We start from the raw sequence: 285,231 nt of genomic DNA, 5'->3' as shown, positions 1-285,231 counted from the left end.
TCTGCCCCTCCCCCACGTGTGCTCTGTCTCTCTCTGTCTCTCAAAAATAAATCAAAATGTAAATTAAATAAATTAATTAATCAATCAATCAATAAAACTTAAGGAAAAAAAAAGAAAAGATAGCCCTCAAGGTAGACTAGAAAAACCTAAGGAGGCTTCCTGGAAGAGGGGTGATTTTAAAAGAGTAGAATTCAGGCAGAGCAAATCTAGGGCATTCCTGAGAAAAGGCAGAGAAACAAGAATGAGCATGTTTGGCAAGATCGGTGAGGAGAGAAGACCTGTGTTTTGTTTTTTCGAGATAAGTTAAAATATCTGCCTATGTGAATCTCCAGACAAGGGAAGACTTGTTGAAAAATCTAACATGGCCCGACGACGCCTTTTAGGGGCAGGATCTTTAAATCCCAAAATGAAGACCATTTTCAGTTCTGTTGTTTCAGAGCAGAGTTTTACCGTCTCCTGCTTTGCAACTTTCTTGAAACAAGATTCCATTCTCTTTATCCTCCGCCCGCCCAAAGATGCCCTGATAAACCATACCTGGAAGGAGCTGCAGCTTTCAGTGAGTCCTCTCTTTACTGGGCCCCAGACGCCCCCAGGCCAATCTCACCCTGAAAGTGCAGACTAAAAAAATTCAAGAGGAAAGGAGCCCTGAGAGATGGTGCCATTCAAACGCCCCCGAATCCGAGCACCCCGCCTCCACCGCACCCTCCAAGGCACAAATCCTGGCGATTCCCGGCATGACTATTGCTATGGCCTCCTGCGTGTGTCTCTCTCTTCCGCTCTTGTCCTGCGGAGTAGGCAGGATAATGGCCCCCAAAGTGTCCACGCCTGAATCTTCAGAACCTGTGGACATGTTACTTGGCAAAATGGATCTGGCAGATGGGATTCAGTTAAGGACTTTGAAGTGGAGAGGGTATCCTGGAACAGCCGGGTGGGCCCAATGTCCTTATAAGAGGGAGGTGGGTGGGCGTCCAAGGCAGAGAAAGAGGTGTGGGGACAGAAACATAGGACAGGTGACGCAGTTGTTGAAGGGGGTGGTGCACAAACCCAGGAATGCAGATGGCCTCTCCAAGGTGGAAAAGGCAAGGAGATGGAGTGTTTCCTAGAGCCTCCAGAAAGAACACAAAAGGAAGGCTAGACATTGACTTCAGCCCAATGAGCTCATCTTGGACTTCTGACCTCCAGAATAATGGCCCCCAAATGAAGGTAATAAAACTGTGCTGTCCTAAGCCCCCAGAGTTGTGGTAATTTATTCCAGCAGCTAGAGTTAGCTTTTAAAAAGGTAAACTAGAGCACACTGATGCCCTGTTGAAAATCTCCAGTGCCTTCCCATCAAATCCAGGATAAAATCCAAACTCTGTTTATAATCTGGTTCCCACCTACGTCTTCCTCCGTGGTCCCTACGTCTCCCCATAGCCTTGATTACTCTGCCTCCCTTCCTTGACTAAACTCAACTTATTTCTACCACAGGGCCTTTGCACTTGTCATTTCCTCTGATCAGAACGCTCTTCCCAAAGACTTTTGCGTGACTGGTTCCTTTTTCTCTTTATGTCTGAAATGACATTGCTCCAAAACAACATTCCCTAAACACCCTATCCGAAACAATACTGCTCCATTTTCTAGCTTCTTATCCTTCTTTAGTTTTCTTTGTAACATGACTTTCTGAAATTATATCATATACATATCGTGTCTCTTGCTTGCCTCCACAGTAGAATGGAACCTCCAAGGGAGCATGGACTTTGCCTGTTCACACTTTAGTATTTCTAGCACGTTCACCAGGCACATGGGCCATCCTAGTACATACATGTTGAGTGAATGAGTAAACAGACTCTCCCTTCCTGGTCCTACAGCGTTGTCTTACCAGTGACCCTCTCACTGATACATCAGTTTGCGTGCAACACGAGGCAAGAGTTGGTCAAGCATTTTGGATGGCTGATTACTTTATTTCCTGTGCTTCCTAGCAGAGCTGGGAAAAAAATCAGCGAAAAGTCCCGCCAGTCATGAACTAAGTGAAAAAGGACCTCAATTGAAAAGTATCTCCCCCGCAGTACACAGCTGGAGATCTTTTTCTTTTTTCACGATCTTTGGAGAGTCAAATGCCTCCCCTCACTCTCAACCATGTCAAGCCCTTTCCCTCCTTTAGATCAATCTAAACGGAGGCTGTGGTTTTTTGTGCAAGAGGCTTTTTCTGGGGGGTGGGGGGGAATTCAGGCAAGGGTGGAAGAGAGAGGGTGAGCACAGGACTGTGAGAGATCAGAACGGACTCTTGTCAGGTGGTCCTGCTCCCCTTGAATGCTCCCCAACTCGTCATCTACAACATGTTTACGGACACTTGAAGACATCTTTCTAGACCTTTCATCCCAAAGGAACTGTGGCAGAGCTGAGGGTTGATTGTCCAAATGCAAAGGCAGGTGGCCCATTGCGGTTTAATTACAAACCATTTTAAAGGACACCGATCCTCTCACCTGCCAAGGCATGGGTCATCAAGAGTTGCCTGTGAGATCTTTTCCAGAAACTTCCTCAACGTATCAGTAATGAGTGCTACATCACCAGCAACGCAGCCTTCCGTTCTGAGCCGGGTGTCCCGGTCTCCTCAACCTCACTCCTCTGATTCTTGGCATTGTAGGGTGGGGTAGGGCTGGGGGGTGAAAATACCCCAGAGAAGGCCCAAAGCTCCAGTTTAGGTCAGGACCTCCAGATTCCATGAGCAATGTGTCCAATTTGCCCTCAAACGGAAACCCCAGTCTCTTGACCATTAAAAAAAAAATGTGGGGCACCTGGGTGGCGCAGTCGGTTGAGCGTCCGACTTCAGCCAGGTCACGATCTCGCGGTCCGGGAGTTCGAGCCCCGCATCAGGCTCTGGGCTGACGGCTCAGAGCCTGGAGCCTGTTTCCGATTCTGTGTCTCCCTCTCTCTCTGCCCCTCCCCCGTTCATGCTCTGTCTCTCTCTGTCCCAAAAATAAATAAACGTTGAAAAAAAAATAAAAAAAAAAATGTTTATTTATCTATTTAGAGAGAGAGAGAGAGAGAGAGAGAGACAGAGGGAGAGTAGGGGAAGGGATGAACAGAGAAAGAAGAGTCTCAAGCAGGCTCTGTACTTACAACATAGAGCCCATCTCGGGGCTCAAAGTCACAAACTATGAGATCATGACCTGAACTGAGATCAAGAGTCGGACGCTTGGGGCGCCTGGGTGGCGCAGTCGGTTGAGCGTCCGACTTCAGCCAGGTCACGATCTCGCGGTCCGTGAGTTCGAGCCCCGCGTCGGGCTCTGGGCTGATGGCTCAGAGCCTGGAGCCTGTTTCCGATTCTGTGTCTCCCTCTCTCTCTGCCCCTCCCCCGTTCATGCTCTGTCTCTCTCTGTCCCAAAAATAAATAAACGTTGAAAAAAAAAAAAATTTAAAAAAAAAAATAAAAAATAAAAGAGTCGGACGCTTAACTGACCGAGCCACTCAGGTGGCCCATCTTGACCTTTTTTTTTGAGAATCTTTAGCTCAGCTCTAAACTGAAAAATCCTGGCCTGGATTTCTTTTTCTCTCTTTGGTTTCAACTTTATTTTACAAGGTTATTATATACTTATTTAACACATTCAGATCAAAAGACAGGAAAAACTTAAATTCCCTCGCTCACCGTTGCTTCTCTCGTCGCTGGATCTCACTCCCTTGGGAGGGCCACGGCTAACACTTTCCAAGTGCCCATATCGCATGCTCACCAAATACATCAGGGCAATGCAACTATGTTTTGTGTGGCGTTCTGCAACTGGCATTTATTCCTCACCCTCGTATTCTGGACCGTCTTCCATGTCAACCCATACAAGTCTATTGTCTTTTTTTTTTTTTTTTTTTCAACATTTATTTATTTTTGGGACAGAGAGACACAGAGCATGAACGGGGGAGGGGCAGAGAGAGAGAGGGAGACACAGAATCGGAAACAGGCTCCAGGCTCCGAGCCATCAGCCCGACGCGGGGCTCGAACTCACGGACCGCGAGATCGTGGCCTGGCTGAAGTCGGACGCTTAACCGACTGCGCCACCCAGGCGCCCCCTATTGTCTTTTTAGCTAAGTGCTATTTGCTGTTCTGTGATAAGGATCAAAGATGATGTACTATAATCTACCATAGGACATGTAGATGCCGTCACGAATTATAATACAGGGAATGTCCTTGTACATAGATGCTTCTGCAATTGTAATTTTCTTATGAGTAGATTCTTACAAAATAAATTATTAGGTCAAAGGTATTTAAAAAAAATTTGTTTAATGTTTATTTATTTTTGAGAGAGAGACAGAGACAGTGTGAGCAGGGGAGGGGCAGAGAGGGAGGGAGACACAGAATCCGAAACAGGCTCCAGGCTCTGGGCTGTCAGCACAGAACCCGACGTGGGGCTCGAACTCATGAGCAGTGAGATCATGACCTGAGCCGAAGTTGGAGGCTCAACTGACAAGCCACCCAGGTGCCACCCCCCCCCCCAAATTTTTCTAATGTTAAGGTCAAAGGAAGTATTGATCAGGGTTCTCCAGGGAAAAAAAGAATAGGATGTGTGTTTTATATATATTTTTGTTTGTTTGTTTGTTTGTTTTAAGAAATTGACTCACATGATTTATGGAGGCTGATAAGTCCAAAACCTGCAGTTCAGGTCTGAAAGCCATCTGCTGCAGAATTCCCTCTTGCTCAGGAAAGGTCAGTCTTTTTGTTGTATCCAGGTCTTCAACTGATTGGATGAGGCCCACCCACATTATGGAGGACAAGCTGTTTTACTCCAAGACTACAAATTTAAATGTTCATCTTATCCCAAACATATTCACAGAAACATCTAGAATAAAGTTTGACGATATATCTGATCATCAAGGACCAGCAACATTAGTATACAAAATTAAGCATCACAAAGGATATGTTTGTTTAAGTTTTTGATAAGTACTACCAAATTGCCCTCTAAAAAGGTCATTTCCTTTTTTTTTTTTAAGACTTTATTTTTAAGTAATCTCTACACCCAATGTGGAGCCTGAACTGATAACCCTGAGATCAAGAGTTGCATGCTTGACTGACTGAACCAGCCAGGCGCCCCTAAAAAGGTCATTTCCAATTTACATATCCACCCAGTAAATGTATGGGCATGCTCTTTAACTCACATCCTTACCAACAGGAAATATTATCATTCCTTTAAATTTTTACCAATCCAATAGGCAGAAATGATATCTCTGTTGTTTTTATTTGCACTTCTAATGCATTTAGACCTTTTTTTTTTTTTTTTAACATTGTTTTTTGAGAGACAGAGTGCGAACAGGGAAGGAGCAGAGAGAGAGAGGGAGACACAGAATCCAAAGCAGGCTCCAGGCTCTGAGCTGTCAGCACAGAGTCTGACGCGGGGCTTGAACTCACTCAGGAAAGGCGAGACCGTGACCTGAGCCGAAGTCGGACGCTTAACCAACTGAGCCACCCAGGTGCCCCTGGAACTATTTGTAAGAAAATAACAAATGTTGGTAAAAGTATGGCGAAATTGGAACCCCAGTGCATTGCTGCTGGTGATGTAAAATGGTGCTGCCGTGACCATTCCTCAAAAAAGTAAGCATAAAATGATCCTTATGACCCACCAATTCCACTGTTGGGTATATGCCTAAAAGAATTGAAAGCAGGGACATAAACAGATGTTTTCATACTCGTGTTCAAAGCCGCGCTATTCACAAAACAGACCAAAGACAGGAGCAACCCAAGTGTCCACCTATACGTGCGATGGAATATTACTCAGCCTTAAAAAAGGAAGGCAACTCTGACACGCCCTACGACATGGATGAAGTCTGGAGACATGCTAAGCACAATCAACCAATCACAAAAGGACAGATACCGTCTGAGTCCACTTAGATGACGTCTCTGGAGGAGTCTGGTCCGTAAAGATGACGGGTAGGACCGTGGGCGTCAGGGGCCGAGCAGAGAGCAGAATGCGGGGGGTGTCAGTGTATAATGGGGATGGAGTTCCAGTTTAGGAAGATGAACACATTCTGGAGATGGATGGTGAGGGTGGTTGCACAACAATGAGAATGTCCTGAACTCCACTGACCTGGACACTTAAAATGGTTGAAGTGATCAATTTTATGTGTATTTTACCACACACACAAAAAACTGTTTTCAAAATTTTGTATTTATTCTGAATTGTCTCTTCATACTATTTCCTCCTATTTCTTTTTTTTTTTTTAATGTTTATTTATTTTGAGAGAGAGAGAGAGAGAATCCCAGGTTCGATTTGGGGCTCAAATCCACGAACTGTGAGACCATGACCTGAGCCAAAAATCAAGAGTCAGACACTTAACTGAGCCACTCAGGTGTCCCCAAAGATCTTATTTTTAATAATCTCTACACCCCACATGGGGCTCAAACTCCCAACCCCAGGATCAAGAGTTGCATGCTCTGCCAACTGAGCCAGCTGCGGGCCCCTCTGGTGGTCTTTAAAATCAGCTTTCCAATTCCTGATGAAAATCCCGCTGGCATCCTGATCGGAATTGCATAACTTTTTTTAGGTAAAAAGGACCGACCCCTTTACATACTGACTCTTGTCAGGAAGATGGTTTTTTCATTTATTCAGACCTTTTATGTCCTCCAGTCCAGTCTTACATTTTCCTTCTCGGAGAAAAATGCTAATTTTTTAAATGTTTGTTTATTTTTGAGAGAGAGACACAGAGACAGGGACAGAGTGTGAATGGGGGAGGGGCAGAGAGAGAGGGAGACTCAGAATCCGAAGCAGGCTCCAGGCTCCAATCTCTCAGCACAGAGCCCGAGGCGGGGCTTGAACTCACAAACCGTGAGATCATGAACTGAGCCGAAATCGGATGCTTAACCAACTGAGCCACCCAAATGCCCCAGAAAAATGCTAATTTTTGAGGCTGACCAAGACCCATTTTGAGTCCCAGAAATTCGGAAGGCCGTGCTGTCTTGCCAAATACCCAGGATCCATTTATCCTGATTTCTGGGAAACCACTTTATTCATGTGAACTCAATTAAATTAGTTTAACGTTTAGTTTCCTTTGGTTTCAAAGATCAATGAGATAAGTAGAGTGAAGCAAAAAGTGAGACATTATGCGACAACAGTTCAGACTCCTTCCAATATATATAAATATATATTTATATATATTTATATGTATATTTATATATTTTTATATATATTATATATTTTTTATGTTTTATATATTATATGTATTTTATATATAGTATATATATTTACATATACTATATATTTTATATATAATATATATATATATATATATATATATTTTTTTTTTTTTTTGCAAAACCCCAAATCAGCACTGGTGGAAGCGATCATCCTGCACATTTGAATATGCAGCCACATCCTTACACAGACACATCCAAGCATGCAAGCCTCTCAACGTTTCCTCTGAGTCACGCGTAACAAATTAGCGTATTTAAATCTTTTCATAAATAACTTGAATTTACCATCAGCCTTTATGCATTGTTCAACTTGTATTTTCCGTGGGCAACATCAACGGCTTTCAGAGGCAAAATTTAATATTAACACAATTGGGTTATGAATTAAGCCTGTACTGCAGAGGTAGTAGTCTTGGTGGTTCGGGGGGTGAGGAAAGTCTGGTGGAGGTAATGCTGTGTCCTACTAAGGTAACACAGCCGGACAGTATGAGAAGGAGTTGGCAAGTTCATGCTCAACTTGAAGTCAGTTGGGGCACCTGGGTGTCCGACTTCGGCTCAGGTCATGATCTAGCGTGAGTTTGAGCCCTGCATCGGGCTCTGTGCTGACAGCTTGGAGCCTGGATCCTACTTCAGATTCTGTGTCTCCCTCTCTCTCTGACCCTCCCCTGTTCATGCTCTGTCTCTCTCTGTCTCAAAATTAAACATTAAAAAATTAAAAAAAAAAAGTCAGTTAAATCCGAGGTTTTTTTGTTTTTTTTTTAAATCCCATCTGGTAATTTCTTTTATGTTTTTATTATTTATTTTTGAGAGAGAGAGAATACAAGTGGGGAAGGGACAGAGACAGAGGGGGACAGAGGATCCAAAGCAGGCTCCGTGCTGAGAACACAGAGCCTGATGCGGGGCTCAAACCCCTGAACCGTGAGATCATGACCTGGGCCGAAGTCGGACGCCTAACCGAATGAGCCACCCAGGCGCCCCAAACCCGAGGTATTTTCTAAGGTTTTACTCAGCAATCTATATTGTTGGAAAAGGGGGAAAGTGCGCCAGGAATTTAGTTACCCTAAGCTGGGACAATCACTGAAAGGAAGAGCATCGGACATTTATTGGACACTGTGCACTAGCCGTTGCTTTAGCCCCTCAGGACCCTCTGAGAAAGGCATGATTGGCTCTTCAGTGAAGTCCTATTCCCTGTCTTTCACTCCTTCCGTTGTGGGGCCACATTCCTCCACAGGAAGAACACAGTAAGATGGGAACAGCGGCCCTGCGACCGTCCCTAACGCAGGTCTGTATTCGCACCGCATAGGGAGTATGTTTCCTCCCTATGCTGTGTTTCCCTTCTCCCCAGTGCCCATCATTAATCACATCATTTTACATTTCCGTGCCCTCAGGAAACTTCAAAACACCCACTTGCTTTTTAAAATCAATTTGGAATCAGCATTTGGAAGGGAATACTTTGATTCGAAAGACAGAACTAGCCACACTGGGTTAAAAAATAGTAGCTTCTTGTTCAAGTGAATCTGCATCCAACCTTGACAAAACGTGTAAAACTTCAAAAATAAATGAACTATTTCTTTTGAACAATTTTTTAAAATATTTATTTTTGAGAGAGAGAGAGAGAGCAAGCAGGGGAGGGGGAGAGAGAGGGAGACAGAGCATCAAAGCAGGCTCCAGGCTCCGAGCTGGCAGCACAGAGCCTGACTCAGGGTATAAACTCACCAGCTCAGCCGTGAGGTCATGACCTGAGCAGAGGTGGGACCCTTAACTGAGCCACCAGGCACCCCATTACCTGTATTTTCTTTTTTTAATGTGGCTGCTAGAAAATGAGAAGGGACAGCTTTCCCCCACATTTCCACTGGATTTCCCCTTAAGTCTTTTTTTTTTTTAAAGAGAGAGAGAGACACAGTGTGAGCGGAGGGGCTGAGAGGGAGACATAGCATTGGAAGCAGGCTCCAGGCTCTGAGCTGTCAGCACAGAGCCCGCTGCGGGGCTCGAACTCAGGAACCGAATGAGATCATGCCCTGAGCCGAAGTCGGGATGCTCAACTGACTCAGCCACCCAGGGCCCCTGAACAACTTTTATTAGAAATGTCGTTACATGCTTTCTGTGCATCTTGTTTTCCTGTTTATAGATAGTATTTATGGACAAGATTGGCAATGGTTTGATGGCTACTGGACACGGTTAACTGGTGTGTGGGGTTCACCAGTATACTGTACTGATTTCAAGCACAGGCAAAGTTATCACTAAGGGAAAAAAACTCCACTTGTAACGACCAAAGTATGGCATAGTGATACGAACTATTAAGCAAGTGCTAAAACATTTTACAAATAAATTCTAACCTATCTAAAATAATTACTTTTGGCTTCTGGGATTAAATGATTTTACTTTACTTTCAAGGTAACTTTTTTTTTTTAATATCCCAACTTTTCATGATGTAAAACCCAGCTACTTTCCATCATCTATTTGATTCATCATCTACCTAAGCCTAATGTTTTAAAACTTCCAACTGTCTTAAAATTAAATATTTTTGCTGCAAACTCATGTAACACCATTGCCAGGCAGATGTACTTTTAGGATCTGTAAGGATCAAGAGAAATTATCCATATTTTGGTTTCACAATGCTTATTTAATGGGAAAAAAACATCTAAATGTCTGACAAATTATATTCTAGAAATAAAATCCTATGCAGTGCTTACAAATGCTATGCAAGTATATTAATTAACATAGGGACAAGTTCACAGAATAAGATTACAGAATAGGATGTATAATGACATCATTTAAATCTGAGAAAAATGCATTTTAAAATACTGGTTTAGGGGCGCCTGGGTGGCGCAGTCGGTTAAGCGTCCGACTTCAGCCAGGTCACGATCTCGCGGTCTGTGAGCTCGAGCCCCGCATCGGGCTCTGGGCTGATGGCTCAGAGCCTGGAGCCTGTTTCCGATTCTGTGTCTCCCTCTCTCTCTGCCCCTCCCCCGTTCATGCTCTGTCTCTCTCTGTCCCAAAAATAAATAAACGTCGAAAAAAAAAAATTTAAAATACTGGTTTAGAGGGGAGCCTGGGCGGCTCAGTCAGTTAAGCGTCTGACTGGCTCAGGTCACCATCTCCAGGTCTGTGGGATCAAGCCCTGCGTCAAGGTCTGTGCTGACAGCTCAGAGCCTGGATCCAGCATCTCCCTCACTTTCTGCCCATCCCCCACTCATGTCCCCTCTCTCTCTCTCTCTCTCTCAAAAATAAACATAAAAAAAACCATTAGGGGTGCCTGGGTGGCTCAGTCGGTTAAGTGGCCGACTTCAGCTCTGGTCATGATCTCACGGTTCTTGAGTTCGAGCCCCATTTGTTACTATTAGCACAGAGCCTGCTTGGGATTCTCTCTCTCCTCTCTCTGCCCCTCCCCTGCTCGAGCGCTCTCTCAAAACTAAGTAACACATAAGAAATAAAACAGATGCCTAGTAAATGAATTATGGATGCTTTTGGCTTTTGTCTGCATTCGAGTTTTCCCCCAGTATGACTCACCTGTGTACTTCAATCACACACATATATACATACCTTCCTCCGTGTACCAGCCTACTCTCCCTAATTTTTGTCCCCATGCCCACATTTTTGCACACTCTCCCCTGACGGTGCTACAACAGACCATCTTTTCTCTGGGGCCTCCATGATTGGCAGGTCGTCATACGAGGCACCAAGTTCTAGGAGTCAGTCTTCTGATTAACCCACATTTGAAAGGTCAAACTGAACCCCTGACAAGCCAAGGGAATGAAGTGTTCTTACTGGTTTTGCTAGTTAACAAATTGAAACCGGATTTGTTTGCATTATTAAAAAGCTATCTTCCCTGTCCTTTCAGGATGTCTGAATTGACATCCATTCAAGCATTCTTATCTTTCAGTCCTTTTTGCTCACAACTACTTGTTTAGAGGAAGAGAGAACTTTTTGTAGGTACCGATTCTAGAAAATATGCCTTGGGTGCCTGCCTCAGTTGGCAGAGGATGTAACTCTTGGTCGTGAGTTCAAGCATCATGTCGGGCTACAGAGAGAACTTAAAAATTTAAGAAGATACCTCAAAGTAGCTTGCTTTTTCATAAAATAAGGTGGCGGTTCATTTGCTCAGAAAAGGATGCTCAAGGCAAGTAGGATCTAGCACTCCCAATCTAACTTTCCACAAGAAGATAATCTTAGATAAATCTTCCTGAAAGAAGTAAAAACAAAACCCTCTTATACTAGTAAATCTCTTTATTAGCAGGGAGTACCGAACCGAGGAAACCTGTGACTGTAAATAACGATCAGTTCCTAGGGGTGGTGAGCGTTAGGTCGTACAAGATGGGTCGTAGGGTTAAAATTCTGTTTTCTTCCCATTGGTTTTTAGAGATGTTTATTTTTGAGAGGAAGACTGAGCAGGGGAGGGGCAGAGAGAGAGGGAGACAGAATCTGAAGCAGGCTCCAGGTTCTGAGCTGTGAGCACAGAGCCTGATGTGAGGCTCGAACTCACAAGTGGGGAGATTGTGACCTGAAGGCAGATGTTTAACCCACAGAGCCACCCAGGCAGGTGCCTGGAGACCACTTTTAACTGCTATGAATAGACAGGTGCTAGTGAAATTCTGGTACAATAAAATTCTATCAAGTATCCCTGCACAGGGAGAATGCTTTCAGTTCAGTGCTTAAATTTACATACCCAAACCCTGTGCTATCTATACTTAGAAACTACAGGCAACTCTGTTTATCCTGCCTCCAGGCCCTCCGTGGAGAAGGACCACGGAGAACTGGGGAACGTGGCTCCCAGGCCCTGCCCCCTCCCCAGGGGTTACTACAGCCCTCCTGTGGGCGCCCCTTCATCCCAGGTCAACATCCTCTTTCCACTGACGTTCCGTAGTTCCAACGAAGGGGCCGCACTTCCCCACTCCCTATGAAGTTGCTCAAAATAGCCACTCCCGTGGGACAGTCTTAGCAGAGGTGTGAGCCCTTGGGGACTCCTGTTTCCAGCGCATTCTTGCCCCCCAGTATTCACTCCAGGGCAAAATAACATGTCAAGTGTTGAGAGGTTTAAGCTGTTTCCAGGTCTCCCCTTGTTCAGTGGTAACCCTGGCCTGGTGCTTTCTCTGGCCGTGTTTTCATTTGCCGATTCGGCACAGGTCTCCAATACTACCTCTTGAAGACCACTTACACGGCAGAGCAGAAATACGATAAATATGAGAGCAAATCTCAGAATAATATGCAAACACAAACCACAGTAGATGCAGTTCTAGCTTACTCAGTACTTACAAGCTCACTTCATATGAAGAACAAAGAGTTACGTTTAGTTTGCTTCAGAGGACGCTGGACCATTTGCTCACTATTAAATCAATTTAGGTCAAAGTATCTTCAAAGAACACTGTACATGTTCAAGTATTACAAAAAACATTAAATACTTTCAAATTTTAAGAAAACTCTGCAAGAACAAATGTGGAAATTCTTGTAATAAAATATAAGCCAGAACTTAATTTATGTGCTTCAAGAAATTCTTTCATAATTGAGTTTTTATTTGTTGTTCTGAGGATCAGTACAGACAATTCAATTTGTACATAATTCTTAATGTACGTACCGAAAACCTAAAAAAACCATGTAGCTGTGGTTCTTTTCTCAAAGTTATTCCAGTGACCTTCCAGCTTAAAATTTGGAGGCAAACTTCCCTTAACAGTGTATCAAGTACCGGTATCTTCAAATGTTGATATGCTGTTACACTGTTAAGTCCCATTAATTCACAATTTAATGTCATATACGCTACATACTCAAATTTTCAATCTCGCACAGCACATTAACAAAGTTACTAGGAAACTGGACTACCACGACCAAGATGTTACAGAATGCACAAAATTCTGACAGGGAGAGCCAAGATCAAGGAGTGGTTTTCTTCAGGAAACAATTCTACCAAAAACAACATGGGAATAGAAGTAATTTAAAATGTTCAAGACATACTAAATGCACGACTGACTCCAAATTGCCATTTAGTATGCTTGGTATTATAGGATATAAAAACTACCCCATCTATGGAATGTTAAGCTGACACCCAAGACGATCAAAGCCTCCCATATTCAATATCCCACTATTTTCTGGTTGTACCAAAAAATAAACAACCAGCAAATGATTTCACCTCTTAAAAAAAAGCATTTACACTTAAAAAATGGGATGAGGTGGGATTCCCTCCTTCTTAAAAATGTTTCTAGAGCTACTAAAAAACTTGCATTTACAAAATAGTTGATAAAAATATTCCTCTGGATTGTACAAGAAGGGAGACAGGGACCACTGGTAAGACATGGGATATGATACTAATCAGACTTGGCTTCTTTCTCTCCTGCTTCATCAGAGGCTGGACTCTGCAAATCAAAGAAAAAATAATGATCAAATATTTGATTTCTGGGTCACTGTTACGATCTCCAAGATCTTTAAAATTTAATGCGATGTAAGTTTTACTTCTATGTACTTACAGGTGACCCTCGTTATATGTAGATTCTGTATTTGTAAATTTGCCTCTTCACTAAAATTTGCAACCACAAAATCAATACTCATGGCACTTCAATAGACTTAAAACTTTCTTTGCAATGCCAAACATGCACATTCCCAGCTGGGATGGTTGTTCCAGTTCTAAACAGGTGCCTTTTTTGCAGTTTATTTAAAGTGCCATACATTTATTTCTTTTTCTGTGCTTCTTGATGTTGACTGGACTAATATGATACCATCTACTATGGCTAAATGCAAGAAGGTTGGGATGTGCCTTATGGAGAAAATATGTATGCTGGATAGCATCATTTAGGCCTGAGTTCCAGTACTGTTTCTGTTGGCCCAGTTCAAAGCTGATGCATCAACAACACGTATTCAACAGAAACACATAGATTATGCATCAACTGTTTGATGGAAACGTGATCAGAGTGCAGCTACGAATCTAACGTCGTATTTCCTCCATGTGCAATTTTTCAGTATTCACACAACCTTCTAGAACACAACCACCATGAATATTAAGAATCAAGTGTAGTGTGATAACATGTACCGGATGGTCAAATTCTTCCCAGCTAGATTAGTAATCTCATCATAACATCACCGGATATTTGATGTGTGGTCAGAACTACAAATTAAAAGTAAACTGTGGCAACAGATTTCACAAGTTAGAAACAAGTGGTTTGTTGTTTTAAGATTTGATCTATAAATGTTTTTAAAATACCATACACTATTTATCTTTCCAGGTTTAACCATTAACATTAAAAAAATGCTTGGCTTAAGAAAAACTATTTATTGAAACCTGTAGCCTATTTGTTTAAGAAAAGGCCTCTTCTCGTGGCTTAAAAACGTAACGATTAGGGACACCAAGTCTTTTTATTTGCTTGATCTAAGTTATTATTTAATCCTAAAACAAGTAGCCACTTTTAAGAAAAATGGACTTATCTGAAATGAAAGTGGGAAAAATGTCCCAAATGAGGAATGGATTCAAAACATTTTTGAAGCAATATCCAAAATAAAAACATGATTTTTAACAGTTCTATAGATGGCAATTTCAAAAATAAGGGCCTAGGTTGTTTGTTTAAACAATATCCCAAAACATGAAAGAAAAATGAGTGTTACACCATTTGGTATATTAAACCTTTTAAAAATTAACTCACGTCAGTAGTTATTATAACAAATCCTGCGTACAACATACGGTGTACTTGTATGAACTTGTTACTGGTGAAATTCTGAGCATATTACAAGTTCTTATTCACTCTTTTAAAAAAAAAGCCATCTACCTACTGATTTTAAATATCTAATTAATAAAAGCCATCTGTCTATTCATTTGATGTTACTGTACAAACCTTTGTTAACATTGTAAGAAAAAGACAATAAACACGGTCTTATCTGCTACATAAAAATATACAACAGATTATCTATGGTTCAGAGTCAAATCAACAACACACAGCACTTCCGACCTCCTCGTTTTTAGTTTCTCCGTTTTCTGCAGGTAAGTCTTCTTTTGTTTCTTGGTTAGCCACTTCAGCCTGTTTTCCCTTTGCTCCCCTTTTCCCCTTTGTTTGCACTTTTTTGTCTGAAGATTTCTCCTAGGATACAGTAAGAGTATATTTTAAGTAAAAACTTGGCACGAACATTTTCTCAGTTGCTATAGGGCTAGTATCCCCACAAAAGTTGCAATGTCAACACGATGTCACACATCAGCCTGAGATCCAGGACACATCTTTTACGGAAGACACTTTAAGGTCCATCCCCACTAGTCAGAACAACATCGTTCGCTAAGAACTCTAACCGTACTGGCATTATCGAGCCTCATTAGACTTCTGTTCTCTAAACCTAAAGCCTGAGCTACAATCCTCCTCTGCCTTCTCAATCACCCACTATTCTCTGAAGTTCCACATGAGCAAACAAAGGAGGAAATCTCTTTCCACTGTAACCCTACCCATCCCCAAACTTCTTTTAAGACTGAATAATGATCAAATTGTCATATATCCACTGTCCTGACAAGATGTTCACCCTCACAGTAAGACCATTCACCTGAACACAGCACCATGTTGTGTGGTCAGGTTGACTATCCTGCTACAGCTAATCCCTTGATATTATATAATGAGTAGCTAAAAGGATCAATTTTGAGTTTATCGTTTTCATTCAGATGTTTGAAAAATCTAAAAAGCACAGGTATTAGTATGACAATAAAAGAGGTTCAAAAATGTAAACCACTTTTAAGCAATATTAAAGCGTTTCTGGATACCCTCCATCAACGGGGAAGGAGTTTAAATCTGGACATTTATTCCCTGTAAATGAAGAATGCAGCAACAGCTAAATTAAGTTAGGTCACCAGGGAGTTGTATAAAAGAGCCCTAACAGTACTGACCAATATTTGAATTAAACAGCCACAAAGACATGCAAACAAGTCAAGATTTCAATGCTAAGGGGGCGGCAGGGGGGAGGGTGGGGGGACCAGTATAATGTATTCTAAACCAATGATGGCACTCCATATATAAAGATGGCATGACAGCCACTAATAATACACGAATAAACTATAATTTCTGAGGACTGCCCGGGTGGCTCAGTCAGTTAAGCAACCGACTTCAGCCCATGATCTCGCAGTTCGTGAGTTTGAGCCCCACACTGGGCTCTGTGCTGACAGTGCAGAGCCTGCTTGAGATTCTGCCTCTCTCTCTCTGTAAATAAACTTTAAAGACTAAGCTTCCTTGTTAGGTGTCAACACTCACGAGGGAAAATAATAAAATTAAAAAAAAAAAACCTATAAATTATAAATATAAATATTCAGGACAGCACCACTCATACTGGTACCATGAAGTATCACAATCACTTCTGTACTTACAAAACCATTCTTCTGTAATCTGATCTCTTTAGGTTTCTCATTAATTTTGTAACCCCTAGGGCACTAATGTAGAAATGTAAAAACCTTAAAAAAGGAAACAAAATATACAACAATAACCTGGACTAAAACAATACCACTTTTAATTACCTATGGCAAGACAGATGAAACAAATCAGTGTTTTCCTAACATACGTATGTTTCAACCCTTAAAATAATTCTGAGAATTTTATACAAGTTATAAGTACATACACAGTGGCAAACATATACTTTGAAAACTGTGTCAGGGCACCTGGGTGCCTCAATTAGTTAAGCATCCGACTTCCGCTCCCTCGGGTCATGATCTAACAGTTCACAGGGTTTTGGGCCCTGCATCGGGCTCTGTGGGGACAGCTCGGAGCCTGGAGTGTGCTTCCGATTCTGTGTCTCCCTCTCTCTGCTCCTTCCCTGCTCACTCTCTCCTCTCTCTCTCAAAAATAAATAATAACATTAAAAAAAAAAAGTGTCTACACTGTAATTGACACATCAAACTATTTACCTTCCACTCAGGCTTTGAATTGGATTGCCTCTGAAAAATGTATTCTAGAAAGTAAAGTAAAACCAAGCCCTCCAACCCCACATTTTTCCTTTGACAAAGGAACTCAGTTGACAAATTCCTCAAGGAAGACTTCTGGTTGGCCTCTCATGGACAGAAAGAAAAAAAGTAATTACACCTGATGTCCCAAACCCAACTGAGGATAAAATGTGAGGATAACATGAGGATAACTTTTTCACCAAAAAAAATTTGTAAAGTAAATCAAAATATAGGACAAGGAACAGCAAAAAAACCTAAGAGGGAAACAGTCATACTACTTCAGCAAATTGGTTTATTGAAAGAACTCAAAAGCATCAAAGACGGGTAATAATAGTACATAGCTCATTCTATCATCAAGCAACAAGATCCACTATTTTTCTTGGCCATTCACGGAAAGTTCCCAGGCTACTTTAACTTCTTATACAAAGATGTACTGCTTTATCCTCTAGTGTGAAAAATACTAAATTAACGTACCACGCTTACACCTTCTGCAAATACTTTAAAAAAAAAAAAAAATAGAACTTTCTACTGGAAAAGTTAAGATTTTTCTCAGTTCTGTACAATGTTTAAATAAAGAAACGGAAAAAAAACCTTTGGCCTATGCAGTGCTAAGCTTCCATCTCTGCTTTTAGAAAAGGGGCCTAACACCACAAACTCTCACTTAAGCTGTGAGTGAACAGTAATCACACCATGAATTTCCCCTGAAGACCACAGGGCTTGGCAAAGGGCGGTTTCGATGCTCCGCCTCAAATCAAAGTTAAAATGATTTACATAGAATTTTGTTTTCCCAACTTTTCAAACATATACTCAAGAACAATTTCATTCCAAAGACTTTCAAAGTAAACAACCCAATCTCGAATCTACTCCAGGGAGACAACTATCATGTTGTTTAGGATTAACTCAAAAGTTTCTTCGGGGAAAAAGATGTAGGGTACCCCTCTGAACACAGCTGTTCCCCCTCCAAAACACCCAAACAAACCCCTTACCCCTGCACACGGGATTCCCTGCACCTGGCTTGAGAACTTTATGCACCAAAACCTACGTATCCCCTTTCTCCCGGTCGCGATCCTGGCTTTGAGGTTTACCGTCACAAAAGTAGGCACAAGTATGCATCGAACGGGCAAACGCTAACCGTGACGTACAACGCAAAGGCCAGATATCAAAATTGTTAGTATTTTCCACTCGTCTTGAGTCTTGAATTCTGCAGCACAATGAAGGTAATGCGTTACGCTCCCGTGAACCAGTAGGACCAGATCCATTATTGTTTACCCAGGCCAAGGGGTAAAAAAAAAAAAAAAAAAAAAAAAAAAAAAAAAAAGTCGCTGCGATTATAAAACTTAAATAAGAAAACAGGAGACAATTTCCACTTTTCGGGCAAGTGTAACATCTGATTACTCTGAGACTTTCAAAGTCAAGATCTTAGTCACCAACAATGTCACAAGACCTTAGAGTCGCCGCTGATGACTTTTTATTAAGAGAAAGTCACGCGTCGAGGGGCGCTGCAGCATTTCGAACACACCGCGGTCCCGTTAAGTTTGAAACCTACCTTTCCCGCCGCCTTTTTTGGCTTCGCTTCCACTTTTGCAGGAGCAGGTTTCTGAAAGGCAAAGGTAGCACTGAGTGTCTTCACTGGGCACGACCCCACGGAAAAGACACGCTTACGGGCTCGCTTTACTTACAGCTGACAACCTCGCCGACCTCCTCTTGGGCTTTAGGAACAAAAAGGAAAAGGAGCAAGGAGTGAGCGGGGCAGTGCGAATGGGCCCCACCCCCGGGCACAGGCGCGGGCTCTTACCTCCTCCTTCGCCGCCCCCTCGGCGGAGCTGACCTGCGGAAGGAAGCACACGGACCAGTGGGCGCAGCCCGCAAACAAAAGTGCCCGCGCGCCCTGCGCCCGCCCGCGAGAACAATGCCCGGCCGCGTGACGTCAGCGGCTTCCCGCCGCCGCGTTCGAATCTCCCACCCGGCTCTTCGGCCGCCGAACGTTCCAGAACATCGCGACCGGGCGGCCGCCACCGCCGCCGCTGCCGCGCGAGCGCGCGGCCCGCTCGCCCGCCCGCCCGCCGCGGGCGCCGGGCCGCCTGCCGGGCCCTGCGCCGCCGTGGGCGAGGCGGGACCTGAGCCTCGCGGGGCGCCGCGGCGGGCCAGGCGGCGGAGGGCGCGCGTGCGAGCCGCCGCTCACCTTCCTCTTGGGCATCGTGGCGGCGGGGCGGGCGCGTGCCGGGTGCCTGCGGGCCGCCGCGCGCCGAGAGCCTTCGCGAAGCTGGGCTGCCTGGCCGCTACCGCTCCTCCCGCCGCCGGAGCTGCTGCGACCCGCAGCGGGGGCGGTGGGAGAACCGGATGGAACCGGATTGGGAGCCCGCCCCCTCCTCCCCCCGCGTCCCCCCGGCCGCTGGCTCCCCCTCCCCGCCGGCCGGGCCGCCCCCCGCCCCCGCCCCCGCCCATTGGCTGTGAGGCCCACCGCGCCGCGGCCCGCGCCCGGAATAGGTGAGGCGGGCCGTCACTCGACCACTGCGCCCCGCCCCCGCTCCCGGCGCCCCCACCCCCGCCCGGCGTCTCGCGGGGCCCCAGACCCAGGCGAGGGGGGCGGGGCCCCAGAGGCCGCTCTCACCTCACGGTAGTTTGTTTGAAGCCGAGCCGCAAAGTGCGGTCTGCGCGCCGATTGGCGGAGCTCCGCCACGTGATCGCCGAGTGGCCCCACCCACAGCCTCCTTAGTTACCTGGGCTCCCCCGGCGCCCAGAGAGCCTCAGGGATTGAGTCCGTCCCTTTTAGGAGTATTGGGAATGGGGCATTTATAGTTAGTCTAATAAACTGGGAAGAGAGAGACGATGGATTCAAGTACGAGCCAATTCTCCCTTCTCGGTCGGCAAGAAGGGCTATCTGTGGGCCCCAGTTTCACAGGCCTTCGGGAAGCCGGCCTCAGTGCGCAGGCGCCGGAGGGGAGGTCGTGGGAAGGAACGCTGGCGCGCGGGCTCAGCTCCCCGTGCCACTGCGCAGGCGCGAGTCTTTGCGACGTCTCTGGGCTCGCGGCCCCCGGAGGCCCGTCTCTGCTGCGCGGTTTTTCTAGATCAGCTCTTTCTGTGTCGCTTTCTTTAGATCATCTGTTCCTTGAGGGGCCGGGGTCTCCACGGTCCCCAGGACGTGCCCTCCCTCTCGCAGACTCCTGGGCCGGCCGATCTCTCCTTCCCTGAAGTGAAGCGGGAAGCACGCCCACCCTCTCCAGCCCGTTTTTAACTGGTTGCTCACCTAAGCACCTTTTTAAAGTGGAAAAAGGGCATCACGCTGGGAGGCTGAGCCGGGAACCCCGGAACCAGTGAGCTCACCTGTTACCCCATTTCTTTAATGAAGAAGAAAATTAGGTTTTTTTAGAAAATTCTTTTAATGTTTATTTTTGAAAGAGAGAGAGAGGGGGAGACACAATCCGAAGCAGGCTCCAGGTTCTAAACTGTCAGCACGGAGACCAACGTGGGGCTGGAACTCGCCAACCGGGAGATAATGACCTGAGTCAGGGTATAATGAGCTGAAGTCAGAGGCTTAGCCGACTTACGACCCAGGCGCCATAAAAATTACATTTAGAAGAAGGAATTGCGTGAGGTTACAAGTTTTTAATCAGAATTGTCAGCCGGAACTCTTGGAAAGAAGGAAATGTTGGAGGACTCTGCATCCAAAAGATAGGAAACAGATCAAATGTCCCTCATTTGAAGGGCCTGGCTAAACTATGGCCCCTCGCATGGTGTAATAGTGAACTACAACAAAGAATGAGCCAGCTCTTTATAGAGGAAGTGAATTTTGAAAACCACCAGTCAGACCATGTACCTCCTGATCTCAATAACTAGCGTCTTCCTTTCTCATTCAAGAAAGTCTGAGTCCTAGAGTGGCTTATAAAGTCCCCTGCAGTTTGGCCCAGTTCACTGATTTTCACAGATGCTCCTTCTGTTTCGTCTTCCTCTTCTCAAACAGGCTGGGCACCCTCTGTTTCAGGGCCTTGTCACCTGCTGTTCCCTCTGCCTGGAATGCCCTGCCTCAGACTACTATGGCTCTCTTCTTTTGGGGCTTTGCGTCTTTGCGCAGATTTCACCCTCTCAATTAGGGCCTGTCCTGACCTTTCAGGTTAAAATTGCAACTCCCCATCTCTGTTCTCTGCCTTTTTTTCCCCTCGTGGTGTCTATTGAATATGTAACTATATTGAATATAAAGCTATACATTCATTAGGCAACTCAGAAAGAATTCATGAGAAAATGGTGCCAGCAGTTGCCTCTGTGGAGAACAACTAGCAGCAGGGTGAGATTAAAATTTATCCTTTTCTTTTTTTCCTCACTCCTATCTGCATTACAAAAAAAAAAAAAAAAAAAAAATTAACATCAGCCCCTGAGTTTATGGCACAGACATGTACTGAGCACCTGTGCTGTGCCAGGCATTATGTTAGGCCTTGGGGTAGAGAGACCGCAGACAGGACATGTAGGGTAAAGACTCTGGGTAGTAGTTTAGAGGAGAGAAGGCACCCAAATCATCCTGGCAAGGGAAAGGGGAAGTTGCAGGCAGGGGACAGCACAGTCCAGGGCAGGTGGACTTACTAGAATGTGACGGTCCCCCAGGGCCTGCTAAGTGGCAGTGATGGACACATGGAGAATGGCCAATGCCAATTAGAGAAAAGAGACAAAATACAAAAAAAAAAGGGCAAACTGCAGGGGATCATTTGATGTCAAGCTGAGTTTGGCCATTATCCAAGGAGATGCTGAAAGGTCTTTCGAAGGGAATGACGGGATGAGATCTGAACATAACTCGTGAACTTTCTCCCATGAGAATTAAAGCTGCACGAAGCCAGAGGTGACGAACTGGTGGCCTACAGATGTTTGCTTTGGACCAGGTTTGTTTGTTTGTTTGTTTTGTTTTGTTTTTTAATTGGCCCACATAAGAACATGGAGGAACAAGAATTCGATAGGAAAACCATTTGGCAGTATCTCTTAAAGGTAAGCAAGCACTCCATGCCTCAGTAATTCCACTCCTAGAAATATGCCCAACAAAATTGCTTACATCCGTTCACCAGAAGACATGATGTAGAATATTCATAGCTGGCTTATTTTCACAGGCCCAGCTGTTAGCAACCGAAATGCCCATGAATTGGCACTGGAATGCCCATGAATTGCACGAACGGATGGAAGTCTTATCAGCAATGACAAAGAGCTACCTACAGTCACACACAACAACACAATAGGGGAATCTCACAAACACAGGTTGACAGATAGATGCAGCTCCAAAAGAATGTGTACAGTGTGATTCCATTTACATAATGTCCAAAGGCAGGGAAATGAATCTAGTCCATTAGGAGTCAGGAAACTAGTTCCTGTGTGAGGGTGGGGTGGCGAGCCCGTGGCTGGATGAGAAAGACTTTAGGGGGCTGGTCATGTTCTATTTCTTGGTCTGGATGTTGTGTTCACTTTGTGTTAATTGAGCTGTGCTCTTCGTATATACATTTCTGGATACATAACAATAAAGTTTTAAAGATTTTTTTTTTTTTTAAGCAACATGTCAAAATCAGACGATTTCACATACAGATTCAGCTCTTTACCTTCCCCTGGCCTCCTTTGTGTGCAGTCCATGGGATGCGCTTGACCTTGTAACTTATAAAGAGGCACTCTGTCCAGTTTGCCAGTGTCCCAGCCCTGCTGATTTTTCTCACCCATATTTTTTTTTATTATTATTTTTTTTAATTTTTAAATTTTTTTTTTCAACATTTATTTATTTTTGGGACAGAGAGAGACAGAGCATGAACGGGGGAGGGGCAGAGAGAGAGGGAGACACAGAATCGGAAACAGGCTCCAGGCTCTGAGCCATCAGCCTAGAGCCTGATGCGGGGCTCGAACTCACGGACCGCGAGATCATGACCTGGCTGAAGTCGGACGCTTAACCGACTGCGCCACCCAGGCGCCCCTCTCACCCATATTTTCTTGAGGAGGTCCCAATAATTCATTTTTGCTTTTGTTTCCCTTGCCTCCAGAGACGTGTTAAGTAAGAAGTTGCTGCGGCCAAGATCAAAGAGGCTTTTGCCTGCTTTCTCCTCAAGGATTCTGATGGCTTCCTGTCTTACATTTAGGTCTTTCATCCATTTTGAGTTTATTTTTTGTGTATGGTGTAAGAAAATGGTCCAGGTTCATTCTTCTGCATGTCACTGTCCAGTTTTCCCAGCACCACTTGCTGAAGAGACTGTCTTTATTCCATTGGATAGTCTTTCTTGCTTTGTCAAAGATTAGTTAGTTGACTATATATTTGTGGGTCCATTTCTGGGTTCCCTATTCTGTTCCACTGATCTGAGTGTCTGTTTTTTTTTCAAATTTTTTTTTTAACGTTTATTTACTTTTGAGACAGAGAGAGACACAGCATGAATGGGGGAGGGGCAGAGAGAGAGGGAGACACAGAATTGGAAGCAGGCTCCAGGCTCTGAGCCATCAGCCCAGAGCCTGACGCGGGGCCCGAACCCGCGGACCGCGAGATCGTGACCTGAGCTGAAGTCGGACGCTTAACCGACTGAGCCACCCAGGCGCCCCCTGAGTGTCTGTTTTTGTGCCAGTACCATACTGTCTTGATCATTACAGCTTTGTAATACAGCTTGAAGTCCGTCTCACCCGTATTTTCTGCCTGGCCTCTGAAGGTGTTTGTGATGCCTGTGAGTAAACGAGGGTAATTGCAGACACCACTTTTTGTATTTCCATTTATTTTTGAAAGAAATATTTATGTGGTTCAACATTCTAAGGGCTCAGATTTATTTCCAGAGAAGGCTCTGTTCTACTTCTGTGCTCCTAGATATCTAGTTCTCCCAGGGAGAAACCAATGTTGCTGCTTGTGTGTCCTTCCAGAAATGTTTTGTGCATATACAAGCAAACGAATCTATACCTTTTGTCCCCCCACCCCTTGCTTTTCCATTCTGCTTGGCACCTTGCATTTTTCACTTAATGCAGTCTGTTTCCTATTAGCACATTTTTATTGCTGAATCATATCCTACTGTATGGATGTACCAAACATTTTTAAACCAATTCTCTGTTGACTTTCAAATAGTGCCAGTCTTTTGATCCTTCAAAGGATGCTGCGTGTATAACCGTGTATGTCTGTGTGCTTTTCCTATAAAATTGGAAAGCTGGTCCCACTTGTTGCTAAACCTACACACACACCCAACACAGGCACTAGAACGAGGCAGTGCTTGATCAAAGTGGGAATGGGGCATCTGGGTGGCTCAGTCATCAAGCATCTGACTTCAGGTCATGATCTCACCATTGGTGAGTTCAAGTCCCACGTCGGGTGAGCTCGAGCCCCTCTTCGGGTGAACACGAGCCCCGCTTTGAGTAAAACACGAGTCCCCGGTGAGTCCCGCTTGTCTCTCTCTCTCCCTCTCCCTGTCTCTACCCCTTGCTCACTTGTGCACCCCCCCCTCCCGCAAAAAAGTGGGAATCTATACTGGGTGATCCAGAATGTTGGGTAATCACATGAAAACACGAAATTTTAAAAATTCCTCAAGAACCCTCAGGATCTTTGTATACAAGTATCCTCTCCACTACTCCACCCGGGGGTCCACGTGCCCCACTTTGGAAAATCCTGCATTGATGCTGACTGGTGGATGGTGCGGTGGTGATTGAGGAATTCTATTGAGGAGAGGTGGATCCCAAGGCTAATGTAAGAACTGCTGGGGACAGGCAGGGTTCTGAGGGAATCGAGGGGGTGGGGAGAATCAATAACAGTAAGTAGGTTGCCTACCTTGTCCCGTGTTCTAGGTGCTGGGGAGACAGCAGTGAACACAGGAGCCAAGCCGTCTGTCCTCACGGGGTTTTCGTTCTACAGGAAGTACAATAAAGAAGTAAGCAAGAGACTTTCACATAGTGATGGTGCCTTGAAGGAAGAAAAGTTGTCACAATATAGAGCATGCTGGAGGTCTGCCCAGCGGGGCTGCTGTAGACAGGACAGTCAGGCAGGGGCCTCTCAGGGCGCAAGGGAAGGGTAAGGTGTCCTGGGCCTTTGATGGCTCGGAAGGAGAAGGCTTCTGGACAGAGGAAACAGCTAGTAGGATGGACCTTGGTGTATCTGAAGAGGGGAAACGGGGTTAGAGAAGAAAGCAGCGGCCAGGAAGCGCAAGACCGAAGCAATGACGGGCTGTAGTGGGGAACTGACGTCATTGGTCTGGACTCCAAGTAGCGGTGCGGTCAGGCTGAGAGGTCCCATGTCAAGTCAGGTTGTCGCAAGAAGGCACAGCCGGTGAGACATTGTAAAGCAGTCGAGCCAATGAATGTTGGCTGTGGGGAAGACCAGTGGAAGGAAGGATCTGGGATATATTTTGGTGGGGGGAACTGACAGGGCTCTTCCCTAAACTGGGCGCGAAGGAGACGAGAGAGACTTTTGGCTATGAGTAATAGAAACCCGTCTCAGCATAAGCAATAAGGAAATGGAAGCTCCTCCACTGTAGAATGTTCTGGACTGGGGGATTCAGCAGCTTAATGTGTTATCACAGTCCCAGTTTTTCTCTCCCAGTTGTTGTGTCTCTTTCTGAATTGGCTTCATTCTCAGTTGAAAGGGGAATTCTGCACATCACATCCAGTTTATAACATCCAGAGAAAGAAGCCCCTTTCCCCCAGAATCCCTTACTCGATTGCCTTTACTTGCTGGCCAGAATTGGGTGACATGCGAGGGGAAATGGGCCACCCTTAGATTAAATCAGCTCCCCCCCCCCGGAGTTGGGGGTAGGGCCAGGGGTGCAGGGAGTGGATACCTGAACAAAAGAAGGGTTCTTTCAGGAAGGACAAAGAGGGCAATGGGCTGAGAATCAGGTGCGTTTCTTAGGCTGTATGGATGGGGGGCAACCAGCCAGGTAGGGATGAAAGAAGAGGGGTGCAGGGGTGTGGAGAGGGTGTGGAGGGGGGGGATTGTAAAGTGCCCACTACATTGACCACTAGGATGTCACCGATTGTCCTGATGGAGCGGTGTCAGTGAGAGGTAGGGCAGAAACCAGACTGAAGTTAGAAAGTAGGGGAGGGGAGGAAATGAAACATCTCCAGCCCCCACTGCGTTGTGCCCTACCGTGCTGTGTCTCCAGAAGCCCAGTCACTGGGCCAGTGTGTCCAGGGAGTGAAGACATGATAAACTGGGGTAGGTGTGAGACAAGCCTGTGAGCAAGAGAAGGTTCCCAAGATGGTGGGAACACTGAATGCCTACTGTTCACCACTCTGTTGGATATCCACGCTGCTGCGGAAGGGGGAGGTGCAAGGGTGGCAGAAAAGAGCAAAAACCTGGGCTCCCGTACAGAGCTTTTGATGATCACTGCGCTGAATGTGCCAGAAACGCCAGAACAGAGAGAGCCCTAAGATGACAGATAGTTGTAGAAGTCACCGTGTAGTTATGTTTCTAGCCTGTTTGCAAACTTTATGGGTGCGTGACTACATAATTGTTCTTAGATAATTGGAATTATTGTTATTACAAGGTTGCCTGTTTGGCAGTTCATCATACTGATTGTTATTTTATTTCATTTCATTTCTTTTTATTTTATATTTCATGTCATTTCATTTCACTTTTATGGTATCTGGGCATGTGCCCTTTCTTATTCTTTTGTTGTTGTTATTATTTATATATTTATTATTTTTAAATTTTATTTAAATCCAAGTTAGTTAACATATAGTGTAAAAATGGTTTCAGGAGCAGAAGTTAGTGATTCATCATTTACGTAAAACACCCAGTGCTCACCCCCACAAGTGCCCTCCTTAATGCCCATCATCCATTTAGCCCTCCTCCCACCCAACTTCCCCCCACTCCAGCAACCTTCAGTTTGTTCTCTGTATTTAAGAATCTCTTATGGTTTGCCTCTCCCTGTTTTTATCTTTTTACTTCCCTCCCCCTATGGTCATCTGTCGTGTTTCTCAAGTTCCATATATGAGTGAAATCATATTTATCTTTTTCTGATGTATTTTGCTTAGCATAATGCATTCTACTTCCAACCACTTTGTTGGAAATGGCAAAAATTTATTCTTTTTATTGCTGAGTAATATTCCATTGCATGTATGTATATACATATATATATACATATATATACATATATGTGTGTATATATATAGGTATATATATGTATACACACACACACACACACACATATATATATATATATATATATATATATATATATATATATATATATACCACCTCTTCTTTATTCATGTGGGCTCTTATGATTGTTATTTTAGACAGAACAATAAGCCAGCTAGAAATTGGTCACGTTATTCTTTTCTGCTCACAAGTGAACCTTGCCTTTCTAAATATGGAAAGGAAGCATCTTAGTTTGTTCTGGCTGCTTTAACAAAGTACCGTAGACTAGATGACTTATAAACAACAGACATTTACTTCTCATAGTTGTGGAGGCTGGGAAGTCCAAGACCAAAGTGCTGGCTGTTTCGATGTGTGATGAAAACCTGCTTCCCTGCTTCCTGGTTCCTAGATGGCTGTCTTCCTGCTGTGTCCTCAACTTGGAAGGAAGGGGAAGGCAGCTCTCTGGGGTCTTTATAACGCCACCGATCCCATTCACAAGGGCTCCGCCCCCATGACCTAGTCACCTCCCAAAGGCACCACCTCCAAATACCATCCTAATGGGGATTAGGTTTCAACAATTGAATTCTGGGGGAGCACAGTTCAAAAACATTCCCTGCATCTCTCCCAGATCATTCAGCTTCTGTGGCTTCCAAAGAGAATCACCCCTCAAATGGGCAGCCACTTCATACTCTTTGAGACTTGAGCAGAAATATTCTACTCCATTGTTAAGAGGCACTTGCTCAACCTGACTCTTGAGATCACACGAAAGGGTTCAAGGTTTCCCTGGCTTGTGTGAACTCTAAAAGCAGAGGCAGCGGTATAGATGTGTTCAGCTGACATGGTTTGAGGGATGCCCATTCATAGCCTACAAGAGGAAGCTGTTTCCTTTGGTTAGATGCTGCCCCACGTCTGTGGTTTGGAGTGTTGGCCAGAATAACAACTAAAAGAAGGAAACTAACTAAAAGAAGGAAAAAAAAAAGTTCTCTTAATGCTACTTTTACATTTTTCAAATACATTTGACTCTTGAGCAACATGGGTTTGAACTGTACAGGTCCACTTATACACAATTCTTTTTTCGATATATACAGTAAAGTACAGTAAATGTATTTTTCTCTTCTTTATGATTTTTAAAAAAATTTTTAATGCTTATTATTTATTTTTGAGAGAGAGACACAGACAGAGCACAAGGGGGAGAGAGGCAGAGAGAGGGGGAGACCCAGAATCTGAAGCAAGCTCAAGGTTTTGAGCTGTCAACAAGAGCCCAATGCGAGGCTCAAACCCCGAGAACTGCAAGATCATGACCTGAGCTGAAGTCGGATGCTTAACCAACTGAGCCACTCAGGTGCCCCCCCTTATGATTTTCTTAATAACATTTTCTTTTCTCTAGCTTCAGTATAAGATATATGTATATATATACACAACATATATATACACAATATTATACATATAATATATATTAGTATATATTATATATGTATTATATATAATACAAATTATACATATATAATACATAAAATATTATACATACAATACGTATTATATATACATACAATATACGTTTTATATATATAATACATATAACGTACAAAATATGTGTTAATTGGCTGTTTATGTTACTGGTAAGGCTTCTGCAGCGATAGGCTATTAGTAGTTAAATTTTGGGGGAGTCAAAGTTATGCATGGATTTTCAGCTGCATCGGAGAAGTTGGCTTCTCTAACTCCTTTTTTGTTCAAAGGTCAACGTAATTTTTAAAAAGTTTTTTCTGAGTCCTTTCTCAGAAGCAATGTAACTGATGAAGATTTCACTTTGGTGTAATTTTTACTAAGGAAAAAACAGGAGCGGGAACCTAATATGACATTTCAGGTAGTCAAATAATATAAAATGTTATTCCCATCTGAATGTCTTCTCATTTTCCTTTGCATTCAGAGAAACCAGATACAGCATTATTAGCAGAAATAGACGAGCCTGGCTTTTGACTCCACTTTTAATTTTCTGCAACGTTTCTATAAGTTTGAGATTATTTTAAAATAATTTTTTGAAAGCTAACGAAAAATTTATTTAGAGATACATTTCTTCTGGACATAGTCCAAAGCCTGTGAAAATTTGAGAATTAAATGAAATTTCTTACACTAATAAGATTACATTTTAAACTACTGAATTTTGCATATTCAGAAAGGTATACCATAACAAAGAGACCTAAAAACATTTAAAAGGTTATTTGGTTTTAGCGGTATTTTTCTTAAATTGAGGTAAAATTCACATAACATGTAACTATTTTATTTTACTTTAATTTTTTTAGATATTTGTGTATTTTGAGAGAGAGAGTACACACGAGCTCCCAACGGGGGTGAGAGGGAGCACAGAGCCTGACGTGGGGTTCAGTCCCAGCAACTGTGAGATCATGACCTGAGCCAAAACCAAGAGTCGGGCACTTAAACGGCTGAGCCACCCAGGTGCCCCGAAACTATTTTAAAATGTACAATCCAGTGGCATTAGTACATTCACAATATTGTTCAACTACTATCTAGCAATATTAAATGTGCTGCTTTTAAAGATAACTTCACATTTGCATTAAAACATTTTATGGTTTGTTTTTTTTTTAACAAGTTAAAAAACACAGCAGATGTTATAATAGAAAAAAATAGGATTGGGGCGCCTGGGTGGCTCAGTCGGTTGAACGTCCCACTTTGGCTTGTTTCATGCTCTCCCAGTCCGTGAGTTCGAGCCCCACCTTGGGCTCTGTGCTGACAGCTCAGAGCCTAGAGCCTGCTTCGGATTCTGTCTGTCTGTCTGTCTGTCTCTCTCTCTCTCCCTCTCTCTCCCCCTCCCCCACTCACACTCTGTCTCTGTCTCAAAAAAAAAATAAACATTAAAAACATAAAAAAAGAAAAGAAAAGAAAAAAATAGGATAAAATAGGTCGAGAGGGAAAGGATTAGGACCTGAGGTCCCTGGGTGGGGAAAGACATATTTTGGACAAATGCTGGGAGTATCTGACCTCAGCAACCCCCCCCCCAGGCATAAAAGTTCCTCTTACAAATGGAACACACCCAGGGTGCCTGGGTGGCTCAGTCCGTTAAGCGTCCAGCTTCCACTCAGGTCATGATCTCACGGTTTGTGATTTTGAGCCCCCTGTCGGGCTCTGTGCTGACAGCTCAGAGCCTGGAACCTGCTTTGGGCTCTGCGTCTCCCTCTCTCTGTGCCCCACTGCCACTGGTGCTCTGCCTCTCTCTGTCTCAAAAATAAATAAACATTAAAAAAAAATAAATAAAGAAGAATGGAACAGACCCCGCCTACTCCCCCTCAGGTTTCCCTCAGGGATGTGACAAAAGACCTAAGCATGGCCATAGCCCACCTGTCATACAGTGGAATTGAACCAATCAGGAATGGACCTCCCAGCGCCCAGAGCTGTTAGGCCAATAAGGGTGGGACCTGAGAGGGAACAGGGGGCAGGGGAGGGCCAACCAGAACCTTATAAAACAAGGAGAGAGCTTTCCTACTATTCTCCCTTCCTGATCTTACCTGCTAATAAACTTTTGCCCGCTGCTTGTTTTGTGTCCGCCTCTTCATTCTTCAAAGCAGGTGAGACCAGGGATCCCAGGCATTGTGGTAAACGATCCTGCAACTATGTTACCTCCTTAGGTCCTCACGCACTGGGACACACGCACACTTGTGTGCACACACTCAGGACTGCTTGAAGATTCAGCTTTACTCAAGTGCAGTTTTCCAAGAGATTCTCCTACTTCATTCCTCGTTAGCTCTCTTGGACCCTAAAGCAGGCTGCCAACATACCAGACCCGTGCAGGCCTCTGGCAGCTGACGCTCACCGCGGGGCTGGGAAGTTTGTGCCTTCCAGGTCACTGCCTGTGCTTGGTTTGTGCCAGTCACGGACACAACCGATGCCGGCTTTACTTAATTTACCCAAATGTTGATGACCCAGGTGCCCCTAGTATGGTCTTTACAAGTAGGCAGAATAACACCCCACCCCCCAAATATCCGCCTCTTAATATCCAGAACCTGTGACGATGCTACCTTATGTGGCAAAGGGGCTTTGTAGATGTGACTAAGTTAAAGATTTTCATTAAAAAAAAATTTTTTTTAAACGTCTGTTCATTTTTGAGAGACAGAGTGTGAGCAGAGGAGGGGCAGAGAGAGAAGGGGACACGGAATCCGAAGCAGGCTTCAGGCTCCGAGCTGTCAGCACAGAACCGTGAGATTGTGAGCTGAGCCAAAGTCGGATGCTTAACGGACTGAGTCCACCCAGGTGCCCCATTAAGTTAAAGGTTTTTAAATGGGGAGGGAGATTATCCCAGTTTACCCGTCTGGATCGACTTCAATCAAGAGGGCCAGAGGAGTGTCAGGGTGTGACAACGGAAGCAGAGGTTGGAGTGGTGTGATCGTGGGCTTAACCTGAACCAGATAGAAACGGATTGATCCTGAGATGTCCTGGCGTTCATGCTTTCTTTCCACTTGCTAGTAGAATGATTCAGCTTTCAGCGTTCGCGCTCTTTTTGCGAGCTGTCAAGATGAAGCCGTAGGAGAGATGTTAGTTGTTCAAACTGGGTTGTCTCTGAAGGCCAGGTACTGCTGGTGCTCTTCCACCATGGCTGCACAGTCAAGGGCATTCTTCAGTTTTTTTGTTTTTGTTTTTGGTCAAATTCTTGCCTTACCAGGAATTGGCAATCCTCCTGGTTGGGGGATGTGGTCGTGTAGTGGGGTATTCTGGTAGGGGTGGGGAATAGCGATGCCTCCTGTTCTGCCTGAAAGGCAGTCACTGGGGAGGGAGGCAGGGGGGCAGGAGCTGCTATCACTTCAGGGGGGTTCTCCCTCCCAGTTCATCTAAGTCTCCAGTGAGTAGAGGAGCCAATAGGACTATCTGGTAGCTTTGGATGGTCCAGCTGAAGGCAAAAGAGGTGAGGCAAGCTCCACCCTGTCTTTTGGTGTGGTCAGTTCAGCCTCACCTACGAGCCGAGATGCCATTCCATGGAAAGAGTTTACTTGACCGCTCTCGAGTCGCTTCACTTCACGTTTTTTTTTTTTAATCATTATTATTATTTAAATGTTTATTTTTAATTTTGAGAGAGAGAGTGTGAGCAGGGAGGAGCAGAGAGAGAGGAGGACAGAGGATCTGAAGTGGGCTCTGTGCTGACAGCAGCAAGCCTGGTGTGGGGCTCCAACTCGTGAACTGTGAGATCGTGACCCGAGCCAGAGATGGACGCTCCACTGACTGAGCCACCCAGGTGCCCCAACTTCACGTTTTCTTGAAGCAGAAATGTGTAGTGACGAGAGAAAAACCCTCTGGAGGCCTGATACACGAAGGATGCCATTTTAGATTTCTTTCTAAGTCAATGTGACTATACATAAATCAAACCCAGAGCCTGACTTGTGGCTCCACCACCCATGTTCTGTGCACCTGCTCTGTGAATGGGTAGCCTAAAGGAAAACCATCTTGTCCCTGAGATATCAATCATACTACTCCCTGCATTCCTTGGTCACAAAACTTGTGATTCCTGCCTATATGCTAATCTATAATTTTTGGAGTTTTTACAAGATGTAAAAAAAGAGTATACAACCCTATAAAAACTGTTCATTCTCCCGAGTACTTCCTTCCCTGTGAAGAGCGTGTTTCCCCAGGAAGCTGCCCTAACTTGGGCTTGAATGAAACTCTTCTTTTCTCTTTAAAAATTTTAAAAAGTTTTCTTCATTCTTCCTCGGCATTTCTTGGTATAGCAGGCAGGATAGCAGAGCAGCTAGGCCGAGAAACACGTGGGGTCCACCGGGCCTGGTGCTTGGTATCAGCAGGGGCCCTGTGTGGCCCTCTGACGTCTCGGCACCTCACAGGTGTATCTGGTGACCTCCCCGCAGGAATATCCAGACCTCCTCGATTTAGGTTGGCAGCACTGACTTTTATTCGAGTTGTTGAGAGTTACTGGTAATATTCCCCATGTGGGAATAATCTAGAGGGGTTGGAATTATGGGTAGGTTGTTTTAATTTGACATTATACTAATTGATGTTATTCATATAAGGCTGGAGTAGATTTGCTGGCTAGAAATATGAGAGACTGAATCACTCATCTCTGAAGAGAAGGGACTCTTGCTCCTTCTGGCCTAAAGCCACTTTCAGGTGACTGAAAGTCTCGCGGAAGTGGCTGAGGGTATTCCTCAAGTCCCATAGGAATTTCCATCTCATAAAGTAATTAGCGATTGGCTCATCTGGGGATGCACACATAGGGATTGAGTCCCCCCAATGGTCTTAGACCTCGCCGGGAGAAACCGAGACCCAGAAGAATGTATTATGGCTGTTTGGAAATGACACTCACAAGAAGCACCCTTTGATCCATCACACTCAACATCCTTAGATTTTGCTCAAGCCTTATACCAAAATGGAAACAAAAATGACTAGGGCATTGTGTTTTAAAAGTTGAACAGCTAGGGCTCCTGGGTGGCTCAGTCAGTTGAGCTTCCAACTCTTGATTTCGGCTCAGGTCATGATCTCATGGTTCATAGGATCGAGTCCCACGTCAGGCTCTGCACTGGGACTCTCCCTCTCTCTCTGCCCCTCCCCCTGCTCTCTCTTTCTCTCTCTCTCTCTCTCTCTCAAAATAAATAAGCACTAAAAAAAAAAAAAAAAAAAAAAAAAGCCGAACAGCTCCCAGAAAACCATCAGGCACCCACAGGAACTCTGGCAGACTATTTGTGCAACACACACAGCACTCTACTTGCAAGTACTTACTTAGGTGGGAAAATTTAACAGAATAACCTGAGTCTCAGATAGTGTTCTTTGATATGTCTAAATTAGTTTTCTTTTCTTCTCTTTTTTTTTTTTTTTAAGATTTTATTTAAGGGGCGCCTGGGGGGCTCAGTGGGTTGAACATCCAACTCTCGATTTTGGCTCAGGTCCTGATCCCAGGGTTGTGGGATCGAGCCCCGAGTCAGACTCCATGGTCTCATGGAGCCTGCTAAAGATTCTTTCTCTCCCTCTGCTCCTCTCCCCTGCTTGCTCATTCTCTCTAAAAATAAAAAATAAAATAAAATAAAATAAAATAAAAGATTTTATTTAATTTGAAATAATCTCTACACCTAAAGTGGGGCTTGAACTTACAACCCTGAGATCAAGAGTTACATGCTCCATCCACTGAGCCAGCCAGTCACCCCTTAAATTTAGTTTTTTTGTGTGTGCATAACCAGCATAGAGAGAGCTGGTTGTAAGACTAAGCAGCCAGAAACTAGGAAGCTATTTGGTTTAGTCGGTGAAGCCCTTGGCTTTGGGGAGCAACCGACACTCAGAGGTATTCTGGGCCCCATGCGGTTTATTTGTTGCTGTAGCTTTTGGCATCTCTGGACAACACCAGCTGTGTTATATTGGAAAATGGGAAATGACCAATTCACGGATCCATAAATTATAATGCTATTTTGCAATTAGATTTATTTTTTTAAAAAAGAAAAGAGTTGGAAATCAGGCTTTCAATGTGCTCTGCACAAATATTAATGAAATGAAGGTTAGATTTTGTTTGCATCTTGTTTGTGTACGTGTGTGTTATAAAAAATGTGAGATATGTTTTCTACCTCCCGGATGGTCTTGCTAAAATTAATTCATGAAAGAGCTCTATTTAATTGGCTTAAAGGCCAAGTGCTTATAAGAATGAATTGGGCGTTCTAAAACTCAGAAAGATGGAGACTAACCCAAATGTTTTTCAAATTTATGCTATCTGGGAAAATATTCAATATTAAAACTAGTTCAAGTTTGTTGGTTTAATTAAAATAGACATGTCTTTAGAGTTATCTGCATTGGGGTGTCTGCATGAATCAGTGGGTTGAGCTTCTGAGTTGGTTCAGGTCATGATCTCATGGTTTGTGAGTTTGAGCCCTGCATTGGGCTCTGTGCTGACAGCTCAGAGACTGGAGCCTGCTTCGGATTCTGTGTCTCCCTGTCTCTCTGCCTTTCCCTGGCTCTCACTCTATCTCCCTCTCTCTCTCAAAAATAAATAAAAACATTTTAAAAAATTCAAAAAAACCACCATTGTTCTGTGAAGGTTTACTAAATGTCAAATAAGCTTGTGTTACCTTTGTTGCAATTTGGCAGCAGAAAAATGACTTTAAAATGATGGTTGATTTTGTCTGTCTCATGAAGTTTTCCCGGGTAACTGTCACAAGCAATTAGGTTAAATAAATGAAAAGGTTTATAGCTTTCAAAATCTTTGGTTACCTGAAACTTTGAAGTTTTGCTAAGTTAAACGACAAATTGAGTTGAATTTATTGGATATCTAAGTCTTTGCCAAATAAGATAGAATACTAAAGCATTGATTACTGAATGTAGGTCCCCTTCTGCCTTCTTATTGTGGAGAAACTGGGGATACTTGGGTCTGTTGGTAAACATACTTTGTGTTTTATTGAAAGTTGTACAAGGGGCGCCTGGGTGGCGCAGTCGGTTAGGTGTCTGACTTCAGCCAGGTCACGATCTCGCGGTCCGTGAGTTCGAGCCCCGCATCGGGCTCTGGGCGGATGGCTCAGAGCCTGGAGCCTGTTTCCGATTCTGTGTCTCCCTCTCTCTCTGCCCCTCCCCCGTTCATGCTCTGTCTCTCTCTGTCCCAAAAATAAATAAACGTTGAAAAAAAAATTAAAAAAAAAAAAAAAAGAAAGTTGTACAATTAAAAAAAAAAGTTTCCTAGAAATTCTGAAATGTATTCCTACATTTCTGATCTTAAGTATTCTAGTGTGACCGTTCACAATTGGTTACTACTTAATTTTTACCAGAAATTAAGGTTTCTAAGCATTAAGAATTCTGACAAATGTAATTGAGACTGCTAGAAAGTGATAAAGAAGGCAACTCTGTATGTAAGGAAAGTAAGCTGTGTTTTTTTTTTTTAATTTTTTTTTTTCAACGTTTATTTATTTTTGGGACAGAGAGAGACAGAGCATGAACGGGGGAGGGGCAGAGAGAGAGGGAGACACAGAATCGGAAACAGGCTCCAGGCTCTGAGCCATCAGCCCAGAGCCCGACGTGGGGCTCGAACTCACGGACCGCGAGATCGTGACCTGGCTGAAGTCGGACGCTCAACCGACTGCGCCACCCAGGCGCCCCAGTAAGCTGTGTTTTTAACAAGAAAGATGTGAGGAACGGGAATACATTTTGGTTGAGGGAAAGAAAAGTAATTTTGTCCTAATATGAGACTGGTTACTTAGAGAGAGAAGGCTTAGGAAAATCTGAATGAAAAAGAAAGTTGCAGGTTTGTGAAATCTTTGGAAAAAGAATTTTATGCATGGTCAGGACTGGTGAAGGTTGGAATGAATGAGTTTTAAAAGTAAATTGATATAAAATAGAAATTTGGCCTTTTTCTCGGTTAAAAAGACAAAGCTTTCTTGGATTATTGATCTGCTCTTGATAAGAAATTGTGAACAAAGTTTTTCTTATCTGCCCTCCCTCCCCTCCCCCTTCCCCTGTGCCCAACGATAGTTGCTTTGTTTTGTCTTTATCAGGTCTTTGATTACTTAACAAATTTGAGATCTCTCAATATTAAAAGGAGCTAAGTTTTGCTAACAACTAGGTAACCTTTTGTATTTGCCTTTGGAATCTCTTATTGCCATCTTGGTTAAATAGATAATTAAATATTAAGTAGTATAATGATCTATGATCTTATTTAGGCAGGCACTTTATTTATTTATTTATTTATTTTTAATATATGAAATTTATTGTCAAATTGGTTTCCATACAACACCCAGTGCTCATCCCAAAAGGTTTCCTCCTCAATACCCATCACCCACCCTCCCCTCCCTCCCACCCACCCCCCATCAACCCTCAGTTTGTTCTCAGTTTTTTTTTTTTTTTAATTTTTTTTTTTAAGGTTCATTTATTTTTGAGACAGAGAGAGACAGAGCATGAACAGGGGAGGGTCAGAGAGAGAGGGAGACACAGAATGTGAAACAGGCTCCAGGCTCCGAGCAGTCAGCACAGAGCCCAACGCGGGGCTCGAACTCACGGACCGCGAGATCATGACCTGAGCCGAAGTCGGACGCTTAACCGACTGAGCCACTCAGGCGCCCCTGTTCTCAGTTTTTTAAGAGTCTCTTATGCTTTGGCTCTCCCCCACTCTAACCTCTTTTTTTTTTTTTTTTTTTTCCCTTCCCCTCCCCCATGGGTTTCTGTTAAGTTTCTCAGGATCCACATAAGAGTGAAAACATATGGTATCTGTCTTTCTCTGTATGGCTTATTTCACTTAGCATCACACTCTCCAGTTCCATCCACGTTGCTACAAAGGGCCATATTTCATTCTTTCTCATTGCCCTGTAGTACTCCATTGTGTATATAAACCACAATTTCTTTATCCATTCATCAGTTGATGGACATTTAGGCTCTTTCCATAATTTGGCTATTGTTGAGAGTGCTGCTATAAACATTGGGGTACAAGTGCCCCTATGCATCAGCACTCCTGGATCCCTTGGGTAAATTCCTAGCTGTGCTATTGCTGGGTCATAGGGTAGGTCTATTTTTAATTTTTTGAGGAACCTCCACACTGTTTTCCAGAGTGGCTGCACCAATTTGCATTCCCACCAACAGTGCAAGAGGGTTCCCGTGTCTCCACATCCTCGCCAGCATCTATAGTCTCCTGATTTGTTCATTTTGGCCACTCTGACTGGCGTGAGGTGATATCTGAGTGTGGTTTTGATTTGTATTTCCCTGATAAGGAGCGACGTTGAGCATCTTTTCATGTAGGCAGGCACTTTAAAACCTACTGAGGTTTTTAACAAAACTTGCCAAGATTCAAATTGTAAATGAAGTCCTTTTGACTAATTAGGCTTGCTTATTTGATATGTTAAGTTACATGGGAAGCATTGTCAAACAAATGACAAACTTTCTTAGATTATATTGTAGGGGTAAATGCTGTAACTGTTTCAGAAATTTTATGAAATTTCTAAAATTTTAATATGTTCTGGTATATGGTCATCACTTGACATTCTAATTATTGATATGTTGTGAGTCACCAAAACAACTGGATATCCTTGTCAACTGCATTATAATGACCTCTCATCAGATCTTTAACCATGTCCATTTTGAGTCTTTTTTTGCCGTTTACAGTTATTGTTCTGATGCTCTTGAAAATGTGTTTCATCTTCAAGGAGATTCATGAAAAGGACTTTTTGACAAACACCAGGTTTCTGATGTCCTTGAGTTTATAAAACTAAGCTGAGGAAGAATTTCTAGAACTAGTGGGGAAGCTCCATTCAAACAGAACAAGAATTAATAATATGGGACTGAATGAATTAAGGAAGAGGATTATGGTTTTTATGGCTCTTCTCTGAAACATTACTGGTTCTCTAATATTTGCTCTTCCAGATTTAAGGAAGCCTTTTCTCTTAAGGTATGTATGACTTACAGAAATATGATAAAATACACCTTTGTGAACAAATTGAAAGCATTTATCGTTTCTCTCTCCCTGCACTCTCCAAAGTCCAGAAACTCTCAGTGAGTTTTCTTTCTTTCCTGGCAGTTATAATTGTTAGCATAAGTTCAATAAAAATCTGTTCTTCTTGGAACAGCACACCATTAGAAACGTTGGTTATTTTATGAAGGCTTTGACTAGAATGTCATATTTCAAAGAGACATGTATAGACTCAGATATGACCGGGCAGCTTTAAGGAACTGAGGTTGACTTTATGAAGCATGGAGCCATAAAGCCCCTTGGAAATTGGCCTGAGACCTTGCTTACAGAGTTCCCAGCAGCCTTACCAGATGAGTAAAGAAAGTGACTTCCTGGCAGGTGCAGGAACTTCAGAATATTTTGGGGACCTCAAGAGGATGAATTCACCCAAATCTACAGGTATTGCAGGCGAATCTGAGAGCAAGAATTTAGTTTGGCTTCTGGCCTTGAAACGCTATTAAAAGTTCAACCTAAAATTCCTTATAAAAAAGTTCCAACAAAGCAGATTTTAAAAACCTTGTATGGTCAATCACTATTCTTGCTCTGCTTATGTAAGTAATTAGGCCAAGTTTATTAAAACTGGACTTGTTTTGCAAACAAATTAGTATTAATTTGGCTATCTTTGGGAAAAACGAGAGTAATTATAGAAAGAAAATATTTCAATAACATATCTTTGTAGATATTGGATTTTAATACTATTCATTATAAACTGGACTCAATTCTGATTTCTTCTAGTGTCTGCCAATTCCCAGCCAAAACTCTTCAAACTAACATTTTGATTTTTCTCCCATCTTTCTGACGTGGAATCATTTGAGAACTAAAACTGTCCTTTTCCCTGAAGTCCTGCAAACTGAAATAAATAAATAAATAAATAAATAAATAAATAAATAAATAAACGATGCAAAGAAATCCCTGCAACAGCTCATGAATAGACAAAATCTTTGTGCCTAATTGCTCAATGGGTCACTCAAAGAGCATCAGAGACATTTGAGCTACAACGAGGATAAAAAGTAGATAAAACATCAGGGTAGATTGCTTTCCCAAGATTTGGGACCAGGCTTGTATTTCTAGGCTTCATTTTTTAAATAATTAAAAAAAAATTTTTTTAGAGAGGGAGTGCAGGCACATGAGGAGTGGATGGGCAGAGAGAGAGAGAGAGAGAGAGAGAGAGAGAGAGAGAGAATCCCAAGCAGGCTCCATGCTCGGCACAGAGTCTGACATGAGGTTCAATCTCACGACTCTGGGATCATAACCTGAGCTGAAATCAAGAGTTGGACACACAATTGACTAAGCCACCCAGGTTCCCCAGCTCTTTTTTTTTTTTTTAATTAATTGTGATATTAGAAGATAGTAAACCTCTTTGTTTGCTTTCACCTCCCCCTTCATTACGTCTTGATAAAACATGATGGTTACCCACTGATTTAACTAACATAACTTCAAATACTACCCTAGTACTTTATTATGATGAGAACTTAGATAAAATGTTCACGACCTCTTGTACATACTCTAGCTTTAGCTTCTGGTGCTTATAAAGTACCTCTTTAGGAAAAGCTTTGCAAGAAGTGCTACCCAACTCAGATTTAACCTACATTATATACAACACTCGACAGATTGACCATTGAATCTCTGTAAAGTTAGATGATAACTTATTAAGAAAGATCCCCAAGTACAATGGGAAAAACTTAGCTGCAGCTTGCCCAACATGCCAAAATATCCAATGTACTAAGAAATCATATTTTTGTGGATGGAGAGGCCTAAGACAAAATAATAAAAAACAATGGGCATCTATCAAAAATGCTACTTTGGGAGTGACTTGGTGGGTTCAGTAACCTCCTAAATCTAATTTTGCCATATAACCCAGAAGACTCTGAGGTAACTTTGGGTCAATGGCTTTCTTTCTTTTATCTTCCTTCCTTCCTTCCTTCCTTCCTTCCTTCCTTCCTTCCTTTTAGTGTTTTATGCGCAAGCAGGGGAGGGGCAGAGAGAGAGGGAGACACAGAATCCAAAGCAGGCTCCAGTCTGAGCTGTCAGCACAGAGCCGGATGAGGGACTCGAACCCATAAACACAAGATCATCACCTGAGCTGAAGTCAGACACTTAACCAACTGAGCTACCCAGGCGCCCCAATGGCCTTCTTTATTAACTGCAGAAGCCCACTCAGGGCGCCTGTGCGGCTCAGTTGGTTAAGCATCCAACTTTGGCTCAGGTCATGATCTTATGGTTTGTGGGTTCGAGCCCCGCGGGCTCTGTGCTAACAGCTTGGAGCCTAGAGCCTACTTTGGATTCTGTGTTTCCCTCTCTCTCTGCCCCTCCCTGGCTCACACTCTGTCTGTCTCTCTCTCAAAAATAAATAAATGTTAAAAAAATTTTTAAAAATACTGTTGAAAGAAACCCAAAATGCACAGCTCTCCTAATCTGTGGAAAATCATTAAAGACTCCAGTAATTTATATAAGTGTTCAATTATTGCATTGGTACCCAAACTTATGGCCAACTAAACTAATTTCAATGCCATCATAGGGATAGAAACTGTTGTAAATACCACCAGAGTTCCTCCCATTGGAGGAAGATGTGACTACTTAGGCAATGATTCTTTTTGGATTCCAGTATCTACTGACATCTGTGCATTCAGGAAAAATATATGGTTAGGTCCTAAACAACAACAGAGCCCTGAATTCACTCCAACTTGGCCTACAATGGTTATGCCTCTACAAATTAACATATGGCATCTGGGAAAAGGAAGATTTTGTTGGGAAGGTTTACAAAACACCTCTGTAATACTCCTTGATCTGCTTTGTAACCAGAGTACTTTTCATCACAACTCTACTGCTAAATAGGGTAATACTGACCTTGTATCTCAAATAGAATTGACTGCTTCTAACAAAAATTAAACTAATATTGATATTGATGATGAAATGTTTTGGGAGATAGCATTACAATCACCACAAGATGTAATATCTATGGAAACTAACTGGCCAGAGAAATTGTTACATATAATAACAGACAATTTACTTACCATTTTAAACCAATCAGCCCAAACATATCACAAAGCACAAATAAGTATAGACAAAGGAAATAGATACTCAAATTAATTCAGAATTACAAAGTACCTGTAATGGATTTTTTTTTTTTTTTTGGATTCTTTTCTTTCTAATTCTGTACCTAGTCCCCTTTGGTTGCTTCAAATATTATTAAAAAATTTTTTTAAGTTTATTTATTTTGAGAGAGAGAGCACAAGTGGGGGAGGAGCAGAGAGAGAGGGAGAGAGAGAATCTCAAGCAGGTTCCATGCTGCCAGCACAGAACCTGACGTGGGGCTTGAGCTCAAAAACCTGCAAGACCATGACCTGAGCTGAAATCGAGAGTCCGAGGCTTAACCATCTAAGCCATCCAGACACCCCTGCTTCAAGTGTTATTAATTGGATTTTTATTGCTATTTCTGTTTATGCTATAAATGTTACAAAAGTGCAAAAGCAGCACACATACAATGTTTGCACTACAACTGGATCTTACTAAAAAAACGTGTACATATCTATATATCTAGGTATCTAGATATATAGATATTGTAATATTCCCTATTAAAGGACATACCGTTGGCCCCTGCAACATAGATTCCTAGGTGACTTAAATCGAGCCTAGCATTGAGGGACATGATGGACCCAGGGCAGATAAACAATCACCCTGGCATCAAGGGAGAAAATAATGATCAATGCTTTCTGTTGAAAGATTATTGATCAATAGGGGGAAATGATGAGAGAAAAACTCTCGAAAGGTCTGATATACAAGGGATGCTATTAGATTTCTTTCTCAGTCAGCATGACTGTGTATAAACTTTGTTCAAACCAAAAGCCTGATTTACGGCCCTCCACCCATGTACTGTACATCTGGGGATGAGTAGCCTGAAGGAAAACCGTCTTAAGATATCAATCAAGACTCCTGCTCCCTGCATTCCTTTGTGATGAAACTCATGATTCCTTCTTATATGCTAATCTGTAACCTCTTGAGCTTGTGCAAGATGTAAAAAAGTATAACCTTGTAAAAACTGATTATTCTCCGAACAGTTTCTTCCCTGTGAAGAGCACGTTTCCCAAACAACTGTCCTAACATGGGCTCGAAGAAAACTTTACTTTTAGAGATTCTAAAAGGTTTGTTTATTTTGCAAGGCCAGTAGAACCACAGCTCCTTGATTCATTTGATTAGAGTTAATTCTCAAAACCCAACCTTGGCAGAGGGGTGAGCCAAACATCTTTTGCTTTACCTATCATATATAAATGTGAATTGGGATTATTTTGCAGTAAAACCTCATCTTCACCTAAACTTAACGTTATTACGGGCTGACTGTAAGCAGTACCTTCCGATTAAAACTTATTCTTTAGGTATGCAGCTTTGTAAATTGTTTAGATTTTTTGAAATGTAAACTCAAGGCATTTTACATATAACTACGAAACCTTTCTTTTTAGTTACTTGCCACTACAATTACGATAGTTTTCCATTTACGGAAAGGCTTATTTTAAAATAAATTTATCTAGGAATAAAAGCGAGTCAATGTAAAGAAAGTACTCGTTACGTAAGTGGTTCGCAGCGACAACAAAATTAGAGACGGGAGCAGCCGAATCACCAGAACCGGTAAAACTGCAGCCAGGACATGGTGGGGAGGGTACAGGAAAACTACGGAAGCCCGAAAGGCCAAGAAGCATGCTGCAAAGCGTTCGCCGGGAGCAAGAAGAAAAGATGACTCCGCCTCCCCGCCAAGTGCGGCGCAGTGCGCAGGCGCGGCGGCGCGCCTCAGCGGTCGCTGCGCTTCTTTGCGCAGGCGCCCGAGAGGGCGTGGGCGCCGGCGTGGTCCCCATGGAGTTACCTTAGCCGAGCCGGCAGCTCTAGGAGATTCCGGGATGAGCGCGGCGGAGGCCGACCGCTGGGCGTGGCTGCTGGTGCTCAGCTTCGTGTTTGGGTGCAATGTCCTCAGGATTCTCCTCCCGTCCTTCTCCTCCTTCGTAAGTGACTGTCTGGCCTTCCAGGGGGCCGGTGGGTCTCCGCCGCTGTCCCCGGCGAGCCCGGTGTAGACACCTGGGACTCAGACCAACCGCGTGAGGGCCGGAGAAGCGTCTTGGTTGGGCTGTTCGCCTTAAGGTTTTTCTTTTTTCCTTCCTTCCTTCCTTCCTTCCTTCCTTCCTTCCTTCCTTCCTTCCTTCCTTCCTTCCTCCCTCCCTCCCTCCCTTCCTTCCTTCCTTCGTTAGCGTCTAAAAGTTGCAAGGCTTTACTCCCAAATCCGGGTATCTGGATTCTCGGGGAGAAAAAAAAGAATGACCTGGTAACACCTGGCCACGTTTTCACGTGGCAGCAGCCCTCAGACTGGGAGTTCTCAGTGCCCCTCTGCCAGCCACACTTAGTTCCGTTAACCCCCGGTCCCTGGAGGCATCCAGCAGCCTCGCTGCTGGGGGTCCAGTGCCTGGAGGCCCTGGCCCTTTCGTGCATGTAGTGCCAGAGCGCCAGCTCTGCCAGGTCCCATATGGAAGGATCTCAGGGTGCAGCAGCCCCCGTTCTTGGGGTGAGAGGCAGTGTAGACAGAATCTCGGCACTGTGTGATGCTTCCTGTATTCAAGGGAGCAAAGGTCACTGGAATGCAGCTCTCCGCCGTGCGTTTTGCGTAGGCATGAGTGCATAACCTCGGGTCCAGTCGTCACGGCTGCTGTAAGATATGAATGTCATCCCGTCTCCTTTTACTAGCAGAGGAGGAGTCTGACACAGAGGGTCAAGGGGTTGCACTGTGTCATCCGGTTCGGGACTGCGGGGGTGGAGACTGATCTTGGTTTGTGATTCTCCTAGTTTTGTCCCTCTGCCTGTTGGAGCCCGAAGAGAGATTTGGTGGCAAATTTGATGTCAGGTGTGTGTGGGAAACAAGGAGCTGTTTCCTGGGGAAGGGCGCCCTCTTTATGTCCACAGCGGGAGTGAGGGACTGTCTGACAGAGCTCAGAGACTGGGTGCAAGCATTGGAGCATTATTGCCGGAAACGCAGTTCTGTGCTGATTTAAATTGGTGGTGTATGTGTGTGTGTGTGTGCGCGTGTGTGTATCGGGGGGTGGGGGTGGAATTGAAGACTAGGCAGGATTCCTACTTTCTTTCTTTCTTCTACCAGCCTTCACTGAGTGCCTGTTTTATGTAAAACTCTGTGCCAGGACTTTACTACCTACATTGTCCTAAGGCATACAGAATTCTCTCTAACCCCCCAACCTCCCTTCAGAATCTATCCTGATGCTACCTAGTCTTTAAGATGATGTCCCAAGTACTTAGCATTGCATAAAAGACCCTTGAAGAGCTGGCCTCTGCCCATCTCTTTTTTTTTTTTTAATGTTTATATTAGAGAGAGAGAGAGACACTTGGGGAGCAGGGGAGTGGCAGAGAGAGAGACAGACACGGAGACAGAATCTGAAGCAGGCTCCAGGCTCTGAGCTGTCAGCACAGAGCCCGATGTGGGGCTCAAATTCACGAACTGTGAGATCACGACCTCAGCCGAAGTTGGACCTCAACCGACTGAGCCACCCAGGCGCCCCTTTTTCCTTTTAAATAAAAAATTGTGGTAACATACACATAACATAAAATTTACCATTTTATCATTTTTAGGTGTGTAGTTCGGTGGCATGAAGTAATCCACATTGTTGTGCAACCATCACCACTATCCATCTAGAATTTTTCCATCCTCCTAAACTGAAACTCTGTCCATTCAACAGTAAGTCCCTGTCCTCTGTCACCTTGGCCCCGGCAACCACAGTTCTACTTTCTGTCTCTCTGAATTTGGCCACTGTGGTTATCTCATGTAGGTGAAATCATGCAATATTTTCCCTTTTATGCCTGGCTTATTTCATTCAGCGTAATGTCTCTAAGGCTCTCTCTGTTCAGCATGTGCTAGGATTACCTTCTTTCCTTTTTAAGGCTGAATAATATTTCATTGTATGTATAGACCACATTTTGCTTATCCATTCATCTTTTGATGGACATTTGGGTTGTCTGCACCTTTGGCCCTTGTGAATTATGCTGCTGGAACATTGGTGTACAAATACCTGTTAGAGTCTCTGCTTTCAGTACTTTTGGGTAAATACCCAGAAGTGGAATTTCTGGATCATGTGCTAATTCTATTTTCAATTTTCTGAGAAACCGCCAAACTGTTTTCCACAGCCGCTGCACCATTTTGCATCGTCACCATCAATGTACAAGGTTCTAATTTCTCCACAATTTCCAACACTTGCTATTTTCTGTTTTGTTTTGTTTTTATAATAGCCATCCTCAATGGATGTGAGGTGGCATCTGACTCTGGTTTTGATTTGCATTTTCCTAATGATTAGTGATGTTGAACATCATTTTATATGCTTATTGGCCATCTGTATACCTTCTTTGGAGAAATGTCGATTCAAGTCCTTTGTCCCCTTTAAATATATATGTATGTATTTTAATGTTTATTTATTTTTGAGAAAGAGCGTGAGGCAGGGAGGGGCAGAGAGAGAGGGAGACACAGAATCTGAAGCAGGCTCCGGGCTCCGAGCTGTCAGCACAGAGCCCGACATGGGGCTCAAACTCACGAGCTGTGAGATCATGACCTGAGCCCAAGTCGGACGCTTAACTGACTGAGCCACCCAGGCGCCCCTGTTCCCCTTTTTAATGCAGCTGTCCCTAAGGGAAGGGCATCCTCTGTAGGCCCACAGCAGGGAGTGAATGGTTTTTTGTTTGTTTTTTTTTGTTGTTGTTCATTTGGGTTTTTGTTGAGTGAGGAGCTGTTTGTATATTGTGGATTAAACTACTTATTAGGTATATGATTTGTACATATTTTCTTCCATTCTGGGGGTTGCTTGCCCATCTTTCTTGGACTATCACCTGGATTCTTATGTACCCCATCCCATTTCATCTCTCGTGGGAGCCATATGAAACTAACCTAAATTGCTCAAAGAGGCTGTGTTGGTTTTGTGTTCCTCTATGAATCGTTCATAATTTCCCATTAGTAGAGGGGGAAAGAGGAGTGTTTGTTTCAGGTGTGGCAGCAGCTATAAGGAAGATCTGTCATCATCTCAGGCTCCTTAACTAAGCTTCCACCAAACTCGTGCTCTGCAGCTAGCGCACACTCACTAAAGGTTATCGCTGCAGTCTAGTTGTGCCTGGGGCTTGCACCCGTGGATGTTCATCGTTTAGATGAAAGAGCCCTGGGTTTGCCTTTGGACTTGTGTTCACATTCTGTGCCGCTTCCCACAGGAAGTACAGCCTCTCTGACCTCAATCCAGTTAGCTTTCTTAAACCCGTTTCCCCTTGGTTGTAGCGCTATTTGCCAGGGTTGTGAGCCAGGCTCAAAGGATGATGTATAGTTATCCCATCAGAGTACAGCCCTTATTTTTGGTGTTCAGAACAGGGAAGAGTAATGAAGAGATTGTACAGCCTGGTGGCTGGGTTTGTGGCGAGGGTCAGTGTAAAGCTGTAAGGCATGCTTTGGTCCTGGGTCGGGTAAAATGCTGTTCTTTCACGACACTTAGAGGCTGCCCGTTACAGGCCCTCCCGAGGAGAATCAGAAAGCTTAATTGGGAATGGGCCATATCCTCGTACTTCCAATTATAGCCTTCCCTACAGTGTTTTGGAAGCATTTCCCACCCAGCCAGAAGCAGAGGAGGGGCACGCCGTCCCATTAATCGGGTAGGCTGGTTGAGGCCCTATAATCGCTTAAGTATCACAAGTCCTCTGCCTAGCAAAGCCTGGCCAGGTCCTGGCAGGGGATCTCAGCTCAATACTGGGGCGGCGGAGGGGCCTGGATGAGGATACCCAGTCCCTGGTGTTGACTTGGCTGGCATTTCCTCAGAGTTCTTTCTCGTCTTCAAGCTGGTCACAGGACGTATGGATGACAGAGCCTAGTTCCTATAGTAGGCGATCCAGGACTTTGTTCAGCCAAAGGCAGAGGAAGAGGTGGACAAAGATGCCCCCTCGAGCGCCCACTCTGCGCGGGTGTAGGGAGGCACGCTGCGCAGGCGCCTCAAGCCTGACGAGGGCATTGGGCCGAGTGAACGTCCCAGCGAGCTGCGTGCACTGCGCAAGCGCCCAGGGAACGACGGTGAGGGGCGGGGTGTAGGGAGGTGCAGTGCGCAGGCGCCCCAGGACTGACGCGGCAGAGGGCGGGGTGTAGGGAGGCGCACTGGGCAGACTCCCCAGGATTGATGCGGCCGAGGGTGGGCTCAGCGCTGGCGTGAGCAGCCCCTCCTTCACGGGTCCTCGCTTTGCTGACCCTAGACGCGGGCACAGCGCAGGCTGTCCCCCTGGGACTTGGTTTGTGGGGCCGACTGCCATTTTTATAATTAATGATTTTGGAATTGCCTTCATTTTCTGCTTTACAAAGTGGCCGCCTCCGTTTCCCTATAGGGGCCCAGGCCCCTGAGACGAGGGGCAGACACTGCAGGACCTGCCACTGTAGGTGCCTTCCTGGGACCCTCCTCTCCCTTTCCAAGGAGCATGGTCACCTAGTGAGTTCCTGTTGCAGACCAGGTGTGAGGATGACCCCCAAGTAGTAGTTGTGGGGGCACTGGGGGTTGGGTGCGCAGGTGCGGCCTTGTGAATGGGGTCGTCCACGTGCGGGGGACCTGTGCTGTGAGGAGGGCTCCCGACTGGAGAGCGCTGACCCGCCGGGCGTGGCACGTTGGGCTGTTTTGGGTCCGCAGAAGGGGCCTTGGTCCCTTCTCAGGATGAGGAGTGTGTCGCCTGTATTAGGGACACATCTGAGCGGGCAGCCCCAGCATGTCATTCCCCCTGTGCCTCCTGTGTTCCAGGAGGGATGAGCCTTTGGGACTTAAATGGCATTATGCATTGATTAATTTTCAGATGGGTCTGGTCCAGGGAGGTAGGTGCCAGCCATTGAGTGGTAGAGTGGGGTTTCAGTCTAACCTGGTGTGACCCCAAGTTCAAGCCCTAGCATTTTGTCTGTTGGGAAGGGAGTGTGGAACTTGGACAGGACCTGAGGGTGAGTCTGGTAGGACACTGAGCTCATGCAGGCTGGCGGCCAGCGTCTGGGGCACCAGGGTGATGAGAAGGATCGGTTCTATCCTCGTCTTCTCCCAAGATTCTCCTACTGCCTGTCATCTTAATAACTCATTTTGTGCTTGAGAATTCTTTGTAGACCCATTTCCAGGTCTTTGAAAAGCTGTACCCCACACAGCCTGTCTGTTTCTGTCAAGTGGGAGGTTTAATGTCCTGGAAGGTGCTTTTGAAGACATAAGGAGGACAGGGGTTTATTTTTGTTTTAAACATTAATATTCAAAACCTTTACATTCAAATCTCATTAAGTGTTACAATTCAATTCGTAATTCTAGTATGTTTTAGTTGTCACTTATAGGGAGGTCTTGGATTAATGTGGGTACATATTTGCAAATTTAAACATTTTCGAATAGTTCTGTATACTTGTAGATGTCATTTATCTGTTTCCCCCCCCAAGCACTGCAGTTGTCTAATTTAACCACAAAACTCTTCACTTCTCCCCAAGCTCATTTTCCCACCCTTGCTCACCGAGTGCTGAGTAAACACCTTTGGCCTTCTCGGTTTGTAATTTTCTTGTGTGTTTTGTATACTGCTAAGTAATGTGTTTGTGCTTCTGTTTCTTCTCTTGAAAATCTAGTTAAAAAAAAAATTTTTTTTAACGTTTATTCATTTTTTGAGAGACAGAAAGAGGCAGCATGAGCAGGGGAGGGGCAGAGAGAGAGGGAGACACAGAATCCGAAGCAGGCTCTGGGCTCTGAACCGACAGCATAGAGCCCGACGCGGGGCTTGAACCCACAAACCACGAGATCATGACCTTAGCCAAAGTGGGACGCCCAACCAACTGAGCCACCCAGGCGCCCCTTGAAAATCTAGTTTTAAAAGCAAGGTTTATTGATGTGTACTTTGCATTTAGTGAAATTGACGTTTTCTAGGTAGGTGGGCAATTTGATGAGTTTGTGCCCTTATTCAGTGGGATAACCACCATCACAATCAAGATAGGATCTCTTTCCCTCAAAAAATCTACTTCTTGCCATTTCTTGATGTGTTAAGTTTAAACATCCATAGACTCTTTGCTCTTAAAGATGATTCTGTGACTTTCTTAAGAAAATTTGTCCTGTTCCTATTTTCGTCTCCAGAGTGGATCAGGTTGGAGTATATCTGTCCTTTAGTTAGGGGGTTGGGTAGGGGCCAGGCAAGGGCAGAGGGGGTGAAGACAGAGCTACTCTTGGCATGAGGCCTGCAGGAACATGTGCGGTAGCAAACACACTGCTTTGTTCAGGTGCCCTTGAGAGACCTCTCGTGTCCCCACGAGAAGGACTTCATTGCGCATGCACCGGAGGTTGCCATCTCAGAGGGGGTCCCAGGACCTGGCACTTGCGCGGGCGCCGGGGGAGACCCGTGACGGGGACATGGCTTCCCGGTCTCTTTCTGAAGAGTTGCCCTGTTGTGCAGAGGGGAGCCTAAGCCGGAAGGACCGACTCATTGTGCGCGTGCTATGTGCCAGTACACGTCATACGTTATCTTCTTTCTTTTTTTTTTTTTAAGTTTATTTATTTATTTTGAGACAGACAATGCCAGCAGGGGAGGGGCAGAGACCAGGAGACAGAGAGAATCCCAACAAGGCTCTGCGTTGTCAGAGCAGAGCCTGACGAGGGGCTCCAACTTACCAACCATGAGATCGTGACCTGAGCCAAAATCAAGAGTTGGATGCTTAACAGACTGAGCCATCCGGGTACTCCTCTTTAGTCTTTAAGAAAAAAAAAAATTTTTTTTAACGTTTTATTTATTCTTGAGAGAGAGAGCGAGTGAGCGAGCACGAGCAGGGGAGGAGCAGAGCGAGAGAGGCACACAGAATCCAAAGCAGGATCCAGGCTCCTGAGCTGTCAGCACAGAGCCTGACGCGGGGCTCACAAGCTGTGAGATCATGACCTGAGCCGAAGCCGGAGCTCAGCCGACTGAGCCACCCAGGTGCCCCTCATCTTTTTTTTTAATCAAACTTTTAAAAATTTTGAAACAAACATGCAGGAAAGTTACGCATACAGTGCAAGGAACCAATATTGTTTCCTGAAACATTTGAAATTAAGCTGTCAACCTGCGCCCCTGCATTCCTGGATGCACCAGTGTATAAACAGGTGGCTTGTCCACAACACAACCATCAGGGACCTTCCTGATCTCTTGTTCCTGTTTTCACTCCTCCCAAGTGAGGTCCTTTGCAGCAAAAGGACCCTGGTCAGTACCATGCGTTGCACATACTTGTCACGCCTCTTCAGTCTGGAAGGATTCTCGGTCTTTCCTGGACTTGCAGGGCTGACATTTCTGAATAGGGCAAGGGCAGTGAGTTCGCACAATGGCCTTCTTGGAACATCCTTGTCTGATGTCGCAGAAGGGATGCTGTGTTCTCATTGCAGGTCTTCTGGCACTGTGGACTTTGATTTAGGGGTGTTCACTCTCCGCTTGGGGTGGGTGCTCCAGGGTTTCTCAGTCCTTCCCCGCCCCAGACCTGCGCTGTGGGTGGGTCTCACTCCACCCTTGCTGTCAGGGGATCCGTACTTGTGCTGGCCGCTGCCCAGCGCCACCTGGTGGCCACTGCACCCTGGTCCTGGGGTGGGAGCGAGTGTCCCTGCAGTCGGGTGTGTGCGTGCGCAGGTATCTGGGGACGGTGCATGTGAGCGATGGGGGCCTGGCTGTCGGAGGTGCCCCTTCACAAACCTTTACATCTATATATCTCCATCTGCGGAAAATCGCAAGTTCACACCCATATGCCTCCAATTCTCATTCAACACTGCAGGATTCATTGTATTCTTTTCCAGATCCATATTTCCAATCCCCTTTTCTGACAGTCAGAAAACTGGCTCCCATTATTTTCATTATGTCTGCTGTATTTGATTATGGCTTTGTAACTCCCATCCTCACTGCTGCCTGCTCCCCCCCGCCCCCCATGCCTGTTCCCCCATGCCTACTCCCCCTCAGCCCCTGTGCCTGCCCCCCCATCCCCCAGGCCTGCTCCCCCTCCCCTCCCCCGTGCCTGTGCTCCCCCTCACCCCTGTGCCTGCTCCCCCATGCCTGCTCCTCCCCCATCCCCCATCCCTGCCCCCCATGCCTGCCCCCCCACCCCGTGCCTGCCCCCCGCAATGCCTGCTCCCCCCATCCCCCATGCCGGCCAGCCCCTCTTGGGCTCTGTCTCTGTGTTTGGCTGGGTGCTCCCAGCCTGTATCTTGTATGACTCCTGCGCTCACTCTAATGCCAGGCCGCCCTTTCTTGGAGACCCCTGTAGCACTGTGCTTGGCTCTGACCCCCTTGCCACGGTGCCCCTCTGTGGGAGTGCCCTCCTCCTGCTGGGCCACGCCCTCCTCACTGGCCCCCTACGCCCACCTTCCTCTGCCTACCTAAGAGGATGTGTGCTCCTTGTCACCCGAGTGGCAACTGGAATTGGTTTTCATTTTGTAATCACAGTTTTGTGGTTAGAGTGAAAGATACATCCATTTGTACCGGAGCGATCCATGAGCATATCTGCAAAAGGAAACGTAGAATGTGAATAATGGTCCACATCAGAGGGAGTTTTTGTCTTTGTGGTGGTTGTGGGGGCAGGAGGACCAGGCAGCCGAGGCTGGCTATGTAGGTAAGGGGCAGCCCGCCCCGCTGGAAGAGACCTCAGTGGAGTGGTGGAGGAGGTGGGGGAGAAGGTGTACCCCCGTGGAGAGGCACTGATCCCCGCTGTCCGCCCCACCAGATGTCCAGGGTGCTGCAGAAGGACGCCGAGCAGGAGTCGCAGATGAGAGCGGAGATCCAGGGTATGAAGCAAGAACTCTCCACCGTCAACATGATGGACGAATTCGCCAGATATGCCAGGCTGGAGAGAAAGATCAACAAGATGACGGATAAGCTTAAAACTCACGGTACTGGTTTCAGTTGTAGTGTGGAAAGCTTTACGAGAGCTGATTAATAGAGAAGTTTTTATATAAAGATTCGTAGAATATATGTTTTGATTCTTCGATGTTCTGAATGTTGAAAGGAACTTTTAGGTTGTCTGGAAGAAACCCAGTGATCATTATTACTTTCTCCTTACTTGCCTGTGAACCTTTGCTTCCTCGACACAGAAACAACTAACATCTTCTGAGTTTTTCTTCGTTTTCTGTAGGTAGACATTTTCAAATGCAATACATTTTGAGATAAGCCTGAAAAAATGTCATCTGGATTCCCAAGGGCTTTTGTGAATACTCTCAAAAATGCCCAGCAGTGTCCTTACCCCAGTGTAGACTTCAGGGTCGGGGTTTGGTCTTGTTCACCGCTACTTTTGCCACCACCCCTAGCAGTCTCCTGTGATGAAGACGTTTTTCACCCATGTGCTGGGTGAGAGAGCTGTCTCCATGGCTCGTAAGACATATGGAAGGGCCCACCCAGGCCCAGGACTAGCCAGGTTTCCACTTCTGGGTTAGTGTGCTGTGTAGACAGGAAGGCCCGGGGAGCAAATATAGTCCTCTTGGTGAGTGATAAGTGCACTATAAAAGGAATCTCTGATGTAGATGGATAGTTTGAAGCATCTTCACAATTAAAGCTTCAAATCTTATAATCTGTGTGTGATTCTATTTCTTTTTAAAAAAAAATTTTTTTTTTTTTAACGTTTCTTTATTTTTGAGACAGAGAGAGACAGAGCATGAATGGGGGAGGGTCAGAGAGAGGGAGACACAGAATCTGAAACAGGCTCCAGGCTCTGAGCTGTCAGCACAGAGCTCGATGCAGGGCTTGAACTCACTGACCGTGTGAGATCATGACCTGAGCCGAAGTTGGCCGCTTAACCGACTGAGCCACCCAGGCGCCCCTGTGTGTGATTCTGTTTTAATGACTGGCATAATGTGTGGCTTTTAAGAAATTCTGTTTTATATTTTCTTTTTTTTTTTTCAATGTTTTTTTTTTGAGAGAGAGAGAGCGCGCACACACACACAAGTCGGGGAGGGGCAGAGAGAGAGAGGGAGACACAGGATCTGAAGTAGGCTCCAGGCTCTGAACTGTCAGCACTGAGCCTGACTTGGGGCTCGAACTCATGAGCCACCAGATCACGACCCGAGCCGAAGTCCAGAATCGGATGTCTAACTGACTGAGCCACCCAGGCACCCGTCTGCTTTATAATTTCTAAATACACTGAATTAGAAAACATTTTATAAAATGAAAATGACATTTCTGTGTACTTTGAGTATTTTCTTCATTTTTCAGGACTGATAATAATGATTTCATCCTTGTTTTCCTTTCAGTGAAAGCTCGGACAGCCCAATTGGCCAAGATAAAATGGGTTATAAGTGTTGCCTTCTATATATTGCAAGTAAGTGCCCTATTGTGTCACCTGGGGTCCTTAAAATTGGTACCAGACTGTCCTCCAGAACTCTGCAGCCCCCAGAGTCCAGGTGTGAGAATTCAGGCTTTTCCACTCTTGGCCGCTGTGCTGCGTCATCCTGCCAGCATGGAACCGAGCACTGTGGATTTATAAGTGGATTTATAAGTTAGACCTAGAAGAAAGCCTTTCTCTCTTTGAGTTGAAGTACGACATACAGTGTTAGTTTCAGGTGTACAGCATAATGAATCAACAGTTTTCTGTGTTACTTGGTGCTCGCCATCTGCTTTTTTTTTAAATTTATTTAGGTCCTAGTTTTTGTGTTTATTCATCTTGTTTTTTTAGATTCCACATGTGAGCGAAATGATACGGTATTTGTCTTTCTCTATCTGACTTATTTCACACAGCACTGTATTCTCTAGGTTCGTCCATGTTGTTGCAAATGGCAAGATCTCATCTTTTTCTTTTTCTTTTTTTTAAGTTTATTTATTTTGAGAGAGACAGAGACAGCACGAGCGGGGGAGGGGCAGAGAGAGAGGGAGACACAGAATCCCTAGCGGGCTCTGTGCTGCCAGCGCAGAGTCTGACACGGGGCTTGAACTCACAATACCATGAAATCATGACCTGAGACGAAACGAAGAGTCGGACGCTTAACCGACTGAGACACCCAGGCGCCCCAAGATCTCATTCTTTTTAATGGCTGAGTAGTATTCCAGTGTGCGTGTGTGTGTGTGTGTGTCCACCTCCTCTTTATCCACTCATCTGTCACTGGACATTTTGCTTCCGTATCTTGGCTAATGTAAGTAATGCTGCAGTAAACATAAGGATCGCTGTATAGTTTTTCAAATTAGTGTTTTCGTTTCCTTTGGGCAAATACCCAGTAGTGGAATTCTATGTTTAATGGAATTCTACGGTAATCGTGTGTTTAATGTTTTGAGGAACCTCCGTACTGTTTTGCAGTGGCTGCACCGGCTGTGTTCCCACCAGCGGTGCGCAAGGGCTCCGAGAAAGCCTTTCTCGGTTGGAATTGTGAGACGTTGAGGTTTTCAGCACATGAATGCTGAAGTAGCTTCCCTGGAGCTCTTTCCTACTGCCTTTATTCCAATGCAGTTTGGGGAGCGTGTGGGGAAGGGAGAGAAGCTTATTTAGACAGCGTTTTGTTTTTTGTTTTTTTTTTAATTTTTTTAAAAAATGTTTTATTTATTTTTGAGACAGAGAGAGACAGAGCATGAGCAGGGGAGGGGCAGAGAGAGAGGGAGACACAGAATCCGAAGCAGGATCCAGCCTCTGAGCTGTCAGCACAGAGCCCGATGCGGGGCTCGAACCCACAACCTGTGAGATCATGACCTGAGCCGAAGTCCCACGCTTAACTGACTGAGCCACCCAGGCGCCCCTAGAGAGCGTATCTTGTGAGAGTGCCAGTTTGGGCCGCTGGCTGTTTTGTGGTGTGTGGACGTGGAAGTGACTGCCCGCTCTCCGGGGGAGGTGGGGGGCTGCTGTTCTCGTTAAAGTCCAGCACATTGATTCCCAGCTTTCCTGTCTGGGGTCGGAAGGTTCCTGCGGAACCCCTGCTTCTGCTGCGATACTCTGAGGTCATGGATGTGCTGTGCACACACGAGCGGCTGCCTTCAGTGACCTCTGGGTTTCGGCGCTACACGTGGTCCTCACTGGGGAAGGGATTTGGGCCCGCCCCACACAGCCCAGGTTGTCTGGGTACATTTAAGTACTCGCCCCAAGGCGTTGTCACTGTGACACTGGCTGGTTTCCCGAGGGCAGGAATCGAGCCAGAGTCCCTCTTTTATGGTCGCTCGTTTGAGTGGCTGATTCAAAGCCACGAAATGGGTGAGGACAACCGAAGGGATGCTGCTTCACTGCCTACTGTGTAGACTCCCTGGGCTCCCTCCACACGTAGAGGCCAGCACCGTGTGTGGGTGAGAGATCGACTGGCTTTCCAAGGATCACAGAAGCGTGAGATCACTTTTGTCACTAATAAGGTGTGTTTATCATAGTCTGGCTACTTAAAGGAGATGCTTCATGAGGAAAGAACCCCTTCGTTATGCGGGACCCGGGTTGATTTATCAGCTAATTTAATAGTGTGTATTTGTTATTCATATTAAAACAGTAAAATGCCAGCTCACAGAAGGCTGCCCCACTTGGCAGCAGTGCGTGTCAATGTCCTGTGGACGAGTCTAATTAGACACTATTTCAGGGTGCCGCCAGCGGAAATTGGTGGCTGTGCGTCTGGGTCTGTTTCCCGCGAGGACTGATTGATAGGGCTTGACCTCATCGTTTTGGAGGGTTTCCTTAGTATGTTTGCGTGTTTCTCGTCTTTCTTGGTTATGGGTTGTGTCACTGGCGGGTTGTCCGCTCACCGGCAGTATCTTTGCAGGCTGCCCTGATGGTGTCGCTCATTTGGAAATACTACTCTGTCCCTGTGGCCGTGGTACCGAGTAAATGGATAACTCCACTAGACCGCCTGGTAGCATTTCCTACCAGAGTAGCAGGTAAGAGTTTTCTGGAAATCCCAGGGGAAGAATATGGACATGTGGGGTACGAGGTGAAGTAACCCCCACCTCGTCCATTCACTAGTGAGCAGTTCTTGGTGTCTGGGCCTCACAGCAGGCTCGCGGTGAAGAAACAGGCCTAGAGAAGTTACCTGCCGTGGCCAGCATCACTGGCATGTTCGGTAGGAGTGCTAGAGTTCTCTGTCCAGTCTGCTTACAGAATCGAGGTCCACTCCTTGAGTTTGATACCCTGTTCATTGAAACGCCAGTCTCTAGTCCCTAGATTCTGTGACCTCTCTTCGTTCCTCATGCTTGGCATTTCTCCAGCATTTACTGCTATTGGCTGTTCTTTTATTTTTGAAAGGTAACATCCTTGGGATGTTAAAAGCAGTACATATCATTAATGATTAGAAATACAAGAACAATTTTAAAACCATCTCATGGGCTATAGATAACGTCTCTTAACTTTGTGGTATGTTTTTCTAGTCTTATTTTCTATTTGTTTTATACAATTAAAGTTGTCTGGTACATGTAACTTTATATCCCCTTTTACTTTATATTGTAAACCCTTTCCCGTATCAGTAGACTTTTTAAGGAATTTCAAAAAACTGCTCTTCATTAATTTCTCTGTTAAAGATATTTGTTTAGGTCCTAATTTTTTACTGTCATAGTCTGGTTATGCAGTCTGTATTCTGCAACGTGCATCCTTGCCCGCCAGCCTTTGGTTGTGTTTTGTGATCACGCTGGAAGTAATTTACTGAGTGAAAAAGAATGACTGTTCCCAAAGATTCCAATTTCACCGCATCCTTCTCCCTCTGCCCCTCTTCTCCCCCCAGCCTTGTGGGCACTGCTGGTGGGCTCTCAGGGCTGCTGAGCAGGAGAGCACGAGGCCCCGGCATCTCGGGGGCCACGGGCACTCTCGCAGCCTGCTTTCCTATTGCTTCGTCATCACCTGGGCACGAACGGCAAGGGTAGACGTGGCCTAGTTTATAACAGTATTTTGAGAAGGAAAAACAAATAGTCTTACAGGGTGTTTTTCTAATTTATTAAGGTCGTAAATAACAACACACCTCTCTGGCAGGAAAGAAATTCGCATCATTGCCAGTTCGTGTGATTCTTACTGAATGAAGGAGGCAGCCTGTGAATCAGGTCTGATGAGTTTGAATCCAGGAGACACTGAGTTTTTCGTAGCCTAGCACTGCTGAGAAAGAGTTGGATTCCTGTAAATTAAAGGTAGCAGAGGCCGGAAATACGGGCAGAACCGTTGGCGTGCTCTCTGATGTTGAATTTCTTGGTTTCTAGGTGGTGTTGGAATTACCTGTTGGATTTTAGTCTGTAACAAAGTCGTGGCTATTGTGCTGCACCCTTTCAGCTGAGAGACCAGACGAGTCCAGCTGAGACACTTGTCAACAGTGGATTTTCCCTTATAGGTTAAAAACCTGATACTTTTTTTTTTTTTTAAAGGAAACAGAAGCACACAGGTTAGGTTTTTTTGTTGAATGTGTTTGTTCTTGGATCTTACGTGAGATACCAGAGGCCTGATCTTGTGCACTTGTCGTTGAGCCAGACGGCCGGTCTCTGGTCTCTCAGGCGAGTGCCCCGGCCGGCAGAGCCGCATGTTTGTCGGGAGAAGGGTGTGGCGTGGGTGTCCACACGCTGTGACTCGGGGTGTGCCCTGTTGGCGTATTTTAAAGGTCATGTTGCCAATGGGAAGTTGGTTTTCTAACTTAAGTACTCTAAAGACTTTGTGCTCTTCTTGACCCAGATTAGAAAGCAATTTAACTTTAATACCACCGGTGGAATTTGGAATCTCGTGTAGTACTGCTAAGAGTAACACTAACTGACATTGCTTGTGTTTTTTCCCTTCCTCTGTTGAAATGTCACGTGTTGGGCAAGCCTTTGTATATAGTATTATCTACTTATCTGAAGCTGTTGATTTTTCATCACTGTGTTTTGTAATGTATTCATGAGATCATAATGCATTGTTTTATGCTTGAATTGTATGTTTTATATTTAAAGCATTTCAAATGAAGTCTGTTTTCTAAGCATTTAATATTTATGCTCTGTAGAATGGGACAAACTTAAACTGGGAATTCTGATTAAATTAATTTGAGTGGATACATTTTTAAAAACACTTCTTTTTTACTGTTGCTCTTTTTTTTGAATTATAATTGACACATAATGTATTAGTTCCATGAGTACAACATAGTGATTGGTATTTGTATACACTGTGAAACAATCACGATGAGTCTAGTTTCTCCATGTAAGACACTTTTTTATAATTAAAAGTTTTGCAAGGGCTTGTGTGACTTTTCCTTCCTTATGATTACTTAACTTGCTATGACCAGTTTGTAAATGTGACAGGTGACAGAGGGCTTTGACTGTTAACTCAGTTGGCCACTGCACCTTAAAACTAAATCCTGTCACTGGTTTTTAAAAGGTAGTGTTTGTATTCCCGACTCCCCTAATGACCTGAGAAGCTACCAATTGTGCCGGGAAAAGACAAAGTGCCAGAACGCTCTAGTGTGTCTCCAGAGTCGGGGTCAGGTTCCCCTTCTCGTTCCTTCAGACTTCCCAGCCCCGGGCTGACTTAGCTTTTCTCAGAAAGGAGAAGGCATCACGGGAGCAGGCATCACGGGAGTATTTCTAGCGAAAGCATCCGAGGGGGTGTTTTGGCCACAAAGGATGAGAGGCCCACCTGCCGAGGCGAAGAGGGGGCACCAGGGAGCCTCCGGGGCCCGGCCCTCGAGGCCGCGTGCCTACCGCCCGCGCTGAGCGAGCTGCAGGCCTGGAGGCAGGTTGTATGGAGCCGTCGGTGGCCGGGCACGGCGTGCGCAGGGACACCCGTGGATCACTAGTCCGTGTTCAGTCTCCCTGACAAGACCCTCCTAATGATCTGATCTTCCGCTTAATACTCAAGAATTTTGACGGCTGTCACCGAGGCCGGAGGAGGAGACGCGCAGTCCGGGCCCGTGTCCGTTCCGCACGCAGTACTTGTTTGTGAAGGTTACGTCAGGGACGTTTACACGGCCGTCGTGTTTTACAGCATCGCGGCTTTTTAAAAGTCTGTTTTTAAATAGATAATAAACATCGTACTGGATTCACGAGATACAGAAAGGGATACAATGAAAAGTAGATCTATCTTCTGACCGGTGAGTGTCCTGTCAGCCCACTTTCTGTTTCCCGTCAGTACCAGTTTCTTACGACTCTCCCAACGATACCCCGTGTGTATATGAATATTGATGGATGCGTTTTTAAAATAAATTGTTTTTAATTATAAAAGTAATACCTAGGGGCGCCTGGGTGGCTCTATCGGTTGAGCGACCGACTTCAGCTCAGGTCACGATCTCACGGTTTGTGAGTTCGAGCCCCACATCGGGCTCTGTGCTGACAGCTCGGAGCCTGGAGCCTGTTTCAGATTCTGTCTCCCTCTCTCTCTGCCCCTCCCCCACTCATGATTTGTCTCTGTCTCAGAGATAAATAAACATTAAAAAAAAAAGTAATACTTGGGGCGCCTGGGTGGCGCAGTCGGTTGAGCGTCCGACTTCAGCCAGGTCACGATCTCGCGGTCCGGGAGTTCGAGCCCCGCGTCGGGCTCTGGGCTGATGGCTCAGAGCCTGGGGCCTGTTTCCGATTCTGTGTCTCCCTCTCTCTCTGCCCCTCCCCCGTTCATGCTGTGTCTCTCTCTGTCCCAAAAATAAATAAACGTTGAAAAAAAAAAAAAAAATTAAAAAAAAAAAAAGTAATACCTAAAAAAATAGTAACTGCTCATTTAAAAAGAAAAAAAAACGACTCTTCCAACGATACCCGGTGTGTATATTAATATTGATGGATGTGTTTTTAAAAAATTTTTTTTAATTATAAAAGTAATACCTAGGGGCGCCTGGGTGGCTCAGTCGGTTGAGCGACCGACTTCAGCTCAGCTCGTGATCTCACAGCTTGTGAGTTTGAGATCCATGTGAGGCTCTATGCTGACAGCTCAGAACCGGAGCCTGCTTTGGAGTCTGTGTCTCCCTCTCTCTCTGCCCCTCCCCTGCTCGCATTCTGTCTCTGTCTCTCTTTCTCAAAAATAAATAGTAAACATTAAGGGGCGCCTGGGTGGCGCAGTCGGTTAAGCGTCCGACTTCAGCCAGGTCACGATCTCTCGGTCCGTGAGTTCGAGCCCCGCGTCGGGCTCTGGGCTGATGGCTCAGAGCCTGGAGCCTGTTTCCGATTCTGTGTCTCCCTCTCTCTCTGCCCCTCCCCCGTTCATGCTCTGTCTCTCTCTGTCCTAAAAATAAATAAACGTTGAAAAAAAAAATAAAATAAATAGTAAACATTAAAAAAAAAATTAAACAACTCCTACTTGGAAGCAAGGAAACAAAGTCCATGATTGCACAGAGCGGGGATTACTGGTATTAACATTTGTGCTTTTCTTTTTTTCTATTTATTTATGGATAGCTATAGGTTTTGCATTTCTATTAAAAAATACTGGATATAGGAGCACCTAGGTGGCTTAGTCGGTTAAGTGTCTGACTCTTGATTTCCGCTCAGGTCATGATCTTGAACACCTAAAGCTCTCTTTATGGTCTGCTTTACATTTATGATAAGTCAAGTGAAGATCTTTACACATAAACCCACCAACATTTCCTTTTGGGGTTGATACCCTTCTGTTGCCTGGATGAGGGGTAGAATCCTAGTCAACTAGTTCACTCTTCCTTGACCTGGCCGGAGTTTTGAAATAATCTGTGAGGATGGGGCACCTGGATGACTTGAGTTGGTTGGGCATCCGACTTCAGCTCAGGTGATGATCCCGCGGTTCACAGGTTCAGGCCCCGAGTCGGGCTCTGTGCAGACAGCTCGGAGCCTGCAGCCTGCCTCGGATTCTGTGTCTCCCTCTCTCTCTGCCCCTCCTCTACTCACCTCTGTCTCTCCCTTTCCCTCTCAAAAATAAACATTAAAACAAAAGAAAACAAAATTATCTGTGGGGATTTCTTGAGACCTGGGTTAAGGACAGGCTTTTCCAGACAGTTTGCATTTCTACTGCCCTCTGTAGGTGATCCAGTTTTCAGGCTTCCCGGGAGGTTGAGGGCAGACTGGCTACAGACTCTCAGAATCTGAGACAATTTCTCCAGGTCCTGGAGGCTGGAGGCCCTGGATGTCCCAGCCTTCCGTCCCATGGGTGGGGCTCCTGGCAGGCCCCTGCTTGGGTGGACAGACTTTGTCCCACTGGGTTTTGTCCTGGAGACTCAGTTCTCCAGTTGTGGCAAATGCCTTAGGCAAGAGCTGACTTCAGAGCTCTGTTTACCTGCCTCTCTGGGTACCTGCTTTCACTTCGTGTTTACCGGCTGTGCGACCTAGTTGAAAACTGAACACATGTTCGTTAGAGCTGGTACAACATTTTTAACTTTATTAATGAGCAGGAATGCTGGAGTTCCTTGTCTTCCAGACTACAGGAAGTGGCTCTCTCGTTTTTATTATAAAATCTTTTTTTCCTGTTGGTTATAGAGTATGTTCATTGTCGAAAATCATAGGAATAAATTTAAAAGTTGACCACAGTTGGGGCACTGGGGTGATTCTGTTAAGTGTCCAACTTCGGCTCAGGTCGTGATCTCATGGTTCGTGGGTTTGAGTTCCATGTTGGGCTCTGTGCTGACAGCTCAGAGCCTGGAGCCTGCTTCGGATTCTTTGTCTCTCTTTCTTTCTCTCTCTCTCTCTCTCTCTCTCTCTCTCTCTCTCTGCCCCTCCCCCGCTTGTGCTCTGTTTCTCTCAAAAGAAAAAAAAAAGTCAGCCACAATTTTATTTTTCAGAAATAAAAAGTTAGCATTTTATTACCCTATAACCATTCCTATGCATAATTTAAAAAAATGTTTGTTTGTTTTGAGAGCGAGAGAGAGAGGAGGGGCAGGGCAGAGAAAGGGAGAGACAGAATCCCAAGCAGGCTCCAGACTCTGAGCTGTCAGCACAGAGCCCAATGTGGAGCTTGAAGTCATGAACTGTGAGATCATGACCTATGCTGAAGTCAAGAGTTGGACCCTTAACTGACTGGGCCACCCAGGTGCTCCTATGCATAATTTTTTAAAAAGTTGAGATGACCAGAAAGCAATAGTCCTGGATTATATTTTTATTAAGTAGTTCCCTACAGAAGCACTTTCGGATGGCTGTGATTTAATGTTTTGATTTATGCTTTTGTTGTGGGTAGGCATAAGAAAAGACCCCTTGAAAACTTCTACATCTGCTACAAGGCAAGTAGATGTTATAACATGGAATATTACTCCGTACACCATTTTTAAGAATCCTTTTAGTAAATTTCCCAGAATTCAGGGCCAGGCATTTATGTCAATTGACCTGCATTTGCGAATCTCCCCTTACAAGCCTGGGGGGGGGGGGGGCTCATTCTCCCTCTGCCTCCGTTCTCCCCTTCCTACTATGTTCCCCAGGGTAGTTTTCCTAACGGTCAAACGCATGGCAGTTAACAATATTTATCTCATCTTTGATTTTAAAAACAATGGTTTTCCACCATGGCTTTCACTCTCTTTTAAAAGTTTTGTTTTACTATTCTCAATTTTTTTTAAGTGTTATCACACTCTAACCCAATACACCTCTTTGGAAATAGCACGGTCTCCGTTATCAAGAAGCGGCCCTTAAAAATCAATGCAGGTAAGTAAGCTACTTAGCACTGGGAGTCCAGCCCCCATCTTGTCCCCACAGGAGATGCTGTCAGTATCCTGAATCTGTTAGGACAGAGCGGCTGGCTGGAGTGGACAATGATTAGGCCCATATGCTCTTTCAGAACAAGATTAAAAGAATACAGGTCAAGGTGCGTGTATGCAACCAGTAGAAATAAAAAGAGTGAATCTCAGGTGTACGTGAGGAAAGTCACCACAAAGGCCTGGTTAACCGAAGAGGAGAGCACTCAGAAATAATTTTCATGAAACCAAGCTTGGGAATCACTGTGCCTTTTTTTTTTTTTTTTTTTTAAATAGAGTCTTCTGATCATATTGTTCCCTTTCACAGCTGCTTCCATGTTTTTTAGTTAAAACCCAGTGTGATTGCTGAGAACATTGTTATATATATGAGACGTGTGTGTTCTTGGTGACTAACTTGGTCTTATAAGCCATCGAGGTCCGTAGAATATGAAAGCCATGTAATCAGTTTTCCAAAAGATAATGGACATGTTTCATTTGTAGGGAAAAAAAGATAATTTTATATTTGAAATTTTTTCATTGGCTAATCACAATGGATATTTATTTATTTATTATTTATTTTTAAGTGTTTATTTGAGAGAAAGGGCAGGAACAGGGAAGCGGCAGAGAAAGGGAGAGAGAGAATCCCAAGCAGGCTCTGCACTGTTAGCGAGATGCCTGACACGGGGCACGAACCCACAAACCATGAGATCATGACCTGAGCCGAAATCAGGAGTCAGACGCTTAACCAACTGAGCCACCCAGGTGCCCCTGGATTTTTAGAATTAGATTATAATAAAACAAAACCTTACTTATCCAGTCAGTCTAAGTACTACAACACACACACACACACACACGCTAACGTTGTAAGATGGAAGGCAAATAAGAATGAGAATATCAAATCAAATCAGAATGTTAGGATAAGGCTTCTATTTAAATAATTATTTTCTTTTTCCCTTCGGTGGGCGAAGACGACTTGGAGTTTACCACAGTTACTTTAGAATCTCCAAAACCATTGCTGGCCGAGGCCTGACCGGGAGGTGGATGGTGCTCCTTGCCTTCTGCAGTCTCCTCGGCCCCCCTGGGGCCAGCCGTGCTGGTCGGGTCATGTTTAAAGGCACAGCCTGACCCGAACAGTTCCTCCATGAGACTGCTTTTCTTCTCACTGAAGGTGTCTTTTGCTTTGGGTCGGGAAGACTTGCCGAAAGAGGGTTCGTACCCGCTCACAGAACGTTCTGGTTTTGGTCCCTCCGCGAGCCCGTGGGCCTTGCCTGCGCCGGCCGGCCCCCCTGACGCGGGCAGGCCCAGATGCAGGTTCTCGGTGGCTTCCGTGAACAAGTAATGCTTTCTCTGCCGGAAGGGTATTTTGACGTTTGCAGCTGCGTTTTTCTTGGGCCCCTCACCCGCGTCACTGACTTGCAGACTTCTGAACTCTTCCTTCACTGCGTCGTCTTCCCGCGTGTCCTCCCTGTCAGGGTGAGTCTCTTGAATTCTCTTTGGTGGCACTTCTTGTTCTTCAGGCACTAAAGTGGTTTTCTTCTCTTGATCTTCTTTTTTCTCCCTTTGTCTCTCAGGGTCCTCTGGAGGTGCTCGTACTTCCAAATGCTCCTCTTCCTTTGATAAATCTGTATGCGAAAAATAGTCTGTTTAGTGATCGTTATTATTTTAAATGTGTAGTTATTATTTTTGAGAGAGAGAGAGAGTATGGGGGGGCGGTGCAGAGAGAGAGGGAGACACAGAATCCGAAGCAGGCTCCAGGCTCTGAGCTGTCAGCACAGAGCCCGACACGGGGCTCGAACTCACGGACCGTGAGATTGTGACCTGAGCTGAAGTTGGACGTTCAACTGACTGAACTGCCCAGGTGCCCCGATACCTCACCCTTTCTCAGGGAGAGGTCCCCATTCTAAAATTCTTATATTTAGATGACTCTCACATAGAGTTCTGCAACTGAGATCTTTCTTTTAGTTTCTACACCACCGGGTTGACTTGCTCGTGAGACATACCCACCTGGAGACCCTGTGGGATCCTCAAAGTGGACAATTTCAAGATGGAACTCATCATCCCCGTGCTGTGTGGGCTGACTGTTCCCCACCTGCCCCCACGGAGCTTCCCTACATCCCCATAGAATGGCTCTTATGGATGCACCTGCATCCACCTCTCACGTGCTCTGGCTTCCTGCTGGGTTGGGCTCATGGGAGGCACTGGCAGGAGACTGAAGGGCAGGTGGAAAATGGAATCTTCCTGTAGGCCCCGGGCAGAGCTGAAACGGACCGAGCTCTTCCTGCCACCATACTCTCGTTTAGTGGTTCTGTCAAATTTTCTCCCTTTGCACCTTGAGGCTCAGGGTGATGGCTCCAGCTGTTCCCGGCCCCGGGGTGCCTCCCCATCCGCAGCTGGTCTCCCCTGGCCTATCCTGCACCTCCAGAATCTTCTAACCCTCCTCTGTTCGTCCCACCACGTCTGTCTCCCGAAGACCCCAACACATACCTCTCCCGTGTGTCCCTTCCCTTTACTGACTCCACGGACGGCATCAGCTCGCGGTCAGAACCCCAAGCCAGAAGCCGGAGACATGCTTGTCTCTTTCCCTCACCCCACTGCCAGTAGACCCCCCAGTGCCATAACCTTTTCCTCATAGGTTGTCCTCATGGTCCCCTTTGGCTTAACAGAACCGTTCAAGTTGTGGGACTAAATGAATTTGCCACCACGAGGTAGTCAGCCGCGTCACCTGCACTTTGGCAGAGACCCGAAGGCAGGCAGGGGAGTAGGAAACCTTCAGCCGGAGAAAAGGAAGGGCTGCAGGCAGGCCCTGATGGGGGCGATAGGCCTGGAAGAGCCGTGGGCAGCTGGCAGTGGGGCCTCCTCAGTGATCGATTAATCAGGGGGTACGGATTCGCCTTTGTCTGGTTGCTGCCAAGGCAACAGAAGAACCAAAAACCAGGGAGGCGGCAGGTTATCCATCGAATCCTGGCCATTCTGGGCCAGCTGTTAGGGAAGTCCTCACTTGGCCGCCTGGGTCGTTCCCAGAGGTGCCGTGTGACGTCCAGTCGGCTGGCGTCCTGGGCTGCGGATTGTACCTGCCCGGCGGGAAAGGGTTTCCGGGGCCGGCCTGCTGCGGCCTGTGGGTCGGCTTCTATTTTTGTCTGCGGTCTGGCCATTTGCATCTTCAGTCTCTCGGGGTCATTGCCAGTTTTTGCTAAACAGCGGCCCCAAAGCTGTTATGTTCCTGGTTATAAAGATAATATATCCTCCTGGAGAACAGTTTAAGCCACCCAGGAAAGTATAAGGTATAAAGAAGAGGGCAAAAACCTCACCCCGGGTTCTTCCAGCAAGCGGTAGGCACCGTTAACCTTTTCTTTTCTTTTTGTAAAAAATTTTTTAATGTTTATTTTTGAGAGAGAGCAAGAGAGAGAGACAGAGCATGAGCAGGGGAGGAGCAGAGAGAGAGAGAGAGCGAGGGAGACACAGAATCCGAAGCAGGCTCCAGGCTCTGAGCCATCAGCACAGAGCCCGATGTGGGGCTCAAACCCACAAACTGTGAGATCAGACCAACTGAGCCACCCGGGCGCCCCTGTTTGGTGATGTTTAAACCCAGTCAGTTTCTATTTCAAGGTGGCACGTGTAGCACACTCACTGACATCTCCCGACAGGCACATGACAGGGACAACGAGAGGTGAGAAACCAAACGCATCCAACATTAGAACACAGGGAAGGTGCCGATAACGAGCCTGAAATGCTCGGCTTTCCTAGAACATACCGGGTAAATAGATTTATGAACCCAAATTATGAAAGAAGAAGTAACATTTGCTAAGAAATTACGAGCGGATGTTCATCATTACCACCTGGGTGTGGTACCAGTTAAAACAACGAGAGCGTTTTTCACCCATCCAAATGGGCAAGTGATTTCCAGGTTCGGTGAGAATACAGGGAAATTGGAACTTCCGGGTCCCCATTGGTGGGTGTGTCAATGGTACAGCGTTTTCTGGATGGCGACATGGTCAACGAGTTCGCTTCTAGGACTGAACGCGATAAACACACACCCGGGATGTGTACTGTGGCACGGTTTGGAAATGGCGAAGCGTCCCAGGTGTCTGTCGAGGGGTCACGGTTACAGAAACCATAGCATGTGCCGTCGAGGGGGTTCCGGGCGGTGGTTACAGAGAATGGGCTGCGTACACGTGAGCTGACGGGGAAGGACGTTCACAGTGTGTTGTTAATGAAAAAGCCACTTGAAGGTGAACTTCCCCAGTCCTTCCCCGGGCACTCAGGAGGCCCTGCCCTCTGCCTCCCGAGGACGGGCCGCCCCACCACCTGATTACTGACCGGCCGCCCATTTGGGAGGGACAATGGGGACATGGCACGTGTGCACAGAGTTGGAGGATTTTCTCACATGAACACACAGAAATAAAATTACTCATTTTAATCCAGGGAACTAGGAATTCTAGCAAGAGAAGTTGTTTTAAGAATTCGTGGTGAGGGAAGAAGCCAGCAGACTCTAGTTAATTCTAAATGACTGTTACCTGTGCACTGTATACTTGATGCAGATGTGAACGAGTTGGGGGAGACTGCTCATTTTGTGCCTCTGCTGTTCCCAACCCTGGTCTGTCACCTTCCCTCCTGGCCGGGGTGGGAGGCTCCTCCCAGCTGCACGGCAGCCCACGGAGGCAGGTCGGGTCCCTCCTTGACTCGAATCCTGGCATGGCTTCCCGTCTCCCCCCCGGAGAGAAGGCCCGTGTGCCGAGCACGCTACAAAGCTGTACCACATCTGGCCTCCCCTCCCCTCTCTTCGGCTCCTCCCACCCCCACCCCATGACATCTGTCCTCCGGGCCATGGGGTCTTGGCCTGGAATGCTCTTCTCGGGGGTCCGCGTGGCTGGCCCCTACCCCCCGCCCCACCGCAGCTGCCCTTCCCTACCCTCCTCTGTTCCACTTGTCTTCCCACCCTCACTTCACGCCCTCAACCTACTGCACACCTTACTCGTTTTACACAATGTCTGTCTGTCTGTGCTGGAGCGGACACATGTGCGGGCAGGGCGGTTTGTCTTCATCGCTGTACCCCCAGTGCCCAGGGCAGTACCCAGGGCACAGTATATGCTCAATGAACATCCATCAAATGAACGGATGAAGTTTCTAGGAGAATACGAATTACAAACGGACTAAAGGACAAGCGGAAAACTTAGACCAGTGGCCCCAGGAGGAAGTGAAAATGGAGTTGTTGGCTTCTGCCCACTGCACCAGACACGGTGGCTTTACAGGTGAGTCGTGCCAAGCCTTTGAGTTATTGAAACGTGTTCTAGGGGCGCCTGGGTGGCTCAGTCAGTCAAGTGTCCGACTTCAGCTCAGGTCATGATCTCACAGTTCATGAACTCAAGCCTCGCGTCAGGCTCTGTGCTGACACCTCGGCCTGGAACCTGTTTTGGATTCTGTGTCTCCCTCTCTCTCTGCCCCTCTCCCAATCATGCTGTTTCTGTTTCTCTCTCTCTCTCAAAAATAAATAAACATTAAAAAAAAAAGAAACATTCTAAAGCCAGTCTGGCCCCACACCAAAGGTGTGGCCCCTCCAGAGCCTCTCCTGAAGCCCCCCACTCTGCCGAGGGGGAGCAGGTGACCCAGGGCCCTGGGGGACAGTTCTCTCACGGCGATTGTGCTCACACGGGCCGTGAGGGACTCCTCATTCCCCTGCAGCAATAATGTGGCATGCACGCAGTGGGGCAGTGCCTTTAAAATTCTGGAGGGAAATCATCTCCAGCCTCGAAGTTTCTTTCTAGCCGGTTATTAATCAGGTACGAGGGCAAAATCACATCTCCAGGTGAAGGTAAACACTTCCCCCACATGCACCCATTCCCAAGATGTGGCTCTCAGAGATGATGGCACTGGCCAAGGAGGAGGAGGACGCGGTTTAAGAACAAGACCTAGCAGAGGAGGGGGTGACAGGAGCCTGCAGGGGAAGGGAGGTCCCAGCACGATAGCTGCGCGCCAGAGGCAGAGGGCGACCGCCCGGACGCAAAGAGGCTGAAGCATCAAGGGCTGGTGTCACCGGGATCCCTGCTCTGCACAGCTCCCGGGCCCCCGATGTCCTTGGCCTGTCCTGCCCGTGGCCCGATGAAGGTGCTGCCCTCTCCATCGTGAGTGGCAGCCTGGGTCGGCTGGGGACTCTCATTCCACCCCCCAGGAGCGTTCTGCTGGGACCTCCCCCCAGGAGCTGGAGGTGAGTGTGCTGATCTTAGCTCAGGGAATTCGGACTGGCCCTGTCCCGGAGTGTAGACGCCTTGGCTCCGGTGCTCCCCAGCCTCCCAGGGAGCTGCATGGCCTCCTCGGTGCTCCCGGAGGAGCATCCTGGGAGGCTGAAGCCAGTCTGTGTATCTCCTCCTGGAGTCTTCACGTCAAGTCTTCGTTAACGGGAGCGTCACCCTCTACGCAGCTGGGTTTGGGTTTGCTACTCAGTTTGTCAGAACGGAACATACTGTTTAAAGATGTGTACGAGGACAGGACATGGGGAGGAACAGCAAGGGAGTGACCGGCAGCAAACTGAAGATGTTGGTTGTTTTCTGGTGGGCGGGGGGCGGGGAAGTGCTTAGGAAGGGCCCACGCGTGTTCTGGGCAACACTAACGTCCTAGCTCTTTTTAAATTTAAAAAAAAAAAAATTTTTTTTTTATTTTGGAGAGAGCGAGTAGGGGAGGGCGGCAGAAGGGGAGAGAGAGAAAGAATCTCACCAGGCTCCACGCTCAGCACGATCCCCGACGTGGGGCTCCATCCCACGACCCCAGGATCATGACCGTAGCTGAAATCAGGAGTTGGATGCTCGACCAACGGAGACGCCCAGGTGCCCCCAAATGACCTAGTTCTTAAGCAGGAGAATGGCCACACAGGTGTTCACTTCATAATAATTCTTTATGTTGTATGATTTTTCCCCCCTAATTTTTGGGAAGGTGCACGCAGGGGAGGGGCAGAGAGAGGGGGACAGAGGATTCTAAGCAGGCTTTGCACTGACAGGCTGACAGCAGCGAGCCCGATGTGGGCCTCGAACTCACAAACTGCAAGATCATGACCTGAGCTGAATGAAGTCAGATGCTCAACTGACTGAGACACCCAGGCACCCCTGTATGTATGTGCTTTATGTGTACTTTCACACACACACACGCGCACACACACGCACACACACACAGTAATTCACACCTTAAAAAGATCAGGTAAGAGTAAAGGACACTTTTAAAAGCAGTTAAAATTACCTTCGTATTTTTTCTTGGACTCCTCTTGGTTTGGTAGTTTGCTGATACAGGGAGGAACCGCACAGGTCATTCCGGTGGATTTTTCTTTATGACCAATGTTTCCAGTTGTCTTTTTACCCTATAATTTAGGAAAGCAGCAAAAAAAAAAAAAAAAAAAAAAAAAACACCATTTTTTTGGGTACAGATAGTTTTAAATTGTATTTTATTCGCTGAATACGAATACTTTCTGTGTAGAGTAAGAGACTGTTCATAGTCTATTTTTGTAAATAGACGCTGCAAGAATTCAAATTTGTTGTACCTTAGTTGTCAAAGATGGAACATCTTCTGATTTTTGGGTTTCCTGGTGTTTCATGCTTGTAAACAAAAAACTTCTGTCTGCTTGTACGGATTTTGTTGAAGAAACTGCAGAACAGGTACATTATATGTAAGGAACGTATTTTACATGTGGGTGCAATATTGACTTTACAGAGAAAATAACACATTTGTTGTGTAAAACAAAGTATACCAGATATTAAAATTTTTTCTTCCAATATATGTTTAACATTTGCCAGTTTCCTTTCTTCCCTATCATTTTGCCTGTTTTGTCTTGTTTTGGGGCCACCAAGGTTGCGCGAATCACAGTGTTAGGCTCCAGAGCGAGGAGGCTTTAGGCTGGGTCCACGTTGCTCTGGGAGGACACGCTGTCCCCGCCACAGACACACAGTCGTGAGGGAGTGAGTCACAGGGACGTCCTGCGTCAGTGCTCTTGGTAACCAGCAGTTAGATCGTCCACCGCTAAATCTATACCTCACTTTCCTCAAAGTGTTATCCCATCTAAATGGCCCCACGGCTGGTACGATCATCTGTGCTGGCTGTTGTTCTGGATTACACAGCAGAAGCAAACAAAGGAAGGCGAGAAAATGTCAAGGTTGTTGCCTTTATTTATGTATTTATTTAAAGCAGGCTCCACACCCAGGATGGAGCCCAGTGCAGGGCTTGAACTCATGACCTTGAGATGGCGACCTGAGCTGAGATCAAGAGTCAGGTGCTTAACCAGCGGGGCCACCCCGGTGCCCCTGAAATTACTGCCTTTAAAAGTGAGCACGTAGTGACTTTTTCTACCAAAACAGGGTGTTTCTATTGTACCTCTTCTGAGCCAAGCCTGATGCTGGCAGATCTGGGGGGTGGCGGTGGGGGGGGGGGGGATAAGTACACCCCATCTTGAAGGAAAAGTACTACTCAGCAATGAAGAGGGACACGCGGATGATGGCAGCAGCAGAAGCATTAGGCTGGACACGAGAAGCAGACAGAATAGCACGTGCTGTGTGATCCCACCTGCGGGAAACTTGAGAACAGGTAAACGAAGCTGCTGTGACAAGGGAAATAAATCAGTGGTTGTCCCAGGGACAAGGACAGGGACTCGTGATGGCAGGGGGCACGTGGGTGGCCTCCTGAGCAGGGAGAGGTTCTGCATTGACTATGGTCAAAACCTGTTGAATTGCACACTTAAAATGGGTGCATTTTGGGGCATCTGGGAGGCTCAGTCAGTTGAATGTCCGACTCGGTTTCAGCTCAGGTCATGATCTCATGGTTCGTGGGATCGAGCCCCACGTGGGGCCCTGTGCTGGCAGTGCGGAGCCTGCTTGGGATTCTCTCTTTCTCTCTCTCTCCCCCCCCCCCCCCTCCCTCGCTCTCTCTCTGCCCCTCCCCTGCTTGGTCTTGTCTCTCTAAAATATATATATATATATATATTTAATACATATAAATATATACAAATGTATAAATATAAAATATATAAAATAAATATATTAATAAAATAAATTATAAATTAATTTATATGAATACATATAAACATATATTAAAAATATATATTATATATATAACATAATTATACATACTACAATTATATAAAATATATATTATCTACATATATTAAAAAAAACCAAGCCACACACTAAGAGATGCGCTTGGAAAGTTCGCTGTCTGCCAGACACTCTCCTCCAGGCCGGAAGGTGGCCCTCTCACTCCGCCTGCAGAAAGGGCACGCAGGACTGAGCAGAGGCTGGGAGGACCAGGGAGCACGTGCAGTCCCTCCTACCTGTTCCCCCATATCGCAGCTCATTGTTCTTCTGGAATCACAAAATGTTTCAATGCCTAATAAACTGATGTTTTTAAAATACCCATTATTTCCGTGATATAAAGTGGGAACATAGGACTACATACTTACAAGTAGATTTTGAGATTTTGAGCAAAAATAAAGCGTACCTGTCGGATAATCTTTGTCATGTAAATTTTTAAGTATCCGATTCGCATAGATGTTCCTGATTTCAAGCTCTCGGTCCTTCTCCTAAAGAGAACCACAATACCAATCTCTCTATAAATACTTGCTTTTAGCAGCCTGGATTTCTTCTATATGGCAGGAACAGAAATAGGCCATATCCTTCTAGGTCATCCCTGACACCAAAAAGTACCTTGTAACAGAGCAACAAACCATTGTGACGGGGACAGTACTGCTGAGGGGTTTGCAAGCCAGCTGCCCTCACTGCAGGTTCTGTCCCCCCGGGTCTGCGCCGTGAAGTTTGCTGGCTTTTCTCGTGGTCCAGGACAGCCACTAGCCACGCCGTGGTCTAAACTAATTAAAATGAAATGCACCGTTCAGTCCCCCGTGGCACTGCCCATATTTCCAGTGCTCAGTGCTGCACATCTCTGGTGGCCACATGACTGCACGGTGTGGTAGAACATTCCCACGTGGCACGAGGTTCGACGAGACAGGCCTGTGTTTCGACAGTACGAGTGCAGGGTGGGTAAAGCCTAGAACAAAGGCATCACTGTTCAGCCCTGTCAGGATTGACTTTTTAAAGTCTTGGCAAAACAGGGGCGCTGTGTGGCTCCGTCAGTTAAGCGCCCAACTTCGGCTCAGGTCATGATCTCACGGCTTGTGAGTTCGAGCCCCGCGTTGGGCTCTGTGCTGACAGCTCGGAGCCTGGAGCCTGTTTCAGATTCTGTGTCTCCCCTCTCTTTCTGCCCCTCCCCTGCTCATGCTCTGTTTCTCTCAAAAATTAATAAACATTAAAAACTTTTTTTTACAGTCTTGACAAAAGTTTTGAAATCCTGGCTTGTTGAGGGGAAAATAAAAGATTTCATTAAGCACCAAACACTCCTCTTACACATGCATCAAGAGGCCAGCCTGTTAGACTCAAGACCACTGAGTTCTAGTCAAAACCACAGTCAAAAGGAGTGGGCACTGGTGCCTGGGTGCTTCAGTCAATTAAGCATCTGACTCTTGATTTCAGCTCAGGTCATGATCCCAGGGTCGTGAGATTGAGCCCCATGTTGGGCTCTGGCCTGAGTTTGGGGCCTGCTTAGGACTCTCTCCCTCTGCCCCTCTCCCCCATCCCTTTAAAAACACAAAAACGGAGTGGGTATAGATGAGTTAAGGCTGTCTTCTGTATGGTTAGACAGAAAGGGTCAGAGGAAGGGGCCCAGAGAAGGAGGGTAGAGATAGGAAGGGAGAGAGAGAGAGAAATCAGATGGGGTTCTGGGCTCCCTGTGCCCCTCAGGGATATTAGGAAGGTGAGGAAACAACTCTGAGGTTTGGAAAAGTCTCAGCGCAGGAGGCCTTGGTGTGGCCTGGGACATTCAAAGCCCGCGGTCAAGCCCCCCTTCGGCGTGGAGCCAGAGTAGTGATGCATTGCCAGTGGTAAGTTGAAAGGGCAGACACGCCATCCAGGCAAAGGGCCAAAGAGAGCACTTCACTCACTTGCACAAGGAGTGAGACCCAGAGAGGGGACGGGAGCAGAGGGAAGAGCGAGAGCCAGGGAGCCTGCTTCCGAGTCTTCAACGTTACTGACCCAGGTGATCCCACAGCACAGGCTCTGGGACCGACCGTCGAGCCAAGGATCCGATGGCACCTCAAGGCATTGGCATCGACAGACAACAAGCGAAGATGGCCGAGATTTGACCTACGGAGCAGAGGCCATGAGCGTCACCGGCCACGTTCAGTACATGCCACCCAGGTCCCGGGCACCCCACTAGTTAAGACCAGTCACTCCTCAGACTAGGGCAAGAGGTTCCAGAGGGTCAGGGGACTCTTTCTCCTTTTACCAACAGGGTAACGGGTGTGCACCCCCTCTTAACACTAGATGCTGTCTCCACCGAGAGACGCTGCAAGTCTCAGAGACAACCTAAAATGGGGCCAGTTTTGATTAGAACGGACTGAGACAAGCTTCTGCCTAGTCTCCGTGTCCATCCCTATCCCCACCTCCAACTTGTGGGAACGGGGCTCATAAGGAAGTATGGGTCAGTTATGGAAACGAAAAATGTTACGTATTTGTGCACATCTGAGTTGGAGTGGGCAGGTTTTGTACTGATTTCATTTTTAATGTTTATTTATTTTGATGGAGCACGAGTGCATAAGTGAGGGAGGGGCAGAGAGAGAGACAGAGAGAGAGAGAGGGAGAGAGAGAATCCCAAGAGAATCTCTGCACTGATGTGCGGAGCCTGACTTGGGGCTCAATCTCACGGACCCATGAGATTATGACCTGAGCCGAAGTCCAACCCTTAAGCGACTGAGCCACCCAGGCGCCCCTGTACTTATTTTAATCATAAAATTAATTTACTATCGGGGCACCTGGGTGGCTCAGTGGGTTAAGTGTCTGACTTCGGCTCAGGTCATGATCTCGCGGTTCGTGGGTTCGAGCCCCGCGTCGGGCTCTGTGCTGACAGCTCAGAGCCTGGAGCCTTCTTCCGATTCTGTGTCTCCCTCTCTCTCTGCTCCTCCCCTGCTCGCACTCTGTCTCTCTCTCCCTCTCAAAAATAAATAAACATTAAAAAAATTTAAAAATTAATTTATTATCAGAGGTACATAAATGGATACAATATGAGAATATTAGCCTTTTCTAGAATTTAAGTTTCTAGGAGCAAAAATATCAGTATATTTCTCTTTTTCTTTCTTTTCTTGTAATAACACCTCACTTAGCAAGAAAGAACGGTAATGGTGACAGTTTATTACCTGACGGTGGCCAAGTTTATTCTGGATATTATGTTTTTTTTAATTTTTTAAAATGTTTATTTATTTTTGACAGAGAGAGAGAGAGACAGAGCATGAATGGGGAGGGTCAGAGAGAGAGGGAGACACAGAATCTGAAACAGGCTCCAGGCTCTGAGCTGTCAGCACAGAGCCCGACACGGGCTTGAACTCACGAACTGTGAGATCATGACCTGAGCCGAAGTCGGACACTCAACCGACTGAGCCACCCAGGCACTCCTGGATATTATGTTTAAGAAGAATATAGTGTAGAACATCTTAGAAAGTTTTTTTTTTTTTACCCCCCACTGGTTAAGACAAGAAAGATTTTGATGTTTAGAGGGGCAAGCGTTGATCGTCTGGAAAATCCAGTTACTTATTTTGATTCAGGCTGGTTCCTTGGAGGGGCTAGCATGTGCATCAGCAGCAGAGAGCAGGAAGAAGGCAGATAAGAAATGCTGGCTGACGGGTGACAGGTGCAGGGCTGGCTGGGGGCAAAAGGGAAGGACAATCCTCCCTCAGGCCTGGAACAAAGGTTCAAGTCTGGATGCTGTCCACAGACCTGGGTCCAAGATCAAAGACAACAGGTTCAGAACACAATCCAGAATACTTGTGTAGTTGAGGTCAGTCAGTTAATCAAGAGAAAAAATACTGGGGCGCCTGGGTGGCTCAGTCGGTTAAGCGTCCGACTCTTGATTTTGGTTCAGGTCATGATCTCGCGGTTCATGAGTTCGAGCCCCAACAGGGCTCTGCGCTGACAGTGTGGAACCTGCTTGGAATTCTCTCTGTCTGCCCTTCTGCTGGTGTGCAATAAATAAACATTAAAAAAAAACACACAATAAGAAAAATCCACATGTAGGAATGCTCATGGCATGTTTGTGGAATATTCATAGGAAAGAGGACTCACCAGCTCCAAGGTTATCAGGTCAGAGTTCTGTGGAGGTTGGGTCATGGTGGGGAACCATGTTAAAAGAGCAGGGCAGATGGCTTCCAAAAGACAGAAAACAATGTCTACGTAGACAGTGCCACTTTGGCAGGGGTGAGCTTGTAGCCTGGATGCTGGGTAGAGTTGCAGCACCTCATTTGGGAGCCGTGGAGGACTGATATTTATCCCTTTACTTTGGCCCATTTTCTGGAAAGAGAGCAGTGTCTAGAATTGGTGTTGGATGGCTTCGAAAATGAGTTTCAGAGTACCAAAACAGAAACTCTGATCTTTGGGACCATGTCTTCCCGAGCTCAGGTGCTAGTGATTTATGTTAATGTGGCAGATTGCATTTTCTCAGAATTGCTTCAGCAGTCTTTCCGGTCCCATATGCTCTTCCAGAAACTTGTGACTCCCCATGAAGAGGCAGAATCTATTGCTGCTCCCATGGTACCGCCTTGACAAAGGGAATGGGGTGGAAGAGATGCTGTGTGACTGGTTCTCTTTCTGTCTGTATCTCCCCACTCTGCTCCTTGGAACCTGGCTGCCATGTTGTGAGGAAGCCCACACCACATGGGGAGGCCACATGTGGGCGGTTCTGGCCAACACCCCAGTTGCCGTCTCAGCTGTTGGTTGACTCCAACTGCAGACATACGTGCGAGACTTTAGGGCACTCCAGCCCCAGCCTTTGAACCACCTTAGTTGATGTCGAGAGTGGCGGAGATGGGTTAACCCTGGCAAGCCCTGCCAGATTGTGGATTTGTGAGCAAAATTAATATTGTCATTTCTTTTTTTTCTTCTTCCTTTTTTGAAGTAGGCTTCATGCCTAGCACAGAACCCAGTGTGGGGCTTGAAGCCAGCACCCCAAGATCAACACCTGAGCTGAGATTAAGAGTTAGATGCTTAACTGACTGAGCCACCCAGGTGCCCCCCAGTATTGTCATTTCTTTTTTTTTTTTTTTTTTTTTTTTAATTTTTTAACGTTTAACAGAGCATGAACAGGGAAGGGGCAGAGAGAGAGGGAGACACAGAATCGGAAGCAGGCTCCAGACTCTGAGCTGTCAGCACAGAGCCCAACACAGGGCTTGAACTCATAAACCGCAAGATCATGACCTGAGCCAAAGTCGGACGCTTCACCAACTAAGCCACCCAGGCGCCCTAGTATTGTCATTTCTTAAGCCACTAAGTTGTGGAGTAATATCTTATGCAGCCATAGTGATTGGAACAGTCAGGTTACTAACACATCCTTAAAGGTTCCATCCCTTTATTCCTTGGGTCAGTACCCAGGATGACCATGAAGTATAAAAGTCTATCTTATTTTTCCTGCTGAAACAGGACTGTAAGGGGGTAGGAGTATATCCTGAATGAGGAAGAAATTATAGGTGATAGGCCATGGGTTGAATGATTTGCATTATGGGAAATGATCCAGTGGATTGTTTTAAATTCTTTTGTATAGCACACTCCCTCAGCATCTTCTTTTCCTTCATGTGTTTTTCGTCTGTCTTCTGGCTCTGTTTTGGGGAGATTTCCTCAATATCCCTAGATTTTCCTTATCTGCCAGCTCTTTTACTGAATTTTGTATGATGGAATTATCTTTTTAAATTTTCACTTACTGTTTTCTGATTTTTTTCCCATTTTCGTAACATTCTTATTTTATGGGCACACAGTATCGTCTCTTCTGCATATTAAACTAAGCCTACAGGGTGGGCTGGTCTGCTTGTCATTCTTGTTCTTTCTTCACGATGCTGGAGGCTGGATTATTTTATTAACCTACTGTTTTGTGTGGATATTCATTTCCGTAGTTAGGCTTCTTTCCTGAACGGAAAGGCTGGCTCTGGGTAAATCAGTGGGACTTGCCGACTGCCAGGTTTCACTCTGAGGGGAGTCATTTGACTAAGTGCCTCCCATATTCCAGAATTTCCCCTTGGAAGGGCATTACCTGGGATACTGGCATTTACCCCAGCTGTCCCAGCCCCATTTCTTCTCAAGTCTTTCATTCACAGCCTTTTTGCCTGATGGAAAATGCTGGACTCTGATGCTGTGAGTCCTGTTGAGAGGGCAGTCAGGTGAGATTGATGACCCAGTCCCCTGTGCTCAAGTGTCTCTTGCTCCTGTGTTCCCCGGGGCAAATGCTTCTCCAAGCACCTCATGCTGTGGCTTCTTCTGCTCTGTGACACCCATAGAGATGCTTCCACCTGTTTTCTGTCTTCAACAAATGTCCCCAAATCTCTACTGTTGGCTGGTGACTTTCCCCAGCTCTTGCTTCTGTGGGTCCACTTTCTGTCCTTCACTGATCACTTCTGTGGGGTTCTGACGGGAGGGAAGTTACAGAGAGTCTGTCATCACCAACGATTGAGGCCAGAGCGAACAAGGTCCTTCTCTCAGGCCAAACCAGAGTCCCTGTCTATCTGCTGGTGAATGTGGTGTAAGGCACCCACACCGGGAGATTCTGATTTCACGGATACGGGTGTGGCTGGGGCAGTGGAGTGTTCAAAGCTCCCCAGATGATCAACGTGTGGCCACGTTTGAGGACCATGGTTTCAGCCAAATGTGAAGACAGCTGCCCCAAGGCTCCGCTCCTGCTGTCCACTTGTATTGATTCTGAGCTTGGGGTTTCTCTCCCTGTTCCTGTTAAGTCACCAGCAATTGTTTTGCACTGTTATTTAGGTTGTGATTATTGGTGTCTGGTTTCTCGATCAATCCGAAACATTGTTTTTGATCTTTTTATCTTCCAGAAATTCTTTGGAAGTTCTGGTACGATCATGGTATCCTTTCTGGAGTTATGGGTTATTGCTTTAAAATATGTTGTGTGTCATTTCCATGGGGTTGTGGCAGGAAGAGATGAAAAGTGTGTATTTAGCTTGTCTTCTTGACCTGGTTCAACTCTTTAGGGCATAAAATATGTAACTTTTCTTATTTTTCCCTTTGAAAGGATTTTATTATAAAAAATGTCAAACATACACAAACGTAGAGAAAATAGTACAGTGAATCTCCATGAACCAGTGAACCAGCTTCACTAATGAACAACTCCTACCCTGTTTGTCTCTCTCTACACACCGCCCTCTGATCCTGTTCCCCAGCTATGAATTATTTTGAGGCAAATCCTAGACAGCATAAATTTAATCTGTAAGTATTTCACTATGTATTTATAGGAGACAATGGCATCCCTTTTAAAACCTAACCACAGTATGAACATTTCACCTACCAAAAAAAAAAAATAATAATCCCTTAATATAAACATCGTTTGTTTCACATTTTTCCAACTGTCTAATAATTTTTAAATATTTATCTATTTATTTATTATTTTTTTAATGTTTATTTATTTTTGAGAGAGAGAGACAGAGCACCAGCAGGGGAGGGTAAGAGAGAGATGGAATCCAAAGCAGGCTCCAGGCTCTGAGCCATAGGCACAGAGCCCGACGACGGGCTCAAACTCACGCACTCTGAGATCATGACCTGAGCCGAAGTCAGATGCCCAACCGACTGAGCCACTCAGGCGCCCCATAAAGTGTTTATTTATTTTTGAGAGAGAGAGAGAGAGAGAGAGAGAGAGAGTGTGAGTGGGGGAGGGGCAAAGAGAGAGGGGAACAGAGCAGAGAGGGCTCCGTGCTGACAGCAGGAAGCTCCATGCAGGTCTCAACTTCACAAACCAGGAGATCATGACCTGAGCTGAAATTGGACGCTCAACCAACTGAGCCACCCAGGAGCCCCTGTCCTATAATCTTTTTTTTTTTAAGTTTGCTTGAATCAGAATCCAAACAAGGTCCAAAACATTGAGATTAATAGGTCTCTTAGTCTTTAAAAAACCTTGTTTGTATACAGCTTTCTTGATATTATTCAGGTACCATATAATTTTCCCTTTCAAATTGTACAGTCCAGTGGGTTTTCTATTTTTTTTTTTTATTGTGGTAAAATGCACAGAACATAAAATTCACCATTTTAATCGTTTTAAGTGCCCAGGTCATTGGCATTAAGTACACTGTCATGCAACCATACCCACTGATCACCTCCAGAACTTTTTTTTTTTTTTTTTTTTTTTATCTCCCCGGAACTTTTATTTAAACTGAAACTCTATCCCCATGAAACACTGACTCCCATTTTCCTTCTCCCAGCTCCTGGCAACCACCACTACACTCTGTCATTATGATTTTGACTATAAACTAGAATAATACAGGATTCATCTTTTTGTGACTGGCTTATTTCATTTAGCATAATGTTCTGGAGGTTCATCCATGTTGTAGCAGGTGTCAGAATTTCCTTCCTTTTTAAAGCTGAATAATACTTCGTGTGTGTGTGTATATATACACACACATTATATTTAGCCACTCCTCTGTTGACGGTCACTCGGGTAGCTTCCACATTTTAGCGATTGTAAATAATGCTGCTGTGAACGTGGGGGGATGAATATCTCTTCAAGACCCTGCTTTCCATTCTCTTGGGTATAGACCTAGTGGAATTGTGGGATCATACACATTTTTCATTTTTTGAGGAACCTCCATACTGTTTTCTATAGTGGCTGTACCATTTTACATTCCCACCAATGGTGCCCAAGGGTTCCAATTTTTCCACATTCTTCTCAATACTTTTCTTCCTTCCTTCTTTTCTTTTTCTTCTTTTCTTTCTCTTTCTTTCTTTCTTTCTTTCTTTCTTTCTTTCTTTCTTTCTTTCTTTCTTTCTTTCTTGTTATTTTATAGTAGCCATCCTAATGACTGTGAGGTGGTATTTCCTCACAGTTTTGATTTGCATTTTCCCAGCATTCAGTTGAGCATCTTTTCACATGCTTATTGGCCATTTGTAGTTCTTCTTTGGAGAAATGCTTAAGTCCTTTGCCCATTTTTGAACTGGGTTGTTTTTTTTAGTTGTTGAGGGTTTCTCATAATCTCTTTTACTCTATAAATTCCTCCCTCTCTTTTGCTTTGATTCGCTATTTGTTTGCTGTAGAAACTGGGTTGTTTGTGCTGTAGAGTTTCAGATGGCCTGATGTTGCTGACTGCATCCCTGAGGTATTACCGTGTTCCGCTGCCCCTATATTTCTTTTCGATCTAAATGTTTGACCACCGGGTGCCTGGCTGGCTCAGTTGGTAGAGTGTGCAACTCTTGACCTCGGGGTTGTGAGTTCCAGCCCCGTGCTGGGCGTAGAGATGACTTAAGAAAAATAATCTTAGAAACAAATATTGGATCACACCTGGGTATGATTTTTTGGGCAAGAACCCACTGTAGGTGGTGGTGTGTACGTCAGTTAGCAAGTACATAGTGTCTGATGGCTTCTCTTGTCATGCTACGAGCCACCGACAACTTGGATCCGCTAACTCACTGGCACTTCCAGAACAGTGGTACTCTAATCCTCTCCTTCCTTTTTCAGTAATTGGAATGCTCTTATAAGGAGGCTCTTCCCTCCTCACAAACTATTTGGTCACTCTGAGAATAGGAAAGGTAGAAAGAATTGTTTTCTCTGCCTTTATTTACCAGTCTTCGAAATAGTGTGCTGGTATCTTAGTATTCTCTAAAGGTGACTAATCACTGAGGTGTTTTGTTTTGTTTTTTAAAGTATCATTATGGACATTTGTATGTCTATATATTTGATGAAATTCAACCCACGGAGTTACTTCACTGATCCTCAGATTACCCCACCTTTGGCCAATAAGAACCAATCTTAGATGGCTCCTGATATTATACGATTAGTTCTCTGTAGTTTCCTTGCTTTTGTAGGACAGTATGTCCCAGGCTCATGCAGTATATTTCATGTTCCAGACCTGAGATTTTTTTTTTAAGGTGCCTTGGTTCTTTTTAGTGTGGTATGGAATTTGAAGACCATAATCTGGGCACTAGGGCTATTCAATGTTAATGGGCTGGTCACATTAGAATATATATATTTATTTTTAGTTCTGGAGGCTGGGAAGGCCAAGATCAAGGTGCTGGCAGGCTGGCAGATTTAGTTCTGGGGAGGGCCTTCTTTCTTTTTTAGATTTAATTTTTTTTTTTTTTAATTTTTTTTTTTCAACGTTTATTTATTTTTGGGACAGAGAGAGACAGAGCATGAATGGGGGAGGGGCAGAGAGAGAGGGAGACACAGAATCGGAAACAGGCTCCAGGCTCCGAGCCATCAGCCCAGAGCCTGACGCGGGGCTCGAACTCACGGACTGCGAGATCGTGACCTGGCTGAAGTCGGACGCCCAACCGACTGCGCCACCCAGGCGCCCCTAGATTTTATTTTTAAGTAATCTCTACACCCACCATGGGACTCAAACTTACAACCCTGAAATCAAGAGTCACACGCTCTACCAAAAACTGAGCCAGCCAGGCGCCCCATTGTATTTATTTTTAAATTAAAAAAAAAAAAACATTTATTTTTGAGACAGAGACAGAGACAGAGCATGAGTGGGGGAGGGGCAGAGGGAGGGAGACACAGAATCCCAACAAAGCAGGCTCCAGGCTCTGAGCTGTCATCACAGAGCCCGACATGGGGCTCGAACCTACAAACCATGAGATCATGACCTGAGCCGAAGTTGGACGCTTCATCAGCTGAGCTACCCAGGCACCCCTATTTATTTTTACAGATAAATTATATCATAAATGCATACTTTCACTTCAGTTCACAAACAAGACTATAGGATTTTTAAAAAATGTTTATTTATTTATTTTGGGAGAGAGATTGAGCAGTGGAGGGGCAGGGAGAGAGGGAGACACAAATCCCAAGCAGGCTTCGCATTGTCAGTGCAGAGCCCAACATTGGGCTTAAATCCACAAACCGTGAAATTGTGACCCAAGCCGAAATCAGGAGTCAGATGCTTAACCAACTGAGCCCCCCAGGTGGTCCCCCAGGACTACAGGATTTTTATTGACCTCATCTTACTTCTGTATTTTCTTTCTTCCATCCCCAAATCCTAGTTCTCAATGACACCAACATAATTCATCATGTGTTTCATCCCATAGGATAAACACAACAGCTTCAAAATAACCATGCCCACACTATAATCAAGAATGTATTTCACTAGGCACATGCGGTGAAATTAACATGTTTTAAGTCTCTTGGAATGGTGTCTCTGACAATTTCGCTGCCACTGGAATTTACAGTGGGTTGTTTTCATTTGATTTTTGATTTTTAGGGAATGCTTTTCCATTTTTCCTTTTGCATTTCATTCTGCTTCATAATTATGCAAGCCATTTGGTGATTCCACAATTTGATATGGTTCTAAAATCAAATCTACCAAAAAGATATTCAAGGAGAGGCACCTGGGTGGCTCAGTCAGTTAAGCATCTGACTTTGGCTCAGTTCATGATTTCACAGTTTGTGAGTTCAAGCCCTGCATCGGGCTCTGTGCTGAAAGGGCAGAGCCCACGTTGGATCCTCTGTCTCCCTCTCTCTCTGCCCTTCCTTTGCTCTCTCTCTCTCTCAAAAATAAATGTTAAAAAAAAAAAAAGATATTCAAGGAAATCTAGGTTCTACAATCACCCCTTCTGATCTGTTATCTCCCTTCTTCCGTTGTTACCCCACTATTCCTTTTCTTTTAAAAACATAAATAAAAATGTGGATATATTTGTATTCCTTCTGTTTTTTAATTTAGCTTTATTTTTTTACTTTTTAAAATTTACATCCAAATTAGTATATAGTGAAGCAATGATTTCAGTAGATTCCTTAATGTCCCTTACCCATTTAGCCCATCCCCCCTCCCACAACCCCTCCAGCAACCCTGTTTGTTCTCCATATTTTGTTTTGTCCCCCTCCGTGTTTTTATATTATTTTTGTTTCCCTTCCCTTATGTTCATCTGTTTTGTCTCTTAAAGTCCTCATATGAGTGAAGTCATATGTTTTTTATATTTTTTAAATGTTTCTTTAATTTTGAGAGAGACAGAGCACGAGCAGGGGAGGAGCAGAGAGAGGGGCAGAGAGAGGGAGACACAGAATCCAAAGCAGGCTCCAGGCTCTGAGCTATCAGCATAGAGCCCAACACGGGGCTCGAACTCAGGAACTGCAAGATCATGACCTGAGCCAGATGCTTAACTGACTGAGCCACCCAGGTGCTCCTTTATTCCTCCTGTTTTTAAATTCCTCCTGTTTCCTCTGTCTTCCTTTTTTCACTTATCCATATATCCTAGAGATTACCATATTATAATGTAAAGAGTCCCCATTCCTTTCTACAGATGCACAGAAATGTATAGAGGTATATTTACTTTTTTTTTTTTTTTTTTTTGTAAATAAATTTGGATCTTACTGCATATAGAATTTTGCATCTTCTTTTTCATTAAGTATTTCATTAAATATTAAAATAGCATTTCCCCTTTCAAAATTGTTTTTTAATGATTGCATAGTATTTATATGCATATCATTGCATACAAAAGCACAAACTTTATTTTAAAATTCTTTGATAGTGTCTCCATATATGTGGGTGTGTTTGCCTTGACCAGTGGTTCTTGAAGACTCTTCTGTTAGATTTCTAACCTAGTTGCTATGGCCACACCCATTTTCTGGCATACTTTTCTCTCTAAAGTTACCTGAGACTCTAGGGAAGAAAGAAACAGAACTCTCTTCCTGCTTTGCAAAGGGAAAATTTACATCCAACTCCCCCCCCCCCCCCCCCCCCCCAAACGCTTTCTCTCCTAATATCCTTTCCCTGCCTCTGAGTGCTCTCCAGGCTCCTGGGAAATCTGAATTCTCTACTTGTCAGAAAAAAGTTAAAGATTCTTGTCTTAAAGAATCAAACTTAAGATTTGCTAGTTGAGGCTTGAAAGAGCTGTATTTCTTAAGTGTTTATCTAGTTTTTTCCAACTTGTTGGCCATTTTAGAAATCTTGAAGGCAGAAAGATAGCAAAAGTCTGAAAAAATAAATATTTTTAATTCTTATCTTTAAAGCACATTTAAAAATTTTTTATAGCGTTTATTTATTGGGGCACCTGTGTGGCTCAGTCGGTTAAGCGGCTGACTTTGGCTCAGGTCACAATCTCACAGTTTGTGGGTTCGAGCCCCGTGTCAGGCTCTGTACTGACAGCTCGGAGCCTGGAGCCTGCTTCGGATTCTGTGTCTCCTCCTCTCTGCCTCTCCCATGCTCATGCTCTGTCTCTCTCTCTCTCTCTCAATAATAAATAAATGTTAAAAACATTTTAAATAAAATGTTTCTTTATTTTTGAGAGAGAGACAGAGGGTGAGCAAGGGAGGGGCAGAGAGAGAGGGAGACACAGAATCCGAAGCAGGCTCCAGGCTCCGAGCTGTCAGCACAGAGCCTGACACAGACTTGAACTCACAAATGGTGAGATCACGACCTGAGCTGAAGTCGGCCACTTAACCGACTGAGCCACCCACGTGCCCCTAAAGCACACTTTAAAAGACAGTTTTGCAAGCATTTCCAAGTAGATTTTATTTATTATTTTAATGTTTCTTTTTATTTTGAGATAGTGTGAGCAGGGGAGGGGCAGAGAGAGAGGGTAAGAGAGAGAGAATCCCAAGCAGGGTCCGTGCTTAGCATGGAGCCTGCTAAACATGGAGCCTGACACTGGGCTTGATCTCACAACCATATGATCGTGACCTGAGCCAAAATCAAGAGTTGGGCACTTAACCAACTGAGCCAGCCAAGGCGCCCTGATTCAAGTACACCTTAAAGTGAATTTGTGGGCCATTAAAATGACTCTAAATATTTTAATGATGTAAGTTAATTTCCAAATTTGAAAACTTAGTTTGGCTTCCATTAAGATGGTAACGAAATACAGTAATATTAATTCATGGGATGAAGTGGGGGTGGAAACAGGAAGTTTTGTTAATGGAGAGTGTAGAGCTTTAACTTCTAGTGACAGCACACGCTCACCAGGCTGTGAACCCACCCTCGTAATTTCAGATCCTCTATCTGTTCCAATGGTCTAGGGAAAAAGTTAATTTGAGAAAGATTCCCAAAGTTAAATAATTTAAAGAATAGCTCTGATATTTTGGGAAGCAGAACTGAACAAATTTTGTTACATTTTGCTTTAAAGAAGTACCTTAAGTTTTTGTTGAAGGCGTTTTATTTCCATTTGCAGAGTCTTTGTAGCTGCCTGGGCTGCTAACGTCTTCCGGTTCTCAGTGGCCAACTGTCGATTAAAGACTCTATTGTTCAGCCTCAACTGTTTTTCCAAGCTCTGAAAACAGTATATATTTTAACTCTTCTGTAACCAATGTAGTATTGTTAACAAAGTTCAACTGTAATGGAACTAATTGCATTTACGAGAAGTGCACAGTTTTAACTTAATACAACTTTAGCGCACGGCTGGTGCAGGGGACATATGTTAGAGCTGAACATAACCACACGCACAAATACAAAAGCCGAAAAACCCACATATTCCAACTCTAGAGAATAAATATGTTTGGAACCCAATGATTTTCACACCCCCGATTTTGACTAAAAACATAACCTTTGAACACTTCCTGAAAATTAATAAATATAACCAACGCCATGCTCTAAAACTCAATCCAGGCGGCTGTGCCAACTCCAAGACCTGCTAACGCGGCAGGTGCGCACCGGGCCCTGGCCAGCCTCTTCCGCTGGGGGGGCGGGCCAGCAGCAGGGCAGCCGCGCATGCGTGAGTCTCGGATGCCTGGTCCCGGAAGCTCCCGCAGGGGTCACAGCCCCGCCCCTTCCCCCCGGAATAAAGGAATTCCCTGCCAGGGATTCCCTCCCCAGGGATAAAGGAATTCTCAGACCAGGAGAGGTTGGGCAGCTGCAGGCCATCCGTGCCCAGGGCTCACTGGTGCGCGGGCACCTTCTCAGAAGTTTTTTTGCAGAACTCTTTGATCTGGACTTTTGACAGAGGCTTGAGCAAAAGGCCTTTTCTTTCCTTTTTTCTTTTTTCCCATTAAGTGCATTTCCCCCCATATTAATATTAATACTCTGTCATTAAAGAAAAGCGGGCAATATGGTAAGCTGAAAGGATGAAATAATCAGTAAAAATCCCAGTCCCCAAAGTATTAACACTAAAGAAAAATACCGACATGTTTTGTTTGGCTCGTCAACATTTTCTCCCCCAGCAAATGCCCTACAACCAACCAAATTTCTCACACAACCAAGTGCTTCTGATAAGAAAAGCGTTCTTGAATTCTTTTTGGTTTTGGTTACAGCTACAAAAAACATGAATTCACATGTATACATAAAAAATAGGTAGGTGAGATACAACTACATTTACTTGACAGATGTGAGCTAACATGGGTCTGCTATTAACATAGGAGGTCAAATAATCGGACTTTTCTACATTATGTGACTGAAAATGCGGCTGCTCGTCATTTTCTGTAGTTCACATATCCACTTCATAGGAGGAAGTTCTCCTTGAAAAGAGAGGATTTTTACCAAAGAAGAAATAAATAATAAGGAAGTGGATGAAATGAACTTGATATTTTCTTATTATTTCAAGTTTGTAAAAAATACTTGCCTCTCACCATCATTTAAATAATAAGGAATTAAACAGTAACCTAGTTTTATTTATGTTTATGTCCGTAGAGACCAAGAACTAACACACAAAAAATTCTCAGTATAATCAGGATGTTTCCCCAGATCATCCCTCATAGAGCAGTCTCCAAGACTTTGACACCCACGTGCTGTTCTAGAAAATCAGCCCATTCATTAGATGATTTTAATTCCTTTCCCCCCCGCTCTGTTCCCAGGAGCATTCTCCGGGAAACACTTCTGTTTCCAGCCTACCAACAATGTCTCTGCGGTAGTGGCTAGACAGCTGACCAGGGGGAGTGCAAGGAGAGGGGCTGGAGAGATGCGGGGGACAGGCTTTTAGGGAAGCGGGTCTTTAATAAACAGATTTGAGGAGAAGAAGGTTGGCTTCTAAGAGGTTTCACCCAACCCAACCCAACACCTTTCCAGCACATGAACACACTTACAGAATGGTCATTTCCAGACGAACGAGCCTGGCCACAACAGAAGGGACATCTCTCCCTGCGAGCCACCCCCCCCCCTCCCCCCCCACCGGCACTGGATGCCATCACTGGTGTGGCCTGTGAGCAAAGCAGCTGGGAATGCTTCACTGCACAGGGGCAAGTGTGATGCACGTGTACTCTGCATATCGTTCTCGGGACATTACAATTTCTAGGCCTCTGAAATACGGACCTGTATTTTTTTGTTGTTTGCCTCTGTTTTCGTTGTGAGAACAGACAATTTTTGAGTGAGTTCTTCCCTCTCTGCAAGATTTTTGTCTTCAGAAAGCCTCTGCAGCTCCTGCAAGGAGTCTTTAGTCTTCAGCAGCTCACTGTCGGTTTCTCGAAGTTTCCTGGATGCGCTTCTTTCCTTTTCCTGGGATTTCCTAAGTAGCTGCCTTAAGTTTTTGACTTCATTCTGATGTTTTACCATAATTTGAGGTAGATTATTTTGTGAATTCTCATATTTCCCTATTGCTTTCAAGTGCCTAAGCTGAAGATGTTTCAAAAATTGGTTTTCTATGACCGTGGCTTCCAATTTACGACGTATATCACATAGTTCGTTTTTGAGCTCTTTAATCTTCTGGAGCCTTGCTGAGAGGATGCGATGAGTCATAGCATCTCTTCTTTGGGCAATCACATTGTTCTGAGCATTTAAAAGTGGCGCATTCCAGTTGTGCTTTTTTTCAACTGAGATTTCCTTCTGGCCTGCGTGAGCAGATAATCCAGTTTGTTACTCGTCATATAGATAGAGATATGCAGATATGCGCATATGTGTTACCCCCACCTGCACCCCGCACACATACAAGGTGAACGAACATGTAATATAGACGTGCTTCAGGTAGGGACTTCATATATAGATACCTCATTTCAGGTCAGTAGTCGTCTTTTTTACAGCTAGGGATTATGACTCATTTGTCTAAGGTCACAGAACCACAAAGTGGCATAGAATGGATGGAAAACCAGGCTTTCTTTGACTGTAAAACCTGTACTTATTTCTATTATTAAAGTTCTATTAAAAACCACAATAACAGATAACATTTACTAAGGGCTTACCACATGGTAAGCATTGAACTAAATGCTATATGTAGATTATCTGATATAATCCTTCCAATAATATGTTATGAGGCAATTCGAGTGTAACATGAGAGCCCAGTGTTATATATGAAGATCTCCTATATTCAAAAAGAGCCTTAGAAAGCCATTGAACTGCTTAGACTGTGTGTACGGATATTCCATTTCTCAGTAAATCCAACATAGCTAAGTTTTCCTGTTACTTTGGGCTCTAAACGAAGTAGTTAGTTGGCTTGTATTCAGAAGTCTATTTCAAACAAAATGTATCTAAACAATGTCACATCAAGCTTATATAACTGAGTTGTGTCAAATGTATGTGTAACGTCACTGCATTATTATCCCATTTTAAAGATGAACAAACTGATGCGTCCCGACATCCCTGCTTGATGGGCACACAGCTAGTCAGTGGTGAAATGGAACCCATGTCTGTGTGCCTGTGCTACTGCCCCATATGTATGTGCATTTGCATGACATTTACATGTGTTTATGTGCATACTGTGTATGTGCGTGTGCACGTTAGTATATCTATATTCTTTTTTTAGTTTATTTATTTTATTTTTTATTTTTTTTTAACTTTTTTTTTTTTTTTTTTTTTTGAGACAGAGACAGAGCATGAACGGGGGAGGGTTAGAGAGAGGGAGACACAGAATCTGAAACAGGCTCCAGGCTCTGAGCTGTCAGCACAGAGCCCGATGCGGGGCTCGAACTCACGGACCATGAGATCATGACCTGAGCCGAAGTCGGACGCTTAACCGACCAAGCCACCCAGGTGCCCCTAGTTTATTGATTTATATTGAGAGAGAGAGAGAGAGAGAGACTGCATGAGCAGGGGAGGGGCAAAGAGAGAAGAGAGAGAGAATCCCAAGCAGGCTCCACCCTTCCAGCATGGAGCCTGACTCAGGGCTCGATCTCATGAACCGTGAGGTCATGACTTGAGCTGAAATCAAGAGTCAGATGCTTAATCAACTGAGCCACCCAGGAGCCCCTAGTATATCTGTATTATGAGAGAGACTGAAACTGGATTCTAGAATCTAAAAAAATATATGGTCCTCATCCTGGAGAGAGAAAGCATCTAGTGGCCAGTGTCACTGGAGTCCTAGCCTTAAGCTGTTGCCCACATGTGGACACATCACCTGAGACACGGCTTAATATGTTTGGTGTAGGTGGTGGAAAAGGTGATTCTGCCTGTGATGGAAATCACGAGCCAACAGAAATGGAAGGTGCTTCCTGGGGACAAGGCATCTCAATTGTGACTGTGACAGAACACATAGATGTGGCAACGATTACAGTATCCGTATCACATCAGTAATCGATGGGCGGTCTTTACAACTGTGTCCCCACAGGTCTTTATTTTCCCACTGGGAATGATTCAGTAAAGGCTGTGGTTGAACGTTTGAGTATTTTGGAATAGGTTTTTGAGCACATTGAAAATTGGAAAGCAGAGGTCAACCTCTGAGGCTGGGCACTGGCTGGGAAAGGCCCAGACCCTGGTGCATCAGGCTGGATTAAAACAGGGGGTGGGGTGGGGTGGGGACTGTCATGTTCTACACCACGTCCAGCATGACCGAAACTTGACTCCCAACTTACAATGTCTCATTACTCCTGGGTGAGGTGTTTCCCGGAGGAGAGAGGGCTCTCCCTGAGACTAGAAGGATGAGGGTGGTGGGTTCCGTGGGCTGTGGGGGCTTATGTCCCTGACATATGCTGTGCTCAAGTGACGGGAGGACAGAGGCAGCATGAATGGGTGCTTGGGGACTAATCCCTGTGGCCATGGGCACACCTGCCAAGGTCCCAGGTTGAGATGTACATACAGGGCATGTGTACTTTGAAAACAGGAGGTGACCCCATGTGCTTGGACAAGGAATGTTTGTGATGCAAATGAAGGACCAGAAGCCCTTCCCCAAGTGTCCGGTCTGTGTAAAGCCACCCAAACTCCCTCCTTCCCCCAAACACATCTGAGACTGAATTGTTTGCCTACCCTAGCCGGTGCTTGGGGGAGGATGGACCAGATTTACTTGCTTCAGAAGATAAACATACCACTTGTATTTGAGTGACATAGAATAAATTTATTCTATAGACATTATGCATACTTGTATACTAATCAAGGTTATGGAAAACGGAAACAGAGTTTAGTCCTTAATGATTTTGCATCTCATTATACTAACCCCTGCCTGGTAAGAATGACCAAATTTATCATTTCTATCTCATTTCATGTAGTGAGGCAGATTTAGCCCAATGATTAAACTACTCTTAATGAAGTGACAAAATTAATTTTGGCTGCTCCCAATTTATGACCAGGTGTTTCGCATAAAGAACTCAATAAATACTTGTGGAATAAATAAATGAGGAAACAATTTTTAAAAGTTAAATTGTCAGGCACTTAGAACTCAAAGTGCAGTTCGTGTAGAAATAGTTTTATAAATGCTAACAGCCTTTCATACAGCCCCACGGAAGTGTAGAATCAATACAAAGTATAGTGTATAGATCTATGATCCCTGTCATAAAACCTTGGAGCCAGACTGTTTCTGAATTATTATTATTATTATTTTGGTGCATATACAGTATTTCCCATAGAATTTCCAGTAGGGCTGGGAATAGCATACTTTAATCAAAGAATATTTTTGTGAAATATGTGGCTATTCACACTAACTGAAATAAAAATCAGTCTTATGTTAGTTCAGATCTGGTTTTTGTTGCTGAATCAGTTTAGGTACCAAAGATATAAAAACTGTTTGTTTTTCAGAGTTTTGTAAATTCAGACGTGGATAGGGGATCATAACCACGATGGAGCCTAACCACGATGTAGTTTCTGTTGTGATAATCTCTTCCAAATGCCACAAACAGACTTCTTTTGACAGAGTCCCATGTGACAGAAGGAACTAGGCTTTTTATCTTCTACCCTCGGCCTTGACCGTGAGCATAAGACTCCTACCTCTCTAGAAAAGGAGCTTTTAGCCTTTTGAGAATCTGGTGGAAGCTCATGGGTCCTTCTCCCTAGAAGAGTTCACAAATGCAAATAGACACAAAAAATGCAAAGATTTTCATGCAGCCCAGAGATATGCGACTAAGATGAAGAATCCCTACCCTATAGCTGGGAAGAAGGGGACCTGAAGGTTCTAGATGACTCTGAGGTAGCAGAGGGAGTCCTAGGCACACCTGGTCACAGGGGGCTGGCGGGGGGGAGACACGGGGTACACCTGACAGCAGACATGCTGTCCACATAGTATTGACGTAGTTTCCAGCTGTTCACTGATGGCAGTTCTGATGGCCACAGCCGAAGAAAGTTTCAGCCATTTCCATATTAGGAATATTTATAAGCCCAGGATTGCCTAAAATGGGAGGAGGTATTCACAGTCTGGGCAGGGAGGCAGGGAGTGAGGTCAAGGACATCACAAGGCTACTTCCATTTGGACAGTTAGGAACTGGTGTCGGTACTCTTACAGTCCACAAGGGAATGAATGACCTTGTTAACAGCCTTTTGAACCACCTCTGTCTCAAAAGATGATCTTTGCCTCACCGGACTTGTAGACCATCCTCTTGGGGTGCTGACTCAGGTATTTACAGTTCATTGGCAATTCAAACCTTGATTCTTCAGCTGGGATGCGAGGCAAGAGGCCAGCAAAGTCCAAGTGTCGTGGTACTCTGTAACAAGGCCACCTGTTAACTAAAAACGGAACTAACCTCACTAGTAGGCTCCAGCAGGGTAAGTTGTACAAGAGGGCTAGGTTTTTTGTTTTCAGCCTAACTTCCTGCCATCTTGTAATCATTCCCAATTTCTCTATTTCCTTCCATACAAGTTCATTTATAAACACACATTTGAAATAGGGGACAACAATAAAACTGAATAGGGACGACTTCAAATACTAGTGCATTAAATAATAATGTCACTGGGAACAGAAGTTTGGTCTTGCTTGGGAAATTTTGCTTCTTACCTTTAGGTTGGGAGACTTTAGAGACATTATACGTTTTCTTCTCGTTCTTTTTTTCTCTTATCATAGTCTTCTCTAAATAATTTCTATTACGAGCTGTTTCAGAACATTCAGAGAGAAAGTCTTCTGAATAATCACAGGGAGAACTGAAACTTCTGCAGGAACACTGAGATCTGCTGTAATCCACACTCCTATCAGAAGCGTGACTGGGGCTGCCTCTTGAACAGTCACCTGCGTCCTGGGTTCCCGTGCACTCTGCAGACCTCCTCCTGGGTCCTAAGGCCACACAGGCGAGGTGCTCATCTATACTTGTTTCTGCTGGATCAGCCAGAGACATAGCAAAACCTGATAGGACAAAAGTGTTTTCAGATGTATAGCTATTGACATTAAAATGAACCTCTGCTTTATTATATTCAACTATAAGTGGATCATTAGGAATGGGAAACACCACATCTCGTGGAAGTATTTTCTGGAAAAAATCTCAGTTGGGTTTTGTTTTTTCTTTGACATAAAATGTAAGACCCCTGAGACAAACTTTGGTGAGACTCTATTCACAGGTAATACAAGACAAAGTTCACATCAGAGGACAACAATGACAGCAATTTGTGAATTAGTGAATTACATCTTCATTCTCTAAGAATCTTGCAAGATTTTTGCCTTGAAGAAAACGACAGTACTTGGTAAGCTTGGATGGCTGGTATGAAATGCAATACTTAGGAAATTCAGACATATTTGTGGAGATGGACACACTTTTATTTATTAGTGATGAAATCACACTTTTGAGATGAAACATACAGCACAGAATATAACAAATTAATCTACTACTTTTTTAGAGTTAATACTTGTTTTAAATTAAGAGTAATAGTGGATCCCAGGGATATAAACTTGATCCATAATTACAAGGCTTGTCATATTTTAATTAAAAAAATGTGCTTTCCTTTCTGTGCTCCGTTTGGACTATTACAACATGAATAGGACCTCCCCCGATTACAACTACATGATGACAGAAAACAATTCAGGAAAAAATGTGATTTGCATGGAAAATCATCCCATTGTTGGAACCTTTTTTTTTTTTTTTTTAATTTTTTTTTTAACGTTTTTATTTTATTTTTGGGACAGAGAGAGACAGAGCATGAACGGGGGAGGGACAGAGAGAGAGTGGGAGACACAGAATCGGAAACAGGCTCCAGGCTCTGAGCTATCAGCCCAGAGCCTGACGCGGGGCTCGAACTCACGGACCGCGAGATCGTGACCTGGCTGAAGTCGGACGCTTAACCGACTGCGCCACCCAGGCGCCCCTGTTGGAACCTTTTTGAAGACAGTCCACCCAGTGGAAAATTTACATTTGTTTAATAAAGAACTGATCATACTTTTGCAGCTACACAAAGACCAAACTTTTATAATAATGGATTTGGAAAAATCAAAACCAAGTTTGTCTAATTATTAGAAATTTAATCATTCAATGTGAAAAATCAAAACCTTACTTGGGAGTTAAACAAGACTAAAGCGGACTTAGAAGCAATGTGTTTAAAAACTAAAAATGAAATGAAATTTAATGATGTGATCCTAATTTCTCATCAGGGACGAAAGCTACCATGTAGTCCAAAGTCCTTGTAACCAAAGGCCATGACTGAAAAACTAATTAAAACCCAGACATAGTCACTTTTATTTTGGTTAGATTTGGTTCAAATTAAGTGCAACAGAAGGTTTAATAAACATAGCAGGTCTTCATTTGTAGGTCAGGAATGTTTTAGTGCAGTGAATTACACCCCAAAGCAACGTCACACATCACTGCAGCGTTCTATGCATCTAGAATAACTTCTCGGCACTTTGCTGCTAGCACCTGCTTGACATTCAGTGAAAACAAAGGTACTGTAGTTTACTTCCACTTTATTTTTAAATTCTTGGTATAGAGCCTAGGCAGTAGTATTGAACTTGATTCAGCTGAATAATCTGTGTGACCAGTAAGGCTAGATGACAAGGTCTCTCACACAGACTCTCCTACACACGCCCCACGAGGTCTGCAATCCTCCATCCAGATTCTTGTTTGATCTAAGGACCCTGGGAGACACGATGGCCCGCAGCTAAATTCACGCTCCCTAAGAATACAAAAGTTTCACAGGAAAGCTAGTTCTCTGAGGTACAATGAGTCCAGCTTCAAGATAGCTCAGGACAGCGACTATACTATATGTAGCTTTCACATGCCCTTGTCCGTGGTTAATATACAAAGACTAGATCCCAATATACACAAGCTTTTTTTTTTCTTTTTTAAAGTAATCTCTGGACCCTACCTGGGGCTCGAACTCACCACCCCCGAGATCGGGAGTCACATGCTCCACTGACTGAGCCAGCCAGGCGCCCCTGTACCCAAACTTTTGATACTGTTGGTAAGCCTTTAGTCATCTGACGTGAGAATTTAAAATGGACAGAATGTGAACTCAGACACAAGGAGGCTCTGGAATCCTCTATGATGCCGCTGCAGGAAGGCACAGAACACCAGTTCTGTTTTGACAGCAGTTCAAAACAAAGGAACCCATCTCCCAGGTCTTTACGGGGGTTATTGTTTTCATTTAACACCCCCACTTCTTCTGTTTCATCAAGAAGTCAGAAGAGAAATGAGCTGCCACCAGACCCTTCCCAACAGGGATCTAACGTCACTGGCTCTACTGAGAGTTTTTGGTTTTTTTCCCGAGTCAGCTTCTGCCTCTTTCTGCATTGGCTGGACTGTCAAGCTTTCTCCTCTTCTGATGAAATACATGAGGCAGTTCACCATCTCCCTACTACAGAAATCTTAGCCCAAATAATCCTAATAACATTAGTACCGTACTTAATATTTAGTGAGTGTTTTTACTTCACCCAAGCTGTGTTTGCATCATCTCATCCTGGCCACGTGAAGGGAACAGGCTCAAGCAGGTTAAGCAGTTGTCCCTGTTTTCTTGCTTCCAGGTCAGGACTTTTTTCATTAAGCATTACAACTGCAAACATCACACTGGTGGTAACATCACACATCCTAAGGCAAAGAATTGATCTTTCCAGACGCATTCTGCCATGTAACAGTGGGTAGATGCACAGGCAAAGATCCTTACTTCTGAACCTTTGCAGATGGATTAAGAAGAGACCAAGTTGTTGGTGTACATGATCCTGAAGGACCAAAAATGCTCTGCTGTGGCCCTCATGGCCTTGTCTGTCCTTGACCCTAGGAGCTGTACCTCCTCACCTCTTCCCTCTCATGACTTTAGCCCCTAACTTCCTCCATGCATCTTGTTAAATCCAAATCACTGCAAGAGGCCAATGGCTGGTAATCTGTGAGACAAATTTTTGACCAGTTGTTGGCTGACCTCTGCTGCTAAAGCCCTGTAAAAATTCCCTCCTCCTTGGGAATGCAAGCTGGTGCAGCCACTCTGGAAAACAGTATGGAGGTTCCTCAAAAAACTAAAAATAGAACTGCCCTACGACCCAGCAGGGGCACTACTAGGCATTTATCCACGAGATACAGGTGTGCTATTTCAAAAGGACACATGCACCCCCATGTTTATAGCAGCACTATCAACAATAGCCAAAGTATGGAAAGAGCCCAAATGTCCATCAATGGATGAATGGATAAAGAAGATGTGTATATATACAATGGAGTATTACTCGGCAATCAAAAAGAATGAAATCTTGCCATTTGCGACTATGTGGATGGAACGGGAGGGTATTATGCTAAGTGAAATTAGAGAAAGACAAAAATCATATGACTTCACTCATATGAGGACTTTAAGAGACAAAACAGATGAACATAAGGGAAACGAAAATAATACAAAAACAGGGAGGGAGACAAAACAGAAGAGACTCATAAATATGAAGAACAAACTGAGGGTTACTGGAGGGGTTGTGGGAGGAGGGATGGGCTAAATGGGGAAGGGGCTTAAGGAATCTACTCCTGAAATCATCGTTTCACTATATGCTAACTAATTTGGATGTAAATTTTAAAAAATAAAAAATAAAATAAAATAAAATTCCCTTCTCCTTCCTCAGAACTCTCCTTTGAGACAGCCATCCCAGTATTGTAGGATAGAGGCTTAATTCAAGAGTGTTTTTCATTTCCAGTCACAAACTGTCCAATGCTACAAGAGTGGGAGTGTGACAGTCAAAGGTGGTGGACAACTTGAAGGCAGGCTGACGTGGGCTTGAACCTAAGTCTGTCAGTTAGTGAAGTGATGTTGGCCATCTATAAGACATGAATAACAACACCGATTCCATAGGGTTATCACAGGGAGAAATGAGATAGTGTTTGTAAATATCTATCACGGCACCTGTCCCATAGCACGCCATCAGCAAATACTAGTTGCCTCTTGGAAGGGTAATTCTTGAACACACACCAGGACTCTCGAGGGCCCTGCTCGTGTCTTTATGTGAGAGATGCAACCAAGAGTCCGTTTGTTTCCACATCAACTATTTTACTGGGAACAATTGCTTGACAAATGGCATTTGACTGAAAACTCTCTGAAGACAGAGACTGTGTCTTGTTTCTATTGTAACTTGAGGCCACCCACTGCTGCCTCACAACCAAAATTTGTAACCACTTGAATACGGATCACCACCATCACCCCCCTACACTGTATGCCAAGCACAGAGGCAGCAGCTTCCATATGGCAGCTGACTTCATCATGATGACAGCCCTGTGCAATAGGGATCAGTCATCGTATTTTACTGTTGAGCAAACTAAGTAAGGCTCAGAAACGTCAAGTAACCCGTCTGAGGTCACAAAGCCAGTGAGGGGGAGAACTGAGTTTTTAGGCCAGGTCTGTCTGCTGGGTTTTTTTTTTCACTGTACCATACTACATGACCCCAAATGGACATAATTTGACCCAACTTGTCACTGCAATTGTAAAATGTTAAAGTATGTCAAGACCTGTGATAAGCCTATGAGAATCATTCACTCTTCAGCTTTTCATGTTTTACCTCTAGTCTAGAGTCCAAAATCTGAGACTATATTGAAACCAATCACGTATCCCTTAACCTTTTAGATTAATCAGTACAACTCACTCAGAATCTGACATGACGGGAACAGTGAGAGACACAGATAAGGAAGTTAGGGTGAAGGAGTGTTTTTTTTTCCATTCCTAGATTAGAATATTGAGGTTTGGTGATGTGCTTGTACTCCATGTACAACTTTTTAAAGTTTATTTTTATTTTGAGAAAGAAACAGAGAGCAGGTGGGGGAAGGCCAGAGAGGAAAAGAGAGAATCCCAAGGCTCTGAGCTCTCAGCACAGAGTCCAATGCTGGGCTTGAACTCACACATGCGAGATCATGACCTGAGCCGAAGTCAAGAGTTGGATGCTCAGGTGCCCCATACACGTACAATTTTTTAAAAGAAATATTCCCAGGGCTTCTGGGTGGTTCAGTTGGTTGAGCATCTGACTTTGGCTCAGGTCATGATCTCATGGTTCGCGGGTTCAAGCCCCATGTCGGGCTCTGTGCTGACAGCTCAGAGCCTGGAGCCTGCTTCCGGTTCTGTGTCTCCGTCTCTCTCTGCCCCTTCCTTACCCACACTCTGTCTGTCTGTCTCTCTCTCAAAAATAAGTAAACGTTAAAAAAAATTGAAGAAAAATAGGGGCGCTTGGGTGGCTCAGTTGATTAAGCGTCCAGCTTCAGCTTAGGTCATGATCTCATGGTTCATTAGTTCGAGCCTCACATCAGGCTCTGTGCTGACAGCTCAGAGCCTGGAGCCTGCTTTGGATTCTGTGTCTCCTTCTCTCTCTGCGTCTCCCTTTCTCACATTCTGTCTCTCTCTCTCTCTCAAAAAGAAATAAACATTAAAAAAATTTGTTTTATTAAAAAAATAAAGTAGTCCTTCTGAATCACATACTTACATAGGGCTAAAACGAGTTGATTGCCCCATGTCTGATACAGCAGAGAACTAGCCATCCTGGTCTCTTTGTTTAATAAACATTGATGTAACAGGAAAAAAAAAAAAAGGACAAAATTCTAATTGAAATCCATTGGAGCCAAATAAGCCTTAATATCTATAAATAGCCTCGCTCTTAAAATAATTCTGTGATTAAAATGTACTCTAATAGAAGGCTTTATAGGTTTAGCTATGGAAAAGAAGGTGGATTTAAGTCATTATTGCTCTCCCCATATAGATTTGCAAGAGCCATAAGCCTCTGTTTTTGGCTGAATTGTCCAATGTATACAATCTCCTGTGGGTCTCTATTTTGCAAGGTCCCTATAGCTGGGAGGCAGTAACTATAGCTCCTTTCAAATGCTTGAGAAAATTGCATACAATTAAAAACATCCCAGTGAGAAGATGCCATATTAGCCAAGTTGTCCATAATCTTTCCTGCTCAATAATTCACTGAATACAATCAGTATCATTTCCACAGGATGGGCCAAAATGCAGTCTTATATAGAAAGTATTTTTGTGAGTGTGTGGGATGGGTGGGTAGAAAATTCATCATTGTCACCAATTATCTAGTGGATGTACTGTCAGCTTGTTTTCAATAAATTTCTATAGAACATGGTATGAGACACAGTTATTTTACTCTTGATCACTATTATAATCTAATCTATTTCACTGAAAATATAAGCAACTTCGGATTAATTACTGGGTTCACTGATCACTCTCATAATTAAATAAGCACAAATATCTAAGAATTACAAACTGTAATTTCAATCCATATCCTTAAGATGTTAATTTTTTTTTTGTAATTTACTAAGCTTAAGAGTTGTCATAAATGTTTTACACAGTGCTATATTCTTTTTGTAAACAATACATTTACAACCTGGTACAGCCAGGAGATGAGCTGGCTGTCCCAGTGATTTCCTACAACTCATGAATGTCAGTTGTTTATTAGTATCAGCTTTTAGGTAAACGTGATGTGCTTCTTTCTGCTGTAACAAATAGAAAGGCAATTGTTCTTAATGTTAATAGCAGTCTTCGACAAAAAAACGGTCATAAGAGACACAGGGGACCAGAGGGTTTCCTATGAAGCAGTTCAGTAACGATGGTACCAACTTAATAAACTTAAATGAGTTTATTAGGTGAGTCACCAACATTTCAATCATCATTTTTAATGCATCCAGTAGGTCAACTTATTTGGCTTACTAAGAGTATATATAAGAAAACAAATTCCTAAGCAACTGAGATGCAACTGTTTTTTTTCAATCTTTTATTGAGTACATAGAAATACAGTACGAAATGACATGATAAACTGCACATATTTAAAGTGTACAATTTGATAATGCTAGACATGTGTATATACTCGTGAGACTACCACCATGATCAGTAGAGCCTACCTACAAAGTTTCCTTGGACCCTTGTGAGGTTCCTTTCTCCCATCCCTCCCTGCTCCTCCCTTTCCCCCCACATGACCACTGACTGTTTGGTCACTCTAGGTTTGCATCTTCTACAGCTTTCTATAAATGGAGCCATACAGTATGCACTTTTGTTTGGCTTGGCTTCTTCGCTCAGCATAATGATTTTGAGATTCATCCAAGTTACTGTGTATATTGGCAGTTGATCTCCCCCCCTCCCAATCTCATCCGCGGTTAGTATCCAATTGTGTGACCACACCACAATTTGTTTATTCGTTCACCTGCTGATGGACTTTTCAGCTATCTTCACTGTTGGGCCATTACAAACAAAACAGCTATGGGCATTCATACCCGGGTCCTATGTATGGACATAAGATTTCTTTTTTTGGCGGGTAAATACCTAGGGGTGGGTTGGCTGGACTGTATGGTGAGTGCATGTTTAACTTCTTAAGAAGCTGCCAGACTGTTCTCCACAGTAGCGGCACCATTTGGCGTTCCGGCCAGCGGTGCAGAGCTCCCGCTGCTCCACATTCCTGCTAACACTTGATATGGTCACTCTTTTTAATTTAGAAAAAAATAATAAATAAAATAAAAACCTAATAGGTCTGTTTAGGGATACCCTATATGGCTTTAGTTTGCATTTCCCAAATGACGGATAATATTGAACATCTTTTCACGTGCCCATTTGCCATCCTTGGGTCTTCTTTTTTGGGGGGATGGGGCGATGAAGTATCTGTTCAAATCTTTTGTCCATTTGTAAATTGGATTGTTGGTTTTCTTATGGCTGTGTTTTCAGAGCTCTTTTATACTCTGGACATAAGTCTGTTACTGGATACATGTTTGTAAATATTTTCTCCCAGCCTGTGGCTTGTGTTTTCATTCCCCTAAAAGTGTCTGCAGATGTTTTTAATTTTGATGAAGCCCAAATTACCAATTTGTTCTTTTACTGATTCTTCTGGTATTGCATCTAACACATCTTTACATAGCCCGAGGCCACAAAGATTTTCTCCCAGAAATTTTATAATTTTGTTTTACTTTGATCCATTTTGAATTAATTATCATGGGTCAGAAATTGACCAGAGTTTTTTTTTTGTTTTTGTTTTTTTTTTAAATAAGGATATTTAGGGGCTCAGTCAGTGAAGTGTCTGACTTCGGCTCAGGTCATGATCTCGCAATCCATGAGTTCGAGCCCCGTGTCGGGTTCTGTGCTGACAGCTCAGAGCCTGGAGCTTGCTTTGGATTCTGTGTCTCCCTCTCTCTGCCCCTCCCCTGCTCGCACTTCGTCTCTCTCTCTCAAAAATAAATAAATGTTAAAAAATAAATAAATAAATAAATAAGATAAAATAAAATAAGGACATCAATTGTTCCAGCACCATTTTTTGAAAAGACCAACACTTTTTGCACTGAATTGCCTTTGTACCTTTATAACTGAGATGCCGTGTGTGAGTCTATTTCTGAGCTCTCTCTGGCTCTGCTCACCTAGTTCTCTATCTTTACATTGACACTTTACACACCTTTCTTGTTACTGCAGCTCTATTATTAATCTTTTTAAAAATTATTATTTTTTTTAATGTTTACTTTAAAAAAAAATTTTTTTTTTCAACGTTTATTTATTTTTGGGACAGAGAGAGACAGAGCATGAACGGGGGAGGGGCAGAGAGAGAGGGAGACACAGAATCAGAAACAGGCTCCAGGCTCTGAGCCATCAGCCCAGAGCCTGACGCGGGGCTCGAACTCACGGACCGCGAGATCGTGACCTGGCTGAAGTCGGACGCTCAACCGACTGCGCCACCCAGGCGCCCCTGATGTTTACTTTTGAGAGCGAGACAGAGTGCGAGTGGGGAGGGACAGAGAGGGAGACACAGAAGCCGAAGCAGGCTCCAGGCTATGAGCTGTCAGTACTGAGCCTGATGCGGGGCTCAAACTCATGAACCATGAGATCATGACCTGAGCCGAAGTCAGATGCTTCACCGACTGAGCCACCCAGGCATTCCTATAATTAATCTTAAAATGGGATAGCATTAGTTCTCCAACTCTCTTCTTTCTTTTCAAAGTTGTTTGGCCATTTTATTTAGGTTCTCTGAGTTTCCATGGGAATGTTAGAATCAGCTTGTCAGTTCCCTCAGAAAAGCCTCATGGAATTGTCATTGTGATTGTGAGTCTACAGATAAATTCATGGAGAACTGACACCCTGACAAAAACAGCTCTGGTTTGTTAGGCCATCTTCTGTAGTTTGTAGTGCATAGATCTGTTACATATTTTTTTTTCAGATTTATCCCTATTTCATATTTTTGATAACTGCTATTATACAGGTATTGTTAAGTAGTATTATCTTTTAATGTCAATTTCCAATTGTTTGCTGCTAGGATATAGAAAAACAATTGATGTTCGTGTATTGATGTCGTATCCTGTAAACTTGATCATTGGTTCTGGTAGCTGTTTTATAGATTTCATCACAGATGATGATGTCATCTGTAAATAAAGAGGGTTGAATTCTCCTTTTCTAATATGGACCCTTTCATTTCTTTTTCTTGCCGGACTGGTTGGCAGAATCTCCAGTACCATGCTGGACAGAAGCGTTGCTAAGAGTTGACGTCCTTGTCTTGCCTTGGAGCTGAGAAGGAGACTGTCCAGTCTTTCACCATTAAGTGTGATGTTAGTTGTAGGTTTTTCCTTTATTAGACTGAGGAAGTTCCCTTCCATTCATTATTTATCTAGGGAAGTAAGGCAAATCTTGAGGGAAAAGTGGGAAGAGAGAGGTTATCAAGAGAGAGGGGGAATAAATAAAAGGGACAAGCAGAGAAAGTTAGGATATGAGGGAAGTCCATTTGGGGCTCCTGCTGAAAGTCTAGGGAATATCCACCAGGGAAACCCTTTCGCCTCCCAGCTCAGGAAGTGGACATCTGCCTCATACAGTACAAGCAGGCACTACATGCTAGAACACAGAAACAATGCTTTAATTTCCCAAACCAGTTCTATTCCTGAATCTTTCTGTAAGAACCACTTTGGGCTCCCTTAGATTCTGTCTGTACTATACTGGTTTTAGGAAAGGGTAGTCAGGCACTATCTGGAAGACTAGGAGGCTTCTTTGCTGGTTGTCAAGGGGCAGAGGCTGCATCCCTTCTGTCGTCTACTGAATGGTAACAATCACCTAACTGTAGACCTTCAGTCAGCTGGGGAAGCCACCAGGTGATTCCTCTACATTGTCACTTTTCCTTCCCTAGAGAGCCCTGGAGCATGCCAGTGCCTCCTGTGATGAAGAAGGGAGTCCTCATATACCTTTCTGAGGCTGTCTTTGGAATGTGCTCAGTGTGAGTGGTAGCTTCTCAGATGGCTCCCACAGACTCCCACTTCCTGGGACTCATGTCCTTGTGTGATCCCCTTCCCTACGGTGTGACTCAGATGTCACTTTCAAGATGAGATTAACTAAAAGGCTTTGATTTCTGTCATCACCTTCTCTTTTTCTCTCACTTGCTCACATTGATGGAAGCCAACTGCTATGTTGTAAGCAGACCCATGGAGAAGTACACATGACAAGAAACTAAGGCCTCAGGCCAACGGCCAGTGAGGAACTGAGACCCTCAGTTGAACAGGCTGTGAAAAACAGAATCCTATCACCAACTGCTGGAGTGAGTTTGGAAGCCTGGAACTACCCCCAGGTGAGTCTGGGGATTACTACAGCCCAAACTGACGTGTTGACTACAGCCTTAAGAGACATCCTGAGCCAAGGAACCCAGCTATGCCCAGATTCCTGACCCAGAGAATAATAAATGTTTGTCGTTGTTTTTCCATCCAGTAAGTGTTCATTTGAAATTGGAGACAGACTTATAATAGACAGAAAACTTCTGTGTCAATCTACTTTAGGAGGTTACAAAATCAACAGTGATCTTGTAGAACATGGGAGAATAGGATTTAATGCTAAATAACTTATTTAGGTGAACAGATGCTTTCTAGAATGTTTACTTGATTTTGAAAAAAATCTATATAATGCCATATTTTCTCTATCTCTAATCCATTAATTTTAATCAAATCATGATCTTAAAATAATTTTTTGGAGTGGTGGCGAACCACACTATTGTTTTAAGCTGTTAAGTTTTTTGGGTCATTTGTTACACAGGTAGAGATAATACACTCAGACATGTCTTCTCAGGATGGTTCAGTTACCAGAAGAATTACTTGAGCTTAACATAAATTACACCCACTAAGGACACAGAACATTCTTAGAATTTTGGAAGTCTCAGGACCCCAGAACTGTTCTATAATTTCTATCTGTAGGACCCAAATTTGGGCCTATTTGGGTTCACCTGTGGTAATTCCATTCTTTTTCATGAAACGGAGTCTGAGAAGTCTCATCAACAATGTCAAATGAACTGTATTTTTGGATATTACTAGTCGGCAACGAGACGTACCATGAACGCATATATCAAGCAGCTCCCTGGAAAATTCAGTCTGTTAAATACCAGTTTTCTCACTGATCTGTTAAAGATGGATGGATTGGTGACTAGTATCAGGTCCATAAATACCCTTTAAGTTGATGAAACTGCTTCTGTGTGTCTTTGTATTAACATAACTGGTCTTACCTCATTGTTATTAATTAAAAAAATGTCTGTAGGCTCCACACATGGATTTCTGATTATGTGGTGCATTATTGAAAAATCAAAGTCTTAGGCCAACCATCTAATGTTCTTCTGAGTTTATTGACCAATTAATTAATGAAAATGTCCAATCAAAGAATGTTTACTTAGTGTCTACTAGGCACTGGGGTTATGAAGAAAGCAAACTTCTGCCTTCAAGGATTTAAAAATAAGCCGTTAGTAATTATGTTAATATTCTTACTATAGAGCGAGCATACTAGTTTTTGATATACTGAGTTTATGGTGGTGTATAGTTCAGATTTTGGCAAGATTTATATTTTGAACACTAGTGTTTACAGTATAAAAGTTCCTGTTTGGGGCACCTGGGTGGCCCAGTCGTTTAAGGGTCCAACTTTGGCTCAGGTCATGATCTCACAGTTTGTGGATTCGAGCCCCACATCAGGCTCTGTGCTGACAGCTCAGAGCCTGGATCCTGCGTCAGATTCTGTGTCTCCCTGTCTCTCTGCCCCTCTCAAAAATAAATAAACATTAAAAAAATTTCCTGTTTTATTGCTCTTGAAGCATAATTGCACATGTTTCTATCATGACAGGGTTGATAGTAGTTTCTTTGCTGTTATGACTCAGGAACAAAACTTACAATCAAAAACACGGCTTGAATGGAGAGAACGTAACCCAACTGATGCTATGCTTTCCTGGAATGCGCCATGTAAAGGCATGGCTGCCCAGAACAACAATAAATTTGTATATCATGTTCTTTTAATTACAGAATTGGAAAGAAAAATGTTTAAGATCAAGATGCACATTTGAATCATTTGAAAACTACATTTTTTGTGTGTAGTTGTCTTCAATTCTGCTTTTGCGACAAAGCAGACAAAAAAATATGCCAAAATGTTTTAAAATGAATTAACGCATACCTGCTGTCCTTCATCAAACGTTCCTAAGATGTATGACGATTAACTATACATTCTGAGTGGACGGTCCTTCACACCACAGTATTTAGGAGGTCTCCAGGGTAGTAGTTTTTGACATGTTTTGGTCTCTTTTTAAGGAAAGAATATACTTCAAAAAACCTAGAATAACATTACAAAAGGAAAATGTCAAGATGTCACAAGTGAACATTTATATGAGAAGAATCAGTTACAAGTTTTGAATCGGTATTGATTAATTTATATCTACTCCTTTGTATATGGTTTGCTGTCTACTCCACACACTAAGGCTTCTTATCAAAGCGAATCAGCTCTTTGCAGTTGATCAGGAAATGGGGTTCGAAGGAGCCACAACAGGGCAGCGCCTCTGAAAATGTTGTGGGTAGAACAAAAGGTTGTGTGGCTCAACCTGCCTGTTCTTTCTCTCCAGTGCAAGGTTGAACATGAGTAACCAAAGTGTTTGGGTTACCTGTTACTTATCTGCAAACAACAAAAATGAGGAAAGGAAGATTCTCCTGGTACTACTGGTGGGCACTGGATCTTAACTTGGAAGCACTGATATTCCAGACATGGTATTATATATCGCAACTTGCTCTTCAACCGTCTCACAAATTACTACATTCTTGGCTATTACTACAACCAGAAAATCCCAATTCTTTTTTTTAATTTTTTTTTAACGTTTATTTATTTTTGAGACAGAGAGAGACAGAGCATGAATGGGGGAGGGTCAGAGAGAGAAGGAGACACAGAATCTGAAACAGGCTCCAGGCTCTGAGCGGTCAGCACAGAGCCCGACGCGGGGCTCGAACTCACGGACCGCGAGATCATGACCTGAGCTGAAGTTGGCCGTATAACCGACTGAGCCACCCAGGCGCCCCCAGAAAATCCCAATTCTTAAAGTAAATATTCTGTAGTGAAGCTGTAACGCATTCAGGAGAATGATTTAGTTTTCAAAGGTTACAACTAGGTTTCCCACCCCAGATTATCGTGTGGGGAGGTAACTGTATTCTTAACCAGTCCTGCTTTATGGAAAACAATAGCTGACGTTCAAGTTTTCCCTCTTTTCTGATCCATTCTCAACACTCGCTACTTCCTTTCCCACTTTACTTTTCCCTGTAGCAGGGATCATTATCTGACACAATCTGTATTATTCTCCTTTAGCTTATCCGTTGCCTGACTTCCCCACTGACGTGTGCTTCTTGATTACAGTATGTTGACTGTTGTGTCTACTGCTGCAGCCTCAGTGCCCAGAAGAGTTCCCAGGAAACACAAGTGTTCAAAAAATATTAAACAAATTAATGGTGAGAATGCTTCTTTCTTAGCTCCCTCAATTCCTGTCTCCATGCCCATTACTCCTGACAAGCTTTGCACTGCTGCTGACTCAACTTAAAATGCCCTAAGTGCCCTTTAAATGAACGCTTTTCCAATACGGTAAACAAATAGATGTCTCAAACTCAAAAGCCAGCCTCATGCTTACTAGTGAAACATGAACGTACCCTCCCGCAAGGACTAAGATAAGGATGCCCACTATCACTTCTGCGAATGAATACTGTCTTGGAGGCAGCAGGCAATGAAATTAGATGTGAGAAATAAGAGGAAGAAACATTAGGAAAGAAAAGCCCAATTATATACTGTGCAAATTATTATCATGTGCAGACGACATGACTGTATACTTAGAAAACTCTAAAAACACTCTAAAGAATATTTAATAAAACTGTAGTTAAGTGGATATAAAAATCAATCTTTTCTATATGCAAATTAAGATGACTTAGAAAATAGATGAGGGGCACCCGGGTGGCTCAGGCGGTTGAGCGTCCGACTTTGGCTCAGGTCATGATCTTGTGGTCCGTGAGTTCGAGCTCCGCATTGGGCTCTGTGCTGACAGCTCAGAGCCTGGAGCCTGTTTCAGATTCTGTGTCCCCCTCTCTCACTGCCCCTCCCCCACTTATGCTCTGTCTCTCTCTCTCTCCCAAAAATAAATAAACATTAAAAAAATTAAAAAACAAGAGAATTAGCACTGATTCAGAAGACAGGGTGTTTGCTCTAAAGAAAAGGCATCTGAATGACAGTAGCAGACCTTCCAGTACAGCTGGCTGCTTGATGTCAACTGTCTAAGGTCTAAAGTTAGCTCACTGTTCTCAATAACTTCTAAGATCTAGTCCAGCGTGAAAAATCTGTAAATTAAACATATCTACATATATCAGAAATTTCAAGCCTTGAGAATGTGAAAATGTGTCATGTTCAGCGTTCGGCTGGTTATAGACAAGCGATGTAGGTTTTGGTCATTTTACAACTTGATATTATTTATTTTTTGACAAAAACTTTGAATTCATTCCCAGACCGAGTGTCCCCAAGAAGTGCCTTTGGGATGAAAAAGGAGAAACCGGGCCTCTCTGCTCCCACCAAGTGGTGGCTAATGCAGTTCACCGCCTGACGCTAAGAAACCAAATGTGAGTTTAGGGCTACATTTCTAGAAGTGTGCATTTGCAGCTCCCCCTCCTGGCCACGGCCACATTTCCTTCTAATTTTCAGTGTTGACCTGGTAATTTTTTCCTAGAATTTTCCTTCTATTTTAATAAATCATACTAAAATACCCTACATTTGATATATCTCACACATCAAAATGTTCATTTCATTCATTCTTTCAACACAGATTTGGGAGCTTTCTGTGCACCAGGAACTGTATGAGGTGTGGGGGATGTAATGAACGCAAACAGAGATGTTTCTCTTTTCATGGGGCTTTCATGCTGGCAATAAAATAATCACAATAGTGACTGTTGTAAATGTTTTAGAGGAAAGAGACACAACTCTCTGAAGCTACATGACAGAGAAACCTGACCTGGACAGTGACCATGGAGGTTCTAGAGAAGGACCATCTGAGCTAAGACAGGTCGGTGGGGGCTACCCACGCAAAAAGGAATGGAGGGTAGGAGGGAAGTACACTGGATAGAGAGAGTAGACACTTTCAAGGCCTGGTAGGCGGACGAGGCCCATTGGCTGGGTCCCAGTGGTCCCAGAGCCTCCTGAGGTCGGTGGGGGTGAGCCGCTGCAGGCTCACAGGAGGGCAGGTGTATGATTTGGGTCATTAATCCAAGAGCAATGAGAAGCTAGCAGGGAGCAAAAGCAGGAGGCTGGGGAAGAATGCCATCATTTGCTCTGCTTTCTGACGGTCACTCCTGCTGCAGTGTGGAGTGCAGAAGAGACAGAAGCCAGAGAAGAGGATTCCGGAAGGCTGGAGAAAGAAGGCGGCAGCTTGGGCTAAGGTGCCAATGGCGACTGAGAAGTGAAAGATGCACGGGAGACAATGTCACCAGGGCTTGGTGACCTGCCGGATGCTGGGGGAGCGAAAAGGCCAAGGAGGAATCCTTGCTGCCAATGCGAGAGGCCCCAGCTGGGAGGGGTGGTGGGAGACTGGTCTTGGGCATGTGGAGCTGGTGTCGGAGACGTATTAAGAGGAAAGGCCATTCAGCTCGCCGGACATATGGGTCAGCTCAGAGGGCCCAGCTGGAGGGATGAAGTTGGGAGTCCACACGGATGGGGATTCACGTAGATGGTGTGCATAGATTTGTGCCCAATCCCGGATTATGGGGGGCACGGGAGAGAACGCGATGAGAACAGACTGAGCTCTGAGGAACTGCAAGACCAAGGAGCCCCTGAGAGGAGGGTGAGCCAGCACGGTAGCGGGAGAAGCAGGGGGGGGGGGAGGTGTTTGGGGCGAAGAAGCCAAGGGAAGACAGTGCTTCAAGAACTGGGAGCAACAGTGTCAAATGCGAATGCTGCCGGAAGACCTGCCGGAAGAGGCCTGGCAATGTCGGATCAGTGGCTTTTGTTCTGGTACGTGGAGATGAGGGCGGAGGGCAGACTAGAGCGGGCTAAGGAATGAGACGCAAGGCATGGATACACGGAAGGTGGCAATTCTTTAAACAAGTTTGCCTGTCGAGGGGAAGGAGACCTTGGGCAATAGCTGAAAACGAAAGGGAACGGGGGTCAAGGGAGATTGTTTTCTCTCTTCCGGGATGGGAGACTGGAGCATGTTTAAAAGCCAAGGGCAAGAGCCAGTTGAGACACAACAGGTGACAGCTGATAGTGAGAGCGTCGGTTTCGGACAAGCAGGTGAGGGTGGGATCCAGGGCACAGGGAGGGTGGCCGGGGATAGGACGGACGATGTGCACAGATGTAGGTAAGGCTTGCAGTTGTGGTGGCTGGAGCTTGAGGAGATTCCCGTCAGACAAGAAGTGACGGCAAGAGGGGGAGGTGTCAGGTCAAAGTGGAGGTTTCCGATCGGCAACATCGTGTGGACCCTCCACGAGTAGCAGCAACCCTACCCTGCTACTTTGGCCAACTGGAGCTTCCCTTGGTGGAAAAAGAAAAAGTGGGGCCTGGGGGTTTACGACTGCCAGGGTACAGGTGCGTGGGGGCCAGGAGCTCCCCGAGGGCAAGGACCTGTCCTATCAATCGCTGCATCACTCTGTGCCTGATGGACTGGAGTACCAGTGCCCAGGCACTTACTACCAACATGACCAGCACTGGGATGATCATTGATCTCCACTTCAATTTGCCTCTTTTGGTGCTTCTCTAAAAAACCAAAGATGAAAGAGAAGGGAATAAACAGAGCCTAAATTCCTACATGCCTTCTTTTTCTCACTTAAAAGGAAGCTCTGGATTTTTTTTTTTTTTTTTTACTCTTCTGTACAGCCAGTTTTAAAGTTCTTGTCAAAGTTCAATCCAGGGACACACTCAGGTACCCAAGAAAGCTGAGGGGCATCTTTCGATTTTTAGCTTGTTAATAGTTAATAGTGTTTATGTAGCTTTGGCTACCTGGTTTAAAAGCTGAAATCTTCAAAATACGTATTAAAAATTATTTTCATCTCTGGAAATTATGAAATTCCTATCTTTAAAAGAAAGCCTTATTCACTTGAAACAACAGAAAAAAGGTGAGACTGTCTACATTCAAGGGAGGGAGGGCACACATAAGCACAGAGACCAATTAAGAGGCTCCTGAAATAATCCGGGCACCAGACGATGGTGGCCTGGACCTGGGTTATGATACTGGCTGGGGGGTTGAAGAAAAGACAGGATTGTGTCACCTATTCAGAGTACATTATGAAGGATGTGTTGACAGACTGAACGTAGGAAGGAGAAAGACGTTACTGGTTTCCAGTAATGGGGTGGGTAAAAGAGTGGGAAAAGCAGGTGTGAGGGACTGCCAGGGGGTGCCTTAGACATCCAAGTACAGACGCAGGCAGGCAGTTGAGTACACGGGTCTCAAGTTCAGTGTTAGGTCAGGCCTGGAGATAGATACTTTTGGGGCTCATTGGCATTTAGATAGGATTTGAGCCTGACACCGGATGGATTCGTGTAGGGAGCCAGTGTAGATAGAACATAGGTTCAAGGTCATGTTCAGCAGTGGAAAACCCCATCCTAAAAAAGTCACCTGTTGGCACAAGCGTAGCAATGAAGTGTTAAAGCGCTGAGGGGAAACTGGACAAAGAGCTCCAAGGCTGAGCGAGTGAGGGACACACACTGCGGAAATTTCAAAGAATTCCCATTTCCACGGGCTGAGGATAAGGAAACGTCAGCGCTAAGGTTAGACCGGTGTGGGAGGGGCGGGAAACTAAAGCAGGAAGGTAGACACGAACCTGCAGGCATCAGTTTCAGACAGCAAAAAAGCATCCGGCGAAGGCCTGCAGGTCGGGGATGAGGGGTGAAAGCGGCCCCGCGCTACCGCTACGGGGGTGGGGGTGCGGGTGCGGGTGGGGGTGGGGGGTGGGTGGCGGACACGACCCGGCCCCTTTCCCTGGCGCCTGGCGGTACGAGGGCCGGTCGGTTGGGGCCGCCCCTGCCCCAATGCCCCCGGGCGGCCAGTCCGCGTGGCGGGCCTGCAGTCGGGGGACAAGGAATGGGGGCGCGGCGTGGGCGGGTGAGGCCGCAGGCCCCCTACCCGGGCTGGGCGGGCACGGCTTGGGCAGGCGTGGGCAGGCGAGAGCCTAGCCCCCCTACCCCGGCTGGGAGGGCACGCCGACGCCGGCTCTTCACCAGGCGGCGCTCTGCGGGAGGAGGCGGCCGGCGGCCCGGCTACGTTACTAACGAGAACGAGGCTGCGCGGCCCTGGCTGAGCAAGGGGCCAGGGCTGAGTGACCGGCGGCACCGGAGGGCCCGGAGGCTTGAACAGGGGGACCTGGCTGGGACTGGACAGGGCAGTTACCTGCTCCACGCGGCTCCCGCGGCCCCCCGGCTCCCGCGCGTCGCCTTGGAAACCCGCGCGCGAGGCCTCCTGGGACTGGCTGAGCCGCGGGATAGGGCCGCGGGCGCCGCGAGGTCCACGCGCTTGCGCACTGCTGAGCGGAGCGTAGAAAAGTCTGCCAAGTAGCCTCTCGCCTGCCCACCTGTGCGCCCGGGGCCCTCCACCTTCGCCCTGACCGCGTCTGGGGCTGGCGAACCGGCCCCAAGGCGGGCCCGCCGTTCCTTCACGCTCTCGGTCGCGCTCGCCCCTGTACCGGTGTTTTGAATCCGAGTCCCCTGCGCGTATCTGGTTCCCACGCCTGCGCGGTGCGTGGACCCCGAGCTGGGCGCTCCAAGTTGGCCGCAGGCAGGTTGGGAAAGAGTGGACCCTGCCAGGCGGGTGTAGACGCTGGGTTCCCCGGGAAGGGGGTGAGCCCAGGCAGGCGGGCGTGGAGTCATCGTCCCTGTCTGGAAACGGAGTGGACAGAGACCAGAGCGCTCGACGCAGGGCTCGAACCCATGAACCACAAGATCATGACCTGAGCTGAAGTCGGATGCTGACTGAACCACCCAGGCGCCCCTCGGTCTTCATCCTTGAGGAGGGAAAGTAGTGGAATCCAGTGCTAGCGTTGTGCAGATTAAGGAAGTGGTCTTTGCAAAACGCTTAGCACAGATGTGGCACGAGGGGGCAAACACCTAAAAACTGTTAGCTCTTATTTCAGGTAGGATATTTATTTCTCCCTAGGGCGCATGGATGGAGGGGGAATGTCATTGTCAGAGGCAGTGTTGCCCTATATGATCAGCAGATGTATATTCTGTACAGCACCTGAGAGTCCAGCTGTAGTTTATGTTACTAATTTACAGAAACATTGAGAAATATGTATAGCTTATTAATCTCTTGTATTTAGAAAAAAAGCATGCTCATGTGGTAGATGTTGAGACTAAAGTGTTGAAAGAATAATACTTTGATGACAAAAATTGTAAATCCTTTGTAATTTTGAAAATACAGAAAAGAAGAGGAGCAAAAATGATTTATAATCTTAGGTGGCCTTTAAAATAAAATTTACAGGGGCGCCTGGTGGCTCAGGCCGTTGAGCTTCCAACTGTTTGTCTCAAGTCATGATCTCATGGTTTGTGAGTTTGAGCCCAGGATCAGGCTCTGTGCTGATAGTGCAGAATCTGCTTGGAATTCTCTCTCTCCCTCTCTCTCTGTTCCCCCCCTCCCCCCAACTCTCTCTCAAAATAAATAAACTTAAAAATTGAAAAATAAAATTTACAATGCTAATGACTTAAATTTGGGGAACCAGTAAGCATCTTTACCAAGGGCCTAATTTGGGAAGTAAACTTTGAGAAGTGAGGCTCTGAGTTAAAAGGTAGTGGTTTAAATCATTCATTCTGATGTAAATGAGTTTGATCTCCATTACAGGGATGGGGAGACCTTTTTCATCAAAGGCACCTATCCAAGGGGGTCGGACTAGACCTCCAGGCCCCTGGGACTCTGGAAAAGGGGGCGGGTAGAGAAGGCCCACAGATCCCTCCCTGCTCCAGTATGCCAGTAACACTTCCTCCAGGGGTAGCAGGGATTTAAGAGAAAAAAAAAAAAAAAAAATGAGAAAGGAGAGACTCCGTTATCTAAAAGGAGTAAATAAGACTGATGCTTTTTGTCTCCTATGTCCTTGATCTTGATTTTGAAACGCATGATAAACACTGGGCAGTAGCATTTGGGCTTTTTACTAGATTTTTAAGTCCTCTAACTTTTAACACCATTCAAATGGTCTGCATAAATCAGATGGACAGAGGCTGCGACAAACATTTATTTTCTCCCAACGCCTCTGCAATAGTTAAGACAATTTGCTTGTTGAACTCATCCGTACTGACAGCCCGCCTCCGTCGCCCTGCCTCGTCTGGGATATCAGTGAAACCTTACCCGTCTGCGGCCTGTCAGCCTCTGTTCTTTAGGAGGAACAGGTGGTAAAGGGAGAAAACTGTCAACGGGCCACGCATAAAGGAATCTATTGTAGGAGAGTTGGCCGAAGTGTTTTAATCGGCCGGGAAACTCGAAAGTCGGGAAGCCTCTGTTTATTTCAAGGCCCCTCGCTGTTCGTTTGCCAAAAGCCTCGCGAACACGGCGTCCGCGGGGACTGAGCTGGCGTCTTCTGGGCTTTTCCAGCGCCCCGCGCCGCCACCCGCGCCCACCTCCCTCCGCCCTCCCGCTCGCCCGCCGGCCGGCCTCTGTCTGCGCGCCGCCGTCTGATTGGTGCGCGGCGCAGCCTTGCCTTTTAGGGGCTGTTGTCGGGCGTTCAAAGTCAGTGGCTGCTTTTATCGACCAATCACGTATTTGCCTGGCAGAGGCCCACCGCTCCCGGGCCAATGGCGGGGAAGCCCACGCCGCCGGCGCCGCGCCGGACAGGCGCAGAGCTTAAGTTGCGGCGGGAGGCGCAGGGGCTCAGACCGCGCTGGGCGGCCGCCAGCTCGCACCTGGCACCTGCTGCCTGCTCTGCCGGGCTAGCGCCGCGTCCCCTCCCGGGGGTGTGTGTTGGGGGGAGCCCTCTTTCCGACTGTCAAAATGGTTATCAAAGTGTTTGTTGCCACATCTTCTGGGTCCATAGCGGTAGGTGTCTGATGGAACTCGTGGGGCTTTCTTCCTTATCGTATTTTCAGAGGAGCTCAGACTGGGGAGTAGAAGCAGCGGGTCCGGCCCAGCGTTGGCCTTAAGTTTCTTTTTGGAGGAGTGTGTGAGTAAGCCGTGGCCCTGCAGTAAGCCTGCGTGCCTTTGCTTTCTGCGTTCGTTTTAACCGTGTTGGAGGAATGTGTAAAATGAGTGATCCAGGCGAGCTGGGTGTGAAAGGGGATTCCAGGAAGGGGGCGTGTTTGATGCTAGAATTTTTAACATGTGATTTGTGTCGTGTTGTGTCGCATAGATTTTAGAATCAGAGGCTATTTATTTATTTATTTATTGGTGGAGTATTTCTGCCAATCATTCTGTAAGACTTAAGACTAAAGTTGCAGACAAATGATATTTGGTGGGTGTGCTGAACCCCATTCCTAAAATGACTCCTGGGTGTAATTACAGTTGACCCTTGAACAATGCAGGGGTTAGGGACACGGTCACCCGCGCAGTGGAAAATCCCCGTATAACTTTTGACTCCCCAAAACTTTACTAATGGCCTCCTGTGGACCACAAGGCTTACTGACAACATAAACAGTCGGTTAACACATGGTTTTGTATGTTACATGTAATATATACTGTATCCTTACAATAAGTAAGCTAAAGAAAAGAAAAAGTTATTAAGAAAATCATAAGAGAAAATATATTTATAGGGCTTTCTGTATTTATAAGAAAAAGAATCCACCTATAGGTGGACTGGTGCGGTTTAAACTTGTGCTGTTCAAGGGTCATCTGTACCTGCGTGTGCGATGTGACCAAACCGAAAGTGTAAAGTTAGCATGTGTAATAGTATTATTTGAGGAAAATGATGTCACAGTGACAAGAGCAAATATCTCTAAGGCGACAGTTTTAAATGCTCTAGGAATTCAAACAGACCAAAAATAGGTACGAAGAGCTGACCCCCCTAACACTGTCTGATTTCCCTGGGACCAGGCTTAGAGTCACCCCTCCAGTTCCAGCCTTCATTCTGTGCAAGAGAGACCTGTCTGAAGTTACAGGGGTAACACGGGGAGCCATTTGTCCTTGGCAGTGATTCACGCTTTGATTTTAGGCTTGAACCTGAGGTGTCTATCAGTCTGAGAGTGAAAGTTCCATGAGCATTTGAGCATTTAGGGGGCTACGGGGAGGAAGCTGAGGGTTGGACACCAGCAAGGGGGCAGTTTCCTTTTATATCTAGTTCCTGGGCCATCTTGCTGCTTGGATTTCACTCAGCCAGGATGATACCCTAGACCAGCCACTGGCCGGGAACAGCCCCAATGCTGGCTCTTCAACGCCCCCACCCACAGCCCTGAAAGTTCGCGCAGTTTCTAGAGGGCAAGAAGAAAACAAGAGCGATGAGCCTGTGTGTCCCTCTGGGCACAGCGCATCAGCAACTGCTTAGTATCTCTGCAAAACATCTTTTAACAGAAACAGAGGAGGAACATTCCAGTTGTAAAACTGCAAAGTCTTTTGTGGCCGTTGACGACCTCAGAAACTTTGAGTTGGTCCACAAAGAGCACAGTTTTGGAATACTAGACAAAACGTGATTTTTAATGAAAGAAACAGCTTTAGTGGGCTCTCAATATGTTGTTGACGCTCATTGCGGGCAACTTTTACCCCTGCCCTGCCAATCTCCTCATGTTCTGTGCCCTGTGCATCCTTCCAGAGACAGCGAACAAACTCGTGGACGTCTTAGGATTATTTGATGTCTTACAGTCTTGAAGTTTGGGCACATGACTGAGTTAGCCTCCGAGGATCTGGAGGGGCACCGTTCATTCCAGGGTCTCGGAAAAGCCACGTTAATGCTGGTTCCCTAAGCAAATGTTTTGTTGCCGCTTGGAAGTGTTTGACCTTGGGAAAGTTATCTCACCTTGCTAAGCCTCAATTTCCTTATCTGTAAAATGAGGACAAGAATAGTACTCTTCTCATTGGCGTCCTCTTGAGGATTTAGGAAAGAAGGCATGGAGTGCCCTGTATGGTGTCAAATGCTCAGTCAGTGCTTAATACATATTACAATTATTAGTTAACTTTATGATTATTACATATGGCTATTTAATATAATTATAACTATTATATCATATATATTATATACTATAATCGTTGGCTAATGTTAGTCAATATTAATCAATATTGTAGTTGCTGTAATTATTAGTTAATATTAGTACATGTGAGTCTGTGATGATGATGTTTCAGAAGAATTGTCCCAAGACACTTAAGTGGAAAGATTTTTGTCTGATCCTGAAGGATGAGAACTGATTATTCCCATGGTATCAGTGCTACTGATTTTTCCTGGGGGGGGGGGGGATTTTATCCAGAAGCTTCTTGGCAGGGGAACCCCAGAGCGACTGCCAGCACCGATGCTGTGTATGTGGTGGTCGTTCTGCGAAACCTTTACTACTTATTTCTTCACTCTCTTTTAAAAATGGGTTCTTGCCTGCAACTTTGTTGATGAGGGCATGTGATTTCTGTTGGATGAACATAATTAATGAAAAAGGAAAAAACAGAGGCACCTGGGTGGCTCAGTCGGTTAAGTGTCTGACTTCGGCTCAGGGCATGATCTTGAGGTTCGTGAGTTTGAGCCCCACGTCCGGCTCTGTGCTGACAGCTCAGAGCCTGGAGCATGCTTCGGATTCTTTGTCTCTCTTTCTGTCTCTCAAAAATAAATAAACATTAAAAATTTTTTTTTTTTTAGAAAAAGTAACGGGGCGCCTGGATGGCTCAGTCAGTTAAGCGTCAGACTTCGACTCAGGTCATGATCTCATGGTTTGTGAGTTCAGGCCCCACATCGGGCTCTGTGCTGACAGCTCAGAGCCTGGAGCGTGCTTGGGATTCTGTGTCTCCCTCTCTGTCTGCCCCTTCCCTGTTCACTCTCTGTCTATGTGTCTCTCAAAAATAAATTTTAAAAATGTTAGGGGCGCCTGGGTGGCTCAGTCGGTTGGGCGACCGACTTCGGCTCAGGTCATGATCTCGCAGTCTGTGAGTTCGAGCCCCGCATCGGGCTCTGTGCTGACAGCTCAGAGCCTGGAGCCTGCTTCACATTCTGTGTCTCCCTCTCTCTGACCTTCCCCCATTCATGCTCTGTCTCTCTCTGTCTCTAAAATGAATAAACGTTAAAAAAATTAAAAAAAAAATAATGTTACAAAAAATTAAAAAAAAAGAAAAAGTAAAAAACAAATTGCAATCTCTTTACGAGGGCTTATGCATATGCAGTTGTGTGTCACATCTCTGAACAGTTGATCACAAAGCACTGTCACATTTTTCTGCTTTACAGAGGAATGTGGGTGAAGACACCCTGGTAGCAGGAGCAGATCTGTGTCTTCCTGAAGGCCAGTGCCACAGTGGGCTGAGGGGACAAGGGGAGAGAAGACGGTTCTCACTGTTGTCAAGCTGCACAGCCCCTGGAAACTTGATCTTTAAAAAATTTTTTTTTCGTTAATTTTTTTTAATGTATATTTATATTTGAGAGAGAGAGAGAGAGACAGGGCATGAGCAGGTGAGGGGCAGAGAGATGGACACAGAATCTGAAGCAGGCTCCAAGCTGGGAGCTGACAGCACAGAGCCTGACATAGGGCTCGAACTCATGAACCATGGTATCATGACCTGAGCCAAAGTTGGACGCTCAACCGACTGAGCCACCCAGGTGGCCCGTTTTTAATTTTTAAAAATGTTCTTATTTATTTTTGAGAGAGAGAGAGAGAGAGAGAGGAGAGCACATGCAGGGGAGGGGCAGAGAGAGAGATGGAGACACAGAATCTGAAGCAGGCTCCAGGGTGAGCTGTCAGAGCCTGAAGTGGGGCTCGAACTCGTGAACTGTGAGATCATGATCTGAGCCAAAGTCGGATGCTCAATCGACTGAACCACCCAGGTGGCCCTGGAATCTTGATCTTTAAGGACAGACCGTAATGGTGGCTCCTGGCTTTCTCGATCCTTTCTCCAGTCTTGATTGAGTGTAAATATGATGGGGAAAAATCTTGGCTCTTGGATGAGATGGATCTGGGTGTAAATCTTGGAAAACTCCTTAATTCACCGGTAATTCAGCTTTGTAATTTTAAAATGGTGATGGGGGGGGGGGGCGGTGCCTGGGTGGCTTAGTCAGTTAAGCATCTTACTCTAGGTTTCGGCTCAGGTTATGATCTCACTGTTTGTGAGTTTGAGCCCCACATCTGGCTCTGTGCTGACAGTGTAGAGCCTGCTTGGAATTCTCTCTCTCTTTCTCTCTCTCTCTCTCTCTCTCTCTGCCCCTCCCCTGCTTGCTCTCTCTGTCTCTCAATAAATAAATACACTTTAAAAAAATTTAAAAAAAGGTGATCAGAGTACTTAGCCTGGCCTGGTCATCGGGATGAGTCAGTGAGGTAACAACGTGCCGGGTGCCTGACCACGCAGGCTCTCACCTTGTGCAAAATGCTCGTCCACACACCGTGTTCCCTGGTTCTCACCAGAGCCTGGGGTGGGGCTGGGGTGGCGCTTAAACATTTTGCAGCCTTAGAGTGGATCCCCTCAGGAGGCTGACAGCAGCCTTCTGAGCCAGGAGGGAAATGAAGGTCGCCTCCCCCAAATGCAGTGTGCTTTTCACTAAGTGCAATGGCCTCAGTTGGAAAAGCTCCTAACTGTACAAGACAATAAAAGGGAGGTGCCAAGCAAGTGGCTCAGTGATCCCTCTGACACATTACAGTAACCAACAGTGGCCGGTGACTTCAGGAAAACAACACTTTCTCTCTCTCTCTCTCTCTCTCTCTCTCTCCCTCTCTCCCTCTCCCTCTCCCTCTCTCTCTCTCTCTCCCCCCCCCTCTTTTTTTAAGATTTTAAAAAAAAGTTTATTTTTGAGACAGAGAGAGAGAGACAGAGTGTGAGCAGGGGAGGAGCAGAGAGAGAGGGAGACACAGAATCCAAGGCAGGTTCCAGACTCTGAGCTGTCAGCACAGAGCCCGATGTGGGGCTTGAACGCACAAACTGTGAGATCATGACCTGAGCCGAAGTCAGATGCTTAACCCACTGAGCCCCCCAGGTGCCCCGAAAACAACACTTTCTTATGAGTGAATGTAACAGGATGGGAAAGCAGAGATCTCTGAGCCTCGGCTGAAGTCCCAAAGGCTCCAAATGACCCAGACCCCAGGGACCCCCAGAGGGGCTACCTAGAAAGAGGCTGCAGCCTGCGGGGCTGGCGCTGGCCAGGGTGCCATGGAGGGAAGAGAAGGGGCAGGAGGTGGGGAGGGGAGGGTGTCTGTGGTGGGAACCACTGGGTGCCGTGCCCGCACCTTCCCCCGGGGACCATAAAGGGAGGTGCCCCCTGGGAGCTGATGGCTCTCGGGGGTCAGCTCGGGAGGCCGTGTAAAGAAGAGTGAGCACTTTTTGCTTGTGAGGGTCCGGTGGGGCTCCTTGAATAGATATCCACCAGGAGGGAGGACTGTGGGGGAGAGGGCCCCCACGCAGGGTGCAGATTTGTTTTTCCTCTCTGTTTTGGGGGAGCGAGGGGCTGGGAGATAGCACGTAAGACAGTATCATGCACCCAACAGTCCGTTAAGTTCCTGTACATGCAGTTGTTTGTCTGGCAAGAAATAACGGGTCTTCCCCTCCCTGGTTCTCTCGCCCTCTTTGACCTTCTAGCGGAAGAAACACAAGTCAGGACTTGGGCAAGGGTCCCCAAGGCACCCTTGGGGAAGGGCTTTTCATCTATTCAGAAATCAGAGGGTAAGATGAAATCCTTCTTGTATTTCACCTCAAGTCCTGACGCATGATTAATAGAGATGGAAATAATGTTGGCGAGGTGGCCGTGGACCTCGGCCAGGCTGGTCCGGGCTCCCGGGAGGGTATCTGAGAAGGAAGGAAGACGGGGCTTTGGACAGAATGAAGGATGTTGCCTTCTGACTATTTAATTACAAGCAAACCTGCCTAAAATGAAGACGTCTCCTCTCTTCAAGCCGCAGAGTTATCTCTGGAAATAGCTTAAGGAATAAGCAATTTATAGAGTGGCACGGATAATTATGGACAGGTTGGAAAGTATGTATAGGAAACATGATTAATTAACATAGTAATTTAGTCCAACAACCTGTCATCAGGTCTGATGGGGCTTTTGTCATATTCAGAGATTCAGCTGTGAGGCTGTGGTGTTGGGAGCACGGTTTCTGTGCGGAGGAACAGAAGGTCCAAGGGCCCAGCCTTGGGGGAGGACACGTGGGTGTAGAAATCCGAGCCTTTCCTTTGCTTCCGATAGATGTGACACTCAGGAATGTACCAGCATGTGTGTGCCGGGAGCCTGAGGGAAATTCCATCACCCCACACCTTTCCGTATGACTTTTATTTTTTATTTTGGTCCATGCTTGCCCCAAACTGAGTCTTTCTGATTAAGTGTTGTATTGTAGCTAACAGCAGCCTTCAGTTTAGTGATCTCACGCTTTTAGACCCATTATCTTTGTTATGTTGGTAGAACAAATGTTAATGAAAAAGTAAATGTGTGATGACCACTTATATATATGGGTATACACATAACATATATACGATCTTATGTATAATTTATATTTACTTGTAAGGAATTTACAAATTATATTCATTTATGTTATATTTTTAATTAATATGCAATCAGATCACCACCAAAATGATATGATACAGAATTTAATTTGGGTGGTGATTTGCTTCCCGGGCTTAAGCATCCATACGTGCCTTCTTTTTCCTTATACTAAGAAAGAAACACTCTACACACAAGTCATTGAAAGATTCATTTATTTTGGGAAAAATGAACAAAATAATTTTTGGGAGGGCACCTGGGTGGGTCAGTTGGTTAAGCCTCTGACTCTTGATCTCAGCTCAGGTCTTGATCTCAAGGTCATGAGTTCAAGTCCCATGTTGGGCTTCCATGTTGTGGAAAGGCCCAGCGTCCTGAGAAATGGCGGCTGGGAGACGAGAGCTCTGGGTAGGGAGAAGGGCGCCAAGAGCTGTATCTCAGGCGAGGCTGGCGCCCGCTCCCCATGTGAGCGGAGAGGAGAAAGCCGAGAGAGACCAGGGTTCTTTGCCTGTGTTGCGCTTTGCGAGCTGGGAGACACAGCCACTGGCTTTTTCTGTCTTTTCCTCTGTTCTTTCCCCCTTTCAGTCCTCTCCACGTGGGCTTTCCAATCTCCTGTCCTGTTTCAAAAGCCACTTTTGTTCAATGTGACTCACGTCCCCGTTTTCATAACTGTGAGGGAAGTGCTTTTTAGTTGGGTGTGCTTGGTATTTACGTTCCATAGCGAATTCTCTTTTGTCTCTTTTCTTCCTTCTCTTCTCCCACCCCCCTCCTTTTTCTTCATAACCAATTCTTATTATTATTTTTTTTTTTGGCGTGAAAGCTTAGCAGAGAATTAAAAGTACGTCAAAGACCTCAAATAAAACCTAGGATGAGGGCATCTCTATTCTTATTAGGTTGATTATACCATGATTGAAACATTGGTGAGATTACAATTTTAGAATTTAAATAATCACTCTGTTGATCCTTTGTAATGAAGAGGTGTGATTTCATTGTCTACCTTGTTTCAATAATAGCGAGATTATTTGTGTTGCATGGTATAGTTGGAGAAAGGATTTCTGTAAATCTAAGCAAGACATTACAAAATAAAGCCAGTCGAATCGTAATCGTTCTCTACTCTTGACTCAGATTAGGAAAAAGCAGCAAGAAGTAGTGGGCTTTTTGGAAGCTAATAAGATCGACTTTAAGGAATTGGACATTGCTGGAGACGAAGACAACAGGAAGTGGATGAGGGAGAATGTTCCTGGAGAGAAGAAACCTCAAAACGGGATCCCTTTGCCTCCCCAGATCTTCAATGAAGAGCAGTATTGTGGGGTGAGTGTTTGATTTCTTGGGAAGTTCTCTTGCGTGAGTGTTTACCAGAAATGGTTTAAAGCAGATGAATTTGGAGGCAGAATTTGAACTTGTTGACAGTTTCAGGACATGGTCTATTTCTCCCAGTACCCGGACGGTGGATCCATTGTGAGTAGTCAGAGCATGAGATTTACAAAAGGAGAGAAACAATAAAATGATGATTTGGAAGTTCCTGGGATTATTTTGGGTTCCTTATTTTGCTGTGAAGAATTAGCTCACTTGTTCAAATAAAGTGTGCATTTTGTTGGAAAGGGATTCTTTTTTTTAACATATTTTTTATTAAAACATTTTCTGTATTTTAGAGAGAGAGAGAGCATGTGTGTGCATGAGCAGGGGAGGGAAGGAGGGGCAGAGAGGGAGAGAGAGAATCCCAAGCAGGCTCCACGCTCAGTGTAGGGTGTGACTGGGGGCTCGATCTCACAACACTGGGATCATAACCTGAGCTGAAATCAAGAGTCAGACACTAAACCGACTGAGCCACCTAGGTGCCCCTGTTGGAAAGGAATTCTGACCAGTCTTGCAAGGTACCCATCCATGAACCCAGGCAGACATAGGTAGGCTTTCACTTTACAAAAAACATTTTTTTAATGTTTATTTTAGAGAGAGAGAAAGAGTGCGAGCAGAAGAAGGGCAGAGAGAAAGAGAGACACAGAATCCAAAGCAGACTCCAGGCTCCAAGCTGTCAGCACAGAGCCCATGTGGGGCTGGAACCCATGAACCGCAAGATCATGACCTGAGCCGAAGTGGGATGCTTAATTGACTGAGCCACCCAGGCGCCCCGGCTTTCTTTCACTTTTATAAAAATGATTTGCAGGGTCACCTGGGTGGCTCAGTCGGTTAAGGATCCGACTCTTGATTTGGGCTCATCCTGATCTCACGGTGGTTAGATTGAGCCCCGTGTCAGGCTCAGCACTGAGTGTGGAGCCTTTTTAGGATTCTCTCTCTCCCTCTCCCTCTGCCCTTCCCCTGCTTGCGTTCTCTAAAAAAGAATGATTTCAGAAGTCGGGTCTTCATACAGATACCTTAAATTTGTTTAAATGTATCTAGATTGTTTAAAAACTGTCCTGAACACTTTAATTATAACAGCAATTTTATTTTATACATTTAATAGTTCACTTCCCCAGAAAATCACTTTTTCCTCAGAGTTTTTTCCACAGTTCTGCTTTGTAAATCAAATTGTTGAAAAGAAACATTTAAAAACTCAAAGGGCTTTTGGGGCGCCTGGGTGGCGCAGTCGGTTAAGCGTCTGACTTCAGCCAGGTCACGATCTCGCGGTCCGTGAGTTTGAGCCCCGCGTCAGGCTCTGGGCTAATGGCTCAGAGCCTGGAGCCTGTTTCCGATTCTGTGTCTCCCTCTCTCTCTGCCCCTCCCCCGTTCATGCTCTGTCTCTCTCTGTCCCAAAAATAAATAAACGTTGAAAAAAAAAATTAAAAAAAAAAAAATAATAAAAACTCAAAGGGCTTTAGAACACGTGCACTGGAAGCTGTCTGGGGGTCATCTGAGCCTTCTAGGTCATTTTTCAGATGCCTCCATCAGGGCTCCGGAGGGTGGAGGGAGCTGGTCAGCGTTGTGTTGTTCCTGAAGGCTGGAGCCACCTGTAGGAATCTTGACTCACCTCTTTCCTTGCACGCAAAATGGCTGCTTCTTTAGATTAGCTCCTCTTGATTCTGTGTCTCATCTAAAGCTGGCATGGTCCAATTAAAGCCTGAAGGCCAAGGCCTGTGGCTGCCTGTTTTAGTAAATACAGTGTTATTGGAACACGTCCACACTAGTTCAATGACCCATCACCTGTGGCTGATTTTGCATAATGGGAGAGCTGAGTAGTTGCCACAGACACCATATGACTCACAAAGCCAGAAGTATTTAGTATCTGCCCATTTACAGAAAAGCTTTGGGGGCCTGCCTCCGACGTGAAGCACCGACTTGTTTGGTTATTGGAGGTTTGTATTCGTTTCATAAGGTTGATGTAACAAAACACCACAAACATGGTGGCTGTTGTGAGCTGTCTGTGCCCTCCCCAAATTCATAGGTTGAAGCTCTAACCTCCATGGTGAGGGTATTTGGAGATGAGGCCTTTGGGAAGTATCAGCTGAGATGAGGTCATGCAGGGAGGGGGTGCTTTGTGTCGTGATTAATGTCCTCGGAGGAAGAGGGAGAGAGAGAGAGAGAGAGAGAGAGAGATTCCTCTCTCTCCACCATGTGAGCACACGGCCAGAGGCAGCTGTCTGCAAGCCAGAACCCAGCCATCCTGGCACTCTGGTCTCGGGAGTCCAGCCCCCAGAGCTGTGAGATGAGACATTTCTGTCATTTAAGCCCCTCAGTCTGTGGCATTTTGTTATGCAATCCAAGCTGACTAATTCGGTGCTTTAAAATAACAGAAATGTACTCTCGCACAGTTCTGGAGGTCAGAGGTCTGAAGGCAAGGCGTCAGTAGCATTGGTTTCTTCTGGAGGCTACGAGGGAGGATCTGTTCCATGCCTTTCTCCTAGCTTCTGGTGCTTGCCAGCAACCCTTGGTGTTCCCCAGCTCGAAGATATCTCTTTCCGATCTCTGTCTCCATCTCTCCTTGTGTTCTCCTGGTCTCTGTCTTCACTTGGCTTCTTTAAGGACAACAGTCATTGGAATAGGGCTCACCCCACTCCAGTATAGCCTCTTGTAACTAATCACATCTGTAAATATCCTATTTCCGAATAAGGTCACTTTCTCAGGTTCTGGGTGGACGGGGATTTGTGGGGAACAGCACAGGGCTGTATGGATTTACATGGCTGTGTTAGCATTGTTCAGAGGCTTAGCTCAGTCCTGTGGGTGGGGGGGTGTTTTCAAACAGTCTGAACGTGGCAAACTCTTGTTTAAGAGAACGTATAGTCCAGCCCAGGCCTCCTGTGGGTTTAAGCTGGGGCTTCCCAGGATGTAGGATGGAATTCCTATGTGAGGAAGGGTCCTCCCCTCCACCTCTCACTCTTGCCTTCCCCTGCCCTCCCCACATCCTGACATCCCTGCATCCTGACCCATATTTCTAAGGCTTGGGGCTCTTTGTTTTTAAAAAAAATGTTTATTTATTTATTTTGAGAAAGAGAGAGAGTGTGTGTGTGAGCAAGCAGAGGGGAGGAGCAGAGAGAGAGAGGGAAAGAGACAATCCCAAGCAGGCTCCATGCTGCCAGCACAGAGCCCGGCTTGGGGTTCGAACTCACAAACCATGAGATCATGACCTGAGCTGAAACCAAGAGTCGGACGCTTAGCCAACTGAGCCACCCAGGTGTCCCATAAGACTTGGGGCTCTTATTGGATGAGGAAAGGAATAGTGGTGGTGGGCAATTTTAATTTTATTTTATAACTTTTCTTAATAATTGAAAAATCAATACATGTGCACACTGAAAACTTTAAATGGTTCAGGGGCGCCTGGGTGGCTCAGTGGGTTAAGCGTCCGACTTTGGCTCAGGTCATGATCTCGCAGTCCGTGGGTTCGAGCCCCGCGTCGGGCTGTGTGCTGACAGCTCAGAGCCTGGAGCCTGTTTCGAATACTGTGTCTCCCTCTTTCCCTGACCCTCCCCTGTTCATGCTCTCTCTCTCTCTGTCTCAAAAATAAATAAACGTTAAAAAAAAAAAAATTATTTATTTATTTATTTTTCCAATATATGAAATTTATTGTCAAATTGGTTTCCATACAACACCCAGTGCTCATCCCAAAAGGTGCCCTCCTCAATACCCATCACCCACCCTCCCCTCCCTCCCATCCCCCATCAACCCTCAGTTTGTTCTCAGTTTTTTAAAAAAAATTTAAATGGTTCAAAAGTTGCCTCTGGTAAAAATTATTCTGCCTCCCATGTCAGACCTCTGTGATTCTAGTTCCTTCCCCGAGGTGGCTGGCTTCACGGACTTGTGATCTGGGAAGTCACCCAGGCCCCACACTTAAGAGAGCTCTCTGCTTGGTTCAACACTCTGCTATTGCTGTCTTGAATTTTTTTTAAATGTTTATTTATTTTTGAAAGAGAGAGAGAGAAAGCACATGCACAAGCGGAAGAGGGGCAGAAAGAGAGAGACAGAGAATCCCAAGCAGGCCCCATGAAGTGAGTGCAGAGCCTGATGCTGGCCTGGAACTTGAACCCTGAGATCATGACTTGGACACTTAACCAAGTGAGCCACCCAGGCACCCTCTGCTGTCGCTGTCTTGAAATCCACAACGTTTTTTTTTTTCTTTTTTTTTTTTTAATGTTTTTATTTATTTTTGAGACAGAGAGAGAACGAGCATGAGCAGGGGAGGGGCAGAGAGAGGGAGACACAGAATCTGAAGCAGGCTCCAGGCTCTGAGCTGTCAGCACAGAGCCTGACACGGGGCTCAAACCCACAGACTGTGAGATCATGATCTGAGCTGAAGTCGGACACTTAACCGACTGAGCCACCCAGGCACCCCGTCACAACGGGTTTTGAACAAGGGACCCGGTTTCATTTTTGCATGGGGTCCCTGCAAATGACATAGAGGGACCTGTTCTGGCAAACCAATGTTGGCAATTTCTAGTTTGACCTTCCAGAGATTTTCTGTGTATATTTATAATATACATGACATATATATTTTATAGATACCTGTAATATCTATGATACAGGATACATTATACAGCTATATATTGATATATTGTATATTCCTTAAAAATAGGAGTGTGCTATAACACTTGGGTTTTTTCAGTCCATAACCGTATCTCAGAGACCCCTGAGCTGCACAAGCATCTTACTTTAATGGCTGCCAAATGTTCCATTGTATATGACATCATTTATCGACACAGCCCTCTAGTGGGGAATATTCAGGAAACATTCAGCACACAGACAATGCTGCAGGAAATCTTTTTTGTAAAAATTTTGTTATGTTTTTTGAGAGAGAGAGAGAGTGCGAGTAGGGGAGGGGCAGAGAGAGAGAGGGAGAGAGAGAATCCCAAGCAGGCTCCATGCTGTCAGCGTAGAGCCCGATATGGCATTTGAACCCAGGAACCATGAGATCATGACCTAAGCCAAAATCAAGAGTCGGACACTTAACTAACTGAACCACCCAGGTGTCCCCAGGAAATCTTTTGATACATACAGATTCTTGTACACAGTATGAATATATGCGTGTAGGAATCAGTTCCTAGAAAATGTGCTAAGTTAAAACACGTATGCACTTTGTATTTCAGTAGATGTTGGCAAATGGCCCTATACTGCCCTGTGCCAACTTATGTGTCCACCAACCTAGTCTGAGGGTGGCTAATTCCCTGTGACCTTGACCACACTCCATATGCAAACTTCTGAATCTTTGCCAATCTAATAGATGAAAAATATATTCTCACTGCTTTGACTTGGATTTCTGTCTGGATGAGTAAGGCTGAATTCCTTTTCCTATGTTTATGAGGTATTTGTGTTTTTCTGTGACTTGCTCTGTCTCTGTTGGGCCACAGGTGATATTGGTTTGTAAAAGTCTTTATTTATGAAGGAAAGTAGCCCTTTACTCCCATAGATGTTGCAAATTCTTTTCCCACATTTTTTGTCTTTTGAGTTTTTAAGCAGAACTTAAAATTTTTTTATGTAGACAAATTCACTGATCTTTTTTTCTTTATGGTTCCTGACCCTGAGTCTTGCTTAGAAAAGCTTTCTGTACTCTGAAATTATCAAAAGAATAATTTCATTTTTTTCTATTAGTACTTTTCCAATGAAAGTAATATTTTAAATCTTCTATTTTTCCTTATTTTAACTGTTCTTTTATTTTTTTAACATTTATTTATTTATTTTTAAATTTTTTTTTCAACGTTTATTTATTTTTGGGACAGAGAGAGACAGAGCATGAATGGGGAGGGGCAGAGAGAGAGGGAGACACAGAATTGGAAACAGGCTCCAGGCTCTGAGCCATCAGCCCAGAGCCTGACGCGGGGCTTGAACTCACGGACCGCGAGATCGTGACCTGGCTCAAGTCGGACGCTTAACCGACTGCGCCACCCAGGCGCCCCAACGTTTATTTATTTTTGAGAGAGAGAGAGACAGTGAGAGCAGGGGAGGGGCTGAGAGAGAGAGGGAGACACAGAATCCGAAGCAGGTTCCAGGCTCAGAGCTGTCAGCACAGAGCCCGACGTGGGGCTCGAACCCACAAGCCGTGAGATCATGACCTGAACCAAAGTCAGACGCTTAACCAACTGAGCCATCCAGGTGCCCTAATCTGTGGACACTCTTAACAAAAGTGCACTGATGAGGCAGAGGGCTTTGTTTCCAGAAAGTAGCTAAAAATGATTATTTGTATTGTAGGTTCAGATTTTATTTTATTTTTTTTATTTATTTTTTTTTTTTAATTTTTTTTTAATCTTTATTTTTGAGAGAGAGAGAGACAGAGCATGAGCATGAGCAGGGGAGGGGCAGAGAGAGAGGGAGACACAGAATCGGAAACAGGCTCCAGGCTCTGAGCCATCAGCCCAGAGCCTGACGCGGGGCTCGAACTCACGAACCGTGAGATCGTGACCTGAGCTGAAGTCGGACGCTCAACCGACTGAGCCACCCAGGCGCCCCTGTAGGTTCAGATTTTAAAAGGAGACTCAAAGAAAGGTTCTGAAGACTATGTCAGGATTTTGTTTTTTATTTTTTTTGTTTATTTTCGAGAGGTGGGGAAGGGAGAAGGAGGGGCAGAGAGAGAGGGAGATACAGAACCCGAAGCAGGCTCCAGGCTCTGAGCTGTCAGCACAGAGCCTGACATGGGACTCGAACTCCCGAACCTCGAGATCATGACCTGAGCCAAAGTCAGACACTTAACCGACTGAGCCACCCAGGCATCCCTCTGTCAGGTTTAAAATGGTAGAGGGAACCTCAGGGACAAGCAGTGGTCTCTCGCACCAGGGCAGGGAGAGGAGTGGATGTCGAGGTAGTTCTGAGCACCGCTGTGTCCCTGCCTGTGCGAACTGCCCCGTGCAGAGCAGATGAAGACATTATCCTGAGGGCGTGGCCGACCACCATTAGCTAGAGAAAGGGGACACCCGACGGGAAGCCAAGCACAGTGGAGGCCAGCTTACCCGCCTGGCAGAGGAGTGCTAACTGGTCGTAGCAGACATGTCTGTCGATGCCAGGTTGAAGGCTGTGCATCTTAGCCCAGGTAAGGACTGGGTGCCTGCCTGGGCCTGAACACAACCAAAGGGGACCTGGGCCACTCAGCACAGGTGGGCATCCTCAGGGCTGCAAGGGAAACGGGATGCAAGGCCAGTGAAGCAGGGGTGGGGCAGGGCTCTCTCAACGCATAGATGTTACTGAACAAGCTATTTCACATCGTTGAAAACTTATTATGAGGGGCGCCTGGGTGGCTCCGTCGGTTAAGCACCCGACTCTTGACTCCAGATTGCACGGCTCCTGAGTTTGAGCTCCACGTCTGGCTCTTGCTGACTCTGGAGCCTACTTAGGATTCTCTCTCCCCTTCCCTCTCTACCCCTCCCCTGCTATCTCACTCTCTCTCTCTCTCAAAATAAATAAATAAAACAAAATAACAAAACAAAACAAAAAAACCATGTGTGTACCAGATATCAAAAGAGACTTCAGCACCTCACTCACCATTTCCTTATTTACGTGTGTGTGTTTTTAAAATTTATTTATTTATTTTGAGAGAGTGCACGTATGGGATGGGGCAGAGAGAGAGGGGGAGAGAGAGAGAATCCCAAAAAGACTTTCCTCTGTCAGCGTAGAGCCGAATTCGGGGCTCATTCTCACACACCGTGAGATCATGACCGAAATCAAGAGCTGGATGCTTAACTGACTGAACCACCCAAGAGCCCCTGTCTTGTTTTTTAGTACTTTAGTTTGTTGGTCTTCATCCTACCCCACAACTTAGACATTTCTAATTATTGTTTTTTAACATTTATTTATTTTTGAGAGAGAAGGAGTGGGAGAGGGGCAGAGAGAGAGAGGGATACACAGAACCCAAAGCAGGCTCCAGTCTCCGAGCCGTCAGCACAGAGCCTGATGCGGGGCTCGAATTCACGAACTGCGAGATCATGACCTGAGCCGAAGTCGGATGCTTAACCGACTGAGCCCCCCCAGGCACCCCTAATGATTGTTTTTATTTTTTATTATTATTTAAAAAAAAATTTTTTTTTCAACGTTTATTTATTTTTGGGACAGAGAGAGGCAGAGCATGAACGGGGGAGGGGCAGAGAGAGAGGGAGACACAGAATCGAAAGGCTCCAGGCTCTGAGCCATCAGCCCAGAGCCCGACGCGGGGCTCGAACTCACGGACCGCGAGATCATGACCTGGCTGAAGTCGGACGCCCAACCGACTGCGCCACCCAGGCGCCCCAATGATTGTTTTTATAGTCAATGTTTGTTTAGTTTAGATTTACCCACATATTTATTAATATCTTTGCTCATGATTCCTTCTTGCATCTTAGATAATATATCTGCAGTCACTTTCTGTTTGCCTAGTATAGCCTGTTAAAGTTTCTTTGAGTATCTATTGGTGGTAAGTTCTCTAAATTTTGGAGTAAAAAGGACATTTTTCAGGGGTGCCTGGGTAGCTCAGTTGAGCATCTGACTCTTGATTTCAGCGCAGGTCATGATCCCAGGGTTGTGGGATTGAGCCCCGAGTCGGGCTCCATGCTGAGTGTGGAGCCTGCTTAAGATTCTCTTTCTCTCCCCTCTGCCCTGCTCATGCTCTCTCTAAAAAAAAAAAAAAAAAAAAAAAAAAAGACTAATGTTGGTTTTACCTCATGGCTAAAAAAGTTTCACTGGGTCTAAAATTCTGGGTTGATGGTTATTTTCTGTAAACACATGAAACTGTTATGTTGCTTTCTTCCAACTTCTGTGTTGCTGTCCAGAAGCCACTTGTCAATCTAATTGTCTTTCTGTCACGGGGAAGGGTCTTTTTCCTTCTCCCCCTTGCCCCTGCCTCCTTCACTCTCCCCTCCCACTCTGCCCCCCTTTTATAAAACTCCCCACCTTGAGGAGGCTCGAGGCTTTAGCCACTCTCGCTTTTACTCACCGTGGCATCAAAGTTGGCATAAAGCTCTGCCAGCTTTGTTGCAAACTCAGCCTTGGTGTGTGCTTGTTCCTAGGACTCCTGGCCTCACCTGGTCGTGATCTTTCCTTTCGTATCACCAGCTCAGCAGTGCACCTACGCTTCTTTTCTCAATCTGGCTTCTTCAGGGCATCTAATGCTACCCTAACGTGACTGGAAGTTGAAAAAACCATTTCATACTCATGATTTCCTGTATCTGTTTGTTAGCATCAAGTCAAAAATCACGACAAATTGTTCTTTGGTCCTCTGAAGCTGAAGGAGCTATTTGGACCCAAGTTGAAGCAGAGGACAGTTCGCTCAACTATGAGGAAACCGTTCTCGACCGGAAAGCTTCTAGAGTTGGCCAACTAGAGAAGTCATAGATCTTTTCGGAATTTTTGAAAAACAGCATAAATTTATTTTATTATATTTCACCTGCTCTCTACGGGTACTAACGCATTCTATCATGTGATCCTTTACCAACGCCTAGCAAGTGGGTGCCCCAGGAATCAGCCAGAATTTCTGACACCAAAGGATCACTTGCTCACGATGCTCTGTGTCCTTCAACTCAGATTTGAGGCGGCTTACAAACATGTATTCAGCATACAAGAATAAATTTAATCACTGAGGGAATCCAGGCACCAGGTAGGAAAATAATAAAGCTTTGGGCAAGGTCGACACACAAGAATACACAACACTTTCTTCCCCATGTCAGTGGCCTGTATTTGGTTTTAAGGTTCTTAATACACATAAGAGTAGGGTAGAGAGTAACACCACTGAGTTGGTGTGAGTGCCGTCTGTTCAAGCTGGGCCAGACACACTGCCCTCAATGTGTGAAGAGACTATACCACTGCCCTGATGACAAACATTGGCAGTCTGGGGAAGTAGTCTGGGGAACACCTCGTATGTTTTAATTGTATGAAATGAGGGGCGCCCGGGTGGCTCAGTCGGTTAAGCGTCCAACTTCGGCTCAGGTCATGATCTCACGGTTCGTGGGTTCGAGCCCCATGTCAGTCTCTGTGCTGACAGCTCAGAGCCTGGAGCCTGCCCCCGATTCTGGGTCTTTTTCTCTCTCTGCTCCTCCCCAACTTGTAAGCTCTCTGTCTCTCTCTGTCTCTTTCAAGGATATGAAATGAAATTCTTCTGAGCTGTGGACCGTCGCACTACTGGTTTAGGGCTGGACCCGCCTGCTGGGTGGGCTGTGGTGGGGCAGTGGGGTGGCAGAGGGACTTCACTGAGCCCCAGACTTCAGTCAGTTACCAGGTCTCACCTCCTCCTGTAGTTTCTCCCCTTTGCCGAAACAAGTGTTGCTGTAAGCCCTCCGTAATCTTAAGGCTGCTGGGACCAGAAGGTCTGAGATGGGGCTGGTCCTCTAGAAGCTCCTATAGTAACACTGGAGAAATCCTGTGTCGTCTTAGTCCCCGCTGATCAGGGTCCAAATCCACGGGGCCAGATTACAAGGAAAGGAGCTAAAGATGTGAAACTTTTAGAGAATCCTTCACTCTATGTATCTGAGTCTTGTCAGCGATTCCTGAACACAAACTGGTGTGTGTGGGGGTGTGTGTGAGTTCTCACTGTTCTGTATTCCACACAGTGAAATGATAAAAACAAATGTAAAGTTCATGGTTAGAGATTCTTAACTTTGGGGGTTAGTCATCTTTGACAAAACAAACTGGGATAACCTTTTGTGTTAGCTTCTAGCTTAATGACTAATAAAAAAGATCAACTTAGGTAAATATTCTGGCTCTCCAGTATGCAGTGGGTTTAAACATTTTTTTTCTTTTTTTTTTTTTTCCTTCAAGGATTTTGACTCTTTCTTCTCTGCCAAAGAAGAGAATATTATTTATTCATTTCTTGGTTTGGCTCCCCCTCCAGGCTCAAAGGTAAGCTTACACACCCCATTGAGGCTCAGTACGAGTCATAATGAATGAAGATAGAAATCAGCATCCAAGCTGTTTAATAAATGATGATCTTTTTTAAAAAAAATTTTAATGTCTAATTTTTGAGAGAGAGAGAGACAGAGACAGAGACAGAGCGTGAGTGGGGGAGGGGCAGAAAGAGGGGGCGACCCAGAATCTGAAGCAGGCTCCAGGCTCTGAGCTGTCAGCACAGAGCCCGATATGGGGCTCGAACTCATTAATGGTGAGATCATGCCCTGAGCTGAAGTTGGACGCTTAACCAACTGAACCACCCAGATGCCCCATAAATGATCTTTAAGTTAACACAATTTTTAATATATTCCTTATTCTGATGAAGTCTTATGCATAGAGATAATGCAAAGTTTTTACTAAAATATGTTCCAAAACTATGCTTTTCATATTTTTGCTATATTTTTTCTATATTTTATACCTTGTTGTAGTAAGTTTTACAATACTGAAATTAAGAAATACTGCATTCAGTAATTTTAAATACACTAAATAAAGATGTACAAATTTGAGTTCCCAGATTATGTTTATGAAGTTATTTTTTAATGAACTGACTTCTTATGTGACTTATTTTAGCTAATTTTACAATACTATATCACCCTATTTACAATACTATATCACTCTATTTAAAATGAGTTGAACTGTGCTTTTTTATCTGATAAAGAGGGGGAAAGTAAAATCTAGACACAGTCTCAGTGGGTTTTTTTTTCTTCTGGTGTTGTCTCATCTTTGATTACGTAAAATTATTTCAGTTTCATACAGAATTATGCTAATGAAGCTAATATTAGGAATTTGCCTACTGGAGATCACCTAGCTTCAGTCTCTGCACCAAATCACTGCATCCTTACTTCTCCTGAGATCTCACACATGACTCTCCACAGATACAAGTACACATTTGTTTGATTCATGTATTTCTTAATTTGTTTGTACTCAGCTTCATTTCAAAAATGATTTGTGATGATTGAGTCCAAATTAATTCTCATTGTAGGAGAAACACCTCAAAATGCTACCTTATAGAGATGGGTTGGTCTCAGAGGCATGTGGCCGTGCTGTCTTTCATATGTCAGCATTCTTCAGGTAACGCCATTTGGGACCTCTTAGTGCTCAGGTTAACATGTGCGAGTCTAGCACCAATTCCTTGTCCAAAGGTAACATGTAGGTTTCACAGTTGGTTAATGGGTTTATAGGAGGAAGAAAATCTTCCCTTTTAGTGAAATACCTTTCTGGCCTGAGTCAACTTGAATGCAACACATTTCAAATGCTGTATTGACAATTAAAAAAAGGGTATTACATGCAATCTAATCTTTTTTAATTGGTGTAGGAGTTTGGTATGAGGGTTTTATTTGGTATAGGAGTTTGTTAACTGGGTCCTATTAGTTTAGTTATTATGTTTAAGACACGGTGCCTTGGTGTTAAGGTATATTTCTTGGTGGGGACACTCAGGTGACTTGTGTCTTGAAGATAGGAAGGAAGGGTAGAGGGAAGACTGTTTCAGGCAAAGGGAACAGCAAGTGCAAAGGCCCTGAGGCAGGAAAGAGCCTGGAAATTGTAAGAGCTGCCACGAGGCCGGCATTGCCAGAGTGAGGGGTGGGGGTACCATAGGAGGTGGGATCTGCGGGTGGGCAGCCCATGGGCCACAGCAATGTTCCAGATTCTATCTCAGGTGCAGTGGAGATGATGTAAGAGGTTTTTTTTTTTTTTTTTAACGTTTATTTATTTTTGGGACAGAGAGAGACAGAGCATGAACGGGGGAGGGGCAGAGAGAGAGGGAGACACAGAATCGGAAACAGGCTCCAGGCTCTGAGCCATCAGCCCAGAGCCTGACGCGGGGCTCGAACTCACGGACCGCAAGATCGTGACCTGGCTGAAGTCGGACGCTTAACCGACTGCGCCACCCAGGCGCCCCGATGTAAGAGGTTTAAGTGGAGAAGTAGTCTCTCTTTTGTTTGTTTTTGTTTTATTTTATTAATTATTATTATTTTTAAATATAATTTATTGTCAAATTGGCTAACATACAGTGTGTAAAGTGTGCTCTTGGTCTTTGGGGTAGATTCCCGTGGTTCATTGCTTACATACAACACCCAGTGCTCATCCCAATAAGTGCCCTCCTCAATGCACATCACCCACTTTCCCCTCTCCCCCACGCTCCCATCAACCCTCAGATTGTTCTCTGTATTTAAGAGTCTCTTACGGCTTGTCTAGTGGAGAAGTATTCTTATCTCCTTCTTGAAAACTCATTTTGGCTACTATGGGATAAATGGACTAGAAGGGTACAAACTGTCTTGGTACTGGATGAGATATCATGGCGACTTGGACCAGGGTGGTGGGATAGAACGATACAGAGTGGAGATTTTAGGGCCTGTTTTGGAGGAAGACTTGGTAAAACTTGCTGATGGATTGAATGTGGGGGTGGGGATGGAACGTATGAGTGCTTCTAGCCGTTGGGTACAGACATTCACTTTGGTTGGAGGTGCCATCTTTACAGGGGGGTGTTAAGTTTGAAGAAGACATCTAAGTGAAGAAGTGAGGTAGACAGTAGCAAGTTGATCTGTGTCTCATTGAGGTCTGGCGGAGGAGGCACATGGGGAATCCACTAGCATGTGGATGGGGCTAAAGTAGAGAGGGGGTCAGTAGCAAGGAGGCCGGGCTTGGAGGTGCTCCAAGCTTAAAGCGTAGAGGATAAGCAGAGGCCGGTTGAGGAGGCAAAGGTGGACAGTCTTGAGGCACGAGGAGACCCAGAGCGTGTGGTGTTAAGGCAGCCAAGGGCAGCCAAAGAACATTTTTCACACAAGAGGGTCTGATGCTTCCGAGAGATTGAGTCAGTGAGGACAAAAAAGTGACCATTGGCCTAGATAACACAGAGGTCCTTGGTAGCCATGTCAGAAGTAGTCTCTGAGGAGGGGTGAAGATAGAAGCAAGATTGGGGGGGGTTGAAGGAGAGCTGGTGTAAGAAGGAGGAATTACATATGGTCAGTTATCTCTGGGGAGTTTCCCAGGGACGGGAGAATATGGCAGCAGCATTGTTTTTAAAGCGTCTGCACATTACTGCTGCAGGAACCTTGGGTCCAGGCGCTTTGAGCTGCTGGCGTCTTCTCTCTCCTGCCACCTGCTGGACAGACTCCTGCTACTTCTCATCCCTTTCCAGGCCCCAGACCAGTGGGCAGTGGGAGGGGAGTCTAGATTTTACAGCTGAAGACCCAGTGGGGGGTTTTGTAAACAACAAAGACTTTTCTATTCCGGGTCAGTGGTAGTCTGGCCAAGCCTAGGAAGGAGGATTTTCCTTTAACCTTTTATAGGTCAAATTCTTAGACAGAGCCCCCTCTTCCCCAGGAGTCACAGTGAATGGGGGGCAGAGGGGCAGCAGAGCAGAACACCCTCTCTGTTCACAGACCATCCTGGGCGTCATGTTCTTTCCATTTCTTTTCTTGTAATGTGCTGTTTTTCGTAATGATCATTTCTTACTTTTTAAAAGTTTGTTTGTTTATTTTAACGTTTATTCATTTTTGAGAGAGACAGCATGAAATGGGGGAGGGGCAGAGAGAGAGGAAGACACAGAATCCGAAGCAGGCTCCAGGCTCCAAGCCGTCAGCACAGAGCCCAACGCGGGGCTCGAACTTACGGGCTACGAGATCATGACCTGAGCCAAAGTCGGACGCTCAGCTGACTGAGCCATCCAGGTGCCCCACTAACTCTTCAATGTTCTGATCTCTTCACTTTCATTTTCTGTGTTTTTGTCTTTCTCTCCCTTCTGAGACATTTCTTCCACTTTTTTTTTTTTTTAATTTAAAAAAAATTTTTTTTTTTTTCAGCGTTTATTTATTTTTGGGACAGAGAGAGACAGAGCATGAATGGGGGAGGGGCAGAGAGAGAGGGAGACACAGAATCGGAAACAGGCTCCAGGCTCTGAGCCATCAGCCCAGAGCCTGACGCGGGGCTCGAACTCCCGGACCGCGAGATCGTGACCTGGCTGAAGTCGGACGCTTAACCGACTGCGCCACCCAGGCGCCCCTCTTCCACTTTTTATACCACCTTCTATTTTTTCCCCTATCGATCATGTTTTATTTCTCACAAACTTTTTTTTTCTCTTTGGTTTTCTCTGGCTACTCCCTTACCAAATAGCTTCCTGTTCTTGTTGTATAGGTTCATTATTTTTCTTACCTCTGAGTTTGTTAAACACAGTTTTTCTTTTTACACACTTTCGTCAACTCTCTGCATTCTCTTTCTCTAAGTGCCCCCTTTCTCTGTTTCCTTTTTATTTTTATGTAAGATGTTTTTCTCAGATGTGTGGGGACCCTTGGCTGTATTTAAGATCAAGGTGCTAAAAGGCTGAATGGATGCTCTGTGTCCATGATCGTGACTGTCCGGGTGGTAGACTTTCCCATGGGATGATTTAGAGAGGACTTACTGGCTTTCTGTTAGGGATCCTGTACCGTGGGCTTTTTCGGTTGGTTCCGGTGAACTTCTCCAGGGAGGAATCTTCCATTTCCTGAAGTGGTAGTGGGGGGTAGTGGAGGTGATGATGGTGGAGGTGATGGTGTTAGTGGGGTGGAGGGGATAGTGGTGGGAGTGATGGTGGTGGTGATGGTGGTGGTGGTCGTGGAGGTGATAATGGAGATGATGACGGTGGTGGTAAGCGGAGAGTAATTCTGGTTGCCAGTGTTCTGGATGCAGGTTGGGAAGGGGGATAGGAATGTCTTCTTTTTTATGACGTGGACTTCTCAGGTAGATCCTGGGTCCCCACCTCAGCTGGCCTCATGATCAAGAGGTCAGAGTCTTTCTGGTTCAGCTTGTGCAGAGACTAATCCTCTTTATTTAGGAGTAGGCATTTGCCTGCCATCCAGGAATGTGGAGGGAATCTAAATCTGCTTCTCATTCCCCCTCATCCCTTTTTGTAAGAAATGATGTCTTAGATTTTTTGAGGTTAAGCCAATTATTACTCAACCGTTTCCTTTTCTGCCTTCAAAATTTGTGGACTTTTTTTTTTTTTTTTTTTAATGCAGTAGCCTCTCACTTGTTCTTTTTGTCCTTGTAAGTTTACCCTTTAAAGGAAAATGTCTTTGGGGCGCCTGGGTGGTTCAGTCGGTTGAGCGTCCGACTTTGGCTCAGGTCATAATCTCACGGTCTGTGAGTTTGAGCCCTGCGTCGGGCTCTGTGCTGACAGCTAGGAGCCTGGAGCCTGCTTGGGATTCTGTGTCTCCCTGTCTCTCTGACCCTCCCCCGTTCATGCTCTGTCTCTCTCTGTCTCAAAAATAAATAAACATTAAAAAAAGTTTTTTTAAATAAAAGAAAATGTCTTTTTTAAAAAAAATGTTTATTTTATTTATTTTGAGAGAGAGAGAGAGAGTGAGTGCAAGCTGGGGAGGGGCAGAGGGAGAGAGAGAGAGAATCCTGAGCAGACTCCACACTCATTGCAGAACTTGATGAGGGGCTCAATCTCATGACTATGAGATCATGAATCTGAGCCGAAATCTAGCGTTGGTTGTTAACATGCTGAGCCATCCAGGTGCCCTGAAAATGTCTTTGCTATCATGTCAGTGGGGTTCCGGGAAGGAGCCAAGGCAAGTAGCTGCATTTAATTTCCCACAAATAACTAGAAACTGCCTGTCATTTTTAATGACCCCAATCTTCTCATAAAGTATCATCCTCTATTCTTCTATTAAGTTCTTTCCATATGTCAGTTAATTCTATCTAATTTATTTCAGTTATATAATGAAATTAAATGTCTAATTTTTGATTGTCTTTTTAAAAACACTATACTGAGATGTAATTCATATACTACACAATTCACCCAGTGAAAGTATGCAATTAATGGCTTTTTAGTATATTCACAGAGTTGTGCAACCATCACATCACCACGATCTACTTCCAGAACATTTTCATCAATCACTCCCCAAAAACCCCAATCTCCACTAGCTGTTATCCGCCCCCCCCCCCCCCCCCCCCCCCCCCCCGCCAAAACTACCCATTCTGTCAGCACTAAAGAACCACAAATATACTTTTTTCTATGTAGATTTTCCTCTTCTGGGCCTTTTGTGTAAATGGAATCACACAACATTCTGTTTTTTGTGCCTGTCTTCTTTAACTTAGCATAATGTTATCAAGGTACATCCATTTTCTGGTATATAACAGGACTTCTTTTTTATGCAGATAACATTTTATTTTGTGAATAGACTAATTCTCTTTATCCATTCACCAGTTGATAGACACTTGAATTGTTTTCATTTTGGGGCTATTATGAGTAATGCTCTTACGACCATCTTTTGTTTAATTTTATTTTAAATAGTGCTATTTTTTAGTATAGGCTGCTATGCAAGAGAATCACTTGTATAGGTTTAAAAATCCAGGTACCTGAGTTCTGCTTCAGACCCACTGATCCTGAATTGCTGGGGAGAGGCCGAAGGATCTCCATTTTTAAAAAGTTCTTTGATTTAGGGGTGCCTGGGTGGCTTAGTCGGTTAAGCATCTGATTTCGGCTCAGGTCATGATCTCACGATTCATGAGTTTGAGCCCTGTGTCAAGCTCTGTGCTGACAGCTTGGAGTCTGGACCCTCCTTTGGATTCTGTGTCTCCCTCTTTCTCTGCCCCTCCCCTGCTTGCCCTCTGTCTGTCTGTATCTCTCTCTCTCAAAAATAAACATTTAAAAAAAGTTAAAAAAAAAGTTCTTTGGTTGAATCTGATGCACACTTCTGTTTAGCAGCCACTAACCTAGGGACTCATTTAAATATTCATGTACGTGCCTCTCCAAAATGAATGCGTAACATATTGCTTTGGTTAAAAAACTTGTAGAGAAACTATGAGGTCACTTTGCTTCCTTCCTTCCCTGGAGACCACAAACATCATGCATTTTAAAAAAATTATATATAAAACTATATGTAAAAACTGTATATTTATCTGCATAAGCAGTACATATGTTTTGTATTTTTAATGCCTAATCAGTATCACCTTTTTTAGAATGTTCTATAGCTGGCTCTTTAAAAAAACAACATTATGCTTTGAGATGTATCTACACTAACGTATGTAAATCTGTTTCAGCCTCTGCTGTGTTTTATCTTGTCCCATTTAAAAAAATGTCTAATCTTAATTTTTAAATCCTGCCTTGATTTGTGCTTAAATACTGTCATGTTACATGAAATTCTCTTTTTTTTTTTTTAATTTTTTTTTAACGTTTATTTATTTTTGAGACAGAGAGAGATAGAGCATGAATGGGGGCGGGTCAGTGAGAGAGAGGGAGACACAGAATCTGAAACAGGCTCCAGGCTCTGAGCTGTCAGCACACAGCCTGACGCGGGGCTCGAACCCACGAACTGCGAGATCGTGACCTGAGCTGAAGTCGGACACTTAGCCGACTGAGCCACCCAGGTGCCCCTGAAATTCTCTTTAAGGAGAATAAAGGGATGGCCATGGCATTATAAAACCCAGCGTAGTGAGAGCTAAGAGACCATCCAGTCCAGATTCTTTTCTTCCAGAGGAGGGACTTGAAGCCCACAGGGTTTACAGATACTCCACTCACTAGCGGCATAGACTGTGCTAGCATGGTGGTGTCAGCATTGCTTGGCTTTAAATTTTTTTTTTTTTTTTTCAACGTTTATTTATTTTTGGGACAGAGAGAGACAGAGCACGAACGGGCGAGGGGCAGAGAGAGAGGGAGACACAGAATCGGAAACAGGCTCCAGGCTCCGAGCCATCAGCCCAGAGCCCGACGCGGGGCTCGAACTCACAGACCGCGAGATCGTGACCTGGCTGAAGTCGGACGCTTAACCGACTGCGCCACCCAGGCGCCCCAGCATTGCTTGGCTTTATAGGTGTTTATGCATGCACACATGGAGAAAGTCCTTCAGGTGTCCTTTGGGAAGACAGACACTTCATGATTTATGGAAATGATATTATTTGTCACAGTGTCATTTTGTAGTAAACAACACTGTGGAGAAGTAGCAGCAAGGAAATTAATCTAGCTCTAAAAATAGACACCTTGACAATGACATAGAAAATGTATGCTTATAAAATATTAAGTATTATACACCACATTTTTGCTTTTAGAATATTGTTCTTGTCTAAGGCGGGAGCAGCAGGTCATTTTCCCCAAGAGGGCCTTGCAAGTGAGCACTGGATCCATTAAGGCAACTTTAGTTCTTTAAAGCCATCTGGTCATATCTGATTAAATGAGCATCATTCTTAATACCACACTCCAGGCAAGGCTTTGATTGCATAACCAGTTTCCAGTTAATGCCCTGGCAATAAGGAATACACATCCTTCTTCTTTTTTTTTTAATGTTTATTTTATTTTTGAGACAGAGAGACAGAGCATGAGCGGGGGAGGGGCAGAGAGAGAGAGAGACCCAGAATCCCAAGCAGGCTCCAGGCTCCGAGCTGTCCGCACAGAGCCTGACGCGGGGCTCGAACTTGTCAACTGGGAGATCATGACCTGAGCCGAAGTCGGATGCTCAACTGACTGAGCCCCCCAGGTGCCCCAAGGAATACACATTCTTACTGAACCCAGGCAAATAACTATATTGCCCTGAAACATGGAAAGACTTAACAAGAATCTTCGAATTCTGGAGGAGTCAGGCAGAGAGAGTATCACTTACAAATGTCTCATTTCAACTTACAAAAATAGAGCCTCCTACATTGTTGAGATTTATAAAAAGCTTAAGAGGAAAGACAGAGGGTTTCCTCATATGTCCAGAAAATAGGACATTAAAATAACGTCAACAGTATTCTAAACAAAACCTGTCCTCATCCATTACTGATTCATTCAGGTCTATGTAATTAATTCTTGTTCCACTGGACCTGCGGTAGGTAGTTTCATGAACCCATCTGCTTCTCAAGTGAAATTCTGGAAATCCTGACTCAGTCCACTGGTATGGTATCAGTGATCTTTGAGCGTTGCCATCAGAAGCCTATCTGAGAAAGCACCTGCCATATAATCCTTTTCCATGGGGCTCTGGGTCATTCTGTGTGGCAGGTGAGGCATTCTGGCTCCCCATGGACTGGAAAAGCTTTCAGGGAAGCATCCAAATAAAACAAGCTAAGAAAAATCTCTGCGGATGATGACAAAAGACTTAAAATAACTGTGGTTAATTTTATAACTGATAATTTTCAAAGGTGAAAGATTTTATGGGAATTATAACAAGAATAATGGCCCGGTATGAACATTTGGTTGTTTCTGTGGCGTGCAAAACAAAATAATAAAGTCAATCCAAAAAGTTTTAGACAAAGTATCTATAAACACAATCACTAAACCTATTTTCAAAGAAGATAGCAAACATTATATTTTATTTGTAAAAATGGATGAATAGCGGAAAACTTTAAAAACATTTTTATTTAATTAATTAATTTTTCATTTATTTATTTATTTATTTAATATGCATCCAAGTTAGTTAGCATATGGTGCAACAATGATTTCAGGAGTAGATTCCTTAAGGCCCCTTACCCATTTAGCCCATCCCCCCTCCCACAACCCCTCCAGCAACCCTGTTTGTTTTCTATATTTAAGAGTCTCTTATGACTTGTCTTCCTCCCTGTTTTTATATTATTTTTGCTTCCCTTCCCTTATATTCATCTGTTTTGTATCTTAAGTTCCTCATATGAGTGAAGTCATATGATATTTGTCTTTCTCTAATTTTACTCAGCTTAATAATACCTTCCAGTTCCATCCACATAGTCGCAAATGGCAAGGTTTCATTCTTTTTGATTGCCGAGTAATACACCACTGTATATATATATACCACATCTTCTTTATCCATTCATCCATCGATGGACATTTGGGCTCTTTCCATATTTTGGCTATTGTTGATAGTGCTGCTATAAACATGGGGGTGCATGTGTCCCTTCGAAACAGCACACCTGTATCGCTTGGATAAATGCCTAGTAGTGCAATTGCTGGGTCATAGGGTAGTTCTATTTTTAGTTTTTTGAGGAACCTCCATACTGTTTTCCAGAGTGGCTGCGCCAGCTTGCACTGCCACCAACAATGCAAAAGAGATCCTCTTTCTCCACATCCTCGCCAACCAACATCTGTTGTTGCCTGAGTTGTTGATGTTAGCCATTCTGACAGGTGTGAGGTGGTATCTCATTGTGGTTTTGATTGGTATTTCCCTGATGATGAGTGATGTTGAGCATTTTTTAATGTGTCAGTTGGCCATCTGGATGTCTTTGGAGAAGTGTCTATTTATGTCTTTTGCCCATTTCTTCACTGGATTATTTGTTTTTTGGGTGTTGAATTTGATAAGTTCTTTATAGATTTTGGATAATAACCCTTTATCTGATATGTCATTTGTAAATATCTTCTCCCATTCCATCGGTTGCCTTTTAGTTTTGCTGATTGTTTCCTTCTCTGTGCAAAAGCTTTTTATTTGGTGAGGTCCCAGTAGTTCATTTTTGCTTTTGCTTCTCTTGCCTCCAGAGACGTGTTGAGTAAGAAGTTGCCATGGCCAAGATCAAAGAGGTTTTTGCCTGCTTTCTCCTCGAGGATTTTGATGGCTTCCTGTCTTACGTTTAGGTCTTGCATCCATTTTGGTTAATTTTTGTGTATGGTGTAAGAAAGTGGTCCAGGTTCATTTTTCTGCATGTTTCAGTCCAGTTTTCCCACCATTTGCTGAAGAGACTATCTTTATTCCATTCAATATTCTTTCCTGCTCTGTCAAAGATTAGTTGGCCATACATTTGTGGGTCCATTTCTGGGTTCTTTATTCTGCTCCATTGATCTGAGTGTCTGTTTTTGTGCCAGTTTTTGTTTTTGTTTTTTTTTTAGAGAGAGGTTGCAAGTGAGCAAAGGGCAGAGAGAGAGAGAGAGAGAGAGAGAGACAGATTCCCAGGAGGGACAAAGACAGATATAGAGAGAGGGAGTGAGAAGCAGGGCTCCCCTGAAGGGGAGCTCATGCTTTTTACCCAAAGTGGGGCTTGAGCTCACCCCACGTGGGGCTCATGCTCACCCGATGTGAGACTTGAACTCATGAACCGTGAGATCATGACCTGAGCCAAAGTCAGATGCTTAACGACTGAGCCACCCTGGCGCCCTGAGGAAAACTCTTGATATAACACAATTACCCAGAAACATACTAGACCACGAATATACCCAGCATATGTGCCATGAAATATACCACGAATGCCAAGCACATTCTTACCATATATGGTAGGAATATATCAATAATATTCAGTAAGGACATTCAGTAGGTCTGGAGTGGATCCTAAACACCTATATATTAATAAAACTATATGAGTAGGTGATGGGAATACCCAACTGAAAACTACTGTTCCAGAATATGCTAGATTGAAATGAAAGAAGTAAAGATTTGATCAAGTTAGGATTTAAAGCAAACTACTGAAGTTATGATTGATAACCTATACCACGGTTGTCAAATGTCAGGAAAAGAAGCACTAGGAATCAGTGTCTTTGATACATTATTTCAGGCACGGGAATATTACTAAACTATCAACAGCAAACATCCACTTATATATATAATTAGATTGCCTCTAGCTGGTGGAGAGGAAGACAGCCATGCCCACCTTAGAGCACTGTTCATACACCGCAGTGGGGGGGACGACTGGGCGTCAGAATCCTGTATCCCAGGGAGGCTCTAACACTCCCAACAGCAACACCCACATTGCTCAGAAGAGCCTTCCAGACCCTCTGGCCAAGTCAGGCCACGTCCTCTTTGGGAAGGTGGCTTTGCTCTTGGGACACGCCCCCGTCTGATGAATGACACACAGATGACGCAACTGCATCGTGTCATTTTGGGCTCCAAATGATGTGTGATGAAAGTTTTGATACCCGTTTTCTGGCATGATCGGTGAGCTCCCATCGAAAGCAGTTTTGAGTCCCGGCAACAATATCTCAGCCAGCGAGGCATTTCCCGGTGACCTGCGGGAGGAAGAGCAGGAGACCAGGTGACTGGGGCGCCTTCCACCGAAGGAGACGCCGAGAAACCTCGGGGGCGGGGAGCCGTGTGAGGCCCGAGTCTGCGGCACAAGCACATGTTCTGGGACTTCCTGACCTGACACTGCAAGGTGAACGACAGCGTGGACGCAGGGGAGGCCCGATGGTGGTCCAGGGGCTCCGCAGGGGGAAATACACGGAGCAGGAAATAGAACCGTGAAGGAGACACCATGCGTGGGAGCCAGGAGTCTGGAATTCGGACGCAGGAGGCCCGACCTGCGAACACACGGGGGTTCCAGGAAGAACAGAAGTCCTGATGGAAGAGAAGGAATTGTGAAGGGCACGCGGGAGGGCCCGCCAGGTGAAGATGCTGGAGCCCCTGGTCCCCTGAGCGCGGGAGCCCGGAGCGGAGCCGTCTGCGGACCGGGAAGCGGGGAGGCGCGCCCGAAGGTGGCGGTGGCGAGCAAAGGGCTGATGTGAAGGGGGAAACGAGGGCCCAGGGCCCTGCCCAGGTGGGAGGGGCCCCCAGGAGGTGTATTTCAGCCTGGGGTTGGGGAGGCCGGGGAGTGATGGAGAGCAGGCCGGAAGCGGGGACCCTGTGCCCCAGCTGCACCCGGCCTTTAGCCCTGCAGTGATCAGTGGTCAGCAGAGGTGCCTGTCCCCGGGCGGGGCGGGGCGCGAGCTGGGGGCGGGGCCGGGAGCGGCTCCTCCCCAGGGGGCGGGGTTAGGGCTGCCCTTCAGGAGCACCGGAGAGCTGTCAATGCTGTTTGAATCCAGGCTACCTCCAAGATCAGTTAAGCCAAACTACTAGTTTGTGAGCCACTTCTGTAAGGGAAGACACTGTAATGATAGTGACATCAGGAAATTTAAACTATCTCAGAAGAATCCAGGAGTTGTGGAAGGGACTATGTAAAGATGGACTTACGTGAGAGTATCTATAGTGGGTGGAAGTATGGAGAAAAGAAAGGAAATGCAGGTGTTCTGCAAATGTCGCTTTAATTGGAGGAAGGCAGGTAAGCCATTTTGATGGGGGTCCTTTATATCACATAATTGTGATAAATTAACAGGGAGCTTTAAGTTTTATGGATAGGAAACTAAGCAGCAGTGAAAAAAACCACTTCAGAACCGTTAGATGAACAAGGTCGAGGGCAGAGCTGAGGAAGACAGAATGAAGAAACTGAAGCCAGGAAAGTAATGAAAGGAATAGAGTGGAAAAGACAGATGAAGAGTGAATTAATATGGCAGAGGTGGGTGGGGGATGGGCTAGATGGGGGATGGGAATTAAGGAGGGCACTTGTTGGGATGAGCACTGGGTGTCATATGTAAGTGATATGGTTATATGGTTCTATTCCTGAAACCAAGACTACACTGTATGTTAACTAACTCGAATTTAATTAAAGAAAAAAAAAAAAAAAGATCTCCAACTACGATTGTGAGTTGTCTGCTCCTCCCTTTAATCCTGCCAATTTATGCTCTGTATCGTTCATAACTCGGTGGTTAGGCGCATTCATACTGATGAGTGTTATGACTTCCTAATGGATTGACATTTTTATCAACTTCAGAGGTCCCTTCTTCAGTCTCTGGTAACTCTCTTTGTCTTTCTGTTTTTTCATCATGATATTAAGTCCACTCCAGACTTCTGCTTGCGGTTCGCGTGGTGTATCTCTTACCGTCCATTTACTTTCAACCTACCTGTGCTTTTATTTTTATGGTGTGTCTTTGTAGACAAGGTAGAATTGATGCTTGTGCATTTTCATTCATTCTGACAGTCTCTGTGGTGGCACCATTTAGTCCATTAATTTTTAAGTAATCATTGAATTGGTTTTGTTTAGATTATTACTATTAGTTTTATTATTTGTTCCCTTTCATTCCTTAGTTTGATGTCATTTTGCTTTCTTTCGGGTTATTTGAGTGTATTTTAGAATTCCCTTTCAATTTACCTATTGGATTTTTGGCTGTACGTCTTTGAACTACTGTGTGCTGACTGCTCTAGTGATTGTAGTGTATATTCTTAGCATTTCACAGTTTAGTTAGAGTTAGTATTGCAACACTTTATAATATGTGGAAGCATTGCAGTCATGTATGTGCATTTACTAGCCTCATCCTTTATGCTGTCTTAGCATGTGTATTACACTTGTGTGTATATCAACTCTGTGATATTGTAATTTTTGCATCAAACAGTCCTATGTATTTTAAAGAAAGCAAGAGGAAGAAGAATCTTTTCTATTTACCTAGACTTTAAAAAAATTTTTCTAATGCTTTTTATTCTTCCTGAAGAGTCAAATTTCCATCTAGTGCCATTTTGGCCCCAAGAATGTACTTTAGCCTGGTGCATTGTTCTAGAGTGCATGTTTGCTGGCAATGAGTTTTCTTTGTGTGTGTGTGTGTGTGTGTGTGTGTGTGTGTGTGTGTGTGTGTGTGTTTAAGTGTCTTTATTTACTTTGAGAGAAAGAGAGTGCATGTGAGCGAGGGAGGGGCAGAGAGAGATTGGGAGAAAGAGAATCCCAAACAGGCAAGCTCCATGCTGTTGGCACAGAGCCCCATTTGGGGCTCGATCCCATGAACTGTGAGATTATGACCTAAACTGAAACCAAGAGTCAGATGCTTAACTGACTGAGCCACCCAGGCACCCTCTCTTAGTGTTTCTTTCCTTTTTTTCTTTTCTATTTTTTAACTGAAGATGTCTTAGCTTTCATTCTTTTTTTTTTTTAATTAAAAAAATATGTATTTATTTTTGAGAGAGAGAGAGAGAGAGACAGAGTGCGAGCAGGGGAGGGGCAAAGAGGGAGGGAGACACGGAATCCAAAGCAGGCTCCAGACTCCAAGCTGTCAACACAGAGCTGGATGCAGGGCTTGAACTCACAAACTGTGAAATCATGACCTGAGCCGAAGTTGGACGCTTAACCGACTGAGCTGCCCAGGTGCCCCTTGGCTTTCATTCTTGAAGAATGTTTTTAATAAGTGTAGAATTCTTAGTTGACAGTTTTTTTCTTTCAGCACTTTGAGAGAGAAAGAGAGAGAGAGAGAGAGCACTCAGGGGAGGAGCAGAGAGAGGGAGAGAATCCCAAGCAGGCTCTGCATTTTCAGCGCAGAGCCTGATGTGGGACCTAATCTCACCAACCGCAGGATCATGACAAGTTGAAACCAGGAGTTGGATGCTCAACTGACTGAGCCACCCAAGCACCCCTCTTTCAGCACTTTATATGTGTTTTTTGCTTTTGTCTTGTGGTCTCTACTTTTTTTTTCTTAAGTTTATTTATTTTGAGAGAGAGAGAGTGCAAACAAAGGAGGGACAGAGAGAGGGAGGGAGCATCCCAAGTGCACACACCATTTGTGCAGAGCTTGATGCGGGGCTCAAACCCATGAATGGTGAGGTTATTACCTGAGTCAGAGTAATACGCTTAACTGACCGAGCCACCCAGCTACCTCTGGTCTCTATACTTCTGATGAGACATTGCAGATTATTTGAATCCTTGTTCTCTGTATGTGATATGTTATTTTTCTCTGGTCGCTTTCAAGATTTCTCTTTCGCATTGGTTTTCAGCCATTTGATTATGATGTGCCTAAAAATGATTTTCTTTGTACTTATCTTTATTGGGGTTTGCTGAGATTCTGGACTCTGTAAAAATGTGTCTTTCACCAAATTCAGGAACATTTTAGCCATTATACTTTCAAATATTATTTCTGCCCCATTTGCTGTCATTTCTCCTCCTGGAACACTAATTACATACATATGAAAACTTTTGTTATTATTCCATACTTCCCTGGGGCTTTTTTCATTTTTTTTAATGTTTATTTATTTTTGAGACAGAGAGAGACACAGCATGAGCAGGGAAGGGGCAGAGAGAGAGGGAGACACAGAATGTGAAGCAGGCTCCAGGCTCTGAGCTGTCAGCACAGAGCCCGACGCGGGGCTCGAACTCACGAACTGTGAGATCATGACCTGAGCCGAAGTCGGACGCTTAACCGACTGAGCCACTCAGGCGCCCCCTTTTTTCATTTTTAAAATATCTGTTTCTCTCTGATCTTCAAATTAGATGATCTCTTTATCTTTCTTTCTTTCTTTCTTTCTTTCTTTCTTTCTTTCTCTCTTTCCTTATTCATTCATTCATTCATTCATTTACATTTTAGAGTGAGTTGGGGGAGGGGGAGAAGTGGGGGGAGAGAGAATCTTAAGCAGGCTCCACACTCAGTGCAAAGCCCAACTTGGGGCTCGATCCCACGACCCTGGGATCATGACCTGAGCTGAAGTCAAGATTCAGGTGCTCAACCAACTGAGCCACCAAGGTGTCTCCAGATTAGACGATTTCTGTTGATCTTATCTTTTATATTCACTTATTTTTTCCTCTGTCATCTTCCTTCTACATTCTGCATCTAGTCTAGTGAGCTTTTTACTTCAGACATTATCCTTTTTCAGTTCCAAAATGTTCCACCCGTTTGATTTTTATTATTTTCATTTCTCTGCCAATGAACACTTTTCAATCGTCTTATCATTGCAAGCATGTTTTCCTTTACTTCTTTGACCACGGGTAGAATGATTGCTTTGACATCCTCGTCTGCTAATTCCAACCTCTGGGTCCTTCCACAGAGGGTTTCCACTTACTGTTTTTTTTTTTTTTCTCTTGAGGAGGGGTCATAATTTCCTTGTTCTTTTTATGTCAAGTATTTTGGATTGTGTCTGGGACATTGTGAATGTTGTGTTGTGCAGACTGTATTTTGTTACATTCCTCTGAAAAATGTTGATGATTTTATTCCAGCATACACTTAATCTGTGGGACTCAGATCGCAAACTCTATGTTTCTAGTAGCAGCTCAGATCTCAGCTGAGTTATTTTTATTTTAGCCAAATCAGTCCCATGCATGCATGGTTAGGGGCTCAACTGGAGATTTTGCAGAGTTTATATACAGAATTTGGGGCTCCCTCTCTCCCGTCCAGTATTCTGTCCTCATTTCCTGGTAGCTGTGGTTGCCCCAAGTTCTGCTTTCTGATTCTTCAGGCAAGAAATCCTGAGGTTTTTTGTTGTGGTTTTATTTCCCCCGTAACATTTGCTTATTGTCAGACTTAAAAGCCCTGAAAACAGTAACTCACTCAGTGTCATTCTCATCTTTTTTATTTTTTTAAAATTTTATTTCTTTATTTTGAAAGAGAGATTGAGATCAAGCAGGGGGAGGCACAGAGAAGAGAAGGAGTCTCCTCCCTGTCAGCACAGAGCCCAACGCAGGGCTCGAACTCATGAACCATGAGATCATGACCTGAGCCAGAGTTGACTGTTTAACAGACTGAGCCACCCAGGCGGCCCTCATCTATTTTTTTTAAACCATTTTAACCATTTTTTTTTAATTAAAAAAAAATTTTTTTTTAGATTTATTTATTTTTGATAGAGAGAGACAGAGCACAAGCGGGGAAGGGGCAGAGAGAGAAGGAGACACAGAATCTGAAGCAAGCCCCAGGCTCTGAGCTGTCAGCACAGAGCCCGACGCAGGGCTCGAACTCACAAACTGCGAGATCATGACCTGAGGTGAAGTCGGATGCCTAACAGACTGAGCCACCCAGGCACCCCTTTAACCATTTTTAAGTGTACAGTTCCGTAATGTTAAGTAGATTCACAATGCTGTGCAAAAGATCTCCAGAACTTTTTCACTTTGCAGAACTTCCTACTCCTGCAACTCCCAATTTCCTCCCCTCCCCAGTCCCTGGTCACCAGCATTTCACTTTCTGTTTCTATAAATTTGACTATTTTAGGTATGTCATATAAGTAGAATCAAAAACATTTGTCTTTTTGTGAGCGGCTTATTTCATTTAGCATCATGCGATCAGGGTTGCTCGGTGCTGTGGCCCGTGACAGGATAACTTTTCTTTTTAAGGCTTCATGATACTCCCTTGGACGTATATACCACTGTTTGTTTATTCATTCATTCACGGATGGACATTTGGATTGTTTCTACCTCTTGGCTGTTATGAATAATACTGCTATCAACATGAACATGCAAATAATTTTTATCATGTTAAGTATCAACTCCCTCTTGAATCTTCTTACTTTGGTTCGTTTTCCTATTTTTCCTTTTGTTCTGTTTGTTCGTTTGTTTTAAGTAGGCTCCACACCCAACGTGGGGCTTCAACTCATGACCTTGAGATCAAGAGTTGCGTGCTCTACTGACTGAGCCAGCCAGACACCCCTGTTTTGTTTTGTTTTGTTTTGTTTTATCTTTTAAACTCAGAATTTATAGTCCTTATCTGTTGGAGGGTTGGGTTTAAAAGGAGATCACTTGGCTATAATGGAATTGGGATTGACAGTGAAATTGGGTTTTAACAAAGATTGAGCCGTATGTTATATATAAGAGCATAATAAAACAATCATTCAAAGAAAAAATTGAAATAAAGGGATGAGCAGGCACATACAAACAACAAGAGAGCTGGAGTGGCATTAATATCAGATAAAGAGGAATTCAAGGCCAAAAGCTTTAACTAGGTGAAAAAGATATTATATAATGAAAAATGATAAAAATCTATGAAGAAAATATAGTAGTCATGTATCTTTATGGATCATGCTAAACAGCAGTCAAGCACATCAATCAAAAACTCCTAGAAATATAATGAAAACTCGTTAAAAATATTTTTCAATAAATATGTTGTACTTGTTACTTATCAGACACTATTTTAAGCATGCACACAACTATAATTAGAAACTTCATTTAATACATATGTATAGGATATACATCCACAGTAATACCAGTATGTTAGATAGATATTAATAAAATATATTCTTCCCTTGTGCTTCCTAAAACAATTTCCATAGCTATCATACACCAGGTCACAAAGAAAACCTTTGTAAATTTCAAAAGGGATGATTTTACAGACTACGTTCTTTTTTTTTAATGGCTTTTGGAAAGCCCTTTTTATTTTATTATTTTTTAATTTTTTAAGTATTTACTTTTGAGAGAGAGAGAGAGAGAGACAAAGCATGAGAGGGGTGGGGCAGAGAGAGAGGGAGACACAGAATCCAAAGCAGGCTCCAGGCTCTGAGCTGTCCATACAGAGCCCGACGCTGGGCTCGAACTCATGAACTGTGAGGTCATGACCTGAGCTGAAGTTGGACACTTAACCGACTGAGCCACCCAGGTGCCCCTTTACAGACTGCATTCTTATCCCAACTACAGAATCACAATCTGAAAGAAAAATATTGTAAAAAATTAAGAAATAAACGTACAGTATACCATTTCAAATAACTCCGTATCCAAAAAAAATTTAGCACTGATATTACAGATCATCAAGTAATAAGCAAGAGAGATTATTTCATACCCAAACCCCAATATATAGCCAGATCTCTGTACAGAGTGAAATTGTTAACTTTAAACACTCTACAAAACCAGGGTAAAAGCTTAGTAAAATAAATATTCAACTTAAAAATTAACAACAGGAGGGGTGCCTGGGTGGCTTGGTCAGCTATGCATCTGACTTTTGATTTCGACTCAGCTCATGATCTCAGTTTGTGAGATGGAGCCCTGAGTCGGGCTCTGCACCGACAGCACAGAACCTGCTTGGGATTCTCTCTCCCTCTCTCTGCCCCTCCCTTTCTTGTGTGTGTGTGTGTGTGTGTGTGTGTGTGTGTGTGTGTGCGCGCGCGCGCGCGCGCACCTTCTCTCTCTCTCTAAAAAAAAGTAACAACAGGAAAATAAAATTAAAAAGTAGGCGGTATTAACCAATAAAAAGAAAAACCAGGGGCACCTGGATGGCTCAGTTGGTGATGATCTCATAGTGGGTTCGAGCCCTGTGTTGGGCTCTGTGCTGACAGCTCAGAGCCTGGAGCCTGCTTCAGATTCTGTGTCTCCCCATCTCTGCCCCTCGCCTGCTCATGCTCTGTCTCTCTCTCTCTCTCAAAAATAAATAAACATTAAAAAAAAAACAAAAAAAGAACAACCAAAATAAATACAAAAGAAGGAGAAAGTATGTGTCTGTGTGCCTATGGACATGTGCATAGGTACATATATATAATTTATATGTGATTTGAAGAAATGTAATTTGAATGTACACATATGTAATTTGATTATATATAATTTTAACAGAGAAATGAAATAGATAAAAGCCCTCACCAGTTGACATATTACTTAGAATACTTTCCATTATACGTAGATCAATTCCTGTTATAAATACTGAGGGGAAAAGTCTAAAAATGTTAGCAAATGTATAATGCAAAGCAGAATTTATTCTATTAACATAATTAATTACACAGAACTGATTAATGGAGAAAGCCTATATGATTCCATAAGTACAAAGAAGAGATTTGATACAATTCTTCAAATATTCCTAGTTAAAATTAAAATGGATTAAAATATAAATAGAAAGAAACTAATTAACCATGATAAAAACCAATTATCAAAAGGCAACTGTGCCACAATGAATCATGAAATGTTGAAATCAGTTCTTTTACAATTAGAAGCAAAACAGACATGCCTGTCATCACTGTATTATTATTAAACTTTGTTTTAGAAACTGTATTTATTATAGTAATGTAAAAGAAAGAAAATGTCTTGTATATGTAATATGTAAGAAATTTAAAAATTATCTTTATTAAATTTTTTTGAGCCACCCAGGCGCCCCCAAAATTATCTTTATTTTTATATGATGCAACTGTACACCTGCAAATCTCAAGAAACGCCAATAAAATCTATTAAAATTAATATGAGTTTATTAAATTTCTGGATAAAAGAAAAACACTAAAAAATTAGGAGTTTTTTCGGGGCACCTGGGTGGCTCAGTCGGTTGAGTGTCCGACTTCAGCCCAGGTCATGATCTCGCAATCTGTGAGTTCGAGCCCCGCATTGGGCTCTGTGCTGACAGCTCCGAGCCTGGAGCCTGCTTCAGATTCTGTGTCTCCCTCCCTCTCTGTCCCTCCCCTGCTCACGTTCTGTCTCTCTCTCTCTCTCTCTCTCTCTCTCTCTCTCAAAACATTAAAAACATTAAACATTAAAAAAAATTAGTGGGAGTTTTCATTTATATCAACAATAATGGATAGGAAGTTACAGTGTAAAAATCAAATCTTCACAGTGGTGATAAAACTCTGTGAATGATTTAGGAATAAATTTATGAAGAAGCATACAGGGCTTCATGTTATAAAGAACATAATTTTACTCTGAAGGACGCCCACAGCTACTAAAGTAATAGCCCTACAGTGTCTCTGGGTAGGATGACTTTACAAAAAGAACTGAAAAATTTCTAAACTAATAAATATGTAGTGCCCTTTTAAACAAAAGCTTATTTTTTAAAAATTTGACACTAGGAAAAATGACCTTAAAATTTATTGGAATAATAAATGTCTGAGAAGAGCCAAGAAAATTTTTACAAAGACTTTGTGTAGCACCTTGCCTTTCTGAATCTTAAAAGCTACACTGATAAAAGCAGTATATTGGCATGGGAACTGATAAATACATTCATGGATATGCCTATATGTTCATATATAGAATTGTGTATTAACAGATCCAAATATATACATAAAACTTAACAAATGACAAAAACATCTTAGTTAAATGGGAAAATGATGGTATATAAATAATGCAGACATATTTTGCTGTTTTTCTGGATGAAAACAGAGCCCTAATTTACATTATATACAAAATAAAATTCTAGATGGATTAGGCCTCCAAATGTTAATAACTCATGTAAAATAATAGTGCTGCATTTCAGAGAATAAAAATTAGATAAATTTATTTTTTTATAAAAGGCTAAGAATTAAAAAACCCCAAACTTGTAAAACTTTATAGACTAAAAATAAAAGTCGTAACCTGACAAAGAGCTAATATTTCTATTATCTAAAGAACCTCTAGAAATTGACAAGACAAACAACTCAAGTAAAAAGGAGCAAAACATATGAAGGCAAGTATCTGAACAGGAAAAGTAAGTGGCTAAAACTTGTGAAAAATATGCTTTTCTCTTCTAGTAATTAGGAAACTGTAAATGAAAACAAAAATGAAATTCCATTTTCTCCCTAACACTTTGGCAGAGATCAAAAACAGAGATCATCTTCATTGGCCTTCATGGCCTCTATCTTCATGATAAAGGAAAAGAGGACATTCATATATTTACTATGGAATATGAATTGCTACAATTTCTTATTTTGGAAATAAATCTAAAAAAAAAACCCACTGTTCAGCTTAGTATAGTGTTGTTTGTAGAAGCACAAATATATGTAAACATTTTGAACAACCATCATCTGGGAAATATTTGGATAAATTATATATGTAATATGCAGCAGATGCTAAAAATACGAAGTTAGAACCATCTGAATTAACCTGGACAAGTGTCCATGATATATTAAAATAAACAATCAAGTTATACTCTGTGTTCCCATGTCTGTTTTAAAAAACACAAAAATAAAACAAAAATAGCAACCAACCAAAAAAAAAAATAGCCTCTAGATATGTATTAGGATAGATTTAGGTATGTATCACAGTTTAGTATTGATTATCATAGGAACATGTTACTGGAGGGTGTGTCTATGGTTTAAGTGCCTTTGTAATGAAAGTAACTGATTTTTCCCCCAATTTTATTGAGATATAATTTACATGGAACATCGTATTGGTTTCAGGTGTACAACGTAAGGATCTGATGTGTGTGTATGTTGTGAAATGATTACTTCAATAAGTTTAGTTGACATCCACTACCTCACACAGTTATACAGTTTTTTTATTGTGATGAGAAAAATAACTTTTAGAAGACAGGGAACTGTGGATAAGTTCAAAGAACATAAATTAGTACGTGTAGACCTAGCTCCACCCTGAACTTGCAATGTAACGCTTTCTGCCCTGACTTTCTTTCTCTAGAGTGTGAATGGTAATGACCATGCTCCTTATCAGGCTACAGTGTTGTTGTAACGATAAAATGAGGGCTGAAGACAAACATAATTTGAATAGTTAAAAGGTGTTAAAATGCAAGCTATTATCCTCAAGAAAATTCTCAGACAGTCTCAATTTATATGACACAGGTGACGAAATCATCCGAGGAAGCATCTTCCCTTCCCAACGGTGATGTCGTGGGAGAGGTGCAGAGCGCCACAGAGGTAAGAGTTGGGGTCTTGAACCATCTTCCCTCAGACCAGCTTGCTTAGAACGTCTATAGTTCTCATTTTTCTGTCATTCTCCTCTACATAGATAGACTATCTATTTATCTATGTATCTATCAGTTATCATCATCCATCATCCATCCATCCATCCATCCATCCATTTACTCATTTTCTGTCTCTATCTATCTATCTGTCTGTCTATCATCTATTTACCCTCTATCATCTTTTTTACTCTCTAAAATTATAAAGCCTGCCTCTACTCAAGCAACAGAAAACAACTCTACCTAAACATTGAATCCTTTGGAGTTCCCTTCATAAGCCTTAAATGGGTGGATTATAGCTCCTCGTTAGTGAATCTGTTACTCTACCAGGCATATGAATCAGGTCTATTGACTTAGAACAGCAGGTGCAGTGAGCAATATTGGGGGTTGTGGATCCTAAATTGTAGTAGCTAGGTGACCTGATAAATAAGTCTGTGTTTGCTTTGCTTATATACTGTGTTTACTTATTATCCAAATAAGAAAACCAAAGCATGTGCGGCTTGGTTTTCCCTTGAAAGCTTATCTAAGGTTAGTGATACCATGGGTTTGCTTTATGACCAGGCAACAGAGAAGGCTGAAGAAAGTGGAGAAAATGAGGCACAAAAAGAGGACAATGAGGAATCGGGTAACCTCGCTGAATCTCCAGAGAAGAATGTGAGTGTCTTTTTTTTTTTTTCACCATCATTTCACTGGATTCGGTTCATCAAGCTTTTTCTGAGCTCCTCCCGGGTGCCAGGAATCTTTCTGGGCACACAAAAGTGAGCACGGAAGCCGGGGCTGAGGGTTTAGCCAGGGAGGAAGCAGGAGGAAGTGTTAATGACTGTGGTCAAGGCAGAGGGCTAAAAGGAAGTGGGGGAGGGACCCTGAACCCAGGCCTGGAGGGACAGGCTAGACAAGGCTTCAGTTATCTTAGTTGTGATGTTAGGGTTGGGTTTGGTTCAAGTTCTCTGTAGAACAAGGGACCTTATTCCTTGGTCATGAGTAATGACAGATTCCCAGCAAACACCCACCAACAGCACTGCCTACTAGGGACACAGAGGTAAGGGGGTGGGGGCATTTTGTGGGAAGCCCACAGGAGCTGAGGATAGAGAAGGGGCCTTGGGGCAGGAAGGCCATCCAGTTCTGATGCAGTCATGGGAATGTGACCTGCTTCAAGGCCTGTGATCTAATTCTAAAGGGGGTCTCAGTCAGGGGGTCACAGAAAAAGGGGCAGGGCAGGGGGGTGTATGGGAGGGAAGGGGAGACTGTGGTTCTAGAATGGCCAAGCAGAGATAAAGGGGGATCAGATGGGCTACTTAGTCAAGGAATTCTGAAAATGTACCTGGGAACCCAGGTAAGGGGAGACCCCGGTGCACGGGGAGCTGACTGGGGGGGTTGCTGGCCTCCTTCTAGAGTCTCCGTGGTGTAAACGCATTGGGCCACTTGTAACAAAAACTGTTGACTGAGTACTGATGGTTTGCATTTTTACCTACTTACTGATTCTGGGAGAGGTGTTGGACTCCCATTCCCAGCAGATGGAATGTGGTTAGGAAGGACACTAGGGAAGCAGGCTATGGAAGACTGGGTTGGGAGGGGGCATCAATTTGTTGTTATCTTAAGGAATTTAAGTTTGGGAGGGGCCAGGTCAGTAAATTCCTCATATTAAAGATTGCTATTTCAAAGTGTTGATTACTTAAGACTCTTTGAAGTCTTTTGTTTGGAAGAAAGATAAAACCTTTAATCCTGACCTAGAAGTTAGATGGGGTTTGACAGCAGCCTATGTAATTCAGAAATAATAAATGTTAAGTTATATATAGTGACCATTTCGTTACCTTGAAATTTGAAAATCCATGTTTTTATAATTCGGGCTTTACAGGAATTGCCTAATGCACTCCTACAGTATTATTGATGTACACTTGGAAATTCAGTTTGCTTCTTGTAAGACAAAGATAAGACACTTTATACCGTAATCCCTTTCTCCTGGGGACCTAGAGGAAGGTAGCATTTTCATAACCAGACCCTGGTTTCTACAGCAAGGATGGGTCTGCTTTATTTTTTTTTTTAATTACAAAAAAAATTTTTTTTAATGTTTATTTATGTTTGAGAGACAGAGAGAGACAGAGCGTGAGCAGGTGAGGGAGACACAGAATCTGAAGCTCCAAGGCTCCAGGCTCCAAGCTGTCAGCACAGAGCCTGACGTGGGGCTTGAACTCACGAACTGTGAGATCATGACCTGAGTGAAGTCGGATGTTTAACCAATTGAGCCACCCAGGCGCCCCAAGGATGGGTCTGCTTTAGCTTCCCAGGTACTATTTAGTGAGGTACTAAGCCATCTGGCCTGGGAGTTCTCTTTATTACTTTTTTTTTTTTTTTTTTTTTTTTAATTGTGAGCCCTTTACAAAGTAAATTGCAATCTTGTGAATCCTGACAGGAATTTAAAAAAATCATTTCTGTCATTTTTGCCTGTGCTACAATGAAGAAAACACTAAGTAAAAAACATTTTAATTTTAGATGATTGTATTAGTCACGTTAATTATCAAACTCACTTTTCAACTCTTTAATAACATTTAGTCTACATAAGGACAGATTCTGACATTTTCCCATTTGACAAGTGATCCATGCTGTGTGACTCATTTTAATTCAGTTAAATAAAAAAAAAAAAGAACCCATGATTTGTCAGTAAGCATTACAAATGACACAATAACGTGATTAGCTCTGGGATTGAATATATAAGAAAATGGATTGAAATTAAAATTTTTTCTAATGTTTTATATATTTTTGAGAGAAACAGAGCATGAGCAGGGGAGGGGCAGAGAGAGAGGGAGACACAGAATCCAAAGCAGGCTCCAGGCTCTGACCTGTCAGCACAGAGCCCGATGCGGGGCTCGAACTCACAGACTGAAAGATCGTGACCTGAGCCGAAGTCTGATGCTTAACTGACTGAGCCACCCAGGTGCCCCTGGATTGAAATTTAAAAAGGAGACACAACTATCTGATACTTAGAATGCCTGTATTTTGTACTTAAAGAACCTCCCATCTGTTTTAGTGGTTTTGGGGTTTGTTTTTAAAGGTTAAGCTGGGAAGGCCATCCAGGCTGTTTGACATAACATCTTTTTGCCTGAAGTGCACTCAGGCTTGGATAAACTAATTTGTAACAAACAGAAAAGCCAATTAGATTGTTGTGTTTTACCCTTTAAACATTGATTTTCAAAGTACTAGACATATTCTAGTAGGTTCTTTTTTTTTTTCAATATATGAAATTTATTGTCAATTTTTTTTCAGTATATGAATCTAGTAGGTTCTTTTAGCTATTACAGCTCAGAAAAAGCCAATGCTTTTTTAACTTTTTTTTTTTTAATGTTTATTTATTTTGAGAGAGAGAGAGAGAGAGAGCGTACCTTCAGGAGCAGGGGAGGGGCAGAGAGAGAGGGAGAGGGAATCCCAAGCAGGCTGCATGCTCAGTGCAGAGCCCGACAGAGGGGGCTCGATCTCACAACCCTAAGGATCATGACCTGAGCTGGAATGAAGAGTCGGACGCTTAACCCACTGAGCCACCCAGGCGCCCCCAGTGCTTGTTTAGATAAAACTCTGGCTCTGTTGAAAACCATCTGGAACGCTGGCAGGAACTTCAGCTGGGGTGAGGGGCTTTGCAGGGACTTAGGTCACCCCTGAGTCACAGTGGGACGGGGAGAGGGCTCTGGTCCTTTGTGGTGGTTGCGCTGACACATGGCTTCCCTGCTGTCCGTTGCAGCTACTGAGTGCTGGCCCCTCGGCTGGGTCGGGCCCTCTGCCCCGGCTGGACGCGGGCGGACATGCCTCTGACGCAGGATGGCTGCTGTCCTGGGCGCCGAGTGTCCCTCCTCTTGTCCCTCTGTCTTCAGCCTGCCTGCTTCTGTCAACCCCACTCTGAACCCAAGGTCCAAGCCCCCCTTTTTTAGGGATCACCTCTGTTAGCCCAGGGTTTTGAAAAGCAAGGCCTAGAATTTCTCCCCTGGGATCCCAGAGCCACAGCCAGCCTCGGGCTGTCTCCTTGGAATGTGGGAGGGGCAAACTCGACTCCCTGTCCCCAGTTTTGTGTGGTGGGGAGAACCCAACAGTAATTCATACCCTGGCATTCAGCCACACTATTTAGACCAAAGAATGCACACATATTTTCACCTTTTATTCTGGAATAATTACAGACTTAACCAGGACCTCGTTCAGTGTCCTACCTGGCTTTGCCCCCTGGTGACGTCACAGATAGCCACGGTACAATAGCGACACCAGGAACACGGTGTTGGCGCCTCTCTGTGAAGCAGACTACAGACCTTATTTCGTGTGCACCACTATTTCAAACCTTTCATTTGTGCGTTAAATGCCACTCATCTGTGTGCCACGAGCAGCTTTCAAGCGTGTGACGTCAGCAACTGGCAGTGGTAAACCGAGTGACAGGCCAGCTAAGGAAGTGTCTGAGGCGTGGGCTTGCTCACCTGATCTCAACTGTTGCACATGCTCACTGGGCACATACTCGTAAACACCCAAATGACGCCATTTTGTTTTGTTTTGTTTTATTTTATTTTATTTTTAAATGTTTTTTTTTTTTTTTTTGAGAAAGCACGGGGAGGGACAGAGGGAAAGGGAGAGGGGAACAGAGGATCCAAAGTGGGCTCTGTGCTGACAGCAGTGAGCCCGATGTGGGGCTCGAACCCACAAACTGCAAGATCATGACTGGAGCTGAAGTCAGACGCTCAGCCAACTCAGCCACCCAGGCGCCCCTCAAATGATGCCATTTTAATGGGGAGGAGTATTTATCTAAGAATATCACTCTTGATTTAAAAAAAATCAGAAATGGGCGCCTGCGTGGCTCAGTCGGTTGAGCGTTCAAACTAGGCTCAGGTCATGATCTCATGGTTCGTGCTGACAGCTCAGAGCCTGGAGCCTGCTTCAGGTTCTGTCTCCCTCTCTCTCTGCCCCTCCTCTGCTCACACTCTGTCTCTGTTTCTGTCTCTGTCTCTGTCAAAAATAAATAAACATAAAAAAATTTAAAAAAAAATCAGAAATGGAGACAGAAACCATTACCTCCTTTAATGAGATGGACCTCCCCTGACCGCCAACCCAAGAGTCCGGGCTCTTAAGCTCCAGATGCCAAGATGGGTGTTACCTACGTGCCGACAGGCTGGGGGGCATTTGGGAGGCAGTGAACACTGGAAACACCATTCATTTATGCCTAAGAAGATCTCACCTGCTGCTTCAGACCCCCGGTGGAGAGGGGACTTTGTGGTCCCCTTCCCTTGCGACCCGGGAGGGACAAGGGGCTATGGAGGGGAGGGGAGGCTTGTGAATGGTACCTGAGGAGGAAGGGAGGAAAGCCTGAGGGCACACTATGAAGAGGGGGCTGCGGCCCCGGGGCATCGTGAGAACTTTATGGGAGCCTGGAAATGTTCACCTTGGCCTTTGGTTTCCCTTGAGGTAAAATTATTTTAAGTTGTGTTCTTTGCAAACTCAGTGGTCCTCTCCCAAACCTTGTAAGACCTTAGCTTGACTGGCTACGTGATTAGGCCCTCCCAGCTTCCTCCAGAACCGGCCCTGAGGAAAGTTGCTTTCGTGAAGGGCGGACATTGGTTTAGGTCCGTGAGGAGCTGGGGAATCTCAGGCTGGGTCCCTGTCGTGCCTGAAGATCAAGAGAACTCTGCCCTTGTCCCTGAGATTTCCAGCCGCTCTGAGGCCCCCTGCCCACCTCAGGTCACCCTGGGCTGGCCCTCGGGCTTCCTTCCACACCAGCCACCTGCCCTGACTGGCCACTGCCTGACACTCACCACGGCCGACACCTGTCCTTGGTCCTGGCTACTTGCTGCCTCTGCAGCCCGCCTCGCTGGCCAAGTCCTGGCAAAAATAGCTGCTGGTGAAGGTTCTAAGGCTCCCCACTTCTGAGGCTTCTCCTCACTAGCTTTCTTACAGGAACAGCAAGGGACAGTGATTTCAAGTTGTCGCTTCGTCAGGTGAATGGTGCATAGCCTGTCCTATGATTTGCAAGAGCTTAGCTCAGTTGACCATGCGATTACCATGATCTTAAAAAAACCCTTTTGCCAGTGTAATTATTTGCCAGTAGTAAACGTCTGTTCAAGCATTGTATATAGATGACTTTCAATATCTGCCTAATTCTCATCTTTTATAATTCTGTGAACTAAGGATGCAAGTGTAAGTTCTATTTAAATGTTACATCCTCATTAGTTGATGAACGTCTGACTCTTGACCTCGGCTCAGGTCATGATCTCATGGTTCGTGAGATCGAGCCCTGCGTTGGGCTCTATGCTGGCAGCATGGAGCCTCCTTGGGATTCTCTCTCCCTCTCTCTCTGCCCTTCCCCTGCTTGTGCTCTCTCTCTCTCTCTCTCTCTCTCTCTCTCTCTCTCAAAATAAATAAACTTCAAAAGGAAATCATAGATCCCCCGCCCCTCCAGGGGATTCAAGGCAGAACTAGCAAATATAAATTCACCCACTCAACGTTTTATCAACAGATTGAATACTGCCACATGCCAGGCAGAATTCTGGGGACTGGGGACAGAGCAATGAAGTTGACAAAGTCCCTGTTCCCACAGAGCTTATGTTCCACTAGAGCCAGTGATGGTAACAGCTGGGGTTCTTCAAAGCATACTTGAGTTTTTTGCATCTAAGTATTTCTGTAAATTCTCTGGGCAATGGCTTAACCCATTTAATGTCTCTTTCAAGAAATTCAGGTCAATTCAGATATCGATAGAGAGTCCTAGGTCCCTCGGTAACTGCTCCTAGCTGACCTGTAAAAGTTGAGACAGGTACTTAATTCCTGTGGGACCCCCTCTAGTCCCCCAGCCTCACTCTAAGGGTACCCTCATTTTTCACAGTGTACATCTTGTTAATGTGTTTGTTTTGGTTGAATACAGTTCATGTAAAGAATTGAATTTAGAAAAAGGTGAAACTCTGTGTAGCTGATAATTCAGTGTTGCATATTTTTGTTTGATCTCATGTGGATATGAAGAGAATCCAGTTACTAGCAGAGTATACGTTCATGGATCTGGTCACTTAGCACATTTTATTGAGCTCTACACCTCGGTTCCAGACAGCGGCTGGATCCTGGAGATCCAAAAATGAGTAAAGATGCAGGTCGTGCCTCAAGAAGAATGCAGACCAGCCAGAGAGAAAAGTGATAGTCGTGGGAGCAGATAAGGGGGTCCCGTAACTCAGCCTTATGGGTCAGGAAGGTCATTTTAAGTAGTGTCCTGGAGGGTGTGGCCAATGTGAGAAAGTTGCATATGGTCCATAAGGTTGAAATAAAGGGTGGGGAGGAATGAGGTGGGAGTGGGGGAAGCAGGGTCTGGATTGTGATGGCCTTTCAGCCATTCTAAGAATAATGGTTGGAAGTTCCATGAAAAGATGGACGTGATCAACATGAGGAAAGCATGGCAGGGTGTTGTATTTTATTTTTCATTATTATTATTTTTAATGTTTATTTATGTTTGAGAGAAACAGAGAGACAGAGCATGAGAGGGGGAGGGGCAGAGAGAGAGAGGGAGACACAGAATCCCAAGCGGGCTCCAGGCTCTGAGCTGTCAGCACAGAGCCTGATGCGGGGCTCAAACCCACAAACCATGAGATCACGACCTGAGCCGAAGTCCGATGATTAACTGACTGAGCCCCCCCAGGCGCATCAAGGTGTTGTCTTTTAGAACAACATCCCTGGCCACAGTGTGGAGAGCAGGTCGGCAATAAGGAAGACCAGAGGCGCCGTGACCCGGGTGAGAGAAGATGGGGGTCGTGGCAGACGAGGGACAGGCCTGGGCATAACTGGGCGATACTAGAGAGGTACAGTCAGCACATTGCTGAGGAACCAACACCCGAATTCTGCACCGAGTGTGGGTCTCTCTTTTCTTGGACATTATTTTAGCGCTAAGAGTTGGCGTGTCGCCAGTGGTGTTTAATGTAAGGGTGAGTTTGGAGACTCCCAGTATTGGGAAAATCTCTGAGGCTGACTCAGCCTGGCCAGCTCGAGCAGCCTTTCAGGTTCTGTGTTTTCTCTGCCAACCTCAGGAATCTGAGAGTATTATTCCAGAACCGACCAAGAACATGGAGCTGGACCGAGGGATGTGGCCGTGTGATGGGCCCTCATCACCCGCCTTGTATGATTTTGCTTTTTCTGTTACTGGTCTTGAGACATAGCATGTGGAGTGGGAAGGGCATTGAATCAGGGACCAGGAGCCTCGAAGTCCATCCCGACTGTGGTGCTTACTTGGCCTCTAATCTTTGGCAAATTACTTAACTCTGTGGCCTCAGTGTCCTCACCTGTCCAAAGGAGGGATTGAGTGTGAGGCTTTGGGAATACAGATTGCTTTCATGTCCCCAGTCCAAGATTCTGTGCCTGAGTTGTAAGGCATTAGGAACTTTTAGGCACTGTTCCCTTCGGTTAATTAAAGTAATTGTAGTACACTGGCCTCACAAAGGCTTCTCATAGGGCCATTTTGGGAAAGGGATGGAAAAACTCTTCCTTCTTTGCCCTTTGAGGAGATACAGCCTGGTCCTACAGCTTTAGGGACATAGAAATTCCAGTGGGCAGAGTAGACACCTGTGTGAACTTGGCATGGCCTCACCCTCTCTTACCTTGTAAATTTCTTTCTTTAACCAGAAATCAGTGTTTAACTACTAAATGGCTCAGCAATGTTAGTATTTTGTTTTGATGGAAGAAAAGCTTTTGATGACCTACCTTTATTTGCCGTTTCAAAGCTGAAGTAAAGGCATACTTATAGGCACATAAAGTCAGAAAAGATAATTTTGTTCAGATTTTCTAATTGCTTACGTGTATGGTCTGAATTTTCCTGGGTAGTGATAGAGATCTGCAATATTCTTTGAATACAGACAAAAATTAATTATATAATTAGGCACTATTAAAAAATTTTTTAATGTTTATCTTTTTTTGAGACAGAGAGAGAGAGCGTGAATGGGGGAGAGGCACAGAGAGAGGGAGACACAGAATCCAAAGTAGGGTCCAGGCTCTGAACTGTCAGCACAGAGCCCCACGTGGGGCCGGAACCCACGAACTGTGAGATCATGACCTAAGCTGAAGTCAGACACCCAACCGATTAAGCTACCCAGGTGCCGCTAGGCAGTATTACTAATTAATTATATCTTTTCAGGAGTAAGAGTGGTGGAAAAACGTCTCTAATCTCATAATATCCTAAGGGCTTGAAATATAACGCATGAAATAAGTAGGCATTGCTTAGTTATCATGTCTTGGCTATTTATATATTTTATCAAATTACTGTCTTTCATTTCAATGGAATGTACTTTTATCGTAGTTGGCTTCATTTTTAGATTCAACTTAAAATTTATGTGAATTCGTATTTTTTCCTTTATTTTCTATTTATGGACCTAAGGAAGAAAAGGGAGAGGCAGCAACGGAAGAGGTACAGTAGCGTCATTATCGTTGGTGCCTAATGAAAACATCTCTTAGGTCAGAGAATCGCAGCCTTAGGCACGTTCTCCTTGTTCTTCATGACGTGAAGAAGCCGATGCAGCCTGCATCCCAGAAGGGCCTCCCTTAGGCTGCTGAGAAGGGAAATATAAGTGGGAGGTGAATGGATCCAAGAGGGGTGGCTAGAGGAATAGGGCGTGGCTAGAGAAATGGGGCGTGGCTAGAGAAATAGGCGTGGCTGCGGACCTTTTCCGAGCCTGTGTCTGCAGAGTCAGGCCAGGCTGGACCGGGTCCTTCTTCCACTCTGCCTTTACCCCTTATTGCCTAGTGTGCACACTTCATGCAGCTTGCACGGTGCTTGGCAGTGCTGTTTTGACCCGGTTGGTGAGGAAAGGATTCCCTTCCGGTGGCCACGGGGATGGCTGATACCTGCCGCGTGACAGCGGGCAGATGAGACTGCCAGCAGATGACTAGTCACCTTTCCTCAAAGCCCAAGGGATGAGGACATCAATAAGACGTCAGTACAGTGCAGGGACACAGGGAGCTTCACTGGGACAGTGTGAACAATCGGGGCGTGGGAGGCGGGCTTTGTGGATTCAAGACAGCGAAGCGTGTCCTGGTTCACTTGTTTGGATTCGCTTGTTTGACTCATCGCAGGGGACGGGCAGGCACTGTGCCCGGGTCCTTGACGAAGCCGGCTGCTTGGCTAGAAGACCTCCTTTGTGGGAGCTTAGGCCAGTGTGTAGGCCATTTCCGGCTGTCCAGATTTTACCGGATGTCAGGGCAGCACATAATATTGAGTCCACGTTAGACATTGTGCTACGGCCACGTACGTAGTAACCGGGAAGCTTAAGCATGCAGCGCATCGTTGGGTGTCTGGAAGGTATGTGACCTTAGGAAACCGTAACATGGTCCGGGGATTTCTAGTGGGAACCTACCCAGGGAGAGCCTTATTGATTTGGGAAGAATTACTTTTTTTTTTTTTTTTTTAATGTTTATTTTTGAGAGAGAAAGGGAGCACATGTAAGAGACAGCCAGCAGGGGAGGGGCAGAGAGAGAGGGAGACACAGCATCCAGAGCAGGCTCCAGGCTCTGAGCTGTCAGCGCAGAGCCTGACAGGGGGCTTGAACCCACAGACCATGAGATCGTGACCTGAGCCGAAGTCGGATGCTTAACCGACGGAGCCACCCAGGCACCCCGATGACAGGTTTTTAAGGTGACTTACATGTACAAGGTCTTTCCAAAGCATTCCATTAAGTTCACATAAGGAAAAACATCCTTCCGTACTCCTGTTTCATTGATTTCCATGGTATTTGTTGAAATTGTGGAATTACAGAACGGCTCTAACTTGCATACACAAGTATGTCAACATAACCCATCCTGGAGAGTGAAGACTGCAGTGGGTGCCGATGGCAAACGTACTGCTTGTGAGTGCCCCCCGTGCTCTGGTTATCAACCAGCGTGATTTAAGGAAGATGAGGTAGACTGCGGCAGGATTCTCAAAGTGGGGTTCCAGGGCAGCAGCCGCAGCCTCACCTGGGAACCTGTACGGACGGACACACACTTTCAGGCCTTGTGCCAGATCCACCGAATCAGAAACCCCGAGGCGCAGCCCAGGAAACTGTGGTTCGGCAAGTTCTTCAGGTGTTTCTGATGCCCCATCACGTCTGAGAACCGCTGGATTAGAACCTAAGTTCTAAGTAACCTGATGTGTTTGCAAGGGGAGGCCAATTGCAAGAGCTCCAACTGTTTTTTGTTTTTTTTTTTTAAGTTTATTTGTTTATTTTGAAGGAGAGAGAGAGCGTGCACGCCCGAATGCGAGCAGGGGAGGGGCACAGAGAGAGATGGAAACAGAGAATCCCAAGCAGGCTCCACGTCATCAGCATGGAGCCTGATGTGGGGCTTGAACCCACAAACTGTGAGATCGTGACCTCAGCCAAGACCCAGTCAGACGCTTAGCTGACTGAGCCACCCAGGCACCCCAAGAACTCCCACTGTTTTGATCCTCATCATAAAAAGTCCGTTGAATTTCAAAGACAATAGGGTTTACTTTATGTTAGGAACTTGTGTTTGGTAAAATGAAACCCCAAACCCTTATTTTTCTTTTCGGGATTGAAATGAGTAACAGGAGATGAGAAGGGGGATAGAGACCCCAGACCCAGGAATGTCTGAAACTCGGCTTAGGTCTTTTTACGAATGAATTCTCTTCTTTCCCGTTCTTTTCCCGCCGGTTGAAATGTTCTAATTTTACCAGTGTAATTGTGAAAGCTTTCAAGAATGATCTTTTTCTTGTTTGAGAAATTTTGTTTTGCTTCCGGATAGGCACTGGGGGCGGACTTGATTATAAGGAACTTCATGATAATTGTCATTAGTTTAGCACTGCAACGGCAGCATCCTGTGTTTGTACTGCTGACCATGTGCAAGAGGCACTCCGTGTCAAAATGAAGCAGAATCGAGATTCTTGCCCGGCTGCTTGCTGGTGGAATCTGTAGCTTCATAGCTGAGCGTTGGGGAGTTTTAAATTTAAGCCCTCATAGGGATGAAGTCATGTCATTGTGTAGAGGCATCACTTGAGAGAATGTTAGTGGATTGTGAGGGCAAGTCCAAAGGGACATTCTCAGATTCTCCCTCTTTTTTTTTTTTTTTTTAATATATTTTAAGTTTATTTACTTACTTTGAGAGAGAGAGAGAGAGAGTGCACAAGCATGAGCAGGGGAGGGGCGGAGAGAGAGGGAGAGAGAGGGAGACAGAATTCCAAGCAGGCTCCGCACTGTCAGCGCAGAGCCCAAGGGGGGGCTCGAACTCATGAACCGCGAGATCATGACTTGAGCCAACACCAACAGTTGGACTCTTAACCGACCGAGCCACCCAGGCGTCCCAGCCCTCATGTTAGCTGAGTCTCAGTGACTTTCATTATAATCAAGAGTTTTAAGAATGCTGTGAATGAACATTTTGGATTGTTTTAAAATGCTAATCAAGGAGAGCTAAATTAAAATGGAGAACTCCAGAAAAGGGTGACTAATTTACCAAAAATCACCAAATGTGTTGTCTCGGTGTTTCTACAAATCCTTTATTGGTGAGGGTCATCAGCATTAAAGAGGATCCCACATGTCGAAAGAAATTCCCCTAAAAAAACCTTTGTTGCTTTAAAAAATTTTTTTAATGTTTATTTTTGAGAGAGAGAGAGAGAGAGAGAGCGAGCAGGGGAGGGGCAGAGAGAGAGGGAGACACAGAATCCGAAGCAGGCTCTGAGCTGTCAGCACAGAGCCTGATGCGGGGCTCAAACCCACAAACTGTGTGATTGTGACCTGAGCTGAAGTCGGATGCTTATCCGACTGAGTCACCCGGGTGCCCCATGTTGCTTTTTTTTTTTTTTTTTTTAATTTTTTTTTTTTCAACGTTTATTTATTTTTGGGACAGAGAGAGACAGAGCATGAACGGGGGAGGGGCAGAGAGAGAGGGAGACACAGAATCGGAAACAGGCTCCAGGCTCTGAGCCATCAGCCCAGAGCCCGACGCGGGGCTCGAACTCACGGACCGCGAGATTGTGACCTGGCTGAAGTCGGACGCTTAACCGACTGCGCCACCCAGGCGCCCCCCATGTTGCTTTTTAAAATTATAAATGGTTCATGGTCTTTATAGAAAATTTAGAAAATACAGATAAGAGAAGAACACAAAAATAGTTTATAGCCCATTACCCAGAGATAACCACTAGCTACACACAGCACATGTACACAAATGCACACATACATGTACACATGCACACACACATGCACACATGTACACGTACACACAACACACATACACGAGCATGCACGTACTCATGTATATGCACACATACGTGTACATGCACACAAAACGTGTGCACAACACATGTGCACAGAACATGCATACATGTACACACTCAGATGTGCACACACATGTACACACATGCACAAACACACAGGTGCATACACACAGACGTGCACATATTTATCAAACCTCGATGAAAACTCCTGTAATCTACTTTCACTCATGGAATGTGTGTGTATTTTGGGGGAGGACATAGAAAATATAGATCTGCTTCATTATTTTTAATGTCATTTTGTCAAATTAATCCCTGTTTTTAGACCTAACGGTTATTCCTAGCCTGTTTTACTCTATGATTTTTAAAATTATAAGTTATACCTTTCCAATAATCAGTTTTTCTCTTGAGAGGCAAGTTTCCATTTTTAAAAATCCATTTTTATATATAAAAATAAGACAAAGGTACTATTAATTTGGAAGTAATTTCAGGTTATATGTGTGGGTTGCTGATGCCTTGGGATTGAAAAAATTAGATTGCTGTAACAAAATATAACCAGCTTCTACATTTAAAAGCTTCATCTTTTCTGATAACATTCTGTTTGCTGAGATTCTCTCTGTATTTTATTCTTCCAACTGCTTCTGAATTTTCAAAGGTAATCTGATGAGAATAGTCCATTAATATGAGTGAAGACTGTATGCTTAAGAGGAATCATGAAACCCATTAGAATTAACCTACTGCTCTGCAGCACCGTCCTAAATTGTGGGCTCTGTGTGTTGTGTGTATTGTGTGGGTGATGTGTGTTGTATGCTGTGTGTTGTGAGTATTGTGTCTGTTGGGTGTTGTGTATATTGTGTGTGTGATATGTATTGTGTGTGCGTGCTTGGCGTATGTGTGTGTTGTGTGTATTGTGTATGTGATGCGTGTGTATGTGTTGGGTGGGGGATGTGGGAGGCCGTCATCTCTAGTCTGAGATTTTACGTCTCTTTCCTCGCTATATCTGTGATCTTCCTCAACAATAATGAAAATTTTGTTAAAATTAAGACGGAAGAAATAACCGAAGAGGGAGCAGAAGGGGAAGCAGAGGAAGAGGAAGCTGAAAAAGGAGAAGAAGAACAAGGAGAAGAAGAAGATTCTTAGGCCTTTTCATGCTTTATTTCTTCAACTTTTCCAGGTAATCGCCAAGTCCTGGGGTTGAGAACGTGTTCATTATACTGTTGGATTTCTTTTTTTTTAAGATTAAATTTTGTTTTAATGTTTATTTAATTTTGAGAGAGAGAGAGAGAGAGAGAACATGAGCAGGGAAGGGGCAGAGAGAGAGAGAGAGAGAGAGAGAGAGACAGAATGTGAAGCAGGCCCAGGCCCTGAGCGGTCAACACAGAGCCCGATGTGGGGCTCGAACCCACAAATGGTGAGGTCATGACCTGAGCTGAAGTCAGACGCTTAACCACCCAGGCGCCACCACACTGTTGGATCTCTAGTACCCTTGGCTTGGCAGTGGGAGACGAAGATCCAATTCAGGCCTGTCTGTCTCCGCCCACCAAGCCCCCAGGCTGCCCCCTTCTGGAGCCTCAGGGCGGGTGAGCTCCGTCTAACCCATGTCTCGCGTGCCAGGGTATTGGGAGGCTATGGTTTATATGATTTCTAGGAAAAAAGCGTACCTTGGAGGCTAGAAGGAGCTTGTTTTGTATTTATTTCCTCCTCTTCCTCTGTGTGCCCTTCATTTAAGTGAAAGCATGGGCGTGTTCTGTTAATCCACATTCCATTACACCGACGCCTACTGCCCAGTAAACTTACTCATCTACAGGGGAATGACAGCCGGGGTTCACAATGAGGGCAGTAAATTACAACCTTGAAAAATCACAACGCTGACTGCTGGTCACGAGAGAAAAATATCGCTGCTAGAGATTTCGCGAGAAGTACTCGACAGACACTTTCATTTATCAAACATTCACCAGAATACTCCTGTAGAAACATCGTGGAGTTCAGTGCAGATCGCCTGGCGTATCTTTGACAAGTATGCTTGCTGTCTTGTAATTTTAAACTTCGGACCGTGTAGAATCGTTATGTAATTCTTAACAGTTTGTAAACAAACGAATATGATAATGATAGTATCTAATGACAGTGGATATTGAGGACCTGGAGGAAATGCTCAAACACTGAGTTGATTCTAAGGGGAAAAAAAGCAAATACAGCTGTAGCCCATACATTTTGCCTGTTTCACTGATTCTTGAGTTTAGAATCTAGTCCATAGTAGTCTTTTGTGAGGTTAAAATGCCTGAGAGTGAAGGAGTGAGTGACATCCCCCTAAAGTCCTCCCTGCCCCACCCAACTCCTGGAGAGAGTTCGTACGTACCCTTACAAGTGCAGCGTTGCAATGCCATCGTGCGTTCAACTGGGCAGACCACTCAGTGTCCAGAGCCAACCCCGTCTCATAGCTCATGGGGAATCCATGCATTTTATCTGAAAAGGTGGTTTTAGGTACAACACGGGGAGAACAATGAACCGAACTAGAAAGGAATTCTCATTTCCTGGGTTTGAAACTGATGCGCCAGGAGAAATAATCTATAGTCTGAGACTGAATTCTTCCTCCCCAAGACGATTGCTTCTCAATACTGCCCTCCAGTCTCGGTGTGGACCATTTAAACATCCTAGTCCGGGGCTAAGCTGTAAATTCAGCCTCTCCGTTCTCCATTGAATTTCAGTGGGGAAACTGTTAATTGGAGATGTTGGCATCCTTGTGGTGTTTGATAGGTGTTAGCGCAGGGAAAGGATGTAAACCCGGTCTAGTTTTCCATGAAAAACATTCACTTTCCTGTCCTTGCACTTGGAGGCAAATGGTGAGCAGTGGTTTATAGAGTCAAAGGTAAAACTTCTCCCTAATGCATGATAAATAATGAAGATTGTGGTGAACACTGTCTGTCTCTCCTTAACACTCTTCTCCCTAATATTTTCTCTTTCTTTTAGAAAACTCAAGCCACGAAGCAGTATTTCAACCGTCTCCCCCCAAACCAACCTCAACAAAATGCTTTGGCACAAAGCTAGCACCCCTCTCTCAGTACGCCCGGGGTTCACTGAGGAACTGCGTTATCTGACATGGTGACATGTACGCGGATATGTCTCCCCAATCGTATCAACGTGAAATTCTCCGTGAGGACGACACATATATACCTTCATGTGCCTGACATCTTTGGCCTTTGCTTATTTATTTTATCTTATTTTTTGCTCTGCATGAATAGATCTTCTTACTAATACCCTGAAAAAAAAAAGGATGTTGAAAAATGATTTCAAAACATACAGCTTCTCCTTGTGACATAATCAAAGGATTTCTTTGTATGTGCCTTATGCGACTTGTCTGATAATTCACTGAAAATAAAGAGCTTGGAAAATAAAGAGCTTTCCAGAAAACAATCTTCCAAATAAAGATTAATAGCAGACATCTTGTCCCAAGGAACATTAATTTTTTATTTATAATGTCTACTTGGATTTGCCTGAACTCCGTCTGCCTGTTGCCAAGTCTCAATTCTTAGCACACCCTTTCTGTCTGCGCCGGGCTCCGTGTTTCCTGAGGCACCGGTTACTCGGCCCGTGTTTTCCAACGACACTGGTTGTCTTGTGAGGTCATATTTTGTGTTACACACTCAACCAGGCACATTATCTTGGAGGCCTTCTTTAAGTGTAAGTTTGCCATCCGCATGCGTGGGGTTGATGGTGAGGGCAGATACGCTTGCGCCCCAGTGCCTTTGCACGTTTCTGCGCCAAGGGAGTGTCTGCTTCTGTTCCCGCAGCCTTTTACTGATTTGCAGCCAGGGCTGCTGTAGGCAGAACCCGCTACTCTCATTGCGCCTCGTGATGCCACCGTTGACTGAGAGCCAGTCCAGCCCCTCTGACTTGTCCACCAGGTAGGCTTGAAGCGTTTCTCTGCATACCCACCCCATCTCTGATCATCAGAGGTATTTTTTTCTTTCTTCTCCAATTTTGTGGACATCCCTCCGCTCTCGGCATCTGTGCTATTCCTTAATATTTCTGTTGCTGCAAAAGCATTGCTTCCATCCTGTCAGAAGATCTCGCCCCCTCGATGCATTTCTATTGAACGATAATTCTGGCCCTTCACCCTGGAGTGGCCGTCAACGGCACCTCCTCCGTCTGCCTATTGATTTTGCAGTGAAGCATGTTTGCATCATTTGGGAACGTCTTGGGTGGTGGCTGAGGTTGTGGGCATCACAGAGACTCTGGAAACCACTCTTTTCTTGTTACCCTGGTAACAAAACGAGGCATTTTGAAGAGAATTAAGATTATTTTGTTCCTAATCGTTGAAGTAGGCTACCTGAAAAACATTTCTTTCTGGGGCGCCTGGGTGGCTCAGTCGGTTAAGCGTCCGACTCTTGGTTTCGGCTCAGGTCATGATCTCATAGTTTGTGGGTTTGAGCCCCGTGTCAGGGCGGTGTGGAGCCTGCTTGGGATTCTGTCTCTTCCTCTCTCTGCCCCTCCCCCCCATTCTCTCTGTCTCTCTTTCAAAATAAATAAGTAAAAACTTTAAAAAAATAGAAAACAGCAACAAAAAATTCTTTTTTGCTAAAAATGAGGTGAGACTACAGTGAAATGAAAATTCATATCATTAAAAATTAATGTCAATTTTGTACTTTATTGAAGTAAATGTTCTCCTATCTAAAGAGCACACATAATTTTGTAATAACTCTGCTCATAAGAAGCCTCAAGCTTTTTGCTGTTGCTGGGGTTGACTTTTAGCTCTTTTGTGGTGGAGTCCGATGGAGACAGATTTATTTAGCTGGAAGCCAATTTTCCTTCTCTATTTCTCATATTTTTAAATTTTTTTTTTTTCAACCTTTATTTATTTTTGGGACAGAGAGAGACAGAGCATGAACGGGGGAGGGGCAGAGAGAGAGGGAGACACAGAATCGGAAACAGGCTCCAGGCTCCGAGCCATCAGCCCAGAGCCCGACGCGGGGCTCGAACTCACGGACCGCGAGATCGTGACCTGGCTGAAGTCGGACGCTTAACCGACTGCGCCACCCAGGCGCCCCATATTTCTCATATATTTAAATGAAAATGACTTTATGCTAACAGTAAGCAAGATAACAAGAATGACCACTTATTTAAATTGAATTGTTTTTCTTACATCGGTCTTTCTGTAATCAGAAAATTAACATTGTGTGAGTGTGGTTGTATTTACTCTCCTTTCCTTGTCTTAACGTGTTATTGCAATGCAGACTTCCCTTAGGTCCGTAGTGCCATACAAACAGCATCAGCTTTCGTGCAGGCTCGGTTTAGCCTTCAGTGGCTGGTGAGTCCAGTGGCACAGCGAGGAAAATCCCCCAATATGGACTGTGCAATATCAAAATGCAGTTTCTTAAATAATTTTTTAATGTTTATTTATTTTTCAGAGAGAGAGAGAGAGAGAAAGAGACAGAGCGTGAGTGGGGGAGGGGCAGAAAGACAGGGAGACACAGAATCCGAAGCAGGCTCCAGGCTCCGAGCTGTCAGCACAGAGCCCGACGCAGGGCTCGGACCCACAAACCTGTGAGACCATCACCTGAGTTGAAGTAAGACGCTTAATCGACTGAGCCACCCAGGTACCTCATCAAAATACAGTTTTAAACACACTTTATCAGCATAGGAAATTTCTAGAAACCAAACAGCATTATGAGTACGTAAAAAAAAGAAACTGAAAAGGAAAACCCAAGTGAACAAGCAAAATCGTTCCAAAAAAAGAAAACATGGTAAAATGGAATACTTGTCTGATGATCTGAAGGTAATAGAGGTACAGAATTTGATTTATTAGTTTACAGGGGGCTGAATTTCAAAGTAATGGTTTCTCTTTTCTTTAATGTTTTAAGTAAAAAAACTACACAAAAAAAGTCTAAACGCACTTTTCTAGCCCCTAAGCAATAAATGCTCCCTTCTTCACTCTACTTCTCCCCATCTGGGGTCTCCTCGCATTTCCTGGGGTTGGAATCTTCATTTGGAACCCAGATCCAAGATGTGTGATAAAGACAGTGTGTGGTTTTAAGACTCAGTGTGAGAGGCGCATGAACAGAGTGAGATCTATTGCCTGCTGAGTTCCTTGAGGAATTTCAAAAAACATTTTTTTTAATGTTTACTTATTTTTGAGAGAGAGAGAAAGAGAGAGCACGAGCAGGGGAGGGGCAGAGAGGGAGGGAGACACAGAATCCAAAGCAGGCTCCAGGCTCTGAACTGTCTGCGCAGAGCCCGACGTGGGGCACGAGCCCACGGACCATGAGATCATGACCTGAGCTGAATGAAGTCAGACACTGAACTGACTGAGCCACCCAGGCGCCTCCTTTGGGGAATATTTTTTTTTTTTTTTTTTTTTTTTTAAATTTTTTTAACGTTTTTTAAATTTATTTTAGAGACAGAGAGAGACAGAGCATGAACGGGGGAGGGGCAGAGAGAGAGGGAGACACAGAATCGGAAGCAGGCTCCAGGCTCTGAGCCGTCAGCCCAGAGCCCGACGCAGGACTCAAACTCACGGACCGCGAGATCGTGACCTGGCTGAAGTCGGACGCTTAACCGACTGAGCCGCCCAGGCGCCCCTGGGGAATATTTTTCAATGTTTCCTTGCAAACCCAGTTTCGGCATAACGCCTGTGCACGCGTGGTGAGGTGTAGTGACCCTAGTGAATTGTAATAATGGAGAAGGACCATTAGGTGGTGATAAAACACAAGCTTCTTGACACAGTGTGCTGCCCCCAGAGCCCCCTGGCAGCTTGTACAAGGTAGGGTACTGTTGAAATCAGAAGGTGGGTCTAGGGGATTTGTCAACTGGACAGAGGAAGGACAAACAGAAACCCGGCACACCCACTGGTCAATTAATTAGCACATCGTTTATAAAGCTATTATCTGAGATCATTTATCTTGGGTAAAACCTTGTGCATTCTTTTTCTTTTAATATATTTTTTAATCTTGTTAATGTTTATTTATTTTTGAGAGAGACAGAGCATGGGTGGGGGAAGGGCAGCGAGAGAAAGAGGGAGACACAGAATCCAAAGCAGGCTCTGTCAGCACAGAGCCCGACACGGGGCTTGAACCCTGAACTGAGAGATCATGACCTGAGCCAAAGTTGGTCGCTTAACCGACTGAGCCACCCAGTTGCCCCCAAAATGTTGTGCATTCTTAAATGTCATGAAAACCATTGTTTTGTTTGGATGGATCGTTTGAATTTCACATCCTTGCCTTGCCCGGAAGGAGTCTAAAGTCAGTCAACAACTGATGGCCTACGGACACTTCTGGTATATAAGTGCAGGATCCTCCTGTGGCCTATAAATGGTTCTAACCCCTCCCAGGAGTATAAACAGAGCCCTGAGGAGCCAAGTGGCCGATTGTCCCTCCCCATTCCAAGCCCTTCGGCCCTAACACAGCATATTTCCAAATGTCGGGAGATACATTCATGATCCTCACAAAAGCATTTCTTTCATGATCGTCTAAGATCCTTGGCTTTTTTTTTTTTTTCTATTTCTTTTGGAAGGACTCTGTTGTAAGTAGAAAAAAATGAGCTGTGAAATCTTTAAACCTATCAGCGGGTCGGGTTGTTTTCCAGAACTAGAAATCCAGAGATTGTTGAAAGACGTGGTGATGCTCTCAGGGCCGGAAGGTGCACCGTGAGAGGTGACTCGGCCAGGGGGTGGGTAGTGTGTGTAAGGTGTAGGGGACAGGGAGTAGCTGGGGCGGAACGCGTTTGCACTGGAGTGTGATGCCTTCTCGCAGGTCACAAGATTCAAACACACAGTTCAGGATTCAAAGTGGGCCTGGGTTATTGTGTTTCATCATGTTTTTATTTGCTAACGTTTGTCGGGTGTCTGCTATGAGTCAGTCTCTGTATTAAGGGCTTCGCGTAATCCTTACAAGTAACCTGATGAGGTAGACATCATCCTCATTTTGCAGATTAGGAAAGTGAGGTGGCGGGGAGGTGAGGCGGGGGAGAGCGTTCAGTACTCGCGTAAGGTCACACAGCCCAGAAATGGCCAAGCTGGGACTGAGATGTACCTGTGTTCCACCCCACGGCCAGGACCAGCCTTCCCAATAAACCCTTTTCTTTTGCCCTTGACCACAGCCACACCCCCTGGACAGTTTCTGGTTGGGCAGTGGGCAGCGGGTGCCTTGTCCTCAGAGCGCGTCCTTCCCAGGACTCTGACGGTCCTTGTGTTCTGCGTTTAGACTCAATGCCATAGTCAAGACGCTCACGCATGGAGGAAGGGAACTGGAACTTCTCAGCTGTAATCCACATGTGCTGACTTCTCAGTTGAACCATCAGGGAGCAATTCCATCCCCTTCATTCTCAGATTCTTGGGCCGCTTGCTGTGGCCGCCAACGCCAGGCCCAGTTATAGATGGATGTGAACCTCTGTCAGCCCACAGTACTCTAGAAATGGGTCGGTGGCTTCAGACCCAGAGTCTTAGGTTGCAGAGTGAAGAAACGAAAAACTGTCATCTGCCTTTTCCGGTCTACTTGTCCTCGGGTATACCTCGCTTGCTGATGCTGAAGGGTATACCCAGAATTCCTCCGGGGCTTAGCTGTCACTGGCCACCCAATGATGCCCCAGTGTCTCAGCTAGCTCCTTACGGTATTTTTAGCAGAGAGGATGGTTCCTTCTGGCTCTTCGTTGAGGAAGATTTAATGAGGCGACATACACTTGAGTCCCAGGACATGAATTTTTAGTTTGCCGGTTTTGTAGCAGATCAGATTTCTCTGTGTTCCCTTTATAAAAAAAAAAAAAAAAAAATGCCTGTCTACCACTGCAAGGAAACAGAAATTATCTTGGGAGGAAAATGAAGCTCATGTTAAAAACCTCATACTCACAGGCTAATTTCTCTTCAGTTTCTTCAAAAATGAAGCAGAGAAGTACAACCTGGTTTTATTTTGCTCTAAGGAGTGGAGCTCTTCTCCAGCCTTTAACTAGGTTCATAGAGATTTAAATCTTGAGATACTATCCAGTCAAATCCACCAAAAGGCAGCTTGATGGTATCTCAGAGTGGTTACAAGGGATTTCAGTGATATGAGGAGGTTCTCTGTGAAATATTTAGGCAGGGGAATGAGAGTTCCGGATGGTTCCTGAACACGCGTTGGAGATGGCTCTCCACCTGGCTACAGGCATCCCTGGGGACTTTCCGTACAACAATGGTGTCTTCAACTCACCATGAAGGCATCAGAGTATTTTTGGAAGCTCCTCAAACGATGAGATGTGCAGCTGGGTTTAAGAAATGTTGGCCAGAAGGAATCTAGACTCTGAGAAAGAGCCAGGCCCTCATTCTCTCACCTATGAGGACCAAGCAGACTGATCACTCCCAACGGACTCTTAACAAAGGAACCAGTGGTTTTCAAATATATATTTTTAAGCCATGGAGCTCTCAGTTCAAATGGATCTCCAAGTGTAAAAATCAGATGGAAGGAGAGCAGCTCTGAGTAGAATTTTGTGGACCTTGGCCCCGAAGACAATCCCAATGCAGAGAACAGTTTGGAAGTTCTGCTTGGTTGTAGGCTCTTCTTTAAAAAAAAAAAAAATGTTAACATTTATTTTTGAGAGACAGAGTGAGACGAGCATGAGTGGGGGAGAGGCAGAAAGGGGGGGGGGCAGGACACAGAATCCTAAGCAGGCTCCAGGCTCTGAGCTGTCAGCAGAGAGCCTGATGTGGGGCTCGAACTCACGGAGCTCGAGATCATGACCTGAGCTGAAGTCGGATGCATAACCGATTAAGCCACCCAGGCGTCCCTGGAAGCTTTTCTTTTTTTTTTCTTTTTTTTTTTTTTTTTAATTTTTTTTTTCAACGTTTTTATTTATTTTTGGGACAGAGAGAGACAGAGCATGAACGGGGGAGGGGCAGAGAGAGAGGGAGACACAGAATCGGAAACAGGCTCCAGGCTCTGAGCCATCAGCCCAGAGCCTGACGCGGGGCTTGAACTCACAAACCGTGAGATCGTGACCTGGCTGTAGTCGGACGCTTAACCGACTGCGCCACCCAGGCACCCGGAAGCTTTTCTTTTTAAATCAGCTTGACTGAGGTTTACTTTATATGGTAATATGCACCTGTGTTGTTTTTCTAACACTGGCACGTTCTCCAATTTTCTGATGCCAGCCAGATATCTTACAATTCAGTTCTGATGCTAACTCCTGGGGTTAGTTTCTGAACTTTTTTTCCAGGTTTCCTATGTAGGCATGAATTATGCAGGCACAAATCACTGGCCATTGATGATTGAACTCACTCTCCAGGATGTGGGGGTCAGGTGGGCCGGAAGGTCTAACCTTCTAATCACAGGTTGGTTTTTCTGGCAACCAGCTCCCATTCCCCCATCAAGAGTCTTCTCAAGACACACTGGGGCTCCTTATGAATAACAAAAGACACTCTTATCACTCAGGAAATTACAAGGGTTTTAGGAGCTCTGTCAGGAACCAGAGAAAAAGACCAGATATACGGCTTACTATACCACAGCACCCACGGGTTCGAGCCCCGCGTCGGGCTCTGTGCTGACAGCTCAGAGCCTGGAGCCTGCTTCAGATTCTGTGTCTCCCTCCCTCTCTGCTCCTCCCCTGCTCATGCTCTGTCTCTCTCTCTCTCTCTCTCTCTCTCAAAAATAAATAGACAGTTAAAAAAATTTTTTTTTAAGATTTACTTAAATTTGGGGGGTGCTTGGGTGGCTCAGTCAGTTAAGCATCCAACTCTTGGTTTCGATTCAGGTCATGGTCTTGCAGTTTGTGAGTTCGAGCCCCACCTTGGGCTCTGCACTAACAGCATGGAGCCTGCTTGGGATTCTCTCTCTCCTTTCTCTCTGCCACCCCCCACTCCCCCCCCCCAAATAAATAAACATTTAAAAAAAAGATTTACTTAAATTTGACTCAAATTCCTATTTCATTCATAGAAGGAAACCCGTCCCCCACTGAGAATTTTCTGAGGGCAGAGACTATCTTGGTGAAATGTTAGTTTAGTGGAGAGAAAAATTTCAGCGATTGTATTGTATATATACGTATTACATGTGCATACACATCTATTTGTCACAGTTGCTTTGCCTCATAAGACAAGTGGTATAATTCCATTTGTTTGATTGAAATGCTTCTTTTTTTTAGTTTCTTTACTTTGAGAGAGAGAGAGAGAGAGAGAGAATCCCAAGAGAGAATTTCACAAACCATGAGATCATGACCTGACCCGAAATCAAGAGTTGTATACTTAACCGACTGAGTGACCCAGGGGCCCCTGAATGGAATAGTTTTTAGGTTAAAAAGGAAAAACAGGGAAGGGGGGGGGGAACAAAAGAACCCTTCTACTGTGGGTCCTTTTGGCAAGAACTACAACATTCACGTGGCTGAATTTGGATGGGTCTGATCTGGAACGCCATGTTTGGCTCCCTGCGGGATATTTGTTATCTCAAGGAGTGTTTATGCTTTTCCTAGTTAGTAAATAGAGTTGGTGGTCGAGCTAGGACACAAATCTGGGTAATGTGACCTCCCAAAGCGGCACGATCAGGTGGTCCTGGGGGCTGCATCCGATGTCGTGGAGAGGACCGGGAATATATCTGAGCGCCTCGCCTCCAGTCTCGCCCATGCTGAGTCCATGATCGTCAGCCTCATCAAACCTTATGGCGTCCCCTCACTGCTGGAAATCCTTCCCATCCTGCCTCTGGCTTTTAGCATGAAGTCCAGATGGCTCCAAACGTCCAGTGAGGCTCTATGTGACCTGGCTGTGCTTTCCAAGGAGGCTCATTTCTCTGCATTTCTCTGCCACAACCAGGCCACAGTTAATTGCTATTTTTTTTTTTTTTATTAAGTGTCCTGTGTTCTCTCCTGTGCCCGAGCCTTTACCCCTGCTATTCTCTCTCCTGTCATGCCTTCATTCGTTTCACATCCAGAAAAACCTCACCCTTCAAGTTTTAGCCATGATATCAGATTCTCTGCATGGCTTCCCTCGGCCTCACTCTCCCCTGTGCCTGGTTAGTCCCTCTTAGCAGCGCACACACCATTTGTTTAGAACTCCCATTGCCCCCTTGAGCCATAAATACAAGGCCACCCCGGGAAAATCAAGAGAAAGCCACAGCAACCCAAACTTCCAAGAGAAGCAAGTGGCCAACCCATATGCTCACTCTTTAGTCCTCTCGTTTGACCAGTACAGAGAGAAGAGGTGATCCAGAGCCTGCCTGTAGGGGACCACCATTCCAGCCCGCTGGGGGCCCGGTCACAGACCTACTGCTGAGTCGTTAGCTAGCCTGCTTCGCCAGGGCTGGGGAATAGTGGACACTAGCGGGACGTGGCGATGGGCTTTCCTTTATCTGGCAGGGCAGCAGTGTATTCGTTCATGCCACCCCCAAACACAGATGTGTCTATAACTTTTTTTTTTTTTAATGTTTATTTATTTTTGAGATAGGGAGAGACAGAGCATGAACGGGGGAGGGTCAGAGAGAGGGAGACACAGAATCTGAAACAGGCTCAGGCTCCGAGCTATCAGCACAGAGCCCGACGCGGGGCTTGAACTCACGGACCACGAGATCATGACCTGAGCTGAAGTCGGCCGCTCAACCGACTGAGCCACCCAGGCGCCCCCGATGTGTCTATAACTTAATCTTTGTTATATAATCATTGTGCATGTATATTCCGGTATTCCTTCATGAAACATGTCCGGAGAAGACAGAATCATGGATGAAATCGGAATCAATCAGTTAAGGACATTGTTATGGATAAATTGAGTTAAGTTCAGGAAGCTGGGATATAGCGCCATTCGATTAAAAAAAAATATTGGGGTGCCCGGGTGGCTCAGTCGGTTAAGCATCTGACTTCAGCTCAGGTCATGATCTCGTGGTCCATGGGTTCGAGCCCCGCTTCGGGCTCTGTGCTGACAGCTCAGAGCCTGGAGCCTGCTTGGGACTCTGTGTCTCCCTCTTTCTTTGCCCCTCCTCTGATCATGCTCTGTCTCTCTCTCTCTCTCTCTCAAAAATACATAAAACATTAAAAAAAAATTTTAAAGTATTTAAACAGGTTGCCACTTAAATGTGATGTATTGTAGGTCAACACGTAGCTGCCTCCCTGTTTTCTCTCTGATCCGGCCACATACTGTAGGTTGCTGTTCCTCAGACCTGCCACTGTGTTCTTGCCTTTGATCTTGTTCTCTGCCTGGCACGCCCTCCTTTAGCTCTAGGTGTGGCTTATTTCGATCACCTCCTTGAGGTGTGTGCTCCATGCCATTTTACCAGCAAAGCCTCCCTTGATCACTTGACTCAAAGGGAACTGTCTCCCCAAAGGCTAAACATAGGGTCACCATATGACCCGGCAATTCTGCTCCTAGGTGTGCCCCGCAGAGACATGAGAACGTGTCCACACAAAAACCTGGGCACGAATGTTCACAGTAGCAGTATTCACAGCAGCCAAAAAGTGGAAACAACCCAAACACCCATCAACTGATGAGTAAATAAACACAACACAGTAAATGTATACGGTGGAATTGTATTCATCCATAACAAGGAATGGAGTACAGACACTTGCCATCGCATCAAGGAACCTTGAAAACATTGTGCTAAGTGAAAGAAACCACACAAAAAGCCACATATTGTATGATTCCATTTATATGAAATTCCCCGCAATAAGCGAATCCAGAGACAGAAGGTAGATCAGTGGTTGCCAGGAGCTAGGGAGAGGGGGCCATGGGGAGGGACTGCAAGGGGTATGTTTCTCTGGGGGGGGGGGGAGGGATAGATAATGACAATGTCCTGGAAGTAGATAGTGAGGACGGTTGCACCACTCTGTGAACGCACCAGAAACCACAGAATTGGACAGTTTAAGATGGTGAGTTTTATGGTGTCTGAATTATATCTCAATGAAGCTGTTATAAAAAATGTGAACTCCCTGACCTCCTATCATGTATTGTCTCCCTCAAATACAATTGCTTTATTGTCCTGCTAAGCCCAATTTAACATGCCTTTTTTAAATTTTGTTTACTGCTTGTCATCTCCCACTGGATTATAAACTCCATGTGATTAGAGATTTTTTTTTTAATGTTTATTTTTGGAGAGACAGACAGGCAGAGTGCGAGCAGGGGAGGGGCAGAGAGAGACGGAGACAGAATCTGAAGTAGGTTCCAGGCTCTGAGCCATCAGCACAGAGCCTGACACGGGGCTCGAACTCACGGACCCTGAGATCATGACCGGAGCTGATGTCGGACACTCAACCGACTGAGCCACCCAGGCGCCCCTGGAGATTTTTGTCTGTATTGCTTACTGCTGTATCCCTTGGGTCTAGAACAGTACATACAATAGGTGCTCAATAACTATGTTGAATAATTGATTGTGTAAATGTAACTATATATGCATTGCTTTTCAGACCTATCTCCTCAATGTGGGGCCACCCTATGCGGCCTCGTCGCCAATGGTCTCCATGCCTGTTCCAGCAGTATTCCGTGTACTTTTGGGTTCCCAAAACAAGGCAGTTTGGAATTATCTAGAATCCCGAGATCTAAGATTATATACACATTATATATTATATATACATGATATACATTAAAGCTGGCACAAGAGAGTCATTTCAAAAAGATCATTAAAAAATCATTGCTCAGAAAGGAAAAGAGAATACAAATGGAGATGCTTTTGTGGTAGATCACTATAAGAAATAGTGACACATGGGGCACCTGGGTGGCTCAGTCGGTTAAGCATTTGACTTTGGCTCAGGTCATGATCTCGCGGTTTTGTGGGTTCAAGCCCCGCGTCGGGTTCTGGTCTGTCAGCTTGGAGCCTGGAGCCCGCTTCGGATTCTTTGTCTCTCTCTGCCCTTTCCCTGCTCATTCTCTGTCTCTCTCTCGCTCAAAAATAAATAAACATTAAAATCTTAAAAAAAAAGAAAGAAAGAAAGAAAGAAAGAAAGAAAGAAAGAAAGAAAGAAAGAAAGAAAGAAAGAAAGAAACAGTGACGCGAGGTTTGGGTTGAAGACATTAGCACAGACTTAGGACTTTGTAAGATAGAAGACCGTTCTCTCAGTGAGAACCAGAGACTCCTTTCTGGGGTCACTTTGCCTACAACGTGTGGTCCCAGCAACTAACCTTCAATCCTTGCCTCTCTTCCCTCCAGGAAGACTTTGCTTCCTTGATGTTTTCAAATACTGTGTTTTCCTTCATAGGAAGTACGAGGTTCAGTAAGGCCAGCAGATCAGGAGACAATTGCCATCGGAATGATAGTTGGTTATTCACAGCTCCCAGAGGAGGGAGCACACCACACTATGACACGGGGCGGGGAACACGTGGATAAACCCCAGGTGGGTCAGGAGACAGAGGGAGAGGGGAAATGCGGGCAGGAGCCTTTACTATGGTTCCCACAGGAAGGCACAACCTTCGCAGAGTAAGCAGGCATGGTACAGGCCGGCTGGAATGATTTCAGCAGACCCTGGGGCATAGGGACTGTCCCTCATTGTTTGGTACGTGGCCCCAGGTGATGAGGCCCAGGCGGCTAGTGGAGAGAAAGTATGAGTGTGAGGGAAAGTGGTCAGGGGTGTGGGCTCTGCCTTGGTGGGTTTGCACTTGAAAAGCATGCAAGTTGTTTACCGTCTCTAGGAATTGGCTAGTCCCGGGTGGGCAGTCTCTCCAGGGTCAACAGGGCCCCAAGTGTCAGAGCATCAAAATACAGAGAAGAAGGCATGGCTAATACATCAGGAGGGTAAACAGCACTAGGTCTTAGATCTCAGGACTGGAGATAATCCGAAATGCCCTGTTTTGGGAACCCAAAAGTACTGGGGAATACTGCTAAGACGAGCGTAGAGGTCATGGGCGAGGAGGCCGCGTAAGGTGGCCATACACTGAGGAGATGGGTCTGAAAAAGCAGTGACAACCACCAAGTGGACAAGCCAAGTCTATAGGAATCTTAAGTCTATGCAGGTGCTGAACGAATCCTGAGAGAGACCAGACTGGCTTGTGTCATAGAGGGCTCGCAGTGTTCACAGGGACTCGAGTGTTACTTGTTCGAGACGCCCTGCACGGTGACTGAACTAAGTTGGGAGCTCCTCACTAAAATGTTGGCCCACATCCAGGCATTGTTACCCTGCACACCTTCCGACCTGTTCACATTGTTATGTCGGAGCCCGGAATGCGTGTAGTTCTTTATTATTCGGGCCAATATATATTGGGATCGAATAAAATGTTTGATGTGTGTGCAAAGGCAGAGTTGATTTCTAACAGTCCATAAATGGTATCTCAAATGTTTAACTCACGCACGCACACACACACACACACACACACACACACACACACACACACACTTGGATCTGCCATCAGAATGGCACAGTTACCCAGCTCTTGGAATCAGGGAAATAAATCTGGTTCTTAGTGGAAATGTCTCAGCAAAAGGTGGAAAAATCCTTAAGCCTCATTTCTTCGGTAATCTTTGCTCCCTGCCTCCCAGGGCCAGTCCTGAAGCCGATGAATGTTGCAAATGGCAGCAGGTGACCTCTTATATTTCCCGTGGCTAGAAGTCCAGCCGGTATTCGATTTTACTGCCCCTCATGGGTAGGAGGGTGGTTTAGTGGCCCCGAGTAATTCTGAGTAACAACCCAGCCTCTGAGGCCCCCTTTTGGCTCTGCTCTGGAGAATGGGCATGGGAACAGAATGACTGTTCCACTGAGACAAGAGAAGGAAGCCAACAGGGAAAGACTGAGAGTTTCAGAAGCACCTCAAGCTGGAGCCTCGTTTTGTCTCCTTTGTGATATTCCTGTTTCAGGGGGAGGTGGTGCTGTGGGTTCTTTTCTTTCTTTCTTTCTTTCTTTCTTTCTTTCTTTCTTTCTTTCTTTCTTTCTTTCTTTCTTTCTTTTAATGGTTTCTTATTTATTTTTGAGAGAGGGAGAGTGCACATGTGCATGAGTAGAGGAGGGGCAGAGAGAGGGGGAGAGAGGGCGAGAACCCCAAGCAGGCTTAGCACTGTCAGCGCAGAGCCTGACATGGGGCTCGAAGGCGTGAACCATGAGATCATGACCTTGTAGCGGCCCCTCAGATCAACGTGATGCTTGAAACATCCTATTGGAGGAAAACATTAACTAGAACTGTGAAATAAACGATATAGCTCTAAGAAAAACCTCTACCGAAATGTCTCTCTGGGGAGGCGGTTGATTGACGTTGCTGAGGCCGAGCTGCTGGGAACGCCTGGCCCGCTCAGGGTGGACCGCTGCCTGCTTCCTTTGCTCGCACTTCTCTGCTTCCTCTGCTCGCACTTCTCTGCTTCCTCAGCGACCATGACTACCTACTATGGATCTGATCAGATTCTGTGGATCCAATCAGATGCTTTGATTGTGCTCCCTCAGCCCTAGATGACTCCCGCTACGTGTTCAACAAGTTCTGTTTTCCTCCTGAGAACACTCCTTAAACAATGTGATGAGTTGTGATGTCCGCTGATGATTGATATCATTTTCCCAATAAATAGGAGAATGAGGAATTGTTCGGGGCGGCAGTCCTTCCACCTGTCGTCCCCGGCTCCCTGTCTCTTGCAGCAGACTTGTTTGTGCCTCGTTCTTCTCCCTGGGTTACGAAACCGGCACGACCTGAGCCAACCTGTGTGGTCTGAGGGGAAGGTCAAATGGTAAATTCTGGAACTGACAGAGATTGCTCAGGGGTCCTGAATACATACATGTCGGAGTCAGGGTTTGAATTTCTATCTAAAAGCCACAACTCATCTTCTCTTACCCTGTTTATATACAACAGGAGGTGATAAGCGCTGTAAATACTCCCACCTGCAGGCCTCCCTCTCTTCCTTTTCTCTCCTTCTCTTCCCCGAGGCTCCCCTCTCCTCTCTCTCTCTCTCTCCTTTCTCCTCCTGCTCCTTCCCCCCTCCTTCCTGTCACCCTCCTCCTCCTTTCTCCAACCCCACCCCTCGCCCACCTTCTTGCTTATTATTATAGCTCCACCCACTGAACATTTACTGCCTTCCGAGCATTGTGTCCAACACTTCACCTAGAGTTTCTCATTAAGTCATACAGTTGGCATCACCAGCCCCTTTTTGCCACAAGGAGACTGACTTAGAAACAGCGGGTGGCTCCCCAGGGGCCGGGATTTGACTCCAGATTTGCCTGACTTCAAAGCTGGTGCTCTTAGCTACCCTGGCCGTGGCCTGCTCACGTGGCTCCTTACATCCATTTATCTTTAACTCTCACTGGTGCAGAGAGAACAGCACATGGTTTTCCCTCTCGGCATCAGTCGTCCCCAGACCTAACTGTAAGTTTTACGAAACTTCACAGTAAATAGCAACTGCCCCTTGCATCATTTAAAAAACATCTTTTTCAATGTTTATTTATTTTGGAGAGAGACAGAGCACAAGTGGGGAGGGGTAGAGAGAGAGGGAGACACGGAATTAGAAGCAGGCTCCAGGCTCTGAGCTGTCAGCACAGAGCCGACATGGGGCTCGAACCCTGAACCGCAAGATGATGATCTGAGCCGAAGTCGGACACTTCCCCGACTGAGCCACCCAGGCGCCCCTGCCCCTTGTATCATTATATGTTGATGTAGGTCGGGTTGACCTTACCTTCATAATGACAGTTGAGATTCTGGCCCTCATGGAGCTGGTCATTTCTTTTTGCGCGTACTGTGCTTACCGTGACTGGTGCGTGGGGGGCCAGCCTCTGGCCGTCTCTCCAGAGACCTCTCTTGCAGCTCCTTAAGTGATGCTAACAATTCCCCCAGGACCTTTGCTTTCCTCTAAGATCCAATATGGTACATCTGCGATTCACCGTAAGTAATCCTGATCTCTGGAAAGGAATTCACGCCTACAAAACATAAATGATGGTTTTTAGTTGGTCACTATTATTTTTACTTTATTCTATCAGTAATACATGTTTGAAGAAGAGTAGTTTTTTTTTCCTTGTTGAAGTAACTCGTCATGGGATTCCCACCAAGACGTGAAATAGACAGAATGTAAGGACATTTGTGTAAAGGCATAAATTCCGTTGGTTAAGGCCACACTGTGCTCCCGAGTGTGGAATACTGGCCCCAAGCTGGATTATCCTCCTAAGTCAGAGGGTCACAATGGCTTTCCATTCAAGAATAAAGCCACTACAAACTACATAAATAGACACCAAGGAACCAGTCTGTTTTCAAGAAATTTCTGTAGGGGCGCCTGAGTGGTTCAGTCCATTGAGCATCTGACTTCGGCTCAGGTCATGATCTCACAGTTCATGAGTTCGAGCCCCGTGTCGGGCTTTGTGCTGACAGCTCGGAGCCTGGAGCCTGAAGCCTGGAACCTGCTTCGGATTCTGGGTCTCCCTGTCTTTCTCTGCCCCTCCTCAGCTCATGCTCTTTCACTCTCTGTCTCTGTCTCTCTCTCTCTCCAAAATAAATAAACACACAAACAAACAAACAAACAAACTTTGAAAACAGATTTAAAAAAAAGAAAAGACGTCTGTAATTTGGAAAGCACCCTATTTCCTGACAAACGATTTGTCCGTTTGAAAATCCAAATAGGTTAGCAATTACAGATGGCTTTCTAAAATCCTCTGCACCTTTCTTTCCTCTTTCAAAATAGTTTTTTATATTTGACGTCAACAACTAATCATCTAGGCCAATTTACTAGCATGTGGCCCAGCTTTAAGTTTTATTTATTTATTTCCACCCCCTCCCCCCCCCCCCCCCAGTCTTTTGTGGTGAGGTGTGGAAAGGAGAGTGGAGGAGGGCCTGGTAACTATGGCAACGGCATTGCCACAAGGAAGTGGCTTTCAGAGCAAAGGCACTCAGACCAGGAGGCTAATTCCTCTAACAAAGCCTTTTTTGTGTTCAAGTGGGCCCAGGAGAGCTCAGGGTTGTGACAATGGCTGACAGACCTTCAGCCCCAGGACCCGTGAGGGAAAGATGTGAGTCTCAATCTTCGCGTCATTAGTCATGTTATGAAAAAATGAATTTAAAAAATGCTGGCAAACCTCGGGGCACCTGGGTGGATCTGCTGGTTAAGCATCCGACTTTGGCTCAGGTCATGACCTCATGGTTTACAGGTTCGAGCCTCACGTCGGGCTCTGTGCTGACAGCTTGGAGCCTGGAGCCTGCCTCGGATTCTGTGCCTCCCTCTCTCTCTGCCCCTCCCGCCCTTCTTCTGTCGCTCTCTCTGTCTCAAAAAAGGAATAAACATTAAAAAAAAATTTTTTTTTAATGCTACCAAACCTGATGAATGTCCTCCTATGATTTGGGTTCCTCTCCTAAAAGGTATCATTGCCTCACTAGACATGTTCCCACAGAAATGCATTTAGGGCTTGTCCACATAGTCTGGACGTGTTCTTTCAATCTTTCTCATTTTGTGTCCCAAATGCCCAGTGACCAAAGCTGTCTCAAATGGCTGAACGGGATTGGAAACACCATCCTTTCTAAAATGGGTTTGTTTTAAGATGGTTCCTAAGACGGTTCCTACTGTTAGAATGTCATCCTTCCTTCCGATGCTGCTGGCTTACTCGGTTTTACCCTCAGTTTTCCGACTGAAATGAAGTGGAATGAAAAGTAGCATCTTTGCCATGGTCATATCGCTTATTTCTTTTTTTTTTCTTTTTTATTTTTTTAAAAAAAAATTTTTTTTTTCGACGTTTATTTATTTTTGGGACAGAGAGAGACAGAGCATGAACGGGGGAGGAGCAGAGAGAGAGGGAGACACAGAATCAGAAACAGGCTCCAGGCTCTGAGCCATCAGCCCAGAGCCCGACGTGGGGCTCGAACTCACGGACCGCGAGATCGTGACCTGGCTGAAGTCGGACGCTTAACCGACTGCGCCACCCAGGCGCCCCTATATCGCTTATTTCTAAGGCTGTCTGCTTTAGCCACATTATTTAGGGAGTTTACCATCAACTAGCAGCTCAATGTAATGAAGTCAAGAGAAAATTGATCCAAAGGTAAGAAAATGTTTGGGGTGGGAAGTATGGAGCCCGAAAGGAGGCTCACTTTTGAATTCTAGAGGAAGAGTGCTCAGTTTGCAAATTTTAGGACAGTAAACATGTCCCTGAATTCCAGTTCTTTCAATCCATGATGACAGCTACGCCGGAATTTACAATGGCGAAAATCTTAGGTGTCGTGGCTTGATTTTGGGCTTCTTGTTTTCCAGGTACGAAATTTTTGATGAATTATTAAATATTGTTTTGGGTGATTCTTGAGTGCTAAAGTGGGAATACAAATAATACCAACCCCGAGAACGTTGTGGACGTTAACTGATTTGGTCTGGGTAGTGTGCTACGTAACGCACGTGAGGACAGGAGGTCCTTCTTCACCTGTGTGTTATGATGTCAGTACAAGCTTCATGGCCCCATGATGGCTGTTAGTCAGACCATGTGCACATTTCTTTGGAAACTATGACTTCAGTACGGAATGTGGTGATGGGAAGGTCCAGTAAGAATTAGCCTAATTCTTGGCTTGAGTTTAAGGTTATTCAAGATGCTGGTTTCAACTTCTGGACTTACGGCTTACCATTAGGATTCGCCATGGGATTGGCAAACCATTCTGTTCTCTACACGACGTCCTGCCCTGGTGATGGGGAGAGTGTTCTTTTTCCAACAGAGGAGAATTAGAATGAAATGTCTGGAGGTGAGTGGTGTTCCTTCAGCACCTGCAAGCTTGGGGTCTAAGGCAGGGTAAAGGGAATGCCAAAAGGAATTCCGAAGGCAGGAAGTTAGAAATCAGCATCCAGGTTCATTTCCAGCCCAAGAGCCTTGACCTATGGTTACGAATCTATGACAGCACAGTGTCCTGTGGATCTTACAACTCAAGAATCAGAGCAGTTGAAGGTCTAGCCAGACGGCCTCTTCCAGATGGCTCGGGTTTCCGGGTTTCCGTTCTTGAAACCATAAGGGCGGGATCTGCCAGAGCCTGTGTGTGAAGACCTGAGTCTACAACTTTGCCGGGAGTAGGGGAAAGGGGCAGGCCTCCCAGCTCGTCTGCTTTATGGCTGCGTGAACTTGAGTGGCCTTGGTGCCATCAGGAGAGCCTTGAAGTATGCCAGTACGTGACATGCAGGAACAATGTGCATATTGATGAGGGAGCATAAGGCAGGCTGACACCCGGCAAACACCCCCACCCCCATCCCAGGTGGGATGTGTGTGACATTCCTCAGTCACCCCTGGCTGCCTAAGAACAAAGGAAAGGAAAGAAAACAAATGGTTAACTGATAGAGATCACAGGACCCGAGTCTCCATCAATTTGCAAATGTTTTAGTAAATTACATGGAAAAGACAATCTTATCAACAGCCTAATCTCCAGAAACCCATAGACCCAGTTTCCTGGAGCCCCAGCATCACCCTCCCCTCCATAGTGATGTGGGGAACAAAGGCAGAAGGGAATGGCAGGTAAGATTTAGTTTCCTTATAACCTGCAGCCCACTGACAGGCACTTGAGGCAAATCCAGAGTAGGATTTTCTCCAGGATTTTCTCCAGGAACCCCCTGCCGTCCTAATGTTGATGACTTAGTAGAGGGAAAACAACCTTAGTTTGACCATAGCAAGGCTGCAGGTAACTTAGGAGTCCTCTTTAGCACATGGAAGTCCTTTTGGAGGCCTCCCTCTTGCCTTTACCCCTGCCCCCAACTCCCTAGTATGTAAGCAGTCACTCTGCACAACCCCAGTGCAGCTCTTTCTGCCCACGGGTCCTGTCCCCCGTGCTTTAATAAATTCGCCTTTTTGCACCAAAGAAGTCTTCATGAATTCTTTCTTGGCCGTCAGCTCCGGAGCCCCACTGCTCCAAAACCCTATCACGTATTACGTGAAAATACACCCTAAGTCCCTAGCACGGCTCATGGTGGCCCCAAAGCCCTCAGCTCAGGCATAAGGGCTTCCTAAGGGGCTTGGGGGCTTCTGACCGCCCAAGGGCAAGTGCTCCCCCACACCTCCCTGCTGTGCTCTGAATTAGGTGAGCTCCCTATGGGGTGATGCAGGGTGGGTCGGAGAGTCAGAGAGTCAGAGAGTCGTGGGGTTCTGGGCTGTAGGTGCAAGGAGACTCCCTCCCCCTCCCCCACCCTCATGAGCCACAAACATTGGTGGAGTCTCCCTGGGAAGCAAACCCAGAAAAGTAACCACCTGTGTTAAGGGTTTTAGGCTCCTAATGCCTTCAGAGGTCCCTGTGAGGACCCTGGACACCTCCACAAAGCTGGTTAGGGCTGGAGACAAGCTTGCAGCCCGTGCTGTGTCAGTCTCTATCTCTCCTTCCTTCTGGCTGTTTCTCTCTGTCTCTGTCTCTGTAGACAGCAATAGAAGTTACAGGGCAGAGACAAATCCTAACGCACTCCGAAAAGACCCAATTAACTGTGCACACGTGTAATGACAACCCAAAGAAGGTCAAGAACTTTCTGGAAAGGGCAAAGTCCTCGAAGTATGGGTATAAACTATGTCAGGATATCAATAAGCAGTGACTCACAGGAACAGTTATAAGTTTGCTCCAAGTGCCCCTGACCTGCAGGGTGACGCCTCCCCGACCACTCGACTTCAGCATCAGCATCATCTTTCTGAAAAATCATAAAAATAATTCATGCTCGTGGTAAAAAGAAAAGATTCAGAGAAGGGAGAGTAAAAATTCCCTTTCACTTGCTGATCCTTCTCCCAGTCTTTACCATTTAATAAAGGCTAATTGTTAGTAACTTATTAATAGTTAATAAAAACGATTAATATAGTTTGGGATATTCTTCTAGAATTCAAATATATATTTCCTAAAAGAGAGAAAGCAAGTTGTAGAATGGTATGAAGGCTATAGTATAGTGTAATGGGTATAATATGTATTACTATGGGTAATAGTATAGCATGGGATGATACATTTTGTTCTGACTTTGTTTCCTTTCTGTGTAAAATACCCAGGCAGTGTTTCCCTATCCGCACGTTTAGATTTTCTTACTGTTTCGAAAAGCCAAGGTCAGTGTTACTATACTGACTTACCCAGGCTTATACTGTACACTTTGGGGATCGTTTCTAGTTCTTTGCTATAACAAATAATGCTACCACGGACATTTCTGTAGAGCCGTTATTGCGTATTTATGTAAATATCCACAGGCTACATTCTTAAACAGGATTTTAAGAATTTAAACGCTGTTAGCTTGTACATTTTAAATAAATGTTGCCAAATTGCTTCCCAGATATTGTACTTACAATCCAGCCCACGGTGTATAAGAATGTCTGTCTCCCATACTTCAACTGAAAATTGTTGCCAACATTGGAAGTAACGCATTTTTATTATTTTTCTCTTAGTTTCTGTATGAGCCGGTTTGAGACAGTTTTCCTATGCTTTCATGTGAACTACCTATGCCAATCCCGTTTTTCTCTCCCTGTGGGTGGCTCCTTACAGATTTGTAAAAGCTCTTTGTGTGGTGAAGAAGTGAGCTCTGTCTACCTACGTGCCGGACTTACTGGGAATACATTGATCATCATTTGTCTTCTGACTTCGGTTATGATGTTGTGTTTTTCTCTCAGGCAGAAATTGGGAAGGGTTATGGACTTAAATTATTAGCCTCTTTTATGGCGTCTGGGGTCAGCAGTCTTTAACTAGCAAGGGGGTATCTGAGGTTGACGTGGCATTTTTGTGGTGGGGGTAGAATGTCTTGTGACTGGAGAAGCAGCTGGGTTTTTGTAGAACAATGCCTGCTTCCCTTGCTTTAGGGCCCTGGGGAAATCTCAGAAAGACTCACTAAAATATCGCCACCCTCCTGCTTCCTGGAATGCTTCTAGTTCTGTGGTTATCAGAGCAGGCCTCTGTAGGTGTCTCCTGAGGAAGTGACACGTTGCTCTGCCTGACTTACCGGATGTTGTGGGAAGTGGGCCTTTGGTCCCGATTAATAGGGCAGACTCTGCTGGATCCAGCTCCTGAGTTTTCTTTAATTTTTTTTTTTTTTCAACGTTTATTTATTTTTGGGACAGAGAGAGACAGAGCATGAACGGGGGAGGGGCAGAGAGAGAGGGAGACACAGAATCGGAAACAGGCTCCAGGCTCTGAGCCATCAGCCCAGAGCCCGACGCGGGGCTCGAACTCACGGACGGCGAGATCGTGACCTGGCTGAAGTCGGACGCTTCACCGACTGCGCCACCCAGGCGCCCCTAGCTCCTGAGTGTTCTGTAGAGACAGCTGCTCGGGTGAAAATCCCAGAGGAGACGTACAGAGGCAGTAGAACCCCACATGCCTTCCTTTACCCCTGAAGCTCTGGGGTAAACCCAAGGGGTGGCGATTAAGACAAGTCAGGAGACATCGGGTCTGTTAGTGATTTGGCCACACTCTTTCTGGACAGACCTGGAATGATGGGTTAATAAACCATAACCTCCAAAAGTTTCCTTTTTTTTTTTTTTATTATTTTGTATAATTCTTTCAGGTTAATTGTTTGCCTCAGGTTATGAGGTGTTTCCATGATGGTTCAAATAAGATTTGTGTTGAATTTAACGGTATTGGTCTCCTGGGTAACGAATTACCATAAATTTGGTGACTTCAAACGGCAAAAATTTATTCTCTCACAGTTCTGGAGGCCAGAAGTCCAAAACCGTGGTGTCAGCAGGGCTGTGCTCCCTCGAAAGGGTCTAGAGAGGATCCTTCCTTGTTTCTTCAGCTTCTGGTGGCTCCAGGCACCTGTTGGCTAGTGTCTGCCTCTCACCCATCTTTGTCTCCATTTTCATGTGGCCTTCCCTTCGATGCCTCTGTGTGTCCTTTCCTCCTTTTATAAGGACACCGCTGTTGAATTTAGGGTCCACCCTAAACCTAGGATGATCTAATCTTGAGAACTTCAAGTGAACTTCCCTGCAGTGATACTGTTTCTAATAAACTAATGTTCTGAGTTTCTGGGCGGACATGAATTTTGGGGAGACGCTATTTAATTCACTACATCAATTGGAGAAAATAATCTCAAAACTTTTAGGAAAATGTAGACTCCTTTTAAGGGGTTAATATCCAAAATATACAAAGAACTACAACTCAACACTAAAGAAACAAACAATCCTAGGGGCGCCTGGGTGGCTCAGTCGGTTAAGCGTCTGACTTCGGTCCAGGTCATGATCTCACGGTTCGTGGGTTTGAGCCCCGCGTCGGGCTCTGTGCTGACGCTCGGAGACTGGAGCCTGCTTCGGATTCTGTGTCTCCCTCTCTCTCTGCCTCTCCCCTGCTCATGCTTGCACTCTGTCTCTGTCAAAAATAAATAAACTTAAAAAAAAAAATTAAGAAACAAACAACCCTATCAAAAAATGGGCAGAGGACCTGAATAGACATTTTTCCAAAGAAGATATACAGATGGCCAACAGGCACATGAAAGGATGCCCATCACCCATCATCAGGGAAATGAAAATCAAAACCACAACGAGATATTACTTTATACCTATCAGAATGGCTAAAATCAAGAAGGCAGAAAACAAGTGTTGGCGAGGATGTGGAGCAAAAGGAACACTTGTACGCTGTTGGTAAGAATATACACTGGCAGCCACTGTGGATACGGTATGGAGGTTCCTCAAGAAATTAAAAATATAAATACCATATGATCCAATATTACTACTACTGAGTATTTACCCAGTGACAATGAAAACACTAACATGACAAGATATAGGCACCCCTACGTTTATTGCGGCGTTATTTACAATAGTCAAGACACGAAAGCGACCTCTGTGTCCATCAGTAGACGAATGGATAAGGAAAATGTGATATATACACACATTGGAATATTACACAGCCATAAAAAGGAGGAGATTTTGTGCCATTTGAGGCAACGTGGAGGGACCTGGAGGGATTTATACTAAGTCAAATAAGTCAGACTGAGAAAGATAAATACCATACGATTCCACTGATAAATGGAATCTAAAAAATCCACACAGCGTATACAATGAAAATGTTTGGGGATATAGGTGTTTCTTAAAAACAAGTCATAAAAGAAGCCCAGAGAAAGGCCCAGGTGTAGAATTATAAACAGTTGGATTTTATCAGAATGATGGTGGGGGGTGGCACCTAGTGGAGGTTTCTCCGCGTCTCCTTCGCGGCCTCCCCCAGCCTCCTGCGGTGGAAGGCGCCCCAGTCACCTGGTCGCCTGCTCTTCCTCCCGCAGGTCACCGGGAAATGCCTCGCTGGCTGAGATATTGTTGCCGGGACTCAAAACTGCTTTCGATGGGAGCTCACCGATCATGCCAGAAAACGGGTATCAACACTTTCATCACACATCATTTGGGGCCCAAAATGACACGATGCAGTTGCGTCATCTGTGTGTCATTCATCAGACGGGGGCGTGTCCCAAGAGCAAAGCCACCTTCCCAAAGAGGACGTGGCCTGACTTGGCCAGAGGGTCTGGAAGGCTCTTCTGAGCAATGTGGGTGTTGCTGTTGGGAGTGTTAGAGCCTCCCTGGGATACAGGATTCTGACGCCCAGTCGTCCCCCCACCCCACTGCGGTGTATGAACAGGGCTCTAAGGTGGGCATGGCTGTCTTCCTCTCCACCAGCTGGAGGTGGTCGGTTTCCAGAAGCCACGGGTAAATGCGTCCCCGGTACAGAGCGCATCCCAGAGGTCTAAGCAGGGATTCTGAGAAGAAAAGCGCCCTCGGAACCTGACAGAACGACCTGCTTTTCCTGGCAGGCGACTTGGTCCTTTCAAAGTCCCTGGAAAGCTAGCTATGGTGGGCACGCAATTCCCAGGGAGAGGAGTTAAGGGGAGCGCCTGCCTCCCAGCACGGTTTCTCTGCTTTCTGCCCCCATCCTGGGAACGCTGCTGGGCTGGGCGGGAGAGGAGGAGATGGGCAGGTGAGAGCTAAACACCGGTGAGAAATGAAATTATTTGGCTAAATTTAGAACTTTTGAGCATGGTTTGCATTCACTGCGTATAAACATATCACAAGAGGACAAAATATGTACAGACCTTAAAACCAGTTGATGGTCACGTTTATGTTGATTTAGGGTGAAAGGTCAGAAGAACTCTTCCGTGGATGACATTTGCAGGTGGTGGGGACCATCTGTCCAATCACTAAGAAAGCCTTGAGTTGAGACTTCCAGCTCTTGAATTCTGGACTGTTCTGAAACCCAATGAGTGGGTCATAAAATGAATGTTCAATGCCCTGAGCCAGCCTCCCTATGTCTGGGGCGGGGGAGGAGAGGGTGGAGGTTCCCCTGCTCTGTTGCTTAAGGATGAGTCGGATTCCCTCACATCCAGGCAGGTGTCTACACATGCATGGTGACACGTTCACTTTGCACATCGATTTAATTCACTTGGCTGATTTATACAAATTATAACAGAACCTTTTATACACTGGCAGAAGAAAGAGAACCATAAACTACTGGCTGAGAAATTTCGTTTCAGAAAGTGGCCTTTTTCTTGGAGGAAAAAAACCCCACAAGTAATGACTTATGTCACCTGATAGGAATAATTCACGGACGACACGAAGGCATGAAGCCTGAAATACACTTGCAAGTTGCAAGCCCAGAGTAGAGCCTGAGTATTTAAGAGGGACAGAAATGGACTTTAAAATGTGGAGAGGCCAATTCTAAAACATTATTGTAAACATCAATACGAAGTCAAGCATTGAAAATGCTTTCTGTTAGGGGCGCCTGGATGGCTCAGTCGGTTAAGCGTCTGACTTTGGCTCAGGTCATGATCTCACGGTTGGTGGGTTCAAGCTCCACATTGGGCTCTGTGCTGACAGCTTGGAGTCTGGAACCTGCTTTGGATTCTGTGTCTCCCTCTCTCTCTGCTCCTCCTGCTCATGCTCTATCTCTCTCTCTCAAATATAAATAAAAGTTAAAAAAAATTACACACAAAAAATGCTTTCTGTTATAGTGTAGCAGGTCCTTCCTAAACAGGTGCAGTTATAAGCGTGCAAAGGGTACCATTGAAAAGTTCCCCAGTGGCCAGATGCCACAGAGAGACATTTCTCCCCTTGTAATGGCTACCTGAGTATCTAGGAATTGATATAATTTAATAATAATACTTGGTTTATTAAATAAACATTTGGAGTTATTTTCAAGTCTTAGCACTTTGTCCTCAGGGACGAAATACTTCGGGGGTATGAAGGAAAAACTGGCTCAGAAGATTCCTGCAAAATAAATTATTAACCCAAGTTGGGGTAAGTTTGCAATTTTAGAATATTCTAAGGACAGAGTCGGGCTGGGCTGGGCAGCTGCCCTTCTGGTCGTCACAGGCCCCTACTGGATGTGGCTATGGGGTCCATACAGGAATGGGGAGACACTTGTCTATGAGTCCCAAAGTCACAGAGGTTTTTTTTTTTTTTTTTTTTAAGTTTATTTATTTTGAGAGAGACAGAGGAGCCTGCACAGGGGAGGGGCAGAGAGAGAATCCCAAGCAGGCTCCACGCTCAATGCAGAGGTTAGGGCCTCGATCCCATGACTGTGAGAATATAACCTGAGTCATTATCAAGATGCTTAACCAACTGAGCCAGCCAGGCGTACCCCCCCCCCCCCAAAAGTCACAAAGTCTTAATCAAAATATCCCGTTTGTGGTTTATTTACAACACTGCTCTCTGAAGGAGGTGTGAGGATGAGCTGGGTCCCCCACATTTTCCCACACTGTTTCCCCGGTTTCCCCCAAGCTCTTCCCCAGGCTCCGAACACCATCTCCTCCCGCCTCCTATAACCTCAACGTGCCTTCCCCTCCATCACCTGATGAAGGCGGATACCCGGGGCGGGGGCGCAGGAAACTCCCAGCCCCATGTCCCATCCGCGTGTGAACGCCATTAAATGACCCCAGCTACACTTAAGCATAATATTCAACACAGCACCTGGCACAGATCAGGAGCTCAGTGAATAAAGGAGGCACATAGGATTAGGACCAATGCTTGGGCTCCGTGCAAACTCCCATGTCCTGCCACATCCTCACCTGTGTCTACAGTGTGGAAGGGAACAATGGCCCTCCGTGACAGTTAATGGTCTATGTAGCAATCTAGGCGGTACGTTGCATCTGTGACATTTAAGGCATGAAATGTGGCAGCCAGGACCCTCGGTGCCTTTATAGGCCTGGAGGGCCCGTGTGCGGAGGGCCTCTAGTCCTCTGTCACGATGCCCGGGCTTCTGACCCACGGGCGCTCCTGACTTCCTTTCCCAGAGTAGAACCGCACGGTTGGGCCGAACAGACAGACGGTCAGCTGCTCCGTCTGCCTCTCTCCTCCTCCTGGGGGTACCTTTCTCTGCTGTGCTCTCTTCCCTTTTCTCTTCTTCCTTCTTGTCACGCGTCCTGTGTTTCTTCCTTTCCGGGAGAGGCTGGTCTCTCGCAGATACCCAGCCAGCTGGAACATGGCTCTCCACACGAACTGGGCATAGTCCTGAGAAGTTTGGTTCTTCTCAGCTGATTTTGTTTCTTGATGCTGAAGAGCTGCTTCTTCCAGACTTAAGTGGCTTTCTGGGTGGAGGCCAGAGGTGGGTGCGTGTTGCGGGTTGAGCTGTTTTGCCCAAATTCGTATGTTGAAGTTCTGACCCCTTGTCCCTCAGAAAGTGGCCATTTTTGGATACAGGGAGTTTGCCAAGTTAAAAATAACGTAATTAGGGGGCACCTGAGTGGCTCAGTCAGTTAAGCATCCCACTTTGGCTCAGGTCATGATCTGGCAGTTTGTGAGTTCGAGCCCCGTTTTGGGCTCTGTGCTGACAGCTCAGAGCCTGGAGCCTGCTTTGGATTCTGTGTCTCCCTCTCTCTCTGCACCCCCCACCCCACCCCACTTGCATTCTGTCTCTCTCGCTCTCTCAAAAATAAACATTCAAAAAAATTTTTTTAATTACATAATTAGGGTGACCCCTAACCCAATATGACTGGAATCCTTATTAAAAAAGGAAATTCAGAGACAGAGTTGCACATAGAGAGAAAGCCATGTGAACACGAAGAGAGCTATCTACTGGCCAAGGGACAGATCTTTACCTCATACCATCAGAAGGAACCAAGCCTGCGGCACCTTGATATTGGACCTCTGGGCTCCAGAACTGTGAGTACGTTTCTGTTATTTAAGCCCTGCATTGTGGCATACCTTGTTATGGTGGCCCTGGAACATTAAAACAGGGTGACTGACATATCCAGAGCTATTTTGGGAACCTGATGGTTCAAGACAAGTATCATGGAAAGAAAGAGGGATGTACGTATACAAGTACATATGTGTGTGTGTATATATGGCCTCACTCATGGTATAGTTTCATTTTATCTATGTATGAGGAACGGGGAATCCTTTTTTATTTGAGATTATCGAGGGGAGGGGCCAAGATGGTGGAGCAGCACGGAAGTTCTCTGTTTCTATCGTCCCTGAAATGCAGCTAGATCAGCAACCAAACCATTTTGCACACCTACAAAATTGATCTGAGGACTTACAAAACAATCTGCATAACTTGAGCCACAGAACTCAGCAGGTATGTGGTGCGGAAAGGTGAACTCGGGGAGAGAAAAGCCACAGAGCATAGGGAGCTCTTTTTGTTCTCAGAGAGAGGACAGAGATGGGGCGAGAGTACAGGAAAAGCACCCCCCCACCCCCAAAAGCAGCTGGAGAGAAAGAGAAAGAGAGAAAACACCCTCAAGGGACTGAACAAGAAAGGGAGAAAGGAGAAAGGAGAGGGTTTCAAATACCGTTAGGACTCTACAAACAAGGGAGTACAGAGTTGGAAACTCTGCAGCTCAATACCTGGCCGTGCTCTGGTGGGAAGGGTGAATCCCCAGAAGCAGATAGTGAGGTCCGGGGGGTCCTTGGACCAAACGGGGAGAGGCAGTTCCCCTGCCGGGAGGACATTTGGTAGAGGCCATGCAGCCTCCCCACAGGCGAAGGTCCCAGCGTACCCCAGATTTCAGCCACGTTTGCTGGTGTTGGAACAAGGACACTAGGGTGGGGTGAAGCCTGGCTCCAGATGTGTGTTGTGATTTACCATAGTCCCTGAACTGCTCCTGCTACGTGATCACAGGAAATTTTTCTGGGACGGGCTAGCACCCAGCCACAGTCTGTGGGTCTCTACAGTGGCACAGCCACACGAACGTTCCCGGGGGCAAGCTGGCACCCGGCCATTGCGCAGGGAGACCCTCCCCCAGAGGGTCGAAGCAGGTGGAAGTCGCGGGGCCCTCAGAAGTGAGGGGTTTGAAGATACAGCCCCCTCTGAGATAAAATTTGGGAGGGAGGTGCCACTTGGCAGGCTGACGGCTTGGTCGCAAACAGTGTAGAAGCGGAGTGGAAGGAAGCGGGAGACAAAGGAGGGGTGCTTGACTGCCAGTCATGGGGAGCGCAGAGTTCTGATGCTAGAGACTGGGAAGCTGGGTGACGCCATTTTTACTTCTCCCTCGTATGTGCATACATGCCGATCCACCCCAGTAAGGCAAGCAGCGCCACCTAGAGGAGAACAGAGCTGTTACACCAAGCCCCGCCCAACTGCGCCAACCAAGCCCTAGAGGACCAGCACAAATCTCTCCAGCTGCTTAGTTTATGGACTATAAAGTGCTTCATAGTTTGACTTCTTGGGGAAACTGGATGCAGATTCGTTCGGATTTCATTCTGCTCGCTGGTCCATGTATTCATTTTTTTCTTCTCTTATTGTATACAGAAAGAGAAAGGTTTTATTTATATTTTCTCTTTTCATAAAAATATTTTTCTTTAACCTTTTTCCACTATATTTTTACTTAAAAAAAAATTTTTTTTTAACGTTTATTTACTTTTGAGACAGAGAGAGACAGAGCATGAACGGGGGGGGGGGGGTCAGAGAGAGAGAGGGAGACACAGAAACTGAAACAGGCTCCAGGCTCTGAGCGGTCAGCACAGAGCCCGATGCGGGGCTTGAACTCACGAACCGTGAGATCATGACTTGAGCCGAAGTCAGACGCTTAACTGACTGAGCCACCCAGGCGACCCTATAATTTTTACTTTTTAAAAATTTTTTGTAAATTTTTAAATTCTATTTTGCTTTCTTCATTTCATTTTATTCTATTTTATCGTATACACTTTAAATTTTTTTTAAACCTTTTCTTACTTTTTTTTTCCCTTTTCTTTTCTTTCCCTTTTTTCTCTATTCTATCAAGCTTCTTTCAACAACCAGACCAAAACACACCTAGGATCTAGCTTCCTTTATTTGATTTTGTGTGTGTGTGTGTGTGTGTTGTTTTAATTTTTAAAATTTTATTTTTTACTTTATTTAAGATTATTTATTTTGAAAGAGGGGGAGGGGCAGAAAGAGAGGTGGGGGAGAGGCAGAGAGAGAGGGAGAGGGAGAGAGAGCATCCCAAGCAGGCTCTGCACTGTCAGCACAGAGCCCGATTGATGCAGGGCTCAATCTCATGAACTGTGAGATCATGACCCGAACCCAAATTAAGTGTCAGAGCCTTAACCAACTGAGCCACCCAGGGACCACTGGGGAATCCTTTTAAATAGAGGAATGTGCACACCTCTCCACTGACTGACTGACTGACTTATTTATTTGTTTATTTTAGAGTTTATTTATTTATTTATTTATTTATTTATTTTTTTAAATGTTTTTATTTATTTTTGAGACAGAGAGAGAGCATGAGCAGGGGAGGGGCAGAGAGAGAGGGAGACACAGAACCCAAAGCAGGCTCCAGGGTCTGAGCTGTCAGCACAGAGCCTGACGCGGGGCTCGAACCCACAGAGTGTGAGATCATGACCTGAGCTGAAGTCGGACGCCCAACCGACTGAGCCACCCAGGTGCCCCATAGAGTTTATTTATTTTTGAGAGAGAGAGAGACAGACAGAGCATGAGTGGGGGAGGGCCAGAGAGAGAGAGAGGGAGACCCAGAATCCGAAACAGGCTCCAGGCTCTGAGCTGTCAGCACAGAGCCTGACGTGGGGCTCGAACTCAGGAACAGTGAGATCGTGACCTGAGCCGAAGTCGGATGCTTAACCAGCTGAGCCACCCAGGCGCCCCTCTCAGCTGACATATTTAAGTGGGGGCTAAGCTTTGCTTCAGTCCTTGGGGAGGGTGTCTTCTACAGCAACATTATGCTTTAGAATTTCACCTTGGGTGGGTGCCCTGAGGACTGAATGGCTTATTTAGAAACATGTTTGTCCGTTTCGGTTTAGAACATCCTGTTTGCCAAACATGACTAAGTCTGATGCTTTTGATCTTTCTGTCATAAAACCTCATTTGAATGTTCCGATTCAATGCCTACTGTAGAAAAAGAAATCCTCATGTCTTAGGGAACATACATACATGACTGTTCACTGTGGTTTGTCTCTGGGTTGTGCCCATGGCATTTGCAGAACTTGGTGCAGCTCTGGAACGTTTGGATTATTTCACAGCAAGCAAGTGTACTTGTGATGTTTTCAGTGCAACTATGGGAAAAATCATGTGCGTCTCTGCTGATGTCCCCAAATATCCCTTTTCTATTCTGATGATAGTGGAAGTGGCTTCCTACTGCTGATGTTCTTGTACTATAAATTCTGACCATGATCTCTTTTCAGTGGTCACAAACTTCTCAGACTCTTTTGTTGGCATCCCCTTGACGTAGTCTCCTGTTGAAACACAAACTTCCCCACTATCTGGATTTTTCTGTTCTCTTTATTTTTAAAAATATCTTAAAATTCAATGATCCAACTACAGACTCTTAGAAGGGATATTTAGCCTAGGGAAAAGAAGATTTGAAAAAACAAAATGATGTTTCAAAACTCACCAGTGATATTACAGGGAAAGGCATCTGAAGAAGACGGAAGGCCGCACTGGAACGTCTTGGAGCTCAGCTTTGAGAAATCATGTTATTATAAAGGTTGGAGGGGGAGGTGCTCTATCTAGATGGAGTAAAACTCTTTGGCAGGGATCTGTACGAAGAGGGTCAGGGGACTGAAAAACGTAAGATCTTGCCTTGAGAAAGATACTATTGTGCAGGAGAAGGAGGAAGGCCAGAAGAGTGGAGGAAGGCCACTCACTCTGTGGTCTGCCAAAGAGGCTGGAAAGAGTAGAACAATATACAAAGGGAGGTGGACATAGGAGACGTGGGAGGGTAGCCATAAAGCCTAACAGGCATTTATATGGTGGATGGAAGCATCAGCTCCAGATGAGACAGAGCCCAGAGAATTCCCTGGTGCTCCTGCAAGGTACCTTTAAGGCTGCACAGTCACGAATAAGGGCTCCAAAGACTGGGAATAGACTCGTGCGAGTTCTTTTCAGAAAAAAGGGAAAAACAGACTCTCTGGACTGGTGAACGTCAAGTCGGCCCCTGGTAGCTTCTGGAATGGTGCGTGAAGCGGACGGTTTCTGAACATTCACAAAAGGAAATCGTGAACTCTGAGTGCCAGCTGAGGTTCCTGATGAACCATCACCAATTCGCCTCATTTTCCTTCTTGTTTTTAATGAGCACATTTAGGAATATTGCACGCATGTTTTCATCTCATGAAAACCCTTGATGAAGTTTCTCATACTCTTCAACGAGTTGGGGACAGGGAGAAATAGGCTAACAGCCAGAAGGTGGATCTTTTTTTTTTTTTTTTTTTTTTTTTTTTTTTGGTGGCAAAGGCTTTGTTTTTTAATTTTTTAAAAATGTAAATCCAAGTTAGTTAACACATAGTGCAGTATTGGTTTCACGAATGGAATTTAGTGATTCATCACTTACATATGACACCCAGTGCTCATCCCAACAAATGCCCATCCCCCATTTACCAATTCCTCCCCCCCCCCCCCGCCCCCCGCCCTGCCCCAGCAGCCCTCAGTTTGTTCTCTGTATTAAGAGTCTCTTATGTGGGGCGCCTGGGTGGCGCAGTCGGTTAAGCGTCCGACTTCAGCCAGGTCACGATCTCGCGGTCCGTGAGTTCGAGCCCCGCGTCGGGCTCTGGGCTGATGGCTCAGAGCCTGGAGCCTGTTTCCGATTCTGTGTCTCCCTCTCTCTCTGCCCCTCCCCCGTTCATGCTCTGTCTCTCTCTGTCCCAAAAATAAATAAAAACGTTGAAAAAAAAAATTAAAAAAAAAAAAAAAAAAAAAAAAAAAAAAAGAGTCTCTTATGGTTGGCCTCCTTCTCTGATTTAATCTCATTTTCCCAGAAGGTGGATTCTTAACCGATGAATGACTGTGTTCAAATAGAGTCAATTAAGGACATGGTGTTGAGGTAAAGAGCTGTAACCTTGGGCCACAAGTTTCTGCCTGGGATGGTTTTTGCTGTTAATCATGCAGATGAAGACCCAGTGGATTTGCTTATGAGACCACAGGGTCCCTGCAAGCAGTCTTGTAGACATTCGTGTCCCACATACAGCTTTGGCTAATGACTTGCACGTATTGGGTGATCAGTGAGTATTTGTCGAGAGAATCAATGAAGAAATGGAATGCTTGTGAATTAAAATTCACAAAAATCTCTCAATGGAAACTGCCATTGAATACTGAGGATGAAAACTTTCTCTAAATATTGGAATACATGCCAAAAACCAATATAAGATTTTAAAAGAGGACCTTTCTGAGTCACTGGCCATGCAGGTTGGGGTTGCCTGAGCTGGGGATCCTGCATCAGGATGCTTAAAACCTTATCAAAAATGTTTGGTCACGGGGCACCTGGATGGCTCAGTCAGTTGAATGTCCGACTTCAGCTCAGGTCACGATCTCACAGTTTGTGGGTTCAAGCCCCGCGTCAGGCTTTGTGCTGATAGCTCGGAGCCTGGAGCCCGCTTCGGATTCTGTGTCTCCCTTTCTCTCTGCCCCACCCCCGCTCACGCTCTGTCTCTGTCTCTCTCAAAAATAACATTAAAAAAAAAAAAAGTTTGGTCACCATGAAGCCTTAGGATACCCAGGTTTACCGGGAGATTTGGGTACGAAGGGGGTTTAATGGGCTTCCTTGTTTATAAAATCAGGAGCGCTGATAAAAGAAGTAAAGCTTTGAAAGCTACGAGTCCTGTACCTGCTCAGGGTCATCATTAGCCAGCTTCCCTTGGCTAATGATGGAACATGCTTCTGATGGAACATGCTTCTGGCTGCAAATCTCAGCAAGCCCTGTTGGATGGGAACATGAAGCATCGCTGTACTTGTAGACGTGTTATTTCCTTTGTGGTGTGAATAAATTATACCTGTGAGATGCCAAAAAAAAAAAAAAAGATTTAAAAAGAATAAATAAATATTTTTTGCATTTAGCGTATTCTCTTTTTCCCCCCACTGCATGTGCTGTGGCTGTGCTATGCCTATGGTTGGGGCTACGGAAAAACTCAGGCCACACGGATAGAAAAGTGGTGTCTGTCTGGTCCCATTTTTTGTCTGTAGTGGCCGGATCACAGCTAGAGTATTGTATCTATTTATATGTGACATGTTTTCAGAAGGAATGTACAGACTGGACCCAGTCTAGAAACGGGCAACTGGAAACGACAATTTTACAGAACTGGTGAAAAGGATGAGAGATATTCAACTGAGGAGGAGGAAACGTGAAGGAGAACTGGTTGCTAGAATGGTGTACCAGATTAGTGCTGGCCCTGGAACCGATTGCATCCAAATCCACTGGGGACATTCTCAAAACTGAGGATTTCCAAGACCCAACCCAAGATCCTGTCCAACTCCAAGAATCTGTCACAAGACAAGGAAGAGGTATTTTTGTAGGTTGTCATGTATCTATGGCCCTAGGGGAGCATTACCTTGGAAGAATCCACCGGGACCCAGGTAGATTGGGTGTAGGAAGTAAGAGTGACTCAAATCAAAAACCAAAACCAAACGAAGATCTGGCGGTTGACAGATCTAGTGATGGGTGAATTGTCTTCACGTGTGGTTGAGAGCTCCCTGCCGCTGGAGAGGTTTAGAGAGGGAGTGGATTACAAAGATGCTATTAAAAAGGACTCCAGCTTTGGGAGGGGAATTAATTTGGAAAAGCTTAAAGGTTCTTCAATTAATTCAACAAAGACTCATTGAGAGGTACTACAGGGCTAAGGATAAAGGGTTGAGCAAGAACAAGGCCCTGTCCTCCTGGAGCTCACGTTTTATGATTCAATGGTTTCAACAAAGTGCAGCCTTAAAGAAGGCCAAAGTAGGAGATGGAAAAACCACGGGCAAGCAATTACACGGGGAGCCATTTCACTTAGAAATAAATGTATTCCCATTTATTTAGCAAGCCATTAAGTTGAAAGAAAAGAAACAGGGAAAATTGGTTTTGAGTGTAAAATTTAGGCTAAGAAAGTTGGCAAGTATATAAAGCGTCATTAAGTCTTCTGACTTATAGAGAGAGAGAAATTTAGTGTTGCTGTGTTCAATAGAATGAAATCCTGAAGCTTAGCCTTCAGACGGACGAGAAGAGCAGACAGGCAGGTTGGTGATCCCAGAAGGGAGTCATGGGTGCACCTTGTTTTACTCATTGGTCTTGGAAAGGGGTGTCAGCTGGTAGGTAGGTTTTTTGGGAAAAGGGCCCTTCGGCAGTAATGTTTTTGCACTTCTTTTGAGTGTCAATCAGAGGAAATGTATTTATTTATTTATTTCAATTGGTATTTATTTTTGAGAAAAAAGACGGAGTGTGAGTGGGGGAGGGGCAGAGAGAGAGGGAGACACAGAATCGGAAGCAGCCTCCCCCCTCTGAGCCATCAGCACAGAGCCTGACGCCGGGCTCCAACCCACCCACCGTGAGATCGTGACCCGAGCCGAAGTCGGACACTCAACCGTTTAACCCACTGAACCACCTGGGCACCCCCAGGCCAGGATATTTTTACTTCACAGGGTTTCCAAACTCCCGAGGAGCAGAGAGCTTGGTAAAGAGGCTGTCCCATGGCTCTGTGTCCCCAGCGTTGTGCACATCCGGGCAGAGTCTTGTTCCTACATGTCTTCTGTTGTTCGTACACGTGTAGAGGCTGTTGTGAAACGGCAGGTACAAATTTGTGTAAAATTTACAAGGCTTTTTGATCCGTGTTTCTCTTCCTAGACAACACACATCATCGCGTGGGGGGTGGGGTGGGGATGCAGGGCATCTTTTTTTTATGTAATGAGAAGAAAAGAAGAGCAAACAGTCCTTTGGCTAAATATGTGGGAATCCCTGAACTTGGCTTTTCACCCAGGGCCCTCAACCACTGTGTGCACGGTGCTGCCCGGCTTCCACGCCGTCCGCAGCCTCTCGCTGGGCAGTGCGGACTCCTGACTTCCTGCGGGAAAGGAGATCCCATACCCCTTTTGGTTTGAACTCCGCACGCCATGCCGATCGTAGGGAGATTTTGGTTGGCAATGCAGGGTTTAAATCCATCTTTACCCCTGTTTTAGCACCTGTGGCTCAGAATCTCAGCCCACCCTACACTCATCTGTTCATTCATTCATTCACTTCTTCACTCGTTCCTGTAGCCCTTGCTGAGGCCGCTGGGCACCAGGCCTGTTCCCACTGAACCCGCATCCGGCCCGGATGTCTGGGAATGCTTCAGTGGACTCGCCAAGGTTGTGAGCTTGTATGAGGGAGGGCCTGGCCTTTGGATCCATTTTATAGGGTTCCCCTGTTTTAGGAGTACGTATTTCTAGTCAGTCTACTTTCTCAACTTGACAAATAATTACTAAATGGATGCCCGTTCAATACCTCCCATACTCTTCATCAAAGGGCTGGCGTCGTCTGCCTCTCGGGAACTCCTCTTCCCTGGAGACCCTCTGACCCACTCTGTTTCTGGCTGAGCCCTGCTGGGGATGCAGCGAGCCCAGGGATGAGGCAGGTGGGGTTCCCAGACAATGCGGGGGGTTTGGGGCTGGTGTCTGGTCCCGGGAGGACCACAGCCGGGTGGAGAGGGCATCAGGGCAGAGGCCGGTGCCAGATCTGGACAGAACGTAGACTGGACTGCTGGGCAGCCTGAAATCGTGTTTCTGAGGGAAGCAGGCTGGAGAGGAAGGGGCCGTGAGATCTGAGGGGAAATGGCTCTGGATGTCTGACGTTTGCCAGCTCGGTCTTAGGTTATGCCTGTTGTCTCAGTGTCCTGCCCGACCAAGCATTTGTGCTTTCTTTCACATGGGGTTGAGCTCGAGAGTTGACAGCGATAAGCTGTCCCTTTCTTACCTGAACCTTCTTTTCAGTGACTATATAAATGCAACCTGGCAGGTGGGCCTAGCGGCCATGACCTACCTCTTGGGAGGCACTGGCCGAGTTGTTTGTCCCTGCTGCCCCAGCTGGACACTTAGTGTGTCAGCCAGTTGGCCAAGGCCTGCGTACAGGTGAATGGAGCCCTGAGGCCACAGCCACAGGGGTCCCTGGGAAAGTGGGATACTTTAAGTTGGGTCTACGTGAGTGCCATATTTTCTCTCTTCTATGAGAGTTAGGAGAGTTCAGTGGGAAGGTGTACATGTCACAGGATAGATTCAAATAAAAAACGCTGTGAAATCGTCACAAAACAGGGCCATGAGTGTATACCTGGGTGGTCGAAAGAACACCTGCTGTGCACTGGTCAGTGTGGATAATTCTTGGACAAAGGAATGTTGTATGTGGAGTCGAATCCTTCCCACCCTCCTGGGGCCCTCCCGCCGCCTGAGATGACGGGCTGACCACAGAAAGGAAGGCGAGCCATCACACCCCAGGTCTACACTACCATCTTGGATTCAGTTTGTCACAAAAGTTGCAAGTAGAAATTTCATGACTCAACGATACTGAACAAATTAAATAGGAATCATGCCCGTTTGCAATTGTCACAATAATTAATAATATCAGAATGAGAGAAAATAGTTTCCTTTAAGGCATGATATATATACATTTATAAGGATATTGTCAATAATTACCTTAAGGTAGGAACATATTACAGCCAGCAGAGATGGGCTTTATCTTTTTTATTTTTTTTAATGAAACAAAAATTTTAAGTAATCTCCACACCCATCGTGGGGCTCCAACGCAGGACCTTCTAGATCAGGAGTCACACACTCTACCCACGGAGCCACTGAGATGGGCTTTATCTTAAAATGTAGTGTGTTCGGATTATCCTCAATTGAGAAGGGTACTTATGGGTAGAAACAAACTTTCTTAAAACAAATTAACTGGCAGTTAACACATCAGTCTTTGTACTTGACCATGAGTATCCTTCTCAACCTGAAAAGTATATAATTAATAAGGGAGCATAAGGTAGGCTGATGCTCTGCAAAGAGCACCCCTCCCCCCCCCACCCCCCCAGCCAAGAACAAAGGGGAAAACAAGTGATTAACTGATACAGATCAGAGTCATGCAGGACACCAGTCTCCATCAGTTTACAAATATCTTAGTAAATTAAAAGAAAAAGGCAGTCTTATCCACAGGCTAATCTCCAGAAACCCACAGACTCAGTTCCCTGGAGCCCCAACATCACCCTCCCCTCCACAGTGATGTGGGGAACAAAGGCAGAAGGACATGGCAGGTAAGATTAAATTTCCTTATAACAGCCCATTGACAGATACTTGAGGCAAATCCAGAGCAGAAAGCTTCCACCCACCCCCACCCCCCCCCCCCCCCCCCCCCCCCCCCCCCCCCACAACCCCTACTGTCCTAATGTTGATGACTTACTAGAGGGAAAACAACCTTAGTTTGACCATAGCAAGGCCTCAGGTAACCTAGGAGTCCTCTTTAGCACATGAAAATCCTTCTGGAGGCCTCCCTTTCGACTTTACCACCCCTGCCCACAGGTCTCTTTCTGCCCACAGGTCCCCTGGTGCTTTAATAAATTCACCTATTTTGCCCCAAAGACCTCTGAAGAATTCTTTCTTGGCCTTCAGCTCCAAATCTCCATCACTCCAAAACCTCTTCATAATCGCTAAGACATAGCTACATTAGCAACACATTACCTCTATAAAATTAAACTAGGAAGACTGTTTCTCTTTTAGTTATTTATTTATTTTTTAATATTCTGGGTTTGAGAAACAAAAGAGCTCTCATGATGGTTTTGACTTCATTACAATCTAGAGAATGCCCAACAACCCCAATTATTTTTGTTAGTTCTCCTTTTATAAGGCAAAGGAGCCAATATTCATGTTTACCTGGTGGCTGTCCAGGAAACCGCAAAACTATTTTAGGTGTAAAAGACATCTTAACAGCTTCGTGATTCTAAATTTGGGACCTGAATTTAGGAAAACAGTATTAAAATGACTTGTCAAAAGAGATTGGCCGCAGAGCAAGAAATATGTTGTCTTGGCATCCTCATTACTAAGACTGAAAATACAGCTTTTAACATGAACATGCTGGGGCGCCTGGGTGGCTCAGTTGGTTAAGCGTCTGACTTCGGCTCAGGTCATGATCTCACGGTTCATGGGTTCAAACCCTGAGTTGGGCCTCTGTGCTGACCTCACAGAACCTGCTTGGGATTCTGTCTCTCGCTCTCTCTACCCCTCCTCTGCTCTCTTTCTCTCTCTCTCAAAATAAATAACATTAAAAAAAAAACTTCGCTCATTGGGGTGCGGTGCCTGGGTGGCTCAGTCCGTTGAGTGTCTGACTCATGATCTCGGCCCAGGTCATGACGTCACGGTTTGTGAGATGGAGCCCTGGGTAGGGCTCTGTGCTGATAGCGTGGAGATTCACTCTCCTTCTCTTGCTTTCTCTCTCTCAAAATCATTAATAAACATTACAAAAATAAAATGAACATGCTGAAAGCTAACATAACAATAATTCAGAAAATCAATCCTCACCGAGGAAGAGTCTGTATTGCTGCATCTAAAGTGACCCAAGACCATCTGCTTCTGGAGCTGCCTAATATGGAGCAAGCTTTTCTCTTTGCAGATTGTACAGATTCCACTGTAATCTACCACCGTAGCTTTTCTCTATCACAGTTTACAGCTAAAAACTCTGGACAAAACATGCGTAGAAATTACCCGATGACTCTGAAAAGCAAAAATGGCCGACGGATCAAGGAGAGGGTGAATTTTCCCGTGTGTGAAACTCACCCGGGGTGAGTTTTCTGTTTTTGTTTTTGCTTTTTTTCTTTCATTTCTTACTCTTTCAGCTCTGACCTGTGGGTTGTCCTGGTTGGGGAAGTGTGTGCTCAGCGTGGGCAGCAAAACCTTGAAGAGAAGCCGCACGTGTCTGGCCAGGGTGCCTGGAGGGATGGGCTTGTGTGCTCCAAAGAGCTACTCTCTCCCTCCCCTTTCCCTCATTGCTTTGCCCTGAGTAGAACCCAGCTGCATTGAACACCGTGGTAGCAGTGGGAGCTGCTGACATTCTTCTAGAAATTTGCTTTTCTGGATGGAGATTCAGGACGGGGGGCTTCCAGGAGCTAGAGGATGGAGAGACAATTCTGACTCTGAAAACTGAACGGACGTTGGAGCCATTGCCAGAGAGGGTGAAGCAAAACTCGTGGTCTGAACTAACCGGTTGGTTGACAGCTAAGATAATAATACAGAAAAACATCAACAGTCTCCGGAAGATTGTAACATGACCCAGAATCTCACAACACAGTATTTAAACTGTCTAGGATATAATACATATTTATTCAACTTACAAAGAAACAAAAAACGTGACCCATTCTCAAGGGAAAACACAGCCCCAAGATCCCCGAGATGTTGGAATGATCAGACACACACATTAAAGCAGCTATTGTAACCGTAACAATCTTGAAATGAATGGAAAGTTAGAACTTCTCAGCAGAAAAATGTGGAGTAGAAAAAGTAACATGGAAAGTTTAGAAGCGAAAGATGCAACTCTCAAATTAAAAAACAAAACAAAACAAAACAAAACAAAACAAAACAAAACAAAACTCACAATGCCAGACAGACCCAATAGCAGAATGGAGCTGACAGATGATGACACAAGAAAAAGTGAGGGAGCTTGTAGAGAGATTCAACGTGTGACCCCAAACTTCTCAAATTCTGTAAGACATAACTTCATACAGTTAAGACACTCAGCAAACCCCAAACAGGATAAAAAGTAAAGAAAAGCAGGGGCGCCTGGGTGGCTCAGTCAGTTAAGCATCCGACTCTGGTTCAGGTCATGACCTCACGGTCCATGAGTTCAAGCCCTGCGTCGGGCTCTGTGCTGACAGCTCAGAGCCCGGAGCCTGCTTTGGGTTCTGTTTCTTCTCTTTCTGCCCCTCCCCCACTTGCGCTCTGTCTCTGTCTCTCTCTCTCAAAATAAATAAATAAACAATGAAAAAAAAAAAGTAAAGAAAAGCATATCCAGACACGGAAAAACAAAATTGCTAAAAACCAAAGAGAAAGAAAACACCTTGAAACAGCCACAGAGAAAGGAAAGTTTGCATACAGGTGACTACGGTCCTCGTCTGAAACCCTGGAGGCTGGAAGGCAGTGGGTACCAGGCTGGCTCATCTGGGCTCTAGGCTGAGGCCGAGGGTGGCTGGTAACTCAAGACACGGGGGTACCTGAGCCAGGAGCTGAACAGAAGAGTCAGGGTCCCAATGCCAGAGACCAGGCAGGGTGGGACTGCTGTCCAGAGGGTTCAGAGGGTGGATGGAAGCCTGGGCATGTGGCCAACAAATAAAATGGGATGGAAGATTCTGGAACCTCCCTATGGGGGAGGGGAGCTGAGGTCACCTGACTGATTGCCCAAATGGCTGCTTCTGTGTGAAGTTTTGCTTTGCTGGCAGAGGGTGAGACAACCTGGCTTGGGAACGGGGATGGGGGGGGGGTTCCTCGGGCTACTCCTTTCCTGATACCCATCATGCTCTTGGGAATCGTTATCCATACGCTTCTCTCCCTTGTCACGCTTCTTCCTGAAGGTCCACCAGGATGCCCCATTTGTTTCTACGTTAGCATCTAGCACTGTGTCTGACACACAATAACTCCCCATGGATCTGTGTTGAACAGAGGAATCGATAAAGATGTATAGTTTGCAACCACCACTCTGTTTTATGATTTTTATTCATAATGCACAGCAGGTTTGGGGGAATGACTGGCTGACAAGGCAAAGCCAGGAGGAAGTTGTGGCAGGGATTGTAACACTCAATTTGGATTCAACAGGGGTATGTAACCTGATGTGAGCCCTCGGGGCAATCACAGAGGATGCCCAGTGAAAACACTGTTGGTTCCAGGGGCGCCTAGGGGGGCTCAGTGGGTTAGGCATCCGACTTCAGCTCAGCTCACAGTCTCGCGGTTTGTGAGTTCGAGCCCCACGTCGGGCTCTGTGCTGACAGCTTGGAGCCTGGAGCCTGCTTCGGATTCTGTGTCTCCCCCTCTCTCTCCCTCTCCCCCGCTCTCACTCTCTCTCTTTCTCTCTCAAAAAGCAACAAACACTAAAAAAACAAAAAAACAAAAAAACCCAACAACTTTAAAACGTTGTTCCAGTGTTTTCAAGAGCTCTTGGGGCAGGTCAAATGTAAAGACTGGAAATGATGGTCTTGCCCTTGCCTGTTCCGTAGAATCTAAACGGAAGAATTGGGCTGCGTAAATTATTAAGCAGCAAATTTCTAATGCTATAAAATTCGTGATGTGTCTTTTTTATGATCTCTTTTATGAGATTAAACCCTTTGATGGGGAAAATACCTGTGTCTGCTTTTCGAGAGCCGGGTGAAGTACTTGAACCTCTGCCCATGGCAGTCACCTACGCCTTTGGCTTTTACCCTCTTTCTTCGTAGAGCTCTTTCTCCAGTTTCTAAATGTATTGACTCGATGCCAGTAGTTTAATTCATTCCAGAATTGTATTCACTGGCAGATGACACTGCACTTTCTCCCACGAGGGAATCCTTTTATGGTCGACGATAACTCCATCAAGACGGATCCATGAAGCATCCTGTTTATAGTTCTGCAAATGGAGCCTGGATTACATAAGGGACCCTCGTTTGTTTGCCTGCAGCTCCCACAAGGGCGCATTGCAGAAATATTAACTGTAGGATGCGACTCCTTTAGAGCAGATAAGAATTAATAGTTGATGGGATCAAATAATTTCCCAAAGTCCTTTCACTGTGACCAGGGCTGGAAGTAAGTGACAGGATGAACAAAATACACCTTCCCCCAAATATGGGGCACGACCAGCGTCAAAATGACAAAGGGAGACACAAGATTTGGGCCACCATCACTAGTGTCCTCTCCCCTCTCTGGGTTCCCAGCCCAGCTGCCCCTGGTGCTCCAGGGATGTCACTGTGGCTGGGACTGTCCTTGGCAGTGGCCGCCTATGGAGAGAAGCATGGCCTCCTATGACAGCACACCTACTGGCATCTTGTGTCCCAGCACACGGCCTTACACGCCACCTGCTTCTGAAGATAACGCACTAATTTTCAACACAGCTCTTTCATATCTAAAATTTTTTTTAATGTTTATTTTTGAGAGAGAGAGACAGAGTGTGAGTGGGGGAGGGGCAGAGAGAGAGAGAGGGAGACACAGAACCGGAAGCAGGCTCCAGGCTCTGAGCGGTCAGCATAGAGCCCAACATGGGGCTCGAACTCACGGACCTCGACATCATGACCTGAGCCGAAGTCGGCCGGTTAATCGACTGATCCACCCAGGCGCCCCAGCTCTTTCATATTTTAGCCTGAATGACTGACAACTGGCTGTATCCAAGAATACAGCCATCTCTATCTCTGTGATGCAGAGGGTGGGCTTCTAGGGGGTCCTAGAAGGCAGGCAGGGCTTTCCTCAGTGTCCCCCTGTGCATGATTTAACACTTATGTGGGAACCCATTCAAGGTTCAGGAACATTAACACCAATGCCTGGGGTCTCTGTCCCCAAGTGAGGTGACAGGTATGTGAGCCAATGGAGGGCAGCCTCAGGCGTGCCATGTGGTGAGTGCTACTGCAGAGGCAGGGACAGACATGGCTGGAGGATGAAGTCACTGACTTTGAGCTGGGGAGAGAAGGTGGCATTCGATGTGGGTTTTGAAGGCTAAATAGGAGTTTTCTAGGGACCCAGGGAAGGGAAGGATGAGCAGGAAAGTCATAAATAATGCCAGAGTGCTATGTCACAGATGGCAGACTGTCGGCATGGCTGGTGGGAGGTGCTGTGCGGCTCCTGGCAGGTATGGAGGCCGGGTGAGGATACACCTCTCCAGAAGCACCCATGGTTTTCAAGCAAGGGCTTGAGTTAGGTCAGATTGTTCTAACAGTGGAGCTCAGGCCGGTCATGGAGCGCCTGTAAAACCCCAGCCAGAGATGGTGGCACCTGGGCCGGGGTGGCAGGAGGGGCTGGATGGAAAAGATGTGCTCAGGGAGAATGGACTGGGGTGTGTGAGGGAGAGACGAGGGAGCTCAGACTTCTGACCTGGGCGTCAGGCTGGAGGGTAACACTGTAGATCCAGAGAAATGGTCTTGGGAGGTCTGCGTTCCTGATGGGGAAGCTTATGAGCTTAGTGATGATGGTCTGCTCCGATAGGTCCCCTCCCTCGCACATGGAAAGATCTCGAAAGCATCTGTGTGCTTTCTCTGCTTCCCATCCCCGGCCCCTCGCCTGCTTCACAGTCTCTTGGCATCTCTGTTCACGGCAGGAATTTTGGCTTGAGTTGGCACATTCATGCTTGGGCATTCTGTAAACGGGAGCCAGCCATTGATGAGGGACTGGGTCTCATCCAAATGGGTAGATTTAGAGCTTCCTGCTTTGCCGCTCACTTTTCTTGGACAAGACATGAGAACTCCTTCCTTGGCTGCATCGGGGCGTGAAAAGGCAGGCAGTGCTCCGAAAAGTGCGTGCTCCCCGTCCCAGGGAGAGAAGGATCCAGGACCTTAAGAAAACAATCACATGAACACGTGGCGTTTGAAGCACTCAGTTTTGTTTCCAAGCGTGGTGGTTATTTTCTGTCCCTGGGGCTAGGAGAACAATGTGGTCCAGCCCCACAAATGTCAGAGGCTCAAGTTCCCTCCCCATAGACAACCTTCCTCCCCTCTGTGTTCATGAACTTTGATGTCATGCTGTGCCAGATGGGTATCAGATAATAGCGGAAATAACAGACGTAACACATCATTAATTATTTTCCATGGGTTTATTTTGCTTTAGAATGCTCTTAACCAAAGCGGGGACCAAAGTTGGAACGTTAGCCCTATAGCAGGCTCTTTGAAAAAATGGGTTATATTATTTGGTAAGTTTGGAAAAAGCTGCATTTCTTGTGTCCCTCTTGAAATTCATAATCCAAGGGCGCCTGGGTGGCTCAGTCAATTAAGCATCTGACTTGGGCTCAGGTCATGACCTCACGGTTCGTGGGTTCAAGCTCCGAGTCGGGCTCTGTGCTCAGAGCCCAGAGCCTGCTTCGGATTCTATGTCTCCCTCTCTCTGCCCCTCCCCTGCTCTCTCTCTCTCTCTGAAATATAAATAAACATTAAAAATTAAACAAAAAAAAAAAAAAAAAGAAAATTCACAATCCATAGTGAGGGCTCTGGGAAGTCCTGGCTTAAAAAACTGTATAGTAACATTCACATGAATACCGTGATCACCAATACTGTTCTGCGTATTTGAAAGTCGCTATGAGAGATGTTAAAAGTTCTCATCACAAGCAAAAGACACTAATTATGTGGGGTGATGAATACTAATTGTTGGTAAGCATTTCATAATATATAGTTATATCAGATTATTTATGTTGTCCACCTTACACCTACACAATGGTATGTGACAATTACATCTCAATAAAATTGGGGCAAAGAATTGTATAGACAGGGGCTCCCCAAATTAGTTGTTAGTACACGAGACCCTGGACCTCATTTTCTGTGTTTTAAATACAGGTTTTTAATGTCCAGGGGACAGACTTTTACAAATCTTGTCCCGGCACAAACGATGAGAACCTTAAAAGTCACACTCTTCAGTCCATAAAAGAGGAAAAACAAAGTTGTAGAACCACGGGTGATGGAAAGCAGGGCTCTTTCTGGACCTTGAAAGAGTATCTTGCCCTCTTTTGTATCAATTTCTCTATCCCCTGCTCCTTTTTAAAAAATCTTGTCTCTTGGGGCGCCTGGGGGGCGCAGTCGGTTAAGCGTCCGACTTCAGCCAGGTCGCGATCTCGCGGTCCGTGAGTTCGAGCCCCGCGTCGGGCTCTGGGCTGATGGCTCAGAGCCTGGAGCCTGTTTCTGATTCTGTGTCTCCCTCTTTCTCTGCCCCTCCCCCGTTCATGCTCTGTCTCTCTCTGTCCCAAAAATAAATAAACGTTGAAAAAAAAAATTTAAAAAATCTTGTCTCTAGTTTGTTTGTTCATTTATTTTTTATTGCTCTCCACCCTATTCCTGGATGTTTTGCCTCAGACAAAAGTAGGGTGATTGGTTCCTTATCTCTTTTTGAAATTTTAAAAGGTATCTCATCCAGCTCCCAGCCCAGGGCTAATTATGGATTTATGGGTTTCCTTCTCTGAAACCAATCTGTGCTAACCTCTGTCAGCTCCCCATTCATTCAGACTAAAGTGGGAGGCACTGCATCCTTAATTCTTTTCCCCAACTTTAAATCCATAACATTTATGATAAAAAGCGGCGGGGGGGGGGGGAGGAACTGGGTGGGTGAATGAAATGCGTGGACATAATATTATAACTTTAGGTTATTTCTAGCTGGTAAGAGATTGCTTTACATGGACCCATCATTTGGTCTGTCTGTGGTTCAGTATTCCCATCTGTAAAATGGGGATATAATAGCACCTACCTCATAAAGTTGTTCTAGAAATAAATGAGTTAATGCATGTAGCGCATTTAGAGTAATGACTGGCATAGAGCTTTAATAATAACTAATAGTGAGTCTGCTTTTATGAAAGATGGTCAAGTGAGTTTGCCTAGGTTGACTATGATCAACTCTTTCTCCCAGGCTTTACCCAGTAAAACCAAGAAGGAAAAGTTCTGGAAAACAGAGCCTTCACATCCCAGTGTTATTTATGCATCTACTAAGCATTGTGGCACTCCTTACTTTATTTTGGAGCTCAAACGTGCTTCTGTGGGCACTCAAACAACCATGCAAAGGATCCTGGAATAATGGTGTGTGTATGGGCGGGGGCGGGGGGGGGGGACTCTGCGGCCTGGGTCTTGGTCCTCTGCCCCCCACTTTTTAGAGATGTGCTCCTGGGTCATTTACCCAGGTCATTTACCCAACCCTCAGAGCTGGCATGTATGGAGGGCTCGCCATGCCACTCCACATGCCAGGCAGTTCAAAGCACCTTCTTCACACTTCTCCACTGTGGACATGGGGCAGGGAGGTGACAGGGCTGGTAAGTGGCTTTGGAGCCTGTGAGGCCAGTCCCCTACTGGGTCTGCCTGGGGGGTTATTAGAAGTGTGAACAGGGCTGCTTGCATGAAAAGTGCCTTGAAGCTGGGGCGTCTGGGGAAAGTCACTTTTGGTTCTAGTGTGATTCCACACCATGGAAAATGCTCTGTTTTCTCACCCCACTCTGGCCCAGCTGCATGTGGGCAAGAGGGAAGGACTTATCTAAAGGGTAGGAGCCTGAGGAGAGACAGAAGGCCCGGAGTGAATCCTGGGAAGCTGCCAGTATTTGACTTTCCTTGGCTACCTCTGTGTTTGCTACCGTGGTCCCGTTAACCATCGTGGGTGCTTAGAACTGGAAGGAATCCCCCCATCCTCTTGTGTAGACACGTAGGGGCATAGTGGGGCATGGCCCTGGGCATAAGATGGTACCTCAGGGGGAATGGAAGGAAGGAGAGCATTGACGGGACTGGAGGCTGTCCCTCAGTCCCCAAAAGAGCAGCTCTGACCCAGCTCGCTTCCCGACACGTGAGGCCGACACACATTCCATTTGAAAAAGGAGTTTCTAGGGGTACCTGGGTGGCTCAGTCAGTTAAGCATCTGACTTCAGCTCAGGTCATGATCTCACGGTTCGTATGTTCGAGCCCCGCATTGGGCTCTGTGCTGATAGTGACAGCCTGCTTGGGATTCTCTCTCTCCCTCTCTCTCTGCCCCTCCTCTGCTCTCTCTCTCAAAATAAATAAAACGAGAAAAAAGGAGTTTTTAGTGCTAAAAAGAGATGGAACATAGCAGACTAAGTCAAACCCTTGGTTAGAAGCAACTGGTCCTTCCTCTGTGTTCCCACCATATTTTGTTAAACTTCTGTTAACGTTCCTGGCCAGGTTCACCTCCTGACATGGTCACTTATTGAAAAATTGATCTCTTTCCTGCCACTGGGTGTCCCTGAAGAAGAAAGATGATGACTTTTTTTGTGTGTGTGTGCCCTCCTCAAGGGATGATCAGTGTCTTAAGCCAATGCTCCAAAATTTATGTTTGAATGAATGTCATGTTTAGCAAATGGCCCCCAGGACTCAACCCTCCCTTCGATGTGTTTTCTTCAGGAGCTGTTTGCTGAGCTCAGGGTACATGAAAACCTCCTCAATTGTGGAAAACACTTTAAATGTGAAGTTTGATTTTCAATCTGTCAACAAATCAGTTAGCACCATGTAGACAGCTTCTCTGACAAGGGTAATGTGTCCCTTGACGGATGGGTTTCCGGATGGCAAATGCTTCTAAAGGCAAGGCTGAGAGAAGGGGGTGCCTTCACGCTCTGGCCACGAAACATGCAATTAAAACAAACTGAACAAAGAAAATACTGCAGAACGAAGTACTCTACATGATGAAAGCACGAGGTGCCACAGGGGCGTGCCCAGCCTGTGACCGCACTATCTTACTTAACCCTCACGACAACTCCATTGTCTTGGCCACCGATGGTGTCGCCATCTTACAGGGAGAACGTTGCACAACCAGGTGATCCTACTTCTCCATTGCCTCCCTGGCTTGGAACTTCTGTCCTTCACATTCAAGATGAATATCTGTTTTTATTTATTTTTTAATTAAAAAGTTTTTTTAATTTATTTTTTAATGTGTATTTATCTTAGAGAGAGAGAGAGACAGAGTGAGTGGGTGAGGGGCAGAGACAGAGAGACAGGCACAGAATCTGAGCTGTCAGCATGGAGCCCGACGTGGGGCTTGAACCCATGAACCATGAGATCATAACCTGAGCCGAAGTCGGACGCTCCCTAAGCCACCCAGCTGCCCCTCAAGATCAATATCTGTTTTTAGACTTCAGAATCTGCTTAGGTTTACATGCTTCAGCACTCACTGGAGATGTCGGGGGGAGCATCCATCTGGGTGAATAATGGCTCACAGTGTCAAGAATTTAGTATCAAAAGCCCCCCCCCCCCCCCCCCCGCCGACAGCTGGAAATCAGTGGCCATTCTCTAAGAATCCTTGAGTTTTTCATGTACCATAAAAGTGCATTACTCTAGAATAATCCCGAAAGAAGGTGAAATACTTCTAACAGAAGAAGCAACTTTATTTACTGCACTTTGGTTGTGGCCTGGTGGCTGGAGGGCTCTATTTCTTCAGAGGTGGCCAGGGTCAGCTGAACTCAGCCTTCCTCCCTAATCTGACATTCTTTAGACCAGTGTAGACTGCCCGTTCTAGCCCCACTCTGGGCGTGAATCCCTTCATTGGCTGGGGCCACACACGACCCAACCTGAAGGTATGACTAGCTGCAGCCTGGGCCCTCCCGTCCATCGCGGGGGTGGGGATTACAACTGCACTTGACAATTAGAGCTGCAGCTTCCCCCCCACCCCCAGTGGGGGAACAGGCAACCTCAGTGTGGTCAGCCTAGGCGGGCGGGCTCCTGCGGGCCACGTGGGTAGGGTGTCCCCGGAAGGGTCCGTCCCACAGCCCGCATGTACACCAGCCGTCTTTTCCGCTGAGCTCTGGAGCTCAGTTCCGACAGCGCTTCCCTTTGCTCCGTGATGACTTTGTTTAACGTCTCATTACGCTGCTGGGGGCCTGAAAAACCTTCCCGGCACCACAGTTCGAATTAGTACAGCGGGCTCCTTGGGACACCGTTTTCCAGGCCTCCAGGAACCTCCGATCGGTCTGTTAATTTGCATGAGGGTCCTTGGGGGTCTCAGCCAGAATGTCACTTCCAGCCAGGCTGTTTAATCAGAAACGCAGGATTTTCCCGCTGGCAGTGGCCTTAAGCTCTCTGAGATGGGTTCGATGTAGGCAAACTGTCCTCCCCGCACCAGTCGTCACTGGCCTACATGAGGAGGGGAAGGATCGCTCTCCGCCTCTCACAACTCCCAAGACCCAACCCATGGGCATTTGACCTCTCTGCTTTCTCCACTCTTTCCAGCCACTGCACACGCTTCTGTCCATCTTCCCACTTATTCATTCAACAAGTATTGCTCAAGCATCCACTGGGTGCCGGGCCCTCTGCTGGGGATGCGGTGGTCTGCCTTAAAGTCCTATTCTGCAAGGGGAGGCAGAGCACACAGAATGAAACAAATGGTCTATGATGTCAGGCAGCGAGGCAGGACGGGGCGGGGTTAACAGGACATGGAAGGACAGAGCAGGGCAGTGTGGGTGCCTGGGTGCTCAGGGAGGGCCTGCCTGGGACCTGGCATTGGAGCAGAGAGATGAATGAAGCCAGGGACAGTCCCATGAATATCTGGGCGAGGAACATTCCAGACAGAGGGAAGAGGAGGTGAACAGATCTGCACTGGGGATGAGCTCAGTCTGTTCAAGGAGCATGAGAAGGCTGGTGTGACCGGAGGAATGGGACTTTGGCCAGGGGCCCCGTGATGTAGCACAACGGTTCCAATCTGCAAATTGGCCCTTTTGTGTGGGCATCACTAAGAAATATGTGTGCTGGGGGCGCCTGGGTGGCTCAGTCGGTTAGGCGTCCGACTTCGGCTTAGTTCGTGATCTCACAGTTTGTGGGTCTGAGCCCCATGTTGTCAGGCTCCGTGCTGACGGCTCAGAGCCTGGAGCCTGCTTCGGATTCTGTGTCTTCCTGTCTCTCTGCCCCTCACCTGCTCGCTCTCTCTCTCTCTCAAAAATAAATAAACATTAAAAAAAAAACTGTATTCTATAGTGATCTGTGGAGCACTTGGTCCCCTTCCTTCCTATTAGAGCAACTGTTCCCAACTCGGGGCAGGACAAGGGGCAAGGTCTGAAGACAACTGTGTGTGAGCGTGTGTATGCTGCTGCCATCTAGTGGACAGAGGCCAGGGATCCTGCTAAATACCCTACAACATGCAGAACAGTCTCCACAACAACCTCTGACCCCCCGCTGTCTACACTGATGGTGCAAATTCCTGTTGTGGGTCTCAGCAGCCTGTAAGGCTGGACGTTGGGCCGGCAGTCACGGGGTCCCTGCTCTGGAGCGGGTGTGGGGTGGGGGTAGGGAAGAGCATCCAGCGAGGAAGCTTGCATGGCTCACAGCTGAGACCCACCCCCTGGTGAAAGGGACAGAGCAAGGTCTTTGCTAAGGTCTCGCAGTTAAGGTCAGAGTCTTAACTACGGGCTCCCGCCCCTGGGACGGTGCTTTCATTTTCCTGACGTGTCCAAGGCTGTGCCGTTGGTGTGCACCTCCCTACCTGGTCTGCCCTGTTCTTTTTTTTTTTTTTTTAATTTTTTTTTTAACGTTTATTTATTTTTGAGACTTAGAGAGACAGAGCATGAACAGGGGAGGGGCAGAGAGAGAGGGAGACACAGAATCTGAAACAGGCTCCAGGCTCTTGAGTGGTCAGCACAGAGCCCGACGCGGGGCTCGAACTCACAGACCTGTGAGATCATGACCCGAGCCGAAGTCGGACGCTTAACCCACCAAGCCACCCAGGCACCCCTGGTCTGCCCTGTTCTATTTGCCCATTTCCACATGGTAATACTGAGCCACTGGGCAGGCGAATGCCTGTCTGAGGGCCCTTCCTCTGCTGGGAAGACGCTCTCCTCACCTGGTGCTGGAACAGTGTCCGTTCCTCCCCAGGCCACCTGCCCTGGGACCCAGTCCCCCAGGATGCCAGAAGCCAGTCGGCTGAGCCTGGGAATCTAAGGATGTGGGAGGGGACTCAGGGAAAGGGCAGGGGAGTGTGTGAGGACCGGCTTCATCTCCTTCACCCTCTGGGTTGGTCCCACCTGATGGCTCCCTGGGCTGCATCCTGCCTGGTTCCGCCGGCTAATAGCGCTCAGCTTCGAGTGCACCAGGCCATTTGGTTACCCCAGGAAACTGCTGTCTAAAAGCCGGGAACCGCGCAGAAGCACGGGGGAGTTTAATCATCCAGGCTGGTCTTTGTGCTACATTGCTACTATGTTCTTACTCATCAGCCTCTTCGCAGGCTGCCCTCCCTCCACCCCGCTGAGGCTCCCGGCTCCCCCCTGGGGGGGCCTCTGCTTGCAAACTCTGGACGGATGCCCAACCTTTCAGAAAGGCTTTGGCACTCCAGCTCACTGAATTATTTTGGGGTCTTGTCCACCCCTCTCCTCCACATCAGTTTACTTCATCTTTGTGCAAGAAGAAGCATGCTAGTCTTGGGGTGGGGGGGGGGGCGGAATCAGGCCTGGCATCCTCGGGAGGCACTGCAGATACGAGATTAAGGGAAAGATGCTGGATTAATTTGGTCTGGGTAGGGCCTGGGCCCTGGGATTTCAGGGGATGTTACTCTGCAGCCAGAGGCGACAACCATGGAATTAGATGATCGGTGATGTGTCTCCAACTCTTAAAAAAAATACATGTTAGGTTAGGCGGGGGTCCCCATGACACCACATCTATATGTCACTATTCGTCTGCTCACCTTCCTCTAGTCATTACCTGCTCTGGGCCTCAGTTGCCTCCTCCGTGAAATGGGGAATGGGAATAGTACCTACTTCATCTGGCTGTCCTAAGGCTTACACAGCCCCCCAAACTCCCCATTCCGTTAGCAGACCTCTCTTCTTGCTGCTAATCAAACCGTTGGCGACAAAAATAGCCTGAAGGGGGTGGGGGGGGGTGGGGAGGGTATCCTTTCTGGAGGCAACTCGGGTTTGAGAAGCACAGGGCCGCACTGCCTGCCCGGTACAGAGTGTTCGAGTTCACTTTGGGACGGTCCCCCGGGAGGCCAGGAGGGTGAACGCAAAGAATCGGCCTAAGGGGATGTGAGCAAGTTCCACCCTCCCGAAAGTCTGCCACCCCGCGAAGGATGCTCTTCCCCTCGGGGCTACGGAGGCGGAACGCCGCACGCGGCCCCCGCCCCCTCCGCCGGCGCTCCGCCGGGTGGTCCCGCCGCCGCCCCCCCCGCCCCGCGCCGGGCGCGAGGGGAAGGGGGGCGGAGATCCGGGGCGCCCCCACCCCCCGCCCCTCCCCGCCCCCGCGTCCCCGCCCGCCCGCCCGCCGCCTCACCTATCAGATTTCCCGGGCGCCTCGCCGCGCCGCTCCTCCCACCTCCTAAATGCCGCGCGGAGGGGAAAGCCGCCCTCGGCCTGGACCCGGTGCCTGCGAAGACTGGCCGCGCGCCCCTGGCTGTGCCGGCCGCAATGCGGCTCTGAGCTCGCCGCGGCTGCAGCCGGGCCTCGGGGGAGTGCGGGGCGCCCGGTGAGGCGGGGGAGGGGGCGCGGGCGCAGGGGACGCGGGAGGCGCGGGGGTGGGGGGAGCGCGGGTGCAGGGGCGCGGGCGCAGGGGACGCGGGAGGTGCTGGGGTGCGGGGAGCGTGGGCGCGGGAGGTGCGGGGGGGCGCCGGCGCAGGGGGCGCAGGGAACGTGGGAGGTGCAGGGGTGGGGGGGGGCGCGGGCGCAGGGGGACGCGGAGGTGCGGGCGTGAGGGGGTCGCGAGGGACGCGGGAGGGGGTTCCGGGAGGTGCCGGAGCCGGGGACCTGGAAGTGGGAGAGCGGGGCTCCGGGGTGCAGGAGGCTCCGGGGACGCGGGACCTGCGGGGGCAGCGGGGGCTGGGAGCGGAGGACGCGGGGTTGACGCGGGCGCGCCCGGGCGCTTTTGACTGCCCAGCGCTTAGGAGGAGCGCGGGTTCTGCAGGCTTGTCCTGTTTTCTTTTTTCTTTTTAAATTAAGGAAAAGAAAATGGTTACACATCAGATTTCATAAAACTTGGTCTAACAGTGAAGCAAGGTGAATTTTTAAAAAAATAAATAAAAACTTGGTCTAACAGTGTATTTATTTTTTTAAAAAATTCACCTTGCCTTTTTTTTTTTTTTTTTTGGTGAGAACATTTAAGTTCTACTCTCATCACATTTAAACTATACGACACAGTGTTAGCAGTTATGCTCATGATATTACCTACATCCTCCAACCGGTTACCTGTTTTCCCAGCGTCAGCCCCTGGCAACCACTTTTCTATTCTCTTCTTGTGAGTTCCGCTTTTTTATTTTTATTTTTTTTAATGTGTATTCATTTTTGAGAGATAGAGCACGAGGGGGAGGGGGCAAAGAGAGAGAGGGAGACCCAGAATCCGAAGCAGGCTCCAGGCTCCGAGCTGTCAGCGCAGAGCCCCACGTGGGGCTTGAAGCCACCAACTGTGAGATCATGACCTGAGCTGAAGTGGGAAGCTTAACCTACTCAGCCACCCAGGCGTCCCATTTTATTTTATTTTTTTTTTAATTCCGCCTGCAGTATTTGTCTTTATCTGGCTTTCTTTCTTTCTTTCTCTTCTTCCTACTTAGCACCGTGCCATCCAAGTGCATTCGTGTTGTCCAGTCGGCAGGATTTTCTTCTTTTTAAAGACTGAACACCGTTCAGTTGTATGCATACATCACATTTTCTGTGTCTGTTTTATCTGTCCACAGACACCGGTTGTTTCTGTACCTTGGATATTGTGAGTACTGCTGAAGTGTGGATGGGAGTGCGGATACCTCTCTGAGATAATGTTTTGGTTTCCTTTGGATTATGTGCTAAGAAGTGAGATTGCTGGATCATATGCTCCATTTTTGCTTTCTTGAGGAACGTCTGTATTTTCTAGAGTAGCCGTGCCAGTTTGCATTCCTACCGACAGTACTCCAGGGTTTCCTTCTCTCCACGTTCTGGCCAGCATCTGTTATCTCTTGTCTTTTTGATAATAGGCATCCTAACACACAGCAGGTTATTGTGGTTTCAATTTGCATTGCCTGATGACGAGTGATGTTGAGCATCTTTCCATGTACGTGTTGGCCATTTGGATGTCGTTGGAAAAATGTCTATTCAGGTCCCTTGCCCAGTTTTTAATTGGGCCATTATTATTACCTCTGCTACTGATAACACTATATCCATGTACAAAGTGTTATCTCTGCTCACACCACACACTTGAGGAAGTGGTGTTGAGAGGTGGGCACAGTGCAAACATAGGATGGGGAAAATTACCTTGGGATGGAAACATGCTACGGTTGAAATGAGTAACCCAACCTGAGAAACAAACAAACCCGACCCCCTGGCGTGCTGGAGGAGGTGGGGGGAGGGGTGGCTCCTTGCAGTGGGGTTTGTGGAGGATTGACGGCAGGAGGTTTCAGAGGCTTCTTGAAGGAGCCACAGGAGGGGGTTTGGCTTTGTGGACAGGATGAGAAGGACATCTCTTTAGGTCGTTCCTAAGTGCGGTGAGCTGCCTAATGATTTTATAATAAGTGTTTCTCATAATGTCTCCACCAGTCACGTTTGTGCGTGTGCACGTGTGTGTGTGTTAAATGTGTGCAGTTTACCCTGCACCTGACTTTTTTTTTATCCTATTCCGGCTTCACTTTTTTTTTTTTTTTTAATTTCTGTGTAGATCTCTGACTTGTTGGGGATAAATACAGCTTCCAATAGAAAACTCTTGAGTTTGCTCTGCAGTAATCAGATGTCGTGAACTTACCTGTCACCCTTCCTTTGTGTTACCATGAGAAGCTTCTAAAAGTCCCTGTTAGGTATTTGCCTGTTGTAAATGTTAACATCACCGCCCCCGTCCACGCCTCCTTCATTTGCTGTTTCTGCCCTTGCTTCCTGAGATGCAGGAAGCAAATTTAATGAAGACATCGGGGGAGACATCGTATTCCCATGAATCCTGGAGGTGGGAGGGCCTTAGGGTATTTTATAGATGGAAATTCCTAGGGTCACATTTGTGGGTAAATACATACTGATTCTACTCATCCTCACACGTAATAAAACATTTTAGTTAAGTTATATAGTCTTGTAGGCGCACCTCTTTAATCGTGTTTCTTCTTCTTTCAACGTTTATTTTTATTTTTGGGACAGAGAGAGACAGAGCGTGAACGGGGGAGGGGCAGAGAGAGAGGGAGACACAGAATCGGAAACAGGCTCCAGGCTCTGAGCCATCAGCCCAGAGCCCGACGCGGGGCTCGAACTCACGGACCGCGAGATCGTGACCTGGCTGAAGTCGGACGCTCAACCGACTGCGCCAACCGACTGCGCCACCCAGGCGCCCCAAATCGTGTTTCTTCTTAAACAGGTGCATGTAATACACAAATTGTTTCAAAGACGGCTTTTAATATCTTCCTTTTAGTGGAATAAATCAGAGAAAGACAAATGCTCTCACGTAGGTGCAGAATCTAAAAAAAAAAAAAAAAAACAAACAAACCCCAAACTGAACTCGTAGATGCAGAGAACATATTGCCAGAGGTGGTATGCGGGTGGGTGGGGGAAAATGGGTGAAAGGCATGAAAAGGTACAAATTTTCAGTTACAAGATAAATAGTCCTGGGGATGTAACGTACAGCGTGGTAGAAAAAAATACGGACATCTATCTTTTCTTTAAGGAATGGCTGCTTACCTATTGAGACCTGTTTTCTGTCTCCTTTCAATTTTTCCTTTCCAAGTCAGTTCATTTTTTATGCTTCCTTCGTTAGGTCAACTAAAAAATAACTAAACTTGTGTGGTCCGTTGACATTTAGCTCCTGCATCTGCAACTCAGAGCAGAAAGCTACCTCGCTAAGTTATCTCGAAACATTGACAAGGACAGTGTTGTCTTTGCAAAGGTTCCAGAACATGAGCGCCGTTTCTTTTGTGGGATTTCTTTCTTTTTAAATTTATTTTTAATTAAAAAATTTTTTCTTAATCTTTATTTTTGAGAGAGAGAGAGAGAGATACAGAGTGCGAGTGGGGGAGGAACAGAGAGAGAGGGAGACACAGAATCCCAAGCAGGCTCTAGGCTCTGAGCTGTCAGCACAGAGCCCGATGCGGGGCTTGAACTCACAAACCTTGAGATCATGACCTGAGTCGAAGTCGGATGATTAACCCACTGAGCCACCCAGGCACCCCTTATTTTTAATTATTTTAATGTTTATTTTTGAGAGAGAGAGAGAGAGCTTGAGCAGGGGAAGGGCAGAGAGAGAGGGAGACACAGAATCCAAAGCAGGCTCCAGGCTCTGAGCTGTCAGCATAGAGCCTGCTGTGGGACTTGAACTCGTGTACCATGAGATCATGACCTGAACTGAAGTTGGATGCCTCACCGACTGAGCCACCCAGGTGCCCCTCTTTTGTAGGATTCCTAAGTAGGTACTTTGAATAAACAAGGACCACTGTTGATGTCTGATTTTATGAGCGTCTATATATGTGACCACTCCTCCTCGAACAGGTGCCAGTCTCATCGTTCATCAGGGGACACCAGTGGGCAGCCCTTCTTCCTCAGTCCTGCTGGACTGGCAGCTGAGACCCCGGCCAGTTTGGATCAATCCTGGAAGGGTTTCGGGGGCCTCATCGCTGCCTTCCTGAGCCTGGAGTTGGCCTTGGGCCCTGAGCCAGGCGCTGGTGTCCCAGGGGAACTCTTTGTCTCCCCAGGATGCTTGTCCATTTGACTGGGCTTCAGATCAAATTTCGACTTAGTCTTCTGCCAGGACTAGATCCTGATCCTGAATCCCGGTTCCAGTGACCATAAAACGCTGCTTGGTCCTTGTCAGCCTCTTTCCCCAGATGACTGGGATGCTGGCGAGGATGAGCTTGACTGACCTTGAACTACCACATCTCTATCCACCTGAGCATAACTGTCAACATTCAGCCAGGGGCTCCTCCCAGGAGCCTTATTTCTGCTCCTCTCTTTCATTGGTCCCCTTGGGAGACCCCAGGCTTGGGACCTCCTGTGGTACCCTCCCGACCTTCCTCCCTCTGTCCCCCCTCCCTCTGCTTCCCTTCTTTGTCCCCAGGGAGGCCCCTCGAGTGGGTAAGGGCTCCTCTCAGCGGCCCAATTCCAGGCCCTATTCCTTTGCCCCTAGCCCAAGGACGGGGGTTCCTTCAGGCTTTGTGGCTGCTCTCCCGTGGATTTTAATGAGACGTTTCCTTTTGCCTGCAAGGGAGCAGAGGTATCCGAGCCTGTGCCTGAAGAGGGGGTGGCTAAGATGACTTATCTTCCATGTGGCCTTCACTTGAAACCCAGAATTGGGAGATTTGGCTGTTGGGTAATGAGACTTGTTTGAAAACAGATTCACCAGGATTTTTTTTTTTTTTTTTAACCTGAAGTCATTTGGGACCAAGTTGGGTACGTAAAGTAGCTAATCATCCATTTGCTCATTCGGCAAGCACGCATGGAGAGAGGAAAGGCTTGGGCTCTGGATCCAGATGCCTGATTTCACAGCCCAGCTCTGCCAGGCACTTGTGTGACCTTGGGTATGTTACTTAGTTTCTTTGTGCCTCAGTTTCCTCCATTGAAATCCAAGAGAAGAGGGCTCATTTCATAGTTGGGGGCGGTTAGGAGGATTAAATGGTTCCATATGAATAAAGCTTTAGAACAGTGCCAGGATATGAACAAGAGCTACATAAGTTAGAGCCATTATTGTTATTATTTGGTCGTTTTCTGCCAAGCACTTTACCGTGGTTTTACCATGCCGCACAAGATTTTTTCGGGTCCAGGGGCGCCTGGGTGGCTCAGTCTGTTGAGCCTCTGACTTCAACTCCTGTCACGATCGTGGTGTTTGTGAGTTCGAGCCCCACATTGGGCTCTGTGCTGACAGCTCAGAGCCTGGAGCCTGCTTCGCATTATGTGTCTCTCTCTCTCTGCCCCTCGCCCCCTCAAAAATAAAGCAAAACATAAAACATTTTTTTTTAAAGATTGCTTCGGGTCCAGGGGCCCCTGGGTGGCTCAGTCAGTTAGGCGTTGGACTTCAGCTTGCAGCATGATCTTGCAGTCCGTGAGTTCAAGCCCTGCATCGGGCTCTGTGCTGATAGCTCAGAGCCTGGGGCCTGCTTCCGATTCTGTGTCTCCCTCTCTCTCTGCCCCCTGCTTCCCCACTCATGCTCTGTCTCTCTCCTTCAAAAATAAATATTTAAAAATTAAAAAAAAAACAATAAGCAATTATGATGTAAGTATAAGTTTCCTATTAAGAATTCCTGGGGGTGCCTGAGTGGCTCAGTCGGTTAAGCATTTGACTTTGGCTCAGGTCATGATCTCGCAGTCTGTGAGTTCGAGCCCTGAGTCAGGCTCTGTGCTGACACCTCAGAGCCTGGAGCCTGCTTCGGCGGATTCTGTGTCTCCCTCTCTTTCTCTGCCCCCCCCCAATAAAAAATATTAAAAAAATTTTTTTAATGTTTATTTTTGAGAGAGAGAGAAAGAGAACACAGCACGAGTGGGGGAGGGGCAGAGAGAGAGGGAGACACAGATCTGAAGCAGGCTCCAGGTTCTGAGCTGTCAGCACAGAGACCAATATGGGGTTTGAACCCATGAACCATGAGATCATGACCTGAGCCAAAGTTAGATGCTTAACTGACTGAGCCACCCAGGCACCCCCATTAAAAAATATTTAAAGGGGCATCTGACTTCAGCTCAGGTCATGATCTCATGGTTCATGGGTTCGAGCCCCATGTCGGGCTCTTTGCTGATAGCTCAGAGCCTGTAGCCTGCTTCAGATTCTGTGTCTCCCTCTCTCTCCCCTCCCCTACTCGTGCTCGCTCACTCTGTCTCTCAAAAATAAATAAGTGTTAAAAAAAAAATTTTTTTTTTGAAAGATTGTTTCAGGTCCAGAATGAGGCATGAAGATAGGGCAACAAAACTAGTTTTCTTTTGTTGAATTAAAACAATAAACGCACCCTGGTTTTAAAGGTAATTGCTAAAAAAAAAAAAAAAAAAAAAAAAGTGCCCAAGCAATTTTGTACAACAGCAGAATTGCTGTAATAGAATTATTAATGTCAGGAGCACAGTATTTAATTTGTTGTCTCACTTTTGGTGCCTGACCCTTTTGTTGAACCTCTGACCCTCTTGATGATCTGAAGCCGTTCTTGGACCTTACTGTGTAAGCTTACAACTGTCTGTTCTGTTTCTTGCTATCTGTCTCATATTTTTTGGTCTGTAGTGGTGGTTTGTCTCCATATGTTTCCTGAGCTCTGCAGTGTCTCCTTGTAATCCCATGCTTTCTCATTGTCATCTTGCTTTGCTGGTTTCCTGTTCTTAACGTCTTGTAGCCGCAAATCATTTGTTGTAAATGCTTTTTTTTTTCTTTTCTTTTCTTTTTTTTAGCTTGGAGTGCGGTCAATCTTTTTAAAGCTTAAAGTGCGTGGTGTTACACCGACAGCTTTTAAAATCATTGTTTACAGTAGTAATCATCCCACTTTCTCATGAAATATTGCAAATCAACCTCAAGACTAGACGTGGAGCCAGGGTTGGAGAAGTATCCATCCATCCGGGGATACTTGCCTTGTGTTCACGGAGTATCACGAGGACCTATGGGGAAACTCGTAACCTACTTCCGGGACGTATTTTCGTCCAGACTGGTTTCTTCATTTGTCTTTTGCACATTCCCTTCCCTTTGCTGTCCCTTCTCTATAGTTTTATGCTTAGCTGCTATCTCTCTTGATGTCAAGTGTATTTGAGAAGGGCAGATTCAGCTAGACCTTCAGATATAAATTGAGTGAATGATCTTGGATTGCATCTCTCCTAATGGGAGAACCGTGTTTGCCTTGGACCTTTATTAATCTGTGTTCTGGATATATCATGTTTTCTCTGCCTTTCTGTTGCCTGAGGATCTGAAGGAGGAGGTATGGCTAATTGTGATTGGTGGGTTTAGTCTCTATGTGTCCTGTAATTGTATCACAAGTTGTTTTCAGGGTACCCTTGGGGTTCAAACTGCCTCCGAATTCAGAATGTAGCTTGTTTTTGGTAAATTTTTTCCCCAGAGTATGAAGTATTTCAAACATATAGATGAGTTAGGATTTAAAATATATTAAGCATTTAATTCAAGAGGCTGGAAAACGGCAGTTAACATTCCAAAGGCAAGAGAAGGGGGAAAATGAGGATATGAGTAGCAGTGAATGAAATAGAGAATAAAACAAACAGCGGTAGCTACAGACTCAAAAAATGTTTGTTAGGAAAACCAACAACAGGGGCGCCTGGGTGGCTCAGTCAGTTGAGTGTCTGACTTAGGCTCAGGTCATGATCTCACGGTTTGTGGGTTCGAGCCCCGCATCGGTCTCTGTGCTGATGGCTCAGAGCCTGGAGCCTGCTTCAGATTCTGTGTCTCCCTGTCTCTCTGACCCTCCCCTGTTCATGCTCTGTCTCTCTCTGTCTCAAAAATGAGTAAACATTAAAAAAAAAAAAAAAGAAAGAAAAGAAAAACCAACAACATAAAGCCTAGGAAGATTGAACCAAAAAGAGAAAAGGAACACAAATAAACCAGATTAAAAATAAAGAATATCCACAAGCACAGAGAAACAACCTTTTTAAATCAGAATATTATGGACAACTTTATGCCAATACATTTCAAAGTTTAGATAAAATCATTTTGTAAAAAATCACAAATAACAAAGTTCACTGAAGAAGAAATAGAACCTGAGTAAAAAATAACACTAAAGATACTGAATTTGTAATCAGAATTCTGCCTGCTCCCATCCTGAAAAGACAACAACCCCCCAAAGATTTAGGGGTGAACACTAAATTTTAAAGGCACAGCAAAAAACCACTCTTTCTATTGTGCAAGCTATTATAGAAAACAGAAAAGTTCTCCACTTCAGAAAGAGATGGTAAAAAAAAGAATTAATAGGTTCTCTTCTAAAAAAACCCAGTATCTCTTCTAAACACAAGTGAAATGTTCCTAAATAATATATCCGGTTTTTATTAATATACTATATCAATAAATTCAAGGAGGGAAGAAATGCATGATTACCTCAAAAGATGTAACCAAAAATAAATGAATCAATAAAACTCTGCACTAAATCATAATAAAGAAGGGAATGTTAAAATTTCTTTTAATGTTTATTTTTGAGAGAGACAGAGGCAGAATGTGAGTGGGGGAGGGGCAGAGAGAGAGGGAGACACAGAATCCGAAGCGGGCTCCAGGCTCTGAGCTGTCAGCACAGAGCCCGACGTGGGGCTCGAACTCACGAACCGCGAGATCGTGACCTGAGCTGAAGTCTGACGCTCAACCGACTGAGCCACCCAGGCGCCCCTGTTTATTTATTTTTGAGAGAGACAGAGGCAGAATGTGAGTGGGGGAGAGGCAGAGAGAGAGGGAGACACAGAATCTGAAGCAGGCTCCAGGCTCCGAGCTGTCAGCACAGAGCCCTATGAGGGGCTCAAACCCACCAACTGAGAGATCATGACCCAAGCCAAAGTCGTACGGACACCCAACCGACTGAGCCACCCAGGCACCCCAAGAAGGGAACTTTCTTAATTTGCCAAAGGTATTTATCAGACGCCTAACATAAACATCATATTCATGGTGAAACTTAAAAGAATCCCCACTAAAGTCAAGAGCAAGACAGGGTTGTCATTATCACTGCTTTTATTAAACATTGTACTTGAGGTTCTAGCCAATGCAAAGACCAGAAAAGAAACTAAGCTATTCTGATTTGCAGACAATATTGTATCAGACCCAGTAGACCAGGTTATGCCATAGTAACAAACAGCCCCCAAATCTCAGATCTTAATGCTGTACGTTTATTTTCACAGAGGTAAAGTCTGTTGCTGATCCAAGCTACTTTTCGACGCAGCTGCCCTTCATACAGTGATTTGTCATTTTCTGCCATTTGGATCTTATGGCATGTTTCTATCAAGATGTACTTGCAAAAGCAGAGAAGAGAGAGCTAGAAAGTCGAGCACCTGCCGTGAACTATCTCACCACTTCAGCTCTGATTTCACTGGCTGGAAAAACCCAGATGGCTGTGTCTAACTTCAAAAGTTTAGGAAGTGAGGGGCGCACCTGGGTGGCTCAGTGGGTTCAACGTCCAACTCTTGGTTTAAGTTCAGGTCATGATCTCACTGCTTGTGAGATTGAGCCCCATGCCAGGCTCTGTGCTGACACCACTGAGCCTGCTTGGGATTCTGTCTCTCTGCCCTGCTCCCACTCATGCTCTGTCTCTTCCAAAATAAATAAACAATAAAAAACATTAAAAAATAGTTTGGGAAGTGAAACCCTCCCGTGTGCTAGGAAGACACAGATAACCAAAATATCAAATACGTAAAACATTCAACAGAATCTGTTAGATTTGTTTATTCTCTATTTCCCTATGGATAGAATGGAATTTATTAGTTTTCTTCATCAGATCATTATTTTAAAAAAAAATTTTTTTTAACGTTTATTTATTTTTGAGACAGGGAGAGACAGCATGAACGAGGTAGGGTCAGAGAGAGAGGGAGACACAGAATCTGAAACAGGCTCCAGGCTCTGAGCTGTCAGCACAGAGCCTGATGCGGGGCTCGAACTCACAGACCGTGAGATCATGACCTGAGCCGAAGTCGGATGCTTAACCGACTGAGCCACCCAGGTGCCCCCATCAGATCATTATTATTATTTGGTTTGCTTGTGTTGTTTTCTGAGACGATGTGTAAAAATATAATTTATCCTATGGTACTGTCAGTTTTTGTGTTGTATATTTTGAGGCCAAGTTGTAAAAAGTGTACAGGTTTATCAAGGATCTATATTACAAATTATATGGTGCAGTGCTGTGTTGTATTGATGCTTCTGGCTTGAATTCTCTTCTGTGTCACGGAGCTGCTCTAGGGATCTCCTTGACCCCAATTCTTGCTGGTGTCTTCCCCACCTGTCTTTGTATCTTTATTTTGGGTGTATCTTTTGAATCTGCATATAGATGGATATTTTTTTGGCCAATCTGATAAATTGTTCTTAAATAAGTGAGTTTAATTTATTTATAATAAGTGTGGTTTCTGAAGTTCTTGGACTTAATTTTATTGTCTCCTGTGTTTTCTCTTTACTAGGTTTTTTTCTTTAGTTCTCTTTATTTTTTGTTTCCTGTGGAATTAGTAAAGTTTTCTGTGTTCCCATTTTCTCCCCTTGCTGATTTTCAATCTACACACTGTGTTTCCATTATTTAAAAAATTTTTTTTAATGTTTATTTTTGAGAGAGAGAGAGAGTGGGGGAGGAGCAGAGAGAGGGAGACACAGAATCCGAAGTAGGCTCCAGGCTCTGAGCTTTCAGGTAGAGCCCTATGTGGGCCTCGAACCTTTGAACCATGAGATCATGACCTGAACCGAAGTTGGATGCTTAGCTGATTGAGCCACCCAGGTGCCACTCGTTTTAAGTTTTTTTTAAACATGAAAAATTAGGGGCTCCTCTGGCTCAGTCAGTTAGGCATCTGACTTCAGCTCAGATCATGAACTTGTGGTTTGTGGGTTCGAGCCCTTCATGGGGCTTGGTGCTGATAGCTCAGAGCCTGGAACCTGCTTTGGATTCTGTGTCTCCCTCTCTCTTTGCCTCTCTCCGCCTTGCACGTGCTCTCTGTCAAAATAAATAAACATTAAAAAAATTAAACATAAAAATGAGTTATTCTTATGGACACAAATTAATTAAATTTAACCACATATTTGGTCAATTTCTATGCTCATTGTTGTGTCCTGTATTCCTTGACAGAGGCCTGGGTTTGACGATCTTTTTGAAGTGCATCCATTAATAATTCTTTCAGTGAGCCTCCATGGTGATAAAGTTCCTATTTGTGTGTTTGAAAATGTGGCTTTACTCTTGTATGTTATTTGAACTGCGTACAAAACTCTAGATTGGCAGTTTTTTCCCTCTGGTGTTTTGAAGGTTACACTGCATTATCGTCTGACTTACATTATCAGGTATGGGAAATTTCTGTCCATCTCTTTTTCAGGCTCTTGTGGATAATATTCCTGTCTCTCTGGTAGCCTTTGAGACTTTCTCCTTGCCCTCGATGTTTGTTAGTTTCGCTAGGATAATTTGAGGTGTGGATTTACTTTTAATCATTGTGCTGGGCACTTAGGCTGCAATTTTGATTTGAGAACTCCCATGTTCCTTTCTGGAAAATCCTCAGCTGATATATCTTCTCATCTATTCCCTTTATTCTTTTTTTCAGGAATGCTTACAAGATTAAGCTGACCCTCGTAACCTGTCTGCTACATCTCCTTTGTCTTTCTGGTAAGTCCTGGCTGTGTTGGAGGCAGTTATTTTGGGGGGTGGTAATAATTCTCCTTTCAGTTGGGCTTTTCCTCACTGTGGAAAGTGGAAGGCGGGGGTAGGTTTTTGATCCCATTTTACTCTAGAGGGCCATTTCCCTGAGGCTTCCTGCTTACCACCCCTGTTCATTTTTCTCAAGCTCGGGAAGGGAGACCAATAAAAATAAGACTTTTGTGAATGTCAGTTCCTCACCTTTCCCCTAGGTACACTTCCCCAGTGAATTTTTCCCACGGGTAAAATTCAGGCGTTTTCAGTGTTTTTCCCTGGCCACCGCTTTCAGGGACCACGCCCATAGTCATTTGAGTGTTGCTTGTCTACTTTTGGCCAATTTGAACTTACTGTTTTATGTCATTGTGGACAAAGTAGAGAAACAAATGTCTCAATACCCTATTACACATTTAAGCAGTAAGAGTTGGTACTGTTACTCAACCCATGAGCAGGTCAGAGTGGGTATTCAGTGCCCCCGTTTCGTATGAAGCCTGGCACAATGCCCAGGTGTTTGACATCTTTGGAGGGAAACAGGTGTCTATATAATTGGACAGGGATTAAGAAACTGAGAAATTTGAATGACGCAAAATCAGTGGTAGAAGGATGGCCTTACTAAGGTGGGGGTGTAGATGGAGAGATGGTGGTCAACATGCCATAGATACAACCTGTCACCAGTGCTTCTTAGCTCACACTCAAGAGTTTCCTGGAGGACCCAGAAGTAGCCAGATTGGATTTTTTTGATACCCTAATTTGGCTTTCTCAAGGACAAAGTGTCCAGATACCCCCTCTGCTAGTTATTAACTAATCACGTGACCATCCCCAAAATGTGCAAGATTCATCATTCTAGGACTGTAATTTTTTCTTCTCATTCTAACTCCCCTGTGAATCTTGGTTTTGCTTCTTTTCTAAGAATTAGTTTATCAGCTGACTGTCCCATGAGAGAAAATAATTTGTATGAAAGATAACTAAACTACATGCAACATAAGGAACTGTTTCTGTTATCCTTTGATAGATTTATGCTTTCTTTTTATTTATTTTTTTTTTTAATTTTTTTTTTTCAACGTTTATTTATTTTTGGAACAGAGAGAGACAGAGCATGAACGGGGGAGGGGCAGAGAGAGAGGGAGACACAGAATCGGAAACAGGCTCCAGGCTCTGAGCCATCAGCCCAGAGCCCGACGCGGGGCTCGAACTCACGGACGGCGAGATCGTGACCTGGCTGAAGTCGGACGCTTAACCGACTGCGCCACCCAGGCGCCCCTATGCTTTCTTTTTTAAAAAAAAAATGTTTATTTTTGAGAGAGACATGTGTGAGTGTGTGAGTTGGGGAGGGGCAGAGAGAGAGAGAGAGAATCCCACGCAGGCTCCACACTGTCAGCAAAGAGCCCGAGTGGGGGCTCGTTCTCACAGACCGTGAGATCATGATCTGAGCTGAAATCAAGAGTCAGACACTTAACTGAGCCACCCGGGCTCTCTGACAGACTTATGCTTCCCATTTGGGACTTAGGTGGTAGCGCTGTGTCTAATATTGACTGACAGGCACCTGTTCCAGTTTCCTGTTTTGCTGACTTGTAACACAGGCTGTTAACACTTGTCTTGTTGAAGCTCTGTCTTGAGTCATCTGCAGCATCCTGTGGCCCGCCACACGGAAAGTGGTTTGCATAAGTTATTCCATTAGATGAAATGTGGAGTAGCTTTTCCAGGCTAATGAAAGTTGATCGTGCCAGGCACTGTGTGGGAGGTTTAAATGGTTAGAGAAGCCGAATGATGAGGTTAGAAAGGCATTTTTCATGTGGTTGGTTCTTGGTGACTCAGATTCGTAGATCCCATGGCTCTCACCTGCCGACCCACCTCACCTGTGCTGTTGACCCAGCTCAAACCCCACTCGTCAATCTTTTTCTGTGTCTGTTTTCTTTCTTCATTAGTCCGTGGGATGTGTTCTTCATAAACTGGTCTAGGGCCAAGAAGTTTGGGCAGCCCTGCCTAGGAATTTTCTTTTTTGAGATTTACTCTGAACGTTAACTTTGTAAAGTTTCCCCAAAGTCCTGCAGTGAAGAAGCTCGTCTAATTCTGTTTAATCCAGTGGTTCCCCAACTTGCAGTCTACCTGTCTGCCACCCCGATGCATCCCCCCCAGACACACAGCAGGTCCTCTGGGTGTGTGGTGGGCACAGTTTGGGAAAACCTGTCCTATAGCGATAGAAAAGCCTCTACATCCCTTCTAGCTCTGATCTCGGCTTCCCTTCAACCCTTGATTTTTTCTTCCCTTTTCTTGTTTTGTTAACACTGTTACTAGTGTGCAGTATCGATACAAGTTTTATCCACAAAGCTTACAATTTAGTGAACTTCCAATTTTTTTATCATTGTGGTAAAAGATATGTAAAAAATTATGGTAAAAAAAAAGATATGGTAAAAATTATGTTGGCCACATTAGCCACAATTCCATGAAATTCAGTACATTCACAATGTTGTGCTCCCACCCCTGCTGTCTAGTTGCAGAACACTTGCATCACCCCAAAGGAAACCCTGTGCCCATTATCAGTCACTTCTCCCCACAGCCCCCAGCCCCTGGCGACCACTGTACTACTGGCGGGCTTTTCATCTGACCGCTCTAGGGAACCTCATAAATGGAGTCAGACAGTATCTGGTCTTTTATGACTAGTTGATTTCACTCGGCATTATGTCTGCAAGATCCATCCCTGTTGTAGCAGGTGTCAGAATGTTTTCCCTTTTTAAAAACATTTTTTAATGTTTTTATTTATTTTTGAGAGAGAGAGAGAGAGAGAGAGAGCACAAGCCGGGGAGGGGCAGAGAGAGAGGGAGACACAGGATCTGAAGCAGGCTCCAGGCTCCGAGCTGTCAGCACAGAGCCTGACGCCCGGAGCTCGAACTCGTGAGCCAGGAGATCATGACCTGGGCTGAAGTCGGATGCTGAACCGACTGAGCTACCCAGGTGCCCCCAGAATGTCCTTCCTTCTTAAGCCTGAACACTATTCCACGGTGTGTATAAACCATGTTTTGCTTATCCAGTCATCTGTCAATGGACGTGTGGGTTGCTTTTTGGGTAGATCCTCAGAAGCGGAGTTACTGGGTCATATTGTAATTCTGTTTCCTTCTTTGAGGAATTGCCATGCTCTGTATCGTAGAATGCAGCACCTTTTTACATTCCCGCCAGCCTTGCGCAAAGGTGGGCTCCCAATTTCTCCACACGCTTGCCAACACTTGTGAATTGTTTTTAATGTTTATTTTTGAGGGGGGAGAGGGGCAGAGAGCAAGAGGGAGACACAGAATCCGAAGCAGCCTCCAGGCTCTGAGCTGTCAGCACTTGTTAATTTTTTAAAATTTATTTTTATAAGAGCCCCCCTCGCGGGTATGAAGTGGCATCTCATGGTGGTTTTGATTTGCATCTCCCTGATGATGAGTGATGTTGAGCATCTTTTCATCAGTCTGTTGTCTGTCTGAATTTCTCCTGTGGAAATCTGTCTATTCACGTCTGTTGCCCATTTTTTTTTTTTTAATTTTTTTTTTTTCAACGTTTATTTATTTTTGGAACAGAGAGAGACAGAGCATGAACGGGGGAGGGGCAGAGAGAGAGGGAGACACAGAATCGGAAACAGGCTCCAGGCTCTGAGCCATCAGCCCAGAGCCCGACGCGGGGCTCGAACTCACGGACGGCGAGATCGTGACCTGGCTGAAGTCGGACGCTTAACCGACTGCGCCACCCAGGCGCCCCCTGTTGCCCATTTTTGAAATCAGTGTTATTGTCGTTGTTGATGAGTCCCCTAACTTGTTAACAGGTAAGACTCTCTTACCGGCATCAACTTTACTTCTGGGAAGGATGTTGGCAGCGTTAATTTCTCTTCTGCCATCAGCCATCATTTATCACTGTCCTACTTGTCCTAGTCTCTGGCTGAACCACGAGGCTCCATTCCTTCCCACCCCTTTCTACGGCCTGTGTTTTGGACCCTTGTCTTTTTAGCTGTTATTTCCTTGACTGGGCTGTTTTGTTTAAGTCCACTTCCCCATCACCTTCCTTTTCTTCCTAAAGGATTGTGTCATCCGCTGATTGATTTTAGCCACGGTTACTCCACGGAAGCAGCGTTGTGGAAGTCCAAGAGCTTCTAGCTCCCCGCAGCCCTCTATGGGATTGGCACTGATGATGATTGGCCCTCCCTTCTTTGGGCTTCCTTGGTCCCTGGGATACTTCTCTGTGACACTGAGTGGGGGAGTAAGCAGTGGGTGCAGGACTGTGGGCCCCGGGGCACCTTAGCCTGGCTGTCGATGCTGACTTTGTCCTTTAACTCATGCCAGGACCCGGGCTGGTGACTTCACTCTCGGGGTTCTCCTCAAAAAGAACTTTGGCGCCCACCGTGAACATGCGTGGGAAGGATTTGCAAGCAATCACATGAGAAGCACTTGGCATGGTTGCCCGTGTGCAGGACATGTCTGTGTCAGCCACTGTTGGCACATTAACGTGGTTTTCCTCCTGTGTATCCACTTGATCCCTCTCCGCTCCCAATTTCCGTCTTCTGACTCGTGTTTCCTAGATTCTGTTCTTTGTTCTTCATTAGTCTAATCCCAGACATTGTGTCACTCTTGCCATTTCAGTGTCCCACCCTGTGCGGGCAGATCTAATGAGGTCGGTTCACTACATTTTAGCGGGAGGCTTCTTGTAACACAGATCTCAGAATTGTGCTATAGGGATGTATGTTCTGGAGGACACTTGACTCTTGTCAGATCACTGCACGCCAGCCACCCCCTCGCCAGCTCATCCACAGCCATGTCGGCAACTCTTCAAATCTGGGAGAATTTGGCCTTTTCACCAATTTCTATGAATTGCGTTATTAAAAAAATTTTTTTTCTTTAATGTTAATTTATATTTGAGAGAGAGAGAGAGAGTTGAGGAGCGGCAGAGAGAGATGGAGACAGAATCAGAAGCAGGCTCCAGGCTCTGAGCTGTCAGCACAGAGCCCGACGTGGGGCTTGAACTCGGGAGCTGTGAGGTCATAACCTGAGCCGAAGTTGGATGCTTGACCGACTGAGGCACCTTGGTGCCCCAGTAATATTTTGTTTTAATGTTTGAATTAGTCCAGTCCTGCTTTTTGGTTTTATTATTCCTGCTCTTTTCTGTAATTTTTTGTTTGTTTTCTAAATTAGTTGAGAGAGCTTAGTTTTTAAAAATTTCTTTCTTTTCTTTTAAAAAAAAAGTTTGTTTATTTTTTGCTTGTTTATTTATTTATTGAGAGAGAAAGAGAGCACACAAGAGGACGTGAGCAAGGCAGGGGCAGAGAGAGAGAGAGAGAGAGAGGTGAGAGAGAATCCCAAGCAGGCTACATGCTGTCAGCACAGAGCCTTATGTGGGGCTCCATCCCACAAACTGAGAGATCATGACCTGAACTGAAATCAAGAGTTGTATGCTCAACTGACTGAGCCACCCAGGCTCCCCTCTTTTCTTGTATAATGAAAATACTCAAGGCTATGCATTTGCCTCTGAAAGCAACTTTGAACACATCCTTAGGAATGCTCTGTGGTGGTCTCATTTGTTTTGTTTTATAAGTAATCTGTTTTTACACATTTAATTTCTCCTTTGACTTCTTAGTCAATTTTCTTTATTTCTACGTGGTTGGGATTTGGGATGATCTTGATCAAACTTAATTCCTTTATTGCTTTATGGTCAGGATGATGGCTTATTGTTTTCCTCTTAAGTCTGTATACAGTTCCATTGCTATCAGGAGTATATGTGGTTGTAACAATGGAAATACTGGTTTAAAATGAACACGAGCAGGATTTGAAAACAGTGCTTATACCTCACTTATTTTAGTCTAAATTTGAGTTCTTGTTTCTCCAACTGATACGCTGTGTTTCTTTTTGTTATTAAAATAGAATATATATTCTCAATAAAATTCTTGGGGGCACATTGCCAGTTTGGGTTTTCATAGGAAAGTGGTCCCGCCTGTTGTATAACAACCAGCACTCAGAGCCAGATAGAGTGACAAAATGAGGAGGTGTTGTTAAAAGTGGAACAGGACGGCTCTCTAACAAGCCCACCAATGTTTAACGATTTTAATGAACTTTAAAAAAAATGTCATATTTTCACTGTGATTCATTTTACATTAAAATCTGTGGTTTTCCTGCCAGAGTTATCTTTAGCGAAAGCTGTGTACGTTCAGCTAGATTTGGAGGGGAGGGAATGTGAGTGAGCCTGGAAGCAGATCCCAGATCCCACAAGAAAGGCAGGTGTCGGAGCGGGGATTTCCTGGGCATCTGGGTCTTGGTTCTGTTAATCTTGGGCCACGCTCCCAATCTTGGCCACGCTCCCTGACACGCGTATGGCAGTGACAATCTTGGCCACACTCCCTGACACGCGTATGGCAGTGACTCAGTCAGGACCACTTGGGCATGGGTGACTTAGCCAGTGAAATGTCCTCCTCACACATTTCTGGCTTCTCCCACTGATCCCTGGCGTCCGTGCTGGGTTTTCAAGTGACACACGAGGGGGTGACTGGCATTTGACGAGAGATGATGGTCACCTGTTAGCATTTTCTTTCTCCATCTCAGGGAATGTGGTTTCCGTCGGTGCATGGAAAAGCCGTGAGTGCCTAGAGGTGGCCCGAGGAGGGAAGGCCGTCCAGGGAGGGAAGACGAGGCAGAAATACAGGAAAGGCAGGACACAGCTGAATGGGAATCGCCCCCGCGCTGTTCTCGAGTCTTCAGTGTAACCCTTTCTTTGTCTTGGAGAACTGTCCCTCCCTGTCGAGTTTTCTCCTAACAGAAAGAAAAATCTAGTGGGGAAGAGTTATGTGGAAAAAACCACTTTCCCTTTCAAAGTCTTCCCAGAGAGAGGAGGAAGCCCTCGCTGACAGAGCGTGTGGGCCGTGGGCGGAATTCTGTCTCACACCACTGTGCTCGCAGGTGGTGGCTGCTCTGAGTCATGTTATCATTTATTCCTCAGTAAACGCGGAAGCGTCTAGGGCCGCCGGAACAAGGCACCACAGACCAAGGGGCTTCCCCGAGAGAAGTTGGCTGCCACCCCTTGGAGGCCCGAAGTCCCAGATCAAGGCGAGGAGGGTTGGTTCCGAGGGCCACGAGGGAGAATGTGCTCCAGGCCTCTCCCCCAGCTTCTGGTGGTTTGATGGCCATCCTTGACGTTCCCTCGCCCGGGGATGCATCACCCCGGTCTCTGCCCTCACCTTACGTGGTGTGCTGTGTATGTGTGTCTGGGTCTGCATTTCCTCTTTTTTAAATTAAAAAAGTTTTTTTTTTTAATGTTTATTTATTTTTGAGGAGGCGGGGAGCAGAGAGAGAGGGAGACACAGAATCGGAAGCAGGCTCCAGGCTCTGAGCTGTCAGCACAGAGCCCGAGGTGGGGTTCAAACCCACGAACTGCAAGATCGTGACCTGAACCGAAGCCGGGTGCTCAACTGACTGAGCCACCCAGACGCCCCTCCTCTTTTTTTTTTTTTTTTAAGTTTATTTATTTTGAGAGAGAGAGTATGAGACGGGGAGGGGCAGAGAGAGAGGGAGAGAGAGAATCCCAACCTTGCTGTCAGTGCGGAGCCCGACACGGGGCTTGAAGCCACAAACCATGAGATCATGACTTGAGCCCAAATCAAGAGTTAGACGCTTAACCAACTGAGCCACCCAGGTGCCCCGTGTCACATTTCCTCTTTATAGGGGCACCAGTCATATTGGATTAGGGGTCCACACTCCTCTGCATGACCGGATCTTATTACATTTCCAATGATCCTATTTCCAAACAAGGTCACCTTCTGAGGTCCTGGGGCTTTCGAACGACTTCAGCATATGAATTTGGGGGTGAGGAGACACAATCCTAACCCGTAACAGTAAATACTTATTTACATACCCATTAAATGTTTAAGGAGTCTCTATTATGTGCAAAGTGTGATAGGAGGCATTGAGATTTAAATAAATATGAGTAAAACATTTCCTGTACCAAACCACATACAGTAAAGCAGGAGAGGTGTATAAACAAATAGCTGTGATTGGCAGAGTCATGGTAAAGGTAGGTACGAATAATTGTGGTGCCAAGAAGGGAACTGGTCAAGCCTCCTCACTGGGGAAGAGACCACTATGGGGGCAAAGCTTGAGCTGGATGCAAAGGGATTCAAAGAAGCTCACTAGGTAGACTGCATGAGACAAAATGGCGCATTCACGGACTTTGAAGCCATCTTGTGGCAGGAGGATAGGGTGCACTGTGGTGGTGGCCACTGCAAAGTCTTAAGTGTTAGAGCAATGCTATTGGACTTGTAGTTTCGGGCATGCTCTTCTGACCGACAGCATGGAGGCTGGAGCGTAGGTGGTGAAGTCTAGAGTGTGTGAGATAAAATGGTGGGAATGACCCCGGGTCTGGTGCTTGTGGCACTGAGGGATTCCAAGGCCCTTCGGTCTGAGAGAAAGAGGGGAGCTTGAGATTATCGGTGGGATGTCCAGTGACACTTGGATTTGGAGTCAGGCAAGAAGCGTGGAAGGACGGTATGCATTCGGGGATTGTTTTGCGTATAGCCACGGGAGCGGATAATTGTGTCAAATAGAAGAGGGCATCGGGGGCACGCCTGGGTTTTAGGGGCAGGATGAGGAGGAGGAGCCAATCAAGGAGAGTCAGAGAGAAAGATCAGGGAGATCGGACCAGGTGGGCACCCCACCGAAGCCGAGGAGTGTGGCGGTGACAAGGAGAAGAGCTTGGACGGAAACCCCTGACATCACAAGTAGGTCGTGGAAGATAAAGCCGACAAAAGCAGTGTGCCCTGTGGCTCAGTCTTGACATGATGTTTTCAAAGTCTCTTCTGATATGTATGTGTGTGTCACCAGTTTGGTATCCAGAACGGCAATTTGAACCTTTCCTGAAATCTTTGGAAGAACACCGAAGATGAGTCCGTCCATAATGCCCAGCAAAGTTTTCAATTCTTGCTACTCCCTCTGCATGCTAACCCCCGCCACCCTTTCTCCTGCCCTGGTGTCTCTCATCTTCCTGTCGACCCTACTCTGCTCCCCTAGTCACTCTGCCTTTTCCAGCATTTCTCAACTCTGTCCTCATCTACCACCCGAACTCTGTGCAAGGAGCAAGCTGGTAATGGGCAGTGTTCTCGATAGACCGGGGACCAGGGCTAGGCTCTGCGCATCCCCCTGTGAATTCTTTCCTGACCCCAAACGGGCTGTGGCTCACCTTTGGCAGGGTGTTTTCGGATGAGCAGTGGGCGTGGACGCAGGTTGCTGTGGTCGAAGATTAATTAACTAATTGGTGGACGAGACAGTGGTGAGCTCCCAGAAGGTGTCAGGTGGTTGGGATAAGGTCTCTTAAACACTTTTTTGGAGCGAGTATTTGTTTTGCAGTCAGACCTACAGCAGAAATCCACACAGGCAGTGATTGTCATCCTAAGCGAAAAGTCAACACATTTGCGTTGTTCGTTATTATCTATTGTCATTGGAACCGATGAGGAAGAAATTCACAGTTCCCCCCGGACCTGAAGCCTGGGTTCCGGAGTGTGGACAAGGATTGAGGTGTGAGTGTGAATGCCCCTTGAGAGGAAGGAGTGAGAGCAGAGCATTGGAGCTTAGCGATGGTCGTAGACTCTGGCCGGATGTTCACTTCAGATCATCTGTTCAGTAAATATTTGTGCACCTCCTGCCACTGTGTTAGGCCTTGAGGTTCTTGGGCTCTGGGGAGTGAAGCAAAGCAGGTACATAGCCCATCATTCCTGATCCGAAGATTCCCGGTGGAAAGTGACTATTGGACTCTTTTATTAGAAGGCTGAGTACTTTAGGGAGTAGGGCAATGGGTGCCATGATGCACCTAGGGGGGAAGCGGAGATAGACAGATGGCTCCGTGCACTACCTGAGGGCCGTGAGGCTTTGCCTTGCCTGGCCGACTTGCGCTTGGTCCCCGGCAATAAGGGACTCCTAAAAAGTAGGTGTGACTCAACATTACTTGTCACCACTATGGTAAGGTTTTCTCAAGTTCAATAGTGAGGGAAAAGTTCAGTTTAAACTACTGAACTTGTTATGAGGCATAACGATGTTCACTTTCCCTGCGACCGAGGTGTCTCTTCAAGGCTTGCACTGTAATCTAGGTAAGAGTATTTGTGACAGAACAATATTTATATACAAATGGCAGTTGTAAAATTTGTTTCTAGGGTGTCGGGTAGAAATTTGCTTTCTTTTTTAAAAAAAAAAATTTTTTTTTTTTAACGTTTATTTATTTTTGAGACAGAGAGAGACAGAGCATGAACGGGGGAGGGTCAGAGAGAGGGAGACACAGAATCTGAAACAGGCTCCAGGCTCCGAGCTGTCAGCACAGAGCCCGACGCGGGGCTCGAACTCACGGACCGCGAGATCATGACCTGAGCCGAAGTCGGCCGCCCAACCGACTGAGCCACCCAGGCGCCCCAAAATTTGCTTTCTTAAGAAGACTGCGAAGATGTTTGTCCAGTCTTTCTAACATTTGCTAATTCTCAAGTGTCCATTGGTTTACTCTTCATGGCTCATGTTTGTAAATGAACCTGCAGATTGAACAGGCCTGCAAGGCTGAGGGAAGTGTCTTGGCAACTGTGTAGGTCAGTGTTTGAATCATGAAAAGGGGCCCTTCAACCTCCCCGATCAGTGAGTTTCTTGTCCGAGCATCACGGCCTCGAAGTTTTGTCCAGAACCTGGGCAGAGGCACCGGCTTCAGGCCAAGCCAAGTGATCTCGAGCCCAGCGAGCAGATGTCATGACGTGTTGCCTTATTTCTGTTAGAAACACAAATTTCGGGGGGGCCTGGGTGGCTCGGTCGGTTAAGCGGCCGACTTCAGCTCAGGTCATGATCTCGCGGTCCGTGAGTTCGAGCCCCGCGTCGGGCTCTGTGCTGACTGCTTAGAGCCTGGAACCTGTTTCAGATTCTGTGTCTCCCTCTCTCTGACCCTCCCCCATTCATGCTTTGTCTCTCTCTGTCTCAAAAATAAACGGTAAGAAAAAAAAATAAAAAAAAAACACACAAATTTAGTTTCCTGGTCAGTCACGTGTTCTCAGTGCGATCCTTCCTGAGCAATCAGCAAGTAAGAGAAGCTGAGGGAAGTTAAGTGATCATCCTGTAGGAAAAAAACCCACAGGCCTAAGAACGTAGCTCGTCACCTTGAGGTCGAAATCACCTGCCACACCTCCCGCGGTGGCATCGAGAGCCCACTGTCCGAAGGGCTTTAATTCTAGCAGGAGATACATGGTCATCATTGCAATCAGCAGTGGAAGCCTCAGGATGGGCCTGCCTGCTGACACTTGGATTTCAGCTTTTTTGCTCGTTTGTAGACTTTTGTGGTCTTCTTCTGTCAGGGTTGAGAGGTAGCCATGAGTGACCAAATCTGTGAAGAGAGAGTTTTTCCATCGTCAGAGGAAAGTAGCACGTCGAGGGTGCTCTTGACGGGCCCTGGAGAGTGAGGCGTTCGGGGTTCGGGCCAGGAGGCTTTTCAGCAGAGGATTAGCTCCTCTCAAAGGATCCCTTCCGCCGTGTGGACAAATCATGAATGCTTTTGACCTTTGTGTGTGCACAGCCGTGGTTGATTACCATGTACATGCACTATTTTCTCAAGGAAATTTCTCTCCCATTCTCTTAACCATATGCCTACCTCCTGGGACCAATAGGCAAACGCTGGAATTAATGTGTGGAGTGAATTCCTGTCTTCCTTCTCTGCATGGCTTTTTGTTCCTTCCATACGAAAGCATTTGATGTTCTGTCTGAACACCCTCCTAACACTCCGCACGCTGCCTCTGGTAACTCGCCAGCCCCCTCAGGGTGAGCAGTAGGGGGTGAAACTCTCGGTTTGGTTGTTTCTTCCATTGAAGTATGCCAGGTTCTGTTTCTTCTGGGAATAATTGAGGTCTTATGAAATGTACACAATGCAAAAATACCTAAGGCAGCGGAAAATTTTGCGAAAAAAATTTCATCCCAGGGAGATGCCATACAAAGCAAGGGTTTTCAAGTAAGGAAGTGTATCCACGTTGCAAAGAAGCGAGCTTTGGCTTTTGGAGACGTGGGCATCTTCTCATTGGCTCATACAGAGCTTTCCTTTGGGCTTCTATGTGGCAAATATGGTGCGTTGGCAGCTGTTACCACAGTGAAAAATACCGAAGGAAAGTGGTCCTTGCTCTGCTGGATGAAGCAGCAGGAGTTACCAAGCAGCGGGAAAGCCAGTCCAAGGTTTGCACAAAAAAATAAGAAAGTATGGGGCGCCCGGGGGGCTCAGTTGGTCAAACGTCTGACTCTTGGTTTTGGCTGAGGTCATGATCTCACAGTTTGTGGGTTCAAGCCCCGCATCAGGCAGTGTGGAGCCTGCTTGGGATTCTCTCTCTCTTCTCTCTCTCTGCCCCTCCCCCGCCCTCTCTCTCTCTCTCAAAATAAATAAACATGAAAAAAGGTTTTGAAAATGAAACTCCTATAAAAAAAGAAATAAATAAAATAAAAATAAATAAAAAAATAAATAAAAAATAAATAAAAAAATAAAAAAAGACACCTCGCAGGCAGCACGGGCCAACCTGAATGCTGCCTGTTTTGTCCTCTGCCTCTTGTTCAGGGCACCTCACGTAAAGTGAAATCTGGGCCCGGGACGCCTGGGTGGCTCAGTCGGTGGAGCGTCTGACTCTTGATCTCGGCTCAGGTTGTGATCTCACGGTCGTGGGATTGAGCCCCGAGTCGGGCTCTGTGCTGACAGCATGGAGGCTGCTTGGGATTTTCTCTCTCCCTCTCTCTCTGCCCCTCCCCACTTGTTCTCTCTCTCTTTGTCTCTCGAAATAAATAAATGAACTTTTTTTAAAAAAAAAATTAAAGTCTGGGCAGGCCAAATTGCAGAATGATCACATTCACTGGTTTTAATTACTATTCTTCCTTCTCTTCCCTGTTCCGTGGTTTGTATGCTCAATTCCTATCACTCTAGAATTCACGTTGAGGCCATCCAGGCAGCCTAGATTCTGTGGCTCTACCCTTTGGGCCACAGGACTGTGGACTAATCAGGGATAAGATGCCCCTCCACCCCCGAGAAATCTCTTGTACTTGTTTTCAGGCTATTTTACGTGGGATTAAAGAGTACTTTCCTGCCTGTATTTCACCAGACCCAGGCAATCGAAGAGCTTTTCCAATTTTTCTAGGTTTTTGTCACATAGTTGACTGTGTAGAATAATCAGCAGACCCATTCATGATGTGGCGCTGTATCCTTTCTGCATATTACCAATTGGTTTTGTTTGGCGTTTGGTCAGAAGAAAGGCCCCAATTCTTAGCTTACTGGAATAATCCATAGCTTATTTTTTAATTTTTTTAAATGCTTATTTATTTATTTTGAGATAAAGAGAGAGAGAGAGCAAGCAGGGCGGGGGGCAGAGAGAGAGGGAGAGACAGAGAGAGAGAGAATTCCAAGTAGGCTTTACACTGGCAGCAAGGAGCCTGATGCAGGACTTGAACCCACGAACCATGAGATCATGACCTGAGTTGATAGGAAGGGTTGGATTCTTAACCAACTGAGCCACCCAGGCTCCACCAAAACTTTTTATTTATTTATTTATTTATTTATTTATTTATTTATTTATTTATAAATGTTTATTTTTGAGAGAGAAAGAGAGAGACAGAGCGTGAACTGGGGAGGGGCAGAGAGAGAAGGAGACACAGAATCCAAAATAGGCTTCAGGCTCTGAGCTGTCAGCACAGAACCCGATGCGGGGCCCGAACTCGGGAACGGAGAGGCCATGGCCTGGGCTGGAGTTAGACGCATAACCAACCGAGCCCCCCAGGCGCCCTCAGAGCTTATGAGCTTTAAGAAGCCCACTGTAGATTGGCCCTTCCTGAATCTATGGACAGACACTATTTGTTGCCGTCGCTCCCTTTGACGCTGTGGATACAACTGTCCCGTACAACTGCTCAGTGTTATTTGGACTGTTTGGGAAAGAACACTTCAGAGGTTTAAAGGCATTAGGTTTTGTTTTGTTTTGTTTTGTTTTGTTTTTTAACGTTTATTTATTTTTGAGACAGAGACAGAGCATGAACGGGGGAGGGTCAGAGAGAGGGAGACACAGAATCTGAAACAGGCTCCAGGCTCTGAGCGGTCAGCACAGAGCCCGACGCGGGGCTTGAACTCACCGCGAGATCATGACATGAGCCGAAGTTGGACGCTTAACTGACTGAGACACCCAGGTGCCCCAGGAATCAGGTTTTAAAAACCTTGAGCTGTGATTTTGGTTTCTGAAGGCTTGAGAGCTGCTATCGAAACATGTTTGTTTTTTTTTTTAATAGAGAAAGCTTCAGCAGGGAGTAGAGTACAGAGCAAGGGGGCAGCGGGGGTGCCTCTATACCCCCCGAGCACGTTCACATCTCTCTCAGTGTCTGGGTTCGTGTCACCAGGCCAGGTACGATCATCTTGTCCATGTTCAGGAGGGAATGAGTCTAGAGTGTCTGGAAATGGCCCTTCCCGGTGGGAAGCACAGCGGATAGCGTGGAAAGGCGACATTTTCCTCTGGGTAGTAAGTTCATGTAATTGAGGAAGATGCAAGGAGTCTCGGGAGACCCCGGGACTGCTCGCGGTGACACAGCCTTTCACGTAGTAGGTGCTCAGTGAATGCTGGAGGACGATCCTTGCTCTGGATGGAACTGTGCTCCTGCCCCTCAGATTCATGTATGTGGTGGCATTTGCGGGTGTGGGGGGGGTTGGGGGGGCTTTGGGAGCTAATGAAGTTCCGATGAGTCATGCGTGTGGGGCTTGTGTGGTGGTGGGATTAGTGTCCTTGTAAAGAAGAGACCCAAGAACCCAAGGGAGCCCCTGTGCACCTTCCTTCCCCTCCCTCTCTGTCTCTCCGTCTCTCCTTCTCTCTTCCCCCCTCTGCCACGTGGGGACACAGTGAGAAATCGGCTGTTGCAAGCCACGAGGAGGACTGTCCCCAGAACCCAACCATGCTGGCGGGCTGATCTCTGACTTCCTGCCTCCAGAGCTGCGAGAGATAAAGGTCTGTTGCTCAAAGTACCGCCCAGTCTGCGGTATTTTGTTGCCTAAAATGTCATTCCTGAAAATGCCTTCTGAAAGCTCTAAATTCATCGAGTCGGAGACAACTGATCATTGGCATGAATCCCGCACTGTATCTCCTCAGATGCCTCCTTGGTTTGATTGGAGCGGCCATGTGCAAAGTTAGTGGGAGGCTTCTCTGTTGTCTTATGAGTAGGAGAGAGAGGCCCCATTGGACCCCAGACTCATCAGGGTGGGAATCCTCGGGAAGGACTGTGGGCTCCCTGGGGTCCTCAGAAAATGCAAGGTCCTGAGCCTGCCCTGCCTGGTCTCTAGCCTGACACCCAGATTTTCCTTTAGTACAATTTTCCCTGTTTCTGGAACCCACCAGGCCCTTCCGGATTCCCTGCCTCTGCCCCTCGGCCTCCTCGGAGCATCCCCTCCCACCCCCGCCCCGGCAGACCTCTCTTCTCTACGCTCTCCAAGAAAAACCAGAGCTGGCCAGCGGATAAAGCGGCAGGAACTATCGCCGTGGCGGGAGACCCCAGGATAGAGGTGGGTTCAACTCCGAATATGGCACAGACAAGTGGGATGTGTAGCCAAGGAGCAGGGCGGTGGTGGGGGGCAGGGGCAGTCAGTGGATGACAACTTCTTTTATTTTTTAATTTTTTAATGTTTGTTTATTTTTGAGAGAGAGCGCAGCAGGGGAGGGGCAGAGAGAGAGGAAGACACAGAACCTGAAACAGGCTCCAGGCTCTGAGCTGTCAGCACAGAGCCCAACGCGGGGCTCAAAGCCATGAACCGCGAGATCATGACCTGAGCTGAAGTCGGACGCTTAACCGCCTGAGCCACCCAGGCGCCCCGCAGATGAGAGGTTCTTAAGAGGAAAGAAACATCAGAGCTCGGGGGTCTGGCCAAACGAACCTAGCAGGATTCTAGCTAAAATTGGGCAGAAGTCTGAAGGTCAAGGCCTCTTTGGGAAAGGAATTTGAGGAGCCGATGGGAGCCTGGTCGGAGAGTGTTTGTCCGGCACACGGTCCTCCTCGCCGTGTTCAGCAGTAGCTGTTGTCCTGCCCGTGCTGTGGGCCGTGAGCCCCTCCCAGGTCTGTCTTCATCGTGGAGCTCCTGGCACCCGGACCCCGGCCTGGCACAGGGGGGCCTCTCAGGAGGGCCTGGGATGAGGGCAAGTGCTCACTGCCTGTGACAGCCACGGGCCACGCCGAGGGCTCTTCTGACAGGGTATGTTTCTGTCCTCATTGGTCAGCCTGGAAAGACGGGCACAGGATGCCCCTGAGGCCAGACCTGTGGGGACATTTCACTGACACAGCGTCCCTCAGCCACCAGCGGCAGGAAAGACGGATGATGAATGGGGTTTCTGTTCACAGCTCTTGGATGGGCTCATGAGATGATGTGAAGGGCCGAGACGTCCCTCCCCTGGGTTGGGACACTTGAATGTCCTTCCACTAAGGAGGAGGCCCCTCTAAACGCCCGCGCATGACTCGGCCACGGGCTGCACAACGGTTGGGGCGGCTGGTGGGGAAGGCCGCATCCACTGGCCGCCTCCTGAGCGCTTCTGCTGAGTCTCGCAGGAGCCAGGATAGAAGGTAAAACAGTTTGTAAACCGGAGAGGGGTTGAAACAGAGCTGAAGTTTATTTTGTTAATCAGGAAAATAATTTTAAATTGTCAGCCAGTGTAACCATTTTAAAAATACAATTAAGGGGCGCCTGGGTGGCTCAGTCAGTTAAGCGTCTGACTTCTGCTCAGGTCATGATCTTGAGGTTTGTGAGTTTGAGCCCCACATCGGGCTCTGTGCCGACAGCTCGGAGCCTGGGGCCTGCTTCGGATTCTGTGTCTCCCTCTGTCTCTGCCCCGCCTCTGCTCATGTTCTGTGTCCCTTTCTCTCAAAAATAAATTGACATTAAAAATTTTTTAAATACAATTAAAAAAGGGGCCCCTGGGTGGCTCAGTCAGTTAAACATCTGACTTCAGCTCAGATTATAATCTCATGGTTCGTGAGTTTGAGCTACGCTTCGGGCTCTGTGCTGACAGCTTGGAGCCTGAGCCTGCTTCAGATTCTGTGTCTCCCTCTCTCTCTGCCCTTCTCCCACTCACGCTCTCTCTCTGTCTCTCAAAAAAAACATTAAAAATTTTTTTTAAAAATATAATTAAAGAGTACATTTTAGGGACACCTCGGTGTCTCGGTCGGTTGAGCATCTGACTCTTGATTTTGGCTCAGGTCATGATCCCAGCCAGGGTTGTGGAGTCGAGCCCTATGTTGGACTCTACTGAGCATGAAGCCTGCTTGGGATTCTCTCTCTGTCTCTCCCTCTGACCCTATCCTGCTTGCGCTCTTTCTCTCTCTCTTAAAACAAAAACAAAACAAGTAACATTTTATCCCCCAAAGTGGTAAACGGGTGTAGCCACAGATGCCCCCCTCTGCTCGACCCCAGCCTGACTGCCAGGCCCCAGCTCGGCTGTGAACCAGCCAGCCAGCTGGAGCGGAGAGAAGCAGGGAGGGACACACACACCTTCTCAAGAGTGACTGGCAGTGTGGGGGCTGTCCCCCCAGTGCCTCCAGCTCCACGGTGCCGTCCGCCCCTCCAGGTGCCACCTGGGTAGTTCTGAGGCGTGACCGTCCTCGGCTCAGGTGTGCGAGCCTGTCCACCACGGGCTGTGTGGGACCCTGTGCACCAGACCTGGGGTCTGACACCTACTGTGGGAAAGAACCCTCCGTTCTTATTTTCACGAGCCTCTAACTGTGATTTCGCGCTTTCTTCCATTATGAACGTGGGCCCCGTATTAGCTTCCTGGGGCTGCTGTAACTACGGACCCCAGGCGGGTGGCTTAAAACAACGGAAAGGTATCGTCTCACAGCTCTGGAGGCTGGAAGTCTGAGACGAAGGTGTGGGCAGGGGATGGTTCCTTCAGGGGCTGTGAGGGGGACTCTCCTCTGGGCCCTTCTTCTGGCTTCCGGTAGTTGCTGGCCATCTTGGCCTTCCTTGGCCTGTAGATGCATCACGCCGTCTCTGCCTACATCCTCACGTGGTGTTATCCCCGTGTGTGTCTGTTTCCAAATACCCCCTTCTCTAAAATAAAAAAAATTAAAAAAAATTTTTTTTAATGTTTATTTATGTCTGAGACAGAGACAGAGTATGAGCGGGGGAGGGGCAGAGAGAGAGGGAGACACAGAATCTGAAGCAGGCTCCGGGCTCCAAGCTGTCAGCACAGAGTCCGACATGGGGCTCGAACTCACAGACCACGAGATCATGACCTGAGCCAAAGTTGGACGCTCAACCGACTGAGCCACTCAGGCGCCCCAATAAAAAAAATTTTTTTAATGTTTATTCATTTTTTAAGAAAGAGAGAGAGACTGAGTGTGAGTGGGGAGAGGCCGAGAGAGAGGGAGGCACAGAATCTGAAGCAGGCTCCAGGCTCTGAGCTGCCCGCACAGAGGCCGACATGGGGCTCGAACTCACAGACTGCGAGATCATGACCTGAGCCAAAGTCGGATGCTTAACCGATTGACCCACCCAGGCGCCCCCAAATACCCCCTTTTCATAAGGACACGAGTTATAACTAGATGATGGCCCACGCTGATGACCTTATGGCGATTTGGTAAAGACCCTGTCTCCAAATGAGGTCACGTTCTGAGGTGCTGGCGGGGGGGCAGGACTCCCAACACCCCAATTTCTTTTATTTTCTTTAATTTTTTTTTTAACGTTTATTTATTTTTGAGACAGGGAGAGACAGAGCATGAACAGGGGAGGAGCAGAGAGAGGGAGACACAGAATCTGAAACAGGCTCCAGACTCTGAGCTGTTAGCACTGAGCCCGATGCAGGGCTCAAACTCACGGACCGCGAGATCATGACCTGAGCCAAAGTCGGCCGCTTAACCGACTGAGCCACCCAGGCGCCCCCCAACACCCCAATTTCAAGGGGCCACAAATCAGCCTGTAGCAGACACTGACCCACACAGCAGAGCCCGTGACTCTGTCTCTCCAAGAAATCACCCGTGATTTCACATCCCGTGATAGTAGTTGTAAAGGTTTCCAAATATGGGCACGGCTCCCGCTGCCTTCAAAATTGAGGCACTTATCAGACCTGGAGCCAGAAACTGTTGTCAGATGCTGCAATAAAGAAGTGCACACATCGCCCTGGTGCGCTTTCAAAGCTATTTTGGTGCATTTATTCCAACGTCGTTGATTTCCTTTGTAATCCTATTTGTTTGGAAGCTGCCAGCCAGGAGCGAGGCTCTCTGAGGGCCTTCTAGACCGCTCTGTCCGCTCTCCTTTGGCTTTGGGTCACCCCGTGAACAGGGCGCCCCTGCTTGTCTGTGACCGGAAGCACACTGGGCCCAATACTGCTGGCCAGTTGGAGCTCGAAGAGGAGTCGAGTTATGAGTCGATACTCTCAGAGGGCACCCTGGGATAAGACCCAGGACGGAAGTAATTACTGCCATGAAGTCAGAGCTTTCCAGCCATCCCGTGAGGCAGACGTCACGATCCCAGGTGGAGACAAAGACGCAGATCAGCAGCCTTGAAGTGTCCTGGGCCAAATTACGGCGCCCTGTTGATGGAACCAGACGTGAACACGATCTTCTGTTTCCAAATTCCTCGATGTTTCCATCCCAGCAGGCTGCCTGAAATGAACAAAAAGGGATTTTTAAAATCTGCTGTCTGGCATCTTAAGCTGACTTATAATGGGAAGTGGAGATGGTCCTGGCCTGGCAACGAATGAAATATTGTAGAATGTTGTAGAAACCGCACACTTTGATCAAGGAGCCTGTCTTCCTTGTCTGGGCAACTGGTAGGTTAAAGCAGCCGTCAACACTTGAGAGCTCCCAGAAAAAGCAAGCCCCAGGCTTCATTTCCTGGGGTCCTATTAATTCTATTTTTAATTTTCTGTAAGCTACCACGTTTTGACATCTTAAAAACAACAATGACAAAAATGCTTTCTGGATGGGGAGGGACTGCCCCCCCCAGGTTGAGTCAATTCTTAGGGATAAGGTAGGACCCAGCCAGGACCAGGTCTTGAATATGCAAACTAACCTGTCTAGAGTCACGGTCCTCTGCCCCCTGGCCCTTATGCCCCAGGAGACAAGATTCCTCTGCCTTAATCTTCCCATGGCCAGGTGCTGGGTATCTAGGGGCCATCCCCAGAGCTGGCTCCCAGAATTATTCAAACTAGCCAGTCCTAAGCTGTTCACCCTGTTGTGTGTATTGCCTTTACCACAAAAGGCTCAAACCTGTCTGTTGCTCCTGCTTCCTGACCAAAACCTGTGACCTTCCTGTGGCCCAGAATGACAAGCCATGTCTTTTGTTTCTGAGAAAACTGTAACATTAACATTTTCTTTCAATGACATTGACTTGTCCGGGTTGTCATTCATTCCTCTTTATAAATTAAGACCTGGGCACAAAACAGGTTTGTCCTGTGATACACTGGTCCGTGAAACATCCTGTGATGGTGGTGGTGGTGGTGGGGGTGGGAATCAATTTTGTGGCCAAATGAATTTGGGCTATGTTATAGAAGATCTCCCCTTTTCAGAGATTTATTTTTAATTAAAATTATTAAAAAATAATGGTGGTACAACTGACATACAGCAAAGTACACACGTCTTAACCCGTATGGCTCAGTGAAATTTTACATATGTCTACACCCATGTAAACCACTGCCCAGATCAAGAATAAAACCAGCTTTCCAGAAGGGTCCTCGTGCCCTCTCCTGGTTAATAATCCCTCCACCAAAGGTAACGACTATTCTGGCTTCTATCATCACTGATATATTTTGCCTGGTTTTGAGCTTCTTATCAGTGGAATCATTCAGAACATAACTTTCATGTCTGGCTCTTTTCATTCAGCATAATGTCTATCAGATTAATACATAGTGGGTATATATCAGAAGTTTGTATTTTTTAATGGCTGTGTCACATTTGATTGGCCCGTTCTGCTGTCCAAAGAAATTTTTAATTTACGTTTGTGCCTTTATCAATGTATTGTGTCTTGTCTCTATGTTCATTCTTTTTTGACTACTTCGTGAAAATGACTCTGGGCCCACAGTGACTTCTGTGCTGTCAGTGGGCCAGGCTGTGCCCTTGTCATGGAGGTCTGCATCTCAGGGCCGGGTTGGGAGACTGTCCTCAGGGTTTCTCCTCTGCTACAGGCAGTTCTGCTCCTTATATCTGCTGTTCCTGTGTTTTTAGAGATCTCTTTACTTCTTTTTTAAAATTTTTTTAATTAAAAAATTTTTAATGTTTATTTTTTGAGAGAGAGAGAGAGAGAGTTGGGGAGGGGCAGGGAGAGAGGGAGACAGAATCCGAAGCAGGCTCCAGGCTCTGAGCTGTCAGCACAGAGACCGACGTGGGACTCAAACTCACAAACCGGAGATCATGACCGGAGCCAAAGTCGGATGCTCCAACCGGCTGAGCCACCCAGGCGCCCCAGAGATCTCTGCTTCTTGCTAATGTCTTGTCACTCACATCCCTTGTTATAGGAACAATTCTTTATGTTAAACTTTCCCTTTGGATTACTGTGTGGCTTCTCTCTCCTGTTTGGACCCAGATGGATATCACAGGTTTTGGCACTAACGGGCAGCAATGTGTTCCGTGCGTTCTTGGCTATGCCCCATTTCTGTTGTGTCTGAGCTCGGGAGTTGTTTGCTGGGTCATGGCGTCCAGCTTTCCCTGCCGTAGATGCTGCCAGACGATTACGGCTTTCCGAAGTGTTTGTATTAATTTACACGCCCATTTCCTTTTAGTCATCCTCATGGGTGGCTGTGGTACTTGTGGTTTCATTTGCATTTCCCTAATGACTAATGATGTACTTCCTTGGGTTTTGGCCATTTGGATGTCTTCTTTTGTGAAATACCTGTTCACAATTCATTTTTTTTTAATTGTGGGGTTTTTTTGTTTGTTTTTGTGGTTTTCTTGTTGATTCATAGCAGTTCTTGACAGAGTCTAGATAATAGTTCTTTGTCACATCAATGTATGGCAGATATGTTCTCCCATTCTGTGGCTTGCTTTTGAACTCTCTTGATGGTATCTTTTTTTTTATGGTATCTCTTGAAGTTCCATTCATCACCCCTTTCCTTTTAGATCGAGGAGGTCCTCTCCTGCCTGCCCCCCCCCGCGCCCCCACTCCCGCCCCAGCCCAGTCCATTAAACTTGATTTTGCAGATGTTTTCCTGCCCTTGGGGATGGATTTCCATTCCGTTTGTCTTCAGGCCCTGTAGCCTTAGGTCAGGAGTTTTACCCACCTGGCCTGGGAAGGGACCCTCCACATGACTGTCCGTTAAGATGCTGACTCCTGGGCTCCCCGCAGACAGCCTTTCCCTGCCCTAAAGGCCCTTGATGTGCTGTTACTTGCTTATTCCCTTGTAATTTGAATGTGCCCAGGGTCTAACCTGTGCACAGCCCTGTACAGTATTAGGAGGGCACACCCCTGGCCCTCTGGGCACACCAGCCCAGGAGGAACACAGCTGCCCCAGCCTGGAGTTGTAGTGATACCTACAGAGGAGGCCGTGGAGGGCAGGAGGCGGAGAAGGGAGGGAGGGACCTGCCGCCTTCTGGCTTGCCTTGATCTATAATTCATGCACAATACTGATCTACTCCAGTTCCCAGGCTCTGTGTCTGTGTCTGTAGCGCTCATAGGTTGAAAGAGCAGAGCCGGGGACCCAGAATCTGCTAAATAAAGTGCTGTTCCGTTACTGACTGGATAGCTGGGCCACGCGGACTGGTCCCGGTGGGTTTTGAAGGTGGGGCTTCCACAGCAGAGCAGTTGTTTGTTCTTGGCTCTGTCCATGGAGCTGCTTTATGCTAAGGGTTCCCTCCTCTCAGCCAGACTGTGAGGGGCAGAACCTGGGGGATATGTATTTCCTTTGCTTGAAACGTGGTGTTCCAGCCTCTGTTCCTTATTGATGCTGGGTGCCCTCCGGTGGAAGGTTGGATTCACGGTTCTTTCCTTTTCTTTCTTTTTTAATTTTTTATTTATTTTATTTATTTTATTTTTTAATTTTTTTTTTTCAACGTTTATGTATTTTTGGGACAGAGAGAGACAGAGCATGAACGGGGGAGGGGCAGAGAGAGAGGGAGACACAGAATCGGAAACAGGCTCCAGGCTCCGAGCCATCAGCCCAGAGTCCGACGCAGGGCTCGAACTCACGGACCGTGAGATCGTGACCTGGCTGATCGGACGCTTAACCCACCAAGCCACCCAGGCGCCCCTTCTTTCTTTTTTTAAAAAAAATTTTAATGTTTATTTATTTTTGAGAGAGAGACAGAGTACAAGCAGGGGAAGGGGAAGGGGAAGAGAGAGAGGGAGACACAGAATTTGAAGCAGGCTCCAGGCTCCGAGCTGTCAGCACAGAGCCCGACACGGGGCTCAACTCACGAACCGCGAGATCATGACCTGAGCTGAAGTCAGATGCTCAACCGACTGAGCCACCCAGGCGCCCTGATCCTTTCACCATTCCACTCAGGTGCTTTTTTTGTCTTGCTCCCTGCAGAAAGACATTTTGCCGACAGGAGCACTGAGTTGAGAATAGATCGATTTCTTCCCTGTGTTAAATTCTGTAAGCCTCAGCCACAGACTCTTACGTAGGAGGTCAGTTTTCAGCATGAGGAAATGGACCCAAACTGACTTGTGAGTCCACCGCGTCCCCTTACTGAGCTCCCGGTGCTGTCCTAGCGCCTCAGGCCCAGCAGGCTTCTTGGGTATTTGCATGCTGTTATTGTTGTCGACAGGTGAACCAGGCGGCAGAGTTTGTCTTGGTCGCACCCACTTTGCAGATAAGAAAAGTGAGGCTGGAGTGGGGGGGCGCCCAATGCTCCTCAAGGTCACCTGGGTAGTTGGTAATGTGGTTCTGTCTGGCACGGCCGACGTAATGGGGAGGGGCTGCTGGCGAGGCATGACTGATTTGAATGGCGCTATTCTTTTTGTCTTTTCCTCATAGTGACTCTCGAGGATGAGAATCCGCATTTTGGACGAACGAAGTGAGTCCGGAACCTGACCGTGCCCCTTGGCACTCACTGACAGCTCTTTGGCAAGTTGCCTCCCGGAATCTACCCCGTGGCTTAGCTTTCAAGCCAGAGGGTCTGTCGGAGCCAGGAGAAAGTGAGTGATTTCCTTTCTTTTTTTTTTTTTTTTTAAACGTTTATTTATTTTTGAGACAGAGAGAGACAGAGCATGAACAGGGGAAGGTCAGAGAGAGGGAGACACAGAATCTGAAACAGGCTCCAGGCTCCGAGCTGTCAGCACAGAGTCCGACGCGGGGCTCGAACTCACGGACCGCGAGATCATGACCTGAGCCGAAGTCGGCCGCTTAACCGACTGAGCCACCCAGGCGCCCCGTGTGATTTCCTTTCTTAATGTTACAACATTAACACGGGTGGTCCTGGATTTGCTGACAATGACAGAGATGAGTGGGCACAAGACGAAAGAATCAGGACATTGAAAGAAGTCACCTAAAAAAGTAAAACCAGCACCTCTAGCAGGGACAGAACCAAGGTATGGTATCCCCCACCCCCCCCCCCCGCCTTCTCTGAGGTTTTGTGTTGCAAGGTGTCAGTCACCCGCGGTCAACCGCTGTCCCCAAGCCGATGGTCCCCGTTCTGACCTCTCATCAGAAGGTCAGCAGCAGCCTAGCACAACGTCACCCGCCTGCCTCGCTCACCTCATCACATCACACAGGCATTTTGTCACCTCCCATCATCCCAAGGAGGGTGAGGACAGCACAGTTAGATATTGAGAGAGAGACCACATTCACATAACTTTTATTACAGTGTATGATTAAAACTGCTCTATTGGATTGTTCATTACTGCCGTTAATCTCTTACTGTGCCTAATTTAAAAATTAGCAAGTTACAGGAACGAGGGTTCAGCACTGTGCTCAGTGTCAGGCACCTGCTAGGGGTCTTGGAAGGTAGCCTCCCGGGTAAGGCGGGGGGAGCAAAGTTGTACGGATCACAACATTGGTCTTGCTTCTTTCTGGGCGTGGTAGGATGGTGCTTGACTCCGTCAGAGAAGAATGCAGATGGTTTGTACGTTGAGACCTAGAACACGTGGGTTCCAGTCTCACAGGTTCTCTGGCTGGATTTCGTTATGGAGTCCGGGACGGGCAGAGCTAGAAGGAACCAGTGGGAGATCTGATCCCGTGAGTTAGAGGGGGAGTCTGAGAGCCCCATGGGCGGAGGGCGGGCTGGCCCGGAGCGCTGTGCTCCGGCCTCACGCTCTGGAGTGGACGACCCTGTCGGGCATCCATGCTCACTGCTGACGCACGGCTCTCCACCTGTGCAACGAGACCCCAGCGTCTCTGTCTTCCCCCCGCTAAGCCTCCCGGGGCAGGGCTAAGCACGCTGGCCTCCTTTTGAGGTCTGACGACTCCACTTTGCTCCTTTCAGATGGCTTTTGTGAAGATGCGACTGGTGTATGTCTCGCTGGTGGTCCTGGGAGCCCTCTGTTTGTATTTTAGCATGTACAGTCTGACTCCTTTTAAAGGCGAGCCGTTTGTTTTCAAGAAAGAAAGAGGGAGCTTCCTTCAGCTCCCAGATATCAACTGCAGGCAGGACCCCCCTTTCCTTGTCCTGCTGGTGACCTCCTCCCACGAACAGTTGTTGGCTCGCACGGTCATCCGGAACACGTGGGGGAAAGAAAAGAACGTGAGTGGCAAGCAAATAAAAACGTTCTTCCTCCTGGGAGCCACGGCCAACAAGGACCTGTCGATACTGGTGGCACAGGAGAGCCAGCAGCATCGCGACATTATCCAGAAGGACTTCATGGACGCCTACTTCAACTTGACCCTGAAGACCATGATGGGCATAGAGTGGATTCACCGCTTCTGTCCTCAGGCGGCTTTTGTGATGAAAACGGACTCCGACATGTTCGTCAACGTGTACTACCTGACCGAGCTGCTTCTGAAGAAAAACAGAACCACCCGGTTTTTCACCGGCTTCTTAAAACTGAACGAGTTTCCCATTAGGGACAAGCACAACAAGTGGTTTGTCAGTAAGTACGAATACCCGTGGGACAAGTACCCGCCCTTCTGCTCGGGCACCGGCTACGTGTTCTCCAGCGATGTCGCGGGTCAGGTGTACAACGTCTCGGAGAGCGTCCCGTTCATTAAGCTGGAAGACGTCTTCGTGGGGCTCTGCCTCGCCAAACTGCAAATCAGGCTGGAGGAACTTCACTCCGAGCAGACCTTCTTCCCAAACGGGTTACGCTTTTCCACGTGTCGTTTTAAGAAGATCGTGGCCTGCCATTTCGTCAAGCCTCACCACATGCTGAGCTATTGGCAGGCTCTGGAAAATTCTCTGGGGGAAGAGTGCCCAGCTGAATGAGGAGAGCCCGGGGGCACCCGTGGACACACGTCAGATAGCTTTGGAAGATCTTGGGTGGCACTGCTGAGGATCGACGTGGGGGTAGGGGGGGAGCGAGGAGGGGGGGAGAGGCAGGGGAGGGTGATCTCCTCCACGTCTGAACCAGCACGTGAGCCTGAGAGAAACCGCTCGGTGCCCAAGCAGTAACAGATGCCATCTCCTGAGTACCTACGCTGTTGCACTAAGCATGTGATGCACGCCCACGTCTTCCCATTTGCAGGGGCCGTCTCCACACTGCGTCCCCACTGCGTCCCCCTCTGACACACAGGAATCAGCAGCGTGCGGAGGCACAGGGCCTCGTCCCAAGGCTCCCGGCCAGTGAACGTTGGGGCAGCGATGAAAAATCCAGCACCGTTGGAACTCAGGTACAGCCAACGACTGGGTCGGCCCCTCCGTCCCGGAGAGACGCCTGCTGCTGACGCCCTTCAGCCCCTTTGTAGAGTCCCCTCCGCCTCTGCTCCTAATCCTTGTGCTTTTAGTGCTGGCACTGGGGCGAAGCAGCGTGCCCCCAGATCCTTAATTCTCTGCGGTGGGTCCAGCTGGACCCCGAGTCCCCGTGAGCGTCTCGGCCCTCCGCTCACGGCAGAACGAGAGCATCCCAGGCAAGAGCCCCTCAGAAACCGCCATCCCTAGATGGAAGATTCGGCTTAGAAATGGCTGCAGAGTCGGCCTGTGGTGCAGATTCTTGGCCGCGCTGCCGACCTCCCCCAGGGCGTCTGTTTGTTGCGGATGCCCCTGGTCTGTCGGGGTTCCCACGGGAGGGCAGCGGGGCTCAAGGCTCGGCCTGGGAAGGACTCTGGGAGCTTTCCTGGGAATTCAGGTGGGTTTAAGTCAAGATGTCCTCAAGGACCCCCTGGGACACCGAGCGCTGAAGGCACTCTGGTCAGGAGGGGCTGTCTTCCTGTGCCTGCTTGGCACACCCAACCCCAGCTCATCTTTGGATTTCTCAGATGGCCAAGGAACGAAGGAGTTTGCGGAGGACTTCATCCTTCGACTCTTTCCTGCCTGGACGTTTGCAGGGGCCCGTTCTGCGGGCCGCGGACGCGAGGCGCTGCTGTGCAGAGGGGTCTCAACCGCGTTTGGCCGCCATTGATTGCTCGCAGAGTCACCTTGCTCCTGGTTGTGGGAATAACTGGGTTTTGTTTTTTACCTTATCCGATTTGACTTTACCAGCACTCAAAGCCAAGGCCCCATGTGGCCGCGTAACTCACAAACGTTGGACTAAGCTCCTACCTGAGCTCAGGAAGAGGTATTTGCCGCAAAACGGCCGTGGCGATGTTAGCTTGCAGGTCGAGGTGTGGCATCCTAGTTTGCAACCGCATTTGTTATATCTGGACGAGTCGTTGCTTCGCGGATGTGTTTCCTTACCCTGGCTGATCTGAGCGTGCCGGGTCGTGTTCGGAAAACGCTCTTTCCCAGGTGGGAAAATCGGGGACTGAGCTCATTTTTTTGAAGCCCGGATTTTGCCAGAGCCTGGGTCCTGCAGAATGGGTTGCCCCTGATTCGGAAGGTGATGGTGGGTGGGTGTTGAGGGTGAAGCAGTTCGTCTGGCGGTAGGGCTGTGTTTGTGCCCAGATGTCCACCTTGTCTGGTGTGCGTGACTGTGTGGCTCCTGGGCTGGGTGGGTGAGGTGTGGCTGACTCAGGATCTGGACTTCTCTGCATCAGCCTGCAGCTCAGCCATGGCGGCCGTGAGCACAGGTGTGGCTGTGTTACCCAAGTCGTATTCTTGGGCCCAACAATGATAGAAATGAGGCCGGACCCAAAGGTGAAAGGCACGGGAAACAGCTTGAGCTGAAGGAGACATAGCACCAAGAGAGCGGTCATGCTGGCCTCCCTGGACAAAGGGGAGGCCCTGCTTATATAGAGAAAGATCCCCCCCAGTGTTCCCACTCCAGTCCCTTACGTTACTAAGGGACAGAAAAGTGCCTCGTCCTGATTGGCCGATACTGGCAGGCCACCCGGTAGCTGGTGTTTTCGGACCCAGGGTCTTTTGGGTTTCCAGAGCTTCTGGCTTGCTCCTGGGTTGACAGGATATGGCCAAAGCTGTTGTTTTTAGTCTTGCTTGGGTGGGGTCGTCTCCTGGTTCTGCTCTGAGAGAGAAGCAGCTTAGTAATAACAGCCGACAAGAATGCCCCAGGTGCATAGCGTTTTTCATTTGGGGCTTGGTCCTATGGTCCCTGATGGTCTTCTGTCCCTCCTGAGAGATTTTATCCTCCTCTTTTTTTTTTTTTTTTATATTTTTAACTTTTAAAATTTATTTTTGAGAGAGAGAGGCAGAGCAAGACAGAGCATGAACAGGGGAGGAGCAGAGACAGAGGGAGACACAGAATCCGAAGCAGACTCCAGGCTCTGAGCTGTCAGCACAGAGCCTGACGTGGGGCTCGAACCCACGAACCGTGAGATCATGACCTGAGCTGAAGTCAGATGCTTAATCGACGGAGCCCCCCAGGTGCCCCTCATCCTCCTTACTCTTTTTTTTTTTTTAATTTTTTTTTTCAACGTTTATTTATTTTTGGGACAGAGAGAGACAGAGCATGAACGGGGGAGGGGCAGAGAGAGAGGGAGACACAGAATCGGAAACAGGCTCCAGGCTCTGAGCCATCAGCCCAGAGCCCGACGCGGGGCTCGAACTCACGGGAGATCGTGACCTGGCTGAAGTCGGACGCTTAACCGACTGCGCCACCCAGGCGCCCCTCATCCTCCTTACTCTTAAGGGGAACATGGATCGAGTTCTCAATCTTCTTCTTTTTTTAAAAAAAAATTTTAGTGTTTTATTTATTTTTGAGAGAGAGACAGGGTGTGAACAGGGGAGGGACAGAGAGAGAGGGAGACACAGAATCTGAAGCAGGCTCCAGGCTCCAAGCTGTCAGCACAGAGCCTGACACGGGTCTCGAACCCGTGAACCTTGAGATCGTGACCTGAACCGAAGCCCGACGCTCAACCAACTGAGCCACCCAGGCACCCCTCAATCTTTTTTATCTACTTCCTGCTCATCAAGGGCAGAGACCCCGCCTATCACTGGAGGTCATGCAGATGTCTTGCTATCTGATCTAACACTGATACGGAAACATGGTCCCCAGTCGGTGTGGACTTGAATCCCCATGCGAGCATCAGCTTGTTGTAGTCTGGAGGACGCACATTGGACAAATGAATTAAAGAGGCGTGGCCCAAATAGAAGCAGCAGTAAAATAGCCCAAGGAGAGGCAAGAGACAGGTAACACTTGGCGGGTGGAGCCCCAGATGGCTTGAGCCTGGGGTTCTTAAAATGATGTAGCCAAGAGGCCAGATGGAGGGTGATGTTACCCCTTTGTTCCCCGTCTCTGAAAACAGTGTAGAATGTTGAATGTAGAATGTAGAACATTGATGTAGAAACATCAGGATGTATTTGCAATAGCACATTTCTCTGCTTGTTCAGCCAGTAAATTGTCTAAGGCTAATTGGTGCTCTGAGACCATGGAAGCCATTGAGTCTGATGATGTTTAGATAAGTATAAATTCCTGTCGGGTTCCAGCCACCACTGCGGACACAGTGGCTGTGACATTTTGTGTGACAGCACTGCTTCAAATTAGTCCCCCGGCTAGTCCTGTCACGAGTCTCACCAAGGTGACTGTTACAGCAATCAGCAGTCCTACAGCTCGCCTGGACTTCGTGGTGAGAGCTGAGTGTCATTAGGGTTATTGGAGAATATTTTAATATTTTCAGGGCGAGGTGCGACACATCCCACAGCTCAGTCACTGCTAATATTATTGGTATTGTGACATTGAAGTGGCGTCCCCTTCCCATCTACCATTCCTAGGAACACCGTTCCTTTAGCCAGACACAGCAGCCTTGGGGAGGGATTGGTGGGGACTGAGGGGTGAGTGGCTGTGAGGCACCCACAGGGAGTTCTTGTCATCATCTGGGTCGCCATCACCAGGGGTCCAGGGCATCTGTGGCCTTGTGTGACAGTCCGGGTAACTGTGCCACCAGAGCCATATCTCCTGGATCTTATCTCCAGGGCTGTGTTTGAGTTGGGGGTCATATTTCTGCACATAAAGGGGGTCAGGGCTGGGGGTGGGGTGGGGTTAAGTGCACCTTTTGGTGAGCATAAGATGGGAGCTAAGTAGGCCGGCTCCGTGGGCAGTCAGAGTATAGATGGAGGGCCTATGAGGATCTCAAGAGGTGTCATGTGGGGACAACCTGGGATCTACCTTGGTACATCAGGTTATGGCTGAGGGATTAAAGCATTTTGTTGTCATCAGGTCAGTGGGCATCAGGTGGGTGTGGAGGACTGGGCTTGTGTGAGATTTACCGGTTCTGTAAACGGGGTGGGTTTGGACCCAGGACCACTGTGCGGGGTAGACCCCCCTCCCCGCCAAACATCTTTATGTGCCTCTCCATGGATCTGTTGGTGACATACCCAGCAGTGGGATAAATTTCTGATGTGGTCTGAGACCATGGTTTTAGTAATTTGGAACAAAGAATTTTCTTCCCATTTTCCCACATCTTGCTTACACCGTATTACTATTAACAAAGACCTAAAGCACCAGGACCAGAAGGGACGTGGTTAGTTGTTGTTGTCGTTGTTGCTGTTGTTACTGTGAATCCTAGCAAGGACACAACAGACCCAGAACCACCCCAGGAAATGTTAGGCTAGACCGGACCCTCTCCCCAGCAGGGGTGAGCACTGGAGAAACTCAGGGGGGCTGCGTTAAATCCTTGTGAGCCGGACCCAGCTGGGTATTCCTGCAGCCCTGCAGCGGAGGGAGTGGCCAGGACTATACGGTAGGGTCCTTCCCATCTGGATTGGAGTTGGTCTGGCAAGATTTTATTGCCACATTCCCGTCTGGCCTCTTGAGTCTTGGCTTCGGTTAACCTGAAAATGAAATAGCCCCCCTCCCCCCCCCCCCCCCCCCCGCCGCCGGCTCCCACAACCACCTGTTGCTTGGGAGGGACTTGGGCAGCCCCAACTAGCCCCAGTAGCCTTTTCTGTCCTCCAACAGAAAGCCTCTCCCCAACCGGTAAAAACGTCTGCACACGCAGGGAGATATTAACCAGCCATTGGAGGCGTCTGAGTAACATCCATGCCTGTCTGTCCGGGAACGCGGGGTCCGCCTCCGGGTGTGTTCATGACGTCATCTTGCCAGCCGGTGAGCGTAGGAAGCTCTGTGACAGTGTGAATTAGGAAGCAAAGCGATGCTTCTCCAGTGACACCCGACGTTTAGTTTTGCGCTGGGACCCAGGGGAGCCGGGACGGTGTCTTGGCTCGCGCACATCCAGAAAAGAGTGACTGTGGTGTGCCCTGTTTTCCAGGTGCCGAGATGAGGGTGATATTACATGCACTGTCCCCTTAAATGCTGGAGGCAGCTCTCTGGGGAGAGGGTGCCAGCAGGGGCCCTGCTTTGCAGACGAGGAAGCCCAGGCAGCGGGGAGCAGCTCGTGTGAGCTGCAGAGTAGCGGAATCAGGCTGTGACCCCCTGGGCGGGCGTCCCAGGCAGGAGCCCGTGGTGTGGGCTGCACGTCCCTGCTCGCCCTGTGCACCCCTCCACACGCCCACCCGCAGGTGTCTGAACCCTGGCCCCCGCCTTCCTCCGGGACCGGGCTGTGTGGCCCCAGCCCCAGTGCTCTTGCACTTGATTCCAGCCCTTCCCCGCGTCCTGGGGTGCAGGACTCCTGCGCGGGGTCCCCCTCTGCCGGGTCACCCCATATGCACACAGGCGTGCTGTCATTTGCATCTTAAAAGCTCGTCAACAGCCTTCCTTGACACCCTCTTTCCCTCCAGCGAGGGCTCCCTTTCTGTTCCCTCTGCAGCCCCACCCGCAGGGAGTTCTGCGTGGTCTTACACTTCTTCCCTCCTGCTCTTTCTGAATCAGATGTTGGGTCCCCTCCACCAGGCGGTCCTCTCCGAGGACCTGTGTTGCTGGTCCGGGCTGGGTTCTGGGTCCTCGTGTGGCCTGACCGCACAAGCTGTTCTCGGTGGGGTTGGCTCACGTCTCCCCAGCTTCCAGGACGCGTGGTGCTCTTGGTTCTCCCCCATGCTGGCGCCTCCTGTCCCATCTACTGTGCTCGTCCGCTGCTGGCTGTACCTTCAGACTGTATCCAGAAGCCCACCTCTTCCCACCGCCTCTCTGCCGCCCCCTGCCCAAGCCCCGCCCCTCGCACCTGCCTGCCTCCTTCCTGCAGCGGCTCCCGCCTGCTCTCTCTCGGGTCCCACCACTGCGTCCTGTGGGTCTGCTCCCAAAACGGCTTCCAGAGCACCCTTCTTCGAAAATACAGATCAGAGCATCTCCTGGTCTGCTCAGAGCCCTCCAGAGGCTCCCCATCTCTGAGTAAAAGCCACATCTTTAATATTGTCATCTGCCTTTATTCCTTAATTTTGTCCCTTCACACTCTCCCCTTCCTGCCACTGTAGCCTCCGGGAGCACCACCCTTCTAGCAACACTGACCTTCTTGCCTTTCCTGGGACATCACAGATGGATTCCACCAACCTCAGGGCCTTTGCACTGGTGTTCCTTCTGCCAGGATCACCCTCTCCCCAGAGGGTCTCATGACTCACTCCTTTGCCTCCTTCAAGCCTTTGGTCAGATATCACCTTCTTAGCGAGGCTTACCTGGACCAGCTTACAAGAAATTGCAGCTTGCCCCCCGCCCCCGCCACGCCCCCTTACCTTGTGTTATTTTTCCCCACCGCACTTACCAATTTCTAACAGAGTATATAATATCTATGTATTATGATTATCTATTTTGTTTATTGTTTATATTTCAACCCACTTTAAGGAAAGCTCTCTGCAGGCATAGATCTTTGTTTTCCTCACTGATGCACCTTAAAACTTTAGCACAGCTCCTGGCACATAGTAGATACTCAGCAAATATTTGTTGAATGGAACTGAAATGGCCTTTATTGAAGTGGTTTTAGAGGGGGCAGGAGAGCCTAGACTGGAAGGCGGATGGTTTCTAAAGACTTTTTAAAAATTTTTTAAATGTTTTTTATTTGTTGAGAGAGACAGAGAGAGAGAGAGAGAGAGAGTGGGGGAGAGGCAGAGAGAGAGGGAGACACAGAGTCTGAAGCGGGCTCCAAGCTCTGAGCTGTCAGCACAGAGCCCGATGCGGGGCTCGAACTCACGAACTGTGAGATCATGACCTGAGCCGAAATCAAGAGTCTGTCGCTTAACCACCCAGGAGCCCCTGGAAGGTGGAGGACTTCTGAAGCACGGCCAACACCGTGGCTCCTGGCGAATCGGTAGATGAGGAAAGGGGTGCACTTTTTAAATAATTTGTTTATTTTTTAATTGACACCCAAGTTAGTTAGCATCTAGTGCAACAATGATTTCAGGAGTAGATTCCTTAAGGCCCCTTACTCCTTTGGCCCATCCCCCCTCCCACACCCCCTCCAGCAACCCTCTGTTTGTTCTCCATATTTTTTTTTTTAATTTTTTTTTTCCAACGTTTATTTATTTTTGGGACAGAGAGAGACAGAGCGTGAACGGGGGAGGGGCAGAGAGAGAGAGGGAGACACAGAATCGGAAACAGGCTCCAGGCTCCGAGCCATCAGCCCAGAGCCCGACGCGGGGCTCGAACTCACGGACCGCGAGATCGTGGCCTGGCTGAAGTCGGACGCTCAACCGACTGCACCACCCAGGCGCCCCTGTTCTCCATATTTAAGAGTCTCTTGTGTTTGGTCCCTCTCCCTGTTTTTATATTATTTTTGCTTCCCTTCCCTTATGTTCATCTGTCTTGTCTCTTAAATTCCTCATGTGAGTGAAGTCCTATGATTTTTGCCTTTCTCTGACTAATTTCACTTAGCATAATACCCTCCAGTTCCATCCACGTAGTTGCAAATGGCAAGATTTCATTCTTTTTGATTGCCGAGTAATACTCCATTGTGTGTATACACCACATCTTCTTTATCCGTTCATCCATCGATGGACATTTGGGCTCTTTCCATACTTTGGCTATTGTTGATAGTGCTGCTATAAACATGGGGGTGCATGTGTCCCTTTGAAACAGCACCCCTGTATTGAAAGGGGTGCACTTTTATTGCAGACTGTGGCCTGAAAACCTAGAAGTGTTTCTTGACTTCATGTCCCCACTTCTCCATAGCAGAAGGCCTCAGACAGGTAGGACCTGTAGGGAGGTGGGACCTATGGCAGGTAGGACCCTACGATGCACTCAGTGTGCCTGCCCTCCAGCCCCCACGTGCCAGCCTTGTCTCACCTGCCACCCTCTTGACACCCCCCTTCCACCTCTTTTCATGATTATAGAAATCTGCCTTTTTTCCTCAACTTTTAGTCCCAGAAAACAATTAACCAAATTGTCAGAAAACACACACGGGACGACCGATGTGACTTTTCAGTGCTGTTGTTTCCTGTGTGTAAATAACTACATACGTGGCAATCTTTGGGACGCTGAAAACCACACTTGGCCAGTATTGGAGGGCGTTTTTCAAAACCAGAACTCCGCAGCACCGTCCACTCTCTTGAGCTGTGTGGGTCAATTGTGGACTCGGGATTGCCACTGCTTGGCGTCCCGGGGCCTGGCCGGCTCACGGAAGAGGAATGTGGATGGCCCAGGAAGGTTGTCCCCGGACTCCTGCACCTCACGAATCTGTTTTGATCCCGCGGAACGGGCTTAGTTGCTGAAAGCCGGCCGTGGCTGAGGGGGCAGTTTCCTGGTCAACAAACCTGTTGCATACATTTCAGGGACCGTGTTTAATAACAGGAGACTAGAGTTTAACTCACTACCTGCCGGTTGAACTAGGAAACCACACCAATGCTGTGATGGAATAAATCATCCTAATGTGACAGCAACAGAAATTGTAGGGCATCTTAATTTTACAAACTATAATACCTGCCATTTGTTAAGTTTCTGAACGTTGTTCCCTTGCCCTCCAGACTCGGAGAATCTACGGTGAATCACGTCAGTCATTTGGGTGGAAAGGCTGATACCACTGCCACTTGGCGACGAGGGGACTTTTTTTTTTTTTAATTTTTTTTTTAATGTTTATTTATATTTGAGACAGACAGAGACAGAGCATGAACAGGGGAGGGGCAGAGAGAGGGAGACACAGAATCTGAAACAGGCTCCGGGCTCTGAGCCGTCAGGACAGAGCCCGACGCGGGGCTCGAACTCACGGACCGCGAGATCGTGACCTGGCTGAAGTCGGACGCTCAACCGACTGAGCCACCCAGGCACCCCAACGACGAGGGGACTTTTGTCCTCAGGTGTAATCGAATTATCCTGAACTTCAGGTTCCTCTTCCTCACCGAGTAGTTAACTCTTTCTTAGACACCTTTACCCACCTCCAACGTGGTCCACACATCACATCTTGTACTGAATGCAGACTCAGGCCGATTCTCACTTCCTGGCGGGCTCTGGGGCAACCATCTTCTCTGACTGGGTCACCTCGACCCTGTGTCGCGGGTTTTTGCCCCAGAAACCCTACGATTCTCCCAACTTTTCTTTCCTGTTGTCTGGGGGCGCATGGCCCCGGGGGTCACTGTTCTGATTTCTCTAGCTAGTGACACCTACAGGAAGAGGTGAGAAAACAGTTTCAAAGGAAAGTAGGATTTCTGTGCTCGTGGACAGAAAGAGGGTTTAGAACTCGGTCCCATCCCCTCAGGTCACGCGTGAAAACTAAGATCTTCCACTGGTGTTTCAACTCGGCGCTCGGAGGGACCCCCGACTCTCAGCCTGACACCACACCTACAGTGCCATACTGTTTCGTTCTTTTCTTTGTCCAAACTAAATGTACTTAATTCCTACTTGTCTTAGAACATACCACTGCAGCCCCACGTGTAAAAAGAGGGGAAAGAGAAATCCCAGCAATAAACCCTGTCCAGCTTCCTCTCCTTGGGCTCCGTCTGTCCATGCAACAGCCCGATTAACATCTCCTCCCGGGTACCCCCAGCGTGCACACGACACAGTGAGGCTAAAACCAGACTCCGCAGCTCCTTCCCCCAAGCCCGGTCTCTGAGGTCAGAGCTTCCCCATCTCAGGCGGTGCGGCCACTGTCCCATCCCTCCATCCATTCCGTTCAGGCCAGGGGTCACCTTGTCACTTTGCTCTCCCTCACTTCACCCTGCGTGTCGGGCAGTTGCCAGCCTCTTCTCTCCACGTCCGCCACTGGGTCCTCCGTCCCGGCCACCATCTTGGTTCAAGTGGACTCGTGTTCCATCCTCCAGGTTGGTCTCGTGGGTCCCTCCAGTCACGCCTCCTTCCAACCCATCCTCCACTTTGCACCCAGAGTAATTTTTTTTAAAAGCAGATCTTGGGGCCCCTGGGTGGCTCAGTCGGTTAAGTGTCCGACTCAGCTCAGGTCATGATCTCATGGTTCACGGGTTCGAGCCCCGTGTTGGGCTCTGTGCTGACAGCACGGATCCTGCTTGGGATTCTCTCTCCCTCTCTCTCTTCCCCTCTCCTGCTTGTGCTCTCTCTCTCTCAAAATAAAGAAACTTTAAAAGAACACAAAAAATAAATAAAAAGCAGATCTGAATAGGGAACTCAGAGACCCAGGGGTGCTGAGTGGTTGCCTCTGGGCACCTGCCTTCTTGTCCATGAGTGTGAGCCATTGCAGAGGTCGGACTAGTGACCCCAACTCCAGCTGGGCACCTCAAAATTGCTCTGCTTATCCCCAAAGGCTTGCATGAAGCACTGAAATCTTTTAGAACAAAAGGAATTACTTTTCATTGAATGTTTTGATCCTTTTGGTGTGGTTACTCTGGGTTGGGCTGCCTGGGTTTGAATTTAACCTTCCTCCTTCACTTCCAAAAGTAAGATACTTACCTTCACCTCAGTTTTCTCATCCTGAGAATGGGGGTGATAGTGGTTCCCACCTCACAGGGTTATTGTTAAGGTTGTTGAGACAATGTGTGTAAATGACTCAGTAATACGAGTGTTTATGATGATAGTCAGTATTTGGGCTATGAATTTTGGCGCGTACTCTGATGGCATATTTATGGCGATCTGTACGCAAATCAAGAAATCCTTTGGGGTGAGTCTTTAGGACTATGCTCCCTCCTTGAGTTTTCCCCGGCACTGTTGGAAAAATCCTTGTATCTGAGGAATTTGTCAAAATCTCAGGGCATGGCATCCTAGATTCAATTCAGAATTCATGCAAATCTAAACAGGTTAAAAAAACGGAGCTGTAAGGTGCCTTAGAGATTACCTGTGGTTTGATTACCTCCTTTTTACTGAAGAGAAAGCCAGGTCTAAGGAGGACGGGGTGGCTTCTCTAAGTCCTCTAGGTAGCGGCATCTGCAGGGTCAGAAGCCAGCATTGGAGAACTCATGTCAGTCATTCACTCTTTTGTTTATGCATTCATTGGGCACATATGCTCAGTGCTTTTCACAAGATGTCAGGAATGAGGGTCAAGCCAAGGTTCTCGGCTGTGGGTTTTGCAAACGGCGTTAGCTGGGTAGGGTGAACACACAACACCAACAAGGTGATTGGGGCATCGGCTCTCCTGACAACTGAAAGAAGAAGTGTTTGTTCGACGCCTTCCTTGTGGACAGATGTCACCACCCATTTCCACAGAAGCTGTCTCAGTGAACCCTCACAAGAAACTTTTGGGGTCCCCATTCTCATCATAATCAACACCCTGGGTTTGAGCTGAGGAAACCGAGGTTCCCAGTGACTCAGTGGGGGCTCGGACGTGGCAGAGACCTGGCCCCTCGCCCTTCACCGGGGTTGGCGAGTCCTCGCACGGTGCCGAGGGGGGACAGGGCGTCCTGAGCCTTCCACAGGGACCCAGGGCTGGCCCCACCCCAAAGCCTGCCCTCTTGTCCTTTTCCTGCACCACCTTCTGAGTGTTGACACATGTCTCTGTCTGCTCCTTCCCGGTCCTATTTCACCTTCAGCAACGTGGTCCTTTGTCATCTGTGGTGTGCCCAAGAACTTCCTGTTTAGCTGGGCCCTCTGACCTGTCCTGTCCAGTTCCCTAGGTTTGGGGCGACAGCGTGGAGCTCAGAGGGTCACTTGTTGTCAACATTGTGCAACTGGTCACACGCCTGTGACGCACTGTGTGCTGCTTGCCACACTGGTGTGCCAGCAACGCGGGCTGTGGGACGGTCTGCCGTCACAGGTTATCCCGGACTCCCAAGTGTCAGGTGGAATGTTTAGAAAAGTGAAATACGGTACACAAGGTGGAGCAGCCTCCTGACTACGGCCGTGTTTCTCGCAGGCGGACGGCACGCAGCGCCGTCCAGAGTCCTTGGCTCCGCTCCGCCCTGATACACAGGCCGAGAGGGACGGCCCGGCCTTGGCCACGCTGGCGGGCTCGCCACACTAGGATCCTGTGGCTCTGTGGTACGTTGAATAATTAACAAGCCCGCTTTACCATAACAGCTGCTGTGCCTTCTCGGCGTAGACATAGATGAGAAGACGTTTCTTCTCCGGGTCGTCCATTTGCAAGTATTTCCTTTCTCATGAGTTTTCTTTCAAGAATTAATTTTCGGGACTTGTCATCTCAGGACTGATAGCTTAGCTGTCTCCTGGAGACTGTAACCCTCTCCAGGCTTACAGTCCTCCCTGTCCAGGTCCTCGACACGGTGCGTGGTAGAGAGGATACACCGGCAATTGTCTAGTGGGTTTTAAGGCGGTTTCCTGAGGGACATGTTCAGGCAGAGCAGTGAGCTGGAGCAGGGGAGTTAAGTGAGCCTCAAGGTCCCTTCAAACACCAACTCCTGAGGCCTCTTTTCTTTTAAAAAAAAAAAAAAAATTTTTTAACGTTTATTTATTTTTGAGACAGAGAGAGACAAAGCATGAACGGGGGAGGGGCAGAGAGAGGGAGACACAGAATCTGAAGTAGGCTCCAGGCTCTGAGCTGTCAGCACAGAGCCCGATGCGGGGCTCGAACTCACGGACTGCGAGATCACGACCTGAGCCGAAGTCGGCCGCTTAACTGACTGAGCCACACAGGCGCCCCCTAAACCTCTTTTGTAGATTGTTATTGCCACTGATTTTTACTTATGTTTGGTCCTACAGGATTCAAAAGTCTGTATGTGAACATTAGGGAACTTTGTCACGGGCTGAGATGTATTTGAAATAAACTCTCAATCATGTCTCTGGGTTATGAAATGCGCTTACCTTCTCTGTTGTGTTTTGTTTTTTGCTGGATTATTTATTTCTACTGAGAGAGTGAGAGCAAGCAGGGGAGAGGAAGAGAGAGGGGGAGAGAGAGAATCCCAAGCAGAGGGCTCAAACCCATGAACTGTGACATCAGGGCCTGAGCCGAAGTCAAGAGTCGGACGCTCAACCGACTGAGCCCCCCAGGTACCCCTGCCTTCTCTGTTTTGAATAGAGGTGGAAAGATTTGTAGCTTGTGGCCACTGGGAACCTGGAAGGAGGAACTCCTCTCGATTTTCCTTCTTTTCACGTAGGCGTACAGGAAAGGACCCCTTCCTCTCGGATTGGCCCTATCACTGAGCGGTGAAGCTGTCCACCCCAGTGTGGGGCCGAGAGCCATGAAAGGGCCAGCTGAGCACACGAGAGGAAGAAGCAGGAATGTGTCCTAGCATCTGCCAATTGGAATGCTGGCAAACAAAAACATTAGATTTTAATTAAAACTCCTTCCTTATCAGACGTGATCAATTTGAAAAATACTCCTTTTAAAAAAATGTTAATTTATTTACTTTTGAGACAGAGAGAGAGCGTGAGTGGGGAGAGGCAGAGAAAGAATCCCAAGCAGGATCTGCGCTGTCCCTGCAGAGCCTGATGTGGGGTTGGGACCCACCGAGTCGTGAGATCGTGACCTGAGCGGGAACCAAGAGTTGGACGCTTAACCGACTGAGCCACCCAGGTGCCCCCAGACGTGGTCAACTTTAAGTATCCGTGGACAAGTTACTTTCATAGCCACATGTAGTGTTGGGATCCCATTGTTTTGCATTATCTCTTCTACGTCCGTTCTCTGCTTTGAGAAATGATTGCCTGAGGCGTAGACAGCTGGTGTGGCATCTCCACAGCCTGGCCCGGGGCTCCTGTCACACACACGCTCCTGGGAAGTCAATGCCAGGTCATCTGTCTCAAGGGACCAGTCTCTTGGGTCCCAAAGAGATAAACCAAAGAAGTAACGAGACCCTTTGTTAAGTTCGGCTTCGGGAAATGTCAGGTGGAGGGAGCACTTACTTACTTTACACCTGATCGTACGAGACGTCAAGGAAAATCCGCTATGACCGGAAATTACTTAATGTTAACTGAGGAGGCTTTGTGGTCAAAGTTTGTTCTTCCTAAACGACAAGAAGTAAAAGTGAATTTGTATGTTCCTGAATGATATTGGAAAATGTCTCTCTGTATTTTAAGGGATGTACTAGACTCTTCTGTCAGTTTTAGGAAGTGGGCGTATGTGTTTATGATTTACTAATTATCTTTAATAAAAAAGCAACTATTAAAATGGCAGAATGCACTCACGTGGCTAGTTCTAAGTTGTAGATAGGTGTGATAAACTTGTCCTCCTCCTGAAAAGCCAACCATCCGAGGTCTAAACTGGACAATTTTTTTTTCTCCATTAAAGCTTTCTATATTTATTTTGTGTTAGGAATTTTTAAAAACATTTTTAATGTTTATTTATTTTTCAGAAAGGGAAAGAGACAGCGTGTGAGTCGGGGAGGGGCAGAGAGAGAGGGAGGCACAGAATCCGAAGCAGGCTCCAGGCTCTGAGCCGTCAGCAGAAAGCCTGATGCAGGGCTTGAACTCACGAACTGTGAGACCATGACCTGAGCCAAAGTTGGACGCTTAACCGACTGAGCCACCCAGGTGCCCTGTGTTTGGGAAAAGTTTTTAAATTTTGTTTATTTATTTTTGAGAGAGAGAGAGAGCGCAAGCAGGGAATGGGCAGAGAGAGAGAGAGAGAGAGAGAGCAGGGTAGGGGCAGAGACAGAGGGAGAGAGAGAGCAGGGGAGGGGCAGAGACAGAGGGAGAGAGAGAGCAGGGGAGGGGCAGAGACAGAGGGAGAGAGAGAGCAGGGGAGGGGCAGAGACAGAGGGAGAGAGAGAGCAGGGGAGGGGCAGAGACAGAGGGAGAGAGAGAGCAGGGGAGGGGCAGAGACAGAGGGAGAGAGAGAGCAGGGGAGGGGCAGAGACAGAGGGAGAGAGAATCCCAAGCAGGCTGCGTGCAGTCAGCTCGGACAGAGCCCGACGTGGGGCTCGATCCCTTGAACCATGAGATCATGCCCTGAACCAAGAGTCGGACGCTTAACCGACTGAGCCACCAGGCACTCCGTTGGGGAAAATACTTTTGAAATTCGACTTTGGTTTTAGAAAAATATGCTGAACAACATTGACACGCTTATCTTTGTAAGAGATGGGGATTTCTTATTTCCCTTGGACTTTAGAAGCAAGAAACACCCTGGGGCTCTGACTCTTGGCGGCTCTTTAGGGGGACAGTGTCTGGGTGGGTGTGGAGGGGTGAGGCATCCTGTCGGGAGCTCTAAGCCCAGAGCGTGAGGAGACAGCCGTCCTTCAGAATTCTCTTCCTCTCCGGTATATTTATATTTTTTGAAAGCTGTCATTCAAGTGTAAGAAGTGAGGACTTGTGAATTGACACGAATTAACTTGTCTCTGGGTTACGCACTGGCCCCTGGGGCTTTCAGTGCCGTTTAAATGGAAGTAAAATGCAACCGACGTGCTTTTCTTGGACTTTGGGCTTGCGTTTGCCACAATTCTTGTGCTACCGCACACTTGGCAATCACTGTCCACGCCTCCTCCTTGCAGCCCATGTCGGACACAAAGCGGAAGCTGGAGGGGACAGGGAGCCTGGGGGGGCTGGGGATGCGCAGAGAAGGGGATGCCTTCAAAGGATGCTCCTCCCTGTCCCCTAGCCGGGCGCTCTCCTGCCAGTGACACTCACTCGCTCATCACACCCCGCCCCCATCTGCACCTCCGCTTGCTCCCTGCCTTCCAGAACGTTCCCACAGCACACACACACGCGCTCACTTCCCACTCAGAGACAACTTTCTAGACCTCCCTCTTTTTCCAGTACTGCCCCCTTCCTTTACTTTTCTTTTTAAGAATATAAAAACCTCTCCAAAGAACAGCCTTCTGGCCACCACCAGCTCCTATTTCCCCTCCCCCCGCGGTGGCACTGAGAGTTCTGGCGGAGGCGTCACCCCCTCCTCCTGGCTAGCACCTGCACCTAATACCGCTGGGCCCACCCTCCTCCCGTGGGCTGCCTCCCCGGGCTCCTGGGACCCCACAGCCTGCAGCTTCTCCTCTCTGCAGCTTCTCTCTGGGTCCCCTTTCCCTGGGTCCTTCCCTGGGTCCTCCTCCTCGTCCAGCCTCACCCTCCAGCATTTGGGGAGCAGCAGGGCTGAGACTTCAGACCTCTTCCCCTTCTTTCCACTGATGCCTGCCCTCAGTCCCAGGAGCCCTGTCTGCTTGTGCTGCACTAACAATAATATCAGACCGGGGGGCTATGAGAAAATTCATTTCTCATAGCGCTGGAGGCTGGAGGCTGGTCCAGGATCAAGGTGGTTCTTGGTGAGGCACGATTCCTGGTTATGTTTTTATATGGTGGGAAGAAAGAGCTCATTTCTCTGGTGTTTCTTCTTCTTTTTAAAAAAAATGTTTATTTTTGAGAGAGAGAATCTGAAGCAGGCTCCGTGCTGACAGCAGAGAGCCCGACGTGGGGCTCGAACCCATGAACCATGAGCCAAAGTCAGACGCTCCACCTCCTGAGCCATCCAGGTGCCCCCCTGGTGTCTCTTCTTATAAGGACACCGATCCTCTGGCGAGGGTTCCATATAAACTTAATTACCCCCTGAAGGACCACTTTCTGATACCATTGCATTGGGGATCAGGGCTTCGGCGGAAGAATTTGGAGCAGGGCGAGGAGGATGTGGGGGTGGTGGGTGGGGACAGACACAGACATTCAGTCCACAGCAAAGTCATACCGCTAGAAACCAATCCTGGAGTTCTAACTCGAATTCCGTTGCCTAAAGCTTAGAATTCAATCAGAGCTAACGGTATATGTCTTAAAGGAGGCATGGTGTGATTCTACGCTTAGTTTTCCAATATTTACTGAGTGACAATTGCTACACATTTATCACATTTGTGTTGAATGTTTTTCATGTGCCAGGGTTCCTGCCCGCATGGAATTTCCTTTCCTTTCCTTTCCTTTCCTTTCCTTTCCTTTCCTTTCCTTTCCTTTCCTTCCCTTCCCTTCCCTTCCCTTCCCTTCTCTTTTCTTCCCTTCCCTTCCCTTCCCTTCCCTTCTCTTTTCTTCTCTTCCCTTCCCTTCTCTTTTCTTCCCTTCCCTTCCCTTCTCTTTTCTTCCCTTCCCTTCCCTTCCCTTCCCTTCCCTTCCCTTCCCTTCCCTTTTCTTTTCTTTCTTTTCTTTTCTTTTCTTTTCTTTTCTTTTCTTTTCTTTTTTTTCTTTTCTTTTCTAGTTTCTTTATTTACTTTGAGAGAAAGAAAGAGTGAGCAGGGAGAGGGGCAGAGAGAGGGAGACAGAGAATCCCAAGCAGACCCCACACTGTTAGCGCCAAGTCCAATTCAGGGCTCAAACTTACGAACTGTGTGTCTGAAATCAAAAGCTGGACATTTAACTGACTGAGCCACCCAGGCACCTTGGAACTTATTTTCTATTAAAGAAAACGATGGGTAGACAGGCTTGCAGAATGCCACGTGCTAAGGGCTTTGATCAGTTTCATGCTAAGTGCAGGGGGCGCACACGGAGAGGGCGCTTCATGTATTCTGTGGGGACAGGGAAAGCTCTCCAGACAAAGTGAAATATAACCTAAAACATACATAAGACTTAGTCACGTGGGAGGAAGAGGAGGGTTCCTGGGAGAAAAACTGGGGAGAGGCGGAATGTGAGCGGGAGCAGGATGCGTTGGGAGGGAAATACTGTTCAGTGCACCAGAAGCAGAGTGCAGAGGGACAACGCCAAGAATAAGACTAGCCATGACCCTCAGTTTGTTCTCTGGGGAGTGGGGGCGGGGGTGTAGGAGAGGGGAAAACGAGTGATGGGCGTTGAGGAGGGCACTTGTTGGGATGGGCACTGGCTGTTGTATGGCAGCAACGAACCATGGGAATCTATCCCCAAAACCAAGAGCTCATTGTACGCACTGTATGTTAGCCAATTTGACAATAAATTAGGTTGAAAAAAAAAATAAAACAAAAATTAAAACAAAACAACAACAAAAGACTTGCCGTGGATTTCATGCCTCTGTCCGCCCCAAATTCATATGTTAAATCCTCACCTGCAGTGTGATGGTATTTGGAGGTGGGATTTGGGAGGTGATGAGGTCGTGAAGGGGGAGGGAGCCCTCATGAACGGGATTACTGCCTTACAAGAGGCGCAGTGCACAGGATGATCCCTCTCTCCCCGCCATGTGAGGACACGGCAAGAAAGCCCAGAAGGCATCTGTCTGAAAACCAGGAGGAGGGCTCTCGCCAGGAACCAAATTGGCCAGCACCTTGTTTTTGGGCTTCCAGCCTCTAGAACAGTGAGAGCTAAATGTATGTTGTTTGAGTCCCCCAGTCTGTGGTGTTTTGTTACAGTAGCCCGAGCTGCCTAAGACAGACTAGATAATTTAGATCCAGATGATGGATGGCTTTGTAGGATTCTGAAACGGTCAAGATTCTGAAACGGCCTCCCAGGATTCCCTGCTCTGATCCCCACCACTGTGAACACGATGAAGCATCGTGGCCATGGTTTTAGCGATTATGTTACCTTACACGGCCAATGGGATTTTGCAGGTGTAATTAAGGTTACCAATCAGTTGGCTTGGAGTTCGTGAAAAGGAAGTTTATCTGGGTGAGTCCAGTCTAATCACAGCCCTTTAAACGCAGAGTTTTTTCTGGATGGTGATGGACAGAGAAGTGCTAGAGATGCCATGTTTGGGAAGGAGGCAATGTGCTGCTGCTGGCTGAATGTCAGAGAGGCTGTCTGTCAGGGAACATGGGAGTCTTTCCCTGACGGTCCACACGGAAGAGGGACTCTGATCCTACAGCTTCCGTGAACCACATCTGCCAATAACCTGGATGAACTTGGAAGTGGATGCTTCCCCAAAGCTGCCAGGTAAATGCCCATCCCAGCCGGTACCTTGTGACGGCGTGAGGCTGCTCAGCAGAGCCCTGGCCAGAACCACGAGGCACTCAGTAGTCTGTGCTGGGCTTACATAGTGATAGAAAGCGAACGTTCAAGCCAAGTTGGACAGTTAGACTTTATCTGAGGCAGAAGAAGATAATACCCTTTGAAAGTCCAAATACATCCAGCAGGAGTTTCAGGAGGACCAAAGGAATGGAAGAAAGGCAATCCTCAAAGGCTGTCCTCAGATATATAAGAAGAACCAGAAGAAGCTTGTTAAAAAAATAGATTAGGGATCGCAAAGGGTTTCTTGGAAATTAACAATATGACAGCAGAGAAGGGGACGTGTGGTCAGAGGCAGAAGATAAATGTAAGGAAATATCCTAGTAAATGAAGCAATGGAACAAAGGTGAAAGAGGAAAGAACAGACCATAAATGAGAGGGTGGGTCATCCTAAAATAGGAGGCGCAGAGAGGCCATGAGACAAAGGGGAAAATGGGGGAGGAGAGGCCTGTTAAGAGGTCAGTCAAGAGCAATATCCGGAATTGAAGGACACACACCTCCGAATTGTGTGGGCCCACCAAGTGCTCATCATACTGGACGACAACAGTCACACACACCAACCACAGGACATTTGAAAATGTCCAAAGAGAGGATCCTAAAAGCTTTGGAGGGAGAGGTAATGGGTTTCAGAATTGCGTTGGATTTCTCAGTATCAGGACCAGTAGCTAGGAGGGAATTTTTCTTTTGGGGATTATTGTTTCCAACCTAGACTTTTTTTTTTTTTTTTAACTTGGCCAAACTATCCGTTAAGTGTAAAAGCAGAAGAAAGACATTTTTAAACATGGAAGAGGGAAATAAAAGCATTTTCGTCAAAAACTAAGATTTTACTATGAATGCATCGAAAGGAAAAAAAAAGTCACAGCAAAATGGACATCAACAAAAAGAAAATTAAACCCAGAAAAATGAATACCATTCATAACTCATGCGAATTGACATTTGTGAAGCCCTACACAGACAAAGGGAGAGGTAAGTCTCTCTCGCACATGGGTAGAAAGAGCACCGATAACAGTAATGACCTAGCTGAGGCCATGGGATAAATGTTAACACATACCAAAGAATGATTATTATATGGACCACGTTTTCTGACCACCGTGAAATACAAAGAGAAATAAATATGTAAAAAACACCCACTCGAAACACCACTCTTCCTTCCTATTATGTGTTTGGAAACTGAAAAATGTATCTCTAAAGAATTCATGCGTCGAAGAGGTCAAACGGATATCACACATATACAAGACTGAATAAAAATGTATTTAATCTATTAAAACTTGTGGGATGCGAGTGGGGTTACGGTGTAGGCTATGTGTGTCCAAGGGGCCCTGGGCAGGGCTGAAGCTTCGTCATCAAGGGCTCCCCATGCAATGGTGTGTGCCCAGGTGAAGGGTAACTTTTCCTCTTCCAAATCAGAGCTCCACCCACTGACCAAGCTGTGCACCCAGCAAACTGAGTCCACCCTAAGAGAATACCTTTTGAAACTTCGCACACAGGGGCTTCATGGGCTAGTAGAGGCCTGGATGAAGCTGAAACGGGACTAAGAAGGAAAATTGTAACCCCAGAAGCATATCTTTTGAGGGGCTGAGGAAGACCTATTCACGTCATACAAAAATAACAACAGAATAATTGAAAAAAAAAAAGCAGCGATAATAACAATGGTAACAGCAGAAAGTAACAAAATTACAATTATACAGATAAGTACTAAACAGGGAATAACAATACCCAAACACATTGGAAGTACTTTTATAAAGAGGTATATTTTGGGTATAAATGATTAAGGAAAGGAGAGGGAAGCGGCAAACATTAGGAATTTTATTTTTTGCAGCAAAGCATCTTTTTTAAAAAATTTTTATTTATTTTTGAGAGAGAGAGACAGAGTGTGAGCAGGGGAGGAGCAGAGAGAGGGGGAGACACAGAATCCAAAGCAGGCTCCAGGTTCTGAACTGTCAGCACAGAGCCCGACGCAGGGCTCGAACCCACGAACCGTGAGATCATGACCTGAGCTGAAGTTGGATGTTTCACCGACTTGAGCCACCCAGGCGCACCGACATATTAGGAATTTTAAAGAGGAAATCCATCTATAGATTGAGTAGAAAATGTAAAATTGAAAGAGAAAGAGTGAGCCAAAATATTTGAAAACATCTAAGAACTGAGACAATTTTCTAGGAAAACAATTGCCAAGAAGAAATGGAATTTATGTCCATTGGTAAACATATGACTCAATTATAAAAACTGTATCAGTGGTCAATCATAGGGCCATCTCATCAAGCACTTATGGGAAATCGTTTATCTTCCAAGATTCAACAACTTTTACTGTGTAAATTATTCCAGAAAGTAGAAAAAGGGGACATCATTTTCCAATGGGCATTAAGAGGCTAGCTAATGTGACCTTCATGCTAAAACTTGACAGGCACAGTAAAAGAGAGGAAAATTATAGACCAATCTCACCTGTGAAAATAGGTGTAAAAAACAATTAAAAAAAACCCCAATACTAAAATGAATGTGAAATATATTAAAAATATGAGAGTACTTGGGGATGCA

General features: G+C 46.0%; 6 protein-coding genes and 1 long non-coding RNA gene across 25 annotated transcripts; 5 read left to right on the top strand and 2 right to left on the bottom strand.

Annotated features, from left to right (window-relative positions):
* Positions 1 to 12,618: 12,618 nt before the first annotated feature.
* On the bottom strand, positions 12,619 to 19,527 carry HMGN1 (high mobility group nucleosome binding domain 1). The gene is made up of 6 exons (XM_045501357.1): positions 19,213 to 19,527; positions 18,826 to 18,858; positions 18,710 to 18,739; positions 18,577 to 18,627; positions 15,073 to 15,201; positions 12,619 to 13,491 (listed from the first exon to the last, which is right to left on the bottom strand). Exons 1-6 carry the CDS (start codon positions 19,225 to 19,227, stop codon positions 13,444 to 13,446), a joined length of 306 nt encoding a protein of 101 aa, XP_045357313.1. The 5' UTR covers positions 19,228 to 19,527; the 3' UTR covers positions 12,619 to 13,443.
* A 115-nt stretch (positions 19,528 to 19,642) lies between these two features.
* Positions 19,643 to 39,555, top strand: LOC123610571. Of its 2 annotated transcripts, none has more exons than XR_006718206.1 (3): positions 19,643 to 22,001; positions 24,795 to 24,877; positions 38,161 to 39,555. It is a non-coding gene; the product is annotated as an uncharacterized LOC123610571 (long non-coding RNA). The 2 variants fall into 2 exon arrangements; XR_006718205.1 differs by lacking the exon at positions 38,161 to 39,555 and adding an exon at positions 30,729 to 31,184.
* Positions 39,556 to 43,246: 3,691 nt separating this feature from the next.
* On the top strand, positions 43,247 to 105,718 carry LOC123610567 (guided entry of tail-anchored proteins factor 1). Of its 8 annotated transcripts, XR_006718202.1 has the most exons (6): positions 47,695 to 47,988; positions 52,227 to 52,392; positions 53,746 to 53,813; positions 56,212 to 56,326; positions 103,554 to 103,988; positions 105,515 to 105,718. XR_006718202.1 is itself a non-coding variant. In XM_045501352.1 (5 exons), exons 1-5 carry the CDS (start codon positions 43,393 to 43,395, stop codon positions 57,700 to 57,702), a joined length of 525 nt encoding a protein of 174 aa, XP_045357308.1. In that variant the 5' UTR covers positions 43,247 to 43,392; the 3' UTR covers positions 57,703 to 58,626. The 8 variants fall into 8 exon arrangements, 7 of the variants coding, with proteins under 7 accessions (XP_045357308.1, XP_045357309.1, XP_045357304.1 ...); XM_045501352.1 differs by lacking the exons at positions 47,695 to 47,988; positions 103,554 to 103,988; positions 105,515 to 105,718 and adding exons at positions 43,247 to 43,494; positions 57,629 to 58,626; XM_045501353.1 differs by lacking the exons at positions 47,695 to 47,988; positions 103,554 to 103,988; positions 105,515 to 105,718 and adding exons at positions 43,294 to 43,494; positions 57,408 to 58,626.
* Positions 63,905 to 114,169, bottom strand: LCA5L (lebercilin LCA5 like). 7 transcript variants are annotated; one of them, XM_045501344.1, is made up of 10 exons: positions 114,000 to 114,169; positions 105,839 to 105,994; positions 93,033 to 93,374; positions 92,618 to 92,764; positions 88,220 to 88,734; positions 86,112 to 86,249; positions 72,463 to 72,544; positions 70,517 to 70,620; positions 70,219 to 70,336; positions 63,905 to 64,616 (listed from the first exon to the last, which is right to left on the bottom strand). In XM_045501344.1, the coding sequence occupies exons 3-10, from the start codon at positions 93,364 to 93,366 to the stop codon at positions 63,925 to 63,927; spliced, it is 2,130 nt and encodes a 709-aa protein (XP_045357300.1). In that variant the 5' UTR covers positions 93,367 to 93,374; positions 105,839 to 105,994; positions 114,000 to 114,169; the 3' UTR covers positions 63,905 to 63,924. The 7 variants fall into 7 exon arrangements, 6 of the variants coding, with proteins under 6 accessions (XP_045357300.1, XP_045357299.1, XP_045357298.1 ...); XM_045501343.1 differs by lacking the exon at positions 114,000 to 114,169 and adding an exon at positions 112,056 to 112,117; XM_045501342.1 differs by lacking the exon at positions 114,000 to 114,169 and adding an exon at positions 111,490 to 111,600.
* Positions 114,170 to 114,427: 258 nt separating this feature from the next.
* Positions 114,428 to 173,068, top strand: LOC123610569 (SH3 domain-binding glutamic acid-rich protein-like). Of its 2 annotated transcripts, XM_045501355.1 has the most exons (7): positions 114,428 to 114,683; positions 122,344 to 122,529; positions 133,354 to 133,434; positions 156,330 to 156,404; positions 157,010 to 157,102; positions 170,676 to 170,805; positions 172,599 to 173,068. In XM_045501355.1, exons 1-6 carry the CDS (start codon positions 114,639 to 114,641, stop codon positions 170,769 to 170,771), a joined length of 576 nt encoding a protein of 191 aa, XP_045357311.1. In that variant the 5' UTR covers positions 114,428 to 114,638; the 3' UTR covers positions 170,772 to 170,805; positions 172,599 to 173,068. The 2 variants fall into 2 exon arrangements, with proteins under 2 accessions (XP_045357311.1, XP_045357312.1); XM_045501356.1 differs by lacking the exon at positions 133,354 to 133,434 and having other exon boundaries at positions 114,495 to 114,683.
* A 52,391-nt stretch (positions 173,069 to 225,459) lies between these two features.
* Positions 225,460 to 265,945, top strand: B3GALT5 (beta-1,3-galactosyltransferase 5). Of its 3 annotated transcripts, XM_045501338.1 has the most exons (6): positions 225,460 to 225,575; positions 237,206 to 237,267; positions 252,161 to 252,265; positions 252,653 to 252,816; positions 261,209 to 261,369; positions 262,656 to 265,945. In XM_045501338.1, exon 6 carries the CDS (start codon positions 262,656 to 262,658, stop codon positions 263,589 to 263,591), a length of 936 nt encoding a protein of 311 aa, XP_045357294.1. In that variant the 5' UTR covers positions 225,460 to 225,575; positions 237,206 to 237,267; positions 252,161 to 252,265; positions 252,653 to 252,816; positions 261,209 to 261,369; the 3' UTR covers positions 263,592 to 265,945. The 3 variants fall into 3 exon arrangements, with proteins under 3 accessions (XP_045357294.1, XP_045357295.1, XP_045357297.1); XM_045501339.1 differs by lacking the exons at positions 252,161 to 252,265; positions 252,653 to 252,816; XM_045501341.1 differs by lacking the exons at positions 225,460 to 225,575; positions 237,206 to 237,267; positions 252,161 to 252,265; positions 252,653 to 252,816; positions 261,209 to 261,369 and adding an exon at positions 261,614 to 261,762.
* A 558-nt stretch (positions 265,946 to 266,503) lies between these two features.
* LOC123610563 lies at positions 266,504 to 270,664 on the top strand. Of its 2 annotated transcripts, none has more exons than XM_045501336.1 (2): positions 266,504 to 269,097; positions 269,131 to 270,664. In XM_045501336.1, exons 1-2 carry the CDS (start codon positions 268,966 to 268,968, stop codon positions 269,938 to 269,940), a joined length of 942 nt encoding a protein of 313 aa, XP_045357292.1. In that variant the 5' UTR covers positions 266,504 to 268,965; the 3' UTR covers positions 269,941 to 270,664. The 2 variants fall into 2 exon arrangements, with proteins under 2 accessions (XP_045357292.1, XP_045357293.1); XM_045501337.1 differs by having other exon boundaries at positions 266,504 to 269,103; positions 269,137 to 270,664.
* The last annotated feature ends 14,567 nt before the right edge of the window (positions 270,665 to 285,231 follow it).

The sequence above is a fragment of the Leopardus geoffroyi genome, chromosome C2 (assembly GCF_018350155.1).
Source record: "Leopardus geoffroyi isolate Oge1 chromosome C2, O.geoffroyi_Oge1_pat1.0, whole genome shotgun sequence".
Lineage (NCBI taxonomy): Eukaryota > Metazoa > Chordata > Mammalia > Carnivora > Felidae > Leopardus > Leopardus geoffroyi.
This window is presented reverse-complemented; position numbering and strand designations above follow the sequence as displayed.

What these genes read in the sequence shown, in the direction of transcription:
- LCA5L (XM_045501344.1), bottom strand. Translation starts at nt 93,366, where the DNA reads ATGTCTCTGGCTGATCCAGCAGAAACAAGTATAGATGAGCACCTCGCC. An exon ending in TAAAGTCTCCCAACCTAAAG is followed by an intron (nt 92,765 to 93,032) that starts GTAAGAAGCAAA and finishes TTCCGTTTTTAG; the next exon opens with TTAACAGGTGGCCTTGTTAC. An exon ending in GTCCAAGAAAAAATACGAAG is followed by an intron (nt 64,617 to 70,218) that starts GTAATTTTAACT and finishes TTTCGCATACAG; the next exon opens with ATTTATCAAAGGAAGAGGAG.
- LOC123610569 (XM_045501355.1), top strand. Translation starts at nt 114,639, where the DNA reads ATGGTTATCAAAGTGTTTGTTGCCACATCTTCTGGGTCCATAGCG. An exon ending in ATGAAGAGCAGTATTGTGGG is followed by an intron (nt 122,530 to 133,353) that starts GTGAGTGTTTGA and finishes TTTTCCTTCAAG; the next exon opens with GATTTTGACTCTTTCTTCTC. An exon ending in CTCCCCCTCCAGGCTCAAAG is followed by an intron (nt 133,435 to 156,329) that starts GTAAGCTTACAC and finishes TATATGACACAG; the next exon opens with GTGACGAAATCATCCGAGGA.
- HMGN1 (XM_045501357.1), bottom strand. An exon ending in AGGGGGCGGCGAAGGAGGAG is followed by an intron (nt 18,740 to 18,825) that starts GTAAGAGCCCGC and finishes TTGTTCCTAAAG; the next exon opens with CCCAAGAGGAGGTCGGCGAG. An exon ending in GGTCGGCGAGGTTGTCAGCT is followed by an intron (nt 18,628 to 18,709) that starts GTAAGTAAAGCG and finishes TTTGCCTTTCAG; the next exon opens with AAACCTGCTCCTGCAAAAGT.
- LOC123610567 (XM_045501348.1), top strand. Translation starts at nt 47,827, where the DNA reads ATGATTTTGGAATTGCCTTCATTTTCTGCTTTACAAAGTGGCCGCCTC. An exon ending in CCAAGGAGCATGGTCACCTA is followed by an intron (nt 47,989 to 52,226) that starts GTGAGTTCCTGT and finishes CCGCCCCACCAG; the next exon opens with ATGTCCAGGGTGCTGCAGAA. An exon ending in GGATAAGCTTAAAACTCACG is followed by an intron (nt 52,393 to 53,745) that starts GTACTGGTTTCA and finishes TTTTCCTTTCAG; the next exon opens with TGAAAGCTCGGACAGCCCAA.
- LOC123610563 (XM_045501336.1), top strand. Translation starts at nt 268,966, where the DNA reads ATGCTGGAGGCAGCTCTCTGGGGAGAGGGTGCCAGCAGGGGCCCTGCT. An exon ending in GCTGTGACCCCCTGGGCGGG is followed by an intron (nt 269,098 to 269,130) that starts CGTCCCAGGCAG and finishes GTGTGGGCTGCA; the next exon opens with CGTCCCTGCTCGCCCTGTGC.
- B3GALT5 (XM_045501339.1), top strand. Translation starts at nt 262,656, where the DNA reads ATGGCTTTTGTGAAGATGCGACTGGTGTATGTCTCGCTGGTGGTCCTG.